Consider the following 240,169-nt stretch of genomic DNA (forward strand, 5'->3'; position numbering starts at 1 on the left):
GGTCCATTTATTGATAGGATTATTTGTTTTTTTTTTTTGTTTTGGTGCTTAACTTGTTGTTCTCTTTATATACCCTAGAGATTAGAGCTCTATCTGATGTGTGAGGGGTAAAAATTTGTTCCCAGGATGTAGGCTCCCTATTCACCTCACATATTATTTCTTTTGCTGAGAAAAAACCTTTTAGTTTGAATCTATACCATTTGTTGATTCTTGGTTTTAATTCTTGTGTTATAGGGGTCTTATTAAGGAAGTTGGGGCCTAGCCCCATATGATGGAGATTAGGGCCTACTTTTTCTTCTATTAGATGCAGAGTCTCTGGTTTAATCCCCAGATCCTTGATCCATTTTGAGTTAACTTTTGTGCATGGTGAGAGAAAGGGATTCAATTTCATTTTGTTGCATATGGATTTCCAGTTTTCCCAGCACCATTTATTGAAGATGCTATCCTTTCTCCAGTGCATGGTTTGGGCACCTTTGTCTAATATAAGGTAGTTGTAATTTTGTGGGTTAGTCTCTGTGCACTCTACTCTGTACCATTGATCTATCAGCCTGTTTTGGTGCCAGTACCATGCTATTTTTGTTACTATTGCTCTGTAGTATAGTTTAAGGTCTGGTATAGCGATGCCACCTGTTTCACTCTTTCTGCTAAGGATTGCTTTAGCTATTCTGGGTCTCTTATTTTTCCAGATGAATTTCATTATTGCTTTTACTATTTCTATGAGGAATGCCATTGGGATTTTTATTGGAATTGCATTAAACCTGTATAGTGCTTTTGGTAGTATGGACATTTTGATAATATTAATTCTGGCTATCCAAGAGCAAGATAGATCTTTCCATCTTCTAAGGTCTTCTTCTATTTCTCTCTTTAGGTTTCTATAGTTTTCATTGTAAAGATCTTTCACCTCTTTTGTTTAATTGATTCCCAAGTATTTTTTGAGGATATTATGAATGGGGTAGTTTTTATCATTTCTTTTTCAGAGGATTTGTCACTGATATACAGAAATGCCTTTGATTTATGGGTGTTGATTTCATATCTGCCACTTTGCTGAATTCATTTACTAGTTCTAGAAGTTTCTTGGTAGAGTTTTTTTGGGGGGTCTTCTAGGCATATAATCATATCATCATCAAATAGTGCTAGTTTAAGTTCTTCTTTTCCTGTAGCTTTAATTTCTTTCGTTTATCTAATTGCTCTGGCCAGTGTTTCAAGAACCATGTTGAATAGTAATTGTGAGAGAGGGCATCTCTTTCTTGTTCCAGACTTTAGAGGTAATGCCTTCAGTTTTTCTCCGTTTACAATGATGCTAGGGGCTGGGGATGTGGCTCAAGCAGTAGCGCGCTTGCCTGGCATGTATGCGGCCCGGGTTTGATCCTCAGCACCACATACAAAGATGTTGTGTCTGCTAAAAAACTAATAAATAAATATTAAATTCTCTCTCTCTCTCTCTCTCTCTCTCTCTCTCTCTCTCTCTCTCTCTCTCTCTCAAAAAGACTGATGCTGGCCTGAGGCTTAGTGTAGATAGCTTTTACAATATTGAGGTAAGTTCCTGTTATCCCTAGTTTTTCTAGTGTTTTGAACATAAAGGGATGCTGTATTTTGTCAAATGCTTTTTCTGCATCTATCGAGATGATCATATGGTTCTTATCTTTAAGTCTATTGATGTAATGAATTAAATTTATTGATTTCTATATGTTGAACCAACCTTACGTCCTGGGATGAATCCCACTTGATCATGGTGCAGGATCTTTTTGATATGTTTTTGTATTTGATTTGCCAGAATTTTATTGAGGATTTTTGTATCTATGTTCATTAGACATATTGTTCCTGTGACATAATATATGGTCTATTTTGAGAAGGATCCATGTGCTGCTGAGAAAAAAGTGTGTCCACTTGATGTTGGTTGATATATTCTATATATGTCAATTATGTCTGAAGTTTTTTTTTTTTCTTGAGGTGTCTTTGTCTGGTTTTGGAATCAGGGTGATATTGGCCTCATAGAATGAATTTGGAAGTACTCCCTCTTTTTCTACTTTCTGGAATAGATTGGAGCGTATTGATATTAGTTCTTCTTTAAAAGTCTTGTAAAACTTGGCTGTATATTTGTCTGGTCCTGGGCTTTTCTTGGTTGGTAATCTTTTGATGGCTTCTTCTATTTCCTCACTTGATATTGGTCTGTTTAAGTTGTGTATCTTCTTGGCTTAATCTGGGCAGATTATATGACTTAAGGAATTTATCGATGCCTTCACTATCTTCTATTTTATTAGAGTATAATGTTTCAAGATAATTTCTAATTATCTTCTGTATTTCTGTAGTGCCTGTTATGATACTGCCTTTTTTATCTTGTATGCTAGTAATTTGGGTCTTCTCTTCATTAGCATGGCTAAAGGTCTGTCAAACTTATTTATTTTTTTCAAAGAACCAACTTTTAGTTTTGTCAATTTTTTCAATTGATTCTTTTGTTTCGATTTCATTGATTTCCACTCTAATTTTAATTATTTCTTGCCTTCTACTGCATTTGCTGCTGATTTGTTCTTTTTCTAGGGCTTTGAGATGTAAGGTGAGGTCATTTATTTGTTGGCTCTTTCTTCTTTTAAGGAATGAAATCCATGCAATGAATTTTCCTCTTAGTACTGCTTTTATAGTGTCCCAGAGATTTCCATATGTTGTGTCTGTGTTTTCATTTACCTGTAAGAATTTTTTAATTTCCTCTTTGATGTCTTCTGTAATCCATTTTTCGCTCAGTATCATATTGTTCATTCTCCATGTGATGTTCAAATTTTTCTTATTTTATCATTGATTTCCAATTTCATTCCATTATAATCAGATAAAATGCATGGTAGTAACTCTACTCCTTTGTATTTGCTAAGAGTTGTCCTGTGACATAATATATGGTCTATTTTGAGAAGGATCCATGTGCTGCTGAGAAAAAAGTGTGTCCACTTGATGTTGGTTGATATATTCTATATATGTCAATTATGTCTAAGTTATTAATTGTATTATTGAGTTCTATAGTTTCTTTATTCAACTTTTGTTTGGAAGATCTATCCAGTGGTGAGAGAGGTGTGTTAAAATCTCCCATGATTATTGTGTTGTGGCCTATTAGACTCTTGAACTTGAGAAGAGTTTGTTTGATGAATGTAGCTTCACCATTGTTTGGGGCATATATATTAATGATATGTCTTGGTGTAGGTTCCCTTGAGCACTATGTAGTGTCCTTCTTTATCCCTTTTGATTAACTTTGAAGTCTACTTTATTTGATATGAGTATGGACACCCTTGCTTGCTTCCAAGGTCCATGTGATGCTATGATTTTTCCCAACCTTTCACCTTCAGTCTGTGTATGTCTTTTCCTATCAGATGAGTCTCCTGTAGGCAGCATGTTGTTGGATCTTTTTAAAAAATCAGTCTACTAGCTGATGTCTTTTGATTAGTGAGTTTAAGCCATTAACATTTAGAGTTACTATTGAGATATGGTTTGTATTTCCAGCCATATTTGTTTATTTTTGTTATTTAACTTGACTTGCTTTTCCTCTTTGATTAGTTTTTCTTTTATTTTACTACCCCCCACTGTTGGTTTTCATTATTATTTTTCGTTTCCTCTTCATGAAATGTTTTGCCAAGGATGTTTTGAATCGCCAGTTTTCTAGCTGCAAATTCTTCTAACTTTTGTTTATTGTGAAGGTTTTTATTTCATCTTCAAACCCAAAGCTTAATTTTGCTGGATACAAGATTCTTAGTTGGAACCCATTATCTTTCAGTGTTTGAAATATGTTGTTCCAGGATCTTCTAGCTTTCAGAGTCTGTGTTAAAAGATCAGCTGTTAACCCAATTGGTTTACCCTAAATGTAATATGCTTCCTTTCTCTTGTGGCTTTTAAAATTCTCTCCTTGTTCTGTATGTTGGGCATTTTCTTTATAATGTGTCTTGGTGTTAATCTCATGATTTTGTACATTTGGCATCCTGTAGGCTTCTAGGATTTGGATTTCTGTTTCATTCTTCATGTATGGAAAGTTTTCTAATATTATTTCATTGAATAGATGTTCATTCCTTTGGTTTGGACCTCTATACCTTCCTCTATCCCAATAACTCTTAAATTTGGTCTCTTTATGCTATCCCATATTTCTTGGATGTTCTGCTCGTGATTTCTTATCAGTCTTGCTTTGCTGTGCAGTATACACTCTTTTGGAGATAATATACTTTGTCTTCATTGTCTGATGTTCTGTCTTCTAAGTGTTCTACACTGCTGGTGATACTCTCATTTGAGTTTTTAATTTGGTTTATTATTTCCTTCATTTCCAGGATTTCTGGGTTTTTTTAATAACCTCTTTCTCCCTGTAGAGTTGATCTTTTGCTTCTTGGATTTGTTTATGTAATTCATTGTCAATGTGATCTTTCATTGTGTGAATTTGCTGTCTAATTTCTTCCTTGAGACTCCAAATCATCTGAACCACGTATATCCTGAAATCTTTATCTGACATTCTTTCTGCTGTGATGTTATCTCTTCTAATGTTGAATTGTCCTGCATTGTTTGTGGTCCTTTCTTGTTTTTTTTCCCATGCTGCTCATGTTTCTTTCTAGCTCTGTGACTGTTGTGTTAATGTTTTTCCCTATATATTTTTATTGCTCTTGTATAGTTCTAAAATCTCTCTTTTGTGGAGAAAGACAATGTTAACAATTCCCAATATCAAAAAATACATCATCTATGAGCAAGTTTTCATTATTAATATATTTATATTTAGACTCTGTCTAGATATGTTGGCTTCAATTGTTATTTAGAATATAGTCATTAGTTTCATAAAAGGCATACCATTTCTGGAGGTGTATAGAGAACTGAGGTTCAGGCATAGGGTGTTATGTTAAGGGGGAATGGAGTGAGGATATGGGGTTAACTTAGCAACATTGGAGGAGAACTCTAATGAAAAGACAGGGGTAATTTATGGAAGAATGTATAAATTCAAACTCCTATCTGTATTTAGAAAATTACCCTAAGTATAAATAGTAAAAGTTAGGAGGTTGAAAGTGGGATAGAGGGAGAAAGAAAAAAAAATAATAAGGAAAGAGAGAAAGAAAATAAAAAGGAGGGGAAGTGTGGGGCATGTGCAATTCCTCTATATTATTCTGGTGATTCAGTTCTTAATGTCCTATTTCATCAAAGTTCTTGGTTTCACATATGTTGAGGTTGTGAGGACCAGAGGGGGAAGGGTAGAGGAGAATGGATGAGAAGAGAGAGAAAAGAGAAAAAAAAAACCTCTCAGAACTCTATTTTCTTTTCCTGCATTAGGTGGCATTGTCTATTCCTAGCTTGAGTCTCTGCATTCAGGGTGGTGAAGGTAGCCAGTGTGAGTGGGCTTGAGCTTCTACCTGGAGCCTCCCTACTCTTAGTCTCTGGAGTTGGAAACCAGGTGCCTGTACAGTTGCTGTTCCGCGTTGATAGCTACACCCCTCAAAAGCTTGTGATAGAAATTTTGAGTTATCACAACTGGGGGTAGGGGAGTTGGAAACAGGGTATCTGATCAGCCACAGAACTGAGCTGGTAGCCACACCCACCTGGCGAGTAAGGTTTTCCAAGATGAATTCCGTCTGTTTCCTGCGTCGGGTGTTTGGTGAGGTAGGGGGTGCTGGGGTGACCTTGTGCTGTGGCCAGAGCACAGTCTGGTGACCCACAAGCAAAGCCTCTGTGTTCTGCACCACCTCTGTCTGTGCCGCCAAGAGCCGTCAAGAGCTGCGCAGGTCCACTTCCTTATCTACATGCTTGATCACATGGAGTTTCCTGAACATTTAGTGGTGGTCTGAGAATAATCCAATCTAGAACTGAAGTACACATATAGAAATCATCTACGAAAGCTCAATTTTGGAAGAGGAAAGAGTACAGGACCTATCTTTAAGGAACAAACCATGGTTTTCTGAAAAATTAGAGGACTGGGAGGAAGAAGCCCCATCCTGGGGTTTGTGATTAGGGTAAGAAATGGAGGATGGGAATGTTTCCAATGTCATGCTTCTCCTCTCTCTTTCCAGGACATGGAGCTTTTGTAGTAAACCCAAACTGAATGCACTTTCTATTATCCCCCTCCCCGGGGGTGCCCTTTAAGTCAGAAGTAAATAGTGAGGACAGAAACACAAAAGTGCTACTGAGTCCTGAAAGTTCTATTTCTCCTACATCTATGGCCCACACTGAAAGAACTCTATCCCCAGGTTCAAGTATGTGCTTGTGACAGGTCCAGATTCCCTCCCTCACAATCAATACCCCAAACTTAACCCAATCCCTCTGTACAATGCCCAGGCAGTATTAATAATCACAACCAAAGGCTTTGATGTTTGGCATGGCAGAAGAGGGAAAGAGCAGGTCTTCTGGAAAGATCTTTAAATAACAAAGCAATAACATAGTATATTCAACACCCTCTCCAGCTCTCGTTACCACTATATGCCATTAATTTATGAAAAGAACAAGACAAACGTCCATACATATTTCCTTTTTCTTTCTGATTTCTTCCCACTTCCCTCAGTCTTCCAAGTAGAAGTTATAACCTGAATGCTTCTGGGACTCTCTTCCATTGCATCCTACTTGGAACACTGTCATCTACCTGCACCCAGTTATTCCCAGTCACTGCTGAGACTATCTAGAATCCACTCCTTCTCCACACACACAACTGGAGAAAAGTCAATAGCGTGGCACACCCATTCCTCCCTGTACCATGCTGGTTCACATAAGATCATCCTATTATTCTGGTTCACCAGATTTCCCAGAAGCCTCCATGGTGAGAGTTCTATACTTGTAAAAATCATTTTTTTATTGCTGAATCTCCAAAACTCACTCACAGCAGGACCCAGAATTGGTATTCTATAGATTGAATCCAGCAAATTACTTCCCCAGCAAGTGAGTGGTTTTAGAACATATCATTTGCATTAATGAATGACACCTGCAATATAGAAAAGCCCACCCTGTAAGGATAAGACCATGATGAACACTTTACATCGGTCTGTTTTTCTCTTAATGACTTAGAAAATGAGAGAAGGAACTCATTGAATCAATAGTCACATACCCTATAAGTATGTGGACTCCAGGGAAAAAGAACTTTTCCCACAGAGTGTACCTCTCAAGTCCATTTAGATTGCCATTTTCAAAATCCTTGATCCAAGGAGGAAAATTGTTACCCAGAAAAACACCCTTCCCTTATAGTTTGTAAATGGATGTGGGGGTGACATTGTCCTAGAGAGACAGCTATCAAAGATTCCCATTCCACCCCATCAAAGAAATTTGTCTTTCATGGATAATATATGTAGTCAAATTTCTATATCTAAATTGAAAATACAGAGTGATCGTTCTAAAAGGAACTTGGAAAGGCATTCTTACACTGTCCAGTGATGAGATCTCTACCAGGACTTCAGAGAGGAAACAGTAACTGTTAGTCTGTTGGTGATTGGTAATTATGAATCAGAACACAGGCTTCTCTAGACTAAAGCCAGATAGGAATTTTCTCAGCAAGAGCATGATTTCAGAATACATGCCTTTTGGATTAATAGATATAATTATAGAAAATAAAACACTGTGAGGATGAGACCATGTTGTACACTTTACACAGGTCTGTGTGCCCTTAATGACTTATGAAACCAGACAAGGAACAGTGGTTGAGTCAGAGGTTATATACCCCAAAAACTATGGCAGAAGACGCCAGTGGAAAAGGCAAAATCTTTTTCCTTTCAAGTCCCTTTAGGTTGTTCATTTCACAAATCTCAATCCAAGGAGGAAAATGGGTGCTGAGGGGAAAGCTCCTACCACACAGTTTATAATGAATAAAGTTCTCATTCAAGTCCACCCAACCAAGCAAATTATGTATTTCAAGGAATGTGCATTGTCAGATTTTGACATCTAAATTTGATCAAAATAGAACTATATTTTAATATAAGACCCAGAAAAATGGTCTTACATTGTCCAATGCTGGGTTCTCCACTAGGAGGAGCTAGAGTAACTGTCAGTATGTTGGTGATTATGAGTTGCACAGGGAACTTGCATGATGTGGACACAAGGCTGGAGTATATGGTTCATGGTTAACAAGCATGGAGTGAGTTGCTGCTGGGCTACCCTCCTAGATGGAATAAGAATGGGAACAAGCAAAAATATCAACAGCACAGAATAATCTTATCTAAAATGGTACTAAAATATACATTGTGCCAGCTTGGTGATACATGCCTGTAATCCCAGTGGCTCAGGAGGCTATGGCAGGAGGATTGCAGGTTTGAAGCCAGCCTCAGCAACTTAGCAAGACTGCAGGCAACCAAGTGAGATCCTGTCTCAAAAAGGTCTGGGGATGTGGCTCAGTGGTTAAGCATGCTTGAATTCCAAAAAACAAAAGTATACTGTGATTCATTGGAAGAGTAAAATCATTTCTTCCCACTTTTTTGTTTTAAAATATTGAAAAATTTTAAATAAAATTGTATAAGACAAATCAAATACTGTCTACTTAATGTTAGGGTCCCACAAATTCTAGCCAGTTTTTTGCACTTGGTATTGCTCAGTTTAATACAAGAAAGATGTTACATTCATAGGAACTGTCCAACATAAGAGACCATCCCCTCCCACATATTTTGAACTAATTCAAATTGCTAACATTTCCAAGGCCATTTCAGTGTACAAGGATCAAATCATGCTTCTAGATTATCTCATCTGTTCCATAGTCTTTTCTATGCCAGTTTTATCCATGAAATATTCTCCATTCTCTTGCATTTATTGCAAATTTCTTGTCATAAAGATAACCACATCCAGAAGATTTGAAATTATTAAAATATTTGTTTCATAATAGTCAACTATTTCTACCTTAAGTTAGTCCTTCTCTCACCATTATGTATGCACCATACTTTGTTTCCTTGTGCATGGGACAGCCAGGAGTATTTATGTCTCTCTCCTTGAAGATGCTGCCCTTGAGATCTGGCTCTATTCACACGTTCACAGAGCTGAAGCTCACAGAGCCTTCTGTACCTACTCCAGTGAACCTAAGACACCTGGCCCAAAGGACCAGAGTGGGAATAAAGTGGGAATAACTTTACAGTTTAAATTTACTTTCTCTTCAGAAAGGAGGAAACATTTTTAAATGGTACTAAGAGATAAACTATTTTTGGTGAAAGTTTCAATTTTTTAAGTCTATTTAGTAAAGTCTTTTCCATTTGATTTCTATGAAGTGACACAAAATATTTTTTAAGTCCTCAGAATTTTTTGTTTGTATCATATATATTCTATTTTATCTGTGAAAATTGAGACAATGCCTAATTTCTTTTATTGTCTCCTCCAAAGATAGCATACAGTGAATAAAATATAATATTGAAAACTTAGGAAGGAACAGGAGTCAGGTAAGCAGACATGCTTGTGTTTGATCACCTATCTGGTAACAAACTATATTAAAACTTTGGTCAGATTAATATGGTCTATCCTCTTCTATGGAAGAAAGATCAACAATGAGTAACAGAAACAAAATGAGGAACAGTTCTTGGTTTTTCATCTGAAATCCACGTACTGTGATGTGAAATGATCAATTATACAAGGTCCTAAACTGTATTCTATGACTCAGTGACAGCCCATCATTGATTCTGCCTATTTTGAATTCCATTAATTTGCCACCATCTGGGCTGGGGATATACCTCAGTTGGTAGAGTGCTTGCCTTGCATGCACAAGGCCCTGGGTTCAATCCCTAGCACTACACACACACACACACACACACACACACACACACACACACACACACATACATACACACACACAATTACCATCACTTTCTTTACTCACACCAAGACCACTGAATTCTCATATGTTGCTACTTTATAATAATCTTTGTATAGGCTTCATTTGAAGCAAATTTTTATTGGAGTCTAGGAATCAATTCTAGGCAAAATTTTTTATAGTATTTATTCACTAATAATGGATCAAAATATATTTACAGAAGATTTGAAAATATTGATATCCTATAATTTAAAATAATCGTTAACCATAGGTTTCCCTCCATTCTTCAGTTTGTATGTCATATATTTGTTTCCATTGGGCTGATGGCTATACAGATCACCCTCACCAGCCAACGGTGACAGTTTGTCGTGGGTGAAAGGTGAAGGTTAAAGGCTAATGCTCTTTACCCAGGTGTACAAGAGAGTTGCAAAGCGATGATGGCAGCCAGGTTATTTAAAAACATATACTTAGTCTTTGTCACTCCCCAAGTCTTTTATGGGTATATTTTGAGCATTTTATTGCTCATGGTGGTTACAATATCAAGTATGTGAAAATATTTTGCTATTTTTCTAAGTTTTAGGCCAGCTTCTAGGAAACAACTACAGAACTTACAAAGGTAAGCTATAGTAGTGTCTTATGTAGTTCCTTGTACCTCTGAGGATCTGTGAACTGACCAAAAACAGGATATATTTATGCTGTTCACACCAACTATGCCAAAGTCTGTTGGGAAAGATCTTCTTATTACTGCCCTGATTTATGAGAGAACCAAGGCAACAATATATTGAGGGACAGTATCTGTGAACTCTTCCGGTGGAGTACTTTAAGACACATACAGAAACACTAAACTCCCTGTACTGTGGTAAATGACTTCATGATTGAGTCATAAGTTTATGTTTTGGTGGTGGAGAGCAACAGCTTTTGTTCCCATGCCTGGGTCGGTGCAATGACTTCTTCACAAATAAATCATTAAAAGCTTGGATAACTCCTTTTGGTACTTTAGTTTCTCAGACCATCTGCAATTATAAAATGAAAACAATATGAGGACTCTGACTTGTGTGCTCATATTTTTTGCTAATGATTACTAAAGGGACATGAGGAAAACTGCTAAAGTCAAAGGCTCCTAAAACAAGGATAGAGTACATCTTTGGAAAACACATGAGCTTTTCCCAGAGGATGTATCTTGGCTACATTTAGGTTATAAATCACAAAATACATAATCCAAGGAGTAGAAATTGCTTCCAAGGAAGAGGACATCTTGTATAGAGTTTTAAATGATGCTGCCCTTTGCAAATGTCCTTTAGCACCAGACATCAGTTTGATAAGAGTCTATTTTCCACCAAAATCTAATATCTATTAAAAAAATTATCACATTCTGATAGCTGAACTCAAAAGACAGAAATTCAAGAAAGCACCATTTCTTTCTCAGGCAAAGAAATGTCACCTTTCCTAGCCTTTAATGGCAACTCGTCTTCCTCCCTTCTGGACAGCACCTTTTCTTGCTCTTTTTGAGCACCAAGAGAGCCCAGAGTCACTGTTAATCATTGGTGGTGTTGCTCATGATTTATCTACTCAGAGAGCTCTGCTCAGCTTAGACACCAGGATAGTGTGTATGGTTGTGCTCTAAAAAGCATACATTGAATTACTGCTATAGCACCCTCTTTAGTGGAAATAGAGATACAATAAGAAGGAAAGACATGACAAACTGAGCCATGACAAAAATTCAAAAGAAACTGAAATATATTCTGATTAGTGAAAAAGGCCAGTGTAAAAAATCTACATGATCTATGATTCCAACTATATGACTATTCGGAAAAGACAAAACTGTAGGTGCAATGAAAATTTTAAGAGTTTTCCGGGGCTTCTGGACAAAGGGAAAGAGATTAGTGAAGCACAGATTTTTAGGGTTGAGTAGCTACTCTGCATGAGACTGTACTGGTGAACTTGGAAATATCCCTCTGTTCTCAGCTCTTTGGATTATGATATTAAGATTTCTATATGGCCTACACATTAGCACCATGTTATGAGGCTAAAAGTAATTAAATGAAGGTAAAACCTTAAGGGAAAAAAAGACTCATACTTCAGAAGTACTTTATAATGTATTTGCTCATTTAATATTCCACAAACCATGAAGAAAAGTAATATGGTTATTTTAATAGAGACATGAACATGAAGGCTGAGAATAGATATTCTGAAATGAGGGGGAAAAAAAGTACTTCCTAGTGTTCATTAAATGCCAGAAGGAATAAGGCAGATGGCAGAGGTTGAGCCCAGAAAATGTATACAGATGGCTTCAGGGTAGTGGAGAATGGTTGTTTACTTTTTATTCTTTACAGGATACTTCAAACTCATGAAGAATGCACAGATCCTCTCCAGTGAGATAGGCAGATCAGGTGCTGTACCTACTGTTTTTCAATTGAGGGTATTGATATTTAGAGACGTTAAATCATTAGCAGAATCATAACACTGTCGAGAGACGAGTCTGGGAGGGGAAATTTGTCTGGTTCCCTGGAGACAGAGGTTCCCTAACAACTGAGACCTCTAAATCATCCTCTGGAACCATGATCCGAGAACTCCCCCTACTCTTGTTTCTTGAATCTTCATACCTCAAGGTTTTGTGGGAGGACAAACTTGATTCTCTGGAGGAGATGCCTGAGGTAAGAACAGGCCCCACATCACAGACCATCTTTTTTCCTCCACCTTTCAGTCCCTGACTCCAAACAGTTGTCTCCTCCAAGGAGATGTTCTCTGAGGGACCCTGGGAAGTACGATTGTGTGACCTTTCTCCACACTGTATTCACTGCTTTTCACTGAGTGTTTCTGATGGTCACGTGACCACACTGAGGCCAGTGTCAGCTTGTCTACCAGCATAACTCACAGTCCAAGTCATTCCAAAACAAATGTCACATAATGGTTCTGCAAATAATAAACATCCCTCCAATAGATCAATCCTGGATAAGCTGTCAATGGGGACTGTCTGGGGGGAAAATTGGTCATGTAGGTTGGTGTTTTGGTTGTCTAATTAACTGTGTCTCTGACCACTGCTGTCTTAGTGACTGCTGATCTCAGCAGGTATCTGTGCAGCCTAGGCCAAGCCCAGCTAAGAAAATGTATGGAATGTACTAGTGTGTGCCTTCCTTGCTCATGTCTTATAACCAAGTGGTAATAATAACCAAGTGGTAATTTGAGCTTTTAGAAGTCACCACCATATATATATATATATACACACACACACACATACACACACACACATACTGTGACTCATGATGAGAATATTGGCAAAGTCTTACTGAAATTTGAGTCAGGTGTTTAGAATAGACCCAACTATAATATACATTCACGAGCTTTTTCAGTGTAATGTCTCCCATCTTCAGAATCTATGATTTGATTAGAAGCTTTTGAGCTTTCTCTCTCTGCCTTTTTTATCCTGTTGACTGCAGACAGATGCATAAATGCTATTTGGAGACTGTAACCCCTGAGGCTATCACATGATGGATGGGGTTGGGTATTTCTGTAGACTTGAGTTATTCCAGGCAGATAAATGGGGAGCTGAAACTTGTATGATGACTAGTAATCTCTTGACAGGGTGATAACTTGAGGTTCTAGTTTAGAGCATCGTCTTTGGACCAAATGTCTGAGTACACATCTTGGTTCTTCCACTTAGTAGCTAGTGGGCTTCATCATTTATTTCTGTGCCTTGGTGTATTCAGCTGTGGAATAGTGTAGTGAACAAATATACCACATGGAACTTATGATGAGGTTTGAACTAGTTCATGTAGGTAAAGTATGTACTTTATGTCACTGGAACTTGTGCTGGGCAGTTGGAATGTTTGTTTAGGGAAAACACGCACCACAGATGTATACACAGTTGCACACAAACCCAAGGAAAGGAAAAACAACTGATTCCAGGGACTACAGACAATGGCAGAGTTTGTTACTTAGAAAAATCACTTTCTGTACTAACTCCCAATATTTACTCTCCCCAGCAGGTAGTTTAGGTCATGGAGGTTCTGCAGAAAAAAGCCAGCCAGTGTTTCCACATTCCTTATCTGAACTGTATCTTCAGACAGTGAGTGATTCCAGAATATGCACCATTTCACCACTTCCTTGAGGCCACCTGCATTAAAGAAGGGACACTATAGGCCCAGATCATGCAGAGTTCTGTTTGTACATATCTTTGGTTCTCCTGGTCTTTCTTGGCAAGCACGATTGGAAAGAGTGATCAAGTCAAAGATCACACACTTGTCTGTAATGTGTTGCTATCACAAAATACCTGCGACTGGGTTCTTTTTAAAGCTGTTTTATTTTACAGGTTTTTTTCTGATTCAAAGTCCAGAATCAGGCAGCCCTGTCTCTTTTGACCACAGTGAGGATTCTTCCTATTGCATTATAACATAATAGAAGAGCCAAAAGGCAATCAACCACATGGAGAAAGGTCCAAGAGTGTGGAAGAGCTTGAGAGAATTAACTCACTCTACAAGACTATCACTGATCCCTTCTGACATGGAAGGGTAACCCCATGTCCTGAATACTTATACTAGGTCTCATATCTTAATGATTTCACTGACTCAACACTGGGAGTATGAAGTTTCCATAACTTGAATCTTTGGAGAACATACTCAAATCATATATAAACATAGAAGTCCCCACAGGCAAGCACAGAAGACATTGATGGAGAAAATACAAGTTTTTTATGTATGAAATATCTGTCAAATCAAATTCTGATTGAAAATTACAAAGAACTTAGTCCTAATAGGAAGTGCTTTGTAATTTTCCTAATAGGAAGTTTCAGAAGAAAAGATCCCTAACAGTGTACAACCTGACACTGCCAATTTTCTATGCCTTCTTCAGTGAGGGATTATTTGGTAAAATTGCATGTCAACCTCTTCCTAAGTCAAATACTCTTTAACACCTATACTGGCTATGATCAGGTTTTTTTCACCACATCTTATATCAACTTTAAAAATAAAGGAACTGCAAAAGTAATATTTATATCTTAGACAAAGAAATGCTATCTTACTTGAATGTACCAAGGCTTTACTTCCCTCTTCCAACACTTACCCTTTAGGAACACTAGAAGGACATAGAATAACTGTTAGCTCATTTGTGGTGCGGGTCACTAATCCAGTGACTTTTGCTTAATATGGACTAGATGCAATGATGGATTGAGCTGCTGCAGGACCATCTTTCTTGATGGAAAGAGGAAGGCAAATAGAGCAGCAGGAGGGAAATAAAAAGGAAATGGTCTTTGGCTATATAATGGCCATGATGAAATCCATGATATAATTGAAGTAATACATGCCTTGAGGTAAGTGACCTCTGATTCTACCTTATAATGTGGAATAATGTATAGGATTTCTATAGGCTCAGATAATTCCAGACATTTATTTACACAGATGACGGAAGTCCCTGTATGGTGACTAATGATCCCACAGGTCAGTAATTTAAAACCTCACCATTGGGGGCCACATGTCTAGGTTCCCATCTTGACTCTTTTATGTAGGAGCATATGAGCTTGGGCACATTCATTCTGTGCCTCTTTTTTATTCCACCCAAATATTAGGGATAGTCAGTAAACAAGGATATATGTCTATGATGAGGGCGGAATAATTGAAATGATTTAATTTATGCAGCATAAATGCTCAGGAAGGTTAATTAACGGTGAAATATTCTGCCTCCGATTTCATAGCTTAATATGACTCCAACATTCATTAAAGCTTTGGGTTCCAAATTCCTAGGCCATTGTCCTTCCTAACATATGCCAGCTTGGCCTGAAAGTAGCCACTATCATTTCACCCAGACTCAGGTTCACAAGAATCAGAGAAAAGTTAAAAATATTGCCTGTTTCTGCCCAAATACAAACCTGTTGACTCCTAAAAGGGCAGAATTTTTGTCCAGAATATTCTAGCTGCCTGACCATAGCAAAGGATAACTTTTCAAATTAGATGAAACTCAGTTTTCATTATTGAGGTCTTTCACCTCTTCTCTTAGATTTATTCCTAAGTATTTTTTAGGTTATTGTGAATGGGATAGTTTTCCTAATTTCTATTTCTTTTGATTCATTATTGGAGTATTGAAGTATAAGAAAGTGATTGATTTATGTATGCTGATCTAGTATCCTGCTGCTTGTTTATCAGCCCTAGAAATCTTCTGGTGGAGTATTTTTTAGTCCTCTAAAAAAACGAAGCACATTATCAACCAGCAGATTTTTCCACCATTTGTATCCCTTCAATTTCCTTCTCTTTCCTAATAGCTCTGGCTAGAGTTTCAAAGACTATGTTGGATAAGAGTGATGAGTGTGGAAATCCTTGTCTTGTTCCTGTTTTTACAAGAAATGCTTTCAGTTTTTCTCTATTCAGTATGATGTTGGCCTTGGCTTTGCCATATGCAGCCCTAGATGCTGAGGTAAGTTCCTTCTATCCCTAGTTTCTCAAGTGTTTTAAAAATGAATGCTTTACTTTGTCAAATTCTTTTCCTGCATCTATTGAGAGATCATGGGATTCTTGTCCTTATCTCACTTTATGTGGTATATTATATTTGTTGATTTGCATATGTAATAATAATAATATAAAATTGTGGATCAAAACTTAAATACTGGCATAAAATACCTTCACAGAGAATGCTATTGAAATACATAATGCATTTTCTTATTTATTTGGTTATACAAGATAGTTGTTTTAGTGAGAATGGGAGAAAATCTTTGCTAGTTACTCTTCTGGCAGAGGATTAATACCTAGAATATATAAAGAACTCAAAACACTTTACACCACAAAAATCAAGTTACCCAATTAACAAACAGGCAAATGAATTAATCAGACACTTCTCAAAATAATTACAAATAGCCAACAAATAAATTTAAAAATTCAACATTATTAGCAATTAGAGAAATGAGATTCAAAATTATCCGGAAATTTCATCTGACACCAGTCAGAATGGCAGTCATCAAAAATAGAAAAAATAATAAATGCTGGAGAGGATGTGGAGAAAAAGGAACATGTTTACGCTATTGGTGGGATTGTAAATTCATATGACCACTATGGAAATCAATATGGAGGTTCCTCAAAAGACTAGGCATGGAACCACCATATGACCCTGCTATACTCCCTTCAGTATTTATCCTAAAGAATTAAAGTCATCCTACTACAGTGACACAAGCATACCCATGTTTATGGCAGAACAATTCACAATAGCCAAACTATAGAACCAGCCTAGATATTCACTGATGGATGAATAGATCATCTCACCATTGTGTACATCCACAAGAAATAAATTTAAAAAATAACTCTGGGTCAATGGCAGAAAGATCAATAAATTGAAGGGAGGAGAGGGAGGGAAAGAGAAGGGGAGGGAGAGATACTAGAATCTGAATTCGAATAAGATATATTCCAGGCTTCTATAATTATATCAAAACGGATTCTATTGTCATGTATCACTAAAAAAGAACCAACAAAAGAATGAAGCAATGTGAGTTTTGGGAGGGGATGGGCCGTATTTTGGGCCCGAGATACCATCCAGTTTCTGGGACTATGCCTCAGCTGACTGTTACCATCCCGTAAGCACCTTGTTCCAGACCAGCCACCTCCATCATAGTGTCACCATTGGGGCTGTGCCGTGCATCTTCTCTCTTGCCAGCTGAATGGAGAAATATAACTAGGTTATGTAACTTGCTGAGGGAAAGTGACAGAGATGACACGGACTCCAGATCACTGAAGGAGAGCTCAGGCCGCCCGTGTTGTTCCTTGCTGCTGGTCCCCTGCCTCTGCAGTGGTGCACCATGCTTGCTGTGTAGTTGCTTTTCCAACATTAAGAAGTCCACTGGGACTTGGCTCATCTATGCTTTTATTCTCCTCCTGAGAACTGCTGTGCTGACAGAAGGGACAGAAACTCAGATGACGAAGATTCCTGGATTCTGTGAAGGGTGATTTAAAATCAAGGTGGCTGATATAAAGGCAGATAAAGATTGGGATGTGCTGGTTTGTTATAAATCTATGTGTCAGATCAACTTTATCTTAGCCATTTTTGAGGGGGAGTTTCTTCTTTTTGCTCATGTTAAAAAATAAAAGCAAGTAAAGCTCCCAGAGCAACAGTACATACTGGGTTTTTTTTTTATTCAAAATCGCTGCCATTGTTGGTATCACGATTGGATCTTTCTACATCCCTGGGGGTACTTCACCTTGGCCTGGTTTGCTGTTGGTAAGGTGAGAGCTGCTTTGCTCATCCTCATCCAGCTGGTACTCTTGGTAGACCTAGATAACCCTTGGAATGAATTATGGGTGAGTCGTATGGAAGAAAGAAACCCAAAGGTCTGATATGCCACTTTACTCTCTGATACAACCTTGTTTTATGTCCTGCCAATCGTCATTGTTGGGTTATTCCACACATACTACACTAAACCAGATGGCTGCACAGAAAACAAATTCTTCATCAATATTAATCTGATTCTCTGTGTTGTTTCCATTATATCCATCCACCCCAAAATTCAGGAACATCAGCCTCGTTCAGGTCTCCTACAGTCCTCTGTCATCATGCTCTACACCTGTACCTCCCTGGTCAGCCACGACAAATGAACTTGGTGGTTCCTGCAACCCTACTAAGAATCATTACACACATAAGTTCACTAACCATGGCTCCTGCAAACTCCACTGCTGTAGTTCCTTTCTCTGCTCTGCCATCAAAGAAGAGGCACTTTCTGGATGTAGAAAATCTTCTAGGGCTTACAGTCTTGGTTTTCTGTCTTTTGTATTCTAGCATTCGCTCTTCCAGCAACAGCCAAGTGAATAAGCTGACCCCGCTCAGGGAGTGACAGCGTGATCCTTGATGATACAGCTGTCAGTGGAGCCAGCGATGAACAAGATGGACAGCCTTGGTGGACTGTGAACAAGGAGAGAGAGGGAGTGCAGTACAGCTACTTGTTTTTCCATTTGATGCTCTGTTTGGCTTCCTTGTACGTCATGATGACACTGAATAGCTGGTATAGCTCTGATGCCAAATTCCAGAGTGTATCCAGCAAGTGGCCTGCTGTGTGGGTCAAGATCAGCTCCAGCTGGGTGTGCCTCCTCCTTTATGTCTGGACTCTTGTGGCTCCACTCATCCTTACTAATAGGGATTTTAGCTGAACTTCTGAGTTCCAAGGACACTATTGAAGTTACTAAAGGTCGCACCTTTGCTGAAAACCCATATCCCTTTTAAGTTTGCTTCAACTAAACTATTAAGTGAATGCTTTGCAAATTTGACTATATCCACATTTATATCAAAATGCAAGACTGAAAATGCTTGGTGCAGAATCTGAACTTTTCATTTTTATGTATATTACGTTTATTTGTAAGGATATAGCACAAAAGAACATTTTTGCATTTTAAAGAGTACTACAGCTGTGCTGTGAAGAGAGTTCTTTATGAAAACCTGTAGGGTTCTACAACTTTAGTTTAAAATATTAGATAGAAGAATATTGGATATGTGAGGCTATCATTAACATATTTCTATTGCATTCTCCTTAAAAATGCATTTACATGATATTTTCCTCCATGAAGTTCTCTAATTGTGTGATACAAGCACATTGTTTAGTGCAAAGTCTTTGGAGGTGTGTAGCATCATAGCTCCTGGGTAAGGAGCATGTATGTGGGTCCTTCTCCAGAAACATGGTTGCTAATGAGGCTGCTGCTTCTAAATTTTGAATTTATCTACTTTTTTAATATTATAGGATTGATGCTGCTTGATACAAGTCTGTGGCTTTGCCAGATATGTTAATTTCAATAAATGCACTGTAGGTTTGATTAAAATGAGGATTCATTTGGGAAAACACTGCAATGTCTATGTAATAATCATGTCATGAGTACGTAAAAGTAAAAAGCATGTAAGTTATATACATGCACTATAAAGGTATTTGACTACGATGGAAAATACCAAAACAAAAAAAAATCAAAAAAAAGAATCAACAAAAATTAAAATCAAATTAAATTTTAAAAATAATTAAAATGGATGGAACTAGAGACCATTGTGTTAAAAGAAATAGGTCAAAAAACCCAGAAGGTAAGTATGTTTTCTTTCATATGAGGAAGTTAAAGAGGAAAAGGGAAAAGAAAAGTGAGAAGAGATTTAATGGAAATCAAAGGGAGATCAGTAGAATAGAGGAAAGTTACCGGGGTAAAAAATAGGGAAGGAGTGGGTAAAGTTCTGGAGATCAATATTGGTTAAATTATATTGTTATATTGTGTGCATGTATGAATATATAATAACAAATCCCACCATTATGTACAACTATAAGGCACCTATAAAAATGTGATACAAAACTCTAAAAAATTAAAGAGTTCCTGTATCTTTGTCAGTGCATTGATTGCAAACATAAAATTCCTGCTTTTCCAGATGGTGAATTATAGGTAATCCCAAACATCAGTGTGTGTGTGTGTGTGTGTGTGTGTGTGTGTGTGTGTGTGTACACAAAGAGACAGAGAGGGCGAGAGAAAGAAAACAGTGGTTAAAATTTCAAAATCACCAGAAGAGAGTTTCACATCTCTGAAACCAAAATATAGAAGAAAGTGAAAATGAATTTGAGAATATTAAGGAGGGAACAACGTAGTCATCCAGTTGGAGGAACATTGTTTGAAAAGCAAGAAGATCAGTCAGACTTGCATTTGCAGAGGACAGTCAGAATGCAGCAGAGAACTTTTCTTACTGTTGCCCCTTGAGTGTCCACAGGAAATGAAAAATAAGTGAGTAAATATTGACAAAAACCTTTGGAAAATGGCTGTCACATGGTAAGCTCTATATGGCAATTCAATTAGTAAATGTGGAAGATTAGGCAGAGGTTTAACTGTTGTTACTTGCAGAGGCAGATCCTGGCAAGGGGTACAAGAGAAAATGAGAGACAGATTTCAATGTACACTCTTTCATACCTTTTAAACTTTCTATAAGTATGCTATTCTTGCTGCTCTTTTCATGGCTTTTTCACTAAAAAATACCCCAACTGTCCAACAGAGTGTTACAAGATGTCAGTTTTACTTGGCTCCGGGTTCATAGGGATAGATGTTCATAGGATAAAGGCTCATTTCTTCTTGGTGATCTCTAGGGCTGTGGAGCAGTCTCATAGACTGGACTGACTCAACCTCAAGTGACTGGGGTCATCTGGAGGCAGTTTCACTTACCAGTCTTCAATGGAAACTGGTTTCCTTAGGGTCTAAATGAGATTTCCAATGAGGTCTGGGTTTACTGGCAGGAGCACAGTCAGGATGTCCAGAGCTCTGAATTTTTGGTGAGTGCTGCCCAGGTGAATGGCTCAAGTGAGGCACAGAGAGGTTCAAGCCTTTGTCAGACATAACCTTGACATTGTACAACGTGAATTCCACAACATCTTTCAGTGACAAGCATATAATAGTGTTGACTTCAGTTACCAGGAAGGGAGGGCATATGCCTGTTTCAAACTCTACATACTCATCCACTTACAATAGGATGACACCCCTGTAAATCTATCACAAGTCAGACATAACATCTTGTTAAGTTATAAATGCATTCCCCCCCCCCAACCTACTGGACATCATGACTTAGCCTAACCTATCTTAAAAGTTCTTAGAACCTATAACCCCAGCTATTCAGGAGATTGAAGCAGGAGGATTGCAATTTCCTCACATTGTCAGCCTAGGCAACTTAGTGAAATCTTGTGTCCCAGTGGTTTGGGAGGCTGAGGCAGGAGAATTGTGAGTTCAAAGCCAGCCTTAGCAAAAGCAAGGCACTAAGCAACTCAGTGAGACCCTGTCTCTAAATAAAATACAAAAATGGGCTGGGTATGTGGCTCAGTGGACAAGTGCCCCTGAGTTCAATCCATAGTACCCTCACTCCAAACAAATAGAATTTTTTAAAAGGCTGGGAGTATACCCTGGTTGCAGAATGCTAACCTAGCATGTAGAAGAGCTGAGTCCAATCCCATACAAAAAATTCTTGGGGATCCCAACATGGCGGAGTAAAGGAGAACTCGTTACTGGCGTGACTCTGAGTGGTCAGATGCTCTCCCTCACAGGAGCCCCCATCCACTGAATTTAAGCTTCATGGAGCCTGTAGTAGTATTTTAAACAGTGGCTGGTTACAAGCACAGTCCAGAACGTGAGAAAATCCAAGTCGCTCCATGCGCTGAACTCGGCCAGCAGCAAGACCGGGAACCCACTATAGATGGACAAACCTGAGCGCTGCACAGCTTAAAGATGCAGAGTTATAGATCCTTTAAGATTAGAGTGCACCAGACTGCGACCGGCGTCTCCGCAGGGCACTGGATCAAGGACCCAAGACTGGACTTAGTGGAGAAACAGCCCAGCCCCCTCCACCTGACCAAACACTCTGGCACAGAAATGGGAGGTCGCCATCTCGGAAAACCTACCTCATCAGCTTTGGGTAGGTGTAATAGGCAGCGAGATTGGTGGCAGAACAGATGCGTGATTCCCAGCCCCCTCTATACCCAGTTGTGACAACTCAAAAACTTTCTTACCAGGTCTCGGTGGGCGTGAATATCAGAGCTGAGTGAAACTGAAAAGGCGCCAGATCTCCAACTCCCCCTCCCCCAGCTGTGATAACCCAAAACCTTTCTCACCAGCTCTCGGTGGGCGGGGCTATCAGAGGGAATCAGACAGAACAGGTGGCCGGTTTCCAGCTCCCTCTCTCCACAGCTGTGATGACTTGGTGACTACCCAACACAGAGGTAGCGCTCAGTTGATCACAAGTGAACCCAGGGCTGTAGAGAAGAGTCCCAGTAATTGGGCAGTAGAAGAGAGGGGGACAGAGACCAGGAACAACCCGAAGAGATCAAGATTGAAGAGGCACCCTGAAGGGAAGGGAGAGCCACCCCACACGGATTGCTTCCTCCACCCTGAGGGCAGAGACTCAACTTGGAATGCCACCTACTGGAAGAGAAGAAAACAGAATTCTAAGAGTGCATTTTTTTCTTTCTTTTTCCTTCTTTCCTTTCTTCTTTTTATCTTTTTCCCTTCTCTTTTCCTCTTTCTTTTTAAATTCATTTTCTCTATCTCTACGCCCATTTTTTGTTCTTTTTACTTTTCTTCCTCCTTCTCTTCCTTTCCCAACCTCCCAAGCATTACTATTTCTTTTCTTTTTTTTTTTTTATCTAAACCTAAGGCAAACATCCAAGCTCACATATTTGTTTATGTCCTCTTTTTTCCAAACCCTAGCACCTGCATTAGCCTTTTATTTGGGAACATTTTTTATTGGTTGTTCACAACATTACAAAGCTCTTGACATATCATATTTCATACATTAGAATCAAGTGGGTTATGAACTCCCATTTTTACCCCAAATACAGATTGCAGAATCACCTCGGTTACACATCCACATTTTTACATACTGCCATATTAGTAACTGTTGTATTCTGCTACCTTTCCTATCCTCTACTATCCCCCCTCCCCTCCCCTCCCATATTCTCTCTCTACCCCATCTACTGTAATTCATTTCCCTCCATGTTTGTTATCCCATTCCCCTCACAACCTCTTATATGTAATTTTGTATAACAATGAGGGTCTCCCTCAATTTCCATGCAATTTCCCTTTTCCCTCCCTTTCCCTCCCACCTCATGTCTCTGTTTAATGTTAATCTTTTCTTCCTGCTCTTCCTCCCTGCTCTGTTCTTAGTTGCTCTCATTAGATCAAAGAAGACATTTGGTATTGTTTTTTAGGGATTGGCTAGCTTCTCTAAGCATAATCTGCTCTAGTGCCACCCATTTCCCTGCAAATTCCGTGATTTTGTCATTTTTTAGTGCTGCGTAATACTCCATGGTGTATAAATGCCACATTTTTTTAATCCATTCATCTATTGAAGGGCATCTGGGTTGGTTCCACAGTCTAGCTATTGTGAATTGTGCTGCTATGAACATTGATGTGGCAGTATCCCTGTAGTGCGCTCTTTTAAGGTCTTCAGGGAATAGTCCGAGAAGGGCAATAGCTGGGTCAAATGGTGGTTCCATTCCCAGCTTTCCCAGGAATCTCCATACTGCTTTCCAAATTGGCAGCACCCGTTTGCAGTCCCACCAGCAATGTACAAGTGTACCCTTTTCCCCACATCCTCGCCAGCACTCGTTGTTTAACTTCATCATGGCTGCCAATCTTACTGGGGTGAGGTGGTATCTTAGAGTAGTTTTGATTTGCATTTCCTTGACTGCTAGAGATGGTAAGCATTTTTTCATGTACTTGTTGATTGATTGTATGTCCTCCTCTGTAAAGTGTTTGTTCATGTCCTTGGCACATTTGTTGATTGGGTTATTTGTTTTCTTATTGTCTAATTTTTTGAGTTCTTTGTATACTCTGGATATTAGGGCTCTATCTGAAGTGTGAGGAGTAAAAATTTGTTCCCAGGATGTAGGCTCCCTATTTACCTCTCTTATTGTTTCTATTGCTGAGAAAAAACTTTTCAGTTTAAGAAAGTCCCATTTGTTGATTCTTGTTATTAACTCTTGTGCTATGGGTGTCCTATTAAGGAATTTGGAGCCCGACCCCACAATATGTAGATCGGAGCCAACTTTTTCTTCTATCAGACGGAGAGTCTCTGATTTGATATCTAGCTCCTTGATCCACTTTGAGTTGACTTTTGTGCAAGGCGAGAGGAGGGGATTCAGTTTCATTTTGTTGCATATGGATTTCCAGTTTTCCCAACACCATTTGTTGAAGATGCTATCCTTCCTCCATTGCATGTTTTTAGCTCCTTGATCAAATATAAGATAGTTGTAATTTTGTGGATTAGTCTCTGTGTCCTCTATTCTGTACCATTGGTCCACCCACCTGTTTTGGTACCAGTACCATGCTGTTTTTATTACTATTGCTCTGTAATATAGTTTGAAATCTGGTACCGCTATACCACCTGATTCACACTTCCTGCTTAGAATTGTTTTTGCTATTCTGGGTCTTTTATTTTTCCATATGAATTTCATGATTGCTTTACCTATTTCTACAAGAAATGCCATTGGGATTTTGATTGGCATTGCATTAAACCTATAGAGAACTTTTGGTAATATCGCCATTTTGATAATGTTAGTTCTGCCTATCCATGAACAAGGTATATTTTTCCATCTTCTAAGATCCTCTTCTATTTCTCTCTTTAGGGTTCTATAGTTTTCATTGTATAGGTCTTTCACCTCTCTTGTTAGGTTGATTCCCAAGTATTTTATTTTTTTTTTGAGGATGTTGTGAATGGAGTGTTTTTCCTCATTTCCATTTCAGAAGTTTTGTCGCTGATATACAGAAATGCCTTTGATTTATGTGTGTTGATTTTATATCCTGCCACTTTGCTGAATTCATTTATTAGTTCTAGTAGTTTTTTTGTAGACCCTTTTGGGTCTTCTAGGTATAGAATCATGTCAACCGCAAATAGTGATAATTAAAGTTCTTCTTTTCCTATTTTTATGCCTTTAATTTCTTTCGTCTGTCTAATTGCTCTGGCCAGTGTTTCGAGAACTATATTGAATAGAAGTGGTGATAGGGAGCATCCCTGTCTTGTTCCAGATTTTAGAGGGAATGCCTTCAATTTTTCTCCATTCTGAATGATGCTAGCCTGAGGCTTAGCATAGATAGCTTTTACAATGTTGAGGTAAGTTCCTGTTATCCCTAGTTTTTCTAATGTTTTGAACATAAAGGGATGCTGTACTTTGTCAAATGCTTTTTCTGCGTCTATCGAGATGATCATATGGTTCTTATCTTTAAGTCTATTGATGTGGTGAATAACATTTATTGATTTCCATATATTGAACCATCCTTGCATCCCAGGGATGAATCCTACTTGATCATGGTGCACAATTTTTTTTGATGTGCCTTTGTATCCGATTCACCAGAATTTTATTGAGGATTTTTGCATCTAGGTTCATCAGAGATATTGGTCTGTAGTTTTCTTTCTTTGAGGTGTCTTTGTCTGGTTTCGGAATCAGGGTGATGTTGGCCTCATCATAGAATGAATTTGGTAGAGCTCCCTCTTTTTCTATTTCCTGAAATAACTTGAAAAGTATTGGTATTAATTCTTCTTTAAAGGTTTTGTAAAACTCCACTGTGTACCCATCCGGTCCTGGGCTTTTTTGGTTGGTAGGCTTTTGATTGCTTCTTCTATTTCATCCGTTGATATTGGTCTGTTTAAATTGTGTGTATCCTCCTGACTCAGTCTGGGCAAATCATATGACCTAAGAAATTTATCAATGTCTTCATTATCTTCTATTTTATTGGAATATAGGTTTTCAAAATAATTTCTAATTGTCTTCTGTATTTCTGTAGCATCTGTTGTGATATTGCCTTTTTCATCTCATATGTTAGTAATTTGAGTTCTCTCTCTTCTTCTCTTCATTAGCATGGCTAAGGGTCTGTCGATCTTATTTATTTTTTCAAAGAACCAACTTTTTGTTTTGTTAATTTTTTCAATAGTTTCTTTTGTTTCAATTTTGTTGATTTCTGCTCTGATTTTAATTATTTCTTGCCTTCTGCTACATTTGCTGCTGTTTTGCTCTTCCTTTTCTAGGGCTTTGAGATGAAGTGTGAGCTCATGTATTTGTTGGTTTTTCCTTTTTTTGAGGAATGACCTCCAGGAGATGAATTTCCCTCTTAAGACTGCTTTCATTGTGTCCCATAGATTCCAATATGTTGTGTCTGTATTTTCATTTATCTCTAAGAATTTTTTGATTTCCTCCTTTATGTCTTCTGTAACCCATTGATCATTCAGTAATGTATTGTTCATTGTCCATGTGATGTAGGATTTTTCCTACCTTCTTTTATCATTGATTTCCAGTTTCATTCCATTATGATCTGATTAAATGCATGGTATTATCTCCACCCTTTATATTTACTGAGGGTTGCCCTATGGCATAATATATGGTCTATTTTTGAGAAGGATCCATGTGCTGCTGAGAAAAAAGTATATCCACTTGATGATGGTTGATATATTCTATATATGTCAGTTAAGTCTAGGTTATTGATTGTGATATTGAGGTCAATAGTTTCTTTATTCAACTTTTGTTTAGAGGATCTGTCCAATGGTGAGAGAGGTGTGTTGAAGTCACCCATGATTATTGTGTTGTGGTGTATTTGATTCTTGAACTTGAGGAGAGTTTGTTTTATGAACATCCCAGCGCCATTATTTGGTGCATAAATATTGATAATTGTTATGTCTTGTTGGTGAATGGTTCCTTTTAACAGTATATAATGTCCTTCCTTATCCCTTTTGATTAACTTAGTCTTAAAGTCGATTTTATTCGATATGAGAATGGCCACCCCTGCTTGCTTACAAGGACCGTGTGCGTGGTATATTTTTTCCCAATCTTTTACCTTGAGCTGTGTATGTCTTTTCCAATCAGATGTGTCTCCTGGAGGCAGCATATTGTTGGATTTGTTTTATTAATCCATGTTACCAGCCTATGTCGCTTTATTGGAGATTTTAAGCTATTAACGTTTAGAGTTACTATTGATATATGGTTTGTACTTCCTGCCATGTTTGATTATTTATCTTTTTTTTTTCTAATTTAGTTTGTTTCTCCATGATTGGCTCTCCCCCCGTCCTCTGTCTTTACCGAGGCACTTCCCACTGAAGGTTTTGGTTATTGTTTTTTATTTCTTCCTCGTGTAGTGTTTTGCTCAAGACGCTTTGCAATGCTGGTTTTCTGGCTACAAATTCTTTTAGCTTTTGTTTATCATGAAAGATTTTTATTTCATTGTCATACCTGAAGCTTAATTTTGCTGGATACAGAATTCTTGGTTGGCATCCATTGTCTTTCAGTGTTTGAAATACGTTGTTCCAGGAACTTCTCGCTTTCAGCATCTGTGATGAAAAATCCGTTGTTAACCTAATTGGCTTACCCCTAAATGTAACCTGCCTCCTTTCTCTTGTAGCTTTTAATATTTTCTCTTTGTTTTGTATATTGTATATCTTCATAACAGTGTGTCTTGGCGTTGGTCTACTGTGATTTTGTGTGCTCAGTGTCCTGTATGCATCTATAATTTGTATATCTGTTTCCTTTTTTATTTCTGGAAAGTTTTATGTAATTATTTCATTCAGGAGGTTACTCATTCCCTTGGTATGAATCTCTGTGCCTTCCTCTATCCCGATGACTCGTAAGTTTGGTTTTTTTATGTTATCCCAAATCTCTTGGATGTTTTTCTCATGATTTTTTACCAGCCTATCTGAGTTGGCTAGACTCTTTTCAAGATGATATATATTGTCTTCATTATCTGACGTTCTGGCTTCTACTTGCTCCACTCTGTTAGTGATACTCTCGATTGAGTTTTTAATTTGGTTTATCATTTCCTTCATTTCTAGAATTATTGTTTGATTTTTTTAATAATCTCAATCTCCTGATAAAGATGCTTAACTTCTTCTTTTATCTGTTTATGTAATTCATTTTCAATGTGATCTTTAAGGTTCCTTTCCATCTGTCTAAGGTGTTCCTTGAGTTCTTTATGTGGCCATTTTTCTGATGACTCTAGGTCCTCCTGAATATTTAGGCTGTCCTTCATTGTTTGTACTCCTTTTCTTCCTTGCTTTTTTATGCTCAAGTTACTTCTTGTTCTGTTTGACTGATGAGTTACTCTTTACTCTTATAAATTTATTTGATGCTTGGGAGGAGAGATATTAGAAGGGGAGGGAATAAGTCACTAAAGAGGATGAGTGTAGGCAGGTAGAATTCAAGGGAGGGGGAATAAGAAAATTGAAAAGAAATGAAGAGACAAAAGAAAAAAGTGAAAAGAAAGAAAGAAAAAACGAAGAAATAAAAATTTAAAACCAAAAAAAATTATAATGATAATAAAAAAATTGGAAATTAAAGTTTAAAAAATAATAGTAATACTAATAAAATAAAAAGAATTTAAAAAAATTGAAACCATTAATAAGAAAGTTAAAGAACAACAACAACATCAACAACAAAAAGTGAAAATAAAATAAAAAATACTAATAATAATCATTAAAAATAATAATAATAATAATAAATGCAGTCATAGAGCTCGATTAACTTCTCTTCCAGTAGGTGGAGCTATGCCCACTGGGCCTGGCTTCTCTTCTTGATATGTGGGAACCAATCACTATGCCTCAGCTCTTCTTCCCAGACTGTGCGCGTCTCCAATCCTGAGTGCCTAGGGCCTTCTCTTGTGGTTCCTCAAGCCAGGCCCCGCTCACCTGTGACACTCACCACAATACTGGCTACACGCCGGGTCTGCTGCTCCTGGGAGCCCTGTTTTCATGGATGCCTGGGCACACCCTTTCTGTTTGCCTCCTTCAGACCCTAAGTTTGTAGGGCTTGGGGCTGAGGACCCCCAGCGAATTTGTTTGCCCTCAGGTAGCAACTCCCCTGGTAGCTGGTGCAAGGGACCTCTGTTGTCAGCACTGGTGGGAGCGATAGCTGGGAGTTCTGCGCCGCTAGTCCCGCGTCACTCCTGATTCCCTCGGTCTGGCTATGGTGCTCAGTTGGCTTTTACCTCTGTGAGTTCAGGTGGGCCGACTAGTTATTTCAGCGAGATCATTAGTGCTGAGTCACAAGAAGCAGGCGAACTGGAGCTAGAATGCAGCCAATCCGGACTCGGTGTGTTCTGAGAAGGCTAGACTGTTCGCCCAGGGTCCACTTCAGCTCAACAGTGTCTAGTGGTCCTGAGCGAACAGTATTTTGACAGTTTACTTCTCCCTATGCCCGCACAGCTGAAGGGGTTAGAGACTTGATCTCTCTGCGTCCGCCGCCATGTTGGATCACTTAGATTTTAAATTGTCACTCATCTTATCAGCTGTTCCATTTTACTCGACAGCTCACTCACGTGGTGAAGAGTCTGTTCTCAGGTGCTCCACGGGAAGTGGCGGCATTGGCGGCGGCAGCGGCCAAGCTGTGGCCTTCGGGACCCCCCTGGAGGGGGTGCGGGCTGGGGTCGGGGAGGCAGCGCCTCGGGGCCCGCGCTGGCTGGGTACTGGGCACGCAAGGGAGCGGACGGGGTGGGGGAAAGAAATTGAGATCTAGATTTAGGGAGTGAGCGTGGGAGGAGAGACGGCGGGGGAGAAGCAAAGCGGAAAGGCGGAGAGGAGAAGGAGAAGGGGCCAAGGGAACCGGGCAGCTCGGGGGCTGCAGCCTTACTGCTTGTGATGAAGTCGTGATGGACTCACTCCACCTTGGCTGGAGTCGTGGCGGATTCACTCCACCTAAGCCCTTTTCTTGACACGGTGCTGAGTCTTTGTGGACAGATCTCCTTTAATGATCTTTACTTCTTCTTTTAAGATGCGGCAACATACGCTGCGGGTGCGGCGGCGCGGAGCACAGAGCGGCTCACTCACTTCCCGCCGCCATCTTTCCCAAATCTATTTGGGAACTTTGCGTTACTATTTCTACTACTTGTAATTTACTAAATGCAAATAGGTGAATGTTTCTATGCTTCTTATTGTCTTCCCAAGTATGTAGCTACCCTAAAATACCTCCTGACTGTTCCCCTACCCCCCCTTCAATAGAGTTCTCCTCCAAAGTAGCTAAGATATATTAACCCTCATACCCTCATATCTTTCCTCCTAAACATAAAGTCCAATGCCAGACCCTCAGTTCTCTTTATGCCACCAGAATCTGATGACTTTTATGAAGCTAATGAATTTATTTTAAATTATAATTGAACCCAACATCTCTAGACATTGTCTCCCAACACAAAAGAGAGATGTCGGAGCTATACAAAAGCAATACAAATCTATGGGAGAAAAATAAAAACACAACAGTCACACAGAGTTGGAAAGAAATGTGAGCAACATGAAAAAAAACAAGAAAAAAAACACAATAAATGCAGGACACCTCAACAATAGAGGAGTTAATAGCTACAGCAAAAAAAATGTCAGATAAAGATTTCAAGATATACTGCTCAGATGATCTGGAGTCTCAAGGAAGACCTTATATAGCAAATGCAAACAATGAAATAACACTTTGACAATGAAATACATAAACAAATCCAAGAAGCAAAAGATCAACTCTACAGGAGATAGAGGTTATACCAAAAAAAAAAAAATACAAGCAGAAATTTTGGAAATGAAGGAAATTGTAAATCAAATTAAAATCTCAAATGAGAGTATCACCAGCAGAGTAGAACAATTAGAAGTCAGAACATCAGACAATGAAAACAAAGTATGTCATCTCAAAAAGTCTAGACAGCTCAGAAAGGCTGATAAGAAATCACAAGCAGATCATCCAAGAAAATTGGAATAACATAAAGAGATCAAATTTAAGAGTTATTGGGATAGAGGAAAGTTTAAAGGTCCAAACCAAAGGAATGAGCAATCTGTTCAATGAAATAATTTTAGAAAACTTTCCAGACATGAAGAATGAAATGGAAATCCAAATCCTAGAAGCTTACAGGAGGCTGAGTGTACAAAACTACAAGATATCCACACCAAGACACATTATAATGAAAATGCCAACATACAGAACAAGGAGAGAATTTTAAAAGCCACAAGAGAAAGGAGGCAGATTACATTTATGGGTAAACCAATTAGGTTAATGGCTGATTTTTCAACACAGACACTGAAAGCTAGAAGATCCTGGAACAAAGTATTTCAAATGCTGAAATTAATGGGTTCCAACCAAGAATCTTATATCCAGCAAAATTAAGCTTCCAGTTTGATGATGAAATAAAAACCTTCCATGATAAACAACATCAAGTGAAAAAATAAAGAAGCATCAAAAGATTACCAACCAAGAAAAGCCCAGGACCAGATGGATAAACAGCAGAGTTTTACAAGACCTTTGAAGAACTAATAGCAATAATCTTATTATTAATGACTTATTATTAATAATAACTATTTCAGTAAACATTTTTTTTCATATAGAAATAGAAAAAGAGGGAGTATTTCCAAATTCATTCTATGAGGCCAATATCACCCTGATTCCAAAGCCAGAAAAAGACACTTCAAAGAAAGAAAACTTCAGACCAATATCTCTAATGAATATAGATGCAAAAATCCTCAATAAAATTCTGGCAAATTGCATACAAAAACAAAAACATGGTGCATATCAAAAAGATCGTGCACCATGATCAAGTGAGATTCATCCCCAGGATGCAAGGATGGTTCAACATACAGAAATCAGTGAGTATAATTCACCACATGAATAGACTTAAGCCTATTGATAAGAATCATCTTGATAGATGCAGAAAAAGCATTTGACAAAATACAGCACCCCTTTATGTTCAAAACACTAGAAAAACTAGGGATAACAAGAACTTAGCTCAACATTGTAAAAGCTATCTATATTAAGCCTCAGGCCAGCATCATTCTAAATGGAGAAAAATTGAAGACATTCCCTCTAAAATCTGGAAAAAGACAGGGATGCCCTCTCTCACCACTTCTATTCAACATAGTTCTGGAAGCACTGGCCAGAGCAATTAGACAGACAAAAGAAATTAAAGGAATAACTATAGGAAAAGGAGAACTTAAACTATCTCTATTTGCTGATGTTATGATTCTGTACCTAGAAGACCAAAAAGGCTCTACAAGAAACTTCTAGAACTATTAAATGAATTCATCAAAGTGGTATGATATAAAATCAACACCCATAAATCAAAGGCATTCCTGTATATCAGTGACAAATTCTCTGAAATGGAAATGGGGAAAACTACCCCATTCACAATATCCTAAAAAAAAAAAAAAAAAAAAAAAACAAAAAAAACTTGGGAACCAACTTAACAAAAGAGGTGAAAGATCTATACAATGAAAACTATAGAAACCTAAGGAGAGAAATAGAAGAAGACCTTAGAAGATGGAAAGATATACCTTGCTCATGGATAGGCAGAATTAATATTATTAAAATGGCCATATTACCAAAAGCACTTTACAAATTCATTGCGATTTTGATCAAAATCCCAATGACATTCCTCACAGAAATAGAAAAAGCAATTATAAAAATTCATCTGGAAAAATAAGAGACCCAGAATAGCTAAAGCAATCCTTAGCAGAAAGAGTGAAACAGGTGGCATCGATATACCAGATCTTAAAACTATACTACAGAGCAATAGTAACAAAAAAAAGCATGGCATTGGCACCAAAACAGGGTGGTAGACCAATGGTACAGAATAGAGGACACAGAGACTATCCCACAAAATTACAACTATATTAGACAAAGGTGCTAAAAGCATGCAATGGAGAAAGAATAGCATCTTCAACAAATAGTGCTGGGAAAACTGAAAATCCATATGCAACAAAATGAAATTGAATCCCCTTCTCTTATCATGCACAAAAGTTAAGTTGAAATGGATCAAGGATCTAGGAATCAAACCAGAGACTCCGCATCTAATAGAAAAAAAAGTTGGCCCTAATTTCCATCACGTGGGGTTAGGCCCCAATTTCCTTAATAAGACCCCTATAACACAAGAATTAAAACCAAGAATCAACAAATGGTATGGATTCAAACTAAAAAGTTTTTTCTCAGAAAGAGAGATAATATGTGAGGTGAATAGGGAGCCTACATCCTGGGAACAAATTTTTACCCCTCACACATCAGATAGAGCTCTAATCTCTAGGGTATATAAAGAGCTCAACAAGTTAAACACAAAAAAACAAAAAACAAATAACTCAATCAACAACTGGGTCAGGGACCTGAACAGACACTTCTCAGAAGAGGATACACAATTAATCAACAAATACACGAAAAAATTCTCACCATCTCTAGCAATCAGAGAAATGCAAATTAAAACTACTCTAAGGTACCGTCTCACTCCAGTAAGAATGGAAGCCATTATGAAGTCAAACAACAACAAGTGCTGGTGAGGATGTGGGGGAAAAGATACACTCATACATTGTTGGTGGGACTGTAAATTGGTGCAGCCAACTTGGAAAGCAGTATAGAGATTCCTTGGAACGCTGGGAATGGAACCACCATTTGACCCAGCTATCCCTCTTCTCTGTCTATACCCAAAGGACCTAAAAACAGCATAATACAGGTACACAGCCACATCAATGTTTATAGCAGCACAATTCAAAATAGCTAGACTATGGAACCAACCTAGATGCCCTTCAATGGATGAACGTATTTTAAAAATGTGGCATTTATACACAATGGAATATTACTCAGCACTAAAAAATAACAAGATCATGACATTTGCAGGGAAAATGGATGGCATTAGAGCAGATTATGCTAAGTGAAGTTAGCCAATTCCTAAAAAAAACAAATACTGAATGTCTTCTCTGTATAAGGGGTCGACTCAAAATGGGGTAGGGAGGAAGAGCATGGGAAGAAGATTACCTCTAGATAGGGAAGAGAGGTTGGAGGGAAAGGGAGGGAGAAGGGGAATTGCATGGAAGATGTAAGGAGACCCTCATCGTTATACAAAATACATGTATGAAGATGTGAGAAAAATAAAAGAATAGTGTCACCTTAGATTGGGTAGAGAGAAGTGATGGGAGGGGAAGGGAGAGGAGGGGGGGAAGGAAGGATAGTGGAATGAAATAGACATTATTATTGCTGTGTGTATATACGTGACTGCATGACAAATATAATTCTGCAACCAGTACACTCAGAAAAATGAGAAATTATATCCCATCTGATTCAAATGTATGATATGTCAAGGTCATTATACTGTCATGTGTAACTAATTAAAACAAATTTAAAACTTTAAAAAAATTCTCCAAACAATTAACATTGTTAATTATGTTGTGGACAAAATCATCTAACACTCAACCTAATTTATATGAAATAGTGAATGTTTGATGAAATTTATGGAAAAATATACTACCATATTGGGATATATAGACTAGTGGAATGAGTATACAACCATACCATCAATAAATTCAAAAATCAAGTGGATGTTTATAAATCAATGATCATCTGTACTCAGTAGCAGAAATGCCTCACCCACTGTGTAACACAGGACATATTATCCTGCAATATAGGTGCAAGTAAGGTAAAAGTGAGTTCCACAGTCTTCTCAGCAACAATGGGTTGATTGACAAGGGAATACACAGGGAAGTTTACATAAAGGCTGATGGAATAATAGAACATAATATTGACATTGAGTCTTGCTCTATTGGGAAGTGATTTCCTTCACATCCACCTCAGTATGAGTGGCTTCAACATATTAAGGGTCCCTGAACTTGCCTCTCAACATGATGAATCTGGATGCTAGGTGCACAGTTAACATTTAACCATCTAGCCTTGAAGTCCTGTGAGAGGTCATGCCTCTTTCAAAAAAAAAAAAAAAGAAAGCAAACATATTTTTTTATAAATTTAAGGAGAGATGTTTTAATTAATGAATACATTGTACAATTTCCAAATCAGGATAGACAGCATATTCATGATCTCAAACACTTATCACTTGTTTTAGTGAGTCATTCAATTCTTTCTTACAGTTATTTTGAAGTCTACAAATATTTATGTTAATTTCAGTCACTACTCTGCCATAGAACTCCAGGAAATATTCTTCCTATTGAACTTTGGACTTGTTGACCAAATTCAGCTCATTTTTCTCTGTCCTCTGACCTCTCCAGCCACTAGCAAGGACTTTTATATTATCTGCTTCTATGAGATCCATTTTTTTTTAGTTTCCACATTGAAATCCTGTGGCATTTGCCTTTCAGATCCTGAATTATTACTGCTCTTGCCTGCCCTTCTCTGCCTCAACATGCCCTGTCCCTACCCAGCCCTACTTGTCATGCCTTACCTTCCCATGACTTGTCTACTAGTGGGGAGGTAAGCCAAACAACCTTGCCTTGCATTGTTATGGATTCCCTGTTGAGGGGAAGCCAGGGAAAACATGCCTTACCTTGACCTGAACTGTACTTCTTGTCTTCCCCTGCCTTTTCATGCCCTGTCCTGTCCTGTTCTGACTGCCCTGCTCTGCCTTAACTGGACTGGCATTCCTTGCCTTGTCATAGCTTGGTTATTGGGGAAAGTCAAGCTAACCATCTTTGTCTTGCCATGAATTGCCTATTGAGGGGAAGGGAAGCCCAGCCATTCTTGCCTTACCTTCATGTCACCTTGTTAATGGGTTGAAGAAAAGCCAATCCATCCTTGCCTTCCTTTTTTTCATGCCATATGATAGCTTGACTGTCACAAAGTAGCCAAGTGTAGCCAAGTCAAGCCAAGATGGCCTATTTTCTTCATGCTTTGTCTTGCTTTATATTTCCATATTTTAGCTGTCTATGAGAAGCCCAAGCGAGCCAAGTCTTTTCTTCCCTTCCCTTGTCTTGACTTGCCTTGCTGCAACTTGGCAGTCAAAGACCTGCATTAGTTTTACCTGCCCTGTATTAACTTGCCCTCTTCCTGACCTAAATTTTTTTGGGGGGGGTGGTGGGTAACAGGGATTGAGCCCAGGGGCACTTAACCACTGAGCTACATACCCAGTCCATTTTAATTTTTTATTTTGATATGAGGTCTCACTGAGTTGCTTAGGGTCTTGCTAGTTACTGAGGCAGGCTTTGAACTTGTGATCCTCCTACCTGAGATTACAGGCGTGTGCCACTCTTGCCTTGCTTGATTTCCCATGCCTTACCACTGCTTAACTACCCAAAAGAAGTTAAGCCAAACCAAGATGTGCCTTTCCTCTTCATGCCTTTTCTTGCCTTACATTGTTATATTTTGGCTTTCAAATGAGAAGCCAAGCAAAACAAGATTTGATTTCCTTTTCCTTTCCTTGATGTGCTTTGCCACAGCTTGGCAATAGAGGACAAGATTTGCCCTGCTCTGCCTTGCCCTGCCCTGTCCTGCCTGGCTCTGTACACATGAGAATAGAGTGTATTTTGATATGTTATACAGACAAGGAGTATAATTTCCCATTTTTGTGGTTGTACATTAATCTATAGGATATACAAAGACTCCACTATTTGGAGACAAACTATATACCCCTAAGGCATGCCCTACATGCCCTACCCTGCCTTACTTTGTCTTAATTCCTAAGCCTTTCCATTATTTGTCTATCAGGGATCATGCAAGCCATTTCATCCCTGCTTTGCCTTATGAAGCCCTGCTTTTTGAAGGAAAGTGAAGCCCGGCCATCTTTGATGTCCCTTGCCATATATTGACCATGGAAGGAAAGGCAAACCCATTCATCTTTGTCTTGCCTTGCAAGACTTTGCTATTGGGTTGACTGTAAACCAAGCCATTTTTCCTTCCTTGGTTTCCCATATCTTGCCATGGTTTGACTATTGAGGAAAAGCCAAGCCAAGCTGTGCCCTTCTTTTTAATGCCTTGTCTTACCAGATGTTGTCGTATTTTGGCTATCAATGAGAAGTCAAGGCAAGCCAAGTCCCTCCTCCTCTTTTCTTGCCTTTACTTACCTTGCCACAGTTTAGTGATCCAGGAGAAGCCCTGCATTGTTCTGCTATGCCCTGTCTGGCCCTGCCCAACACTGCTCTGCTCTACTCTGCCCAATACTACCTTGACTTGATTTGACTTCCTTTGCCTTGCCTGTCTTGGCTTACGTGGGGAAAGTGACCCAAGATATCTTTGTCTTGTTTTGACAAGAATTGACTGTTGAGGGGAAATGAAGCTCAGCTACGCCTCACTGTGCCATTGTTTGACTGTAGAGGGAAAGCAAACCAACCCAACCTTGTCTTCTCTGGCCAAGGATTGACCTACAAAGGGAAGTGAAATCCAGCCTTCCTTGTTTTGTCTTGCCATAGATTACTGTGGAGGAAAGGCAAGCCCTGTCATTCTTGCCTTGCTTTGGCAAGATTTTGTTATTGGGTTGAAGGAAAATCAAGTCATCCGTGCCTGCCTTGGTTCCCCATGCCTTTCCACGGCTTTACTATTGAGAAGCCAAGCCAAGTCAAGCTGTTCCTGTCCTCATCATACCTCGTGTTGCCTTACTTTGCCATGCTTTTGGCCATCAATGAGAAGGCAAGGCAAATCCAAGTCTTGCTTCCCATTTCCTTGCCTTGCCTTGTATTTCCACAGGTTGGCAATTGTTAGCTCTGGCCTAGCCTAGCCTTTCCTGCCCTGTGCCACATTAATTTGTCCTCTCCCTTCTTTGCATTTACATTCACTGCTCTGCCCAACATTTACTTGTCCTGCCTGGCCTTGCCATTGCTCATCTATCAGGTGGAAATCAAGCCAGCCAACCTTGCTTTGCCTTGCCATGGATTGCTTATTGAGGGGAAGCCTGTTCTAACAGGGCTTACTCTGCCCTGCCCTGGCCTTCCTGCCTTGTCCTTCCAGGCCTTCCCTCTTCTTTTCTGCTATTCTCTGCCCTGCCTGAACTTGACTTGCCTTCCTTTGCCTTACTGTGGCTTGGCTATTGGGTGAAGCACAAGACTAATGAGGGAATGTAAAGCCCAGTCTTCTTTGCCTGGGCCTGGCATTATTGTGCTATTGTGTTGAAGACAAGACAAGCCATCCTTGCCTACCTTGTATTCCCATGCCTTTCCAGAGCTTGACTATTGAGAAGTCAAGACAAACCATGCTCTGCCTGTCCTTTTCATGCCTTGTCTTGCCTTATGTTGCCATGTTTTGACTGTCAATGAGAAGCCAAAGCCAACCCTTGTTTTCCCTTTACTTACCTTTCTTTGTCTTGCCATTCCTTGGTTATCAAGGGGAAACCAAGATAAAACTAACTAAGCCTTACCTTTACTTCCCTTGCCTTCCCTTGACTTTCCATAAGTGGGTTATTAATGAGAGGTCATGTGGGCTACAACCAGAAAGGTCATAGAGGCAAAGCTACACAAGCCTTTTGGAGAGAACATCACAGGGCCATGGTCCCCAGATGCTGGATGTAAAGCCACAGGATTTATTTGACCAGCTGGATTTGGCCCTATCCCTCCATTATATGCCCCTATGTCATTTTTTTGTAATGGAAATATTTACTCTGTGCCATTGTATAATGGATATATGTAACTTATTTTTATCTTTACAGGGGTAACACCCAAGGGTTTTCCTTGAGTCGCAGATGAGATTTTGAACTTGGATTTGGGGTAATGCTAGAATTGTTAAGACTATGGGGATTCTTGAAAATGGAATAAATGTATTTTTCACTGTACAATGGGTTATTCTTCATTGATCAGGAGTCAGGAATGGAATGTTATGGCTTATATAAATATATTCCACAGTCAATCATTTTCAGAGGTGAAATGATTAGATTATGAGAGGTGTGACCTAATTAGTGTATTGATCCACTGATGGATTAACTGGGCAGTAACCGTAGTCTGGTAGAGTATGACTAGAAGTAGGTCATTGAGTGTGTAACTTTGGGGTTTACATATTGTCCCTGTTAATAATAGCTCTCTGATTCCTAGTTCTATCAGCTGCTTTCCTCTGCCACACGCTTCTACCATGATGCTCTGTCTCATCCAAGGCCCAGAGCTGTAGATTCTGCCCAGCAGGGACTGAACCTTTGTAACCTTGAGACAAAATAAACTTAGTCTGCGTTATTCTTATCAGTTATTTTTGTCACAGTGATTACAATACTGTCTGAAATGCCTTGCTTTGCTCACCTTTGCCTTACCTTGACCTATCTTGCCATGGCATGGCTATTGATAGGAAGTTAAGCCAAAAATAAGGTAATCCTTACCTTGCCTTATCTTGCCTTGCTATGAATTTGACTTGCTTCTCTTTGCCATGGTTTGGCTATTGAGGGAAAGATTATTCTTGTCTTGTCTTACCTAGCCTAAACTTTTTTACTATGGTTTGGCTATCAAGGGGAAGCCAAGCCAAGCTAGGTCAAGTCTTACCTTGACTTGCCTTTACTTGATTTGCTTTGGCTGTCATGGGGAAACCAAGCCTTAGCTTGGTTATCAAGAAGAATCCAAGCCAGTCCAACTCTTACCTTGTTTTTTCTTGCCTTCTCTTTCCTTTCCATGGCTTGGCTATTGAGGGAAAACAAAGACAAGTCCAGCTTTGCTTTGCCTTGCAATTGCTTTGTTATTGAGGGGAGGTCAAGCCAAGCCAACCTCTCCTTGTCTTGCCTCACCTAACCATGGCTTCACTATCAAGGGAAGCCAATCCATGCAAGGCCAAGTCTTCCCTTGCCTTACCTTACATTGACTAGTAGCTGGGATCCAGGGTTGGAGCTGTCATATTCACACATTGAAGAGAGCTGTTAAATATTGGGATTCCATGCTCCTTCCCATCTGTGGCCACAAATATGGGTTGGGAGGTGAATCCAGAGTTAATGGGAAGTTTCATTTGAGTGAAACAGAACAACCTCCTGGAAGCCAGGGCAGAAGTGTCCATGGCTTAGGCCATGATGACCTGGAGGGATGTGGGGCATAGAAAGGGCTCAGATAGTGTGAGGAATGCTCCCAATGACCAAAGCAGCAAGGGACTGTGCCAGAGGAAGGCTCCAGGAGGAGAAACTGAGAAGGGGGAGAGCTGTTCAGGGTGTTGACACCCAAGTAAGACATGAGCTAGGGAGCCAAGAATTCAGATGTGTTGACTGAGGGGCTAGGATTGAGGACAGAGGTAATGATTGGGAGAATAGTGGAGACGGAAGGCACTAGGCTCTGATGTATGAGTGGGACTCTGAGACAGGAGAATCCACACACATTAAGGTGAGGAACAATATTTGGGAGGTGCTAAGAGTATCAGGGAGGGCAAAGTGGTACCTCTTTGTTGCTTTGGGATACAAAAGACCTGGGTCATTCCTAATTAGAGGGCCCTCCAGATGGGCTTTGACATAAAGAGGGTGGAAAGCCCCACTTCTGTTACAGGAGCAGTCAAGGCAGGAGTTGGTTTTATGAAGCAGTCCTTACCTGGATCCTAGGACTAGAATTTGGGGTCAAGGGACAGGTCATCTCTCTGGCTGTCCTTGATAATGGGAAGGAAGCAGAAGTCAGCAAGGTGACTGTGTCTGAGAATAGTGAATGTGAAGAGGGGCCTAGAAGTGGCACTGAGGGAGGAGAAGAGTATGTGCCATGAGTCATGCTCCCTCCCAAACCCACAGTGCACAAAGGTGGCCACTCGGACAAATCTTAGGGGGACCTTGGGCCCAAATAGTCCTGCCTCCTCCTGCACCTCCTGTGTTGCGCATTCCAGATGGGTGCTGGAGGAACATCAAGAGGAGGAATAGTTCTTATACTAAGCAGCAGGAGACAGCAGGAAGGCTGAATTTCAGTTTCAGATGGCCTGAGACTAATCTTTAAATACATTGTTCATGTACCACTTGTTTCTCCAGGTCTAGATATTGAGCAGTGACATGAAAACCCAGTTTGGGAGGAAGTGGCTACAGCAGAGGGTCCTTGCAAAGGAATTTTGCAATCTTGGAGTCTAGAATTCTTAGGGGTAGGTGTGCAATTCTTGGTTATATGTCTGCCACCCTCTCATACTGGGTGTTCCTCTGGGAAACCTCTGATGCCAGAGAAGTTGTTTTAGTCAGCTATTTCACTGCTGTGACCAAAAGATCTGACAAGAACAATGTACGGAAGGAAGGGTTTTATCTGGGGCTCACATTTTGGAGGTGTCAGTCCACAGATGGTCAGTTTCATTGCTGTTGGCCCAAGGTGGGGCAGAATATCATGACATGAGAGTGTGGAGAAAGAAAGCAGCTCAGGACACAGCACTAGGGAGCAGAGAGTGTGAGCACCACCCACCAGGGATGAAATATATACCCCAAAGACACACCACCATAACCTTCCACACCCAGCAACACCCTACCTGCCTACAGTACCACCCAGTTTATGAATTCAAGGGGATTCATGCATCAATTGATTGGATTAAGGTTTCCAAACCCAATCATTTCATCTCTAAACTTCCTTGCATTGTCTCAAACGTGAGATTTTGGGGGAGACTGCATATCCATACAAGGCACAATCCTTGTTTTCTTTTGTGGACAAGCTGCAGAACAGCCTGCAGTGTGATAAGGCTGGACCTTTCTGTGCAGCAACAGAAACCTCAAGTGGAGTTGCATGAGCTTGTGATGTTTTTTTTTTGTTGTGGCAGGAACTTACAGAGGTAAATCTGGGAACTCTGGTAGACTCTTTCTTAGCAGTTCTGGATATGAAGGTTTCTCTGCAGAGCTTCACTCTTAGGCATGAAGGAAGAACAGCCTCTACTGACCTCCAGGGGCCTAAATGAGAACCATGCATCCCCAGTACCATTGGAGACTATTCTATTATGATCATGCTTGTCCATAACCAGATGTGACCAAAGCAGCAGGGATTGTGCAAAAATACTGCAAACAGGGTGTCAAAAACAGATGTACAAAACCATGCAATTCCCAGCTCCCAGTATGCTGGCCTCCCTGGGCCTTGGGATACTCCATGTAAGGCCACCTGGGGGAAGGAAGGGATGCACATTGGGAAGTTTTTTGCCTTGGTCTGTCCTTCCTGATGCAATATCCAGTGTTCCTTCCTTCTCCTGATTCCCTGTAAAGGGGGACGCAGATGCTCATGTGTTCCAAGTCTGTGCCAGCAAAAAAAAAAAATTTTTTTTTTGAAATCCCAGTATAGGGGCCACACCCCCTTTGTTTCAATACCCTGACTTATGCTGCTGTAGAGACCTAATTTCAGAGCCAAGCAAGAAGTGCCATCCTAACAGTGAGTTGGAAGGGTTGAGGGAGGAGAAGTAAAAGTACAGTCTTTGGTACCTAGGAAGAAGAGTGACTGGATTCTCCATGACATTCTGAGGTGCTGTCCTCACCCTTATCTCATTACCAGGAAAGGGGAAGCTCTGGTATTTTATAGTATAAAACCACTTTAAAGGGTTTCAAACGGAAGGACAGGGATATCTATGGTCTAGCATCTTTTCCTAGGAATAGTAACAGGCTTATTGTGCTCTGAGTCAGAAAATATGTTCAGAGAACTTTTCTCTCCTCAGCTGAACCCTGTTGTCCAGTGACAACAGAACCATCTAGAATCCAGTGCAATTCAGAGCAGAGTTGAAGCAGGGCAGGAAATTAAGTTTGAGCACTAGGGTCTCAGGAAGCATTGCTCTTGGAAGTTGAAGAGCATGGACTGATATACAAATGCATATGTGTGTGTGTGTGTGTGTGTGTGTGTGTGTGTGTGTGTGTGTATGTATGTGTGTGTATCTTTGGGAACTCTTTGCAACTGGGTGCTGGCCCCAGAGGATCTAGGGTAGTGATCAACATTGAGTTTGCCAGAATTTTCCCAGTGTTAGCAATTAAATTAAAATGTCTTAAATTTTACATGCTCACTCTCATATGACATTTTTGGCATTACCAATCCACTGGGTTCTTGTGAATGTGGAGATTGGAAATGCATGAACATCCCGTGCTTTCTGAAATAATTCAACTATATACATTTTTATTAACTTTTTTAAAAACACAAGAACATGGTTTTGTTCAACCATTAAAAGTTCAATCTTTCCATATTTAAAATATCTACCAGTGTTTTTACTCTTGAAACACTATTTCAGGTAATTGGCCCTCAGGACAATTTGCATTCCCTCTAGGGATTCCGAAATAAAGAGCCAAGGCGACATTCTTGCCTCACTCTTTGATTCTTCCAAGGAGTCCACCCTTCAGGCTTAGGACTCCAGGCTTATCTTTTCTTCATTTTCACCTGCTGCCTGGACCTGCCCAGGCTGTACTGCAGGGGAAAGAAGAATAGTGCAGGCTTTGACCTCAGCCTCATCAGAGCAGTGTGAAAGTAATGGAGTTTTGCATGGCGCTCCATCTTTGTCTTCCCCTTTGCTCTGTTCATCCATTCTGGACGACTTTGTTCCCATTGCCTACAAAAGAAACCATAAAGCATATTTCATTCATCCTTCATTCTTGCTTATTTTTTTCTAATGGAAATTATCTCTAATTTTATTTTTATTCTGAGCTTCTATTCTTCATACTCAAATCAGGTACATTTTATTTTTAAATTTTGCTACTGTGTCATAAATCATACTTGAAGAGAATTTTATGAAATAAACAGTTAAAACTCCAACAAATAGTAAAAATAACAAAAAAGACTTTTACTTTACCATATTAACTTATCCAAACAAACCGGTGTAGTGGGCTTTCCTCAGGGGTTGCTTATTTCCTCATCTGTCGTTGCTGAGCTATGTGCCAGGTAAAGGGCAATTTTTGTTGTGATAAAACTGACTGCTCTTTTCTCAATCTAGCTTGAGGAAAGTTGTTGTTACTTAATTTGAAGTTGAAATAGTTTCTGTGCGCAGTGAATGCGAAAACATGCTAATATGTATATTTTCCTATTATGATAGACCTGCAGTGTGAAAACAATTGGTTAAAAACTGGTTACAAACTTAGAAGACTCATGAAGTCCAGGAAGAATGACATTTTCACCTTTACCTGCACAATATCCAGTGTCTTAGGTGAATACTAAAAACAAAATTTACCAGGATGACCATAAAAAGTCCTCAATTCTCTGAAACAGAGATATGGTAGTAGTACAGCAAAGGGGGGGGGGGGAAACAAGCATTTGTACAGCAGACTATGACTGAATTATACCATTAAATCTTTGAAAGCATTTACTTTACAACCCTTTGACAACTTCATATGTCAAACTATGAAAAGTTTTAGCACAATGCTAACAGAGTTATCTATTTGAAAATTATGAAGTGGAAAAATGAGAAAATGCCACCCCATCATTTTTGCTTGTTCCTTTCCATCCCACTGCCCTCAGGGCTCCCTGGTTTGACATAAATGTCTACACAGCCTCTTGGCCTAAATCATATCTACATTCCTAACAAAATTTTTAGTGGCAAAATTTATAGTTATGAGTAGATGACTTAATCCAATACCACTTTTCATTCAAGATATATGGAAACCTCTAGAGATAATGCACTATAGTTAAAAAATAGGGTGGAAAATTTTGACCCTGTCAACACACTAAGACTGTTATGAAAATGTCATCCTGGTTGGAGAGTGTAAAGAGAACAAGAAATAAGAGACATTTCACTGCCATTTGTAATGATGGAAAAAACAACCTTTAAAAAAAACAGACATGAATGACCCCCCAAGTTTATATCTGAAATATATGAAGTTGAATTAAATATCCCCCATTGTCCTTCCCTCAAATCTAGAACACTATTTTTTTCTTTGTTCAAATTAGTTACAAATGACAGTAGAATGCATTTTGACACATCATATGTAAATGGAGCATAACTTCTCAACCTGCTGGTTGTACATGATGTATAATTGCACCAGTCATGTAATCATATATGAATACAGGGTATTAATACCTGATTCACTGTACTATCCCTTCCATTCCTATACCCCCCCTCCTTCCCCTCCCTACACTCCCCTGTCTAAAGTAGGACAGTATTATTTCTTGGGTGTGTGTTGGGGTGGGTAGGGGGTAAGACAGGATCTTACTAGCTGAGTGTGGCACTGAACTTGTGATCTTCCTGCCTCAGCTGCCTGAATCATTGAGATTAGAGGTGTGCATCACCAAACCAGGCTGTTTCCCTAGACCCATGTCACCAAGGCTCCAGTTCATGCCTATATCTGCTTCTTTGTGGGTTCAATTCATAAAGAAACCAAGATTCACTTACCCTCTGACGAGTAGAGGTCTCTCTAGTGCCCGTTCCCGGACATGACTGAGGGTGCTCGGGCTGAGGCGTGGGGCTCTGGAGCAAGATGACTGGGAGACTGGTGATACTGGTCAACGGGCCAGTGATGATGGTCCTCCAAAGAAAAAAAAGTGTCGTCTGTCACACTAGTCAACTTCTATGCCTATCTACACATTATAACATGGAGTTTCCTGAACATTTAATGGTGATCTGAGAATAATCCAGTCTAAAATGGAATTCCTCAATACAAAGACAGAAATCATACTCTAAAGACTGATTTTGGAAGAGAGTAAAGAGTACAGAACGATTTCTTTAAGGAGAAATTCTTGGTCTTCTGAAAAATCAGGGAACTGAGGAGGAAAAACATCATCCCAGAGTTTGTGTTTAGGTGAGAAGCTGAGGCTGGAAATGTGCTCCAGGTCATGCTTCTTGCCCTTCTTCCCAGGACAATGAAGGTTTTTGCAATGACCCCAGACCAAATATTCCTTATGTTATTCACCCGTTGGGAGTGCCCTTCACACAAGAAATAAACAGTAAGGAGAGAACATGAAGGCACTACTGAGTCCTCAAAGTTCAGAAGGAAAAAAATCCTATTCCTTCTACATCTATATCCCACAGTAGTTTTAAGGATGTGCCTGTGAGAGAACTGGGTCCCACAAGATTCCCTCCATCAATATTCAAAACTCAAACAGTCCTCTCAAAACTCACAACCTCTCCACAATCCCCAAGGAGTGCACTAATAATCACAACTCAAAGCTTTGCTGTTTAGAAGTGCCAGAGGCAAGAAAGAGCATGTGTTCTGGAAAGATCTTTAAATATCAGCAAGAAATGAAGTACATTTAAAACTCACAGACACAGCACCTGTTACCATGAAACCATTAATCAAAAGAACAAGACTCACTTTCAAACTTATTTTCTTTTTTCTCCCTTCTTGCCTCAGCCTCCTCAGCAGAAGGTATAACCTGACTATTCCTAAGACACTCTTCCATTTCAACCTACCTGGAATGTGGTTTACCTACCTGCACCATAGTCCTCCCAGTCACTGCTAATGCTTTCAATCTCCCATTCCTCGGCAGAGGCAACTGGAGGAAAGTCGACATAAAGAGTGACTTGCCCGTTCCTCCCTGTATCAGGTGAAGCCACTTTGGCTCACACAGGATTTATCTAGTCTTCCCTGTGGTTCACAGGGTTCCCCAGGAGCCTCCATGGTCACAGCTCCCGATTCATGAAAATCATTTTGTCTCGCTGAACCCCCGCAATCCTCCCTCCCAGCAGAAACCCAGAATCAAGATTCTCTAGACTAAAATCAGTCAGGTATTTTCTCAGCAACAGAGTGATTTCAGAATACATGCCTTTGTTGGTAATAGGAGAAATCTGCAATTAGAGAAAATAAAACACTATAAGGATCAGACAATGCTGTACTTTTTGGGAGACAGTGCAGGGGGGAAACTGGGAATTGAACCCAGGGGGCACTTCACTACTGAGCCACATCCCTAGCCCTTTTTTATATTTTATTTAGAGATGGTCTTACTTAGTTGTTTAGGGACTCACTAAGTTGCTAAGGCTGGTTTTGAACTCTCAATCCTCCTGCCTCAGCCTCCCAGCCCTTGGGATTACAAACATGCACCACCACGCCTGGCACCATGTGGTACTCTTTATATAGATCAGTTTTACTCTTGATGACTTAAAAAAACAGATAAGGAATATAGTGTAGCAAAAGTTCATATACTCCAAAAACGATGGTAGAGGATACCAAGAAAGAGCCCTTCTTGCAGAGCATACCTCTCAAGTCCATTTAGATTTTGTATTCACAGTCCTCAATCCAAGGAGTAAAACTGATGCATAGGGAAAAGCTTCTACTATACATTTTATAAAAAAAGATGCAATTTGTAACTCGGGGGTCAAGTGTCAGTTGGTTGTAGATTCCCATTCAACTCTACCCAACCAATGACATTATGTTTTTTCAGCGATAAGGTACCTGGTAAGATTCTGGTATCTAAATTTGATTGAAAATAGAACTACATTTCTATATGAGACATAAAATGTGGTCTTACGCTTTGCAGTGAAGGCATATCATCCAGGTCGTCTTCAGGGAAATCTAGGATGAAACAGAGTAATTGCTAGTGTGTTTGGTTATTGGTGATTATGGATCACTTGGGGAGCTTTCTTGGTATAGACACAGGGGTGGAGTGTAGGAATGTTCATGGATAACAAGCATCTGAGTGGAAGGAGGTTTGGAAAAAACAGGAACAGGAAACAAATGAGACACAGAGGCTTGGCCTTGTAGCAAAAGGCATCATAAATAGCCCAAATAATCTAAAACAGTACTAAAATGCACAGTGTGAATCATTGTAAGGATCCCTTCATTCCACCCACATTTTGTAGGGATTTTTTATTTGTTTGATTTTGGTACATTAATGTTATATAAAACTGTGGAGTTCATTTTAGCACAATCATAAATTCATATAATATATTGTGCTCACGTAAAATTTCCTCCAATCCTTTCCCTTTCCATCCCCCTCTCCTCCCTCCTCCTGATCCTCATCCTCTCATTTCCAGGTTTATTTCAAATTTATTTCCTAAATTTGTGTATTATAATTATACATAAAAGAAGAATTCATTTTCATGGATGCATACATGCACCTAGCATGATTTAATCTATTTTGTTCTGTTTCCTTTTACCACCCTACTTTCCTTCCCCTCAATTCCCTTCCTCAACTTCACAGTTCTCTTTTTTATTCCTATTTCTCTGCTGTTTCTGCATATGAGAAAAAATTTTTGAAGCTTGACTGAGTCTGGCTTAAATCATTTAGTATGATTTTCTCAAGTTCCTATAATTACCAGAAAATGACATAATTTCATTCTTTTTTATGGCTGAGTAAAATTTTATGGCATATATGTACCACATTATCTTTATCCATTCACCTGTTAATGAGTCCCTATGCTGCTTCCGTTACTTGGCTATTATGGATAGTGTGCTCATAACATTGGTATGCATGTCTCACTCTATTATGCTGACTTTAGGTTTTCTGTGTAAATACCCAGGATTGGGATAACAAAGTCATGTTTCCATCCCTAGTCTTTGTAGAAATCTCCTTACTGCTTTCCAAGTGGGTTGTACTAATTTGCAGTCCCCACCAACAATGCATAAATATACCTTTTCTCCTACATTCGCAACAGAAATTGTTATTTGTTCTTGATAATTGCCATTCATTTTAACTGAAATGAGATGAAATCTCATTGTAATTTTGATTTTCATTTCCTTGATTATTAATGGTAGTAAACCTTTTTCATATATTTGTTGTCTGTTTGTATTTCTTGTATTGAGAAATGTTTATTTAAAACTTCTGCATATTTGTTGATTAGTTTGGTTTTTTATATTAAGGGTTTTTTTAGTTGTTTATATGTTCTGGAAATTAATCCCATAGAATATGAGTAACTTCCATGAGGCTTGAGTTCATATACATTAAGGGTGTGCAATGTTTGTGTTCATGAGGAGTTTTAATTTTTAGGAAGTTGAAAGGAGCAATTAACTGTACTCTCTTAGTGGGAAATAATACATGGAATCAAAGATATTCACAATCACACGTCACAGAACCACAGTAGGCACCCCAATCATCAAAGACACAACCTCACATAAATCTAAGGTGAACACCATTCTCCAAGAGGTAGAGAAACCTGGCTTTAGGTTTTTTCTCAAGTTTTTCTTGGAATATCCTCTTTTCCTCCAGAAACCCAGAATTAGGGTGACTCTTCAAAGAGAAGCTTTGAAGACACATGTCTGCAAAGCAAGATTGTTTTCCTCGCCAAGAAATTTCAGAATACTTACTGTCATCAAGTTGTTTCGAGAACTCCTGCAATTACAGAAATGAAAGCATTGTGAGCACTATGTCATGCTGTGAGCATATAGTTTTTATTCTCTTAATATTGAAAGCACTTGAGAAAAACTGGAAAAAGTCAAGGGTTCCCCAAAACAGCAATAAGGGTAAACCTTTGGAAGGCACACGAGTTTTTCCCCACAGATTGTACCTCAAATCTGTTTGTCCTCAATTATAAAATTCTTAATCCAAAAAGGAGAAATTTCTTGAAAGGAAAAGCACACCTAGCACAAAATTTATAAACTGATGCTGTGATTTGCAAATGTGCTTTTGCAACCAATATCTGTCAAGAAGGGTCTATTTTTCCACCACTTCAGAAAACAGAATCTAATAAGGATAATGTTCATTTTCCTGTTTTAACAGCTGTATTTAACTGAAAAACAGGAAATTCAGAAAGCAATATTTATATTAAAATCCATTAAGTTCATCTTACCTCAGTAAGGTATGATTCCTTGTCTTCCTCCCTTGAAGATAACTCTTGCTCTATCTCCTCCTGAATATCTAGAAGGACAGAGTGTCACTATCAGTCACTGGTGGTGTTGCTGATGACTTACTCAAGACACCTCTGCTAAGACTTAGAGGGAAAAGGAGAATTGCAACGTTGGGCTGCAAAAAGCACAGATTGAATTATTGCAGGAGCATCCTGATCAGAGGAAGTAGACAATGAGGAGAAGGAAAGGCATGAGAAATTGAACTCATGAGTTTCTGCTGAGGGGAAATCAAGAAAAAAGAGTTAATCTTCAATGGTAGTAGAATACCATCATTCATAGTGCTTGTCTTGAATCTCAGATAATTACTGTTTTAAAATACATGAAACAATTGAAGCTATGATTACTGCTGAAGGCCACGTAATAAAACTCTTGAGGATAAATTCTCATGGATTACAATCCAATAGTGTTCAAAAGAGTATGAAGAAAAAAGAAGGTGGACTACAGGAATTCAGTGTTTCTTGTAGCTCAGTGACCCGGGATTCAAGCAGCAGGAATGCTGCTTCTCTGGGAGACAAGAGACAGAAGGACTTCACTAAAACTCAATATTGGGCAGCCAGAGTGTCTTAGACTGAAATTTTGGGTACATTAAACAAGAAAAAGGGACAAAATTAGAGTTAAGCTGCTTTCAGGAACATCAGAATTACATCATTAGGTTGGAAAAAGTTGAGAAGTACTATGGTCAGTTTTAGAGTAGAAAATTCTATGATTGGAGAGGCAGGCTACTAATAGCCCAATTCTGTCATTCTTTCACTCTTTTATATTTCTATGTTTTCTGCTCCCCCCTCATAGACATCACAACCTGTGTTGCTTTTGCATTTCTCCAGTTCACCTTTTGAAATTTCCAACCCTTTCCTCCTATCTCTTCTTTCCTCCTATCTCTTCTTTCCTCCTAATTAACTCTATATAGACTAATTGGTTTGTATAACACCAGACCCCACCACTAATGCTATAGTAATAATTAATACAGTTGAGAGTCATAGGTAACACCTCTTGCTTGATTTTATGCCAGACCTAACACATGAATACTTACTGGTTTTACTTACAGCAACTGCAGGTCCTACCATTTCTGCTTATTATGCCAATTAATATTGTATATGCCATAATAGAAACCAAGTACTTAGTTTAATGCTATATATTGTTTGTATAGGTTGTTGTTATTATTTGGCTATTCCAAATTTGTGAAGTACTGGAAACCTACAAGAATACTACAAATCAATAGGGTATAAACTCTGCTGCTTCAGATCCATTCAGATAGATGGGAGACAAACAATATGAAAAAGCAAGGGAACAAACTTTCTCAAAGAACCCATAAAATGCCTAAACAACAAGCTCAATTGACACCACATTAGAGGAAACATCAGAGAAGGCATTTAGAAAATTCATAGTTAAACTGATTTATGAGGTAAAAGATGATGTAAGGAGTGAAAGCAGAGAGAAAATACAAAAAGCAAAAGATCATTTCAATGAGGATAAAGATTCTGAAAAGAACAAATTTGAAGTACTCAAAATGAAGTAATCAATAATCCAAATTAAGAATTCATTGGAAAGCATTACCAGTATATTATACCACTTGGAAGACAGATCTTCAGGCCCCGAAGACAAAGTATATAATCTTGAAAATAAAGCTCAGCATAGAAAAAAAGATGATAAGAGATCATGAACAGAATATTCAAGAAATCTGAGATAACATTAAAAGGCCAAATTGAAGATTCATTGGTATAGATGAAGGCTCTGAAATACAAATTAAAGGAATGCATAAACCTTTCAGTGAAATAATTCAGAAAATTTTCTAAATATTAAGAATAAAATGGAAACTCAAATATGGAAGATGAACAGGTCACCAAATACACAAAATTACAACAGATCCACTATAAGACATATTATTGCCTAACATACAGAACAAGGATAAAATTTTAAAACCTACTAGTGAAAAATGACTGGTCTCATTTAGAGGTAAACCAATCTGGCTCTCAACTGATTTCTCAACCCAGATTTCAAAGCTAGGAGGCCTCAGAATAATACATACAAAGCTCTGAAAGAAAGTGGATGCCATCCAAGAATACTGTACTCAGCAAAATTAAGATTCAGAAGTGAAGTTGAAATAACAACCTTTTGTGACAAATTAAAGTTAAAGCAATTCACAACTAGAAAGCCTGCACTACAAAACATACTCAGTAAAACCTTTCATGAAGAAGAAATGAAAAATAAAATAAAAAACCAGCAGAGAGAATTACAATAGAAAAACTGTCAATCGAAGGAGAATCAAATTCAATTTAAACACTAGAAATAAATCAAAATTACATGAAATAAAAGTCATCTCTCAATAATAACATTGAAGTAAACGGTCTAAACACTTCAATCAAAAGACAGGTTGGTAGACTGCATTAAAAAACAAGATCCAACAATATGCTGTGTCCAAAAGACTCACCTCATAGGAATATATATATATACATAGACCAAAGGTGAAAGGACAGGAAAAAAACACACCATTTACATGGATCTTGTGAACAAGCAGTAGTTTCTATTCTCATGTCAGATAAAGTGGACTTCAAGTCAAAAATTAATCAGAAGAGACAAAGATTGTCATTTCATACTGCTTAAAAGAATCATACAACAAGAAGAAACAATGATCGTAAATATTTATGCCCCAAACAAGGGCACATCTATGTACATCAAACAAATCCTTCTCAATTTCAAGAATCAAAGAGACCACAACACATAATACTGGGTGATTTTTAACAAGACTCTATCACCACTGGACAGATCCTCCAAACAATAACTAAATAAAGAAGCTATAGAACTAAAAATACAATTAATAATTTAGACTTAACAGATTATAATTATAGACTATTTCATCCATCAATGACTGAATATACGTTCTTTTCGGCAGCACATGGATCCTTCTCCAAAATAGACCCTATCTTAGTCCACCAAAATAAACATGAAGACCATTGGAATAGAATAGAAGACACAGAGACAAACCACATAAAGATAGTTATCTCATACTTGACAAAGGTGGAAAAAATATACATTAAAAAAAGATAGCCTCTTCAAAAAATGGTCCTGGCAAAACTGGAAATCCATATACAATAGAATGAAATTTAACCCCTATCTCTCATCCTATACAAATCTGACCTCAAAATGGATCAAAGACCCAGAAGAAAAATTAGAAATTAGACCAGAAACTCTGCAAATACTAGAAGAAAATGTAGGCCCAACACTCCAACACATCTGCTTGGGAACCAACTTCCTCAATAAGACTCTTAAAACACAAGAAATAAAATCAAAAAGTAATAAATGGGATGGCATCAAATTTAAAAACTTCTTATATTAAAGGAAATAATCAAGAGTGTGAAGAGAGAACCTATAGAATGGGAGAGATCTTGACACCTGCTCTTCAGACGAGCATTAATATCCAGGATATACAATGAACTCAAAATCTTAACAAAAATACAAATAATTCAATCAGTAAATGGGCAAAGGAACTGAACAGACACTTCACAGAAGAGGAAATATAGTCAACAATTGTATGATAAAAATGTTCAATATCACTATCAATTAGAGAAATGCAAATTAAAACTAAATTGAGATTCCATCTCACTCTAGTCAGAATGGCAATCATCAAGAATACAAGTAACAACAAATGTTGGCTAGTATGTGAGGAAAAGGTATACTCATACATTGTTGGTGGGACTGCAAATTGGTGCAACCACTCTGAAAGCAGTATAGAGATTCAGCAAAAAACTAAGGATGGAACCACCATTTGACCTAGTTGTCCCACTCCTTTGTATATATCCAAAGAATTTTAAAAAATCATCATACTACAGTGACGCAGCCACATCAATATTTATAGCAACACAATGCACAATACCTAAGCTATGGAGTCAACAACCAAGGGGCCCTTCAACAAATGAATGGACCAAAAAAAATGGCATATATATATATACACAATGGAATATTAGTCATAATAAATGGGATGGCATCAAATTAAAGAATGACTTTATGGCATGTGCCAGTGTATGGATGGATCTGGAGAATATCATGTTAAGTAAAATAAGCCACTTCCAAAAAAAAAAAAACCAAAGGTCGAATGTTTTCTCTGATATGTGGGAGCTAACTCACAATAAAGGAAGCAGGGGAAACCTGAAATTTAGTGGATCAGACAAAGGAGGATGAAGGAAGGGGAGTGCGATGGGGAGAGGAAAGACAGTGGAATGAATCTGTACATAATTTTCCTATGTATACAAATGAACATACCACAGTGAATGTACCATTGTGTACATCCACAAGAAATTAACTTAAAAAACTATGAGTAAATGGTAGAAAGATCAAAAAAACTATGGGTAAATTGTAGAAAGATCGATTGGGTGAAGAGAGTCAGTGATGAGGGGAGGGAAGGGGTAGAAGAGGTACTGTAGACTGAATAAAAACAAGATATAGTCCATGCTTTTTTATGTCAAAATGGATTCTACTATCATGTATAATAAAAAGAACCAATTTAAAAAAGAAGATAAATGAGTGAAAACAATTAGCATACAAATAATCTAGTAACTTTTGTTGATGAGCAAATGTATCAAAAATTAATGAAAGATGCTATTAATGGGGACAATGATGTGGCACTTGTATGAGAAGAGGTATGCTTGGGAACTTTATGTATTAATTTAGTCAATATTTTTATAAAACTCAAATCTCTTCTATATTAAAGAAGTATAATAATTTCAAATAAATAATCTGGTATAATATTTTCATGGGGAAAATCTCATTTGCTAAATTTCAAGGATATGGTGCCATCTAGATACTAGCTAAACATACTGTCTGTATTTCTATGATAACCCTGCTTGATATCTAAATGCATTTTTAAATGTTGTAATTGGGACACTGCTGATTGACTCCATAAATTAAAATTTTCACGTATTAAGAAAATACTGTTGAACCTCTTCAGAGTTTTCTCTTACATAAGGGACAACGAATAATCTACAGCTATTATTCCTGATTCAACCTAATTGTTGAATTTCCACCATACCTTCAGCTGAGTCAAATTCTTGTTCCATATCCTGGGGAGAAATAGCCATGTCTGCCTCAGGCTGGATGCAATTCTTCCTCAAGCGCTTCACTGCAGAACGTACTGAGAAATGCATTCATAATACGGAAAGAGATATATGAGCATCAGAGCACAAAATTACTAACAACCCATTCTGCATTTAAACTTTTGGTTCCTTAATTTACTGGCTTTCAAGCAGAGCCACCTGAGTCAGACAGGAGCTTCCAGAAGACCATGGAGTTCAATGTGCACTTAACACACATACCATATGGATTGTGAGGGCAATGTCTTTATGTATTTACAACAATATAAGACCTCAGAAAAGTAGAGTGACTGAGAGTTTGAGGGCTGGTGCCTGATAACCTATGCCCACATGGACCTTGCAGAAGATCATGAAATCCCTGTTCTCAGTTCTTTGCTCTATGGATGAAATTTTCCATATGGCCTGCATATATGCATTATAAGACTAAAAATAACTGAGTGAAGGTAAAACCTCAAGAAAAAGGACCCATACTTCAGAAGTACTTTATAATGTTCATTGAATGCCAGAAGGAATAAGGTGGATGGCAGAGGTTGAGTCCAGAGAAGGTGTATGGGTGGATATTTACTCTTCATTCTTTATGTACACATGAAGGTTAAGTGATATCATCTCCAGAGGGATGGGAAGATCAGGTGCTATATATCCAATTTTTAATTTGAAGGTATTAATATTTATAGATGTTAAGTTATTTGCAGAATTATAACACTGCTGAAAGATGAATCTGGGACAACAAATACATCTGGTTCCCTGGAAACAGAAATTCCCAAACAACTGAGACCTCTAAATCAAGCCCTGTGTTCTAAGAACTCTCCTCACTCTCTGGAATCTTCACACTTCAAGGTTTTGTGAGAGGACAAAATTGATTCTGAGATGCTTGAGGTAAGAGCAGATTCCAAATCACAAGCAACTTCTTTTCCTCTTTCACTCTCTGAGAGTTTCCTCCTAAGAAAGTCCTCCAAGGTACTGTAGGCATTGCAACTGTGTGACCTTCACCACTGTCTTCACGCTGTCAGCTGCCTCTCAGTCCCTAAGTCCTTCTAATGACCTGGTGTCTTCACTGAGACCAGTCTCTGCTGATCTTTTGACACGATTCAATCCACACTATTCCAAATCCATTGTCATGTGATGGTTCTACAAAGCATAAATCTCCCTTCGACTGACAAATCCTTGGGGAGATGTCATGTGAACTATCTGGAAATACAGCCATTTTCACTGGAGTTTTGAATGGTTAATAACTGTGTCTGTAACCACCACTTTCTTAGTGATCACTGATCTCATATCAAGTAATTTGTGCAGCCTGGACTAAGTCTGGCTAAGGAAAGGCAGTGTCCACAGTAGTACTGAAAGTGTACCTTTCTCTGCTCATCCCTTCCTTGAGAGTACAGTTTCTATTCCATGAACATCTCTCTTCCAGCCACAAACACTGCAGAGGTAGTTAACACAGATCTATCACCTTTTAAGAAAACCCCTCCATAGCTAAAAACCTGACCATTATGGACATTTTAGAAATACTGACACCTGGCTATACTTTTCTTTAATATATGTATAAATTCATCTAGTGTACTGGCTCCCTATGCTTGCACTTACCAACCAATATGGAGATACTCTACTGATGATAGGGAAGCACTCTCTGAGCACAGAATCTCTAATGCACTTTTCAAAAGCTGGTGTAACAAGAATGATGAAACCTGGCTAATAAACAAGTGATAATTTGAGTTCTTATTAGACGCTTTTCCTAGGTAGCTCTTTGGGCTCATGATGGTAACGCTGTCCAGTACACTAAAACATTTCACCAGTTCTTACTAGAACTTGAGTAATGCTTTTAGGAGCGACCCAACTATGGCATATATCCAACACATTGCCCTACATCATGACTACCATCTTCAGATTCTATGATCTGACCAGAAAAGTGTGAGCTTTTTCTCTCTTTTCACACTGGTGCTTATGCTAATGTCTGCAGACAGATACATAGATGCTATCTTGGGATTGTGACCATTGAGGCAATCACGTGATGGATTATTTACAATCCTCTAGCATAAATGAGTAGTGATCCTTGACAGAGGGATGATTTGAGGTTCTAGTCTAAAGCACCATCTTTGAAATACTGTCACCCGGCCATAGTGACAGTATGTCTGAGTATACATCTTGCCTCTTCCACTTAGTAGCTAGTGAGCTTAATCATTTATCTCTGTTCCTTGGTGTATTCATCTGTAGAGGGGTACAGTGAACAAATCAAATCTTCCACACAGAACTGTAATGAGGTTTGAACTAGTTCACGGGGTAAAGTATGTACTCTTGATCTTTTAGTTGAGAAATTTGCCACTGGTGATTGTGTTGGGCAATTGGGGTGTTTGTCAAGGGGAAATACAGAGACAAATCTTGATGCACACAAACCCATGCCATCTAAAGGGAACAAAACTGATTCCAGGGACTCCAGACACATGGCTAGGGTGTTTGTTCATGGAAAGTTGCTTCCTTTTATGAAACTTCAAATTCTCATTCCTACCAGGTGGTTCAGATCACGGAAGTGTGCTCCTGACAAAAGCCAGTCAGTATTTGTGCATTTCTGATCTGACTTATGTCTTCGGACAGAGAGTGATTGCAGAATACATACCATTTCTCCACTTTTTTGAGGCTGCCTGCATAAGAGAAAAGAAAATGCTCTGAGGCCCACATCATGATGAATTCTGTTTGCATAAATCTTTGGTTCTACTAGGGAATCTAAATAAAGAAAGTACACTAAAAAGAGTGTACAGAAAAAGAGTGATAAAGTCAAAGGTCCTGAATTAGTCTGTTATGTACTGTTAGTCTGTTCTATCACTTTTGTAGTTTAAAAAGAAGTTTTATTTATTTCTCAGTCTTGTTGATGTCAAGTCCAGTATCGGGCAGCCCAATTTAGTTGACTCCATTGCAACATGGCAGATGACCCAAAAGGGAATCAGCCACTTAAAAAGGGGCCTGAGAGTGTTAGGTGGCTTTGCTTTAAAAAAAAAAACTTTATTGTGATAACTAATTCATCTTTCAGGATTATCATTCTGGAAAGCTAGTCTGAATTGTTCTACCACCTCAACACCTGTATATGAAGTTTGCATCACCTGAATCTTCAGGGAACCCACTCAAACCACATCTAAGCCTCAGAAGTCCTCACAATCAAGAGCAGAGGACACATGAAAAACAACAAACTTTTCATGGATGATATATCTATCAAGTCAACTTCTGAGTGAAAATTACAAAACTCTTAAACAAAAAGAAAGACTCGTTTCAGAAAGAAATTTCCCCTAGCATATAGTGTGCAATCTGACACTGCCAATTTTGTATGCCTTCCTGAATCATGGATTAGTTCTTAAGACTGCTTCTCCTCCTCTGCCCCCCTTCCTCCTAAGTAAACCATTTTAACAAGTGTTACAAAGGACAATCTGATTTTGATTTTAAATAATTAAAGAAACCACAAAAGTAATATTTCTGTCTCTGGTAAAGAAAGACTATCTTACTCGAATATATGCAGTCGCTTTCCTCTTGGGATGCTCATCCACTGGGAAGTCTAAAAGAACAGAGAGTAACTGTTAGGTCATTTGTGGTGCTGATCATTAACTACTTAGGGAATTTTGATTAATATGTACAAAGGACTAGACTCAATGGATATAATTGATTTCCTTGGTGGAAAAATGAAGACAAAGAGAGAGTAGCAGGAAGCGAATGAGAAATAGAGTCTGACTTTCCAGATAATGGCAACCTAAAACAATATGAAACAAATCATCCTCAAATGGATAAACATTAAAATTAATCTGATGATTAAACGACAGATTCCTACCACTGCTTCTGACTATATGGAAGCCCGATACAATTGTCACGACTTTCTTGACATCTAGCAAGTCTACATTAACCCCAGAGGTTCACATAGGCTGATCTGCATTTATCCTTCATTACAGCATTCTCCCCTTGATAATCGGACATATCTTATTAGAGAAATGGATTTTACATCATGTCCAAGATATAGCCATATTCGTTTATTTATCCTTTAAAGGAATACATTCTTAAAGAGTGGAAAATATTACCGAGTGACATTATTACATTTTTAAAATAACCACCAGAAATCATGCTTTTTACCTTCCAGACTTCCCTGTCTATGCCATGTGCTTGAGTACATTGTGTGAGGAGGATATTTTATTTCCACACCAGCCATCCAATAGCGCCATAAGGCTTAATGGGGATGAGCCCCATGGAACACTAAGGCTCTCAAACCCAGCTCTGCAAGAGAGTGGCAAAAAGGGTAATACTCCAGGACAACCTGTTACTGTCCCCAGGTTTGGAGCCAGAGCTTCAGCACTTCTAAGGTTCACCCTTAATAATGGCACCAAATATCCCTAAAAGATCTCCCTACTTTTTATCAGCTTTACAAGTGGTGCTGAGGAGTGACCCAGAACTAATGGAGTTATGTCAAATAATAGGTTATGTCAAATAGTGTGTCCTAACTCAGACTCTGTTGACTGAAAGTACTGGGGCTTTCTATGTGCTTTCCACATAATGACCATGATGAAACGCGTAATATTACTGCATTAATACCTGCCATGTTGTATGTGACCTTGACATTACTGTATAATGTGGGATAATGTGTGGGATTTCTATAGGTCTGGATATTTCTAGACATGCATACACATGAATGTCTAGAAAGGACTTAAGTCCCTTGAATAGTAACTAATGATCTCACAGCTGAGTAGTGAGCACAGGTGAGTATTTTAAAGCATCCAAATTGGGAGCCACACCAAATCCTTTTAATTCCAAAACAGGAGATCTAAGCCACTCTAACATATTGCCTTGCTATTAAGTATTGGATGTAAAAAAACAACTGCTCTCTTACACTTCATAAAGATCTGTTTCATCCATTTTGACAATATTAGTAGCCATAATTAAAATGGGCTGGACTTTTGTGGGTCGAAGCATTAAGCTGGTGGAAAGCATAGCAGGGCAGTCAGGCCTTTATATAACATAATACAGAGATACCATTGGCCTTACCATTCACTGCGTCAGCCGCAGGAACATCATCTTGTTGCCCTTGGGCATCTTCAGCATTAAGCACTTCGCCTGGAACGTAGTGTTTAACAGATGCTTAATAGTGGAATGGTATAGACACGTTATTAGCATTATACTAACAAGAATGGACTCAAAATCAAACATAAGTGTGTTCAAATCCAAGTTCCACTTATTCAACGTATGCGTTTGGTACAAAATCTCCCTGAATCAATGTTTTTGTCAGAAACACAGTTCCCCCATAATTCATATCTTGTATTGTTAGAATGTTTAAAATTAAATTAGATATTTAAAGCATTAAGGATGGTGTCTTAGAATGCAATAAATATTGTCTCCTGTTTCTTCAATTTCTTTTCTGCATAACCTGTTGCTTGAAAGATTAAAAATAATAAAAAAATGTTCCCATTAAATAGGAAAAAAAAGAACTGGGAGCCACACAACTGGGTTCTCAGTTTGGTTCTTTGGCTTAGGAGAACATGGACTTGGGTATATTCACTTCTGTGTCTCCTCTTCTGCCCCGGAGAATGGAGATAGTTAATAAAGCAGGACATACATCTGAGATAAGGGTTGGATAATTTAATGGATGTAGTGTATTCAGTCTAAATTCTCAGAAGGTTAATTGTTGTGGAAATGTTCACAGCTTAATATGACTCAGACACTCATTAAAACGCTAAATTCCAAATTTGTAGGCCATTGTTCTTTCTGTAATATGTGCCTGCTTAGCCTGAAAGCAGACATTAAGATTTCACCCAGACTTAGGTTTTCAATAATCAAAGAAAATTTTTTTAACATGCTGCCCTTTTCTCCCTAAGTGAACCCTCTGTGTTTGTTCCACAGAAAGGCAGCATTGTTCTCCATTACATTCTAGAATATTCCTGACCATTCTGTTCTTATCGGACACTAGACTAGGTGGAGCAGCAGCATTCATTAAAATGTTTATTATCTTTCTCAGTCCAATGGCACAAGCCTATAAATCCCAGAAACTCAAGAGGCTGAGGCAGGAGCATCAGAAATGAGGCTGGCCTCATCAAATTAATGAGATTCTGTCTAAAAATTTAAAAAATAAAATAAAAAGGGATGAAGGTGTATCTCAGTCATAGAGTACCTCTGTGTTAAATTCCCAGTACCAAAAAAAACCCTATCACCCTAACCCTGTGAAAAATAAAAATACCATTGTATGTTATTTATTCCTATAAATATAAATGCCACTAAATTTAGATAGGGGTCAAGTCACAGGAGACTTATCATAATGTATAACAAGAGCATTAACATTCAACATATCTTTTGAAAGCTATAGCTGTATATGTAGATATAAACAATTAAGTCTATATAATTCATATTGGTCATCACATGTATCTACCTTGTGTACTTCTGAGAGCAAATTACTATGTTTTACCCATTTACATTATTGTTTTACTTTTGTGTACTGAAATGCTGACTGCTCACCTGTGGGAAAGTTGCTGTATGCTGAGCTTTATAAAGTAAAAGGGCTGAGAAATTACCTATAATTAATATCTCTGGTATACTGGATAACCCACAAAACATAAAATTGAATATGTGTTTAGTTCACTGACACAAATCGGTGCTCATTCTCAGGATGTATTACCTAAATGGAAAGGACATATCTCCTATAAACTAAATAAAATAAACCTTTTGGGAAAAAAGAAGACAGGGACTGCATGTTAAAAACAAAGACCTACCTCACAGTGTGGGATCCCTCAAAACAACCCACCATTCAAATTCATTCTAAATTTCTGAAATTTATAACTGTATATATATATATATATCCAATTACACTGAGACCTGCATTACAAAAATTTTTTGTCATATTGACCTCAGAGAATGCCTGTATACCTAATTAGGGGGAACTTAATGAGTGCATATAATTGAGGAAATGTTTAAAAGCAAAGTGCTTTACATAAGAATCTAAACTATAAATTCAGGAATAAAATATAACAATGAAGAACTAATAAATATAGCATAACAGAAAGGAAACACATTTATATTAAATATTTTGAGAATAATTAAATAGTCCATTTGAAGGGAGATCATTCAATGGCTAATACTAACATACCTTTTCCGCAACAATTCAAGTTCCCCATAGCTAAGCACTATGGAAATGAAAGAAAGTAGTTTTCCACCTGTTATAAGTCAGCACAGATAGAATTTAGAACTGAGGAAAACAAACACATAATCACATAACCATGGAGACCTAGAGTCATAGAGTTTTCAGTGAATGCACAATCTAGACTATGGGGTCCAATAGCTGCTATACATACAAGCATGCTTATATTGTTGTAGGGGACAGATGAGGCAAGGCACCAAAAATAGAAGAAAACAGTTTTATTTGGCTGCAGCCAAGTTCTGAGGGCACAGCTTTCACTGTAATCAATTAATCTCCTGAGTCCCAAGTTCAGGTAGTTTCAGAACTTTGAAGTTCACAGTCAGCAGAAGTTCAAATAAAAGCAGCTTTTTCTTTGACTGCTTTGGGCAAGTTAACTCTTCAAGGACCATCCTTGAGAAGGGGAAAGCTTCTCTTCCCCTTTCTTTCTTCCCTCTGCCAGCTATTACCATGAAGCCCAATTGGTAACTTCTCTTATCTTTGAAATGGAGACATCTTTGTGAAGCTACAGCTTAAGGCCAGAGGACTTGTTAAAGAATTTGTCTTTTCATTATCACATTTTGCATTTTTAAACACACTTTTACAAACTACTATACTGGATAAATGTTTTTGAAAAACTAGTAAAGTGGGGTTTAGCACCTGGAGTGCTGATTTCTCCCAGGCCACCAGCCAGGTAAAATAGAGCAACAGGAAAATAGGAAGTTTACCTACATTGAACTCTTTTGTAGAGACTCTTTTGCTGATAGTCCTAAAATCAATTATGGTGAAGATTTCTGGAGCAGCTTAGTTAAGATTTTCTGTGGAGGAGGGGGTGCCACTACAATACAACTACAAGAAAGGTCATGTAACAATAAGCATGTTAATATACAACAATTTTTTTGTCAACTTCCCCTCAATGAATTGGAGGGAGAGAAAATTAGAATAAATGTGATATTTCATATAATACATACAATGTTTTGTTCAAAATGGTCACACGAGAAAACCAGATGGTAAACAGTGCTCCAGGCAATAGCCCCAAAATAAAGCATAAAAGGCACTTGCAGAAAATTCACAGGCTTTGTATGAAAAATTTCCCAAGCCCAGTTTGGATGCCACATACCCAATTCTTTAGAAACCAGGAAATTTCTACAGAGAAAATTCCCAGGGCTACATAGTCTGTAGCTGATTGTGCCTTTTAAGAATGCCATCTTGAATGAGGTCAGTTGAATAAAGACTTATTGTTGACAATAAGTTGACAATCTTACATAAAGGAAAATGTTTAGGTAATCTATGACATTCATGGCCAGATTTTCATATCTCAAGCAGACTGAAAAAGAACAAAACTTAAAAATGACCTCTCTATCTCAGGCAAAGAAAGGCAACCTTACCTTGGCAGGATACTGGGCCAATGTAGACTAACTCTCAGTACCTTTGTGGTAGGGACTCTCTCAGAACACAGGAAAGATACTGTTGGCACCATTAATATCAATGTGCACATTCAACAACTCTGTTGTTACACTATTGCAACTCTATACTACATAAATAGAAGGTCCAAACAGAAGGTGTATTACTTTATATGGGAGACAAAGAGCTAGCGGAAAAAGAGTCATTAAGTTGGATACAATTAGAACAATCAGTTGAAGTCATTTAAGGGTTTTTCCTAAAGAAAAATATTAGTGTACTGATATAAATTAAAAAATAAATTGGGCCATGAGGGGGGAATGTGAGAACTTTCTGTACTATCTATTTAATTTGTATGTTAACCTAAAAATCCTTCCAAAAAATTGCATTATTTTTTTAATCTGATGCTACTGTTTCAGGAAGAGATATATTTCAACTAACATTCAATAATCAGCTGAATGACCAAGAATTAGCTTTAGATATTGTTTACCATTACAAGTAAACCAAACTTTAAGCTTTAAATAGATCTTCCCTTCTGTAGTTTTACCACCAATGATTGACTTAATAAATTTAAATTTGCACACATGAAATAAGATTATGACATAGCACTTTTAGTATTTTTTCTTAAACATGGGGCACTGAATAACCTGGAATCATTATTTATGGATGAGTTATTAATGGACTTTCCACAGTACCTTCATTTTACTCTTCTGCAGGGTGCACCCTGTTATACACAGATGTGGATTTTTCTGACCCACTGCATGAGATGGGCAGTAGACTGTGCTTAATATCTGGCCCTCTGAAGCAGCAAAGCTTTTCTCAAAATAAAATTTTAAATAAGGTCTGAGGAGGTAGCTCAGTAGTAGGGTGCTTGCTTAGCATGCATGAGAGCTGAGTTCAATCCCCAGTACCCCCCCCCAAAAAAAAGTACTCAGACCACTTACATTAAGCCTACTGTTGGGCAGAATCATCTAACACTAAACCTATTTTCTGTGAAGTATTGGATATTTCATGTAATTTATGGAATAATGAACCAAAAAGTGGAAAACAGAATGACTGTGATGATTGGTATGCTATCATACCATCATAAATTCAAAAATCAGTCAGATCATTGTAAATCAGGAATTGTCTGTACTTGGTAGCAGAATTGAATTGCCTCACTCAATGTGTGGTACACAACATATTGCCTTGTGGCACAGGTCCCAAAATAAGGTACAGTCTCCTCAGCCACAATGAGTTGACTGACAAGTGAACACACAGGAAAGTTTACAAAAAGGTCATAGGATAACAGAAAGTAATATTGACATTAAGTCTTACTCTATTGAGTACACATCAGGATGTGTGGCTTCTATACCTTACGGCTCCCTGTCCCTTCCTTTCAACACAATGAATACACTTCTGAGTGCTAATGTATTTGTGTGTAAGGTGCAGAGTGAACACTTTGTTTGCTAGACTTGAAGCCCTGTGAGAACAGAGGTCATGCCTCCCCTAGGAAAAGGATAGCTGACACATAACGTTTTTACAAATTTAGGGGGTACAATGAGATGTTTTAAATTCACATATACATTGTACAGTTATCAAATCAGGTTACACAGCATAATTTATCACCTGAAACATGTATCAGCACTTTGTAGGAAATCATCAAATCCTCTCTTAGAGCTGTTTTTTTTGGGGGGGGTGGCGGGTAATACTTTCTCATTTTTCTGAGTGTCAACGTTGCAGAATCATATTGGTCATGTAGTCACATATATACATAAAGTAATAATGTCTGTTTCATTTACTATCTTTCCTATCCCCACATCCCCTTCCCTCCCCTCCCATTACTTCCCTCTGCCTAATCAAAGGCCACCCACCTTATTGTGAATTAGCATCTGCATATTAGAGAAAACATTTGGACTTTGGTTTTGTGAGATTGGCTTATTTTGCTTAGCATGATATTCTCCAACTCCAACCATTTACTGGAAGAAGCCATAATTTAATATTTTAAAGCTGAGTAATATTCCATTGAGTATATATACCACATTTTCTTTATCCATTCATCTATTGAGGGACACCTAGAATGGTTCCATAGTCTAGCTATTGTAAATTAAGCTACTATAAACATTGATGTGACTGCATCACTATAGTATGCTGATTTTAAGTCCAAGGAGTGGGATAGCTGGGTCAAATGGTGGTTCCATTCTCAATTTTCTGAGGAATCTCCATACTGCTTTCCATAGTGATTATACCAATTTGTAGTCCTACCAGCAATGTATGAGTATACCTTTTTCACCACATCCTCACCAATATTTATTGTTGCTTGTATTCTTGATGATTGCCATTTCTGACAGGAGTGAGATGAAATCTTAGAGTAGTTTTGATTTGCATTTCTCTAATTGCTAGAGATGTTGAACACTTTTTCATGTATTTGTTGATCAATTGAATTTCTTCTTCTGTGAAGTGTTTGTATGTTCAGTTCCTTAGCCCATTTGTTGACTGGGTTATTTGTGGGGGCGTCTTTTTTTTTTTGGTGTTAAGTTTTTTGAGTTCTTTATATATCCTAGAGATTAATGCTTTATTGGAGGTGCATGTGGTAAAGATTTTCTCTCTTGGAGCTGTTTTGAAGTCTACAAAAGGTCTCTGTTAATTACATGCATCATACTGGGTGACAGGACACCAGGATTTACTCTTCCTATCTAACTTTAACATAGTACCTGTTGGCCAACCTCTCACCATTCTTTCCCCTACCCTCTTCCCTGACCAGCCTCTAGGGAAGAACCTTAATCTCCTCTACTTCTGAGATCAATTTTTCAGTTTCCACATGTGATTGAAATCATATGGCATTTGCTTTTCTGTTCCTGATTTATTTTACTTAATGTTCTCTAGATTCAACTAGGTTTTTGCAGATGACAGAATTTCAACGTTTTAAAGGCTGAATACTATGTCACTGAGTGTATGTACATTTTTTTAATCAATTCGTCCACTGTTGGACATTAGGATAATTCCATGTTTTTGGCTATGGTGAATCGCCTTGCCTTGCCCTGCCTTCCCTACTGTGAACTGCCTTCCATGATGGCCTGGCTGCACTGGACTGGCCTTGACATCACTTACCTGGTTGTGGTGCATTGCCTTTGGCCTGGTTTGGCCTGGCCTGGCCTGACCTTGTTTTGTCATCCCTTGACTTTTCTTTTCCTATGTAACCATTTTATCTTACAGTTTTTGTAGTATTATTCTTAGTGGGGAAAAAAATGTGATTTGGTTTTCATATGTATTTTTTCTTTTTAGTTATGCATGACAGTAGGATATACTTTTACATACCACACATACAAGGATTATAACTTCCCATTTTCAACTACATGATGTGGAGTTAACAGTGGTCGTGTGTCCATCCTTCACTGGCTCTTATGAACTGACTGGTCTATCCTGGTCTGACCTGGCCTTGCCTCGCCTCGCCCTCCCTTGGCTGGCTACTATGAATAACCTTTGTGCTAGCCTGTCCTGGCCTGTCCTTGACATCCCTTGTCTGGCTGATTTAACTTCCTCTGGCCTGGCCTATCATGGCCTGGCCTGGCCTTGCCTTGTACTACCTTGGCTGACTATTATCAATTGCCTTTTGCCTTGCTTGATCTGGCCTTGCATTGCCAGTCATTGAATGGGTACTGTGAATTGTCTTTGCCTGGCCTGGCACAGCCTGGCCTGGCATGGTCTGGGTTTTTCATTGTGAATTGTCTTTGTTCTGGCCTGGCCTAGCTATTGTGAATTGCTTGTGGTCTGGTCTTGCCCTGATATGCCATCTCTCTTCTGGCTATTGTGCATTGCCTTTGACCTGACCTATGTCCTGACCTGAGCTGACCTGGCCTGGCCTGGACTTTTTAGGCCATCCCTTGACTGGCTACTTTGAACTGCCTCTGACCTAGCTTGGCCTAACTTTGCCATCCCTTAATTTGGTGTTGTGAACTGCTTTTGTCCTGGCTGGCCAAGCCTGGAGTGGATTGGCCACTTCTCAGCTGGTTATGTGAACTGCCTCTGTCTGGCCTGGTCTGGCCTTGTCTTGCCCTGCCATCCCCTGGCTGGCTACTGTGAATTGACTTTGGCCTGGCCTGGCCTTTCTTTGCCATCCCTTGGCTTTCCACTGTGAATCACCTTTAGCTAGCCTGGGCTTACCTTGCCTTACCCTCCTTTGGCTGACTACTGTGAACTGCTTTGGGCCTAGAATGGCCTCATCACCTCTTCTTGTGGTCTGGCCTTGCTGCCTGTCCTGGGCTGGCTATTATGAATTGTCTTTGGCCTGGCCTGGCCTTACTGCCTTGCCTAGAATGGTTATTTTGAATTACTCTTGAATTGGCTTGGCCTTGACTTACCGTCCCTTGGCTGGTTATTTTGAATTGCTTTGCCTTGGCCTAGCTATCCATTATCTGGATAATTGAATTTCCTTAGCCTGGACTAGCCTGGCCTGGCCTTACCTTTCCTGGTTATTGTCAGTGGCCTTTGTAATGGTCTGACTCGGCTACAGAGAATTTCCTAGCCTTGCCTTTTTCAATTCCATGCCTTGAGTACTGTGAATGCCCTCAGGAGCTTTGCCAGACTTTTTCCTCCTTGTCATATCCTGCCTTGTTTGGCCTTTCCTTACAGTTGCTGTGGCTTAGGCTTGCCTTTCTGAAGCCCTGGCATATCTCTGAAGATACAAGGAAAAGTAATGCCAGATTCGTGGGACCCCCAATAGACCTCCAGAAGCCAAATCCAATGCAATCACACAAGAGGCTTTATTGCAAGCTTGAGCCTGGACTCACAACCATTTCCAATGCAGCGGTCTGAGGAGTGAGTCCTAGCCCTTAGTTCAGTGAGGATTTATAGGTTTTTGGGGGATGCTCTAAGCATCACAGCAAATCATTGTACACCACAGGAAAATCAAACAACAACTCTTAATGTTGATTAGCACATTCAATGGCGGGAACAAGTCGGGTAGGGGTGATTGGTTAGTGCAAGTGGTAGATAGTTTGAACTGATTGGTTTAGGCTATGAGGGGTTGCAAGAATGTATATGCTAAACTGCAGGGTTTCCTAATCAAGTTATCAATCACCGAAACTACTGGGAGGGTCACCTAGCATTTCAGGTATTTTCCCTGTCTCACGCTGATTGGTGGTTGCTAGGGGGTTGCTATGGGTCACAATCAGGCATTAGGCCCCATTCTTTGGTCTTTCCAGGAACTAGCATAACTGAGTCAGGGACACCTGGCACTGCAGATCTCTCCTGTTATTTGCAGACAAACAACTCAGCAGAGTGGCTATGTGCCTAGGAGCCTCTGTGGGGTTTTCCAAGGACAAAGGTCATGCCCCCTCCCTTTGGACAGGCCTTGAGGTAGAAGCTGGTATTTCAAAAATGGAGTCACATCAGTTTCTCAGACAGGATCCAAGTATGATATATCCCAATACATATTTTCCTATAAGGTTCAATAGTTGGCTCCAGAATCAGCCACAGGCCCCTTTCTCAAATCAATGCTGTTACAGGATAGATATTGGCTGAGGACTTGTCTCTACTAAAAAAAAAAAAAAAAAAAAAAAAAAACGGGGTAGAGAGAAGATGGGAGGGGAGGGGAGGGGGGATAGTAGGGGATAGGAAAGGTATCAGAATACAACATTGGGCATTATGTAAACATACTAATTGGGCATTATGTAAAATTGTGGATGTGTAACCAACGTGATTCTGCAATCTGCATTTGGGGTAAAATTGGGAGTTCATAACCCACTTCAATCTAATGTATGAAATATGATATGTCAAGAGCTTTGTAATGTTGTGAAAACCAATAAAAATAAAAAAATAAAAAATAAAAGTTCTGTGCAAAAAAAATTTTAAAAAAATAAAATAAAATAAAAACGATCTAAAACAACAACAACAACAAAAAAAAAAAACCTGCAGATAGTTGGATGAGGAATGGGAGATGATCAATGCTGTTTTTGTACCATGAAGAGAGGATAAATTCAGATATCTCCCAGCAAGACTGGGCCCTGCTACTCAATCTTATCCTACAGCATGCAAAAGTCCTGGTTCCTCATCGATGAATTGCCACAATATCCAAAAACAGGGATATCTCTGGACCAGCCCAATGTTTTGGGTACTGTAATAGGTTCAGACTGTCCTGACTCAGAATATCCAAGTATTGAATCCCAGTAATATAATCAGATTTCACTCTTCCACTGTAATTTAAAACTTGAAGCTTCAGGGGAAGGTGAGCACAGAGAATCTTATAAGACCTTCTGAGGGTCATGGAAGGGACTCAGAGGCTTGCATTGGAGTAAATGCTCTGCATCTCCCTGAGTTGGATCAGACAGATCCCTGAACAGCTCTGGGCCTGATGAGTCAGGAACCTCAGCCAAAGTCTCTGTAAGGTCAGACAGGCTCACTCTACATGGAGAGTTTTCCTTTCCATATGAAAGAGCAGGATTAAGCATTGCTCTTGCCTCTAAAATGTAGTTTTGCCTTAACCTAAAACACTGATTTCTGCTTATGTTTATATCATTGTACAGAAATTTAAAATAATTTGTTGAAGGAAGATGGTGGATTAGAGGAAAGAAGCATCTCCCAGCACTCTCAGCATTGGACTCACAAAGTGAGAAGACAGCTTCTCAGCAAGGTGGGTAACTAAGGGGACTCACTGAAACTTAATACTGAACTGTTAACAAATTAAAATTATAAAGATGCACAAATCCAGAAACTTGAATGAAAGAAATCAGAATTTAGAGAAGCACCCTCTTGGGCCCCAATGAAGGAGATGGGTAATGTAGACAAAGGAGATGGCATGGCTGGTGGATTAAAATTTTTTTAAAAATTGACTTGGGGAAAGCTGTGTGTTAGATGGGTAGACTGATTTTAATGGCAACAGAGTCAGTAGGGAAAGCAGCTTAGGGTAAGCAAATCCACAATTACTTCCCTTGTACTGGGAAACACTTCAGGCATGAAATCACACCTGGTCTTATACACCTGAAAGGAGAATATAAGCTAAGCACAGTCTTACATGGACACTTAAAAGGAAAAACAACAATGTTGTTGTTATTGTTGTTGTTGTTAATGTAATTTAAAATGAACACATGTGTCAGCCCTACCAAAAGTAAGTAAAGCTGGATATTCTAAAGGAAGGGTTCTTGGGTGAGCATGCCTAATAATAATGATCACAAAGGAGTCTAGAGTTGCAAGTTTGTCCTGAGTTAATTTGAGCCTGATCTCCTACCCCTACAAATGTTCCCAACCTCCTACACTGATAAACTCAGTCTGTTTTTCAACTGATATGATTATGAAGTACTGTCTTCATGGATTTCAGAGGCTGGCTGAAATACTAATTACTTTTGTGCTAATTGTTCACACACAAAAAAAATAATGCTTCATCTTATTTATTGCTTTCTTAATATGATCCCTGCCTTATGTGTGCCTTGTCCAGTCACCTGCCATCTGCCACTGTGAACCTTTGGACTGCCCTGATGCTGAATACCCTTAACTGTCCATGCCCCACCTGATAGAGAACAAGGACTTGTGGTTATTTCCCCAAGAAGAAAATAGACCATATTAAAACATAATAGGGGCAACAGTATTCTAGAACCAGATCAAGCAGATTAAAACTCTAGAATACAAAGCAGTGCAGTATTCTGCAGCCATTTTGTTTCAACAAGTAGTTGCCCTTTAAACCAACTGCAAGAGTCCAGGCAGGGAAGAAGTGCCACAGGCAGCCTCCACAAAATGCTGGGCAAGGAGAGAGCACTCCATAGAAGCTGAGGCAGGACTTGATTACATAGGGAAAAAACCTCCATGACATTACATCCCACAAAGACCCAAACACAGCAATACTGGGGAATATCAATACACCCTTATCACCAATAGGTAGATCATCGAAACATAAAGTCTTAATAAATATATCTCCAACCTAAACAACACTATAAATCAAAGAGACTTAACAGACATCTATGGAATATTTACCTCAAAACAGCTGAATCTACCCTATTCTCAGCTATGCATGAAACTTTTTCCAAAATAGATCATATTCTAGGCCACAAAGCAAATCTTAGCAAATACTAAAAAAGTTCATATAATCCCATGCATACTATCAGATCATAATAGAATGAAGCTAGAAATCAATAGCAAGAAAAATAATAGAAACCACAAAAACATATGGAGTTTGAACAATACTCTCAAATGAAGAATGGATCAAAGAAGAAATGAGAAAATAAATCTAGGAATTCTTAGAAACAAACAATAACACAATACATCAAAATCTCTAATTTTCTAAAGAAAATTTATAGCACTGAGGGCCTACATTAAAAAATTAGAGAGATCCCAAATAAATGAGCTTATGCTTCACTCAAGGCCTTTAGGAAAAGAACAAACTAACCCCCAAATCAGTAGAAAACAAGAAATAATTAAAATCAGAGCCAGAAAGATGAGAGGGAAGGGGAGGGGGGATAGTAGGGGATAGGAAAGGTAGCAGAATACAAATACAGAATAAAAATTAATATGGTATTATGTAAAAATGTGGATGTGTAACCGATGTGATTCTGCAACTTGTATTTGGGGTTAAAAAATGGGAGTTCATAACCCACTTGAATCAAATGTATGGAAGATGATGTCATGAGCTTTGTAATGTTTTGAACAACCAATAAAAATAAATAAATAAATAAAAATAAAAATAGAAAGCAAGTCAAATAGCAAATTTACAACAGCTTTCAAGCAGTACTGATTTCACAGTGTTATGTGTTTGATTTCTTTCTCAATATCTCTTCAAATTGCCTTTGAATTTAATTCTTACCCACATTCTTCATAATAAAAATATGCTACTGAAATAGAAAAAACAATCAGAGCCAAATTCAGTGAAATTGAGAATTGGAAACAATACACAAGATCAATGTAACGAAGAGTTGATTCTTTGAAAAGATAAATAAGATTAACAAACCTTAGCCAAACTAAACAAAAGAAAGAGAAGACCCAAATCTTGTTAGCTAAGAGATGAAAAAGGAGGTATCACCATAAAACCATCTGAAATCCAGAGGATTCCCAGAATTCATTTTGAAAATTTATACTTCTATAAACTGGAAAATCTGGAAGACATTGACAAGTTTATAAATACATATAACCTACCTAAATTGAGTAAGGAAGATAGAAAAACAATATCAAATAATGCAATTGAAAGAGCAATTAAAATCCTTCCAGGAGAAAACCTCCAGGACCTGATGGAGTCTTAGCTGAATTCTTCTACCAGACCTTTAAGAAGAACTAACACCAGTGTTTCTGAAATTGTTCCATGAAATTGAAAGGGAGGGAACTCCCAAATATTTTTTTAATTTTTATTTAATTGTAGAGGACCTTAATTTATATATGGCACTGAAAATCCAACTCAGTACCTTACACATGCTAGGCAAGCTCTCTACCACTGAGCTACAATCCCAGCCACCAAATATTTTTTATAGCCCTGATACTAAAACCAGATAAAGATGTTCCAGGAAAAAAAACTGCAGACTAATATCCCTGATGAATGTAGGTACAAAAATCCTTAATAAAATATTAGCAAACCACATTTAAAAACACCTCAAAAAGATAATGTTCCATGACCAAGTGGGTTTCATTCCTGGGATACAGGGTTGGTTCAACATATGCAAATCAATACATGTAATTCAACACTTAAACAGAATTAAGGGAAAAAATCACATAATCATCTCAACAGATGCAGAAAAAGGCCTTTGATAAAATCCAACACCCATTCATGTTAAAAATGCTGCGGAAGCTAGGGATCAAAGGAACTTACCTCAACATCATAAAGGCCATTTATGACATATCTAAAGGCAACATCATAATAAATGGAGAAAAACTAAAAGCATTTCCTCTAAAATCAGGAACAAGACAAGGCTATCCACTCTCACCACTCCTATTCAATATCATACTCAAAACATTAAACAGAGTATAGGCGTGTAGGTGGGAGTGGAGCCCCAGGCAGGAGAATGGAGGAGAGGCAAAGAGGATCGGGTTCAAGTAGGAGAGTGAAGGCAGGAGATGGCAATGAAGTGGGGTGAAGGTAGGAGGGGCAGGGATGGGGACAGTATGGTGAAGGGGAGATAGTGGAGGTAAGTGGAAGATGGGGTGGGTGCAGATAGAAGAGTGAGGGTGAAGCAAAGAGAGAAGCAAGGAGGTGAAGGCAGGGTGTAAGGATAGGAGGGTGAAGGTGAGGGGATATGGTGGGGGAGGAGGGTCAAAATAGAGGGAGGAAGGGTGTTGGGTGAGACAGGGGAACCTGGGATGGGAAGAGTGAGGTCCTGACCTGAACCCATCCCAGGGTGGATGCTTATGGGGGCAACCCCTTCCCTCCATGGTATTCAGGGTGCAGGAGTGCCTCTATCTCCCAGATCCACCCACTTGTTTCTCTAGAAAGATACCACTGCCCTTTGTAAGTCCCATGCAACCTTTTCTCTACACCCGTTTATGTAACCCTGACCTGAGTAACCCCCACCTGGATTCAGTTCACTTATCCTCGCTAGAGCATGCTTTCCTCAGTATTCCCAGCGGGTTTGGATTTCCAGGGCTTTTTTAGAGGTTCTCATGGTCTTCCTTTAGCTCTACCCTCTCCCTTAGTGCTGCTTCCCTACAGAGCCCTTCAGAGGACTTAAGGTTCTGACATTTCCCAAATTCAGGGCTTTTGACCCCAACAGGAAATACCTGTTGTTAAATCAGGATGGGGAGCCAGTCGTGAAGGGTTGTGGATTTCCAGACTGCACCTGTGCCCCTTGACCACTATGGGGAATTGTGTGGAGCCAGACGGAGGCCTGGAATCTCTGGGATGGCTTGCAATGCCTGTCAGCTTTTGACTCTTACTTCCTCCCAGTCACTTTTATGGGTAGGGGAGACAGAGTTAGGCTTCTGGAGAGATGTGGAGGATCTTTGTTAGATGAAGAAGTGGGGGAGGGGTTGTCACCAAAGTGGAAGCCACATTCAAGCTCATTCCAATGGGAGACAGTGATCTCTTTGGGTCTTTTGAATTCAACTTCTTCACTCATGCCTGGGGAATACTCAGCCTACACAAACTGTATTTTTTTTAAAGGTGGTGGGGGAATGGAGTCTGGGACTGTGACCCTGTTTTCTAAGTGATCTTAAATCTCTGTGCCCAGGCCATGGTGACCCTAGTGTGCAAGAGAAATAGGCAGTATGCTAGGGCTGCTGTATTTCCTGTATCTGTCCTGCTATTGACCAAACATCTCAAAGCTTGTGAACTAGGGGAACCTGAGGTTCCCAGCTACACAGTTGAAGGAATGAATGAGTGGAGGAATAGTGTAATAGGTACATTCAAATGAAGTCTTGGTATTGTTCCCCATTGGTCTTGGGTTTGCTGCACAGAATGGGGCTAATAAAAATCTTCCATTTTCACATGCAAATGGAGCCTCTCACACTCTTCTCCCTTTGACATTGTCCTTGAGGGACTGTGGATACAATGAAACAAGGAGAAAAACACACACACACACACACACACACACACACACACACACGATGACCATTATTTTAAAGTGACAAATTGTGGGCCTGGGATGTATCTCAATGTCAGAGCACTTGCCTAGCATACAGGAGGCCCTGCGTTCAATCACACACACACACACACACACACACACACACACACACACATACACACACATACACACAAAGTATTGTAAAGTGGAAAGGTGTCACTCAATCTCTGAGAAAACAAACAGGCTGGATGGAAAGTTACAAAAGCCGATGAACTGGCAGGGTTGCCTAGCTATTACTTTCTGAGGCCTAAGCAGCAAGTAGCTGTAGGAGCTAGAAGGGACCTAATTCAAGGCATGGACACAGACTGCACACAGGCTGAGGTAGCAAAGTGCCTGTCCAGTTTGAGAACAGGAAGAAAATGAGTGGTGGGGCGGGGGAGAATAGGGCTGCAGTGAAGGCCAGAGGGATCCTGTAGCACTGGAACTAGGGGAAGAGGCAACTCAAACATTCCGACCTTAATGGTACTAGATGAGAAAATGGAGATGTCGGTGCATATGTCATGACTCTTATGTTCAGTCTGTTGTGGATCTTCTGAACAAAACCAGGATTAGCCTTCTGGAGTCTTGTATACTTGGCTCTTGTGTCTTCAACTTTATCCCACAATATGAATCTACACTCATCAAATGGCACTTATTACTTCTCATTTCCTCCTCTTGGAACAGCAGCTGTTTCATAGGAAACAACCTGGAGAGGCCTCTCCTCTCCCATGTGGAATCAGATACTGATTGATGGTGTCTCCTTTTAACTCCACTCAGGACTGAGTCTGGTATCTTTGCAGAGATAAGACTGCACAGAATTTAATAGGTCATCATCAGGATCTTCCTAGGATCTGTAATTGTCACCTTATATGGCTAAAAATACTTTGCAGATGTGATTAAGGACCTTGAAATGGAGACATTGTCCTGGGTTATTCAGTGGGCCCTAAATGGAATCATGGTTGCCTCAATAAAAAGGAAACAAAGGGCTGGGGATGTAGCTCAGTTGTTGAAGTGTTTGCCTTGCATGCCCAAGGCCCTGGGTTCACTCTCCAGCACCACACACACAAAAAAAAACCATTAAAAGGAAAGCTAAAAGAAGCCTTGAGGACAGAGTTTGGATAATGTAGCTACAACCCAAAGAATGCCAGCAACATCCCATATAGCTGTTGAAGACATGGAAGTGGATTCTGTCCTGGAACCTCCAAAAGTAACCAACACTGTAGATACCAAAATTTCAACCCTTAAACCTCATTTTGGATTTCAGGCTCCCAGAACTATAATAAAATAAATTGCTGTTATTCTAAGCCCCTTATTTTGTGGTAATTTTTTACAGCAACAGTAGAAATTTAATATACCTGATATCAGACATTTTGGACATCCTGTCTATGTATTATACCCTTTTCATTTGTGCTGCACTTGCCTCCTTAGTGCTATTGCCCTCTCATCTTGGTAAACCTTGCATGTGTAGGAAATTGTTTTTTTAATATTCTCCAGTATATTCACTTTGGTTTTATAAGTGACACGTTATGTCTGTGAGAATTATCATGTTTGTCTCCTAATTTGCAACAAACCAGCAACTTATATCTATTGATTGGTTGAATGGGCAGGTTCTTCTAGAACAAATTAAGTGGTGATTCCTGCTTCATGGGGTGTCTGGAGGCAGGTATCACCTGCTAATTGCAGAGGAGAAACCTTTTGTTTGCTTCTTGGAGGGAGCACCTGGAATCTTCTTATAGGAAGCAGCCAGTGCCTTCTAGCTTTTTAAGGGAAATTATTCTCTCATTATACCCCAGGTGATGAGGCCTAGTCCCCAGTCCAGTGCATATCATCCATCTGGTGGGTGTCTGACATGATTGTTTACACACAGATTTTTTAATTTTTGTTGTTGTTCTCACAAAAATATTTATTCAAGCATTTGTTTAAGCTTAGAGTTTCTTTCTTTAATTGGAGATATTTCTTTGCTCCCATTCCTTAATAATTTTAAGTATAAGACACAAGATTTGCAATGAGAGATTTTGTGTTTTACTGACATATAATAATGGAGTACAGTGTGATTTTTCAATACATGTTACAATATGTAATAATCAGGTGAGGGTAATTGGTGGATCAACTTTTATCCTTCTTTTTGACTCACAGGTATTTTATTGTTGTTTTTATCCTCTGATGATATGCAGAATTTGAAAGGTGCCCAGAAGGAAAGGCACATAATTGAAATCCATTCCTCCCAATTCCTGAGGGCTTTCCCCAGTGGACCAGAGGCTCACATGCTCAAAGTTTTCAAATGTATCATATATTATGTTGGAAATGCTTTTTATGTTTCATCTTCCCTAGGGCTTTTCATTCCCAGCACTTTGGCTGAGGGAAGTGAATTTCCCACTTGTTGAAGAGTCAATGATATGGATGCTATGCTCTTGGGCCCAGATCCTCCTTTAGGATTGAAGGGTGGATGTGGTTCCCACATTGGCTGAGATGGAGCCACAGTGCAACAGGAGGGGTGGAGCTGTAGCAGGATGAGCCCTTCAGACCTCCCTGCCTGAGGTGTGGGTGTCCTAAGGATCTGCCTCCGCTTTCCAGCTGTGTCCTGGGAAGAAACTGAGCTTGTCATGGTTCTTGAGGTCATCATGAACTCTTTGGGAGCCCTTTAATGACACCTTTGCTCCACAGTTCTCTGTGGAGGCCAGGATTATTTTCAGTGCCGCTCTGCCTTCTGAGACTCTTGCTTCCCAAACCCCATTTTTGTCCCTGCTCTCTACACAGGGGTCAATCTCTAGCTCCATCCCTACTCTCTCTTTCCGCTTTATCCTTTGCTCAGGCCCATACACATCCACATCTAACTTGGTGACTTCCCAGGGAGAGCCAGAAGTGTCATACCACATTACCTTTTCCCCTAATCCTGTACCTTCTCTTCCCTTGCACTGGGGTTGATGCCAAAAGCACTCCATGATAAACCTCTATGTGCTCATCTTGGCCTTAGTCCCTGTTCACAGGAGACCTGGCTTGTGACAGTTGTTACCAGTGAATCAGGTGGGAGAGAGAAGACTAGCCAGATAGGAAATGGGTCCCTAGGCAACTTCAGGGCAGCAGAGCACTACCAGAAGCTGTAGATTTTTTTCCCCCCAGTACTAAAAATTGAAACCAGAGGTGCTTTACCACTGAGTCACATCCCATGTATTGTGCCCCTTTTATTCTTTTATTTTGAGACAGGTTCTTAATAAATTGCTTAGGGCCTTGCTAAATTGCTGAAGCTAGCCTCAAACTCTCATCCTCCTGGCTCAGCCTCCCAAGCCACTGGGATTACATATGTGTGCCACCATGCCCAGCTCCACAGCAGCGTTTTGCTGAAAAACTTGCAAAAAAGGTTATTTTTAAATCAGGACATACTGACCTGAAGTTCACAGCCTCTCCAAAGAAAGAAAAATGCCTGATCTATGTTTTGATTGGACTAAATTCTTTATGAATGCCTCCTGGATACTTAGTTCCTTACTCAAGATTGGGCTGGGGGCTGACTTCCTTAAACATATAAATCCATATAAACCCCTAGACAATAGCCAATCACTGGCAACCCTCTTGGTTCCCCTTCTAGGTGAGATTTGCTTTGCTTTGCTTTGCTTTAATAAATTCTTAAACTTTGCTTTTACCCATTGCTGTCTGTCAATTTCATTCTTTGATTGCAAGACAAAGAACCTACCCAACTCCCAACTCTGTGCTTCATGGTACAGCAGGAGAATGTTCCTGTTTGCCCTGGACCAAGAGGTTTCTCCAGGATATGGATCTTTCAGTGCTAAAACTAGGACAGTCCTGGGACCAGGAGTATCTCAGAAAAGAGACACTGAGGTAGAATTCTAAAGCAATGAAGACCCCAATATGGTTGTGGGTGGCAGCGAGTTGGGAAGACAAATTTTGCCAAAATGGAGTAATGTGATTATGTAAACTTTTACTGGTGTTTAATATGGATGCTTTCCTGTAGGAGTGAATGCAAAAAAAAATAAAAAAACATGAGTCAGGCATTTGAGAAAAATGAAGAAAATGATATTTTAAGGAACATGGAACCTATTCCACTAGTGCCCGTGTTCAAGCAGTTTGGTAGCACTGTGGCCAAGCATGATTGATGATTTGCAAAAGGTAAAACACTGCTTATACAGAGGTGTTTTTCTATGATACATTTTTTTTAATGGAAAAATCTTTAAAATCAATTGGTAGCAAGTATCTGTTATTTAATATAAAAACATCAATATTAAATATTGCACTCATTTTCAAAATTAATATTTAGACTATACAAGATAAAATAAACTGCATCTAATTTAAACTATGGAAAGAACAAGCAGGAAGTTGCTCCTGTACATTGACCTTAATGCTTCATTCGTGCTTCCCATTACTCAGGAAGCTCCAGATCCTCCCAGCCGCCAGGTGTCCATACAGGACTCTGCAAAACAGAAACAGGTACAAGGTCACTGGGGAGACACAGAGAAAAAGTAGGGTCTCACTGCGGGGGAGTAGTATAGGAATAGAACGCTCCTCAGGCCCTGAAAAGTGACCCTGGGATCTGACCTTCCCAGGGGTTCAGGTCAGGGAGCACTGAGACCTGTTTGCTGTCCTCTGCTGAGGGTATTGACTGTGGGCCCAATGTCTACAACTGTCCTCCAGGAGCAAAATCTCCTGTGCATACACCTGTGTATACAGCCTTCAGGGGCTGCTCCCATGGACAGTGAACTTGAGGCAGAGGAAAGAGTGGTTTCTATGACCCTGGAATGGAAAGACCTAGACCCACACACCTGGCCACCTGAGGAGCAGGAGATCTGATAACTCGGGGGGAGGCGAGACTGTGTCCCTACATCCATGAAATCCCAGGATACATCACGTGACCCACATGGAATTCTTTATTAATTCCTGGAATTCTTTATTATTTTCCCCTAACACTGTAAAACTTCTTATTTACACCCTTATCAAACTTGTTTTTTTTAATATCCTTTGCTGTGGTTTAATATATATCTCATTATTTCAAAATGTTCCAGTGGGAAAATGGTTACTGAGGACAATACTTTTTTAAAGAGTGATAAAATTTATTATATTTTTTATTAAATTATAAAATCAGAAAATACATAAAATCAAGGTAAACAACTTATGATCTGGCTCTTTTAACTCACTCATATGAGCAATGCATTGCATTGCTTCAGGTGCTTGCTTTGTTCAAATTTGACAAATGTACAAAAATTTATACCATTCATCTCTAAATACAAAACCCTTCAAACCTCAGAGAAATAGTACCATGAGGTGAACCCAGGCCCCCACAAGTCTCCACAGAAGATGAGGTCCCCAGAGGCATGATGAAATCCCACCTGTTCTTGGGTCCTGTGGTGTTCCCAGATAGCACGACTTGCTAAGTGCCTATAGCACTCAAAGCTGAACCAAGAGGGCTGTCCTTCCTGCAAGAGCAGGAGCCACTCTCCACCCCACATTCTTCTAGGAGGCTTGAACCACACAAGGTCAGGACAGCTTTCCAATGTCTCCCCATACCTAATGACTCACTGGCCATACTTCCTGTTGGCTTTAGTGGGCTGGGCAGGCACAGCTGGTTACCAGAGAATGAGAGGTTGTACAACATTGATGGCATTTCACAAATGACACAATGAGTAGCACCCTCAGAATTCATGCACATGTTGGATCTACCAGTTCTTACAGCCTCTCCTAGTTAAAGCAGCTATGGGAGGTTTGGCCTGACAGGAGTAGGAGAAGCTATGGAATGGGTATCCATTTCCTGGGACATGAGGACAATAAATGTAGTCACAAACACAATGCTGTGTAACAAAACCCATGAACACAAAGTTTCTTACTACTATGTCATTAAATGGTAAAATAAATATATTTTTTCTTTCTTTTTCCTTTTTGTTTTTTCATTGTTTGTGATTTCATGCTCCCTTCCCCTGGCTTCAAAGCAACAGGTGTAAACCAATTGTTCCCAAATACTGGCTCTGATTGGGTCGGACCTGTAGTATTGTTGCATACCTGGAGAGTCTTCCTTTTCACTATGGAGTCACTGATATTCTCTACAAGTAAATCTTTAGAAACACAAATATAAACAATGAGTTATTTGAACTTGGTGCTCCCTATACCAGTTGAAGATATGCAGGCTCACATAAATCTCATAGCTCTTTCCTCTGGGTGGTAAGTTGCGCTCTGGGCTCTACAGACTTGGAGGCCTTCATCAAGACATTGCAATCAGTTGCAAACCTTCAAGGGAAATAGAGGAGCTGAATAAATTATCTTTCAACTTCTCACTTCCACTAACCCATTATGATTCTAACTTCCAAACATACAAACCTGAATTTTCAACTTTGCTTCAGATGCATTGAGATTTATGAGTTCAATGGACAGACCCCAGGCAAGGCTCAGAAAGCAACTGCCTACAAGAGGTTGGAATATTCTCTTGAGGTTCCAAATGTTTGATTTCATTTATTTAAATTAAATTAAATATAGGTAGCAACCATGGAGGACTTACACATTGAATGGCAATAACCTAAAGTCCAAAGATGGGGAAGACATAACCTCCCTTCCCTTGGCTTTCCCTTTCAGAGTAGTTTGCTAACCTGATCCAATTATTCACTAACAAATGCACTCCAAGAACATGCACAAGAGCCAGCATTTTATGAGTTCCTGGATATGCTAAAACAATGAGGCTAAAGTCCAGGCCCATGTGGATTCCCAATAGTGCCCAGGAAAACCTATCAGGAAGTGATGAGCCCAGTGAGAGCTGAGAGGCAGGGGAAACAATGTTGTCTTCAGGAGCCTACCTTTATCCTCCTGAGCCTGGGTCAGAGCCTGAACATCCACCTGTCTTGGGGTGGGGCACAAAAGGACAGAAGAATTAAAGAGGGGACTTTTCCACACCTGAGGAAGATCCAAGCCCGGGGTATTTTAATCAGATACTCCTGGAACTAAGACAAGCTGACCAGGACTAAGCTCAGGAATGAGGAGGAATAAAAAGTATATGGGTCCTGCCCATGTAGTGACTGCCCAGGGCCAAGACCCCTCTACCCATGAATGAAGGACATAGACATAATTTAAGGCTGTCAATTCTAGGATATGTCAGAGACACTTTCAAATTGATGTCCTCTGAACCATTCAAGGGAGCAGGCAAGGACCACCTGGAGAGTGAGATGAGCCCATATCGCTGACCTGAGCTCACCTTGTAGTAGAGCCCATGTATTCAACCCCACACTGCCATTAGAATGTGCTACAACTGCACTGACCAAACACAGTTTAAATACGTTTTTAGGCCAGACAATCCTTAGCCAGCACTCTCTCCATGAGAACTGATTGTCTGAAAACTTTGAGAAGCAATAAAAGGTGGACTTCTGTCCCAGCATATGGAATTTCAGTCTTAGGACCAACCCTGAAGTCCATCACTATAAACTTAATTCCTGCCAGTTTAGACCAGAGATGTGGGCACCTGACTCCTTTTCTCTAACTCTCACTATTTTCTGTGGGTATAACTGTCATCATTATAATCATTACTATCACACAGGGAGATAGAAAAGACATGCACATGAAGAAGGCTTCTCTCTCCTGGCTTTTAAGAGACAATTGTGCAATGCTTATGTCACCTATAAGAGTCACATCTTGCTCATAATTGTATGACTTGCTCAGATAATGATGTTAACCTGATTCTGTAGATCTGCAACCTTGGCATTCACCTTCATCCCAGGAGATGGATTCCTTTATGTCTTCCTCCAGCCAGGTAACTGTTGTCCTTCATAAGGTCTATACTATGCTCTGCCCTTCTTCTCTCTCTCATGGAATCCACTGGACAGCTCTCCATAAATTCATGGAGCCCAAGGGGTGGTAACACTGGTTTTTATCTCTAATCACACACAGCAGAATTATTAGTGAGCTATCACCTAGAAATTCAAGATTTCTAGGATAATTTTGTCTCAAGTCCATGGTTTCTGAGGGTAACTAAGTGAAATTTGTAAATAAAATAGAAATTTGTAAATATTAGAGTCTTATATATTTACAAATTTCTAATATTTACAAATTTCACTTGTTACCCTCAGACTCTAATTATTTTATTTACAAATTTCACTTAGTTACCCTCAGAAACCATGGACTTGAGACAAAATTAACCTCATCTTGTTTTTAAGGGGAAACAATTTTGAGACAAAATTACCGTCATCTTATTTTTATGGGGAAAATATTCACACCTATAGGGTGATCAAATTTTATTAAAATTCAATATTTTCCACAAAAAAAAATGTTGCCAAAGTAAACTCAAATCATTGCTTGGCTTATTTTATATTCACTTAGACTTAGAACTATGTTGACCTTGTTTCATTGTAAAGATCTCAGAAACAACCAAGGAGATATGATGGAGATTCTTTTCCTTGGCTGCATTTATCTCTCTCCACCTTGCAGTGAATGACTTCCCCTTAGTCCTGAAAGGTTAATAAAATAGGTACTTGTCACTCTGTTTTTCTATATGCTTAACAAAACACTGTTGAAATCTTGTTCCCAGGATGTGTTGTCCCCAACTGTGAACTCTTTGCTAATCTTGTTCCCAGAATGTGCTGTCCCCAACTGCCAAACTGCAGGATGCACTCCCTCACTCGGTTGCAGGCAAACTGCCCACTCACCCTGACCCATCAATGAACTTCCCTCCCTGCCCTCTCCAAGAAAAGTATATAAGCTCTGCTCAAGTGGTTCTCAGGGCTCTATCTCTCTTTGCTATAGAGAGAGCCCTAGCATGCTGGTCTTCAAATAAACCCACCCTTCTGCTGTTGCATAAGACAGTCTCTTGTGGTCTCTTACTCTGACGTTTCGCTGGACCCTTACTTTTGGTGCGTTGGCTGGGAAGTGCACATCGCCGGACTGGGAGACCTCAACAAGACTCCTTTAGGGGGGTAAGTAAGGCGCCTTATCTTCTTCTTCTTCTCCTCCTCCTTCTTCTCCTCCTTGTTTTTCCTTTGCAATCGCACAGCTTCTGGTTTTTGGCTCAGAGAAGAGCGAAAGCTCCCAGAGCTTCTGGTTTTTCGGTTTGGGTTGGCATAGTGTGGTTGCTAGCGGAGAGCGTAAGCTCCCCCTGACAGTGGTGGACAGACGTGTCCCTGAAGCCACAGACCACATCTCTCAAGGGACGCTTTGAGAGACTCTGGGGGGAACGGAGGTGCCCCCATCTGGGAGGGACGGAGGTGCCCTCATCTGTATTCTGCTGCCAACCCATCTGGTCTTGCTGGCAATTCTTTCTCTCAGGTTGAATTCACTGTCTGTTTTTAATCTTTGCCTCTGAACTTGTGGTACACGTTTACTGTTTACTGTGTGTCTGTGTTTGTGTCACATTTGTATTGTCCCTGTCTTTGTTCAAGTAACTTTCATTATGGGACAGAGTCATTCCACAAATCTGTCCCTGACCCTTGATCACTGGACTGAAGTCCACTTAAGGGCTCAGAATCTTTCTTTTTCAGTAAAACGCTGGACCTGGCAGACTCTCTGTGCCTCAGAATGGCCCACCTTTGGAATTGGATGGCCTCCAGAAGGATCTTTCTACTCCCCACTAATTTGAAAAGTCAGAGATATTGTCTTTGTCTTTCAGCCGGGACCACATAGCCATCCAGATCAACAGCTGTATATCTTAACTTGGCAGGACCTCTGTGAATCTCCTTCTCCATGGGTGAAGCCTTTTCTTATCCCCGCTCCTACTCCTCCTCCCACGATTCTATCTCTCAAACCCTCTGCTCCTTCTCCACCCTTTGTTCTCCCTGAGTCTCAAGATTTGACTCTGCTGGACTCTCCTCCCTTTCCTTATCCCCTGCCTTCATTCCCCAACACCCAACACACTGTAAGTGATTCCCCTGCTGCTGACTCAGCTTCTCCACCACTGGAGGAGGCTAAGCCGGCCCAGTGCCCTCCAGATGACTCCCCCACGGCACACACAGCCCCTCCTCCCTTGGAGGAAGCTGGCCCGGCTAAAGGAACTCGCCGGCAGTGAATGATTAAAAACCCTGAAGCCCCCATGATACTTCCCCTCCATCCTTATGGGCCAATGATAGAGGATGGTCATGGTGGAGAAATGCAAGCCTACCAGTATTGGCCTTTCTCCTCTTCAGATCTATATAACTGGAAAAACAACAATCCCCCTTTTTCCGAGGACCCCACCCGGCTCACAGGTCTGATTGAGTCATTGATGTTTTCACAACAACCTACTTGGGATGACTGCCAACAACTCCTAGGCACTATCTTCATGACAGAGGAAGAAGAGAGAATCCTCCTGGAAGCAAGAAAAAAATATCCTTGGACCAGATGGGTGACCGACACAACTTCCCAACATAATCGAAGCCGACTTCCCCTTGAACTGACCCAACTGGGACCCCAACACCTTTGAAGGTAGGGAGCATCTGTCCACTTATTGCCGGGCTCTAATAGCGGGTCTCCGAGCAGCCACTAGACGGCCAACTAATTTGGCCAAGGTAAGAGAGATTATTCAAGGGCCTGATAAATTTCCATCTATGTTTCTAGAGAGAATTATGGAGACATATAGGAGATATACTCCATTCCATCCTCAGGTAGGAGATCAAAAGGCATCTGTCATGATGGCCTTTTTTGGGCAAGCTGCCCTGGATATAAAAAAAAAAGTTACAATGCTTAGATGGATTACAAGATATGACTTTGAGAGATTTAGTCAGAGAAGCTGAGAAGGTATACTATAAGAGAGAAACTAAGGAAGAGAAGGAAGCAAAGGGAGGATGAAAGAAGCAAAAGACAGACTGAGGCATTGACTAAGGTCCTGGTCATAACAACAAATAGGCCAGAAGTTAAGAGACAGGGAGACAGAAAGGGATACCTGGGTCCACGCCAGAAGCCACATCTGGCCTCAGATCAATGTGCCTACTGTAGAGAAAAAAGACACTGGGCCAAAGAGTGCCCTAGAAAGAAATAGCCATGCTAGCCAGCCATTCTAAATCTGGAGGATGACTAGGAAAGTCGGAGCTCGGATCCCCTCCCCGAGATCAGGGTAACTTTTGAAGTGGAGGGAACCCCAGTAAACTTTGAAATGGATACAGGGGCAGTATACTCAGCCCTTAAGGCCCCATTGGGCCCTCTATCAACTAAAAGGTCTCAAGTTCAAGGGGCTAATGGCAGTAAATATTGGGCTTGGACAACTGAAAGGACCATGGACCTGGGAAAAGGAAAAATCCATCACTCCTTCCTCCTTCCTAGTGATCCCAGAATGCCCAGCCCCACTGATGAACAGAAATCTGTTCATCAAACTCTTAAAACTCTTAAATAACTTTTAACCCTGAAATCCCCCAAATGGAATTTCTAAATCCTTCAGTAAAAACTCCTATAGTCATGGCTTTAACTATGTCAGTAGAAGATGAACATCAACTCTTCACACCCCCCCAAGACTGATCAAACAGGCAAGCTATCCCAGAAATGGATAACAGATTACCCAGATGCCTGGGCAGAAACTGCTGAATTAGGCCTAACTGTAAAACAACCTCCAATAATGGTGGGGTTAAAAACCTCCCTCCCCAATTAATATTAAAAAAATATCCTCTGAACAAAGAAGCTAAAGATGAGATAAGGCCCCATATTCAGAAATATCTGGCCTTGGGGGTCCTAAGGCCCTGTCAATCGGCCTGGAACACTCCCCTGCTACCAGTAAAAAAGCCAGAAACTGGGGACTATCGCCCCATTCAAGACCTAAGAGAGACCAACAACAGAGTGTAGGACATTCACCCCAAAGTACCTAACCCGTACAATCTGCTTAGCACCCTGCACCCTGAGCAAAAATGGTATACTGTCCTAGACTTAAAAGATGCTTTCTTTTGCTTGCCTCTGCATAAAGATAGTTGCTGTTTGCTTTTGAGTGGGTAGACCCAGAAACCGGAACATCTGGTCAACTAACTTGGACCAGACTCCCACAGGGGTTCAAAAACTCCCCCACTCTCTTTGATGAAGCTCTCCACAGAGATCTCAACAACTTCAGAACTACGCACCCTGAAGTCACCCTGCTTCAATATGTGGATAACCTCTACTGGCAGCCGATACCAAGTAAAACTGTGAGTCTGGGACCCAAGCACTATTATCTGAGCTTGCTCTACTCGGGTATAGAGCTTCTGCCAAAAAGGCCCAAATTTGCCAGCAAGAAATAATCTTCCTGGACTATTCCCTTAGGGGCAGTAAACGATGGCTCACAGAGCCCAGAAAACAAACTGTTGTGCAGATATCACCCCCATCTAACAAGAGGGCAAATGAAGAGGCTAAATTGGCAGCCCTAAATGGAGTAACCCTGTTAACACTCCACACTGGGGGAACATAAGAACACTGACACTGAACTCATTGACTTTACTGAGCCCAGCCTGCAATTTCAGAAAGCCCTACACTACATTAAAAATGTACATCAACTCACTCACCTTGGTTCAAAAAATTGCAAGCATTCCTAAAGGATCAAGAACAGAGTTTTCCACTAACCGGCTCAAAGCAAAAGGAAATAGCTGAACGGGTAACAAAAGCCTGTCGGGTCTATCGATTGGTTAATGCTTACCCTTCCAAGCTCCCTGTAGGAAGGCGCCTTTGAGGGACCAGACCAGGACAATTTTGAGAAGTGGACTTTACTGAAATTAAGCCAGCAAAGTATGGACTTAAATATCTCCTAATCTTTGTAGATACATTTTCAGGATGGATTGAAGCCTTCCCCACAAAGAAAAGAAACGGCAAAAATGGTGGTCAAGAAGATCCTGGAAGATATTTTTCCAAGATATGGCCTGCTTAAGGTAATAGGGTCTGATAATGGACTGCCGTTCTTGGCCCAGGTAAGTCAGGGGTTAGCCAGGACCCTGGGGATTAATTGGAGGTTACATTGCACTTATAGACCCCAGAGCTCAGGATAGGTAGAAAGAATGAATGGAACCATTAAAGAGACCTTGACAAAATTAAGCTTGGAGACCGGCATAAAAGATTGGACTATGCTCCTGCCTTATGCACTGTTTCATACAAGAAATACTCCCTCTGTTTCTTTGTGTAACCTCACCCCCTATGAAATTCTCTATGGTGCCCCTCCTCCAGTAAGGGACCTGACCCCAACTCTAAGACCTAACGATTCCTTTCATACCCCCTTGCTTGACAGACTTAAAGCTCTTGAAAGAACCCAGCGATACCTGTGGAAACAGCTGGCCACTGCCTACCAACCTGGGGAAGAAGGGACTCCACACCGATATCAAGTGGGAGACTTCATCTATGTAAGATGACATCAGGTGTCATCCCTGGAACCCCGCTGGAAATGACCATACCAGGTGCTACTTATAACACCTACAGCGGTAAAGGTAGACGGAATCACTTCCTGGATCCATGCCTCTCATCTCAAGCCTGCGCCCTGTCCAGACTCTGGCTGAGAATTGGAAAAGACTGGTAACCCTCTCAAATTGTGTATTCACCATGTGGATAGGGCTATAGATTCTCCCCTTGACCACCAGTAGTCCTAACCCTCATCAGCCCGTTCAGCAGCAATGGCTGATCATAAATCCTACTGGACAGGAAGTATCGTCTATCTCGCATACAGCGCCCTTAGGGACCTGGTGGCCATCTCTCCACCCAAACATTTGTCAGTTGGCTATAGGTCTTTTCTATTGGGTATCCCTGATGAGGAAGATCCCACTAAAATTCCATTAAATCCCTTCCGTAACATAGATAATAGAAACAAACATTATGGATGTAGGGACACGAGAGCCAGATGCAGGCTGGCTAACCTAGATTACTATGTTTGCTTGGCAGACTATCAAAGCCACAAACAGTCACGGCTGTGTGGGGGAAAAACCGACTTCTTCTGTAAGTCATAAGGATGTAAACATACAGGGGCTACCTGATGGAACCCAAACCTCCGCCAGTTCTCAGAACATTGCCCCCTTGCTGAAGTAACAGGTACTGAGGTATCTCTCCACCCATTCACTCCTCTCTTTTCCTCTCAGTGCCCACGCTGGGTCCCACCAAGTCCTCTTACCAACTAACCCAAAGCTCAAACCAGCTGAGGAGAGCCCTCAGACCCCTATCCAAGATGTAATGAAAATGGCCTTTAAAGTTGCTTTGTCATCACTGAAAACAGGTTACTAAAAATTTAAAGTCCCTCACAGGCTTTTTGGGATACTCACTCCAGTCTTCCCCTCTGCTCTATCTGTTCTACTACTCAAGTTTTTGTTGCTAGGAAAATCCCAAACCTCTTTCCCATTATTCTTTTACATCTCTCCTTCCTCATTCTCAGATCCACGGAGCTGCTCTCAGCACCGCCTTCCCCGTCCTCCCCCTCTGTACCAGGCTCACAGAAAAGTCTTAACTGACCTTCTCCAGAAGTCCTCACCATGGCTGACTTTAGGACTTTCAGCAAAAGAGTCCCTATAAAAGAGTTCAGTATAGATAAACTTCCTCTTTTCATGTTGCCCTGTTTTACTTGGCCACTGGCTGGAAAAATCAGCACTCCTAAGCTAGACACCCCCTTACTAGTTTTTCACAAAATATGTGAACAGGGCCTCTGGCCTTGAGTTGAGGCTTCACAGAGATGGCTACATTTCTAAGATAAAAAAGTTATCAACTGGGCTCCATGGTAACAGCTGGCAAGGAAAAAAAAATTCTCCCCCTCCCAGGTGTCCTTGAAAAGCTAACTTGCCTAGAACAGAGAAAAAAAATAACAGAAACAAAAACTGCTTTTTGTGAACTTCTGCAGACTGGAAACTTCTGAGCCCCTTCCCTTACATGCTGAGTACAAAATTCTAAAACTACCTAAACTTGGGGTTCAAGGGATTAATTGATTACAACAGAAGCAATGCCCTCTGAATCCGGTTGCAACCAAATAGAACTGTTTCCCTGTCTTCAGTGCTATCTTAGGTGCCTTGCCTTATCCGTCCCTACAACAGTATAATTCTATATACTTAAACATTATTTATGTTTTCATAAAATGGTCAACAGATGTGATTAATTATGTAATGGTGCAGATGTTTCCCAGAGTGCTCTATCATGACGCAGGTTCATTTAAAGATCAAACAGGGGGGCATACAACCTGGTTCCGCCGGGAACCTGTATCCCTCACTTTAGCCATCTTATTAGGAATGGGAATTGCTTCAGGGGTGGGCACAGGGACCACTGCCCTGGTCCGTAGGACACAACAAATGACCCAATTAGAAACAGCAATGGACCAAAACTTAAAAATATTAGAAACCTCCATCACAGCTTTGCAGGAATCTTTAACCTCTCTCTCTGAAGTTGTTTTACAGAACAGGCGAGGGTTGGACCTCCTCTTTATGAGAGAAGAGGGCCTTTGTGCTGCATTGAGGGAAGAATGTTGTTTTTATGCCGACCATACTGGAGTTGTAAAAGAATCTATGAGTAAACTAAAAAGACGCCTTGAAGAGCGTCAGAGAGAGAGAGAGGCCCAGAAAGGGTGGTATAAATCTTGGTTCACACAGTCCCCCTGGTTAACTATGCTTTTATCAGCCCTGGCCAGTCCTCTAATAATTCTTATATTGTTGCTAACTCTAGGACCCTGTTTGCTCAATCGTGTAGTTTCCTTTCTCCAATCCCAAATTGGACAAGTCAAACTTATGGTAATCAGACAACAATATACCCCATTAGCAGACACAGAATGTGACACCCCGCAATGATCACTTTTATGATTAAAAATAGCCAGAAGAAAAAGTGGGGAATGAAAGGTTAATAAAATAGGTACTTGTCACTCTGTTTTTCTATATGCTTAACAAAACACTGTTGAAATCTTGTTCCCAGGATGTGTTGTCCCCAACTGTGAACTCTTTGCTAATCTTGTTCCCAGAATGTGCTGTCCCCAACTGCCAAACTGCGGTTGCAGGCAAACTGCCCACTCACCCTGACCCATCAATGAACTTCCCTCCCTGCCCTCTCCAAGAAAAGTATATAAGCTCTGCTCAAGCGGTTCTCAGGGCTCTATCTCTCTTTGCTATAGAGAGAGCCCTAGCATGCTGGTCTCCAAATAAACCCACCCTTCTGCTGTTGCATAAGACAGTCTCTTGTGGTCTCTACTCCGACATTTCGCCAGACCCTTACAGTCCTTCTAGAAAGGAAGCTCAACCTGATGTTCAGTACCTCAAGCAAACCTCTTTTTCACCATACATTTTATAGTATTTCTGTTCAGTGCAACAAAACCATGACCAGAGTAAATGAGGGGAGACAGATTTTTCACATACAAAAGGCATGTGCTACTCTTAGTAACATTATCAATTATTAGACCTCCATGGAGAAATTTGGAGTGAATTTCCCCAACTCTGCCTTCAGGCTCTTTCTGTTAGATTTCTACTAGAACTGTGGCTGTACCAGGGTTTCATTACAAAGGAAATACCCTTCCCAGCACTCCATGTTCAAACTGGGTTGGATAAATTAATTCTAAGGTCTTTTTGAGAAAAGGGTTATGTATTAAAAAATTGTCAAGAATAAAGAATTATGACTAATCAAATGCCAATAACAAGTATAGAGGACTGCTGACAGGTGATTCATTATAAAATGAAGTTGCTACTAGCTCATTAACAGGGATTATGAAACACATCTTTGTCCCCTTTATATCCTGGGAACATTGTCCTGGTTTTTGATGTGATATTTTCCATGTTAATTGAGGTATACTTGACATGCAGTAAATTGCACACATATAGAATGTATAATTTGATTAATTTATATCTATTTATAATCATGCTGCAATAAAGATAGCATTTTTATTGAGAACATTCACACTGGCGACTAAGGGAATAAATATTTAGTAAAATACACAAAAACCCACACACAGACACAATCAGAATAATATCACACAAATGCATACACAGACACACTGCTTCCCTGAACACATATCCTCATACCACCTAAAGGGAACAAGTTGCTTTCAGAGGAAATGAAGAATGGCCATCAGTTCAACTGGAAAATCAGTTCCTACCACCATACCCCAGTCCTTATCCATGGCAGACAGTTGGAATCAGGGCGGCTCTCCACATGAAAGTCAGCAAGACAGTTCCACCTTCCTCATCATCTAGACAATTTATCAGCAAGTGAGTGATTCCACAGTGCATACCATTTTCAGTTCCTCTTGCATCCACCTGCAATTACAGAGAAAGGATCACTAATGTGGACAGTCCATCCTGATTCTCTTCTTCATTTTGTGACATTAGGAAAACAGATGGAAAGCAGGTCAAGTCAGAGGAACCCAAAGGCAAGGACAGATCAAACCTACTTTCGCCAAGACATCACATCTTCCCGGGTGACGTATATCTAAAGTCTCTTGTGGTTGGAAATTACAAAATTATTTTCCAGGGAGTTGCTGAGGAAAATGCTTTCAACTATACACTTTAAAATGATCATGTGATTTTTAAAAATTGTCTTGAATTTGGTATCAATAGACTCTTCACCAAGGAAACTGTATATATCATCTAAACTATGCATCTTCAGATTTTCAGTAGAAAGAAACCAAGAAGACAACGTTTCCATTTCAAAGGAAGATAATGAGACCTTACCAGGACATTCAGTGGGTTCTCCTTGTCGTTGCTGTCACTTGCAAGTGATTCCAACAAGTCCTCAGAGGAAACTAAGAGGATAAAGAGTAATTGTCAGTATCTGGTTGTTTCTGCTCATGAATTATTGAGGGGCATTACTTGATATGGATGCATGGCAAGCATGAAAGGCAAAGGAATGGAGCAGGAAAGAGATGAGAAACAGAGCCTTTGGCTTTCAAGCCAAAATAAAACTAATTGATGTGAAATAGTCTAAATAGGAAATAAACACTAAAGTCCATGCTGTGTTTCAATAATTGAGTCCCAGGCCTCTTCTTGCCCATTCAGATGCAGAGCTAAATGGTCATAATCTTCTTGATATCTTCCAAGATCACATTTTACCCCTGGATGCACAAATGCTGCTACTATGCATATTGTCTCTTTAAAAGGTTTTTTACTTTATTAATAGCAATCTTGTTTGGCAGACTGGATTCAGTTATAGACAAAATATTCTACTACATTTACTTTCTAATTTTTATAAAAAATAAATTGTCACTAAAGATTTTAAAACATTAAAATCTTACCATTTAAAAATAACCACTACTGATCCCTCCCTAAATCTTTTTCCTTCCTTTCTTTCCAATATTTGAGATCAAACCCAAGGCCTTTTGCATGCTAGGCAAGCACTCTAGCACTAAGCTACACCCCTAGCGCTCTTGAAAGTGGTTATCACTAGGTTGCCCAGACTGGCCTCAAAATTGTGGTCAATCCTGCTTCAATCTCCAGAGCAGATAGGATTAGAGGTGTATACACCATACATGGCCCTTTCTGCCTTTTCTACACAAGATGCATATCCACTGTGTCACTAGCTGCTCACACTCACACTAGTCCTGGGATAATGGGTCAGTTCATGATGGAGTTCAGCAGTGGTGAGTGCTGACACCCTAACCCAGCTGGAAGAGAGATTTGCAACAATGGTGATAAACCAAGGCTAACATCTAAGTTGTAGTTTGAGTTCTTATTTCTCACTGTCCCTTGATTTTGTGTGCTAATGCAGTTGAGCATTTCTAAAGCTAATGGTAGTCACATTATTAAATAACTACAGAATAACTTCTTGATTCTTGTTCACAGACAGCAAGGAACCCCAGCACTAGCAGCTGTGAACCTTGACTATCCTACTAGGTGTCTCACACCTGTCAAAATATGTGAACTTACCAAAACCCTGTGGGCTATGTGTCCTTTGCATTATTGTCAGTACCAAAGTCTGATGTTAAATGTACCTAATGCACTCTAGTTTACTTGACTACAGGGATCACATAATGATTGACAATGTTTGGGACCTCTGTAAATATAATCCTTCCAGAGCCATACAGATGTGCTGAACTCCCTAGCCTGGTGACTTAAGTTATTCCATAGCTGAATTATTAATACAATTTTGTAGCCCAGAGTATCACCACTGGGACCAGTGCCTGGGTTCACATGTGCCTGTTCTATTTACAGGGTCAAGAATCTGATCACTCATCCCTAAATCATGTCCATCTAAGAATTGGTGACATTAAACTAACTTTCAGATTCTGCTATGGAGATGGCTGAATAAATTGATTTATATTAAGTGTGCAGGGATGTGGGATTTTTATTAGAAAATTGCCATTTGTGTTGTGCTGTGAATGTGGGAGCATATCTTCTGGGGAAATGCACACTAGTGAACACATTCTCACCCACTATACACAGACTCACTGGTTAATACCTCCTATTGGTCATGCCAAAAACCACAAAAATGATAGAGCTCCACCTGAGGACTGTAATAGATGGTCATCAGTCTTCACTGGACTATCAGTTTCTTTCACCAAACCCCCAGTCCTCTTTTCCAGTAGGAATCTGGAATCAGGATGGCTTTGTAGACAGAAACAGGCAAGAAAGTTGAAACTTTTTCAGCACTTCAATTTTCCCTCAGCAAGTAAGTGAATTGAGAATACATACAGTTTTCATTTGCTCCTGAGTCCACCTACAATTAAAGAAAAAAAGACACTTTGAGCATCACATCATGCCACATCCTGCTTGCACAGGACTTTGTTTACCATGATGACATGGGAAAACTAGATGGGAAACAGAGATCCAGGAAATGGTCAAAAAAGTAAAGCCTAGAGGGCATATGCACCAAGGCCATCGTCTTTATATGGAAGATTTCTCAAGTCCATTTTGGTTGATACATATAAAATTCCTTAATAACCAGAAAATGTATTATAAAGAGAAATTCTCACTATCCTCCAATTTTTAACTGATGCTTTCATACATGAATACAATCTGGAGTCAGGTATCCATTGGCAAGAGACTTGTAGTTGACATTCCTTGGCAAAGGTAATTGTGTAGTTATCTATAAAGTACTTAGTCAGATGTTCATGTCTGAAGCTGATTAAAAAAGAAAGCAAAGGGGGCGGGGGAGCATGTAAGATGTCAAACAAAGAAAGACATCATTTCGTTGCTGATAGATAGAACTTTACCCTCTGCCTTGATACTTGTGAGCTCTTACATCAGCTCCACTGGGGAATCTAGGAGAATTCAGATAATTTTCAGTACACAGGAGTTGCTAAAGAATGATTTGGGGATCTTTTTTGGCATAGACAGATAAGTGATTGAAAATACAGACTGAGTTTCTGCTGGAATGTACTCCTCATTGGATATAGGAACAAAAAGTAAATAGGAGAAAGATAAGTAGAGTAGAGAGGAAGGGAGAGGGGAAATACTGGGGACTGAATTAGAGCAAATTAATTTCCAATCCTAATGTATAACTAAAAAGAATCAAACCAAATTTTTTAAAAGGAGTAGAAAGGGGAAATAACAAAACCTTGGCTTTCTAGCTAAGTCTAACCAAATACACCTGAAACAGTCCATTTACAAATGGATTCATAATAAAATGCACTATATGATTGAATATCAGTGGCTTTTCACTCTTTCATCCCCATCTTGAAGCCCAGACATCTCCCCTGATTTCCACTTTAAATTTTACCAAATTATTTGACCTTAACAAATCCACCACCTGCTGCTAATGCATTTATCATGTATTCTGTATCACTTCTAGACTTTGTGGTGAAATATATGTAATATTAATGATTTTAATCATTGGCAAGTGTTTATTTTGGCAATATTAAAAGCTGAAAACTGGACTTGGGTTGAAGCTCATTGGTAGAGCACTTGCCTTGCATATATATAAGGCATATGGGTTAGATCCTCAGCACCACATAAAAATAAATAAATAAAAGTATTATAGGGCTAGGGCTGGGGTTCATTGGTAGAGCACTGGCCTAGCATGTGTAAGGCACTGGGTTTGATTATCAGCACCACATATAAATAAATGAATAAAATAAAGGTCCATCAATATCCCAAAAAATTAGAAATGTATTGTATCCATCTGCAACTAAAAAAAACATATATTTTTTAAAAGGCTAAAAACCTTCCACAAAATCAGCAACAGGTCAAAGATGTCTACTTTTACTATGGCTATTTATCACTGGACTTGAAATTCTAGTTACAGCAATTAGATGAGAAAAATATTAAAGGTATCAGGTTTGAAACTTTTGTAATAATATTGAGGATCATTCCATTGAAGAAATTAGATATCTCTTCTCCCAGAGGACATGATCCCACACATTAAAAATCTCAAAGACTGCACAAGAAAGTTCCCCATTGATGAACAAATCCTGCAAAGTTGCAAGTCAGAAGATCAAAAGAAACATTTTGTCTGCATGCACCAGTAATTACCAACACAAAAAAGAGATTTTAAAAAGTAATTCCATTTATAAACACATCTAAAAAATACACATAGCAATAAATTTAAACAGAGAAGTTTGGTACACTTAAAACCAGAAATTGTTACTGAAAGAAACTAAAGACTAACTAAATAAATGTTAAAGCATGTGTGCTCGTGAATTTAAAAGACTTAATATTGAACTTAAAACAGTCCTCAGGACAAGAAAATGATTAGGGAAAATAGACGCATTACCTAATGATAGAGGGATTGATTCTCAAAGAAGTCAAGAGAGTTTTTTTTTGTATGCACCTAACAACAAATCATCAAAATTCTTGAGACCAAAATGGATGGAATCACAATGAAAAGTTAATACAGTATTATAGTGGAAGAGTTAAACACCCCTTTATCAGTACCTAAAGGATCCAGCAGGAATAGCATAAACAAGGTCATCATTGTACTGAACAACTCTGTTATGGGTCAAATTATGTCCCTGAGAATAAAAAAAAAGTCTCACAACATGACCTTTTTTGGAATTACAGTCATTACAGATGAAATCAGTTAAGATGAGGTCATTATCCATTTGGCTGATGCTTTTATAAGGAAAGGAAACAAATCCATGAAAAGGGAATGCCAGGCACTGGTGGAGGCAGAGTAAAGTGTTGAAGTTGCAAACCTGGAAAGCCAGCAAAGTGGCCAAAGGTAGAGGGGAGGAAAAAAAAAAAAACAAGGAAAAATCTGCCCTATAGATTTGATACATGTCTACACTCTGATTATGGAGAACTGTGAAACAGTATATTTCTTTAAAAAAACTGATTTTATATATAAAATCAGTTATTTTAAGCCAAAGAGTTTGGTACCTTGTCATAGAAAAGGGGCTGGGGCTGTAGCTCAGTGGCAGAGCACTTGCCTAGCAGGTGTGAAACACTGGGTTGGATTCTCAGAACCACATAAAAATAAATAAATAAAATAAAAGCATTATGTCCATCTACAATTGAAAAGTATTTTTTTAAAAAAACTTCGAAAAGCACTATCAATCAACCAGACCTAATTGGTACTTGTACAATTGCCACTTCAACAATTAGACAATATAAGTTCTTCTCAAGGTCACAGGAAACATTTCTCAAGATGGACAACAGGGCCATCAAACATACCTTGACATAAGAAAACAAAAAGAATGGGAGGTTTGAATGGCTCTCAGTGGGGCCTGGCCCTGCAGCCAACGGATGCTCTAGGCTGTCCAGTGGGTGGTTTGCCAGCACCAGTGCTGGTGTGAGGTGCCAGAATTTAAGAGATTATGACATCTGAAGCACACAATGTTAAAAAATGAAACTTTTTGTAATAATATTGAGGATCATTCCATTGAAGAAAGATCTTCCTAGAAAAAAGATCTCTAATTTCACTAATAAAAACATGAAGCATGTTAAGAAATCTCTAAAACAGTTGGCTGCTTTTATAAATACAACAGTTGAATGCAACATCCTTCCCCAAATCCTTGTTATAGTAAAAGAACAGCTCTCTAGATAAATGGGAACTGCTACATGGCAAATAAAGAAAATGAACTGGCTTGTGCAGGCTACCTGCCTGCAAAATTATGCCATGATGATCATACATATTTGGTTAACTCCAGTGATTCTGGTTCTTCACAGACAGGAAAACTCATCATCTAAATACAGTGTTTTGGGTTTTTTTCCTGAGGTTTCTCTGGATCATGAAACAATGGCCCAAGCTTTGTTTAGCAGGAGTTTGAGATTGAATGTAGCTTTAACTTTCTGGACATAGAGAAGTATAAGTGAACTTGTAGCTTATTTAGTAAGAACAAAAGATCTTAGAGTTGTGGTAGACTGCCTGCCTGTACTCACTAATAATTCACATGAATAAAAATAATATCTCACTTGGCTGCTGAGTAGACTTGTTGCCTCTTGTAAAGTCATTACTTAACAGCAAATTTAAAGAATATGTGATAGTGGTTTACACTGGCCTTAAGCTGTAATAAAAAGGTGGTGGTCATCCAAAACAAATTAAAAGTGATGAAAATATTCAGATTTTAAAATTTTAAAATAACAAGTAAGTGGTTTGTGGGAACAAGAAAACCATCTTACTTTAGTTCCAGGATATACTGGTAATATAGCTAAGGATGTAGATGCTTATTTATTACAGTTGCATTGAGAGATATTATTTACTAAAGAGCATTTGATTATTCAAACCATCCTGGATTATAATTTCCAAAAATAGGCCTCTTCTGAGAACTGAGGAAGAACTGAAGCATTTTTTCTTTTAAAAATTCACTCAACAACCATAATTATGTGGGTTAGTCTCTGTATCCTCTATTCTGTACCATTGGTCTACAAGTCTGTTTGGGTGCTAATACCATGCAGTTACTATTTGTTACTATTGCTCTGTACTGTAGTTTAAGTTCTGGTATAGTAAGCCACCTGCTTTACTCTTCTTGCTAAGGGTTGCTTTAGCTATTCTGGGTCTCTTATTTTTCCAGATGAATTTAATGACTGATTTTTCTATTTCTATGAGCAATATTATTGGAATTGTATTAAATTTGTATAGTGCTTTTGATAGTTTGGTCATTTTGACAATATTAATTCTGCCTATCCAAGAACAAGGGAGATCTTTCCATCTTGTAAGATCTTCTTTAATGTTTTTTCTCTAGCATTCTGTAGTTTCATGGTAGAGGTCTTTCACCTTCTTCATTAAGTTGATTTCCAAGTTTTTTTTAAATGCTCTTGTAAAAGGGGTAGTTGTCCTTGTTTCCTTTTCAGAGGATTTGTCACTGATATACAGAAATGCCTTTAATTTATGGGTGTTGATTCTGTATATCAGTGATTTGTCACTGATATACAGAAATGCCTTTAATTTATGGGTGTTGAATCAATTATATTGTTGAATTCATTTACTAGTTCTAGAAGTTTTCTGGTGAAACTTTTTGGGACTTCTAAGTATAGAATAATATCATCGGCAAATAGTGCTAATTTGAGTTCTTCTTTACCTATCTGTAGCCCTTTAATTTTTTTTTTTTTTGGTCTCTCATTGCTCTGGCCAGTGTTTCAAGAACTATGTTAAAAAGCAGTGTTGAAAGAGGGTATCCCTGTCTTGTTCCAGTTTTTAGAGGGAATATTTTCAATGTTTCTCCATTTAGAATGATGTTGGCCTGGGGCTTAGCATAGATAGCTTTTACCATGTTGAAATATGTTCCTGTTATCCCTGTTTTTCTAGCGTTTTGAACATGAAAGGATGCTGTATTTGACAAAGGTAACAAAAACATACATTGTAGAAAAGATAGCCTCTTCAACAAATGGTGCTGGGAAATTGGAAATTCATATGCAACAAAATGAAATTAAACCCCTATCTCTCACCATGCACAAAACTCAAAGTGAATCAAGAATCTAGAGACACTGTGTCTATTAAAAGAAAAAGTAGGTCCAAATCTCCATCAAGTGAGTTTAGGCCCCAACTTCCTCAATAAGACTCCTATAGTGCAAGAATTAATATCAAGAATCAATAAATGGGATGGATTCAAATTAAAAAAGCTTCTTCTCAGCAAAAGAAACAATCAGTGAGGTGAATAGAGAGCCTACTAATTGGGAACAAATTCTTACCACATGCACATCAAATAGAGCACTAATCTCTAGAATATATAAAGAACTCTATTTAAAAAACCCAAAAATAAATAACCCAGTCAATAAATGGGCCAAGGAACTGAACAGACACTTCTCAAAAGAGGATATACAATCAATCAGCAAATATATAAAAAATGTTCAACATCTCTAGCAATTAAAGAAATGCAAATCAAAACTACTCTAAGATTTCATCTCACTCCAGTCAGAATGACAGCTATTAAGAATAAAAACAGCAATAATTGTTGGTGAGCATGTGGGTAAAGAGGCACACTCACAAATTGCTGGTGGGACTGCAAGTTGGTGCAGCCAATATGGAAAGCAGTATGGAGATTCCTTGGAAAACTTGGAATGGAACCACCATTTGACCCAGCAATCCCTCTCCTCAGTTATACCCAAAAAACTTAAAAATAAAATACTACAGGGACGCAGCCACATCAACGTTTATAGCAACACAATTCATAATAGCTAAACTGTGGAACCAACATAGATGCTTTTCAGTAAATGAATGAATAAAGAAAATGTGGTATATATACACAATGGAATATTATTCAGCATTAAAAGAGAATAAAATCATGGCATTTTCAGGTAAATAGATGAATCTGGAAAATATAATGCAAAGTGAAATTAGCCAATCTCAAAAAACCAAATGCCAAATGATTTCTCTGATTTAAGGATGATGATCTATAATATACTGTGGGGGGCGAATTAAATAAACTCTAGATAAGGCAAAGGGGGGAAAGGGGAGGGAGGGTAAGGGAGGGGTCATAGGGGTAACAAATATGGTGGAATGTGATAGTCATCATTAAGACACGAAGAAGACACAAAGGATGTGACTACTTTTGTATAACCAGAGATATGAAAAATTGTGCTCTATATGTGAAATATGAATTGTAATGCATTCTGTTGTCATATATAACAAATCAAATTTTTTTAAAAATTCACATAATAAGACCTCTAATGAAAATCTAACAATATATTTCACATCACAGTGGAAAAATATCCAAAAGGAGCAGCTTCAACTTCAATGATGTGAGAGTGCACTACAAAGATTGTTCGCCTTTGCTACATTTGGGATTTATGTGGTTTTCTGGTAAAATTGTTTAAGAACTACTGGGTCTTAATGTAGTCCTGCTTAAGAATATAATTTATACTATGTGAAAAAATAAGACATGACTTATTACTAGGAACCACAAAGACCAATCATTAATTTTTATTGTGTTTTATAAAAAAAAAACTTGAATGTGTACTGCTGTTTTCTTTTGTTGAATAGACTTTCAAAGTTTAAAACATAATAGTAAATAACCAATATTAAAAACTTTTGTCCACACTAAGATATAGTGTATGCAAGTGCCTTAATTATTAATAAGCAATGTATTATGACACCAATATCTGTTTTTTTTTAAATGAAAACCTCCCAGGCACTATGGATGCTATAATCCCAGCCACTCAGGAGGCTGAGGTAGGAAGTCCAAGGCCAGCCTCAGCAACTTAGGGCCACTTTCTCTCAAAATAAATAATAAAAAGGGCTAGAGATATAGCTCAATGGTAGCCCTGGGTTCAATACCCAGTACCAAAAAAAATTTAACTAAAAAATTAAAATAAACCATGTTTCTGGCATGATAAAATCATGAAAGTAAATCAGGGACTTACACTTATGTAGAATATTGTTGGTGAAACATTTTCCATGCTATTTTTAAAACTTGAGAATGTTGTTAGAATCTCTGATTTTTTTTTTAGCCAGAATGTTCATGTCATGTATGCATGCTATCTCTATAAAGAAAAAGGCGAATATGGGTTTGAATGAATGATTAACTGGAAGTGTCCATGGAGTTGACTAATTTATATTCACTTTTTATTATGTATATATTTCTAATATTTTTCACTATTGTATCATGTAAGCTTCATTCATTTGAGTAGATTCACTAAATATTTCTAAAAATGAAACAGAATGGGAAAATATAAAATATGTTTCTGGAACAAAATTAGAATTCAACAACAGAAAGAGAACTAGAGAACTCCCCCAAATATTTGGAGATTATACAACATAATGTACAAAACTCGTGGGTCAAAGAAAAGCCTACATGGAAATTTTTAAATATTTTGAACAAAATGAAATTAAAACATACATTTGTAAAACTCGGTTGAATGCAGTTAAAACAGTGCTCAGAGGGAAATCTATACCACCGTATGCAATATTATAGAAAATCAATAGACCTAAAATGAATAAGTTAAGTTCCCATCTTACAAAAACAGAGGGGAAATCACTGTAATATAAAACAGAAGAAAAGAAAAAATAGCAATTATTTGGGGAAATAATAAGGGAAAAAGAATATCTATACCTAAAATCAGCATACCTAAAATCTAGGTCTTTAAAATGATCCCAAAACTCTATAAAACTCTAGCCAGTATACCCACATAAAAAGGGAAAATACACAATAAACCAATAGTATAAATTAAAGAAGAGATATCACTAGTGAATCCATAAACAATAGAAGAAGGAAATGAAGCAACATTTTTAACAACTCTCTGCCCACAAATTTGATAGTTTTGATGAAATGAGCCAATTCTTCAATGGCAAAAACTATCAAAAACTCACTCAAGGAAAAAGACAATTTGAATCATCGAATATCTGTTAAGGAACTTGAATCATCAACTAATAACATTTCATAAAAGAAAGCACCAGACCCAGATGGATTCTCTTCTGAAGCCTGACAAGTTCCTACAAAAAAATATATAATCTTATCATTCAAGTTAGTAATCATAATCTTAGGTATTTGCCCATTAAATTAAAAATCTTTGTCCATCAAAATAGAAGAGAGACTATTAGAGAAATGGAAGGGTCTCACAGAAAGGAGAAGGAGAGGGTAAGGGTGGTAACTGGGGATCAAGGGATGAATAGATCGAAGTATGTTATATTCATATACAAACATCCTCAGTGAAATCCATTATTCTGTGCATTCATATAAAATTTAGAAATATATGCACACAAAAACATACACAGGGCCTGCTGTTGATATTTACATCTGTCATCCAAGCAACTCAGGAGGCTGAAGCAAAAGAATTGCAAATGCAAAGCCAGCCTCAGCAATTTATCAAGATTGTAAGGAACTTAATGAGACCTTGTCTAAAAATAAAAATAAAAAGGGTTGGGGCCACAAGAATGTTTATGGCAGCTTTAATCATAGTTGCACAAACTGCAAGCAAATGAGATTCCCTGTATCAGGTGAATGCACCAACGAATTCTACTACATCTCTCCAGTGAAATTTTATTCAGTAATAAAATCTTTCAGTTACAAAGTTATAGAGATTTTAAAATCTTAATTGTTTACTGAAAAAATGAAATAAGTCATTCTGAAAAAAGCTGAATACTCTATGACTCAAACTATAAGAAATTCTGGGGAAAAAAACTATAGAGACAAAAAAAATGCTGGGCAAAGAAGAGAGGGATTTATAAGTGAAGTTAAGAGAATGTTCATGACAGGAAAATTAATTACATGTAATTATCATGTATGACATTATGCATTTATCAAAATCCATAGAACTGTGTAACACTAAGTGAATCATAATGAAACTCTAGACTCTAGTTAAGAATAATTTACTAACATTTGTTCAGTCCTTGCAATAAATAAAAAAATAAATAACACTATGGTAAGTTGTTTAAAAAAGGAAACCAAATCTAACTATTATGCATAATTATAATGCACAACTAAAAGCATTTTTAAAAAGGAAACTGGGGTAGGGTTGAGAACTTTATATACTGTCTGTTCAGTTTGTATGTCAACCTAAAACTGTTTCAAATAAATCCTATTTTTAAAAAAAAATCTGTTGACATTATTTCAGGAAGAGATCTATAGCAGCTAATTTTTAAAATTTGGCTACGTGTTTAAATATTGCATTGAGATGTTGTTTATCTTTACAAATGAACCAAATTTTAAGATATAAATAGAACTTTACTAGGTACTTGTAGAACCCCTGATTGGCTTAATGAATTAAAATTTTCATACAGAAAATGCAAGAATATTGCATAGTACTTTTAAAGTTTTCTCTTAAATATGGGACACTGAATAAACCTATATTCATTATTCTTGAATGCAGTAAATGATTGAATTTGCACAGTACCTTCATTTGACTCTTCTGTAGGTTGCACCCTATTGTCCAGACAAAGGCAGATACTTGTGACCCACTGTATGGGGTTGGCAGTAGATTATCTTGATCTCTGAGGAGCAATTCTTCTAGTGGGGAGGCAAGAACCTGGGAAATGTATTGTAAGAGTCTGATGTTGACATCTCACTGGCAGAAAACCATTGATAATTAGTAATGTTTTCATAGTTCCAACTTTTTTGAATGGACACATAAAACATATACATTTCTCTGAGTCTACTGTGACATTTTTATACATGTATGCAATGTACAATGATAGTCATTAAGTTACTTTGTGGTGAGACCAGTCTTGTCCTTTACAAAAACAAGGGTGGACCTAAAGGACATTATGTTAAGTAAAATAATCTCAAACATATGTAGAATCTAAAAATGTTGATCTCAGAAGTTGAAAAGAGTAGCTACCAGAGACTGGGAATATGATGGTGAATGTGTTTCATGTCACAATTAGATATTAGGAATAATTTCTGATGTTTTATTGTATAATGTCTATAGTTCACAATAATTCAATGTTATATTTCAAAATAAAAGAGAGAATTTTGAATGTTCTCAGTTCAAATTTTTGATCTCCCTTTTCACTGTGCATACATTAAAGCCATCTGAGTGAGAGCTGGAGTTCAGGAATATCCTTCAGGATGGTGCACACTAAAAACCTCACTGAATGATTATAAAGACAATGCCTTTACTGTGATGAGATCATAAAGAAAGGTGGAGAAGATTTACTCAGTGCACAGGGGCTTGGCCTCATAGCTTAGAATAAAATTCTACTTAGAAGCTATATCTGTGAAAGGCGTCTACACCCCACTGTACCTCAATCTTCTGTTTGGGGATGTAGATGTTAATATGTCCTATGTTATGTTGTAAAGATAACAATTATTGAAGAAGTGACATAAACTCTCCTTCCTTTGCATGGGTCTGATGCTTTGCAGCTCACGGAAAATATCTGTTACTTCCCAAGATCCCCACATCAGCACCACAGAATGGGCAGAACAGGGGCTGACATCCACATCTTACAATTCAAGAAATTAAAATTTAAAGCCAATACAGATGCCTAATGGATCTGAGATAAAAAATGTAGTTAGTTCCCTGGGGACAGAGATTCCTGAACACCTGAGTCCTCTAGATGATGCCCTGGAGCCCTAAACCAAGAGCTCTTTCCACTCTTTCTAAAATTCTCCTATGCCAAGATTTCCTCAAGAATACTGATGCCCTGAAAGAAGTACCTGAGCCCCACCCCACCAAAAAAATAGTTCAAGTTACAACCCTTACCTTTTCATTCCTGACCTAAACTTAATTTATTTTGCACCTACTGTTTAATTTCTGGCCTAAATGAAATAAAACCCATTTGAAGGACAACAAAAAGCCCAACCTTCTGACCATCCTCCTTAACATCTTCTTACTGTCAGCTGCCTCTTCTCGAGCCCTCCTGATAAGCAGTTAACCACTCCAAGTGACCAGTGGGCTCCCTGGCTCTCAAACTGGCTCAGAACTTAGGACATTCCAAATCAACTGCCACTTTGTGGCTGTGCCAAAAATCAATGTTCCTTCAACTGTCCGACAGTGGGTGAGTGATTAATGCTAATTAAATGTTTCCTGCTGGGCTGGTGCTTTGATGGTTCAATGAAGGAAGTTGGCATATCCCTACATCTGCTACCTGCTGATCTGCTCACTGACAGAACAGCTGCACCAAGGCCTGGCTGAGAACAGGTAGTAGCTGCATCCACTCTGATCATGAGTCTTCCTGATAGTAATGTTTCTCACCCAAACCCAGACTCACAACCTCTCATCTCTCCCCAGCTCCTTCAGGGGAAGGGACAGTCTTATTTACCTTTTGGAACCTCACCCCAAGACCCTCCATGAGAGAGCCACTAGGCTCTGATTCCTCCCATCACCATATGTCCACCCCTTTGGTCAAATGGCACTGTCCCTGGTCAATACATTCTCCCAGCATCCCCAAAATAGCAAAAATTCTGCACTCATCAAACCCAGGACATCTCACTCAGAGATCTCAGTTTCTTTCCTTTTTCTTATTGGTACATTATAGTTATACATAGTAATGGAGTTCATCTTGATACAAACATACAAGTATGGAATATAATTTGCTCCAATATAGTCACCAGTATGTCCTCTTTGTCTCCCCTCCTCCCTCCTTCTGTTCCATTTTCTCTACTCTAATGGTCTCTCTTCTATTTACTTATAATTTTTTAAATTAATGCTAAATAGATAGATAAAAGATGAAACTCACTATTATGTAGTCATATATGTACTTATGTACCTAGCATAATTTGGCCAATTTTATTTCACTGTTCCTCTCCTTTCCTCCTTCCCCCATTAATCCACTTCCTTTGCTCCACAGGTCTCTTCTATTTTCCCACCCTTGTATGCCTTATTTGATCTAGCCACCCCATATGAGAGAAAACATTTGACTCTTGACTCTGTATCTGGCTTTTTTACTTCACATGATGTTCTCCATGCCATAATTTTATTCTTCATTGCAGGCTGGTTCCATAACTTGGCATTATGAATGAGCAATGTTTGTACATTGATGTGGCTGTAACACTACAGTGTGCTGATTTTAGTTTTTTAGATAAATACTGAGGAATGAGAGAGTAGGGTCCTAGGGCTGTGGTGTGGGTTGTGGCTCAGCAGTAGAGTGTTCGCCTAGCACATGCAAGGCCCTGGGTTCAATCCTTAGCACCACATATAAATAAATAAATAAATAAAAGGTATTGTGTCCAACTACAACTAAAAATAAACATTAAAAAAATTTTTAAAGAGAGAGATAGCAGGGTCCTATGGTGATTCCATTCCTAATTTTTAGAGGAGCCTCAATACTGCTTTCAACAGTGGTTCTACTAATTTTCAGTGCCACCAACAATGTACCTTTTCCTCCACATCCTCAGCACTTATTATTATTGTATTCTTGATGATTGCCTTTTTGACTAGAGTGAGAAAAAATTCCAGGATATTAGGAGAGAGCTAGACAGTGATCATGTCACTTGTTCATTCCCACTCATAAGGAGCCTAAACATCCTTAACTTGCTCACTTGATGATGTTGATCTGCAACCTTGGAATCTACCTCCCATCCCATGGCTTTGCCTTCCTGTCTTTCTCCTGCTCCCTAACTCTTTTTCCATCCCAAGGGCCATCCCAGGGCTTTGCCCTACTGTCCTTCATGGAGCCTACTTGACAGCTCTCCATGAATTCCTGGAGCCCCTTTTGAGTTTTATCTCCAAATTCCCATAGCTGAGTCTCCTTCAGAACTCTTGGGAAACTGTGACCTGGAGATTTAAGCTTTTTTGGACAATCTTGTCTCAAGCACAGAGTTTCTGGGTTAAACAAGTGGCATGCTGTTCAGTGGGGGAAATATTCTCACCCACAGTGTGATCAAAGTTTATTAAAATAAAATGTATTGACACAGAAAACATGTTGTAGAGGTGAACTCCCATAAAAAATTGGGTCATTTTATGTTTTTTGTTGTTGTTGTTGTTGTTGTTGTTGTTTTAAAAATAACTGCCTTGACTTGTTTCCACATAAAGACCTACAAAAGCAACCAAGAACTATTTCAACTTGTATGTTCAACAGGCATATTATGGAGATTCTCCTGTCCCAAGGCTGCATTGGTTTCTTTCTTACTTAAATGGATGTCTTGTCCCTGAGCCTCTTAAAAAGGAAGCCACATGCTCACCCTGATGCTCAGTCCCTCCAGCAAAACTCTTGTTTCTCTGTACAGTTTACAGTGTTTCTGGCCAGTATATAGAAACCATGACCAGGATAAGTGATAGGAGACAGATTTCATATGCACATGGCACTGCCCAGTCTTGGCAGCATTATCTGAAGGTAAATATGAGATCTACATGGAGAAAATTGCAGTGAACTTTCTTCCTCATTCTCTTCCAACCTCATTTTCCTGCCATTCCTGGGTGTGGCACATGAACAGCTATACTAGGGACTCACTGCAAAAGGAACACTAAACACTACCCAGAACACCATACTAAGATGGATTCTGGGAATGAATTGTAAGGCCTTTCACAGAAAAGTGAGTGAGAAAAGTGTCAAGACTGAATGACCAATCAAATGCCATGTGGATGAGGCTGATAGTAAGATTTATGATAATATGTTACTAATCCAACAACAGAGAATAGGAACCAGCTTTGTCCATTTAGGGCCTTGTGAACAGTCTTGGGTGTTGATGGGATATTTGCCCATGTTCATTCAAGTACATGTAACAATCAATATACATATAAAGTTTACAATTTGATTCATTTTCTTCTGTATATATTCACGTTCCAACAGTATCAGCATTTTTGGTTGAGAACATTGACACTGGCAGCTAAGGGAACAAATATCTTACAGAAAGAAAGACACAAAACTTCAGTCGCAGGCAACATCAGAATCAGACCACATGGATCCACACATAGACACACCCCACTCCCATGCACATACCCTCACTCCAACTAAAGGGAACACAGGCTTTTCCAGGACTACAGAGAATGACTATGGTTCTTTACCTGAACAATTAATTTCTACCACAACTTCCCCAATCCCCATCCACAGAAGGAAGTTGGAATCTGGGTAGCTCTGCACACTAAAGCCAAAAAGACAGTTTCATCTATCTCATCATCTAAATGATTTATCGCCAAGTAAGTGACTTCACAGTACATGCCTTTCTTCGTCTATCTTGTGTCTACCTGCAATTACAGTGAAAGAATCACAATGAGGATCATGCCATGCTGCTCCCTATGTGCACAGGCCTTCTGTTCCCTTGTTGATATTAGAAAAGAGTGGTTAAGTGGAGGAAACAAAAGAGTAAATCTCCTGCGTCTTTACATGGAATGTATGTGTCAAGTCTACTGTGGTTGGCAATTTAAAAAAAAACAAAACAAAAAAACTTCTCCAAGGAGGAAAAATGCTGTTGATGAAAGGGCTTGCTGCTATTCAGCTTGTACAGATGTTGTCATTTTTCAGTGGTGTCTTGATTGAGGTGTCAGTTGGTAGCAGATTTTCCAATGGAATTTCTCCTAGCAAGGAAACTGAATATATCATAAACTATACATGTTCCTATTTTCATATTTTAATTTAATTGCAATAGAAAGAAATTGAGAAAGTAACACTTCTATTTCAGATGAACATTTGTCTTCATCTGAAACAGAAGTGTTGCTTTCTCAGTTTCTTTCTTTGTTTCTTTCTCAGTTTCTTTCAGTGGGTTCTCCCACTGGACATTTAGTGTGTCCTCCTCATCTTTGCTGTCACTTGCAAGTGACTCCACTAAGTCCTTAGTGGAAACAAGAGGACACAGAGCGATTGTCTTTATATTGATAGTGCTGCTCATGAACAATTCAGAAGCATTTGCTTGACATGGAATTTATTTGTGAGTTGATCATTTTTATAAAGCTAACTTAAAAGAAGATTTGACATTACTGAAATCCTACCATTTAAAAATAACCACTATTGGGGCTGGGAATGTGGCTCAAGTGGTAGTGCGCTCGCCTGGCATGCACGGGGCGCTGGGTTCAATCCTCAGCACCACATAAAAATAAAATAAAGATGTTGTGCCATGGAATATTACTCAGCACTAAAAAATAATGAAATCATGGCATTTGCAGGGAAATGGATGGCATTAGAGCAGATTATGCTAAGTGAAGTTAGCCAATCCCTAAAAAACAAATGTCGAATGTCTTCTTTGATATAAGGAGGGCAACTCAAAACAGAGCAGGGAGGAAGAGCATGAGAAAAAGATTATCATTAAGCAGGGATGAGAGGTGGGAGGGAATGGGAGAAGGGGAATTACATGGAAGATGGAAGGAGACCCTTATTGTTATACAAAAATACATATAAGAGGATGTGAGGGGGAAGGGGAAAAAAGAGAGAGAAATGAGTTACAGTAGATGGGGTAGAGAGGGATGATGGGAGGGGAAGGGAGGGGGTATAGAAAGGGGATAAAAAGGGCAGCAGAATACAACAGACACTAGTATGGCAGTATGTATAAACGTGCTGTATAATCAATGTGATCCTGCAATCTGTACACGTAGGAAAAATAAGAATTCATACCCCATTTGAATCAAATGTATGATATATGTTATGTCAAGATCATTGTAATGTTTTGAGCAACCAATAAAAAAAGATGTTGTGTTCACTGAAAACTAAAAAATAAATAATAAAAAAATTCTCTCTCTCTCTAAAAAATAATAATAATAACCACTACTAACAATGTGATATTTTCCTTTCCTGTCTTCTTTTTCTACACAACATGTGCATATCTGTTGTGTCAGTGGCTTCCAGTGCTCACACTAGCCCCCTGACTGTGGGACAACTCATGGCAGAGTTCAGCATTTGGTGAATGTTGGTGCTTTAATCCAGCTAGAAAAAAAAATTTTTCTACAAGGTGGGTGTGCACCAAGCTAACAGCCACACTGTATTTTGAATTACTATTTGTCATAGTTCCTTGTCTGCTGTTAAATGTACCCATCTCCACCAGTGTTATGTGAACACTGAGGCCACCTTATGATGATGGAGAGTGTTGGGGATATCTGAATACTATAACCCCCCCAAGGGTACACACATGTGCTAGAACTCCCTGGCATGGTGACTAGTTAGTTATCCTTCAGCTGAGTGATAAATACAGTTCTGAGGCCCAGAATCTCAGCACAGGCTCCAGTGCCTGGCTTCTCATTTGCCTTTTCCTCTTACAGGATCTCTTGACCCTGCAGGGGTCACTGCATCATCTCCATCTAAGAAATGATGATATTAAAGAAACCGTCATATTATGTTGTGGTGAGCATTAAGTGAGTTGATTTCTATGATGTGTACAGAGGTGTGGATTTTTTAAATTGCCACTTGTATTGTGCTGTACGTGTAGGAACATATTTTCTGGGGAAACACAGAAACACATTCACAATCACTACACATGTACTCACATATAGGTACATCCAAAACCTCCTGCACACAAATCCATACATGCAAAATGATTTAAAAACTCCCAGTCCTCTTTTCTGCAGAAATCTGGAATCAGGGTGCCTTCCCTGAGAAAACAAGCAAGAAACTCCAACCTTTCTCAGCACTTAGATATTTCCTTAGGGAGTAAGTTGGGAATATATATGGTTTTTATTTGCTCCTAGTATTAGAGAGAGGACACTATAAGAATCACATCATACCATTTCCTGTTTATACAGGACTTTTTGTCACTGTGGTGACATGAGAAAGCTGAATATGAAACAGTGGTCCAGGAAATGGTCACAAAATAAAGCCCAGAGAGCTCTTGCACAAAAAGTACAAAGTGGCATGGAAGATTTCTCAACTCCTTGTACAAAAGTTCCTTTTCATTCAGAAAAGGTATTATTTAGGGAAATTCTTAACTACCATACAGTTTATAACTGATGCTATCACACATGAATGCCATCTTGAGTTGGGTATCATTTGAGAGTATGCTTTCGGTTGACATTCTTCAGCATATAAAATTGTGTATCTCATCTATAATGATCAGATATTCATGGCTGAAGTTAATTTAAAAAGAAACAAAAAAAGTCTATGTCAGAAAAGGCAACCTTAAGAAAAAGAAAAGGCAGCCTTATCTTCCACTAAATTGTGACTCCTCCTGTACTTTGTCCCATGTTAGATCTTCCATCAGACTTCCATGAGATATAGAGGTACATAGAAGAACTGTTTGAGTACATTCACATTTCTAAAGAATTACTCAGGAAACTTTCCTGGTACAGAGAGACAGTTGGTTAACAATAGACTGAGTTTCTGCTGAATTGTGTACCTTAATGAAGGAAGGTTCAAAAAGCAGTGGAACAGGAATGAACAGAGCCTCAGTTTACCCAGCTAACTGCAACTTAATCTAAAATAGTCCATTTACAAATAGGTTCTAGTTGAATATCAGTGTCTTATAACTCTTCCTGTCCATTTTGAGGCTGAGGTAACCCTCCACTTTCTCTTTAAATTTTACAAAGTTTTGGCTTCTATGGATCTATATTTTCTACTTCATTTATTATGTATTCTTTTTGGCTTTTACAATTTTTTTCTGGTGAAGCATATATAATATTATATAAGTCTATATTTAACAGCATAAAAGCTAAAAACCGGGCTGGGGTTGTAGCTCAGAGGTTGAGCATTCACCTCATATGAGTGAGGCACTGGGTTCAATCCTCAGCACCATATAAAAAAATAAATAAATAAAACAAAGGTTTTTTTAAAAAGCTAAAAACCTTCCACATAATCAGCAGTAAGACAAAGACATACACTTTTATTATTGCTACTTATCACTGGACTTGAAATTCTAGCTGAATCAATCAGAAAAGAACCATAGTAAAAGCATTCAAGCCTAAATGAACAAAATCAGATTATCTCTATTCATGATGATGTATTAAGAACTGTGTAATGTTTTGAACGACAAACAATAAAAAAAATAGGATCCCATATATCAAAAATTCCATAAAAAGTCTCAGAACTAATAATCAAATCCTGCAAGGATGTAAGGCATAAGATCAATGCAAAAGTTGTTTTTTCCTGGGTATTTCAACACCAATACAGAAAAATGAATTTAAGACAAATTTGTTATTCACAAAATAACATCTAAAATAATAGTATATGGTGGGATAAATTTAATTAGGGAAGGAAAGATGGATACACTTCTAGAAATTATCATTGAATAAGAAAAGACCACACTAATAAAATTTTAATATCTGTATGTTCATGAATCAAAAGAATATCAATACGATGGCAATATCACAAAAACTGTTCCACAGTGTCATGCAATGCATATCAAAATTCTGACACTCTTTTTGTAGAGAAAGAATTCTAGAAATTAGCATGAAATTGAAAGGAACATAAATGGACAAATTTATCTTGAAAAATAGCATATTTGGAGGACTCAAATTTTCCAATTTCAGCATTTACTATTGTTAGGGTTGGGCGAAACATCGGAGGAAGAGACCACAAGAGACTTTCTTATGCAACAGCAGAAGGGTGGGTTTATTTGGAGACCAGCATGCTGGGGCCCAGAGCTCTCTATAGCAAAGAGAGATAGAGCCCTGAGAACAGCTTAAGCAGAGCTTATATACTTTCCCTGGAGAGGGCAGGGAGAGAAGTTACATTTTGTAGTTTGGAAGTTGGGGACAACTCATTCTGGGAACAAGATTAGCAAACAGTTCACAGTTGGGGACAGCACATTATGGGAACAAGATTAGCAAACAGTTATTAAGATTTCAACAGTGTTTTGTTAAGCATATAGAAAAACGGAGTGATAAGTACCTATTTTATTAACCTTTCATTCTCCACTTCTTCTTCTGGCTACTTTTAATCATAAAAGTGATCATTGGGGGGTGTCACATTTTATGTCTGTTAGTGGGGTATATTGTTGTCTGATTACCATAAGTTTGATTTATCCGATTTGGGATTGGAGAAAGGAAAGTACATGGTTGACCAAACAGGGTCCTAGAGTTAGCAACAATATAAGAATTATTAAAGGACCTGCCAGGGCTGATAAAAGTGTAGTTAACCAGGGGGACTGTGTGAACCAAGATTTATATCACCCTTTTTGGGTCTCTCTTTCTCATTGACGCTCTTTAAGGCGTTTTTTTAATTTACTCATAGATTTTTTTATAACTCCAGTATGGTTGGCATAAAAACAACATTTTTTCCTTAATGCAGCATAAAGGCCCTCTTCTCTCATGAAGAGGAGGTTCAACCCTCGCCTGTTCTGTAAAACAACTTCAGAGAGAGAGGTTAAAGATTCCTGCAAAGCTGTGATGGAGGTTTCTAATATCTTTAAGTTTTGGTCCATTGCTGTTTATAATTGGGTCATTTGTTGTGTCCCATGGACCAGGACAGTGGTTCTTGTGCCCACCCCCTGCAGCAATTCCCATTCCTAATAAGATGGCTAGAGTGAGGGATACAGGTTCCCGGCGGAACCGGGTTGTATGTCCCCTTATTTGATCTTTAAATGAACCTGCGTCATGATAGAGCACTCTAGGAAACATCTGCACCATTACATAATTAATCACATCTGTTGACCATTTTATGAAAACATAAATAATGTTTAAGTATATAGAATTATACTGTTGTAGGGACGGACAAGGCAAGGCACCTAAGATAGCACTGAAGATAGGGAAACAGTTCTATTTGGTTGCAACTGGATTCAGAGGGCATTGCTTCTGTTGTAATCAATTAATCCCTTGAATCCCAAGTTTAGGTAGTTTTAGAATTTTGTACTCAACATGTAAGGGAAGGGGCTCAGAAGTTTCCAGTCTGCAGAAGTTCACAAAAAGCAGTTTTTGTTTCTGTTTTTTCTCTGTTCTGGGCAAGTTAACTTTTCAAGGACACCTGGGAAGAGGAGAACTTTTTCTTTTTTCCTTGCCAGCTGTTACCATGGAGCCCAGTTGATAACTTTTTTATCTTAGAAATGTAGCCATCTCTGTGAAGCCTCAGCTCAAGGCCAGAGGCCCTGTTCACATATTTTGTGAAAAACTAGTAAGGGGGTGTCTAGCTTAGGAGTGCTGATTTTTCCAGCCAGTGGCCAAGTAAAACAGGGCAACATGAAAAGAGGAAGTTTATCTATACTGAACTCTTTTATAGGGACTCTTTTGCTGAAAGTCCTAAAGTCAGCCATGGTGAGGACTTCTGGAGAAGGTCAGTTAAGACTTTTCTGTGAGCCTGGTACAGAGGGGGAGGACAGGGAAGGCGGTGCTGAGAGCAGCTCCGTGGATCTGAGAATGAGGAAGGAGAGATGTAAAAGAATAATGGGAAAGGGGTTTGGGATTTTCCTAGCAACAAAAACTTGAGTAGTAGAACAGATAGAGCAGAGGGGAAGACTGGAGTGAGTATCCCAAAAAGCCTGTGAGGGACTTTAAATTTTTAGTAACCTGTTTTCAGTGATGACAAAGCAACTTTAAAGGCCATTTTCATTACATCTTGGATAGGGGTCTGAGTGCTCTCCTCAGCTGGTTTGAGCTTTGGGTTAGCTGGTAAGAGGACTTGGTGGGTCCCGGTGTGGGCACTGAGAGGAGAAGAGAGGAGTGAATGGGTGGAGAGATACCTCAGTACCTGTTACTTCAGCAAGGGGCAATGGTCTGAGAACCGGCAGAGTTTGGGTTCCATCAGGTAGCCCCTGTATGTTCACATCCTTATGACTTACAGAAGAAGTCGGTTTTTCCCCCACACAGCCATGACTGTTTGTGGCTTTGATAGTCCGCCAGGCAAACATAGTAATCTAGGTTAGCCAACCTACATCTGGCTCGAGTGTCCCTACATCCAAAATGTTTGTTTCTATTATCTATGGTATGGAAGGGATTTAATGGAATTTTAGTGGGATTCTCTTCATCAGGGATACCCAATAGGAAAGACCTATAGCCAACTGACAAATGTCTGGGTGGAGAGATGGCCATCAGGTCCCTAAGGGGGCTGTATGTGAGATAGATCATACTTTCTGTCCAGTAGGATTTATGATCAACCATCGCTGCTGAATGGGCTGAAGAGGGTTAGGACTACTGGTGGCCAGGGGGAGAATCCATAGCCCTATCCACACAGCGAATAGGCAATTTGAGAGGGTTACCAGTTTTTTTTTAATTTCCAGCCAGAGTCTGGACAAGGCGCAGGCTTGAGATGAGAGGCATGGATCCAGGAAGTGATTCCGTCTATCTTTACCACTGTAGGTATTATAAGTAGCACCTGGTATGGTCCTTTCCAGCGGGGTTCCAGGGATGACACCTGATGTCGTCTTACATAGATGAAGTTTCCCACTTGATATCAGTGTGGAGTTCCTTCGTCCCCAGGTTGGTAGGCAGTGGCCAGCTGTTTCCACAGGTATTGCTGAGTTTTTTTTAAGAGCTTTAAGTCTGTCAAGCAAGGGGGTGTGAAAGGAATCGTTAGGTCTTAGAGTTGGGGTCAGGTCCCTTACTGGAGGAGGGGCACCATAGAGAATTTCATAGGGGGTAAGGTTACACAAAGAAATAGAGGGAATATTTCTTGTATGAAACAGTGCATAAGGCAGGAGCATAGTCCAATCTTTTATGCCAGTCTCCAAGTTTAATTTTGTCAAGGTCTCTTTAATGGTTCTATTCATTTTTTTTACCTGTCCTGAGCTCTGGGGTCTATAAGTGCAATGTAACCTCCAATTAATCCCCAGGGTCCTGGCTAACCCCTGACTTACCTGGGCCACGAACGGCAGTCCATTATCAGACCCTATTACCTTAGGCAGGTTGTATCTTGGAAAAATATCTTCCAGGATCTTTTTGACCACCATTTGTGCCATTTCTTTTTTTGTGGGGAAGGCTTCAATCCATCCTGAAAATGTATCTACAAAGATTAGGAGATATTTAAGTCCATACCTTGCTGGCTTAATTTCAGTAAAGTCCACTTCCCAAAATTGTTCTGGTCTGGTTCCTCGAAGGCACCTTCCTACAGGAAGCCTGGAGGGGTAAGCATTAACCAATTGATAGACCCGACAGGCTTTTGTTACCTGTTCAGCTATTTCCTTTCACTGTGAGCCGGTTAGTGGAAAACTCTGTTCTTGATCCTTCAGGAATGCCTGCAATTTCTTTGAACCAAGGTGAGTGAGTCGATGTACATTTTTAATGTAGTGTAGGGCTTTCTGAAATTGCAGGCTGGGCTCAGTAATGTCGAGGAGTTCAGTGTCAGTGTCCTTATGTTCCCCCAGTGTGGAAAGTGTTAACATGGTTTCTCCATTTAGGGCTGCCAATTTAGCCTCTTCATTTGCCCTCTTGTTAGATGGGGGTGGTATCTGCACAACGGTTTGTTTTCTGGGCTCTGTGAGCCATCGTTTACTGCCCCTAAGGGAATAGTCCAGGAAGATTACTTCTTGCTGGCAAATTTGGGCCTTTTTGGCAGAAGCTCTATACCCAAGTTGAGCAAGCTCGGATAATAGAATTTGGATCCCAGACTCACAGTTTTACTTTGTATCGGCTGCCAGTAGCAGGTCATCCACATATTGAAGCAGGGTGACTTCGGGGTGCATAGTTCTGAAGTTGTTGAGATCTCTGTGGAGGGCTTCATCAAAGAGAGTGGGGGAGTTTTTGAACCCCTGTGGGAGTCTGGTCCAAGTTAGTTGATCAGTTGTTCCAGTTTCTAGGTTTACCCATTTGAAAGCAAACAGCAACTGACTATCTTTATGCAGAGGCAAGCAAAAGAAAGCATCTTTTAAGTCCAGGACAGTATACCATTTTCGTTCAGGGTTCAGGGTGCTAAGCAGATTGTACGGATTAGGTACTGTGGGGTGAATGTCCTGCATTTTGTTGTTGGTCTCTCTTAGGTTTTGAATGGGGCGATAGTAGCAGGGGAGTGTTCCAGGCCGATTGACAGGGCTTCTTTGTTCAGAGGATATTGTTTAATATTAATTGGGGAGGCAGAGGTTTTTAACTCCACTGTTATTGGAGGTTGTTTTACAGTTAGGCCTAACTTAGCAGTTTCTGCCCAGGCATCTGGGTAATCTGTTATCCATTTCTGGGATAGCTTGCCTGTTTGATCAGTCTTGGGGGGTGTGAAGAGTTGATGTTCATCTTTTACTGACATAGTTAAAATAATGACTATAGGAGTTTTTACTGAAGGATTTAGAAATTCCATTTGGGGGCCTTCAGGGTTAAAAGTTATTCTGGCCTGGAGTTTGGTGAGCAGATCTCTGCCCATCAATGGGGCTAGGCATTCTGGGATCACTAGGAAGGAGGAAGGAGTTATGGACTTTTCCTTTCTCCAGGTCCATGGTCCTCTTAGTTGTCCAAGCCCAATATTTACTGCCATTAGCCCCTTGAACTTGAGACCTTTTAGTTGATAGAGGGCCCAATGGGGCCTTAAGGGCTGAGTATATTGCCCCTGTATCCACTTCAAAGTTTTCTGAGGTTCCCTCCACTTCAAAAGTTACCTTGAGCTCAGGGAGGGGATCCGAGCCCTGACTTTCCTAGTCATCCTCCAGAGTTACTTGCTGGCGTGGCTGTTTCTTTTTAGGGCACTCTTTGGCCTAGTGTCCTTTTTCTCTACAGTAGGCACATTGATCTGAGGCCAGTGGTGGCTTCTGGCCTGGGCCCAGGTATCCCTTTCTGTTTCTCTGTCTCTTAACTTCTGGCCTATTTGTTGTTGTGACCAGGACCTTAGTCAATGCCTCCCTCAGTCTGTCTTTTGCTTCTTTTATCCTCCCTTTCTTTCTCCCTCCTTTGTTCCTTCTCTTCCTCAGTTTCTCTCTTATAGTATACCTTCTCAGCTTTTCTGACTAAATCTCTCAAAGTCATATCTTGTAATCCATCTAAGCATTGTAACTTTTTTTTTAATATCCAGAGCAGCTTGCCCAATAAAGGCCATCATGACAGATGTCTTTTGAGGATCAAAAGGAGTATATCTCCTATATGCCTCCATAATTTTCTCCAGAAACATACAGGGAGATTCATTAGGCCCTTGAATAATCTCTCTTACCTTGGCCAAAATAGTTGGCTGTCTAGCAGCTGCTCAGAGACCCGCTATTAGAGCCCGGTGATAAGTGGACAGATGCTCCCTACCTTCAAAGGTGTTGGGGTCCCAGTTGGGTCGGTTCAAGGGGAAGTTGTGTCGGTTGCCCATCTGGTCCAAGGATATTTTTTTAGCTTCCAGGAGGATTCTCTTTTGTTCCTCTGTCATGAAGAGAGTCCCTAGGAGTGGTTGGCAGTCATCCCAAGTAGGCTGGTGTGAAAATGCCGGCGAGTTCTTTGAGTTTTTTAGCTGGGCCAGTTTCCTCCAGGGGAGGAGGGGCTGTGTGTGCCTCGGGGAATTCATCTGGAGGGTGCTGGGCCGGCTTAGCCTCCTCTAGTGGTGGAGAAGCTGAGTCAGCAGCAGGGGAATCACTTAGAGGGTGTTGGGGGTTGAGGAACGAAGGCAGGGGATAAGGAAAGGGAGGAGAGTCCAGCAGAGTCAAATCTTGAGACTCAGGGAGAACAAAGGGTGGAGAAGAAGCAGAGGGTTTGAGAGATAGAATCATGGGAGGAGGAGTAAGAGCGGGGGCAGGGACAAGGAAAGACTTCACCCATGGAGGAGGAGATTTGCAGAGGTCCTGCCAAGTTAAGATATACGGCTGTTGATCTGGATGGCTATGTGGTCCTGGCTGAAAGACAAAGACAATATCTCTGACTTTTCAAATTAGTGGGAAGTAGAAAGATCCTTCTGGGGGCCATCCGACTCCAAAGGTGGGCCATTCTGAGGCACAGAGAGTCTGCTAGGTCTGGTGTTTTACTGAAAAAGAAAGAGTTTTAAGCCCTTAAGCGGATTTCAGTCCAGTGATCAAGGGTCAGGGACAGAGGCATGGAATGGCTCTGTCCCATAATGAAAGTTACTTGAACAAAGACAGGGACAATACAAACGTGACACAAACATGGACACACAGTAAACAGTAAACGTGTAACACAAGTTCAGAGGCAAAGATTAAAAACAGACAGTGAATTCAACCTGAGAGAAAGAATAGTTGCCGGCAAAACCAGATGGGTCGGCAGCAGAATATACCAGATGAGGGCACCTCCGCCCCTCCCAGATGGGGAAACTTCCGTCCCCCCCAGAGTCTTTCAAAGCATCCCTTGAAAGACGTGGTCTGTGGCTTCTGGACACATCTGTCAACCACCGCCAGGGGGAGCTCACGCTCTCCGCTAGCAACCACACTATGCCAACCCAAACCAAAACACCAGAAGGCTCTGAGAGCTCATGCTCTTCGCTGAGCCAAAAACCAGAAGGCTCTGAGAGCTCACGCTCTTTGCTGAGCCAAAAATCAGACTCTGAGCGATCGCAAAGGAAAAACAAGAAGGAGTAAAAGGAGGAGGAGAAGAAGAAGAAAAGGCGCCTTACTTACCCCCCTAAAGGAGTCTTGTTGAGGTCTCCCTGTCCTGCGATGCGCAGTTCCCGGCCAAGGCACAAAATGTTAGGGTCCGGCGAAACATCGGAGGAAGAGACCACAAGAGACTTTCTTATGCAACAGCAGAAGGGTGGGTTTATTTGGAGACCAGCATGCTGGGGCCCAGAGCTCTCTATAGCAAAGAGAGATAGAGCCCTGAGAACAGCTTAAGCAGAGCTTATATACTTTCCTTGGAGAGGGCAGGGAGAGAAGTTACATTTTGTAGTTTGGAAGTTGGGGACAGCTCATTCTGGGAAGAAGATTAGCAAACAGTTCACAGTTGGGGACAGCACATTATGGGAACAAGATTAGCAAACAGTTATTAAGACTTCAACAGTGTTTTGTTAAGCATATAGAAAAACGGAGTGACAAGTACCTATTTTATTAACCTTTCACTATCAGAGCTGTGTTAATCCAGTGTGGTACTTGCATAAAATAGAAACAGAGAGAAATGGGATAGATATGTGATTTGAGAGCTAAATTAACTCATCTCTGGACAACAAGATTTTTAACAAGTCTACAAAAAGTTCTACTGTCTGTACAATAGTCCCTTCTACAAATGCTACTAAAACAACTTAATTATCACATGTAAAAGAGTGAAGTTAGACCTCTACAACATACTATATATAAAAATTAACTCCAAATAGATTAAAAGCTTAAGTATAGGAGCTAAAATAGAAGATGCTGATTAAAAAAAAAAGAATAGGGCTAAGTCTTTGTGACCTTGGATTTTTTGATAAGGCATCAAAAGTAAGAGCAAAAAAAAAGAATAACAGGTAAATTAGCTTTCATTAAAATTAAAAGACATTTTCAGCATGAATAACATATTCAAGAAAGGGAAAAAATCTATAAAATGATAGCAAATATTTTCAAATCATGCATTATGGGGAATTAATATATAAAGAACCACTACAACTCAAGAAAATTAAAGCAACTAAATGGAATATGGAAAAGGACTTGAGTAGATGTTTCTCACAGTTTAATTCAGCTTAACTGGGGCTGAGGATGTGGCTCAAGAGGTAGCACGCTCGCCTGGCATGCGTGCGGCCCGGGTTCGATCCTCAGCACCACATACCAACAAAGATGTTGTGTCCACCGAGAACTAAAAAATAAATATTAAAAATTCTCTCTCTCTCTCTCTCTCTCTCCTCTCTCACTCTCTCTTTAAAAAAAAATTCAGCTTAACTGAAGCAGAAGTCACTGGAGCAAGTACCTCCTGCAAACATTTCCATGGTGATTTTAATGAATTTCTGGAGACTGAATGTAAAGCAGCATCAAAATTGTTTAAATTAGTATATTGATGTTTAAATTTTCTGTCTTCCTAATTCAATATGGGTCGGTCATATTCATGATTTTCTATTTTGCTGGAGTATGGATTTTCAAAATAGTTTCTGTCATTTGTGGTTTAGTGGTATCCATGGTGATGTTTACTTTTTCATCATGAATGTTAGAAATCTGATTTTGGTTTTTTTTTTTTTTTTGGAAGCTTGGCTTTTTGTTTCTTTGTGCTTTTTTGTTTTTTGTTTGTTTGTTTGTTTCAGTTTCCTTGGTTTCAGCTCTGATTTTAAGTATTTTATGTCTTCTATTACTTGTGGTGTTGATTTGTTCTTCCATGTTTTCCATTGAATTTTTAATTTGGTTGATTGATTCCTTCCCTTCAAGGATTTCTGCTTATTTTTTTTCAGAGTCTCTACATCTTTACTGAAGTAATCTTTCACTTCCTGTATTTTCTTTGTGATCTCACTCCTTACATCATCTTTTTGCCTCACAGATCAGTTTAACTATGATAATTCTAAATTCCTTCTCTGATATTTCTTCCACTCTGCTATAGATGGATTCTGCTATTGAATTATTTTGGTTTATCTAGGGTGATTTTTTTCCTTTGCTTTTTCATGTTGTTTGTGTGTCTACCCATCTAACAGTCTTGTTTCAAGGGAACAGAGTTTCTACCCTGTGGACCTATAGTATCCCTGAAGTTTTACACTACCTCACCATTTAGAAGGAGACAAATAATAAAAAGAACCAATGAAAACAACTTGCAGCATTAAACCAAATGGTTCCTGCTTTGGTCTCTGTAACATTAATCATCACAATAAACATAAATTAAATGATCAGTTATTGGCCATGGTAAGAACAGCAAATTTACATAAGGTTTACAATTTTAAATGATGAATAGGGATAGAAAAGAAGTGATGTAGGATCTGATAATTGTGAGAAAGGAGGAGATAAAATAGAAGTAAAAAGCAAAGGTAGAGGGACTGGAGTTGTGGCTCAGCAGTACAGCACTCACCTAGCACGTGCCAAGACCCTGGGTTTGATCCCCAACACCACATAAAAGTAAAGGTATTGTGTCCAACTACAACTAAAAAATAAATATTAAAAAAGTAAAGGTAGCATAAAAGATCATAGAGAAGAAGAAAAGAGAAACAGATGAGAGAGAAAAATGCATAAAATAAAAATTTCATAAAAATAAAGGAGTACAAGAACAAAACTGATATATATTACTCAAATATCTTAGTCCTCAAAATACTGATCCATGAAAAATAACTGCCTTCAAAAAATACTAGGAATGAGAAAAAAAGAAACAGATATGAATATGTATAAGTGTCCATGAACCATTCAGGTCACAATTAAACATAGAGAAAAAGAAAAGGGGGGGAATGGGATCAAGGAAACATTAAGAAATTGTTTCTGGAGTTCAAAATATTCTCGGCTTCCCTTCTCAGCTATGTTAGGTGGGGTTGCTGGAGTGTGGAGGGAAATCCTGTAGGTGGGGCTCCTGGGGGAAAGGTTTAGGCTTAGGTAGGATCCAGGTTCTTCCTTGAGTGGTGATTGGTCTGAAATTTTTAAATCAGCACACCTCCCAGGCCAAACAGATGCTGGACAATGCTGGGAGACTGTCTCCTAGGAAACCCCTGGTTTTCCCTTATGCAGTGGAGAAGCCAATCCTTGTTTCCCTCAGTCACTTGTGAACCTGATGTTTTCTGGAATCTCAGATTGTCCCTGAACTCAATCAATTCCTCCCCAGCTGTGAGGATGGCCTTAGGCCTGAGCCTAAGCAACTCCATTTTTAAAACTCCAGTTTAAATCCTGCAGTCTCAATAGGCACACCTAATGGAGCCCTCCAGTATGGCCCTCAGACATAAACAAGTCACTTTCCCTCACCCTGATAAACAGAGTGAAGCCTCTGGCAGGCTGTCCTCGCCGGGATAAGAGGGAAAGGTGAGAAGATCAGTGTGGAAACCACCAGACCAGATGTTTCTGACCCCAGGGTAAATGATGTCATGGAGAAATCCAGTGGTAGCTGATAAGGATTGAAAGGGGGGTCAAAAGCCCCAAAATTTAGTATAAATAATAGAGCTAATGAATAGGGATTCAGCCAGCCAAAACAAGGATGCGCTGGAGCCCGAGGGCCTGAACTGACATCCCATCACTTCTCATCATTTTCCTGATCCTTTATGTGATTCTCAGTCCCCTCAAACTCTACCACCTTATCAGCCCCTGGTGAGAGCCACAACTTCTCCATACAACCCTCTCTCCAACCTTTTGTCCACTCCACGCCAAGAGAAGCCTGCCTTGGTTCCGGACCTGATCACCGCTTTCTGAGTGAGTGTGAATTTGCTTTTGAACTTAGCATGCAGAGGGAATGTCTGTCATTAGCCTTTCATGATTAAGTAAGTTTGCAGTGCTTAGAATTAATCTAGAATTGTTTGCTGTGAATTTATTATGTCTATTGCAGTGCCTAGCATTAAGGATTGTTGTTTTCTTGATTAGGAACCTATAGAGTGAAATTGTATTGAGCAACTTGAGTGAATAAAGCATTGAAAGGGGCAGAAGTGTGTGGACATTCTTTATTTCTCGCCCTCTACTGCATGCATCACAAAAAAAAATTTGCCCCTTGAGACACCAGCCCTTTTGAATTCCTGGTCAGGGGCATCTCTCCCAAACCATCTTTCACGCAGCCAGAGTAGAGGGTATGGGAAACCAAATAGGTTTCCCCCATGAGTATTCCCCTGTAAAAAACCCTCACCATGTTTGATCTTCTCCTGGTCATGTGGGCACACTCTATTTCAAGATAGGCACAGTTGCCAGGATTTGGTTCCCCCATCTGTTAGCCCCCTGCACTGCAATTGCAAAATGGTTTCTTCCTCTGTTCTCCCCAGCAGCCAGGATAAAGAGATATTGTGGGGCTAGGGTTGTGGCTCAGTGGCAGAGCACTTGCCTAGATGTGTGAGGCACTGTGTTCAATCCTCAGTATCACATAAAAATAAACAAATAAAATAAAGGCATTCTGTCTACATACAACAACAAAAAAATTTTTAAAAGAGAGACATTGTGCAGGACACCCTTTAGGTTAGTTGGGCAGTCTATTGTGCATACACCTTTCAGATTAGTCTTTGATCTCTGATCTCTCCATTCCCAGGAATGCCTCAGACCTCCTTAAAATGTAGATTCCTTTAATTAATGTATCCCTCCATTATTTTTGCACAGGGAGGAATTTGGTGGCACTGGGGATTTCTTCTTTATTATGTTATATCCATTCTCCTGTATCCCCAATCTGCTTTGAATGTCCAGAATTAATCCCCAGTAAAGTCTCTCCTTCTCACCTTGCAGAGAAGCTGCAGGTCTGATTTCTTGGTTTCATACCATGGAGCAACCAGGAAAGTGACTTTCTCTAATTTGCCATTTTGAATCCTACAGTGGGGTTGTGTTCTGATAAACCCATCAGAATTTGAACATATAAGTGCTAATGCATCCAAATTCATAGCTTACTGAGCATTATAGCTTCAACACAGTACAGTATAGAGTATTGGGTGTTTACTCTCATGATTGCTGTGCTGACAGAGAGCTCCACTTCCCAGTATCACAAGAGAGTTTCAAGTCACATCTTGCTAGCAAAATTCCAAACTTAAGTACGGTTTCTGCTGAATATGTACTGCTTTTGCACCATAATAAAGTAAAAAACTCCTAAAGAAAACCATTGTAAGTTGAACACCATCAATAGATACATGTGTGTGTGTGTGTGTGTGTGTGTGTGTGTGTGTGTGTGTGTGTGTGTGTGTGAATACATCCAATTTTATCTTCAGGAGTTCTTTTATTATCTGGTATGGGCCCCAGAGGACTCAGAACAATGATCAACATTTACCAGCTTGCCAGAACTTTGCAGTGTTAGCAATAAAATAGCCATGATTTAAATCTTCATGTTCACTTCTATATAACATTTCTGGCACTAACATGACGTCATACATTGCATTTTGTGTAAGTTGAGACTCAAAATTCATAAACATTTCCCTGTGCTTTCTCAAATAATTATACATATTTTTATTAATTTTTTAAAAACATGAGAAAATGGTTACATTCAACTAAGATAATTTAAAATGTTTGAAGTTTTCATATTTCAAAATACCTGCCAGTGTTTTATGTATCAATATCATCAGGGATCAGCACTGAGGGCAATTTCCATTCTCTTTAGAGAATTCCTCAGCAAAAAGCCAAGGCTACATTCTTGTTTCATTATTTGAACCACCCAGGATTCCACTTTCAAGGGTATCTTTCTTTCATTGCCACCTGATTTCTGGGCTGGTAGAGGGGCAAAAATGAGGGTTCAAACAGGCTTTGACCTCAGCCTAATCAGAGCAGTGTGAGAATGACAGTGTCTTTTCACTGGCTCCATCTTTGTGTTTCCCATTTCTTTATTCTTATATTCTGCAAAACTTTTTTTCCATCATCTACAAGAAAACTCACAAAGGTGCTTCTTTCACTCTATTTTTTTAAAGAAAATTATATCTATTTCACATTTATTTATTTTTTCTTTTTAAAAGTTTTTTAGTTGTTGACAGACCTTTATTTTTTAAGTTTTTATTTGTTTTAATTAGTTATATATGACAGTAGAATGCTTTATGCAATTTAATATTTTTGATCTTTAATGCCCATAAGAATAACCTTGGAATTTATTTAAAAACAGATTGTTGAGTTCTACTCCCAGAGAGTTTGATTCAGTAGGTGGGATGGGACATGAGAATTTACATGCTCCCCAATGATGCTTAAGTAGCTAGGTGGAAGACTACACTTTGAGTAGAGCAGCGTCTCTAGTGATGATTGTGGTGGGGATAAAATCAGGTTTCCCAGGACATCAGAGTTTCTGTTACAGCCAGGGATTAGAGCTTTATTTTATTCATTTATTTATATGTGGTGCTGAGAATCGAACCCAGTGCCTCACACATGTCAGGCAAGCTCTCTACCACTAAGCCACAACCCCAGCTTTCCTTTTACTTTTATTCTGAGTCCCTGTTCTTTATCATTACGAAAAGGAAAATAATTTAGGTACATTTCACTTTAATTTTTTAATTTTGTTATTGTGTCTTGATGCATCATGAAATAAGTATTTACAAGCCAATGAATAGGTATAATGGCAAACATGGCCATATATTCCTATATCTCTTAATCCCAAGCAGGCAAGAATCTGGAAAAAGATAAGGTCTTTTCTTGGCCGGTCACCACAGTTTTCTGAGTTGTATGCCAGATAATAGGAATCCTGCAGGAATCTTGTCAGAAGGGATCATGTTCCCCATATTCTCTGCTCCTTTAACACAGCAAGGTCTCTGCAAGTAGGTCTGAGAACAGTTCCCTTGATGGGAAGAAGGTAGATGAAAATTCTGGATGATAGGGATTTGGGCATAAAGGGAAAATAGGAAACTTCCAGACAAGAGTAGCAGAAATGAGGAAGTACAGTCAAGAATCTGGATCTCACCTAGGCATTATATTCTCAGGATTATAAGATATTCCTGCTGACAATGCCTTGGCAAGTCAGCTTCCCCTGACGGAAGGCTCTGAATGGGGGTGATCCTTAGAGGGAGGTGATCACAGCACTCAGCATTTGTGAGGCACATAGGGTTCTCCTTCTGATACTTCAGTGCCAGCTCTGCCTGGACTCCCCCTTACACAGATCTGTGCTTTACCTTCTGTAGAGAATAAAGAAGGGTAGAGCCATGGACAGGGAAGTATGGAGACCAATTTGCTTCTCAATCATCTCCACTTGTTCTGTTTTCCATTTTCCACACACCCATCTCCAACCCACAGACACTGAGAATTGCAGACACCTCAGGATGGCTCTGACTGCACACTGAAAATTTGGCTTTCTCAGATCTAAGTACATTACCACCTGTCAATCTGATCCCAGCTTCAAATCTGTGTGGCTCTCCATTCTTCTGTTCCTGGAATCCTTGTTTGTGAATGTTTTTTAAATGCTTAAAATTTACTTAAACTGAATTATCCAGTTTGAGTGGGGATTCAGGAATGAGCAATATGTAGGTATGTATTCACACCCATTCAGTCAACATAATAAATGAATGCCCCTAGGTGCATCTTTCCTGAAGTTTTTTGGGCCATGAATAAATAAGTCACTTCTGATTCCATCACCAGAATTCAGCTCCCCTGTGGAAGAATGAGATGGTGTCTTGAGACTGGGGTTTGTGTTGTGGACAGTGGGGCAGAATGAGAAAGAAAAAGAAATTTTCTGATAGAATCTTCAGGGAACAAATTTCTGTAGCTAACATTTTATTAATCATTGAATAATTGCTGAAGCACAATAGGATGCTAGAGGTTTTCATCAAGCTTTGCATTTGATGAGCCTTTATGTGGTTCTCTCCATATGCCTTTGCTGACATTCCTTGAGCTTTTTGAATCTACAGATTTATTTGTCCTTAACAAACTAAAGATTTTGCTGTTATTTCTATCGACGTGTCTTCTCCTTGAGGGCACTCACTGTGTATATAATAGGTCATATGATTATCCTACAGGGTAGTGATAATTTTCCTCTGTTTTGAAGAGGATTCTTTTTTTTTCATCATTTGTCTTTCCCTTCCTTATTTAACCTTGATTCGTTTATATTGCAAGATCACTCATCTGCCACTCATGTCCAATCTTCAGTCCATGCCTCCTTGGAGAGTTTTCATTTATCATTCTACTCAGTTCTCCTTTAAGCTTTCATTTCCTTACTATAATTTCGAGCTTTCAATACACTTCAATAGGGTTTGTCCTTATTTCTGGGATAATTTTTATAATCACTGCCCTGAAAGCTTTGTCAGAGAGATCCAACACCTCTGTCATCTTCTGACTGTCTTTCACAGTCAGATTTTCTGGATCCTCTGTATTTCCATATTTTTGGATTCTGTCCTGGACTTATGCAATATTATTTTATAAAATTCTGCATCTTATTTAAAATTCTGTTTGCATAGTTCTGTCTTAACAGACAATCTACCAAATCAAATTCAGGATGCAAATTCAACCCTGCCATGAGTGGATGATGGTTTCTATGCCCATTTAATTAACAAAAGCTTCTCAGTTCTAGCGACATCTGTCCTACGTACCATGCAGTTTCCCATCTGAGAACTGGTCAGTGATCTATCCTTTAACCCTTTTTTTAGTTTTCCTATTTTTTTAGTATCAGAATAATATGTGTGCAGTACGGAGGTAAATGCAGAAAGTTAAAGGTAATCTGGGGGACATTGCTTTCCCAACCACATCCCTCTATACAATCTCCTTGGTTCTTTCTTCCTCTGGTGTTCTACTTTTTTCCCCTCTGGTCAAAAAAAATGGGCACATTTCTTGCTATGCACACCTGTTCCTATGCACATGTAAGTACCAGGGGAGTACCAGAAAGACACAGAGGGGAAAGGGAATTTTTGTGCCATCCTTTTGACAATATGCTCCTACATCCAAAAAATAAGGTCCTTCCTACCTCCACTGTGACTGTTGTCAGTGCTAGAGAGTGTTCTAGAGTCTGGTGTGTTTAAAATGGATTGTAGAAAACAACAAAAGGAAAGGGAAACACATTTTCTCAATCCTACTTTGAGCGTCAGGAGTCACCTTTCTCATGATGCAACCCTGAGCAAGGAGATTTTCCTGTCTCCTGTGGAGCCCTTCTCAGTCCCAAGGCTGTGTGGAGTCCCCAACAGGGGAGACCAAAGAAGAAACAGAAAATTCACCTCTGAATCAGAGACACTTAAAACCCCTGTCTTCCTACCTGTGCTCCCCTCCCCCTCTTTCTCTTCCTCCTTCTCCTTCTTCTTCCTAAAGTTCTGGGGATTGAACCCAGGACTTCATGCATCCTAGGCAAGTGCTCCCCAGCCTTCCTACCTTCCCTTCTATGATTTACATTTCAAATTACACACAGCTGTTTCATGCATTCTGGGCAGATTTTCTTTTTTATCTGAATTGATATGGAAAGAGAATAATGTGTGTTTACATCTTACTTGAAACCAAATCACAAATGCACTATTCTCAATATGAAAATTGAATCCGTATGAATCAAAGAAACTGAAAAATTGAGGCTGAAAATCATTTTATGTTTTCATGAGAAGCTTCAGGGCAATATATATATATTATTTTTTTCTCTCTGATTCTGTATCGCTTATGTTCCAGGGTTTAAACCATCAAGTATCATAGACTGTGGATGAATGGTATGCAATGGAAAAGATCAGAGAAAGCAAAGCAAAAAAAAAAAACTCCTGGACCAAAAACTAATATAACAGATAAACTAGAATGAATTTTCAGACAATTATGGACTTCAGATAAAGATGCTTCATTTTTAATGCTCTTTTTCCTTCTCAAACTCATCTTCTATAGGTCCCCTGCATCAGTAGTACCATTGATAATCCTCATTTCAGAATTTTAATTCAGAGAGGCATCCATAAGTTCAGATGATTATCTGGCAGACATACAACTGGAACAACATGAAAATGGAGCTGTAAATTTCACAAGATACTTCTTGATACTATTTGAAGGTCCTATAAAAATTCCTTCCTATAGAGCTGAGCATGGTGATATACACCTTTAGTCCCAGCTGCTCAGGAGGCTGAGGCAAGAGGATCACTTGAGCCCAGGAGTTCAAAGTCAACCTGGGAAACATAACTAGACCCCATTTCCAAAAAAGGGTGTGTAGGGGGGAGAACTACACAAAGTTATAATCTATGTCCCAGCTCAATATTCTCCAGCCTGTGTTAGCTAAGTGAACTGAAGAAGAAAAGAGGATTTTTGTTTTATTTCCATCTACTTTTGAGCCTCTGATCAAGTCATCTCATGCTGTGTGCGTTCATCTTGTCACCTATAAAATGAGGACACCCTAAAAAAAATAGCTACAGAGGTTGTACAACTTCAAAAGTAATTGTCTTAATTTGTTTTAGAATACCAATGATATCTAAAGTATCACTGCAACAGATCTGGATGTTGTTCTGGAACAACCCATCCCCAGTGTACAAGAACCAAGCTGAAGGTGCCATGACACTAAAAGAAAGAGAGGCAGCCAGTTTTATATTTGCATAGAATACAATCTATTGGGAGCTTACTGAAAGAAATGTGATTCTATGCAACAGCAAGACTAAATGGATCCCTGCATTTGGTTGAGAAGGAAGAGTGTATATATTGGACAGGATAAAAATGGCTTCATCCTCACCAAAATGTACCTGTTTTAGAATAAGCTAACACCCAAGTCAGGCATGTTCCTGGCTCAAGAGTCCTGTTGTAAAGTTCCATATGTCATTCTAATAGTTTTGTCTATTTGTACTATGTTGGAAAATCATGTAGGAAAACTAGACTAGAGTTTACTCTGGGACCTTCAGAGGTGGCTATAACTTTAGATGGCTACAGTCACATCACGATGAATCCATAGATATTATTTTGAGTTGTCTACTGTGACTCTGTCAAAACACAGAAAAGGAAATGGACTCTGGGAAAATTAGGACATTCCCAAGGAGACTCAATCTTTTTGTGGTAGATGAGGGACAAGACCCTCATCTCCTAGATCTCACTCCATTGTTTTATCATAGGTTTTGAATACAGAGTAATAAACAGATTGATACTACTACTCTCTGCCTGCACTACCTGACAAGTAGACCAGGAAGTGGATCCCATGACATTCAGTTCCCAGAGGAAACACAGTTGAGAGCTCTAGAGAAGACTAAGAAAGGGGTGTGTGTGTGTGTGTGTGTGTGAGAGAGAGAGAGAGAGAGAGAGAGAGAGAGAGAGAGAGAGAAGAAGAAGAAGAAGAAGAAGAAGAAGAAGAAGAAGAGGAGGAGGAGGAGGAGGAGGAGGAGGAGGAGGAGGAGGAGGAGGAGGAGGAGGAGAGGGAGGAGAGGAGGAGGAGGAGGAGGAGGAGGAGGAGGAGGAGGAGGAGGAGGAGGAGAAGAAGAAGAAGAAGAAGAAGAAGAAGAAGAGGAGGAGGAGGAGGAGGAGGAGGAGGAGGAGGAGGAGGAGAGGAGGAGGAGGAGAGAGGAGGAGGAGGAGGAGGAGGAGGTAGAAGAGAAGAAGAAGAAGAAGAAGGGGAAAGAAGAAGGAAACAAGTAGGATAATAAGGAAAGGGGACTCCAAGCAATGGGATTTAGAAAATCCCAATCTACCTCATCCCAGAGAGGTGATCCCATAGACTTGGTGTCTTCCATAAGCAGCTTCTCTGTGGCCATGATGTCCCCAACTCACACAGCCCTGATGGATATGTCCTGACTCTGAGACAACCTGAAGCATATAAAACAGTGCTCTCGGACCCACCCCGAGACTGCCCTGTGATGTCAGAGAAGTTGGTCAAAGAAGTCCTGAATACAGATCATCTGCCTAGCTCTCCAAGCTCCAAGGGTCAAGGGAAGGATATGCAGGGTGAAAAAGTCTTCATCTAGTACATCAGGGATCTGTTCTCTACCCACAGCTGCTAGTCATAAGCCCTGCAGAAGAAATTGTCCATGCCAAAGATGGTATGGCTTCCATTACTTCTGCTAATGCCACATCTGTGGGGTCTAGGTGAGCTGTCCCAAACTTCTAACCTTCCTGAGGAAGAATTAGGAACTCTGCTAATAACATTCAGTGTCAAAAGAAGAGCAAAATCTTGGAAGTTAAAATGGAGGCCTTGGAGGGTAAAACAGACCACAGCAGACTACATGACAACTAATCCTGCCTCTCATTTTCCCCACCTGCTGCAGGCATCACAGACTCCCTGCCCCTACCCACTTACACTTCACAATTCCCAGCAATTTCTACCACAACTGACTTGAAAGACTAGGCTGCTGGGCTCCCAGTCATGTCTGACCCTCTACTTTCCACCACACCAAATGATGATAGGAGAATAATACACATACTCCCTAACTCTCTTTGTCTCTTCTTGCTGATTCTCTTCCTCCCTTTAGATTCAGACCCAAATTTGGGGATTCCACCTAATGAGAACAAAGCCCCTAATCATTTAGTCAGAGCTTCAGTACCTTCCATTTCTCATCTCCCATAACTCCTAACCCAGAACCTTTCTTCTTCAAGATGGCCTCCTAACATCAACCTTTTCCCCCCCAAATCCTCACTAACATTTATTATTATTTGTATTCTTTTTAAAAATATTTTGTTAGTTGTAGATGGACACAATACCTTTATTTTATTTATTTATTTTTATGTGGTGCTGAAGATCGAACTCAGTGCCTCACACATGGTAGGCAAATGCTCTATCATTAAGCCACAACCCCAGCCCAATTATTATTTGCATTCTTGATGATTGTCATTCTGACTGGAGTGAGATGAAATCTCAGAGTAGTTTTGATTTGCATTTCCCTAACTGCTAGAGATATTGAATTTTTTCAAGTGGTATTTGCTGACCACTTGTATTTCTTCTTTTGAGAAGGGTCTAATTCCTTTTCTCATTTATTGATTGGATTATTTGGGTTTTGGTGTTAAGGTTTTTTTCAGTTCTTTGTGTATTCTGGGCATTAATACCCTAACTGAGAAGGAGGTGGCCAAAAATCTCCCATTCTGTAGTCTCTCCCTTCATCCTCTCATTTTCTTTGCTGTGCAGAGGTTTTTAATTTGATGCCATCCCACTTAATGATTTTTTATTTCTTGTGCTTTAGGAGTCTTATTAAGTAAGTCAGTTCCTATGCCGAGTTGTTAGAGAGTTGGGCCTACATTTTCTTCTTGAAGTTGCAGGGTTTCTGGTCTACTTCCTAGATCTTTGATCCACTTTGAGTTTTGTGCAGGACGAGAGATAGGGGTTCAATTTCATTCTGTTACATATGGATTTCTAGTTTTTCCCAGGACCATTTTATTAAAGAGGGTGTATTTTTTTCCAGTATATGTTTTTGGCACCTTTGTATGAGATAACTATTTATGTGGGTTTGTCTCTGTGTCCTCTTTTCTATTCCATTGGTGATCATGCCTGTTTTGGTGCCATTACTATTCTGGTTTTGTTATTCTAGCTCTGATATTTTGATGCCTCCTGCTTCACTTTTCTGACTAAGGATTGCCTTGGCTATTCTAAGTCTCTTGTTAGTTTTCCAAATTAATTTCAAAACTGCTTTTTCTAGTTCTATGAAGAATATAATTGGAATTTTTAAAGGAATTGCATTAAATCTGTATAGTGCTTTTGGTAGTATGGCCATTTTGATTATGTTGATTCTGCCTATTCAGAAACATGGGAGATCTTTCCATCTTCCAAGGTCTTCTTTAATTTTCCTCTATAGTGTTCCATAATTTCCATTTTAGAGATCCTTCACCTCTTTTGTTAGATTGATTCCCAAGTATTTTTAAGGCTACTATGAATGGGATAGTTTTCCTAATTTCTTTTTCAGCAGATAGGAATATCAGAATATAGGAATATAGGAATATGGTTGATTTATGACTGCTAAACTTATGTTCTGCTACTTTGTGAAATTCAATCTGAGTTCTAGAAGTCTTCTGGTGGAGGTTTTAGGTTACCTTTGTACCTTTCTTGAAAATCAATTGTCCCTTTATATGTGATTCTAAAGAACCTCTGTTCTGTTTTACTGACCTATTGTAACTGACTCTTTTTTTAATTTATTTATTTTAATTGGGTATATATAACAGCAGAATGTGTTTTGGTTCATTGTATGCAATTGAAGCACAACTTTTCATTTCTCTGGTTGTACACAACATAGCATCGTACCATATGTGCAGTCATACATGTACCTAGGGTAAAGATGTCCATCTCATTCCACCATCTTTCCCTGCCACCATGAACCCTCCCTACCCCTCCCTCACTTTTGCCCCATCAAAGTCCCTCCATTTTTTAAAGAATACTTATTTTTTAGTTTTAGGTGGACATAATATCTTCATTTTATTTTTATGCAGTGCTGAGGACCGAACCCAGTGCCTCACGCATGCTACACGAGCACTCTACCACTTGAGCCACAACCTCAGCCCAAGTTCCTCCATTTTTAACTCTTGATTATAATAAATTCTCTTCCTGACTGCTTTTCACTGGCTCCCCCTGCTTGATGCCCTCACCATTTTAATCCACATACCTAGACATACTGAAAATGAATTTTATGAGTTCATTGGAACTTGAATTCAAACTAGGATTACTTCAAAGAACCACTTTTAAAATATTGAGATGTAAAAACTGTATTTTACAGATAAATAAACTCAAAAAATTCATGGTCATCTGTCCTAGAAAGCTGTTTGGTATGTGTGGGAGCATGTAGAGGCCAGGAGAAGAAAGGTAATCCTAAAACATCATTATTGGGTAATGAAAAAAAAAAAGAGAGAATACAGATAGGAAAACGTGAGTACTAAATGTTAAAATAATTTATTTCTATAAGTGTTTTAAAAATGAATTTGCATTGTGAGATAACTGAACAAATCCTTGTAAGATAAAATACAAAAATTTAAAGAATAGCTCAGCTTTCCATGGCCAGTGGCTACCATGCAAACCCAAGTTTGTGCTCAGATGGTTTGTGGCAGTTGCCATCCCTTGTCTCTCACTCAGTCCTCCACAAGGCAGGCAGCAACTGCATGCCACTCTGTATAGGTATTCACAAGCACCCAGGTTGGAGGACACCAAGAAAGGTGGCATGGACTGGGGTCTTGGAAGCCACCTCCAGAAGATGCAGGATGACAGAAGGGCCCGTCCACCTGTCTGCTCCCACTCAGTGAGCATCCCATTGGACCAGACATACATTTTTTGTGGCAAAGGGATATTACAACATATCACATCAGTGAAATGGAATCATATGATATGTGACCCTTTGTCTTTGGCTTTTTTTTTCTTTTTTGGTACTGGGGATTAAACCCAGGGGCATTTAAACATTGAGCCACATCCCCAGCACTTTTTATTTTTTGAGATAGGGCTTCACTAAGTTGCTGAGGCTGACTTTGAACTTGCAATCCTCCTGCCTCAGCCTCCCCAGCTGCTGGGATTGCAGGCATGTGACACCACACCCAGACAAAATATACATCTTTCACTATGGATTTCCCACTATGTATTTTTCTGGGCCTCTGATGATTGTCACTCAGAAGACCACAATCTTGGCTTTCCATTGTGTCAAAGAGATGAAGACCTCTCTGCTAAGCAATATCAAGTTCCTATAAAAGCAAACTCTCTTTTCACAGGGCTGGGGATGTGGCTCAAGTGGTAGCACGCTCGCCTGGCATGCGTGTGGCCCGGGTTTGATCCTCAGCACCACATACAAACAAAGATGTTGTGTCCGCCGAAAACTAAATAAATAAATATTAAAAAAAAGAAAGAAACTCTCTTTTCTGGAATATTTAAACTGCCTTCTTAATCTCATGAGTGTCATAGCTGATCCTTGTAACAATTTGCAGGATTGCATAGCCTTCATTGAAAGGAGACATTTGCACATGAAGTTTCTGGAAGTGAACTAGAAGCACAAATGTTCCCACAGCTTACCAGAGCCTTTTCCCACTGGAGCTATGCATTATATTGGCATCTCTCATTTTGTTTTTGACACTCATGAAGTCCTTTCCAGTTGTTAATTGCCTTGCTGATGACTGGTTTGTCCATAAAGCACACTTTCTGACTCAATTCTGCTACTTATATGTCATTGTGCACACCTCAAAGCCCAAGTACTTTTTTGCATGAATACTGGCTGATGCAGTGAACAACTCTGGCTCTGGCTTCAGTGGAGTAGATAAGAATCAAAAGTTCTAATGGGATCTACTTTCTATACCTGAACATCTGGAGAACTGAGACAGCCATGAGTTTCAAAATGTACTTAAAGAATTGAAATATTCAAACAATGTCTTGGCTAAAGTACATATGTTATGAGTGGGTTCCTTGGTACCCTACGATGCTCACCTTTATTCTACCTGTGGCATGGTGTCTATCCTTTATTCTACTTTACATTTTTTTTCTACCTTATTTTTATCTGTGCATTATACTTGTACATAGTGGTGGAATTTGTTGTTGCATATTCATGAACACAATATAACAATATAATTTGGCCAGTATTGCTCCCCAGCATTTCCCACTTCACACCCCACTTCCCACCCCTTGGTCCCTTTCCTCTACTGAACACCCTTTGATTTTCATGAGATCCACCCCCACCTTTCTTTTCCTTTTTCCTCTCTAGCTTCCACATGTGAGAGAAAACATTCATTCCTTGACCTTCTGAGTTTGACTTATTTCACTTAACCTCATGGTCTCTAGTTCTATTCATTTTCCTGCAAATTATAAGTCTTGCTTTATAAAAATACTCCCTGAAGTAAAAAAAAAATCATGTAAACACTGCCTCTAAGTCTTATAATTTCACTTGTCTTTATGGCTGAATAAAACTCTATTTGTGTGTGTGTGTGTGTGTGTGTGTGTGTGTGTGTGTGTGTATCTCACACTTTCTTTATCCATGTGTTCATTGTCAGCTGGGCTGGTTCATAGTTTGTGTATTGTGAATTGTGCTGCTATAAAGATAGGTATTGCATGTATCACTGTGGATACTACTTTACCCTCTTAATTGGCATCTTTATCATATTAGCAGCTAGGGGGTAAGAAACAACTACAAATATTGCATCTTTTCTTCAAACATTCTCAAGGTTGTTTATAACTGTTATGATTTAGATATTAGGTGTCCCCCAAAAGTTCATGAGTGAGACAATGCAACGACATTCATAGGTGAAGTGATTGGGTTATGAGAGCCATAACCAATCAGTGACTTAATCCCCTGATGGAGATTAACTGAGTGGTAACTGATGGCATGCTGGGATGACTGGAAGAGAAATCATTGGGGGCATGCTTGGGGGGTATATATTTTGTATCTGGTAAGTGGAATTAGAGTCAGTCTCCCTCTCTCCCTCTCTCTCCCTCCCTCCCTCCTTCTCTCTCTCTCTCTCTCTCTCTCTCTCTCTCTCTCTCTCTCTCTCTCTCTCTCTCTCTCTCTCTCCTTCTCCCTCTCTCTCCTTCCTGATCATCATGTTAGCTTCCCTCTACCACACTCTTCCGCCATGATGTTTTGCCTCTCCCCAAAGCTCAAGGAATGTAGCTGACTGAGACTATAGATTGAAACAGTGAGCCCAAAATAAACTTTTCCTTCTCTTAAATTGTTCTTGTCAGGTCTTTTAGTTACAGCAGCAAGAAAGCTGATTAAAACCATGACTTAATTACTGGGGCTACCTCTCAGCTGGCTGTCTCTTACACAGTGGCACCCTTAGTTATGTTGGCAGTTAAAACCAACCATCACTTTATACAAGTCAATGTACTTTTTCTTGTATCAATGTACTTTTTCTTGCACATCATAAATCTTCTGATAATATTTTTCTGTCAATCAAACCACAAGGTCATATTTAAAGGCAGTTGTAGACTGAATTCTGTTAATAAGAAGAAAACAGATTGATACCTTCAAGAAAGCTGAACAATTAAAATTTCGAACTATTGGAAATATGAGACAAAAAGGCTTGAAGTTTTTCCCAGTGAGTTGGAGGCAGTGTTTACATGATTTTTTTTTTTTACTTCAGAGAGTATTTTTATAAAGCAAGATTTTTTGTACAGATAAACTGGCCATGTCAAATTAATTTCTTTTAATACTTTACAGGATCTTTTAGTGGTGTAGAGGTATGGAGAATGTGCCAGAGCTTTAGAGATGGTCCAATTAGGCTGCTAGGTCTTTGTTTTATTTTTCCCCTCAGTTTTTTATTGGTTCATTATAGTTGTACATATTGATGGGATTTTTACATATTCATACATACACACAATATAACAATATAATTTTGTCCAATATCATTCCCTAGCATTTACCCCTACTCTCCCTACCTCCCACCCCTTGGTCCCTTTCCTCTACTGATCTTCCTTTGATTTTTAGGAGATTCACCCCCATCTTTGTTTTCTTTTTTCTTCTCTTACTTCTGGGACTTTGCTTTTTTGATATGATTTCCATCCACTGAAATCTGGATGCTGGGAATTCAGGCATAATTGGCTCCCAAAGTCAGAAAGTGGTTGCTGAGAAGATCTGTCATAGATGTCTTAATCTAAACATAACCAGACCTGGTTGTTCCTTGGGAAGCTCCAAATCCTCTGATGTGTGACATTATTTGTTTGTGGATACAATAACTACACTCAGAAGACCGTGGAGGAGAGAAATCTTGGAGGGAGATTTTCAGGGTACTGAAAACTCTGCAAGCTAGGAGGACTCAGCCTGAGTACTTGAATGGACTGATATGTCCTCAAATAGGCTGCACCCCCCCCCAAGGAATGTAACTCTCCCCTTTTGTTTTTTCTTAACTGAGCCAAGATTAGAAATCAAAACGGCTCCTGTGTGTGTACACCAGGACCCTGGGAGGGGTACCTTTAACATTTCACATACACTTGCTTTCATCTGCTTGCCCAGGGATGGCCTGAGAAGACACCCAATATTCATACCATTACAGGCAGGAGAATGCCTTCTAAAGAAATAATCTTTTTGAAATAAAATTTGAAGTCATATAGAAGTTTCATAAGAAGAATTAGATGCTTCTCTCTTTTCTCCCCTCATTTTATGACGGTGTTAATGATCATGGTCATGATGTATGCATAAACTGATTTTCATTTTTTTATTTCATATTTGATTAAATTCTGTTTTTTTTTAGCTAAACCATCATATTGGAAAGCAGAAATTGAAATACAGTTTTCTTTTCTCTCTTTATAATAAATATACGGTGGTTCCTTTTGGGGACTTCTGTTGGGTAATATTCCATGTGGAAGAAGGAAACATGGTATTAAGTCATGTGAAAAATGCTAATGCTAATGATAAAATGCATGCTGTGAGGGTGTGCCTTCAATCAAATGACTTAGGAAGAGAAAATTTGTCCAAATCAGATGGTAGTTTCTCACTGAATAAACATAATTTAAGAATATTTCGAAATGTTTATATTTGCCAAATGCATTGAGATACTAGGTATAATACAGAGTATTTCCTAGAACCAACTTGTCTATTTATTTTTCATCCCAGTAGGGTGATTTGTTGTATGATAGTCATTGTCTTATACATGTGGGTATAAATAAGATTAAACTTCTCTTAGAAGTGAGTGAACAAGAAATACACATTGTCAACTTATTGAAATTTTTTTTATGTTCTGACTTTTTCTTTGCATTGACATTTTGAGAGATTTTGTTTTAATTATGATTAAAAAAAACAAAACCTTGGTAACTTCAGTGAAATACCATGAAAACAATATAAGAACAGTAACAGTGAGGTGCTAATAATAATCAGAACTGGCATATTTCAGGTCAATATTCTTCTTTGCCTATAACAATCACAAATCCTAGATTAATTTGACTTTCTGACCTTCACCACTACCTTCGGGCTAAACTGGGTTCCTGGTGATGGGGGTGGCGGAAAGCTGCTTGTGGACAACCTTTGCAGCCCAGCCTAATCCTCATGCTCCCCCTCCCCAACACACACACACACACACACACACACATACACTGTGCTCCCAGAGAAAGCAGAATCTGATTTCAGGACAGCTGGATTCGACACCATTAGTCTTTGTTCTCCTGAACAACTGACCCTTTGGGGGTCACCTGCTATGAAATGGGGAGGCTTCTTCTGACCTTAAGAAACCCATTTTTTTAAATCAAATGATAGAAAACCCTTGAAAGGGTCTAATTACTTAAAATCAGATTCAGAGGGGTCAGCCACTGACCCAGGTCTTGGAATTTCCCATACTTCTTTCATGACAGTCCCCAAAAAGGACTCAGCAAAAAGTTCTATTTGCTGGGAACAGTCACCTCCAAGTCTGAATAAGCAGGAGGCTTCAGTTTCATCAAATCCACCACCACAGGCCTAAAGCAACAAAGCCAACCAACCATGGACTAAAGTCTCCAAAGTTGTGAGCCAAAATAATCCTCTCTGTATAAGTTGATTTTCTCTAGTATTTGCTAAACTGACAGAAATTTAACACAGCAGGAATGTGGAATCAGAGTTCTGCTCCTGCATCCTAATCCCCACTCTCCCTGCTGAAGAGCTCTAGCACTTTCCAGTTCAGGCTTTCGTACTGTTGGTCTCTTCTGCCCTCTAGTGGATTCTCTCCTTCAGCTTGTACTCCAAGCAGCCAGGTAGAGAGTTTGAAGTTAAAGAACTGAAATTTCTCAAAATCCTAACCTCCAGTTCCAGACTTGCTCCACACCATGTCCAAATGGACTGGTCTTCCTAGGTCCCTTACTTGTCCTGGTCAAGTCCCAGGATACAGTCTTTACACCAAGTTGCTAGGTGTCTTAGGCAAGAAATCCTTGCTCACCGTCTCCATTAACTCATCAGAAGGAGCTAGAAAATCTTTGCTGGGTAGGTAATTCTGATACATCTACAGAGGGAGAAAGGACTCTAACCTGATTTCCTGGGAGAGAGCTAAGGTAGGGGTTGCCCCCACCATTTTGCCCCCGCCAGTATCTTCAAAGGAGCCAGGGTCTTTGGGCTTCTTGGAAACCCCTCAGAGGGGGCTTAGGATCTACAAAGACAGTCCTTGATTATAAGGATGCTGAAAGACTTAGAACCTTGGTTAAGTTCCCAGGCAAATTCTTTGTCATTCTTTGCTTCAGATCATCCAGGGTCTTCCAGGGGGAAGATATAGACAATAAGGACCAGTGGCTAGTGTTTAGGGACAGCAGGGCTCCATGAGCATGTTTTGTATTTTGTGGGGGTAAGGGCAGTGGGGATTTAACTCAGGACTTGGCCCATGCTGAGCACTATTCTACCACCAAGCTATACTCCCAGCCCTGTTCTGTGATGATCCAAGAGAAGGGGTGTTCTGCAAAGCAAACTGAGAGGGGATCAAGGGCTTGTCTTGGTCTCCCTCAAGTACATACACTCACTGACTTGTTTATAAACATTTACTGGGGTCAAACCTGGGGACACAAAGAGGGTAGATCAGATCCAAGGGGGTCTGTCCAGTGATGGAGACAAACCCATGGCTATTTTAGGAGCAATGAAGGGAAAGAAAGAATGCTCCCTCTGTGGGTGGATATCCACGTGGATCTCACAGATGAATGGGCACTGGCTGGTGCTGGGGGCACCTAGCAGAGGCAGTAGCAGGCAGTGGAGAGGGAAGAGTGTGTCTCAAGGATAACAAGAAGCACACAGGGTGGGGCCAGAAAACCACAAAGTTTCCAAGCATTGGTCCTGCAGTCCAGAGGCATACTTTAGAGAAATCTAAGCAGGAGCCTGTCAAGAATCAGGGTTTGTTTTGAAAAAACGTTTTTCAAAAGGTGTGAGGCCAGATTTGAAGATGGGGACCCCAGCACTAGGGATGGCAGGAGGCATAGTTCCACATGGTGACCAAGAGCCAAAATTCCTATTAAATTGATGAGTGACAATACCAGAGAGGAATGGACACTTGTGGACTGTCTGTAGGCGTTTAAATGTACAATCAACTTAGAAGAGGCAGCAAGTCATTAAAAGAAAGTGTTTATCTAAAGTATATAATTCCATAATTCCACTTCTAGGAATTTTTCCTGGTGGAGCAGGAAATAATCAAAGCCATAACCAAAGGTTTACAAACAAAATGCTTAGTTCAACATTAATAATGATAGGAAAAAAAACTAGAAATAGTCCAAATAGCCATGAGAAAGAGTGGGACAAAGCAATGTGACACATCCATCATAAAGCCTCTTTCACAAATCTTCAAAATATGTTTGTGAAAAACAGAATCTGGCATGAAAGTTAACACTCAATGAAGTTTTTTTATTATTATTATTATTATTATTATTATTATTATTATTAAAAATAAAGATATCAGTATCATAAAAATGTTTCTGAAGCATTTCTAATGTAAGAAAATTCATATTTTCAAAAGAAAGATACTAATAAATAGAATGCTTCCAATGAAGTTCTGAATGCATATGTGCTTATGATGGGTTAATCTTGATCATCAAATTGATTGGATTGAGAGATGTCCAAGAAATTAACAAACTGCACTGCTGGGTGTGTCTTTGAGGGTGTTTCCAGAGATAGTTTGTACATGGGACAGCAAACTGAGGGGGTCCCGGCTCTACCCAATAGGTTGGAGACCCAGAGGAAAAGTGGAAGGAGCAGGTACAAGCTGAATTCTTGCACCAGAGCGTCTTTTGCTGCTGCCATCACCCACGGACATCAGACAACAGCTTCTTCAGCCCTTCAATGTGCACTTGCACCAGTGGCTCTCCATGGAGCTTCCAGGCCTTCAGCCTTGGGCTGCATCATTATTGCCTCTTGTTCTGAGACTTCTAGCTTCTTAAACTGAGCAGCTACTGTTTTCTCTGGCTCTCCAGTATGTAGACGGCCATTGGGACTAGCCTCTGATGGTATAAACCAATCTAATAAATCTCCTTTTTATATTTGTGTGTGTATGTGTATTCTGTTTCTCTAGAGAATCCTGACTGATTCACTCCCCTTCCTCTTCCTAGTACAGGACCCCCCTAATCCCTGGTCCCTCCTGGACAGTCATCCATGGCTGGGACTTCCTGAGATATTTTTTCTCCCCACCCTTTCTGGGCCAGTCTAACCTACTCCATGTCCTTTCTTCCTCAGCCTGGAAACCCTGCTGTGGGCCATCCCACAGGAATCCCCTCTTCCTCTCTGTCCAGCTCAGCTCCTGTCCACCCCCAATCCCTCCCCATCACTCCTGATAGTCTATGGAATTAAGAACATTTAGTGCTGTTGACTTCACAAGCTCTTAAATTCAGAGCCCATTTCAATTTCTTATCCAGTGGTAGGTTCAGAACTAAAAGAGAAATCAGAGGAAGCTGGGAAGAAACTGTCACACAAAAAGCCCACAAGAACTTTAGGACACTTGCCAAAGATAAGCTCCTAACTTCCAGGGAACCAGTGTGAGGAAGGAAATAGGTGCTTCATAATTTCTATGAGGCTAAACAAAGTCTTTGCTGGAGGGAATTTGTTTTGACACTGAGATAGAGTGTCTTGTACAATTAGAAGTGAGGACATTTTACCTGAGGCTTTAGCACTCAGGGGACCTGGGCTCTCTCTCACACACACAGGTGACCAACCAGTGGTCTCAGGACATGGTGATTCTCTAAACTCTGTGGCACAGAAGGTCACCTGTTAGCTTCCTTTGGTGGAGAAAGCAATATTTATTGGAAACACTTCATTCAATGGTGAATGTCAGCAGGAAAACTAGGTCCTTTACTGATATTTTCTCTGTGAGGCTGACTAGCAGGATCTAGAGTTCCAAACACTCTCTGACAATAAAGGAGACAACTAAACCCAGCCCCATCCCAGCCCCTCCTGCAGTCCCTGGGCTCCAGACCCTTCACTGTACCATGGGAGTTAGAGGCAGTGGGTCTCAAGACCAAGGGTCAGGTCTGTGTCACCATGAGGGGGGCTGTGAGGGTACAAGGTGTCTCCCCATCAGCTCCTATCAGAGTCTCCTGTGGCTACTGAAACATATCACCTCAAATATAGTGGCTTAACCTCATATGCATTTATTCTCTCATAGGTCTGGAGGTCGGAATGTATTTGGGGTGGTGTCAGCAGGGCTGGGCTCCTTCCAGAGGCTCTGGAAAAGAATCCATTTCCTGGCCTTTTCCAATTCTTAGAGGACACTGCATTCCTGGGCCACCTTAGTGACCCCAGATTTCTATCTCCTGGCTCTTTCCTCCAACTTCAAAGCTAGTAATGCAACATCTACAAATCTCTCTTTCTGCCCTTTAAGTCTGTCTCTCCCTTTTTCTCTCCCTCCTCTCTTCTCCCTCTCCCTCTCCCTGTTTCTCTCCTTTGCTTTCATCCCCACATCTTCTCTCACTCTGACCTCCCATCTCCCTCTTTGTCTTAAAAAGACCCTGCCTTTATAAGACAAAGAGGGAGATGGGAGCTATCTCTCAGGCTCCTTGTGCTCACACAACATAACACATTCCCAGTTTGTGGGGTTAGGAAGCACAGTCTTTGGAGTCCCTCATTCAGCTTACCTTAGCTCCATTCTCAGTTCTCTGGGTATTTGGAGAGCCTTCTTCCCTATTCCTCTCCCTCCATGTGCCCTGTACAGTCTCTGGTTTGGGCTACCATTGGGGTCTTCCAGCCCAGGCTCAACCCTGCCATCCTCCCCAGTCTCCCATGGCCTTTTCTGCTTTGGGAGTCATGCAGAAGGGGCTGCTTTCAGGCACAGCTCTGAGGCTTTTCCTTCCCATGGCCTCAAACAAGTTCTCTCCAGACCCTACTTCATTGCCAAACCACCCTTGAAGGAAGAACCTATGAGAATCCTCGTCACATGGTAGAGAAATGATGGCCCAGAGACCCTGACTGACCTGATCAAAGCTACAGAAGAGATTCAAGTCCCAATCTCATTGCTAACTCAGGTTCTGGCTACCCTCAGTCCATACCAGATGGACCCCTGCTCTATCCAGCTTTCTCCATGGAGAGCTCAGGGCCCACAGGACCTAGGACACCTACCCCAGGAACTATAACCTAGGGACAGGGACTTCAGACAAGGTTCCTTGTACTTTTTACCCTACTTCTAGATTTAAAAAAAATCAAGGTTGAAACACGTGGGGAAGGGACCATGAAAGGGTCCAGACCTTGTGTGGAGTCTCCAGGAAGAGGGACCCCCTTCTTCCTGGAGACGCCACACAAGACCTGGTCCAGGGCTGTTGTTCTCCCCTACCTCTGGAGGGTCAGTTTTTGGCAAGTGCCTCTTTCAGCCCAATATCTGCTCTCTATACCCAGTTGCTCCCTCTAGTTCCAGGAATTCTCAGCAATATCTTAATGAAGGACAGGGAGAGCTTTCCCAAGGGAAGAACCATGGATCTTGGGGTCAGGAGTCCAGGAAAAGGGGAACCCATGGTCTTCTCAGGACCCAGAACTAAGGATCAGTAGGGACTCCAGGAATGACTGTTGAAGGTGACTGTGAAACTCCCTGGGAAAAGGCCAGGACAGCACACATGTCCTGCAGAATATCAGGCCTGTCCCCATTTTCACCTCCTGATCCCTGTAGTATACTTCCACTCTTGTCCCAGGAACAATGGCCTAGGGACAGAGACTTCGGACAAGGTTCCTTGTACTTTTTCCCCTTCTACTAGATTAAAAACCTAAAGTTATTAGGGCCCAGAAATCAGCTGGCATGGGCTGGGTCATAGCTCAGTGGCAGAGTGCTTGCCTAGCACATTTAAGGGACTGGGTTTGATCCACTGCACCACATTAAATAAATAAATAAATAAATACTGTCCATCTACAACTACAAAAAAAATTTTTTAAAGAAATCAGCTGGCACAGTGGACATTCAGTGACCATTGACTTGAGATGAGAATCCGCAGGAAAGCCCTATCACTAAGTCTGAGTACTTATATGGCCTTAGGAATAGGAATCATTCACCATAAGGTATGGTCTGTGTGGAAACATGCCTGGTAGAAATCCTGGGAGTCATCCTGATCATCAGCTACTCTGTCCCCAGTATAGACACAGGGCTTCTGATGACTCTAGCTCTGTGGTACAAGGCATCCTATGGGTGAAGGTGGGGAGGTCAGCATGAGCACAAGAAAGTACACTTCTTGCTTCCTTCATGACTAAGGCCAGCACACACAGGCCCCACACAGGCCCCACTGAAGCATCCCTGTCCCTCCACCTTGAAGAACCCAGACTCCTGTTTCCTGGACTGCCATCCTGGTCATCAACCAGAAAATCCTTGGGTTCTGTGCCAAATGGCTAAGCCCTGGTATGTTCCCAGGACTCTGCCAGATCAGGGGACAAAGGGAGAGAGGAGGTCTAGGGCCTTACCCTGGGAAGGAGGGAGAATCAAACACAGGAAGTAACCACTGGCAGAGAGAGGGAACTAGGAGAGGATGCTGGGATGCAGGCCCAGGGTGGGGCCTCACAGGGTGCATAAGAATTCTGGGAGCAGATGAGTAGAATAGGCCACAAGCAAGGGGAAAGGCTTTGAATAAACAGAAGTACAGGGGCAGGGCCCAGGGAGACAAGTAGAAGCCCTGCAGACCCTATCTCTTATCAGATCTGCCATTTCAAAAAGCAGATCCAATATTGAGATATTATTGAGCTGACTTCCCCCTTCCTATTACATTTTTAAACACAAGGACACTAATTATTGGGCTTTAGTACTCACAGATTTTGTGAGGCTGATATCAAGGATCATCATCCCATTCTACAGGTAGGAAAACTGAGGCTGAAAGAAGTTAAATCCCAAAGAGTGAGGCAGAATGAACTACTGGTGTCCTGACATTCCAGCCCAGGGTCTCCCATTTGAAGAAATGAGGCCAGGGGCTGGGATATAGCTCAGTTGGTAGAATGCTTGCCTCACATGCACAAGGCCCTGGATTGGATCCCCAGCATGAAAGAAAAAAGAAAGAGAGAAAAAGAGAAAGAGAAAGAAAGGAAGGAAGGAAGGAAGGAAGGAAGGAAGGAAGGAAGGAAGGAAGGAAGGGAGGGAGGGAGGGAGGGAAAAGAGAAAGAAAAGAAAAAAGAAAGAAAGAAAGGAAAGGAAGGAAGGAAGGAAGGAAGGAAGGAAGGAAGGAAGGAAGGAAGGAAGGAAGGAAAGAAAGAAAGAAAGAAAGAAAGAAAGAAAGAAAGAAAGAAAGAAAGAAAGAAAGAAAGAAAGAAAGAAAGAAAGAAAGAAAGAAAGGAAAGAAAGAAAGAAAGAAATGAAGCCAGAAGAGGAAGGGATCTGCTGATGCTCACACAAGGGTACTCTTATATGGAGCACTGCCCTCTGTTAGGACTAGACATGCTTACATAAAGGACTCTCCCTCCAACATTCCAAAGCCTAACCCCAGTCAGAGGTGCAGAAGGAGCCCCAGAGCAGATATCAGGCAGAGTCAGGGTTGCAGAGTCAGGGCTACAGACCCAGTGGCCATCCCTCTACTGAGTGGCCAGGGGGAGGAAAGGATGGCAGCAAAGGGCCTGTAGGAACCCAGGATGTTGTTCCCAGAGGAGACTGTACAGGGGAAAGAGGGGAAAGGGCTACATTCAGCTCAGTCCTCATCAGCTCTTGACTTTGGGTAATTCACTCCCCCTCTGTGGGCCTCAGATTTCTCCTCTAAAAGGGATGATAACAACAATCTCTCCTGCAGAATGGGTTTGGATATTAATTGAGACAATGACTACAGTTTGTCTGGCCCATGGCACCAACTCTCAACCATAGCTGTCATCTCCTGGCCTCTTATCCAAACCTACCTCAGACATGCTGTGTGACCCTGAGCAAATAACTTCCCTTCTCTGAATCCCAGCCTTACTATGTGCTGGAGCCTATATATTGGGGGCTGAGGAAAAGATTGAGAGACTATATTGGTGATCACTGTTCACATTCAGGACACAGGAAGAGGATTTGATCCCTTGTGCCCCAGCTAATACTTTAGTTTATGCTGGAGGTCACAGTCTGGTCTTCTTGGAGTGGCTGCCTTTGATACAGAAGGTTGGTGGGATCTCCAGCCCCAGGACCTCCAGCAGCAGGGATTACTGCCCTCTTACTCTGCCTGGACCTCAAAGCCTGTACTGTCAGACCCTCAGAAGTCCCAACTATCCAGACTAGCTGCCCCAGGAGCCAGAGGCCTAGGAGCACCATAGAATCACTTCTTCCATATGTTGAAGATTTGGTCTTTTTTTTTTTTTTTTAAGAGAAAGTGAGAGAGGAGAGAGAGAGAGAGAATTTTTAATATTTATTTTTTAGTTCTCGGCGGACACAACATCTTTGTTGGTATGTGGTGCTGAGGATCGAACCTGGGGCCGCACGCATGCCAGGCGAGCGCGCTACCGCTTGAGCCACATTCCCAGCCCAAGATTTGGTCTTTGATGTGGCTATATTGTGATGAAATCTTTACAAGTAGGAAAAAGGTGGGGGTGGGGCCTGCCCTTGGGAGGGATTAAGGTAATTCTCATAGAATGCCAGTTAGTTTCCATGTGAATGGTTATGAAACAGCAAGCTTTGACCCCTCTCCACTCTGGCTTCTTGTCTCATGTGATCTCCTCATCTTGCATGCATTCCTGCCATGACACCATCCACTATAATGAGATGTAGTCAAAGGAGGCTTTCATCAGAGGCTGAACCACCTGGGCTTGAACTTTCAGCCTCCAAAACTGGGGGATAAATAAACCTCTAAATAACCCAGTCTCGGGTATTTTGTTATAACAACAAAAAAGGAAAAAAAAAAAAGACTAATTCAGCTAAATAAACTTGTGCTAAGAAAAGAAGTGCTGGACTCAGAATAGGCGAACCCAGATGGCCTGATAGAGGTGTGCAATCAGACAGAGGTGTGCAGCCAGGCATCTACTTGGAACAGTGCATCCCTTAACCAAATCCTCTGTTATTCTGGTGTCTGTGCCCAGGGCTTGAATCTCTGAGGCTTTTGTGCTGCATTTAGGCATCTTTGACACAAATTCAAAACCACAAATATAAATCAATCACACCGGAGGAAAAAAAAGACACCTGCCCAGACACACTGGATAACTATCTCTAGGTATGGCCCCAGATGTGCCTGGGGTGTTGGGGAAGAGTACAGAATTCCAGAGAGGACACGGAACACAGAGGGAGAATTCTAGAAATTCCTCTTAATCATAACCATGAAGTCCAGATGATCACAATGGTATGTGTTCTCCTCTTTTCCTTCAAGAGGATCCAGAATTTTCTTTACTCTTTATAATTTTGTTAAGATTTCATGATCTATTTATCAAATTCTAACAAAAATGAATCAGAGTCTGAATTTTTGAATTGGTTTCCTGTTGAATTTACAGACTAAATAAGGAAGAACTTACATCTTGACTGCTGAGCCCATCAATCTTTAAACCCTATGTACAATTATTAGGTTGTTTTTACTTTCAACAAAGATGTATAAGTTTCTCCACTTAAATCTTGAACATCTTTCTAGATTACTCCCAAAAGTGATTTATGTTTTACTGTAAATTGTATCATTTCTAAACACACACACACACAAAATGTGCCAAGTTTTCTTATTGATTCTATTAGTCTGTGAATTCTTTGGTAATTGCTATATATAAAAAACGTATCATCTGTGAATATGACATGTCCTCCCAACTCTTGTATCTTTCTTTTCCTTGCCTTATATCCTTCATCCAGGCTAGCACCCCACAACCATATACGACAATTAAGGGGCATACTCAAACTGTAATGAGTCATAAAGGGATGTGTTTAAACAATTTACAATTAGACAAGATGGCTGATGTAAATTTCCTTAAAGGTATCCTCATCAGGTTAATAAAGTTTTTTCTGTTCCTTGTTTACTGTTTGTATAAATAATTAATTAAATTTTATTGAATGCTTATTCTGCATATTTTTGTATGCTTATGATTTTTTCTTTTCTCTCTAATGGTGCACATAATGTACTGTTTCTGATATAAAGCTGACCTTGCATTCTTCAAATAAATGAATTAGATTTGTCCATCATGTCACGTAATATTGCTGAATTCGGTATGATAGTGTATTGTTCAGAATACATGCATTTATATATCTGAGTGAGATTCAGCTATAATATTATTTTTCTGACTGTTCTCATTGGTTTTGTGACCAAGGTTATATTTGCTTCATAAAATGAATTTTGAGGGGTCCTCTCTTTCTTTGTTCCCTGGAAGAATTTGTTAAAATTGAACAGTTTTTCCTTTTATGGCTAATCAAACTTGCTAGTGAAACTATGTGAGGTGAGAATTTCTTTTGTTGAACAAATTTTAACTAATGAGTCAATGCCTTTAGTGGCTTTAAAAAAATTGCGATTTTCTATTTTTATCGAGTCAAATGTGTGTTCAAATAGATTGTTTCAAAATTTGCTTATTTCATCTTTAATTACTGGCATAATGTTGTTTATAATAGCTTCTACATTTCAGGCTCTGCATGTGTCAAATGTCCCATTTCATTCCTGATATAGGTGACTTATGTCTTTTTTCCTTTTTCTTGCAACTTTGCTTTTTTGTTGTCATCTAATTATTTATTTTCTATTCCACTAATTTTTGCTCTCGTCTTTCTTACATCCCTCATTCTACTTTCTTTTGTTTATTTTGCTATTCTCTCTCTGACTTCTAAGGTATATTCTTAGCTCCTTAATTTCATCATTTTGGTCCTGAATAGATGCACACTTTAAGGCTATCAGTTTCCCTTTACGTACTAACTTAGCTGCATCCTGCCTGTTTTTACCTAGTAGTCTCATTATTACTCAGTTCATTTATATATCATCTTCAGTTCAAATATTACCTCATTTTCATTTTTTAGTTTTCTGACTGTTGGACAATTTAGCAATGTATGAATCTGCAAACATGTAAAGGCGTTCTAGTTATATACTAGTTTAATTTTATGTGTTTAGGGAAGATACTTTGAAATTTGACATAGAGACTTACTTTATAACCCAATACATATTTGTCAAAGTTCCATGTCTATTCTTATCTCTGAAGATAATATACACATTGTAACTGTTGAATATAATGTTATATCTCAGTCCATTGAGTTGAGCCAACAATGGTCTTCCAATCTTCAATCTTCTATTTTCCTTTTGATTTTTATTTCTCTTCCTCTTAGAATTGTGAATATCTCTATATTTCCTTGCAAATTAATTAGTTATTTATATATAAATAACTAATTAAACCTAGGAGCACTTAACCATTGAGCCACATTCCCAGCCCTTCTTATATTTTGAGACAGGGTTTCACTAAGTTGCTCAGGGCCTTGCTAAGTTGCTAAGGCTGGCTTTGAACTTGAGATCCTCCTGTCTCAGTCTCCAGAACAGCTGGGATTACTGGCATGTCCACCATGTCCAGCTTACTTTTTATTGTTTAGATTACATTATTAGGTATATACAAATTTAAAAGTTTCCTTCCTGATGAAATAACAGTTTTATTAAAATAAAGTAACTGTATATTTCATATGGTATTTTTTTACCTTAAAGTTTCTTTTGTCTGATATCAATGTAACTACACCAGTTTTCTTTTGGATAGGAATTTCATGGTATCTTTTTCCATCTGTTACTTTTGGTTCTTCTCTGGCCTAGCCCACAATTCCTGAAAATGGGAGTTTTTTCCCAAATGACTTTCTTCATGGTGCATTCCCTTATAAAACGTATACCAAGCACTTATATTACACAAGTCATGTCTGTTCTCCTTATGTTTCCAATTTAATTACATCTGTATTGTAGGATTTCTTGGCCTTTTTCTACTTCATTTATGGGTAGGAAAGAATTATCAGGTGCCCTTCCTTGTTGTGCTTTCATAGCTTGTGTACTGATGTCTGCTATGGTCCATGTCAGTAAGCAATACTACAGGGTGCAGAAAACCCCATTTAAATGTCCTCAAACAGGAGGCTTTTAAATAACTGAAAATCCAGACTCAGGGCTGCCTGCATTCAGAGCCCCTGGCCCTGTGTCTCTAGAATTCTCCCTGCCCTGCCCTGACCTTACCCCACCTGGGCTGGTTTCTTTCATGGAGGCAAAATGGCTCCAGCAGAGCAGGGCCTAGCCCCTGCACATGGCACCACCCAAAGAAAGAGGTGGTCATCTGGACTGGGGTTATGGCTCAATGGTACAGAGCTTGCCTAGCATGTGTGAGGCACTGGGTTCAATTCTTAGCACCATGTATAAATTAAGAAATAAAGGTCATTGACAACTAAAAAAATATTTAAGAAAAGAAAGAGGTGGTCTTGAGACTAGATTCCAGGGCACAGAAAGGGCTTCTCAGTGGACCACCTCTGGTCACATGCCCACCCCCACCACTGCGATCAGGTACCAAGGATTAACAACCTTTCCCCTGGGCACAACAGGAGAGGGACAACATCATAGAGGCAACTGGCCATCCCCCCAAGGCCAGGGATAGTGGAGATTCCTGAGCAAGCACAGCCCAATAACCAACCAAAACTTCTAACAAGAGTTGACAGAACTCTGAAAATATACAGCTGGAATAGTGCCCAAGGCTTCTCAGTATAAGTAAACCCAGAGGTAGAATGTGATGAAGATGTTCTCATTGACCAAACTTTAGTCATGATCCTCTGACTAGCCAGCCACCTTCTCAGTTAGGCTTGACTTTTGGCTTCAGTTTTTGTCCTTGCAGAGCCTGAACTGCCCAGTTTTAGCAAGAATCCTGCTAAATTAGGTTAGCCAGAGTCTCACACCCTGAATAGCTGATCACCTCTGCTATATAAACTATCTTATCTTCCCCTACCTCCCCGGCCCATGTCTGAACACCTGACTTACCTTCAGTAAGAATCCTATTAAACTGGTTTAGCAAGAATCCCTCTTTACCTTGATGTTTTCTCTTAGTTGTTTTTCATCTACCAGCTCTGACCCTGCTCCTTAACTACAAATTCCCATTGGGCCATCATGTATCTGAAATTGAGCCCAATTTTATACTAAGGCCTCTTTTTTCCTTATTATAATAGTTCCTGAATAAAATCAGCTTTTACTGATGTCAAGCTCTGCAACAAGTGGGGAATGTGCAGAGGAGATGGTTTCAGCCCATAGCAGAAAAGTCAGTTCAGCAGTGCTTTGTTCTTACAGGTCACTCTTGGGCCTACTTACTTCCTAAGAACAGGGAGAACTACCACAAATGGAGCCCTACTGTGTTTCAAGCAGATCCAACATTTAAGGAGTCCTCACTCTCAGGCTCTAACCCTATTCTTGTGCAGCCCTGAGAATGGGTGCTTCCTATGTATAGGCTAGCCCCAGGGACCCTTGGCCTCACTCTAATCCTAGTATCTCTGCCTCTCACTATTGCCAATTGTGATAGCTGTCACTTCCTTTCTGCCACTCTGGTGTCTTACAAATGTCTGTTTAGGGCTATGCTGACTCAAAATCACATATTCAAGGTGATTCTGAGAAACTTAGCTCAGTTAGGCAGGTTGTAACAGTATAAAACCACAACACCCCTTTGTCAATGTAGCATTTCCACACACCTCCTTTAACTATATCAACTTCCAAATAAAGATAACAAAATCATGATGTGCCCAGGGAAAAGGCTGTTAATCCCTGGTACCTGTTCTCAGTGGTCGGGGTGGGCATGTGACCAGAGGTGGTCCACTAATATGATAGCTGCCTTGTATAATCAAAAACATATTAATCCTGTTTCTTATAGAGGACTCAAGTCTATACATCCTTCACTTATTGTTAGGTGACATCTATTCCTCTAGCTATTGTACACTTTACGTGCATGCATGTGCACACATGCACACACACAACACCATTGATATTCTGTAGTTTAGCTACAAAAAATCAAAGGTTACCCACTATAAACACATTTTGTGTTGGATCATAGGGAATTTGGGGGTGGGAAGAAAGTGTTACAATAGGTTTTATGTCTCTAATCTGAAAGCCTGAAATCTGATACACTGCAAAATCTGACATTTTTTGAACAGCAACATGGTTATGGTTTCGATAATAAGCTCATGTGTGAGACAATGCAAGAATGTCCAAAGGTAAAAAGATTAGATTATGAGAGCTGTAACCTAATCGGTGGATTAATCTACTGATACAGATTAATTAGGTGTTAACTATAAGCAGGTGGGGAATAACTAGAGGAAGTAGTTCACTGGGGGCCTGCCTTTGGGGTTTACATTTTGTCCCTGGTGAGCAGAGCTTTCTCCACTTCCTGGCTTCTAGTAGCTTTCTGCTCCATGCCACACACACCTTCAGGTAGTACTCCCAGGACTGAGACACAGAGGGCACTGTATCCCAAGCTCTGTTCTCCAAATTTGTCCTGATGGATTGATGTATCTTTTTCTCTCCCTCCCTTTTACTCCCCTTTCTCCACATACTATGGTGAAATGAGCTCCTGCCAGCCTTCTTACTTTTTGAGAACATGAAATGACAAGGTCTTCCACTGTCACCTTGAAGTGGGAAGAGAAATCTCCTCCCCTCTCCCTGCATCCATGAAACAAGGAAGCAACCAAGAGCAAAATGAACCTTGACCATCATGAAGGTCTGCAAGAGGCCTGGGAGTTCTTAGCTGAGTTATAGTTTGCAGAAGACACGGGCTCACAGAGAATCATGGCTGGGGTGCTTGTGAAAAAGTTGTTTTTAGGAAAACATGAATATGGCATGCATTAAGATTACAACATGAAAGTATAACAGTGAAACACAAGATGGTTGCAACCTATTTTCTTATTCTCCACTAGCCAAAGTGCTGGCCCTAACCCTAAACTTGGTCTGCTTTCCTGGTTAAATAAGTGCACCTCAGACCCCGAATACAGCAGAGCTGATGAGAATGGTGGGTGTTGAGGGGGAGCAGGCTTTCTCAGAATAGCTATCTTAGAATAGGAACCCCCCACCACCACCTTCAGCCCATGTTCCTTTGGTGGCTGGGAGAGGAAGTGGCTGGACCATGTGGAGTTAGATCAGTAAGGGCCTTCAGACCAGCCTGGATAGTTAGGTTTCCACGAAATTCAATATGGTATCTGAGGAAGAGAGTGACATCATCAGAATTGCAGGGTAAAGACAGGCTGCCAAAAGAAGAAAGGAAGGACAGAAGGGAAGGGAGGTCAAGGAGGACCTGTGTACTGGGCCAGCAGAGGAATGGCAGCAGCCTACACTAAGGTGTAAGCAATCAGATGAGAAAGAGAAGCTGTCAAGCAAAATACAGAAGCAGAAGTTGGGGGAAATTTGTGAACAAGAAGGCAGATGAGGAGGTGGTATCTGATTCCTGACTTGAGATCAACAAACTGGAAACAGGAAACAGAGGATGAAGAAACATTCTTGGTTCACAGAGCAAATGCTAGTGGAGAGCCTACACCACAGCCCAGTGGGGTATGGTGCACTGTGAGACCTGTAGGCCCTTCCCAACCTAGTAGAAAGAAAGATGGACAGAGAGGGAGACCATGCTGAGTGCTTCTGGAGTGGGCACTGATGGGAGAGGGCTTCAAGTCTTGGGGTAAAACTCATTTATAAGCCTTGGATACATACCACCCGCCTCCAAGGGAAGACCTGTGTCCCCTGGTCATCCCCTACTGTGAGCCCAGGACAGCTCCTCACTTTTGAGGGTAGTCAAAAGTGGTCCCATGGTCCTGAGAGGTGAGTCCCAAACCCAGGAGATATCTCTCCCTTTTCTGGGAAATGAGAGAATGTGAGGATTAAGTAGAGAACACACTGACCCTAGCTTGGTTAGGTGTGACACCCTCTCATTTCTGGAGTTGCAAGAACTAGAAGATTTAAGAGAGGTAGAGAGGAGAGAAGTAAGAGGTGCTTCCAGCCATCTCTAGGGGGGGAAGACAAACTAGCCAAGCCAGGATCAGTAACAAGGGAAAGGAGGGATTTAATTTTGGTTTGCTTTTGTTTTTGGTACTGGGGATTGAACTCAGGGACACTCAACCACTGAGCCACAACCCCAGCCCTGTTTTGTATTCTATTTAGAGACAGGGTCTCACTGAGTTGCTTAGCACCTCACTTTTGCTGAGGCTGGCTTTGAACTTGAAATCCTCCTTCCTCGGCCTCTTGAGACACTAGTGTTTCATGCATGTATCACAGTGTCCAGCAGCTGGGATGGATTTAAAGACAAGGGGGGAAAAAAAGAAGGAAAAGAAAATGAAGGCCAACAAGAAGAACTTCTGGACTTCTGGTGATCTACTAAAACTCTTTCAAATGCTTGCAGAGAACCACCAGAGGGCACTCGAAACACCTCCTTCCCTCACCACCCTCATTTGAACCACCAGGAGGGTGGCATAGTGGAAAGCCATCTGACTTCAGGAAACACAGATAGCCACAAAAGCAGAAAGTGAGTGAGGCAAACAGATGTTCTCCAGCACATGCCCCAATCAATATTTTGACAACTAGACCAAGTGTTTGGTCTCTGTGATGTGGTAGTGGTGGTCCACACATAGCATCATGGGGCAAAATCCTCTATCATTTTATACTCCAATTCCACACTCACCAAGCAACTTTATAACATGTTTTTCTGAGATATCAGATACTGACACTATCAGAAGGTAGTTTTCCTACGAGAAAAAGGTTTATCTTTCCTCACTCCCAGAAAATCAATACATCCACCTTATGTGATGATGGTGAATGTCCACTCATCCCCAAGAACTGAGCAACCATGGCCTGTGATGGCTAAACACATTTGTCACCTCTGACATGTTCTGGATTACAACACACCAGGGCTCCAATATTATATTAAGAAGTGTTCTTCCCCATGGTTGCTGGGTAGATCTGACACTAAATCACCACATACTTTGGGCAAGTCATCAGCTTTAATTTCCCAACCTGCAACTGGAGTAAACAGAAGTGACCATTCTCATAAGCCTTTGCAGCTGTGACAGCACTTCCCTCCTCCCACTGAAGAAGGTGCTGGCAGTGTGGGTGGGTGGAGTGGCATGAGAAGGCCTGGGCAGAAACAAAAAAGGGATAGGAAAGGGAGATGAGACTAAGGTCCCCCTTTCTCTTCAAATGACCATTACAGATTCACTTAGGGAGGTGGGATGGATTTGGATGTGTACTTCTTTGCTACATCTGCAAGATTTTCCAAAAAGGAAGGCACAATGTAACGTTAAAACAACTTTGGAAGTGAGAATAAAAACTTAAAAATATATATTATAAGACTGGAGTGTTGCTTAATGGTAGAGTACATGTTTGTTATATATAAGGCCCTCAATTCAAGTCCCAGCACTACACATCAAAAAAGTTTTCAAAATACCAGTAGCTTAATAATCAGCTGTACCTCATAATTTAATACACAGGTTTGCTTTCTGTACACCTCTGAACCCCAAAAGGTTGTAGAGTGGCATCATTCTTCTATATTTACAACCAAGGACACTAAAGCTGTTGGCTATGACTTGAAAAGTTAGCTCCAGGCAGAGTGTGACACTGAACCCAAATGCAAGAAGTCAGAGAGAGGCAGCAGCAGGCAGACCTCTAGTCTACCCAGAAATAACACTCTACATGTGGTTAATAACTCATAGAGATGGGCTGGAAATGAGCATGGCCTATTTGGATTAATTGAGCTAATATATTTTAAAATATAAAGCTGAAAATTAATTATGACTTGCATAAAATGTTAATAACAGAATTTCTTAAGTAATAAGAAAATAATTTTATAAATACCAGAAAACAAAGTTCAACAATTTGCTGTTTATAAGTTACAGACACAGAGCAAAATATACACACAAGTTAAAAAAGTAAAACACTAAACTCAATCATGCAAATGCAAATTCAAGAAAAGCAAGAGGCTTCAATCACAATTTTGGAAAAGTTGAAGCTAGAAGCATTAAAAGAGGTAAACAGGGCTGGGGATGTGGCTCAAGCGGTAGCGCGCTCGCCTGGCATGTGTGCAGCCCGGGTTCGATCCTCAGCACCACATACCAACAAAGATGTTGTGTCCGCCGAGAACTAAAAAATATTAAAAATTCTCTCTCTCTCTCCCCCCCCACTCTCTCTAAAAAAAAAAAAAAAAAAAGAGGTAAACAGGGTACTAAAAGGCACAGTTTTTAATATGTAATTATTAAAAATGCCTATTTCTCAAAAGAAGATTTGAGAAAACTACACCAACATACATAAAAAGAGAAACAAATATAAAAAGTGAAATAGAAGCCAGACATGATAATGTGCACCTATAGTCCCAGCTACTCAGGACACTGAGGCAGGAAGACCACTTGAGCCCAGGAGTTTAAGGTCAACCTGGGCAATACAGTGAGACCCTGTCTCAAAATAATAATAATAATAATAATAATAATAATAATAATAACAACAACAACAACAATAACACAATTTAAAACTAAAACATAAAAGTGAAATATAAATCACACAAAAAAACAAAAGGAAAAAGCATACAAAATCAGACTATGAAGGGCATATGTGAGGCACTGGATTTGATCCTCAGCACCCCAAAAAAATAAATAAAATAAAAGTAATGTGTCCATCTACAACTAAAAAAAAAAATCAGACTAGGACTAGACAGGTAAACAAGTGTTCATAACTGTTTGGGGGTCACAGAGTCCTTTCAAAAGATGATGGATGCTATATGCCCCTTCCCAAAACAATCCATTAATCCACAAACCCACACAACTTGTTCAATTCTTAGGGGCTCCTAAATCCCCTTCATGCTTAGTCCCAGGTAGTCTCTTAGACCCCAGATTAAAATCTCTAAAATAAATGAAATTTATACAGAGTATGGATTTGAATTAAATAATCCAAAAATTGAGTTGACAAATAGAACTGATGAAATAAAAACAGTTTTTGAGAGAACACAAATGCTTTATAAAAGTTGATAATATACCCTGGCCCAAAGCAGTTCTATGGACATTTAGAAATGTTGATAATACAGTACAAGAAATAAGCAGCAAAGACCTAAGCATTAAACAACTGGGAATATTTTTTAGAAAACATCTGGGCCAAAAGGAAATTTCCAATGCTATAATAACAACCCCCCCCCAAAAAAAACAAAACAAAACATCAAAACGTACATAGAGAGCAAACAAAGCTATGACTATAATGAGAAAACCATAGACCAAAGTGCCTACATTTATTAATGATAATAAAAATATGATTAATCAGCCAGTCACAGTGGCTGTAATCCCAGCAGCTTGGGAGGCTGAGACAGGAGAATCGAGAGTTCAAAGCCAGCCTCAGCAACTATGAGGTGCTAAGCAACTCAATGAGACCTTGTCTCTAAATAAAATACAAACTAGGGCTGGGGATGTGGCTCAGTGGTTAAGCACCCCTGAGTTCAATCCCTGGTACCAAAAAAAAAAAAAAAAAATATATATATATATATATATATATATATATATATATATATATATATATGAATGATTAATCATATCTAAATGATTAACCTTAGAATTGGAAAGTATTAAGCTGAGAGGGGGAAAGAGAGAAAACATGTTTTAACAAAACAAATTAGCAAACAAAATCAAAAACTGGAGTTTTATAACACTCAACAACATCTATATAAATCACTGTAGGAAGAAGAGAAAAAATGTAAAGCAAAAACAGACAACTCGATTAAAAAACAGTTAAACTATTACCAGGGACCATATCTTATTATAACTTTACATTGTTTGGGAATCTAAATAAAAAGAGAGTTCTAAAAAATACACAATAGAACAGTGAAAAAATTCGAAAAACAAAACAAGGCTTTGCTTATACATACATCCGAAAAATAGAAAAGTGCCTGGTCTAACCATGTTTACAGAAGAATCTGTTAACCCTTGGGGGATGAGTTAATTCCTATGTTATATAAAAAGAAGGAAAGGAAAGGGGGAGGGAGGGAGGAAGAGGAGATAGAAAGTGCATACTCCAAAAGTGAGAACTGCATAAAGTGAATTATGAACCCAGGTATGAAAAGAGAGGGCAAAAAACAGCCTGAATTCTGTGTGGCTTTTTCAGAGGAGGTAAATCAGTTTGGCTGAAATAAGGATCTATGTGCAGAAAAGCTCCTGAAAGATAGCTTTAAGGAGAATGGTGACATGTGCAAAGTGGTGCTTAGAAATCAATTTGGCTAGAACACACAGGAAAAGCAGAGAGAGACCCTGATGGACGCTTCCTGGACAAGGACAGGATGACCAAGGCTGAGGTGGAATGGGGATGGGTAGTAAAAAAGAGGTAGATCTTTCAGGGGACTCTGCCTAATGCCACCCGCTGCCCCAACTGTTTCTTAGCATTCTCTCTTCACTTCTGATAAATGACAAGACCTTGAGTGAAAGCTACCTGTAAATAGCACCTGGGACCACTTGTCAGCCCTGAACCTCCAGAGTCCAGCTGGTTATGCACAGGATTCTTGGGGACACTGGGCAGTCAGAACTCTTAGCGGGATTTCTCCAGTCTATCACACCCATGGTTCCAAACCTCTGGCCTACCAAGCCCCACTTATTAAAGAACAAATACAGCTTTCCATATTTATTAATCAAAACTATATATAAATGCCACACTGAGCTTCTGAAAAACTGAGATAACCAGCATCACCATGATAAATTCATCTGATTCCAGTGGTAAGTAAACTTTTGGAAAACTTCAAAACAGCTCAGATTGCCTCTCTCCACTACCTCTGAGAAGCTGGGAGCCTAGAAAGAGGGATAGCCAGCACTAATATACCCCATGATGCTGGGGATGTAGCTCAGTGGTAGAGCACTCACCTAGTATGTTCAAGGCCAAGGTTCAATCCCCAGCACCACGAAAATCAAGGGGGTATTCCCTGGCCAGGGACAAGGGCTTATTTATTGGCCAATCATCACTGCCTGAGCTCATACTCAGGGGACTGGGGGTAGGAAACTGAGACAGAATGGCAAACAGGTTTGCTTGGCCAGAGCAAGCAGGCTGACATTAAATGCTGTTGGGGCTGCATGAAAGCTCAACACAGGGCTCCCATTCTGGCCACACACTGTAACTTCTAATTACCTGGGGAGTTTTGAAAAAAAAAACATTGTCAGGGACCCAACTCTGGGGATGCCGATTAAATTGTTCTAGGTGGGACATGGGTAAGGGCACTTTTTAAATAGCCCCTAGGTGAATTCCAGTTAGGACAGAGAATACAGGAGCATGGATGACACTGCTGCAGCAGAAGGCTCAAGACGGTGTTTAAGAGAAAGCATCAGTATGTGGGACACTTCTCTGGTCTGCAGGGAATGTGCTTCTGGGTAGGTAGGGGTCACTAAGGTTCTCCATTCTCAACTGCCAAAACACTTTCAAGTATAGCCTGGTTCCTACTCTTAGAGGTAAGTGTCCAGGTTTCATCACCCCAATCCCTTGGAAGGGGAAACAGACCCTGGGGCAAGTTATGGGACTTGCTCAATGTCATACAAATAGGATGGAGTAGTCCTGGGACTTGAACCAGCCTCTTCCTCTCATCACCTGCTTCCAACATCCCCAGCTAAGTCACAGCCAGATGTTGAATATACTTGCCCACAAGAGGACCAAATTTCCACCCTCTTATGACAGAGCCACCTGACAGAATCTACCCTAATGCTAAGTTATAAGGGCTAAGTTATAAGGGCTAAGTTATAGGGGCTCACTGCTGTCACTCCCAATCCCTCTAACCCTCCTTTGTCCTATTAACCTATTTTGGTTCTCCCTAATGCCCAACCCTGGCAGACAATTTTATTTTGCCTCTGCTCTATCTACTGAATTCATTTTCTTCAGCTGACTTGGACTGTAAGCATGGTTTCTAACTTCTGAAAGTGTCAGACTGAGGCAGACTGATTTAAAGTTCATTTGACATTTTCCTGGGCTTAACTAAATTTTCTGCCTCTTGAAATTCTTCTTCTTTTATACTTGGAAAAAAAAATGAAGAGAGGGCAAAACAAAATTTCATAAGCTTGAGAGTCAAAATGAGAATGAGAAAACTGAAAATCTGTTCTCTTTGGGGGCTCACTTCCCTATTGTTCCATCCTCCCTTCACCCAGGAAGCCTGTTGAGAGCATGGTGTGCCTGGTCAGGTGTCATGTAGAACCTTCCTGCTGGGGGGAATGGTCAGGAGGGCCTTGTGGGAGAATTTCCATCCAGCATTGTTATCAGGGAGGTAGGTGGAGTCTAAGAGTCAAAAAAAAAATGTATGTATGGGCTCCATCTGGCAAAGGCTTTCAACATCTGGAAAAAGGCTCCATCTGGCAAAGGCTTCCAAGCTCCCCCTTCTACAGCTTCTCCCCAGCATGGATTTTCTGATGCCGGATCAGGTGTGAGCTCCCCCTAAAGGATTTGCCACACATGTTACACACATAGGGCTTTTCTCTGGTGTGGGTTTTATAATGTTCAATGAGAGCTGACCTGTGCCGAAAGGCCTTTCCACATTCGCAGGAGTAGGGTTTCTTGCCAGTGTGTATTCTCTGGTGCTGAATCAGTGCAGAGCTGTGGCAGAAGGCCTTGCCACACTGACAGCACTCGTAGGGTTTCTCCCCCGTGTGGATCCGCTGATGCTCAATAAGCGATGAGCTCTGGCTGAAGGCCTTCCCACACTTATGACACTTGTAAGGTTTCTCACCAGTGTGGGTCTTCCGATGTTCAATGAGGTTGGAGCTCTGGCTGAAGGCCTTCCCACACTCTTCGCATTTGTAAGGTTTCTTCCCTGTGTGAATCCGCTGATGCCGGATAAGGTGGGACCTATGACAAAAGGCTTTCCCACAAAGATCACATTCGTGGGGCTTCTTCAGAGTGTGGATTTTCCGATGCTGGCTCAAGCCTGAACTCTGATTGAAGGATTTCCCACATTCCTTACACTGATAAGGTCTCTCTCCTGTATGAATTCTCTCATGTTTTCGGAGACTGGAGCTTCTGCTGAAATCCTTCCCACATTCCCTGCACTCATAGGGCCTCTTTCCTGTGTGGATTTTCTGGTGTTGTGTGAGGGCTGAGCTCTGGCGAAAGGCCTTCCCGCACTCCTGGCACTCATAGGGCTTCTCCCCAGTATGGATGAACTGATGTCGGAGAAGGTGGGAGCTCTGGCTGAAGGCCTTCCCACACTCACAGCACTCATAGGGCTTCTCTCCAGTGTGGATGACCAGGTGTCGGAGAAGGTGGGAGCTTTGGCTGAAGGCCTTCCCACACTCATGACATGCATAGGGTTTGGCTGGCTGTGGGATACTGTGAGATACCTTAGTCCCCAAGGACCCCCTGCCTGCTTCCTTACAATCAGGTGGACTGGACTCTTCTCTACCATGGATTATCTGACATACACTGAGGTCAGATTTCTGGAGAAAGCTTTCACCAAATATCTCCTCATCCTGGGGTCTGGTTTCAGAGGGGATAGTCTGATGCTGAACAGGGCTTGAGCACAGACTGAAATTCCCCTCGTAATCATCCTGTTCCACATCTTGCTCCCCAAGAGGGACCTCCTTGTAGATAACAGCCATTTGTTCCAAACCTCTTTCCTGAAGAAAAGGGTGCCCCAGGTCCTCCCCTGGGAAAAGTTCTTGCCTGTCCTCAAACACAAAGGTCTCACCAAACTTCGTTGCTGAGGGAACCTCCATTGTGAATCTGGTATCACCCCCAATGACTGTGTATCTTTAAAAATGCTCTTCTTTGGGTCACCTTTACTGTTCTCACAATCTGAAAATAACACAAGGGATGTTGTCAAGTCAGCAAATCAAACAACTGTCAGGTACCTCCTTCCTGTGCTAGACTCTATGGTTGAAAAAATCTTGCCCTTAAGATGACAAGTTTCACTTACCAGAAACAACTGTAAGCAAAACAAATAGACACAATCAAATGCCACATCATGTGTCTAGACTCTAAGGGCTGAAACAAAGGTAGGTTAAAAGAGGAAGTGGAGCCATTGTGGAAAAGAAGGCAAGTCTCCAGCTACATGACAATGCTGTGGGTGGATTTTCTTAGGAGAGACAAAACTTCTCTCCTACCCTAGGTTAATGACATAGCCACCAATCAGGTGCCAATCAGAACCCTAGGAGTTAGTCTAGACCCTCTCCATTATTGCCCCACCTGGCCCATCCTGTCGTCTTCCTCAGGTAGCATGCAAAGGGTCTCTCCCCTCTGCCCTCACTTGCCACTATGCAGATCAAGCCTGACTGCAACTCCACAGGATTTTTTCAATACTCACCTCTTAACCAGCTACCTACCTACAGCTTCTATCCTTCCCCCTGGTCCATGGTCTATACTAGCACCAGAGTGAAGTACCCAAAGCACAAGCCTGACAGAGTCCTTTTCATTCTTGGATCTTCTAACATTCCAGCTCCTTCATTAGGGCCTTCACACCTGGTCCCTCAGTCTTCTCTCCTGTCTCTTTCTCACATACCAACTTTCCAGTTCAACATTCATTTGTACTGCTTTTGTATTTTCCCAAAAGGTCCTTCCTCTGTTCTTAGATTGCCACTTGCTTGTCCTTCCATACTCTGTCCAAATAACCACTCTTTTCTGCACCCTTAGGTTCTTGACTATCTGAGACATGCCCCCTTCATGACCTGAGGTGATGGGTATACCCACCATAATGCATATTTATAATACTCTCTTCCCCATTGGCCTTCCAGCTCCCTAAGGGCAAATACTGTGTTCTCTCACCATGCAATCCCCAATCCCCAGTATAACAATACAATCCCATGTACACAATAGTTGAATAAATGATCAAAAGGAAGAAAAGTTATCTGATTTTGTGCTACAACTGCCACACATTTCTCTTTTTTGCCAAAAAAATATTTTATTCAAATAATTGTTTAGGAGAAAAAAGAGAAAATCAAAACAGGAAAAAAAATAATTGCCTAGATGATAAAAACCAATAAAAGAGACAGAAGCAGAATTGCTCCAGTGGAAGAAGGGTATTGTAGCAGGGACAAAGAAGGGAGTTAGACTATTCAGCTCTCAAACCCACTGCAGTGTCCCCTAAGAGTGCTCCTCAGCACCCCATTCAGAAACTGATCTGCTAGATGAATGGGAAGTCCTCAAGTGATGGGATTATGACAGCAACACAACTCACAGTTTCCCACTATGTGCTGGAAAACACTAGGACTTTCACAAGCATATCTCATTTATTCCTCACAACTCTATAAAATGTATTATTCTTCCTCTGAAGCTTAGAGAGTAATTGACTCAAAAAAATACTAAATTAATCAGATGGTCACCATGGAATTCATGCTATTTGGACTTTTTTTTTTTTTGGTACAGGAGATTGAACCCAGTTGAACTTAACCACTGGACCACATCCCCAGTCCCTTTTATGTTTTATTTAGAGACAAGTTCTCACTAAGTTGCTGCAGTTGGCTTTGAACTCATGATCCTCCTGCCTCAGGCTCTCGAGCTGCCGTGCCCAGGTAGAAATTTTGTATGCTTGTTTGTTTCAGCCACCCGGCATGGTGTTACACACCTGTAATCCCTCCCAGCAGCTCAAGAGGCTGAGGCAGGAGGATCATGAGTTCAAAACCAGCCTCAGCAACCTAGCAATGAATGAAACATAAAAAGGGCTGGGGATGTGCCTCAGTGGTTAAGCGCACCTGGATTCAATCCCCAGAATTTAAAAAAAAAAAAAAAAAGTTTCAGCCAGGAGTAGGGGTAAAACATAGCAAAGCACAGAACTAAAGTATTCTCAAAAATCCTTTGATCCCTTTAACTCCTCTTACCCTTCCTCTCCTCTTCAACAGCCCACAGTGTCCAATCCTTCTCACTCAGCCTAGGCTTACTGATCACCTCAAATTCAATAACCCCTCATTTACACCAGGTTCTCTTTTTTGAGTTCCACCCCTTTGCTATCTGGCTCAGACCCTCTCTCTCTACAGTAGATCTAACTATGAGCTTCCCTTCCACTCTCTAGCCAGGATCATTTTCCTCTTTTCCTCACCTCTTTGTATTGCAGCAATAAGCTTGCTAACTCCCAACCTTCCCTAACAATTAAGATGTTAAGTGTTGCCCAGGAAAATCATACCACCATGCAAGAAACCACAACAGATACCAAGTTTTCAGTTTCAGCTGGAACCTCAGCACTCAACACTAGCATCCAATGACCTTATTTGCCAAATATCTCTGTTCTTAGTCCTCATCTTCCCACCCCATCTGGCATTGCTAATCAATACCTCCTCAAACCGAACATTTCAGAAGGTATAAACTGTCAAGCCTGGGGATACCGACACACGGACACATTTTGTTTGGCACATAAAGAGTTGGACTTTTCTTTAATGGTCAATATTTAAAACTCAGTAAGTCCCTACTTCCTCTTGAAAACCTGGAAAATGTGGCAATCTGGGCCCACCCTTTCACTAACCCACGTTGCCTGCCTAAGTACCTGAAAACTTTTAAGTTGTCCCCATCGTCCCCCATCCCTCCTTTATTCCCTTGGCTTCTCCAAGTTTTTGCTCCACAATTTTCATACCCTCTGATCCCTCCTGCCTGATTATCTGTGGATTGCAACTCTTCCTCCACCCACCTGTTAACTCCTGGCATTGCCAAGGTTGCCTCCTTAGAGGTTGTTCGTTACTAAGAAGTCCCTACCCGCCAAGTCTCCACTCGGAGTAAAAAAAATTAGTAACCCTTTATCTATCCCCAAGAATGTGTTACATGTTTTTGGACCGAAAATCCAAAGGTCTGGAAACTCCATGTTTCCCAACTCTCTCGGTGCCTTTCCCAGCTCCTCTTGCATTCGTCACCCCAGCCTCCAGGTAGCCCCTAGGTCCTGGGCACCTGGCAAACCCTTAGTGCGGTCAGGGTCTCCTGACTGGAGGCCCGGGAGCGGCCGCAGACCCACAGGCGCTCCCCAGCGCCCCTACAGGTTTCCTACCGATTAGGGACACCCAGACGCGGGGACACCCGAGGGACAGGTGGTCAGGAAGACTTGGGTCACACTAGCGGACGCGATGCAACTTACCTGGGCCGGGGCGGGGCGAGGCGGCTCACCTGGGCCGGGGCGGGGCCGCGGGAGGGGCGGGGCTACACCTGAGCTGCTCCAACCCCCGGCAAACGCTGCCTCACTCCGCCGCAGATGCTGACTCGGAGCCAGAGATCGCCCGAGTGCCTGGAGCCCCGCCCCCTGCCCCCGAGCACTTCCGGGACCGCTCTAGTCAGCGTGGAGGTCCCAACGTCTCGGTGGTCCTGCTGTACGCTTCAGCTACCACGATCCAGAAGCACCGGAACAGCCAGGAGAGTCGCTTCTGGGCGGTGCGGTGATTCCGGCGGTCCCATTTGGGAGTCTGGCCGTGGGAAAAACAGCTGTGCCAGCTTTGGTCGGAGTACTGGGAGGAAACAGGCCGGGAAAGGTGGCAGATCTAGAGCCACAGGCGCCTGTTCGACTTACCCTGGGGCTGTATGCAACAGAGGCCTTCAGGATAAGGAGAGGAAGGTCTCAGAATTGTTGACCTTCCTCTCAGAATTGTTGATCCAGGGGTCCGGTTTGCATTCACCACCCAGATTAGATCTGGGCCTGCCCCTTCCCCACAGAGACAGGAACTTTGTACATCTTTGTGCTGACCTCCAGACACGAGGTTAATCTTGGGGCACCAGGAAGGAAGAATAATGTATTTGGGCTTTTTTATTTTGTTTTTATTTTGTGCTGGAGATTACACTCACGGCCTTGTGTAAGGTAGGCAAGCACTTACCACTTAATTACATCTCCAGACTGAGGGACGTCTGTTTTCCCATATTGGGGACTGAACCCAGAGCTTCACATATGATAAGCAAGCACTGAGCTACAACCCCAGCCCTTTTTATTTTATTTTTAAAATATTTTTTAAATTATACATGGACACAATATCTTTATTTTGTTTACTTATTTTTATGGGATGCTGAGGATCAAACCCAGTGCCTCACGTGTGCGAGGCAGGCGCTGTGCCACTGAGCCACAACTCCTGCGCCCTTTTTATTTTATTTTGAGACCGGATTTCAGTAAGTTGCTCAGGCTATGCTCAAACTCCCAAGCCTCCCAGATACCTGGGATTACAGGTATGAGCCACCATGCCCAGCAAGGCTGTGTTTTTGAATGTGCACATGCCCCTTCCCAGACATTCAACTCGGCTTCTGATGGCTGCATTACCTGTCAGCTCACCCTCTCTGTCCAGTTGCTCCATCCCTTGATGTATCTGCTCAGACTGTGGGGAAGCCTCCCTCAAGAGAACACACTGTTCCCAAGAGGGGGGATATTGCTCTTGCCTTCTGCCTGCCTTCCTCCTTCAATACTTCAGCTCTAGCCCTCATATGCCTCAGAGTCTCTTCCATGTCCCACACCACCTACACACACCTGGCTATCTCAAGGATAAGTGAAGCCTTCGGCAAAAACCAGGTAGGGAGACAGAGTCTGCCCCTCCCCAAACCAGTTGGTCCATGGGGACCAGCCACCAGATTTGTGAGCGTTGGACCACAATCAGCCAGCCATGCAGAGCCGGGGGTGGCAAGGGCTGGTTCCTTTTTCACTCTCTCTAGCACCCCAGGTCCCCGGAAAGCCAGGCCACCAGTTTGAGCCTCTGGGGGCCAGGGGCAGGGCTGGCCACTCCCCAAGGGTCTCAGGTGTTTCCTTTTCAGCAGCCATCCCCAGAAACCAGCCCCCACCCTTCACACACACACACATAGTCCTAGACCAATCACAATCACTTTTTCAGCCAGAATTTCATGGCTGTTATTGACATGTTGAATGTTATTAGCCCATTTTACAGAGGAAGGCTCGGAGAAAGAGAGGTTCCAAAGGTCAGAGGCAGAAGTGGTAGGCAGTCAGGAGAAATTCATTCCATATCCCACCCCTAAGGACCAAAGCCGTAGCCAACGGAGCAGTAGTAATCTGCATCATCCTCAGGCTGCACAGGGCTGATGGTTAGAATACAGGCATTGTGAGCTACGTCCTTGGCAGCTGAGAATCGGTCAGGAATGCCAGCAGGCCGGTGGTGGTCCTCCTCTGAGCGGTAGTAGAGAAGGTAACGGGGGGCACTGCCTGCCCGCTGCTGGTACCAGGATACACCGTAGTCCCCAATGGTGGTATGTGGGGGGATGAGCGTGCAGGAGAGCTGAGCCACTTGGCCTGGGAAGACCAGCAGTGCATCCGGTTGGGCCAGAACTGGCTGGGACACTAAGAAATACAGATTCATTCAGGCCCAGCCTGGGCCCCTTCCCTCCTGCCCCTGCCTATGAAGGCTCAGTCAGACCTCAAAGAGATGCCCATTCCCAAAGGGTTCATAACCTAGTGTGGTAGGACTAGCACTGAATCAGGTGCAGCAAACCTTGTTCCATGTGACTTATGGTGTTGTTTTAGGCCTCCATTTCTCTCTGTGAGTAAGGGCTTTGGAACCAGTGATCCTGATGTCATTGTTACTTCCATGTCCCAAAAAAATCCATGTTCATTTGAAAGCCTAGCATTCAAAGTATTGGACTAGTGCCCTCTGGGTATTTCTGATGTCCAGCTCCCTTTCTCTCAAGATTCTTCCCTGTCTGTTTCACAAACTCTGGTTATAGGCTTACACCCCAGGAAACTCTAGGCTGCACCACCTGTCAGCTCAGTCTCAGTCCACTGGCTTCTCAGGACATTTTCAGTGTTAGGTTGCCTCTGAGGCCTTGTAGGATAGTAGCTTTCTATTATCCCTTTCCTCTATAAAACTAAGGTGATTATCTCCATTCTCCTAAGACCCTAAAGGATAAGAGTCCTAAGGGACCCCTGGCAATCTGATCATTTACAAATGGAGAAACCAAGGCCCACACAAGGAAAAAGATTTACCCCAGGTCAGTGGCAAAGCTGCCTGGATCCAGCTTTCCTCTTCACCTGAATGCCTCTCCCAGGACCCTCCCTATAGTCCCTATAGATTTGCTTCCTTGCAGGGGCCTTCTAGGGCTAGTGCCTCCCCCACCCCATTCTCAAATAAGCCAGGCCAAGGGAAGACTCACCTGCTAGGAAGACTCCCATCAGAAGGAGGACCAGGCACCTGGGGCAGACCATGGCCAGAGACAGGAGGGCTGGCAGTCTTTCTACTAAGCTTAGGTGCTTAGGGGCACAGGGCCAAGCAGGTTGCTGGACCACAACAAGGCATGCAAATCAGTCCATTGACTGAGAAGGGAGGGGTATAGCTGGGGCCAATGGCCAGGCCCTATCTTCCCAATGTCAGGATCCTGACACTAGGACATTGGGAGCTCAGAAGCTTGGAAATCCTCAAGTGAGTGATAGCAGGAGATTGGAATCTGCTTTTCTGTAGCACTGGTGATACAAAGCAGAACCTCAAGCATGCTAGTCAAGTGCTCTACCACTGAGCCACATTCCCAGCCTTAGAATCTGTTTCTTCATTGAGATACAACTGATATACAGGAAAGTGTGGGAGATCATCCTTGCATGTGATTGAGTTTCCTCCCCGGCTGGGTGTGAGGCGCTCAGTCACTTTTTTTTGTTTTTTGTTTTTTTTTTGAGAGAGAGAGAGAGAGAGAGAGAGAGAGAATTTTTAATATTTATTTCTTTAGTTCTCGGCGGACACAACATCTTTGTTGGTATATGGTGCTGAGGATCGAACCCGGGTCGCATGCATGCCAGGCGAGCGCGCTACCGCTTGAGCCACATCCCCAGCCCGCTCAGTCACTTTTTAATGTGGTAAAGAGCTTTCATCACCCTTCTTGAGTTTGAGAGCTTGTCAGTGTGGAGGCATGTCTCACCACTGCCCCAAAGATCCAATCACCGCACCTAACCTTGCAACACTGCCCCCCTTGACCTTCACTGGATGGGATTTTCCCCAGAATTCTTTGTTCCCCAATAAAAGCCCTCTCCCTAGCGTGCTTGCTCTCTCTCCCTAGCCTCTTCAGTAAAACTTCGCTGCTCCCCTGGGAAGTTTGAGGCTGAGGGTTCGAGGAGGAGCCATCCAGGAGCTGGTTTAAAGGTAAAGTGGAGTCTGTGTCTTTAATTTAAACTCCCTGAGGATTTTCCCGCATGACCGAACCACTTACACCATCTGTGCTGGCTGCAGACTAAAGGAAAGTGCACAAATATTAACCATATAGTTTGATGATTTTATATTTAATACACACAGATTTATATATGGTGTATATACGTGTAATATAACATACACACACACACACACACACACACACAATACAAACATCCCTGAAACCCTACATCTGGATCAAGATTTAGAACATTTTCATGGCCCCAGAAGGCCCCTCAGCACCTTTCCAATCAGTAACAGCCTCCACCCCTGCTATAGTTTAGATCTAAAATGTCTGTTAAAGGCCCATGTGTTAAAGCCTTGGTCCCTGGCTTGGCTCTATTGGTAGACCCCAGTGGAAGACCGTCAGATCAATGAGGGTGTGACCTTAAAGGGGATAAATGGGACCCAAGCTCCTTCCTCTTCCTCTCTTTCATTCCCTGGACTGCCTTGAGGTGAGTAGCTTTGCTCTACCTCATACTCCCCACCATGATGTGCTGCCTCAGCACAAGCTGAAAAGCAACAGAGTCATGGACTGAAACCTCCAAAACTATGAGCCAAAATAAACCTTTCCTATTTAGGTTGGTTATCTCCGGTATTTGTAATAATGACAGAAAGCTGACTAACATAATCCCCCAAGGGAACCATCATTCTGACTTCAATCACTTTAGATTAATCTTGCCTTCTTTAGAACTTCTACTATAAATGGAATTATAGTGGGATATGTGTGTGTGAACCTACTTCTCTTGCCCAACATTATGAGAGTCCTGTGTGTACAGCAATATGTAATTCAAAGTTCTCATAGCTGTGTTTAATCTATTGTGTGAAGGTACCACAACTAGTTTATCCATTTTATCCATTCTCTTATTATTAGATATCTGGAAGCTTTCCAGTCTTTGGTCAGGACCAATAAAACTGCTGTGAACATGTTTGTCAATGTCTTTTGGTGCACTTGTGTTGTCATTTTTAATGTAGAGCTACCCAGAGTGAAATTGCCAAGTGGTAGAGGATGTGCACATTTAGCTTTATTAGACACTGCCAAGGTTTCCAACATGGTTGTAGCCATCTGCACTCCCACCAGCAGGATAAGAGTTCTAGTGACTTCACATCCTCACTAGCCTTGACATTGTCAGTCCCTTTCCTTGGCCAGATGGAGGAAAGCTGAAATGGTTTTCACTACGGGTTAGAATCTCAGCTTCTGATCTCAACTGCATGATTCTAGCCAAGTTATTTTTCCTTCCTGTACCTCAGTTTCACCATCTGAAATGCATATAAGCACATTGGAAGCTGGAAAGCAATGAAGATGCAAAGATAGGATATATGCTTTCAGTGTTGAGCACACTGCATTTATTAAGTGCTACATTTTGGATCTGCAATGTCACCAAAAGGCCCAGATAATAAAGGCTTGGTCCTCAGGTAGGTACTATCAGAAGATAGTAAAACTTTTAAGAGGGGGCCTAGTGGGAGGTCTCAAGTCACTGGGGACATACCCTGGGAGGATAGTAGGAATCCATTCCCTTACTAACTCTCACTTTGCTTCCCAGTCAACATAAGATGAGCAGTTTCCTCCATCACACTCTCCCACCATGATCTGATGCCTCACCACAGGCCCAGAATAATGGGGACAACTGATCATGAATTGAAACTAGCACTCTGACTTACAGGGGTCTGATGGAGGTTAATGGGGAGGGGTGAGAAAAGAAGCAGAAAGAGGGGATGCAGTAGGCAAGAAGGAAAGAGAATGACAAAGAGAAACAAAGAAAAAAGTCAAAGGAAGGATGAACACAGATGTAGATGCAGTGCAATAGGTTAAGTGTGAGACCATAAAAAAAGAAAGAGAGGAAACAGAAAGGAAAGGAGGAGAGACAGACAAATAGATATAAGGGACAGGGAATATGGCAAAAGCTAGTGAGAAGATTAGGGTGAATGTAACTCAGTGCTAAAGCACTTGCTTAGCATGTGTGAGGCACTGGGTTTGAGCCCCAGCACTGCAAATAAATAGAGCTGATAAGAGGGACTAACTAGTAGTGAGAACTAAAGAGGCAATTATGACCTGTTATTGATCCAGGAGACCCAGAAACAACAAGACAGAAGGCAGGAAAATGCAAAACAGTGAGGACAGGCTGAAAACAGTTGGAAGTTTCTTGTAAATTTAAACATACATTCACTAGATGACCCAGCAATCCCTCTTATGGTATTTACTAGAGAAATGAAAACTTTTGTGCACACAGAACCTATAAGCAAATATCTAACTGACTTTATGCAAATCTCACCAAATGGAAAAAAACTCAAAATGACAGGACGTGAATCCGGACAATGGAGCACTCCTCAGCAATAAGGATATACACAACAACCTTGATGGATCTCAAGTGCATCATGCTGAATGAAAGAAGCCAGACACAACAGGCTGCATGCTGTATGGTTCCATTTATAGAACATACTGGAAAAGGAAAGGACATAAAACAGAGCAGGAACTATTTTGACTGAAATAACAACTAGAGATTCCCTAAAGATTAAGTTTATTGCTGAGCAATGGTGAACAACGGTAATCCAGGGACTCAGGAGGCTGAGGCAGGAGGATCATAAGCTCAAAGCCAGCCTCAGCAACTCAGCAAGACCCTATCTCGAAAAATAAATGAGCTAGGGATGTGACTCAACTGTTAAGCACCCCTGGGTTCAATCCCCAATACAAAAGAGAAAAGAAAAGATTACTTTATCTGGGAATGTAACATTGCAATAGAAATAAATGATCCATAGTTAACTACCAGCATATACAAGGAGATTGAGGCAAGAAGTTTTTGAAGGTGAAATGGATTACATAAAATATTTTTAAATAATAATCCTTGGCTAGAAGTGTAAATAACAAGGGTGGCATCAGTACAAGATTAAATACACAGTTGTTGGGCATATTTCTGTGCAGAATTATTTCTGTGTAAGGTTGTGGTAGCCTTTGTACAAGATTGTGATTCCAGCAGAGACTTTCGTGAACAGTTCTTATTATCAAACATGCATAGGTAAGATTCCCTCCTCTGTAAACCTCCCAACTTTATTAATTTCGGAGACGGGTGTTCAAGGCTCCACAAAAGTGACTCCATTTTGATTCTGACAACTTTCACAACTACAAAGAGGCACAAAGGAATTTGGGGTGGCGATGGAAATGTTCTATATCCTGACTGTGATGGATGGTTATATGAGAATTCTTAAAACTCAAAAACATTAAAAACAGCAAATTTTACTGTTTGCAAATTTTATCTTAATAAACATGACTAACAAGAAAGAAGGGCAGAAGAACGTGAAAGTTGAGAGAGGAAGGAGAAAGAAAACACAGGAAGATGGCCTTGAACTAATTGGTAGCCTGCAGAGATTGGTGACGACGGACACACACACACACACACACACACACACACACACACACACACACACACACACCTCTTCCAGCTTGGGCCTCTCCCTGATAACCGAATGTGGTCTCCGACTCCCTCATCTGAGCACCCCTGAACCCCTGGTCTCCAGCCCCCACTGTGGGTGGGACCAGAACCCGGCCTCAAGGAATGCCCGCCCCTTCAGGTCCGTTACCGGGATACTGGGGCTAAGGCATTTCCTGCCTAGATGTCTTGGCGACTCCCGCTGCCTCGGAGACCTGCTTGGGAGCTAGGGGACGCTACTCTGGCCCAGCGAGCGGCAGAAGAAAGAGGACAGAGGTCTTGGACTAGTTGAACAGGTGGCTGGCTGAGCAGGGATCTGGGCTAGGGACCACTCTCCCATCCACCCGCATTTGTACACACCTCCCCAACCTCACCCCGGAGTAGATCTGTCTCAGGCATTTCCCGAGAGAGGAGGTCCAGAGTTGGTGGCTCAAAGCCCCAACAGATCCGTCTCTTCCCCACTGTAGCCATGTTTGTCACGGTGATGTTTGGAGGTAAGTGGGGTTCCCCAGCCCTGGAAGGCCGGTGGGGATGAGTCACACGCAGAGGCATGCCTCCCTCTGCCGTGGGAAAGCAGCGGCAGGAAGAAAATGTGCAGATGGGGAAGGGATACAGGGCTCCGAGAAGCCGAAATAAGGAGGAGGCAAAGTGAGCACCTGGAGTGAGGCCCTTGGGGAAAATCCTGGTGGGTCCTGCCTTCATAATTCCCTCCCGGGAAGGGCTGCCAAGCCACCAGGCAGCACGTTTTTGAACCTATCGCTTTGCCATTCCGTTTGTGGCCCTCAAGCTTCAGCTCGCAACACTCATCTGAAGCTGTTTTCACTCCTCCTCTGGAGGGAAGCTGGTCGGCGGGATGTAGGAGGCGGGGTTAGAGCGAGGGGGCAGTTCCAGTGCGAAGAGGCCGTCGGGGGCGGGGCCCGTGCCAGACACCAAGCTAGTTCCTAGATCAGGGCTGGGGTATGGCTCGTGCGGGAACCTTAAGTTGTGCGCCCCAGTTATCCACATCTGTCAAGATGGATGGATGTCTGCAAAGAAGTTTATGCAAAATTGCCTGGACTACTGTGCCTGGGGTAAGTCCTAGTTCCATAGCCCTAGTCGCAGCTCTAGGGAGGGGAGAAATGGGAGAAAGTGGCAGAGGGCCCTGATTGCGGAGAAAGTAGGGGATCATACCTGCTCACCTTTACCCCTACCCCACAGCCGGCTGCGGGGAGCTGGTGAACCCCTGGTGCAGCCTAACGGCCCTCACTGCCCACTTAAAGCAGAGGGGGCAGGTCCCCCCAGATGGTAAGGAGATGGGGAGGGATCAGGGGAGGAGAAGCAGAGGGACCCCATGCAAGGGTGCCAGCCCTGCCCAGCCTCTCTCCATGCCTTCCCAGAAACCATTGCCCTCTTAGCTGAGGATGGACAACTTGTGAGCCTAGGTGAGGACCTAGAGGAGAAGACTTCCCCAGCCTCCTCCAAGGGCAGTCCTCTTCTACAGGAACGAGGGACATATGTCCTTGTGAAAATCATCAGTAAGTGGACCCAAGACTCTCCCCTGCAGTTGTATTGGAATATAAGGTGGGACAGCAGGCCATAGACCACACTAGGCCCTGCTTAGCCCTCACTTTGACCAGGACCTAGCCCCAGCTTGTCCCTATCCATTACCCTGTCCTGACCCCCAGCTTTGGCCAACAAACAGAGCTAGAGTAAGAGGTGGGATAGGGACCATCAGGCCAGTCAGGGGTCTTTTGTTCTCTCTCCATACTCCACAGGGGGGGAGGATGGGGCACCTACCCGCTATGAGTCCCTACTAGAGAACCTGGATGATCAGTGTCCGGAGCTGGCAGGTAAGTGTCAAGGTAGAACCCTGGGAGGAAAGGCATTTCTTCTCCCCCAGTCCCACCATCAGGGTTTCCTGGGTCTTTCAGAGGAGCTGCGCTGGCTATCAGGCGTCCCCACCATGGGTAATGGCCGGAGGAGACGCATGAGCACTCGGCGTAGCCATCGAGAACTAGAGCCCCCTTCAAGAGCTGGAAGGGTGAGCTCCCTGCCATCCAGGACTCGCTAGCTGGGGCCAGGAGCCAGGTATGGAAGAGGTATGGGCACCCAGAAGTGGAACCCCTTACCAGAAGGCAGACACATATGTGCTAAGAAAAGCAGACCCTCAGTGCCAACCAAGCATACCTATGCTCTCAAGATGGTTGTTACACATTGTACTGCAGATGGATCACCCCACTGGAGTGCAAGCACCCTAAGGGCAGGAATGTTCTCAGTGCTTAGGGGATGTAGAACAGGGCATGTAGAATATGGAAGGTGCTCAATGCAAAGTTGCTTAATGAACCCAAGGAAGGCAGAAGCAGGGTGTGTTAGAGCAATCTGCACTGAGTTTGAAGGGCCTGCTCCTTTGTTCCAGCAGGTCCCATGACCTGGCATACCACAGCCAAGTGGACAAGCTGGACTCGGAGTCAAGGGGGCTGGCTATGACCTGACTCATGTGATAAGATGCAAATAGACAACAGCCCAGCAAGATTCCTCTGCCCAATCCAGAATTACTGAGACTTTGCATCATTAAAAGGAGCAAGGTCACAGAAAGGTTGTGAGGCCTGAGGGGGAAAGCCCCTATGATGTGGGTGCAGAGAAAGGCGCCCAGAGACAAAAGCACAAAAGGTGGTGGCAGAAGAGGCCCTTGACAGGTAGAAACAAAAGGCTTCTTCTGGGATTCCAGCCCCCAAAGTCAGATGCTCTTGAGATCACCTGCTAATGCCTCATCATCTCCCTTTGGGCTGCCCAAAGTAGTCCACCCTTGACTGCCCTAAGTACAGATTATTACAGGACTCTTCCCACCCTACCCAGGATGTCTGTTGCAGGTGATACACAGCACACTACAGTGAGATATCCATCCACCTCCCCTAATCCCAGTTCATTATCTAGGGTGCTTCCAGCAGACAGGCCAGCAAGAGGACACACAATAGGCTGTGATTTAAAATAAACTCTTTAATTGCACATTTGTGTCTTGAGTTATCTATGGGGTAGGAAACCTCCTTCTTACTCCCAATCCCAGTTACAATCTGTCATTGTGGTCCAGCTGTCCGTAAGGGGATAGGGTGGATGCAGGGTTAGGACCCAGGAGCCATCTCAGAGCTGGCCAATGAGTCTGCACCAACATGTTCAGGGGAGAGAGCTCAAACCTGTGGAGGGAAGGAGCAGCATAGGCTGTTGTCGCTTGCAGGTGCAAGAAGAGGGTCTGCCCCTTTCAATCCCCACCTGGGATAGGGTCCAATTTCTCACCATGGTTGTATTTGCACTGCTTCAGGGCCTCACTGAAGCCCTCACACAGGGACAGGTCACTCTGAGTGGTTGAGCAGTCCAGAAATTGTTTGATCTCATAGGAGCAGGGTCCCATCTGTAGTGGGGCAGCACGGGTAGGGGCCTGCAGGGGGGAGTGTGACAGGCAGAAAGGTCAGCTCAAGGTTGATACCTAGAGATAGGTTCCAAAGCTGGGGGCTGCCTGCCTCTTCCCATATCCTGTCTTGCTGCCTCAAAGATCCCAGGTCTGACCTGCCCCTGTCTAACCTCAGCTGAGATGCTACATCCATGAAACAGCAAGCCAGCCACCCTCTTCAATGTCATTAAACTGATGCACACAGGGTTTCCTTGCTGCCTCACATTGGGCATGCTGGGGAGGAGCAAGGGAGGGAGGAGGAAAAGATTCTACAATCTTTTATGTACTCTGAAAATAGCCCCACCTCCTGGCTCAGCCATACTGATCCTTATGACCCTTGACCTAACTGCTAAGCGGCATTTGGATTTGGTTCAGGACTGGTAAGGCCTCAGTGGGGGACAGGTCATCAGAGACCAGGAGCCATGACCACAGGCTGACCTTCATATTGGGCCTAGCAGCTACAATACTGAATTGGTAAGGAGAACAAGGGCTTGGTAAATTCAACATCCCTTGTCACTCTACTAGGGTTAGGTGAATTTGGGTAAATCTCTGAGTCCCACTGAACCTGGGTTTCCCATTTTTAAAGGGCTGGTTGGTATCAGTCCCTAAGAGTACAGGGACCTTGCCCTCAAAGAGGGACAGAGCCTGCCAATGAAGTGACAGTGAGCTCAACAGCAGAGTGAGGAATAGGACCCTCCTTAGTCAAGTCCTAGGCCTGAGGCAACTCTGTATACCTCCACTGGACACTCTTCCCTATGTGGCCTTGAGAGAATCCTGCCTCAGTTTCTCTTGGGTCCTGCTGCTTACCTGCTGGGCAGCAGGCTGGGCAGCAGGCTGGGCAGGCTCTGAGCTTCCTCCACTGAAGGCTCCAGTCAGGGCACTGCCCATGACATGTCCCACGGCGGAGCCCACGGCTACCCCAGCAGCCATGGATGCCATCTGTGTCATGAGACCTGGCTGGCCCGAGGGGGCAGGAATCGGGGCTGCTGCTGAGGGCGGTGGGTGTGCAGGTGGATGGGCAGAAGGTGCCGCTGGGCGACTGCAGGGATAGGAGGAAGCAGGGTTAATCCTTGCTGGACCCTAGGCCAGGGTTCTCAGGACCCTGTAGCTCCTGCAAACGACCGCCTTTACTCCCGGAAAACCAGGAGGGCGACCCCCGAATTAGATACTTGACTGCTGCCCCCAGACCCTCCCCCCACCAAGATGGCGCAGTAACAATAAAGGTCACTACGGACGCCCTTGATAGAGTGCCCGCACTTTCCCAGCCTCCTCCCCATGGGGTCCCTGTCCTTTTCACACCTGGCTGGCCGGGCGGCCGCGCTTCGGCTCCCGCGTGGCATGGTGCCTGTGGGGGTACTTGGATGAGCTGAGTCAGAGACCGCTTCGTCCCCCGGACGAATGCAGCAAAGCCAGTCACAAGGGGCTAAAGGAGGAGTCTAGGGCGGAGTCTTAGGGACACGCCCCCAGCTGAAAGAGGCGCTTTTCTCAAGCCCGGCCCTCTTTCGTGGCACCAAAGATCTCTCTCACCTGGAAAGGAGAGGCTGCTCCCTCCCTGCTCCTGATCCCAGTTATGAAAGCTGTAGGAACACAAGCCAAAGTCGCAAACCACCGAAGGCTTAAGCAGGGCGACAGGGCCAGGGAGGGATGGCTCACGCCTGTAATCCCAGCGACTCGCGAGGCTGAGGATCTCAAGTTCCTGGCCAGTCTCAGCAATTTATCGGGCCCGGCCGTAAGCAACTTAGCGAGACCCTATTTCAAAATTTAATAAATTAAAAATGTCTGGAGTTGTATGTAGCTCAGTGGTAAAGCGCCCCTGGATTCAATCCCCGGTACCAAAATCCAAAAAAAATTTTGCGGAGAGCAGGGAATGAAGTTGGGGTTGTGAAATGGGACGCGAACTCTTCTAGTTCAAGCTGAATTCCCTGTCTCTGCTCTCCGTACAAGGTTGGCTGACCGTCACGTGGCCTCGGGGTTAGGAGTGGAGTTGAGCCGAGGACTGCAGAAATCTGTCCCCAGAACTCCCACTAGGGGGCGTACCGACACTTTTTGACTCTTCCAGCGCCCGGAACCTCGAGCAGTGTTGTCCTCGCACTCACCCACCCCGCGCGTCCGGGTGCTAGGAGGCTCTGCTACGCGACTGTTAATCCCGGCTGGTCCCCTGGGATCTTGACCCCACCGATTCAGTGCCAGACACTGATAGCATTCACACGACATTCAAGTAATGTGTCCGTCCTAAAGGCTGTGACCAGAGTGCAAAGACATGTCTACCTGGCTAAGGATCAAACCAAGTACACGAATTATGAATGTTTAATTTTGAAAATTATATATTTTCATATGTATCAGAAAATGTATTGATTCAATTCATGAACTCAATTCAACAGATGTTGGAATTCTGAGATCTAAAGATTTTAGCACCTTAGTTTCAGGCCAAGGTGAAGCCAGAGGCGTGGATTTAGAAGGCTTTCCAACCCATCAGGAACTGGAGGTTTTTATGGTCTTTCCTCGGTGACTTTGCTGTGGTCATATTATGACCCTTAGTTGGAGGTAGGGAGAACCCTGAATTCTTTCCCCTCCCTTTACATTGTCTGGTGTGCCAGCAGAGGCCATCTGAAATCAGGAAATCACCAAGAACAAAAGCATCCAGGAGATGGGTGAAGAGCAGAGATCCCTCTATGAATAAGAGGGACCAGGGGCAAAGACAAACAGCTAGCTGAGTTGGATCTAGCCCTACCTGGTCCCACTCAGCTAAATGCAGGCGGAGCTGTTCCCAGCCACACATACTGTATGTGAAAGTCATGCAGGTTCCTATGTTCTTACATTTACTTCTTTCAACCATCCTCTGCAGCAGAGCCCTCCCCTGCCAGGTCTTCAGTTTTCTTCTCTCTGAAGTAAAAGTTACCATCTACCTCCAGGGTGGGCTTCCCAGTAAGATGAGCATGGAACTCAAGGCCATTTCAATGTAGTTACACAAATGAATGTTTAATTTTGAAAATTATGTATTTTCATGTGTATCAGAAAATGTATTGATTCAATTCATGAATTCTTGAATTGCTGACACTGAAACAAGCATTGAAATGTCTACCTCTAAAAAGTAAGTCACTTTCTAAGTAAAATGAGCCAGACTCCAAAAATCAAGGGTCTAATGTTTTTTCTCATATGCAAAAGGTGGAGTACATGGGGTGGGGAGAGGATGTTGAACATCATAAAGATATAAGGAAGATCAATGGAATAGAACAAGAAAATAGAGAAGGAGGAGGGATGGGAAAAGGCAGGAAATGCAGAATGAATTTTACAAAATTATGTACATGTATAAATATACCACAGTGAATTCCACCTTTATATTTATCTATAAAGCACCAATCAAAAATAAACAAATGAGATGGGTGTGGCGGTGCATACCTGTAATCCCAGTGTCTCTGGAGACTGAGGCTGAAGGGTCTTGAATTTGAAGTCAGCCTCAGCAAAAGCAAGGCACTAAGCAACTCAGTGAGACGTTGTCTCTAAATAGAGTATGAAATAGGGCTGGGGACATGGCTCAGTGGTCCAATGCCCCTGAGTTCAATCCTCGGTACCTCAAAAAAATTAAAAAAAAAAAAAAAAAAAAAAGAATGAGTGAAAGGAAGACCAGTAGAGGGGAAGGGAGGAGGGGCAAGGAGGCACCAGGAACTGAAATGAGTAAACCAAATTTCATGCTTATATGATTTTTGTCAAAATTAACCCAATTATTATTATGTATAACTATATGCACTAATAAAAAATTAAATTAAAAAGTGAATCACTTTAAAGGAAAAGACTGGCAGTCTAGGTAGTTAACTCTCACTTCTGTCTTGCTCCTACTCCCCCTCTAGGGGTCTCTGTGGAGTCTTTCTAGAGAAGCTGTGAAGTGCACCCCACCCCCATTTCTTGGTCCAAGCTTATATTCCATCACCTTGCAGCAGCTCAGGATCCTGCCTGACAGGATGGGAGGAAGCCACTGACTGCATCTGGACTCTGCAGGGTTGCCCATGATGGGGAAGACTACCTGTTGCAGTGGGGAGGCCCTTCTTCATTACAGGGCAGGAGTGGGCACCCTCTTGCAACTGAGGATGAGACCTGAGGATCCCTTCCAGCATGTGGACGTTACCCCATCCTTTGATTCTTACCTTTTCTCCTTCATGTCTGAAATGGCTGGCTCTGAGGTTTACAGGGACCTGTTGAGCCCTAACTAGCAGACAGCCCAGGACCCCAGTCACCTACTCATATATCCTCCTATAGCCTTCTTACAGCTTACTCTCCCCAGCTGACCAGCTAGAGGGTCTCCTGACCCTCCACTCGCCTTCTGGCATAGAAAAGTCTGGCCCTTCCCTCACAGAGCCTCAGTTTCCTCATCTATAAATTATCTCTGATCTGTTCCAAGGTGAGGGACTGGCCAGTCTCTGCCATATGCCTGTTTCTCCTGGGACACTTTTTAATAGCCCTGTCTTCACAGTAGCTATTGTGCCATCTTCTAGAAGGAAGGGGGTGGAGATGTCTCTAAGGGATAGGAGAATTTGCCCATGGGCAAGAACACCTGTCACAGACAGGTTAGAGGTTAGGCCACCATTGAGACTCCGCCTAATGATGAGTCTTTAAAGGTGGGGGTAAGGGTTGGGAGGAGTGAATCTCAACCCTCTCAGACTCTTTATTGGGTCTGAGGCTCTGGACGCCCTGTCCCACACAGCAAGGTCCCACACAGCCCAGAGCAGCACTGGCTGGCCAGGGTTACCCAGCACCAGACTTCCGAGGGCTGGAGCTGGGGCCGCTCCAGAACAGGACTCTAGTCTCCAGGCTCCGATCCCTGCCGGTCTAGCCCCTCCGGATCTACCTCCCCCACCCAGGCTGCTGCGACAGGGAAAGTTTAGAACAAAAGGCAGCGGGGGGCGGGGCCGGGGCTGGGGCGGACTCGAGGGCGGGACAGAGGCTATAAGGGGCGGTGGCCCGGCGCGGCCCAGCAGGCCCAGCAGCCCCGGGGCGGATGGCACGGGCCACCGGGTACCGAGGCGCGGACCCACGCGCGCTCCTGTTCCCGCTACTGCTGCTGCTGCTGCTTTTGCCGCCGCCACTGCTGGCCCGGGCCAAGCCGCTGGTGAGTGCCCGTCACCGGCCTGCTGCTCATCCCCAAGGGAAGACCAGGCACGCGATGGGCTCACCGGCCGTGCTGGATTCATGGGGACGCCCCGGGTGGGCTGACGCAGCCGGTACCTGAAACACCTTCTGGGTCTCCGTGGGTATAATAATGAGCTTCCCGTCCCTAGAGGTATGCAAGTGGAACCTGCGCCGGGATCGCTCAGGCTGGTGGGGCGGGAATTGGCGCTGGACTCACGCCCCCTCCCAGCTTGGCGACCTGCTCCCAGCCGCGAATGCTGGGGGGTGTGTTGGAAGAGCAGCAAAGGGAGTGGTTACAGGGCCCCCTATTCATTCCAGGGACAAAGCCAGCAGGTCTCAGGCAGTTGTCAGCTTCCAGGTGTGTGGCCACTGAAAGCCGGCCTGCAGGTGTGCAGTGGAAGGAAGATACTGAAAGAGTTGGGGAGGGGAGAAACTTCTCTGGGGAAAATGGAGTGTGAGCCTGGAGAAGATGCCTCCCTCTGGTCACCTGCATGAGGCAGGTTTGGGAGAATTAGAAGTGACAGCGTGTGTGATCTTTCAATGGGGGTCAGAAAGAAAGGGGTACCATGAGTGATTGAGATCCTCAGAGAGTAATGGATGGGGAGAAAAAGGAAAAGTATGAAATATGTGTTTGGGAGAGAAGAAAATCCAGGTAAGAGAGCAAAGCTGTGTAAAGAAAGTGGTGGTGTGTGTGTGGGGTGGGTGGGGGACAGGCAGGGCTTAGAGCCAGAGTCTGGACCACTTCAGACCCACAGGGCCCTAGGTATCTGGTCTACTGGCTGGGCAGCTGAGGCATCCAGATAGCTTGGCCAGAGATAAGAGCAGGAGGATGTGACAGGCAGGCATCCTGGGATTTAAGGCTTTGTCCAGCCACACTGGCTTTGCCTGGGCCAGTCTTGCCTGGTTCTGGCTATGAGAGTGGAAGGGCATGGAAAGATGGGGTACAATGGGTAGAGGGTAGATCTGTCTGGAGATCTTGCATCTTCCCCAGCCCTCCTCCATCCCCTGGGTAGCAACTGAACCTATGGGTTCAAGAATTGGAGAGATTTGAACCATGTGATCCTGAGTCCTCTTCCCCTTCAAAACCTCACCCGCTCCATCTGTAATGGGGAAGGGGGTAGGAGGGGTAATAGTGCCTACTACTGAGGATTAAATGAGGTAATGTCAGGCACACTGAAGCCACTCTGTCACCTGTAACTGTCACTGTGATGTTTGTGCAGGGGGTAGCATTGGAGTTGGGGGCCAGGTGGAGTCTGAGCTGGATTGTTGTCTATTGCTACTGACATACTTGGAGCATTTGGGGTCACCTCCAATGTGTTTTTCCCTACGCTGCCTTCAGCAGGGCCAGGAGATTTCTGTAAATATTTATCTATCCCTGTTCCCAGCTTTCAGGGCTGATTAAAGCCCTGCCTGCAACTTAGTGGGACAAAGCTGCCTACCTTCCTAAAACCAGGAGAGAGGTGGGAAGATGGCCCATTAGGCAGAAGCAAAAAGAAGACGATCCTGCCTGTCAAGTGGCTGTGTGCCGTAGGCAGGTTGCTTGGCCTCTGGGACCCTCAGATGGGTCTGATGTTTCAGAGAATGGCCTGATAGCTTTCCTGTCTTCCTCATAGTGTAACACAGTGCTCTCTTCTCGAAATCACCTCTTACTAATAGCAGAAAACATAGCTGTGCTTAATTAAACTAATTAGAAAGCAAACTGGGGTCAAGAGAAGAACACAACTAACCTGGCCTTAACCAGTGGCTTCCTAGTCTGGGGTCCTCCCTTATCTCCCCTCCACTATTTTGTGGATTAGAAGTTGACCAGGCACTGTCCTTGAGTCTCTAAGCTCCACCAGAAGACTGGGTCAGCCAAGAAATTCCTTGAGTGTGTCTGAGGCTGTGGGTTGGTGGCTGTCAGAACAGAGAAGGGTGGGGCAGAGTGAGCCAAGCACCTAGCACAGGGAAGCCCAAAGGAGCTAAGAATGAGGGAATGCACTAGAAGCAGAAATTTCTCAGGTATGTGGGTTTGGGAGATAAGCCAAGAGCTGGGGGTAGGAGTTGGAAGTACTGGAAGGGAGAAGACATGAATCCTGGTCTAAGACCAGCTCTTGCCTGACTTGCTTTGTGACTCTGAAAAAAAAGACCTTGACCTCTCTGGGCTCTGTTTCATCTTCCAAGAAAAGAGGTAAAGGCTGGTCCCCAAACTCCTCAAGGCTGTAGATAAGGCTGCAGGTGGTCTGTGTCCACTTTATGCTGGATGACAATAGTCCTGGAGGATAGAGAATTTGGGGAGAACAAATTCCCAAGTATGGGAGGGAAGGGCCTCAGAGGCAGAGAATGGGGCCAGATGCTGCAGTGGATATTACAGAAGGATGTCACTTAGCTCTTTGGTGCCATCCCCCATTTGAGGGATGGGGAAGATAGTGACTTGTTTAGGGTTGTCTGACCATGGTCTTGGTTCCTCATGAAAGAAGGAGTGGAAGGGACAGGGTATATGGGGTATATACATCAATTATTGTCCCTCTCTTCATGGCTAGCTATACCAGGCTTCACTGGGCAGCAGAGGAGAGAGATTTCTAGCATAAACTGAGCTGACAGGCTGAACTCTCGGGTTGTTAGAGGTTCTCAGGGAGGGCCCCCACACCCTGCTAGGGTTGACAGAAAGAATCTGTTTCTCCCCTAGATAGGCCAAATAGGAGCAGGTCCTTGCAGCTAGTCACACAGACCTGGGGTCCACATTTTCAGGGTGAGACCTTGGATTGGTATCATGCCCATCTTAGAGTGGAAGATTCAATGAATAGAAGATTCAATGAGTCCATATGCAGAGTGCCTGGGAAATAACAAGTACTTAATAATTTTCCATTTTTCTGTTACTAGGTGAGGTCAGCCAGGGTTCCTCCTCCAGGGGACAGATGATTCAACCCTCAAGAACAAAGCAGACAGCAAGGGAGGGAAGCCGATTGAGAGCACAGAGGGTCCACTCCCTGCCAGCTATTATCTGAGCAAGCTGCTCCATCTCTTTGTTTGAGAAATGGGGATGATGACAGTGGAGTTGATAAGAGTTCCATCAGGGACTAAGAGCAGGTCAGTGTAGCTATAGGCAGGGTACTGGTCCACCACAGTAATAAGTACTTATTAAAAGTAAGTCCAGAATCAGGCGAGACCTACCACTTTGGCTGTGTTGTACAAGGTAAATAAGTTCAAAACTTAATTACTTATTATTAATTGCTCACATCTAAAGTAGCTCCAAGTACCCCGGATGGTTCAGAAGGGCCTTTTTTTGATGGAGTGTCCTTGGGAGTTGAATCCTCAGCTCTGGAATGGGGAGCTTGAAAGGCTAGTACCCTGATCAGAGCTCAGGGTGCCTGGAGTGTGGGAGAGCTGCCAGAGGCTGAGGCTGAAGGCGGAGACTGAGTGGTCAGGCTCCCACCCCAAATATGGCTGTGGGGAGGCTGCAGCTGCTTCAGTCAGACAGGCCCAGACCAGACAGGTGCTGAACGTCTCAGTAAACAACACAGCTTCATCTTCTCCTCCAGCCCAGGAAGTAGACCTGTTTTTTGTGCAGTGTTTGGAGCAAGGCCCTGACATTTGGCCTGGGACACCAAGGTCTTCATTTAGCCACCATGCCCTTGCTTGGTGACCTTACAGGGTCTCCCAGCCTCTCTGAGTTTCTGCTTTTTCTAAATGCATGAGAACTGTGACTTCTGCAATGGGGACTCTCAGAGGGTGAGAGGATGCAGCTCAGGTCAAAATTGCCATCTGTGGTCCTGGGGGTTTGACACAGATGGGGCTGAATATCTGGTATCCGGCTGCTTCCACCCTCCCTGCATGAAACGGGTAGGCAGATCACATATCTAGCTCCCACTGTGTGTCTCAACCTGGCAGAGTGTGAGCAAAACCAACTCTGCTAGGAATCAGATGTCAGGGGGGCTGGGAGTATAGCTCAGTGATAAAGCATATGAATGTGAGACCCTGAATTCAATCTCCATCACGCCCAGAAAAAAAAAAAAAAAGGAAATCAGTCCTCAGTTACCAGGTGCCCTTACCAGGTATCCAGGCCTCTGGTATATATATCCACCATCTTATTTCACCTTTAGATCAACCCTGGAGAGGGGATTATCACCCCATTTGTCAGGTAAACAAATAAAGGCCACAGTGCAAGGATGCTGGGAGAGAGAGGAGGGGACATCCTGGGCATCCTGTTATTTGCATAACAGGACAAGGTGTGTGTCTTTGCTCAATTAACACCAGAAGAAAGGGAGATAGCAATCAGTTTGCTGGGTGAGGGAAGAGCATTCGGGGAAACAGAAGGAGTTTGCCTAATATTTCCTAGAAGCTTTTTGGTTCTATTCCAGGTGTAAATGGAGATTGCAGTTAGGGGCTCACAGGCTCATGGTCCCCCAAATTTAGTGTGCCCCTATCCAGACTTCACTGACCTGAGCAGGGATTGGTGACAGGCAGCCCAGGGCTCTCCAGGAAGGGAGGATGAGAAAGCTTGATGCCTTGGAACAAGATGTCAGGAAACCATACAATCAGCCAGGGCCAAAGGACCCTGCTCTATGCCAACACCCCTCCTAGCCCTCACTCTTCACACTGTGCACAGATGCTGTACACTACTGTGCTGATGAGCCTCACCTTTAGCTATGGGCCATGAGGACGTATGGTCTGACCTGGCTCTTGCATCCTCTTTCTTGCCCAGGATACCTACCGCCACCACCACCACCACCACCACCACCCTGTGAGAAGAGGGCCGCAGATTCAGCATGCAGCTCTACCTAGTAGCCTGGCACCTGCCCTGGCCACCCAGGAGGCCTTCCCACCTGCCAATAGCCCCAGACCTCCTCGCTGTGGTGTGCCTGACCCACCAGATGGGCTGAATGCCCGCAATCGACAGAAGCGCTTTGTGTTGTCTGGAGGACGCTGGGAGAAGACAGACCTCACCTACAGGTAGAGGCCAGAGGCCACCAGAGCAGGACTTTGTGTCCATGTGAGAACCTATCATCCTGCTTCACAAGACACACACCAGGACTAGATCTACATAGTTAACAGATTTGTTTACCCACTGATCCCAGTCATCCTTGGACCAAAACTCTTTGACACCCCAGTTCAGACACACACACAGTCTGATACCCTCCCATTGAACAGGGGTGAGTCATCTGTCATCCCCGCCTAAGAATCTCAACACATGCCTGGGATGGGTGTTCAGTCTCCCAGGCAGGCTTTACTGGGGACTGTAAAGGCCAGGCCTGAGACTCCATGGTGTATGAGACAGAGTCACAGCCTGGTCCTCCCTGGGAGGTGGTTATTCAAATCTACCCTCATAATTTAGGCCTCATACAGGTGGAAAACATGGTGAGCAGGGACAATAATAGAAGGCTCCTCAATGGGTGATATGGAAGGCCTCTGGGCAGGTGATAGTGGGCTGAGATTTAGCCTGAGAGAGAATGATCTAGTGACATACAGCATTGGAGCTGAGATTGTGGAGGCCTTGGGTACTCCCTGGGTGGGGAACTGGGAACCAAGACAGGGCTCAAAAGCCCAGGGTCTCCCCCATAGTGAATAGCATTGGTAGGTCTTGGGATTCTCATTTTTTGTATTATTTCTACCAAATATAGAAACCTGTATATATCTAAGTACTCACAAACACATACAAAGATGTACCCACATGGCCAGGGAGACCAGTTAGTTGCACCTAAGGCTCAGAGCATACCTGGGCTTTCAACCTAGAGTACACCCACCCCCTGAGCATCCAGGGGCAACTCTTGGCTCCTCAGGCATCAGGAGCTTCTCTGCCCCAGGCCCAGGCCCAGGCCCCTCCACCTCCCCCCAGGATCCTCCGGTTCCCATGGCAGCTGGTACGGGAGCAGGTACGGCAGACTGTGGCGGAGGCCCTACAGGTATGGAGTGAGGTGACGCCACTTACCTTCACTGAGGTTCATGAGGGCCATGCTGACATCATGATTGACTTCACCAGGTAAGTGCGCAGCATAGGACCCCTGAGGGGAAAAACCCTACTTCCAGCAGCCACTGACTCTATCCCCACCCACCCACAGGTACTGGCATGGGGACAACTTGCCATTCGATGGGCCTGGAGGTATCCTGGCCCATGCCTTCTTCCCCAAAACTCACCGAGAAGGGGATGTCCACTTCGACTATGATGAGACCTGGACTATTGGGGACAACCAGGGTATGGGCTGGAGACCCGTTTTCCAGATGGAGCAAATGGAGACCAGAGAGAATGGGCACCTACCATGGACCCAAGCTCAGGTCCAGAGCTTTGGTAACTGGTGATTGAAGGTGGGGGATTTCTAATTTACCTCCCTTTTCCAGGCACTGACCTGCTACAAGTGGCAGCTCATGAATTTGGCCATGTACTGGGGCTGCAACACACAACAGCAGCTAAAGCCCTTATGTCCCCTTTCTACACCTTCCGCTACCCACTAAGCCTCAGCCCAGATGACCGTAGGGGCATCCAGCACCTATATGGCCAGCCCCGGCGGGCCCCCACCTCCCAGGCCTCAGCTCTAGGTCCCCGGCCCGGGATAGACACCAATGAGATTGCACCAGTGGAGGTGAGACTCATGAGAGTGGAAAGTCGGGAGTGTGACCCCGCTAGCCTCTGAAGCTCCAGTATGACCTCTTTTCTGATCCCTCTATTTCGCCCCAGCCGGAAGTTCCACCTGATGCCTGTGAGGCCTCCTTTGATGCAGTCTCCACCATCCGGGGAGAGCTTTTTTTCTTTAAGGCAGGCTTTGTGTGGAGGCTGCGCAGTGGCCGACTGCAGCCTGGGTACCCTGCATTGGCTTCTCGCCACTGGCAGGGACTACCAAGCCCTGTGGATGCTGCCTTTGAGGATGCTCAGGGCCACATTTGGTTCTTCCAAGGTGAGTATGGATTGGGAGTCAGCTCAAGTGACCTCCTATCATCAGGAATGTCATGGCCAAGGGTAGCAACAGACAGTTCCCCAGAGACATAATTGGTAGGGAGATGATGTCCAGAAGACTCAGGGCCAAGAGATAAGCATGGATCATTCATCAAGCACAGCTGGGAGGCTCCCAAAGAAGGTAGCAATTGAGATCAGAATAGCATTGAAAGTTATTGCACATGCACGTTGGTGCACTCGACTCTCAAAGTGACCCTATGAGGTGGAATTCTAGGGATGGGGCCTCTGGAACGCTTATATGATGAAGTGACTCACTTGAGAGCACAGCTTGAAAAAGGCAGAGGAAGAATTTGATCCAGTTCTGGTGACTCTGAAGCCCATGCTTTCAGCTTTCAACTAGCAGAGATGAGAGCCTGGAGCATTCCAGGTGGCAGGATTTCATAAACAAAAGCACAGAATGGGAAACTCCATGTGGGTTCCTAGACAGCCAGGACCTGCCGTTGCAGGGCTGGGTCCCAGGGAGTGGTCAACAGGCATTTGTGACAGGCAACTAAATGCTGGGGGATACAGCAGGAACCCAGGTATCCCTCTGCTGAGTAGAATAACCTTCCCCATGTGCTCTTTTAAAGACTCTTCACTGCCCTACTTATCTCAGCTGGGTTCCAATATCCCTCTGAGGCTGGGAATGCTGAGCAGACATAATTGGCTCACATATTTTATGGAAAAGGAAACTGAGTCTGGGAGAGTCTGTGGTGGTGACCTAGAAGGTACACAGTGGTTGGGCGTGGTCACAGTAGCTTGATAGCTCCTTGCAGCCTTCCCTCTCTGCAGGTGCTCAGTACTGGGTATATGACGGTGAGAAGCCTGTCCTGGGTCCTGCACCCCTCTCAGAGCTGGGCCTGGTGGGGTCCCCAATCCATGCTGCCTTGGTCTGGGGTCCTGAGAAGAACAAGATCTACTTCTTCCGAGGTGGGGACTACTGGCGTTTCCATCCCAACATTCGGCGTGTGGACAGTCCTGTGCCACGTCGGGCCACTGATTGGCGAGGGGTGCCTTCTGAGATTGACGCTGCCTTCCAGGATGCTGATGGTGTGTTGTGGGTAGGATAGCTGGTGGGAGGTGGGTGCAGCAGTTGCATCCCCCATCTGGTGGCAGTTAAACCTCGTCACACCCACTTCAAGAGGCCCAGCTCTTTATAATAGGTCCCCTGTCTCCCCACATCTTACCCCCTCCTGGTGGCCAGCCATTGATAGACCCTGTGTTGCAAATGAAGAGACTGAGTACCAGAGCCGTGCAAGGACTTGCCCAGATTCTTTGGTCACAGTTGGTAAACAAGGGTAGAGGATTTAGCCCAATGGTAGAGCACTTACCTGTGGTAAGCAAGTCCTAGGTTTGATCCCCAACACTGCAAAATGAATGAATGAATGATCACTGTACACTGAGGACTAAGAATGCTCTAAGCATAACACCAAGCTCCTTCCGTGTCTCTTGCAATGCTCAGATGAGCCCTCTCATGTAACATCTCTTATGAACCCACTTTTCAGAGAGGTTCATGCAATGAGGTCCCTAACCAGGGCCACTCAGATAGACAGTGTAGAGCCAGCACTCCAATCCTACCACTGGGAAACTTTCAGTAGAGGACTAGAGCCAGTTTGGAACTCAAAAATCTAGTACTATCTCACTTGACTGCCCTCTCTTTGCTTCTTTGTTCCCCCACTTTGGGACCCAGTGGGAGAGCTGTTGGGTTGGCCTCAGGCTCTGGGACTCCAGCATGTTTCTGTGTAGTCTGGTTGGCAGGTGTGGAAGTAAGATGACCAGGTAAGTGAGAGGAGAAGGACAGGTAGGAATTGGGTTCTAAGACTCCTTGCACCTATCAGGCTGGACTAGACTCTTGTATAGCTGGAAGCATTCCCTGGAGAGAAATGAATGTTCTGAAACTGAAAGACTGGCTCTGGAACCTTCAGGTTTCAAGGAACTTAACAGTATCCAAGGCCTGTCTTCCCCAAGCCCGTACTTGGGCACAGCCTGATAGGCAGGCACAGGGCCCTCTATCCACTTTCCCAGGCCTGATCTTCTTTTCTCTTCAGGCTATGCCTACTTCCTGCGTGGTCGACTCTACTGGAAGTTTGATCCTGTGAAGGTGAAGGCTTTGGATGGCTTCCCCCGTCTGGTGGGCCCTGACTTCTTCAGCTGTGCTGAGACTGTCAACACTTTCCGTTGAAGCCCTCAGGGGCTCTGATTCCTGCCAGACCAACACCACTTATATCAGGATATAGACCCACAGCCATCTTTGTGTCTCAGGGCACCAGAATGGGACAGAGCTATGTTTACTCAGGGGGGTGGGATGGGGGTGCAACCACCATGACAACTGCAGAGAAGCACCATGCGGGTCATGGTCACCTGCCAGCAACTGTCTCAGACTGGGCAAGGAGGCATTACGTAAAAGTGAGGGAGATCTTGGGGCTGGCCTTGGTCAAACCTGGCTGCCCAGTGTTTTCATCTCTGCCCCTCAGGGTAGGACCTTGGCAGAGATGGGGGGAACTACAGCATCCTCACCCTATGCCTTCCTGTCAGGCTATGCTCAAGCATGGGAGATGCCTGCAGGATTCTGGTACTGGAACTGGGGGATGCTAGGAGCTCTGTGGCTTTCTACCCTGGTCAACCAACTGGGCCTTGGGGCAAGACCCTTTCCTGAGAAGTCAGCTCTGGGTAGATGCTTGGATCTGGATGCATTCTCGTTGATGAGTCAAGAGATCTGTTCTCCAGGATGCAGGCTAAAAGGTCCAGTCAGCTGGGAAGGGGGCTGCTTCCTTCTGGAGACCAGGAGCCTTAGAGGCCCCAACATACCTCAATTCTATCCCTGGCCAGGTGGTTCTGAAGCCCTCATCCAAATACTGGTATCCTCCAAAGCCATGTAAATGTGTGTACAGTGTACAAAGGTTTTTTGTTTGTTTCTTTTTCTTTCTTTTTTTTTTTTTTTTTTTACTAAGGACTGTCATTAAACAGGATTGTTTTCTAATTACCAGCCTGCTCTCTTTGTGACAGTGTTTCTTTGGGTTGGCCTTGTCTTAGGAGTCAGAATTGAAATCCCTTCCCCCAAGCCTCCTATCCTTGGGGCTGGGCACAATGCTCAGGGCTCCTTCTGCTCCATTCCTCCATCATTTTTGGAAGAACACCTGCAGTGGCTTCTTAACTAGTTCCCTGCTTCCCCAATGACCCCTGCAGTTCAGACTCCAAAGTGGCAGTCCTTTTATCTAATGCCACAATCCACTCCTATTCTAAAATACTTTGGTTCCCACTGCTGTGAAAACACAGAACAAAACGTAGTTATTATGGCCCTTCCCAGTTTTCCTGCATCTCCTTTCACTGTTTTCCAGTCCCACTTGTCTTCCTCATAGTAGTATCTATTACAGCTGCAATTTTATTAGACTGAACTGTATAAAATCATCACTAGTGGGCTGTTTTTGACTTCATGCCATTACTGCTGTATGGTTGCTGTGCACTCTCTTAATGTTGCCCCCACTCCCTTTAGGCTACAGGACAGAGCCCCAGGGCAGGGCTAGACTTGTTGTAAGAACAAAGCACAGAGCAAAGGAGGGAATGGAGGTGTACCCACCCCTCTCCAACGTTCATCTAATGCACCAGCCAAACCAAATAACACCTGGGTCTTTGAATATTGCCAAACTCCAAAGCCTTTGCCCAACCCAGCCCCCACCCATCGTTGCCATTCTGCCCATGCCCGAAGCCAAAGGAACAACTGTGGATATGAACTGGGATATCTATTCCTATAATCCTTCTTATCTGCTTAGCTGCACTGTGTTTCTGGATGCGGAAACCGAGGTTCCGGCCTGGGATCACAAAACATGAGGGCCTCTCAGGTTTCCAGATGTAGCTCTATCTTCCTCCGGGTCTTCAGGCCTCACTTCCTTTCTTCACCCCTGGGCTGAATGCCAGTCCTGGCTGTGAGACTGGGAAAGCCACCGCCTGACTCAGGCCCTCAGTGGCTATTTCCGTCCGTGAGAAGCCTTCATCCGCACAAGACTTGGGAAACATCCTAGAATGGAAAAGAAACTGGTCGTGGTTCCTTTAAGGGTTTTGCGGGAACGCGCCTGATCTTTTGTTTGGGCGGCGGCGCGCGCGTCAGCGTCAACGCCCGCGCTTGCGCACTAAGGGAGGCCTGGTCGTCTTCTGTGGCGGCAGCTTAGGAGCCCGGTGGTGGCGCGAGCGCCTGCCCGGCCCTCCCTTCCCCTCCTGGCCCCGGTTCCCCTCGGTTCGGCGCGCCCCGGCCCCACCCCAGCCTATCTGATCCTTCACATCTCGGCTCCGGCCGCTCGCCTCCGCCGCCGCAATGATGATGATGGCACTGAGCAAGACCTTCGGGCAGAAGCCCGTCAAGTTCCAGCTGGAGGACGACGGCGAATTCTACATGATCGGCTCTGAGGTAGCCCGCGGCGCGTTCTTGCCCTCCCCGGCCCCGGTCCCGCGGGAGCCCCGGGGCGGGTCTGTGCGCCGGGAGCGCGCGTCTCCATTCATCGCGGCGGCGGCGGCGGGCGGGCGGGCGCGTGCTTGGGGCTGCGGGGCGTGGTCTGGTGGGCGTGGCCGGGCCGGCCCCTACTTGATCTGGGTTTACTTACCCATTTCAGTGGTCTCGGACGCTATCTGCTGCCAGGGCTTAAGATACCACGGGACTTGCACTAAATTGGTACAGCTCCAGCCCGACGCAAAGGAATGGGATCTTATGTTAGCCCTTGTGGCTCCTGGGGGCGGAGTGGCTGCACTACTGCCTTTGAACCTTCTGAGATGTTGGAAATCTCAGGGGCACTCCCTCCCGTTGCTCCAGGCGAGGTCCTGAAATCTCGGGTGGTGAACCTGAGACTTAAGGCCCATCCCCTTTGTCTTCATTTCCTCTGAGGTGGGTGGTGGAGGTGTTTTGGCCTTTGTTTATCTGAAGAAACTGGTTGGGAGAAGGATGTTTGCTTTGGGGTGGATAAGACCCCAGTGCTTGGAATTGGATCTTTAAGCAATTGAAGCAATTGATACGTTGGTTATCTGTGACCTGATCCTGAATTATTACAAGGGAAAAATCTTAAGGATTCTTTAATCCTTAACTAGAAGTGGCAGGGCTTTGTTGAATCAGCTGGACGACTGACTTTAGGAAAACCCTACAAATGGCCCATCAGTGGGGGTTTGTACTGAGTATATACATATTTTTTGCATCTAGTGCTGTTCTTTTAGTTCTCACAGCAGTCTTCAGCTATTTGATTTTCCTTTAAAAAAATTAAAATGGGGGCCTTCCCATGTTGCTCTGGCTGGCCTAGAGCTCAATATCCTTCTGCCTCAGCCATCACAGTAGCTAGGATTAGATATGCAGTACGATGCCCACCTCTTTATATTCTTTTTTGTTTTTAAATTGTAGATAAAAAAATTCATATGAGCAAATATCAAGCAGTAGAGTCTCTTGTGTAAGGAGGTAAGTGCCAACTCTGGAGAGCTAAAGTCATTACAGAATGCCGAGGATTACCTCTCCTTGCAGTGGTTTTCAGTATCATACACCAACATTTCATTCATGTTGTTAACTTTTTATTTTTTTGACAATTGAACAGTGTGATGAATGAAGCCTCATACTGGTCACACCAAGGTTTTTAGGACACCCCCATGATTCCTGTTGTTGCTGTATCAAGTTATTGTTGTCTCTTCAGAACTTTAGTATTTCCACTTTTCACCAGTTTTTTAATAAAACAAAAAGAGCAGGATGCAATAAACTTTACATGTTGTCACTTTAAATGCTGTTGTTCCAGGAAGAATGTTCTGAGGACATGGAGTCATGTCTGTCCATCTCCCACGGCTTAGAATGGTCCTCAGCAGGGAGTAGGTATCTGTATAAATGCAGGGTGTAAAAGGCAGTTGAGGAGTTTCAGTGTGTGATATTGGGCAGGTTGTTTTAAAGAAACCTATACCTGATCTAATGAATGAAAAAGGAATCTGTTTGGCCTGGACTCTGAGAGGATGGTACCTTTTTTGGGTATCAGGGATTGAACCCAGGGACGCTTAACCACTGAGCTATATCTTCAGTCCTTTTTATATTTTTATGTTGAGACAGGGTCTTGCTAAATTGCTTAGGGCCTGAGCCACCTCACTTGGCAGAGGGTAGTACTTTTGAAAGGAAAGTTCTCATTTTTTTTGATGGAGCAATTGAGAAGCAGCACGTGGCAAGGTGGGAAGAAAACCACTAGAGGCTTAGGTTCAGCCCTTCCTTCTATCTTTGGTGATCCAACCTAGGGCTTTGTGCATGCTAAGCACATGCTCTACCACCAAGCTCTGTCCTCAGCTGATATCTTCGTTCTCACATGTATAATGAAATGTTTAGACTAGATGGTCTCTAAGAATCAACCCCAAATGCATTTTAGGTTTTAGAAGGCTGACTTCAGGCTTCTCATTTAGCCCCTTCCCACCTGGTCTTTTCTGTTAAGTGAGAATAATCATCCTGAGACCCAAATGGAGAGGCGGTTTACTCTCTTGGACCCACTTAACAGTCACCAGGTCTTTGGAGTTGAGGGAAGGGTTTAGGTAATAGCACTATTTTCCAGTAGATCCTGCAATATTAGTCCGTCACCTTGGAAAACAGGCATTATATTCAGAGTGGTAGGCTGGCCAGAGCAATACAGATAGTGCCTCTGTGTGACATTGTGGAGCTGTCATCAAAGAGTATCTGCAGTCACTATGAGTATGTGTCACTGTTTTCCCACCTTCTGTAGGCAGCTAGATATACCAAGCCAGAAGCATAGAGCTAAGAGAACTCTAAGAAATCTCAAGTCCAGCATCTTCGTTTTACATTTAAGGATCCTGAATCCAGAGACGGCAAAGCCTGGTTCAGGGCAAAGCCAGGAAGGCAAACCTCAGTATCTTAAGTTTTGAAGGGACCTTGGAAGGTGTGTAGGGTCTGAGAATCCTGCAGAACTTTCAAGGCAATCATGGTAGCCAGTATTGTCAACATATTTTCAAAAATCGAATGGAAACTATACTTTTACCCTTGGATGGTAACAATACGCATGCCAGATAGCAACAAGATGTCTGTGTTCTCTGTCTGGCACTGAGGGACTCACTGTGTCTTTGTCTTTCTCTTATGATGTTTAGGAGCCTTGGTAGTTGATCTTCCCTTTATGAAACATGGAGATATGCACTTTTACTAAATAAATATATACTATTCTGGGTAGATAGAATGGGAGAAATATAGAAGTACACCTTTGTAGGGCAAGTTCAGAGTTGCTAAGCATATAATTCTAGGATGCAGTTGAAACTAGCACCTGGTACCCCATCTGTGGCTGTCTTCTACAATGTGACTCTGAAGCAACTGTTTCTGAAAAGTTGAGACTATGGGGTATCTTTATACAAACTTTAGGACTAGCTTTCTTTTCATGAAAAAAGTTACTTTCTATATAGTACAAACTGAAGCTATTGTTTGGGGAAGTAATGATTTATGTGGCAGCCTGGTGATTGTCAATAAGTGATTTTTAACTCTTTGGAAAATTCTTTTGGTACCCTCAGTTTGGGCTTTGTTACTAAACAAAGCAACCCAGGCCATGGGGAAATTACCATGCAGCTGTCTAAAATTAAAAGACTTTTCAGTGTTTATTACATCATAAAAATATCAAAGTCTGCTTCTTAAGATAAAAGAAGGTCAAAGAAGCTTTGCATTTATGGAAAGTGCCAGAGATCCTTATTCTAAAATCAAATCACCATGAGTTTCTTGCTAAACTCTGGGGTCTTCTTACTAAGCTCTGGGGGCCTCCCTTGTAGACATCTGGTCAGACCCTTCGGAACTTGATTCTGTTGTCAGAATGCACAGATGCAGGCCAGATGTGCACTGCTGTTGAACCCTTGATGTCAGCAGAATGTGTTTTATTGCTGCTGAAAGCCTGGCGCCTGGGGTCCACCTGAAGGCCTGTTTGTTGGACACTCAATCCAACAGATCATATACATACCAGGACCCTCCCCTTCTACATGGAGATGTGACCCTCATAATGAGCCTTCTTGCTTTACCTCATAGGTGGGAAACTACCTCCGTATGTTCCGAGGTTCTCTATACAAGAGATACCCCTCACTCTGGAGGCGACTAGCCACTGTGGAAGAGAGGAAGAAAATAGTTGCATCGTCACATGGTAAAAAAACAAAACCTAACACTAAGGGTGCGTCTTCACGAGGGTTTGTAAACCTGTTTCAAAACCACTCGCTTATGTCATGAAGATAAAACGTTTTCACTCCAGTGTCTTCACTGCAGCCTTGACCTTAGCCAAGCAGGAGCATCCCAGGGGCAGGGCTGCCCTGTAAGCACACATGCAGCTCAGGTGAGAGTGCAGCTCAGAGAGCTATTGGTTATCCATTGTCAGGTATTTTCAGCTGGGCCAGTGGGGGTTGAGGACCAGGGCTGGGACAGTAGCAGGTGCTGTGAAGACATGTTGGTCTCAAAACGTTTTAGGAATGCTGCGATGCTCTGTCATCTGCCGTGGGCGTATTGCCATAGTCATCCTCCATGCAGCCCTAGTGGCGGGTGGTGGCCCCAGCCCCCACTCCCCTCTGAGGCTTTCACTGCTTGCCTCCCAGAGCACATCCATCCCATAGCACTTCATTCCCCCAACAGCCAGTGTGCTAAGCTCATGTGCATGTCCCTGCTCATTGTGGCCTGCCATGTGCCTATTGCTTACTAGGTGAGCTGCCTGACACTAGTGAAAGTAGCATGCTTCAGGCCATGGCAGCTCTGTGTAGGGCAAATATGCTCTTTAGCCATTCTGAGGGCTCCATTGGAAGTCATATCCACAGGGACACTGGATGCAGTGTGCCATGTGACAAAACTGCTTCCTGTTTGGCAATGGTGCCTTGTAGAGAGCTGCCCTGAGTCTGAGTATGTGCATGTGTGTGTGTGTCCACATGTGAGAGGCGCGCACATGTGTGTGTGTGTGTGTGTGTGTGTGTGTGTGTTGCTTTGCAGTCTGTCTTGTGTGTGTGTGTGTGTGTGTGTGTGTGTGTGTGTGTGTGTGTGTTGCTTTGCAGTCTGTCTTGTTTGGTTGCATCTGTAAGTACTGCTGTGGTTTTGCCCGCTGTGGGCAAACTCAGGGTTCTTTTAACGCAGGAGCCGGAGCTGCTTTATATTTGCTGTTATAACATTTCCACTCATTTGCTTAAAATGGTTTTTCCTCTGTGTTCCTTCTGCCCCAAGTGGAGCATCAGTCACTACTGCAGTGACTTCCTAGCTTTGCTTTTCCCTCCGCAAGTCCCTGGTGAAATCTTGGTGATGCTTCTGCCTTGTGCTTTGGACATACCTTCTCTATAACCAATTGATTCCAGGAGAAACCAGACTGGGCCCGCATACAGGTAGCAGCTCTTGACCAAGGTTCCCTGGAAGAGCTAGAGGTCAAGTTGCCTAGAATCTCTCCTGTTTTCCAGATAGCATGACAACACTTGCTTGGGCACAGAAATTTTGGTGTGAAGCAGCTCTTCCCAACTCTGTGGGCTCTTGTTTTAAAAGAAAAGTGTTCTTCATCTTTCACTCCATCTCCTCACCTTGCTTTGTTTTGTGAATTGTGGTGGTGTTAGACCTCTTCCCACTGGGGTGTTATTCTGGAGCCTTCCTGAGTCCCTGAGCTATATTGTAGCCCTTAGTGCTGCAGCTGCCCCAAGTGCTTCCTTTGCCCCTGAGCTAGTGCTCTGGAGAAAATTAGTCTAAATCAATCCCAGTGGAGGCTTTACTCAGTATGACTTCTAAAAAAAGCCCTCCATCCAGATTACCCGTTTGGAAGAGGCCAGTGTTCAGCAGTAGTAAGTTTGACACTTTGCTTTTCCCACCTCCTGCATGTGAGGACCTTGATGTGCTGTCTCCAATTGGCTGGCTGCTGTTTACTGCCACTGCCAGCAGGATGACCACAACGGTGTCTTTCCACTTACAGATCATGGATATACCACTCTGGCCACCAGCGTGACTCTGTTAAAAGCCTCAGAGGTGGAAGAGATCCTAGATGGCAATGATGAAAAGTACAAGGCTGTGTCAATCAGCACAGAGCCCCCCACGTACCTCAGGTAATGTACTCCTGACCCAGGTGTACTCCAGGGATACCTGCAGGGATTCTTCTCATACTCAAGAACAGGTTGGGGTGGAGTTGAACTGAAATGTCTTTCACCACTTTATCCACTGAGCATACAATTATCTAAGTTTTTTCTTTGTCTCTGGATTTCCTAAGAAGCATAGGCTAACTCTTGAATTCTGTAGAGTGGTCAGGAGTGCCTTGAACATGGGATTCATTTGTCAGAAAAACAGTGGCTCAGATAAACTCACAAAGAAACAATATATTTGAATGTTTAAAAACTTAGAATCTTTTCAGAGACAATTAAAAAGGCCGTGTAATTAGAAATTTTGTATGTTGTATTTAGTCTATACATCCAGATTTATTTAAAAAATTTTTTTTTGGTGGTGATGCTGGGATTGAAACCAAGGCCTTTGAGCATATGTTCTACCATGAACTCCCAGCCTCCAATAGATAAATACAGGATGGTTCAGACCTGGAAATACAAGAGGTACATAAACACTGGAAGACTGTTTGTCCTCATGTTTAATATTATTTTTTTGAGTGCTGAGAATTGAATCCAGGCCTTTGTTCAGGCTAGGCACATGCTCTCAGTTATACCTTCATACATTCACTGTAATTTAAAAAATTCAAATAAAAAAAAAACAAAACAAAGAATTGGGGCAGGTTTGATAGAGCTGGCCACACTTTCATTCTGGAGATAGCTCTAAAGATAAGTATAATCTTTTTATAAAGTGTTAAAACATCAAACTTTTTTTTTTTTTTTTTTTTTTTTTGCTGGTTCATTAGTTTCTCCCTGGGAGTTGTCCTAGGGAAATAATTTAAAAGAATAAAATGAATACATAAACCCATTATATGTACAGAGATGTTTTTTGAAGAGTAATGAATAATAATGGAGACTATGGAGCCTTTCAGTGTCCAGCCTTAGGAAGGCCAGGTATTAGAAACTGCAGCCACTTGAATGGACTAGAACGTGACCTTTCCGAGTCATGATTAAATAGACTCTTCAGCCATCTTAGAAGTGGCTCACTTGAGTGAGACATGCAGAATACAAGATTGTATCTACTTATTTTATGTTTTCTTCTCTCAAGAAAAAATGTGCTTATATAAACAAAAGCAAAGAACACTAGGGGGAAAAGGATTATTGTTCAGAATTGTATGGTTGTGGAAAATCATTTCTTTGTAGATTTTCTCTCAACTCTGCTATTGAATTGTTTTTGATTCTCCCCAAGAAAAGTGGCATGCATCCAGTCTGGCTAGTTTTGTAGACGTGTGCTCGGCAGATTCTTATTCCCTCAAGGGATGTGGTAGGAACATAAAGATGGCTAGACTTTACCAGAAAGTCATAGAAGGAAATTATGTACATATGGACAGCACTTTTAAGTTTGCACAAGTCAGCTGGAAACCTTTTATGGAGTGTAAACAGAGTCTTGATGATCATGTCATCTGAGGACCAGCTGAGTGAGTAGAATCCTCTTAGCCTGGAGGTCAAGATAAACAGGGGTAAGAGATGTCAGAGGTTCAAGGCAAGCAGCTTTGACTGGTTCCACACTATTCGGTCAGCCTGACAAGGGGCCCCACCCCATCACTGGACAGTTTGGCAGAGGCGGAATGCCCCCTCCTGGGGCCTCTGGAAAGATCTTGCATGAGGAGAAAGGTAGGAGTTCATGACTTAGATTCTTGCATTCTGTGTATGACTAAGTCTGTTTTTTATATTTGTTATGTCTGTGATGTGTAACATCATTTGCATTGTCTAGTTAAGCTGACTGGGTACTGTAAATTTCTCCCTGCTGCCACCCACACTCAAGGGGTGATCCCAAACCTCAGCATTGGGAGTATAAGTGGCCACAGCTTTAGGGAAAAAACCCAACAGTTAAAGGACCCAGGGCCGAGGCAGGCCTGGCTACTGTCTTTGCCCTTCACCACCCACGGGAAGGAAAAAGGCTTATGTATTACTTTCCCCAGATTGCTCCTTGAGAATGTTGTCAAGTGGTTGTCACCACTTTTTCTGAACAGAAAGTTATTGCAGGAGTCATTTGTGCAGATATAAAGGTGTTAGTAGGGATATAAAGGTGAATGACAAACTCATTGCTCTCTTGTTGCTCACCTTTTTGCCAGGGAAGATGAATACACAAAGAACCTGAGTGCTCTTATCTGTCCAGAACTTCAGTGTAAAACAGTTTTGGGAATTTTCTCAGTCATAAAAGTACCTGGAATTCAGAGAAAAGAATGAGTCCTTCATGGGACATGGGTTATTTAAATTACATTGGATGTCACTTTGTAAAAGGTGTTCACCAATCCATCTTTTCACCTCCACTGCTCTGGAAGCTCAGAAGCCAGAAGACTTGCCAAGTTCATCTCAGGATGCCTGGCATGTCTTAAGTCATGGTCTGTTGGGCATGGTGGCACAAGTCTGAGGTGCCACTTACTTGGAAGACTGAGGCAGGAGGCCAAGGTGGAAGGATCTTTTGAGCCTGGGAGGGCCAGCTGTGCTATATGAGTGAGGCTGTCTTTAAAAAAAAAAAAAAAAAATCACAGTCTAATGATATCTCTCCCTTTTTACCCTGAGGACTTTTAGCCATGTGCTGGGTAAGTCAGTGTCTCACAAAACTCTTGAGACCTTGTGATGGGGTATCTCTGTCCAGCCTCTACCACTCCTTTGAAAGCTCATAGAGCTGTTATCCCTACTGCTACTGCACTTTTCCTTAAACACCCTTTCCTCCCCACAATGAACCCCTCCATGACTCAGTGTTTAAAGCTCCGCTGCAGCATCCACTTCTCTGGAAAATGTTCATTCCCATAATTAAGGACATGCTTCTGTGGCAGCCAAGCCTAGCATGTAGCCATAGCTATGGGTTAGCACCAACTCATGCTCTGGACCATGTCTAATACTCTTTTGCACCCTTCCCCACTGTACAATGTTAGTGAGAGCCTGAGGAACAGAGCCCTGTAGAGTCAGGGTGTACAGACATCCTTCATAGGCGGGAGCCTAGCAGCAGTGTAGCAGGTGTCCACGAGTAGAGGACTGGTGAACAGAATTAGTCTCCTAGTCTTACAGGGCTGGGGTGCTTTTTCCTTTGTCTCTCCAGGGAACAGAAGGCCAAGAGGAACAGCCAGTGGGTGCCCACCCTGCCCAACAGCTCCCATCATCTGGATGCTGTGCCATGTTCCACCACAATCAACAGGAACCGCATGGGCCGGGACAAGAAGAGAACTTTCCCCCTTTGGTGAGGAAATGCTGCCATGTAGATTCCATGTCTGTTCCTCAGCGACTTTCAGTCCCCTTTCCAGAGAATACTATGCTGTGACATTGTGTTTTTCCCATCATGCTACATTGCTGCCTCCTCCTCCTTGAGAGATTATTTTTCCCTGACTCCCAGGACTTGTCCCTGGCTTTCCTCAGTCTCCCTGGCTCTGCCTGTTTTGATTCTTTCACTTTTTTCCTCCTCATTTCTCCAGTATCTCAGGCATCTTCCCAGGAGTTCAGTCCTTTCCTCTGCCCTCCGTTTTTTACGAGCTGGCCACTGCCAGTCTGTTGTCCACGTGACTCTCACTATATCAGTTCCCTGTGACTGCTAGAACTAACCACCATTAACTGGGTGATTTAAAGCAGCACAGGTTCTATTCTTTTGCAGTTCTGTAAGCCAAGAATCTAAAATCATTTCACTAGGCCAAAATCAAGGTTTGGGCAGAGCTGTGTTCCCTTTGGAGATTCTAGCGGCAAATCTGTTCCTCGTCTCTTCTGGCTCTGGTGGTGATCATTTCTTGGCTTATGGCCACATCACTTCAGTCCTTGCCTCCTTGGTCACATGGCCTCTCCCTTTGTGTGTGTGAAAGGTCCCTCTGTTTCTTCTTAGAAGGACACTGATATAATATAGGACCCAGTTGGATAATCTCTCAGGGTCCTTCACTTAGTCACATTTGCAGTCTCCTTTTTTGGGCCCACATGAGGTAATGGTCACAGGTTTTAGAGATTAGAACATAGATATCTTGGGGAACATTTTGCAGGCTTCTATCCCCATTTTTGGAGTCTGAGGCCCAGACTTCCCTGACCACCACCCTTATGTCCTTAGCCAGGCACTTGGTAACTGCAAACTTCTCTATGTGAGATTTGGTGTTCATCTTTCCCCTTGCTCAGGACAAAAGCCTTGCATTCTTTCTCATCTCCTTCCTTTTTCTCACACCACAAGTCTAGTCTTTTTGCAGTTTATTGCACAAACCCCTGAGTTTCTGGAATTGGGCCACCCTTGGCCAGCTTCCTCTCAGGTCTCATGGGAATTTGCAGCAGCCTCTCCTTTTCTCCTCATTTTGCATTTTGAACTCTGCAGTCAGCATGGGCCTCTGCTTGGACAAATTTTATTGCAGCTCAAAGAATCCTCCAGACTCCCAATTACACTCAGAGCAGAGGCATGAGTTCACCACCACCAGCCAGGCCAGCAGAGGCCTGGTCTGGTAGTGGTGCTACTGTGCTGTGCTCTGCATCACTCACCCTGCCTCAGAACCATCGACCTCCTTGTTGCTCTCAAATGGCCCAGGACTGTGCCTTGCACTTCATTCTGCTGGAGCTCACTTTTAGTAGCATCTGCAAGGCTCATCCTTACCCCACTCATCCTCCCTTTTCCCCCATTCCCTTCTTTTTTCTTTCTTTCCTACCTTCCTTCACTTCTCCCTCCCTTCCTCTCCCTTCCCATTTCATACTTGAGTGTCATCTCCCCCTTGCAAGTGGGCACTCCTCTCTCCAGCATTCCTACCCGTTTCCTGTCTGTGTTCCCCCAGAGCACTCATCCCTTGCAATTGGGAGTGTTTTCCTCATTGGTCTGTCATCTGTTTCCCTAGCTCTCTGAAGGCAGTTTACAGTCTGATAGGAAGAAGACAACTGAGGCTTCTGATCTATCCTGTCACCAACATGCCTGCACTGTCTTTTCCCTCTTTATCTTCCTAAAATACATCAGTTTCTTGCTCAGAATCTTCCTGGAACTCCCTCAGGGCAAGAGCCAGATTTCGCATCCTGAGATGGAGAACTGTCATCACTTTGACACCCATCAGCTTTGTGGTGTTCTCCAGTACTACTTTCCCATGTGATCTCTCTCTATTTCAGCAGTCTGTTTGCTGCTCCCTTTGCAGTTCATCCATTTTCCTGTCTCTTGGCCTTTCCTTGGGTATTTCCTCTTCTGGAAATGCCCTTCTTCTTTCCCATAGTTTTCTTTTAATGTTCTATTTGGGGCTTAAATATTCCATTAGAGTACATTTAGACCTTGTTCCACTTTCAGAGTCAGCAGCTTCCTGTCCCTTCCCTGTGCATCCATGAAGTGTGCATCTCTACCCTGTTGCAGCATTATCTGCAGACAAGCGGATACTTGTCATTTATGGCCCCTCCAGTCCCTATTCGATTCTGGCCTTGGGACCTCTGCTGGACTCACTCATCTGTGCTGCCTCAGTGTTAAGTGAAGGTCCTTATAAGAAGTGGTCTTACCCCTCTAACCTATTTACAATGAGCCAACAGTACAGAGGAAAGCAAAAACTCACATGCTTGGGGCCACAGGCACAGGGATGCATAGTTTCCTGGCTGACTGCTGTTGCCATTTCACTTTCAGCTTTGATGATCACGACCCAGCAGTAATCCATGAGAATGCATCCCAGCCTGAGGTACTGGTGCCCATCCGGCTGGACATGGAGATCGATGGGCAGAAGTTGCGGGATGCTTTTACTTGGAACATGAATGGTATGTGGGTGGTTGATTTGGGCAGGACCTTATGTGCAAATAACTCCTTTTCCCACCATTTGCTGTCTGGTGGATTTTGGACCTGACATTCAGAGCATTGGGGCATAGTTCTTAAGGGTGTGGACTCTGAGTTCATCCTGGTTCTGCCACAGTACCCTATTCTTGTGGGCTAGTCATGTGTCTTAGGCTGTTTTCTGTTGCTATAACAAACTACCTGAGAGTGGGTAATTTATAAAGAAAAAGAGATTTACTTTGGCTCATGGTTCTGGAGGCTGGTGTGTCTGAGATCAGGCAATTATAACCTGTCAGCTCCTAGTGAGTGCCTCATGCTGTTTCAACTCATGGCAGTACAAGGGGAGGTGTGTGAAAGAGACAAAGCAAGGGGTGGACTTGCTTTAAAACAATCCACTCTTGTAGTAATTAAACCAATCCCACAATGGTCAGAACTCACTGGAAAAAGCCATTCATCCGTTGGTAAGATCTCTAACTCTGTGACCCAAGCACCCTCCACTAGGCCCCACCTACCAACCCTACCGCATTGAGGACTAAGCCTCAAAGTGAGTTTTGGTGAGCATAAACCATATTCAAATTGTAGCAGTATATGAGCTTCAAGCTCCTTCACCAGGTGAGCTTGAGTAGTTAAAGGGCCCTGGCAGGGCAGACTGCCAGTCCCCAAATGACAAAGATGCTGCTCAAACAGGGTTTAGACACCTGGCCCTTCCCATACCTTCCCTTCATCCCTGTTTACCACCCTCTTTCACAAAGCACATGTGTGTTCTCATGCCTCTCTCCTCACCTCTTCAGACATCTTTAAGTTGTGGGCAGATGCTAGCTTTTCTTGAGGTTCTGCTATTTCAACAAAACTCTTGGTATAATATAGACAGGTTAAGAGGAAATATGCCCTAGAGTGGTTAGGGTGCTTCTCCCATTTGAGAAGGAGGATTCTGTATGTGTTTACTTTCTTCTTTATATTTTTTCTAAATTTGTCAAGACTTTTTTGTTGTTTCCTTGTGATGCTGGGGACTAAACCTGGGACCTCATGCATGCTAGGAAAATGTTCTACCACTGAGCTAAATCCCAACCCTTCTGTTAGATGTTTTAAAATAATCATATTACATATATTCAGACAAGAAGCGGTAACATTTTTTAAGTGGATAAAAGTTTAAAATTACCAGGATCTCATTATTAATATTTTTAGTTTTGCCTTTTCTTTTTTGGTCATTTCTGCATACATGTATTAATATAGTTGTAATTACAGCATAAGTATTGGAATTTTCAGGGTTTTTTTTTTCCCATTTATAAAGACCTTCCTTGTTTCTTTCATCTTCTTAATTGGTGCAGAATTTTCTGTTGAGTTGAAGTGTCTTATTTTCCTGGAACTCCCCTGTTATAGATGTTTCCATGGCAGATAGCATATTCATTTATGACATTTCTCTCCCAGAGGGGATTTCCTAAGGAGAATGAGAGAGGTTGTTGCTATGTGGCTGTCATGAGCTTTCTGGAAGGATCAGGCTGCTTCCTTCTGTCATTCCCAGACATTTGGCATTCCAGATCTGAGTTCAAGGGCCTTTACTCAGTTCTGGGAATAAGTCTTACAGGCCAAGTTTCAATCTTCTAAAGCCCATAGATTATCTAGCGAGAGGGAGGACATTGGCAAGGGGTTCCAGGAGATTGTATTATAGATGGTGCAGGTACATATCACTGATGAGTCCCCTGCATAGGGCTAAGGCAGACGATGAGTACTAGGCCACTGCTGGTGCTACACAACATCTGTTCCCTGCTTATCTCAGCTGGCCTTTGTCATAGTTTATATTAGCTTCCCATTACTATAATAAAACTGAGGTAATCAACTTATAAAGAGATAAGATTTATTTTGGCTCACAGTTTTAGAGGTTTCAGTGCATAATTGGTTGACCCTGTTGCTTTGGGCCCATGGTTGCACAACATTACATGATAGAGCAAAAGCCATTCACCTTGTGACAGGGAAGCAAAAGATAAAGGACAATCCACTTTGAGGTCATACCCCTAGCAATCTAAAAACCTCCCATTGCCCCCTACCCTGTTTTTTGCATTTTTTTAAATTGATAAGTTATAATTAAACAATGGTGGGATTTGCTATGCCATATTCATACATGCACATGGCCACCTCTTTTAAGTTTCCACCATCTCCTGATAATGCCATTTAGGAACTATGCCTTTATTGGGTCTTTAAAAGACATTCCACATCAAAACTATAGCATAGTTATTTGTTAATTAATTTCTTTCCCTCTGTATTTCAGCCTCTTGAGGGCAGGGACCTTATTTTTAGTTTTTTAAAATTTTTTGTAGTAGGTAGACACAAATTTCTGTTTATTTATCTATTTGACTATTTATTTATTTATTTGTCTGTTTATTTATTTATTTTGTGGTGTTGAGAATTGAACCCAGTGCCTCACACATTTGATAAGCAAGCACTCTACCACTGAGCTACAGCCCCAGCCCAGGGACCTTGTTTTTATTGTTGCTTTTCTTATGGCACTTACTGTAAAACCTAGCCCAATGTAGGAACTTAGTTGTCCAAATTGAATATATATTGTCCTGCTACTTTTCTTTCAAAACACATAGAAAGATCCTTTGTTTGTTTATACCCTCACTCTGTTCCAGAAGGGATGTAAGATAGGTTGCATAAGGACACTAGATACAAAAGATTAGTTTAAATGAAAAAGTTTTTAAGAAAAAGGAGAAAATTAAAGTAAGTAATATAAGAGGAAGCCAGGGCTCTGGTTCATATTCAGATTGGAGTCAGCATACATTGCTGAGATGTTGGTATTGCTCTCAGGTCTTTAGAAATAGATGGAAACATACATGAATGATCAGTTTCACAATTCTCAGTATGGTCAAGAGTAGAAGCAGCCTTTGTTTCAGAAGAAACAGTATCACAAATAGTACTTAAATCCAGGAGAAACTTTCCCCATGACCCTTGGAAAAGATACAGTATTACATAATGAAAAGAAGCATCAATCTGTGTCCCCACAAGTTTCACTGGGCTGTTCTTCATAGGAGTCCTCATGTAAAATACAATAAACACTGAAGGTAAAACTATGTGGAGAATCAAAATAGTGTCCTGCAGACTCTTCCTCTGCGTTGGGTGCTATGTAGTATATATTAGAGCCATAGCCAGGGCTAGGGTTATGGCTCGATGGTAGAGCACTTGCCTAGCATGTTTGAGGTACTGGGTTTGATTCTGAGCATTGCATATAAATAAACAAAGTCCAGTGACAACTAAGAAGGAAAAAAAAAAAAAAGAGCCATAGCTGGGTACAGTGGCACACACCTGTAATCAGCTTGGGAACCTGAGGCATGAGGATTGCGAGTTCAAAGCCATTCTCAGCAATTTAGTGAGGCAGTAAGCAACTTAGTGAGATCCTGTCTCTAAATAAAATACAAAAAAGGGCTGGGGGTGTGGCTCAGTGGCTAAGTGCCCCCGGGTTCAATCCCTAGTGCCAAAAAAATAAAATCACTGGTGGTTAAGATGCTAAAATTGCTGTTGAATTGCTGTGTTTTTAGTTATATTTATTTACTTTGAAAATATAAAGCAAAAACAAAACTGAAAGGAAAAAATCCACAATTATATTGGAGATTTCAATAGCCCTCTCTCAGCAACTGATAGAACAAATGGAAAGAAAATCAAGATTATATAAGAACCTGAAAACACCATCATGACAGAATTTGATGACCATGGATAGTACACTCCAATACAGCTGAATATGCATTCTTTTTAAGTGCCAATGAAAATATATGTCATATAAACCATATCACGTGTAATAAACCCTAACAAATTTAATAAGAGATTTGAAACCATATAGAATGTGTTCTCCAAATTTACAAATTATACAACATACTTCTAAATAATTCATGCTTCATTAATTCATGGATTAGAAATAAAAATACAACATACCAAATTTGTGGAATTCAACTAAAATAGGGCTCTGAGGATAATCTTAAGCACAAGTGCATATAATAGAAGACAGGAAAAACTTCAAATCAGAATTCTAAGTTCCCATCTTAAGAACTGAGAAAAGCAGCTGGGGAGATAGCTAATTGATACAGTGTTTGCCTCACATGCCCAAAGCCCTGGGTTCAATTCCCAGCATCACCAAAAAAAAAAAAAAAAAAAAGAACTGAGAAAAGCAAATAAAACAAAAGCAAGGGGAAAAAAGGGATGTAATAGGGCAGAAATCATTGAAATGTAGAAAAAATAGAGAAAATTCATGAAGTAGCTGATATCTTGAAAGATTAAAATTGGTAAACTTCTAGCAAGACTTAAGAGAAATATGAATTACCAATATCAGGAATGAAATACATTAGTACAGACCTTGCAGATATCAAAAGAAAGGGAATACTACAGTTGTACACACATAAACTCAAAGCTTGCACAAAAATGATCAAATCCGTGCAAAACACAAACTACCCCAGTTCACCCAATATCATAGATAATTTGAACTGCCCTATAACCACTAAGGAAAAAGAATTTGTAATTTAAAAGATTCTAAAAGGCCAGGTACGGTGACACACACCTGTAATCCCAGCAGCTCTGGAGGCTGAGGAGGATTGCAAGTTCAAAGCCAGTCTCAGCTATGAAGCAAGGTACTAAGCAATTCAGTGAGACCCTGTCTCTAAATAAAATATAAAATAGGGCTGGGGATGTGGCTCAGTGGTGAGTGCCCCTGAGTTCAATCCCAGGTATTCCCCATACACACACACACACACACAAACCTCCTAAAAGGCCTGGGTTTATAGCACATTAGTGTACTTATCTAGCATGTTCAAGTCTCTGAGTTTGATTCCCAGCACTACCAAAAAAAAAAAAAAATCCCAGTAAAGAGGTTTACTCCAGGTATGCAAAGATGGATTCAGTGTATTAACAGACTAAAGAAAAATCATGTGATCATATCAATTGATGCAGAAAAACATTTGATAGTTTCAACGTCTGATCATGATAAAAGCTGTCAGAAAATTAAGAATAGTAGGAACCTTCCTCTATTTGATGAAGAGCATCTACTGAAACAAAAACAAAAAGCTGGCTGGCTGCCCTGGTGCACTCCAGTAATCCCAGTGGCTCTGGAGGCTGAGGCAGGAGGATTGTGAGTTCAAAGCCAGCCTCAGAAACATCAAGGCACTAAGCAACTCAGCAAGACCCTGTCTCTAAATAAAATTCGAAATAGGGCTGCAGATGTGGCTCAGTGGTCACATGCCCCTGAATTCAATCCCCAGTACCAAAACAAAACAAAAAACAACAACAAAAAAACCCACTGAATTCTTTGTCTAAAATCAAGGACAAGGCCAGGATATCTGCTGTCACTACTCTTACTTAGCATAATGCTGGAAGTTCTTGCTAGTACAAGAAGGCAAGAAAAGGAAAGAAAAGCCATACAGATCAGAAAGGAAAATATAAAACTGACCCTATTTACAAGATGATATGATTGTATATGTTGAAAATCGCAAAGGGTCTGTAAAAAAACACTTAGAACTAATAGCTGAGGTCATCAAGATCAGAGGATATATAAGATAAATATAAAAATTAATTGTATTTAAAAAACATGTTGACACTGAAATTTAAAAATATATTACTGCCATGGTTTGGATGTGATTTGTTGCCCCACAGTTCATGTGTGGGAAGTGTGACCCTCAATGTTGCAGTATTGGGGTGCTGGAGCTTTAATAGGTGGGGTTAATGGAAGGTGATTAGGTCATGGGGGTGCTGCTCTTGGAAGGGACTAATGCTGGTCTCATAGAATGAATTAATTCCCTTGAGTCTGGGTTTTTATAAAAGAGCAAGATTAGCTCCTTCCTGGTCTCTGGCCATGTGATCCCTTCTACAAACACTCCCACCATTGGCCGTCCATCATAAGGCTCTCAGCAGAGTTGAGCAGAAGCAGGTGCCATGCTCTTGTACCTCTGACACAGAGCTAAATAAACCTCTTTTTTTTTTTATAATATCTTCACAGCTTCTGTATATATATATTTTGTTTAGTTGTCAATGAACTTTATTTTTTTTTATATATGTGGTGCTGGGAATTGAACCCAGTGCCTCACACGTGCTAGGCAAGTGCTCTGAGCCACAACCCCAGCCCCCTCTGTTGTTTTTTTATAGCAACAAAACATGGTCTACTATAATTACCATTTATAATTACTCAATAGCAAAAAGAATATTTTAGGAGTAAATATATATCTTGCATGCCAGAAATCTTTATAAAACACTGATGAAAGCAAATTTTAAAAATCTAAGCAGAGAGACATACGGTGTTCATTGATAAAAGACTCAAGATGTCAATTCTTGGTAAATTGATATAGAAGTTTAATGCAATTCCTCTGAAAATCCTAGCAAGAATTTTGTTTTGACAAGATTATCCTAAAATTTCTATTGAAAGTCAAAGGAACTAAAAAGCTAAATCGGTTTTGCAAGAGGAGAATAAAGTTTATGCTAAAGCCTACACATGAATGTTCATAGTACCTTCATTCATAATAGCCAGAAAGTGAAAACAGACCTGATGTCCTTCAGTGGTTGAATAAATAAAATGTGATCCCTCCATACCATGTAATGCTACGTGACAATAAAAAGGAAATGACAACCTGGATATATCTCCAGAGAATTTTGTTGAGTGAAAAAAATGTAATCCCCAGCCAGGTATGGTGGCACTCAAAAACCTGTAATTCCAGCAAATAGGGAAGCTGAGGCAGTTGAAAGCCAGCCTAGATAACTTAGCAACACCTTGTTTGAAAAAAATAACATTGGGGATATAGCTCAATGGTAAGGTGCCCCTGGGTTTAATTCACAGTACCACACAAAAAAAGGTGATCCCCAAAGGTTATATACAATATGATTCCATTTATATAACATTCTTTTTTTTTTTTAAAGAGAGAGTGAGAGAGGAGAGAGAGAGAGAGAGAGAGAGAGAATTTTTAATATTTATTTTTTTAGTTCTCGGTGGACACAACATTTTTGTTGGTATATGGTGCTGAGGATCGAACCCGGGCTGCACGCATACCAGGCGAGCACGCTACCACTTGAGCCACATCCCCAGCCCCAATATAACATTCTTGAAATAACAAAAATTATAGAAATGGAGATTAGTGGTTGCGAGGGATTGAGGAGAGGGTGGGGAGGTGGTTACAAAAGGGCAACATGAGGGATCCCGATGGTGATGGAAATGTTCTAGATCTTGACTATACCAGGTTCCTGGTTGTGAGATTATACTCTGGTTTTATAAGTTGTTATCCCTGGGAGAAAGCCCCAGGGACATGGAGGAAGAAATGTTTGCTGGATGAGGGCCAAAAAGGAAGGGTACTTATGTGCTTTGTCTTCCACTCCCAGTGTCCTGGGGGTCCCCCTCAGTTCTCTAATCATCCACATCTGGATTCAGGGAGGTTTAGCAGAGATGGAGAGTCCCCAGGAGGCTAAGTTTGAACGGTGAGATGAAGCCCTATAGTCTGTTGTGATGCCTTCCTGCTCCATTGATTTCAGAGAAACTCATGACCCCTGAGATGTTTTCAGAAATCCTATGTGATGATTTGGATTTGAACCCACTCACGTTTGTACCAGCCATTGCCTCTGCCATCAGACAGCAGATCGAGTCCTACCCGACAGACAGCATCTTGGAGGATCAATCTGACCAGCGTGTCATCATCAAGGTAGGTGACTCCTCACCCTGGGCTGAAGGGAAGTGTATTGTAGGGTGCTGAGTGTACATTAAGGTCTTGGCAAAAGCCTATCTTTGGGTTCTTTGCTGTGGGACAGGGCTTCTGCACATGATTCTGTTTCTCCAGGCAGGGGCAGGCTGACCTCTCAGATTAAAGTATCACATTCTAGGCAGATTCAGGTGATGTTGCTCTAATACTACCAGGCACTGAGCAAAGTCTGGTTCAAAGGAGGTGAAGGCTGCCTGTGGGCAGAGCAGGAAGCTCTTGGTAAAGTGGGCAATCATCTGGTGGATTGGGCCAAGTCCAGCGATAATTTAAGACTCAGTAGTACTCCACTGCACATATATAACACATTTTGCTTATTCATTCATCCATCAGTGGGCACTTGGGTTGCTTCCATATTCTGGCTATTGTGAATAATGCTGCTATGAACAAATGTGCATATGTGTCTATGTTCCTGCTTTCAATTCTTTGGGTTACATACCCACAAGTAGAATTGCTGGATCTTATGGTAATCTATTTTTAATATTTTAAAGATATTTTGAAGGACCGCCAAACTTTTTCATTGCAGTTTTACCAATTTACATTCCAACCAACAGTGTACAAGAGTTCTATCAAATCCTTTACCTGTTTCAAACTGGGTTTTTGCTGAGCTTAATAAGTTCTCTATTTTGAATATCAAGGATATCAATCCCTTACCAGATACGTAATTTGTAAATATTTTATCCCATTCTGTGGGTTGCCTTTCTACTCTGTGATAGTGTCCTTTGATGTATAAAAGTTTATTTATTTATTTTTTTGCATTGCTTGGGATTGAACCCAGAGCTCCAGACATGCTAGGCAAGTGTTCTAATACTGAGATACATTCCCAGCCCCAAAGTTGAATTTTGATGACATCAATTTGACTAATTTTCATTTGTTGCTTGTACTTTTGGTCTCATCATATCTCAGAATCTCAGCCAGATCCAATGTCACAAATGTTTCCTTCTCTGTTTTCAGCTAGTGGTATTAATTCTTAACATTTAGATCTTTCATCTGGGTTTGTTTTGTTTTTCTCAGTACTTGGGATTGTACCTACGGATCTGCATATGCTAGGCATGTGCTTTACAATTGAACGACTTCTTTGTAACTTTTCATCCATTTTGTGTTCATTTTCATATATAATACTAGGTAAGAGTCCGATTTCATTCTTCTGCATGTAGATATCTAGTTTTCCCGCAACATTTATTAAAAAAGACTGTCCTTTCTCCACTGAATGTTCTTGGCACACTTGCCAAATTTGATCATATATGTGAGGGCTTATTTCTGGACTGTCCATTCTCTTCCATTGGTCTATATATATATCTGTCTTTGTTTCAGTACCACATTGTTTTGATTATTGTAGCTTTGTAGTAAATTTTGAAATTAGGATGGGACTTCTTCCAGTATCATTCTTCTTTTTCAATATTGTTTTGGTTGTTTCAATGTCCCTTAGATTCCAATTTCAAGATAGATTTTTTTTTCTATTTTTGTGGGGAAAAAATTGGAATTTTGATAAGGTTTGCACTGAATCTATAAACAGTACTATTAAATCTTACCAATATCAATTCTTCTGACCATGAACATGGGACTTCTTCCCATTGCTTTATGCCTTCTTTCATTTCTTTCAGCCATGTCTTACGTGTACAAGTCTTTCATCTGTTTCTTTAAGCTAATTCGATGTATCTTCTTATTCTTGATGCTAATTTTAATTGAATTGTTTTCTTACTTTCCTTTTCAGAGTGTTGTAAGTGTATAGAAAGGCAACTGTTTTTGTATGTTGTATCTTGCTACTTTGCTGCATTCATTCATTAGTGTGTGTTTGTGTGTGTGTGTGTGTGTGTGTATGTGTGTGTGAAGTCTTTAAGGTTTTCCATAAATAAAGTATCATGTCTTAATAGAGATAAACTGGGCTACAATATGTTTTGCTTCACTTGTGTCTTTAAGCACAGCCTTCTGGCTCTAGAGGACAGGGTTCTGTTATGTACCTGTGCCTTGTCTTACAACTATGGTAAGGATGAGCCCATGAAGGTTAGCCCTGCTCAACCATCTGATTCCAGATGGGAGCAGCCACATGCAGGTTGCTGGTGAGTCTGACATTACATATCTAGCCAGTTTCCCTGGTATTTTTCTCATTCTGAATACCAGGTTTAGTTTTTGTTGTTGTTATTGTTACCTTGAAGCAACCATACAGAAAATTGTCCAGCAGCTACAGGTCCTTCAGGGGCCAATACCTGATCCCCCTAAGCAGAAGCTTTCCCAGCAATCCTCTGATTTAGTTATAATTCTCAAGTGTGAGACGGCATTTGCTGGTAGGCTGTTGGGAGACCATCCCCAGGTCAGGTTTCTTCCCGTCTTGCCTTCTGAATGAGTGGCAAGAGGACCCACCAGTACTGGGATCAGACTGGATACCACAGGGAGTATACAGCTGGCTCAGAGAAGCTTGTGTTTCTTGGAATAGTGCTTTGTTTTTCAGGCCAGAAGCCTTGTTGGCAACTTGACCCCTGAGGTTGTGACCCATCTTGCAGGTGAGGAACTGAAGGTCACACTTTGGATTTCTCATTACATCTGGGTTTTTCTTTGAGGACAGACTTCTTTGATGGAGGATAGGAAGAGTAGCACTTGAAAATGTCTTTTTTCCTGCGAAAGTAGTGACTTAGTTCTAAGCAGCCTTTTACATATGATCTTGGCAATGCCAGGACCAATGCCCAGGCCTGGCTACCTTTACCAGGGAACCTGGCCTGCTTTGGATCCATTCAGTTCCAGGGTAAGATATACACAGGTCGAAGCCTGGTCCTGTCACATGCCTGCTTGGAGGATCCTAAATCAGCTTAGTCTCTTTGAACCCACGTGGAGTCCAGCTGTTTCTCACCACCCATTAGTATCATCAATGTCTCCTCTACTTAGAATTTTCCAGAAGCTCCACAGCTCCCTCTGTGTAAGCTGAGCCCTTCTGACAACCCTTTATCCCTTCTTAGCCTGGGCCCTGGCCCCTTACCATTCTCATCTTCTCTCCTATTTCATCCCTGTTTTTGTTTTTTTGTTGTTTTTGTTTTTGTTTCCAAGTTTCTGGGCCTTGTTTCCTCAGACCTTTGCATTACCCTATCCCCTGCCTGGGACCCCTGCTCCCAGGGAACCACGTTGCCTGCTCTCTGGGTTCATTCACTTGTTTTTTTTTGTTTGTTTGTTTGTTTTTTTTTAAATGTTTTATTTTATTTTTATTTTAATATTTATTGTTTTAGTTTTCGGTGGACATAACATCTTTGTTTGTATGTGGTGCTGAGGATTGAACCCGGGCCGCACACATGCCAGGCGAGCGCGCTACCGCTTGAGCCATATCCCCAGCCCCCATTCACTTGTTTTATCCCTGAGAGCCCTTTCTAACCTGACTAGTACAGCTGGCTCAGTTTTCTAACCTCTCTCTTGTTTCCCTCCCTGGTCTAGCATTTAGTGCTGACATACCATGTATTTACTCGGTCAACCCACTTAGTGTCTGTCTCTCCCTGATCCCAGGATAGCTTTTTCTGTAATTTTGGATAAACAAGTGAATTAGTGACTAAATAGCAGGAACAGGCAACATAGTCCATCAGCCTGGGGTGGTGCAGCTTCTTGGATGTAAACAATGTACCTGTGATCCAGTCAGGTCCCACTTCAGTGTTTCTGTGAGCTGCCTGCTGCTGGATGTTCTTTCCTGTCCGAGCGCTTGTATGGTTTGCCCAGAATTGGATTCCAGTTGGGAACATGCAGCTCCAGTTCTATTCCAGAAACCTGGGTGGATTGCCAGGCATGGTGCAGCATGGAGACAGGAAAGGCCTCAGGGGCTTTGACTGCAGCCTACACTACCCAGCTATGTGCCTTGTGTGGGTTACTGCAGCTCTGCACCACAGCTTCCTCCCTCTCCTTGCCAGTTCTGTCACAAGGACTGGTTGTTTCTCAAAGTGCCCTCAAGCTTGTACTGAGGATTCCAGGAGTTCATGGGATGGCAGAGAAATAGAAAACAAGCAGATGACTGAGATGGTCTCAGAGTCCTAAGTGCTGTGAAGAAACAGGAGAGGAAGGTGTGGAAAAGGACTGGTGGGGAGGAGAGGTCTTAGGAATTGGGTCTTTAGCTGAGGCCAGAGTGCTAAAAAGTGTCTGGTCTTGCCCAGATACAGAGAACATTCTAGTTAGTACAGAGTGGTGCAAAGGGCTCAAAGGTTCAGGGCTTCATGAACATGGTCAGGGTTTGGAGTTCCCTTGTTTCTCTGAAGAAAGGTAGAAGTCTCTGGGTGGACTGGGTCATAAGGGCTATTTACTGGCCATGCCTCTTGCTCATCTGCCCACTCAAGTCTTGGTCTTAAAAACTAAAGGACAGCAGGGAGAATGGGCAGGTGCACTGTGGCCTGCTCACCCAGTGGAGCATTGGGCAGTGATGAGGGAGGGTTCTAGCCCCCTACTGGAATCTTACAGGCAAAATGCTGAGGGAACAAAGCCAGACCCCAGAGGGTCCATCCTGTGTTGTTCAGTAATGTCCAGTTTTAGAATAGGCAGAACTAATCCAAGGGAGGGGGCGGACATTGGTAAATGCTTCTGAAGCACAGGGCTGTTTTTTCTGGATCTGAGTGTTGGCTTCCTGGGCATCCACTTGTGAAAACTTCCAACTGCACACCTAGGCCTGGATATCTTTGGCTATGTGTCACATGCTGTGAGGGGTCTGTAGGGGGAACATGGGAAGAATTGGCTGTTGCCTCTGTTGCACTTCCAGGCTACCTCTTGCCTTACCACATTGGCACAGGTGTAAATGCATCTGTGACATGTTTGGCAAAATTATTTCCAAGAGGAGTAAGCTCTATAAAGCAACAGAATTTGGGCATAAATGATGATTTAAGACAGGCTCAGGGACAGTTTTCTGATCAGTAGCATTTGAGTTGAGTCCTTTCTGGTCAACAAAGTCACATAAAGATCAATTGCCATAGGGTAAAGAGCAGATAAAGGAATGATGAGGATCCAGGGAGATGAATAAAAGTGAAGGGGCTGGGGATATAGCTCAGTTGCAGAGTGCTTGCCTAGCATGCATGAGGCCCTAGGTTCACTTCCTACCACCATGCACAAATAAAGAAAGATGAAAAATAAACCTTTAAAAAAAAAAAGTGAGGTGGCCAGAGCCCCTTGGAACATTTGTGGGGTCAGCCCATTTTGCAGATGGTGAAATGGAAGGACAAAGGCCAGCCCAGTTCTTAGCTTTTGAATTGTTGGCAGGGTTTACTCTAAGCCTCATGGCTCCAGAGCAAGCTGTTCCCATTTCCTCACAGCCTCCTAGGCTGAGGACGGTCCTGCCTGCTCTCACTTTGCACTTTGGTTCTTGCCACAGCTGAATATCCATGTGGGAAACATCTCCTTGGTGGACCAATTTGAGTGGGACATGTCAGAGAAGGAGAACTCACCAGAGAAGTTTGCCCTGAAGTTGTGCTCAGAGCTGGGCTTGGGCGGGGAGTTTGTCACCACCATCGCATACAGCATCCGGGGACAACTGAGCTGGCATCAGAAGACCTATGCCTTCAGGTAGGATGGTGTATGCCTCTCTCCCTCTCTCGCATCTCTAACCACTTTGGGGAAATACTTCTCTGTGGGAGCTGTATTGCTTTCACAGCTTTCTTGAGCTTCTCAGTGACCTTTCCCTGCCTCATATCTCAGCAGAGCTCACCAGTCACAGGCAGGGTTAGAGTTAAAGAGATGGCATGTTGGAGACACTTAATAGGGTCCCTAGCAAAGATTAGAGTTCTGTCAGCGGGAACCTGACGTCCTTACTTCCATTTTCCCCACATCCTCCTAGGACCACACCTGAAATCTTTTGCCCCTCAATCCTCCATCCTCATAGCAGCTGCTCCTCAACTGTCGTGGTATTCTGTCCCCTCTGCATTCTATCCCAACCTGTTCCTTCTATCAGGGTTGCCCCCACCCATGTTCTGTTTTTTTTTTTTTTTTTTTTTTAGTTGTAGATGGACATTATACCTTTATTTTATTTATTTTTATGTGTGCCGAGGATCGAACCCAGTGCCTCACACATGCTAAGCAAGCGCTGTACCACTGAGCCACAACTACAGCCCCCCATGCTCTTCATCTTTGTAAAACAAGGCCCCTCCCCTCTCACAAGCATTAGGGAGTCCTCTGGCAGCTTCTTTCTGGATATCTCTGCCTGGTGAGTATACTGCAGGACTAGGTGCCATACTGAGTGCCACTGACGAGGAAAAAACAGATCAACCTGATCTCTGCCTGCAGTATCAGGCTGGCTGAGTAACTGAAAGTGTGAACACAACCTTCAACCCCTCACCAACACCAGATAAATAAACCAACCCTTCCAGACTGAGCGCAATGGCATACTCCTGTAATCCCAGTAGCTCAAGAGGCTGAGGAAGGAGGATCGCAAGTTCAAAGCCAGCCTCAGCAAAGGCAAGGCACTAAGCAACTCAGTGAGACCCTGACTCTAAATAAAATACAAATAGGGCTGGAGATGTGGCTTCAGTGGTTGAGTGCCTGAGTTCAATCCCCAGTACGTCCCCCACAAAAAATAAAAACCCCTTTCAGGCTAGTGGACTCTGCTTGTGGCCTCCGAAAGTCTGAGGGCTCCTGCCTCAAGCCTGCAGGAACAGAAGCCCCATCTTTCTTTGTTTATATATATATATATATATATATATATATATATATATATATATATATATATATATATATATATATATTTTTTTTTTTTTTTTTTAAGTAGTAGATGAACACGATACTTTTATTTATTTTATGTGGTGCTGAGGATCGAACCCAGTGCCTCACATGTGGCTCACCACTGAGCCACAACCCCACCCCCCACCCCCCATCATTTCTGATCTGTCCTCTAAGTGCCTTTTTTGATTGGAATGGTGTCTGGAGTGGGGCTGCCACCAAGTATTACTTCATCAAAACAGGTGTGAGGGTTGATTACACCCTTCACATTGTCATCATTCTTTTGCACTGATCACTCAGGGAAGACAGACTCAAATGCTACAGGAGGATCAAGGACAAAGATTTTTTTTTTGCAAAGATTTAACAATTCATGGAGCTTTTAAGTAGGTTTGCATCTTAGCTCGATTTCTTGAATATCCCAAGAGGCGTCTTTTTTAAGGCTTCCCGTAAATCTGAGCAAGAAAGAAGGTATGAGGCATACCTTTAACCTTGGAAACAGCTGAGCCCTTCAGGCTGAGTGCTTGCTGTGCTGAGATGCACATCATTGTCACCTGTGGTGACCCTCCTTCAGCTCTGCCAAGTGGTTTTGTTTCCTACATTGGGGATCAACCCTGGTGTCTAGCCCACTTCTCTCTATTCCTGCAGGAGGGCTGCCTGAGGGTGCAGTCATGGTGTCTCCTGTGGAGCCAAGGCCATTGGATCCAATAGGCCCAAGAGTAGTCTAGGTAGAGTTAACTTTGAAATCCTGTGACATTGCACAGGTCCTGGGAGTGACAGCAACACCAAGCACCCCCTCCTACAAGCACCAGTCAAGCTGGAATTCTCCTTCCCAACTGACAGGTACAGGTGACAGACAGGTTTGCTGCTCCCAACAGCCAGATACTGAGATGTTGACCTTCACTCAGTCATATGGCAGCCACCAATGCCCAAGTCAAGGTTCAGGAGATGAAGTTTTGGGGCCTCTTGATGGGTCCTCCTGGCATCCTTTCCCTTGGTGGCCAGTGTGCAGGAACATCCCTTCTGTTCAGACCACATGACCTGAGTCATTAGCCTTAGTTCCTTGCCAAACTTCTACTTGTGTCCAGTTCCGAGAGGCTCCAGAGGAACCACTGTTGAGGAACTCCTATTGAGGCAGTTCAGGATTCTGTCTGATCCTTTAAGGAGCATTGACCCTGTCCAGCTGCAGTCTCTAATGCAGGTTTCAAACCCTTGGGACCAAAGACAGACTGCTAAAAACTTGGCTAAACACACATTCCCTCCATAGTGGCCTGCCAGGGGGCCTAGTAAGTGTTCCAAGCATCTCTTTTGGCACCAGGTAGGATATTTGTGCCATCCTATGTGTCATGTCTCAACTGGGCAATGAGGATGCTCCCCACATTGGAAGAGACCTGGCAAGGACTGGATGGGGACCTTTTGTTAAAGGGTTCCTAGACTTTACAGTCCAAGAGCAGAACTTCAGTTCACTGTGGCAAGGCTAGAAGCCAGAACTTGTGTCTCCTGACCCCAGCTCATATTCTACCCACTGTCCCATCCCACCTCGTGGGAATTTAACTGTTCTCCCAGGGAGACTTTTGTCAACCCTGCTGTGCCCTGCAGGGCCTGCTTCAGGTTATGCTGAAGCTCTAAGCTCTGCCCACCAGCCCTGAGGTTTTTTTTTTTTATAACAGCTTTATTAAGATACAATTTACAGGCTACAGATTCACTCATTTAAAGTATACAAGGCACTGGTTTTCAGTATATTCACAGAATTGCAAAGTCATCACCACAGTTAATTTTAGGACACCCCAAAAGAAAGCTCCATACCCTTTAACAGTCACTCCCTGCATTTTCCAAGTCTCTTAGACCTGGGCAACCACTACTCTACTTTCTATGAGTGGATTTGCCAATTCTAGACACATACTGTAAATGGAGTCATTCACTATTTGGTCTTTTATGACTAGCTTCTTAGCATACTGCTTTCAAGGATCATCAGTGTTGTAACATGTATCAGAACTTCATTCTTTATGGCTGAATAGTGTTTCATTTTATGGCTGTACTACCTTTCATTTATCCACTCATCAGTTGATTGGCTTATGGTGTTTGTTTCTACTTTTTGCTGCTGTGAAAAATGCTAAGAACATTCATGTATAAGTTTTTGTTTGATCACTTGTTTTCAATTTTCTTGGGTATATATGTCTATGAGTAGAAATGCTGAATCAGATGGTATTATCCTCACTGTTATTTTATCATTTTGAAGAATTGCCAGATTGTTTTCCAAAGTAGCTCCTCCATTTTACATTCCCACCAGCAATGTGAGGGTTCCAGTTCCTCGAAATCCTTGCTAGCACTTACTTATCTGTCTTTTCTTTCTTTAGTTTTTGTATCATAGCCATTCTAGTGGATGTGAAGTAATTGGAGTTGCATTTCCCTAATAACTAATAAAAGTGAGCATCTTGTCATGTATTAGTGGCCACTTGTATATCTTCTTTGAAATCATAGCTTATTCAAGTCTTCACCTGTTTTTAAATTGGATCGGGGTTTTTGTTTATTTTTTGGTACTGGGGACTGAACTCGGGGCCACTCAACCACTGAGCCATATCCACAGCCTTATTTTATTTAGAGACAGGGTCTCACTAAGTTGCTTAGCCTCATGCTTTTGCTGAAGCTGGCTTTGAACTTGCAATCCTACTGCCTCAGCCTCCCAAGCTGCTGGGATTATAGGTGTGCACCACCACGCCCAGCTACTGGATTGGGTTTTTATTATTATAAGAGTTCTTTATATAGTCTAGGTACAAGTCCCTTAACAGACATGATTAGTATGGTTTTTCCTATTCTGAGGTATGTCTTTTCACTTTCCTGACGGTGTTCTTGGTAATTTCCATGTCATATCTAAGAAACCATTCCTAATCCAGTCTGTTGTCCCAGCACCATGATGCTGCCCTTTCCCCACCCATCCAGGAAGCTTGGTTGCAATTGTAAGAGTCACATCAAATTTGGTCTCCTCCTTCCCAGCTGATGGAAAAGCTATGGACACTTCATTTTCCCTTCAGGTCTCATTTATACAGTGAGGATAATAATGCTTCTCAACTTATCTGGTTGTTTTTTGTTGTTGTTGTTTTGTGGTTTCCCCTAGGTCTGAACCCAGAGTCTCTTACATGCTAGGAAAGTACTCTACCACCTAGCTACATCCCCAGCCCATTGTAGTTTAGTTTTAGTTTTTTTTTTTTTTTGAGAAAGGGTTTCACTAAATTGCCCAGGTTGGTGGCTTGGTGGCTTTAAATTCACAATCTGCCTGCCTCAAACTCCCAAGTAGCTGGGATTACAGGCATGTGCCACCATGCCCAGCTTCAGAGCCTGTTTTGTTATATGAAGTCACAAAAGTGAGATCACATTGAAAATAAACCTGAAGCTACTCAAGGAACATCAGTCCCACTATGACCTCAGGCAAGGCCCTCCTGTCTGGGTGTCTTTGTCCCCACCTAGACACTTTAGAATGAAAGGAACATCCAGAGTCCATGGCAGCCTCAAAGCCCATGAATCAGAATTTTTCTCAGGAGGAATGGGAGTCTCCCAGGGGCCCAAACTTCTTAGAACTCAGGGAAGCATCTCTCTGCCTGCATGTCCCCCCAAACCTGAGACAGTCTAGTGCCGCCTCCAAGCTCATCCTTACATGGTTGACTGGAACAATTCTTATTTTAGAATAAATCCACTGGAGTGGAATCTTCCCAGAGTAAAGGGAGGTAAACAAAGAAGCCTCTGGGTCTGCTCATCAGCTCTTGTTTAAATTCTGAGGAAAACATGTTTTGTTTCCCTCAGCGTGGGCTTGGTGCCTTTCATGTCTGCCCTCCTAAGGAAATCAGCCAGGAGCCCTGGAGGTGAGGGATGATGTTTGGGGTCTGTGGCTAGACCATTCCTGGATTGCCAAACCAAGCTGTTGAGGAGGAGTTAGCCCTAGGGGACCACAAGGGTGAGGGCTGCCAGGTCCTAGGCCTCTGAGTCACCAGCATGTGCTCAGGCTTCCTGGCCTCTAGGTCTTATGGGCCCCATGGGCTAAGCTTCAGCAAGAGGTCAGGCCCATTTCTTCTGGGGCTAGGGCAGCTCTGGTCTGTGGTACTAGCCTCCAACAACACCCGGGACCCAGGCAGGAGAGCCCAGGGTCGTTGGGACACCTTCCCCTCCCCCCTCTCCAAGCTAGGGAGAATGGCTCCCAGCCTGGCCTTCCCAGGCCATAATGGGTCCTTGATTGCCAGTGCAGGGTGTGTGTTGGCTGGTGTGTTGGTGAGGGGCCGTGGCTCTGCAGTCAGCCCTAAGGGAATGCTTCTCTGCAGCTGATCAATCATATCACCTTCAGGGAGGCCATTTGAGAAGGTGCCTGGCCCCTAGGAAGTTCCCTTGATGGAAGGATGTTGGCTACTTTAATAATAATAATCCTTGGGGCTAGAGATTCAGCTCAGTAGTATAGCACTTGCCTAGCATGTGGGAAGCCCTGGGATAGATCTTTAGCACCACCAAAAAAAAAAAAAAATGTTGATAATCCTTCAACAACCCTTTACAGCACTAGATAGTGTTCCTATATTCTGCATGAAAACCCAAGCAGCCCTGCCAGGGATCTGTTCTATTTTAGCCATTAGTGTCTGCCAGGTACTTCCTAGGACCCTGCCTGCCTTTTTCTCCTCCTAAAGCTGATGGGCACTGCACAGTGGCAGGCTGCGGGTGGGTAGGATTATGGTAGAGTAGGGTAGGGAGACCACTCAGCTAGAGAGAGCAAAAAACTCTAGAAGGCCAGAGTAGCAATGGGAAGGCCAGGAAGGGAAGGAGAAGATTATGGTTAGGGCTTTCTTCTGAGTCTTTCTGCCAGGCCAGGGGTTCAGCGCAACATGTGAGTAACTTCTTAGCTTCCTGTTGCAAATCTGAAAACCAAAGCCCAGTGAGACAGCAGCTCAGCCATACCTTTCCCTCTCCAAGTGTTCCCATGTGCCTAACCCTGTGCCCTCTTAACCTTTGCCCATGATGACTCCACCCCTACTTATGTGCCCACTTGGCCAGAGGAGGGCACAGGGAGCCCCTCAGGGTGGAGCTGGGCTCTCTGAGGGATTATAGGGTTGGGCATGGTCCGAGGATATGGTTTCTGGTTCCAGTTCTGGCAGCCAACTGTCTGGCTGTAAGCAAATAAGCTAGTTTCTCTGGGGCTTAATGTGGACCCCATGAAGTGTGCTAAGCTGCAAGTGGGTAGAACACTCGAGTAGACCAGCCCAGCCCAGCAGCCCTCAGTTAATGATGCAGAGGCTCCCTCCTTCCACCCTCCATGCTGTTTCCTTGATCAGTGGGTTCTGATGGGTTACTGCACTGGACAGAGTAGGACAAACAGGCCTCAGACTTCCAGCTATAGTCCAGTAACAGTAGCCTGGCCTAGTCTACACTTTTCTGTCAGTGGAAATTACTTCCACAGCCCCCTTCCCAGTCTCTCAGACAGTGATGGTGAGGAAGCAAAGGAACTGTTGAGAGTTGACTTTGAAGAGAGGCTGCTGGGTCGTGGGGCTATTATTGCTGGGGGAGGCCCTGGTGTCTCCAGCAGCTCCTTGAGGTTCAGGTGACAGGCATATCCCCCAGCTTCCCCTATCAACAGTGCTGTTGTGAGGAGTGAGGACACAGAAATGGGTCTTGGCCCCTGTGTGGGCCTAGTAGCAGAGGCAAGTGAGAAGTAAGAAAAGACCTACTCTTTTATGCTGTGCGCTGGCCACCTCTTGGAGGGCTGGGGTATGGGAGAACAATGGTTTCTGGGGACTTCCCTATTCTGTGAATTGACCATTGTTCCTTTCACTGCCTCCCCTCCCCAGTGAGAATCCCTTACCCACGGTGGAAATTGCTATCCGGAACACGGGTGATGCTGACCAGTGGTGCCCGCTGCTGGAGACCCTGACTGATGCTGAAATGGAAAAAAAGATTCGAGACCAGGACAGGAACACAAGGTATCCTGCCCCTGTGCCCCAGTTCTGTTCACAGGAACCATTATCTAGGCAGGGACAAGCCACCTCTTTTCCCCTGTGATTTGTGGGCTCTGGAAGCAACCTATGTTGCTAGAGGAAGATTCCTGGGTGTTGAGACCTCTTCTGTCCCCCAGGATGGGTTCCCCAGCAGAGAATAAAAGCAAATTTTCCAGTCAGATCTGACCACAGCCAGAGCAGATTTCAGGGTTCCTGGAGAGGCGGGCATAGCCGACAGGCAAAGCCAAGAGAAGGCTGGGAGCTGGAATTAGCCCCAGTTGACCATCCCCTCCCCTCCTCTAGGCGGATGAGACGTCTTGCCAATACTGCCCCAGCCTGGTGACCAGCCCATCGGTGCTTGGCTCCCACGGAGCATCTCAGAAGATTGGACTGCCTCTCTCCTTCCTCTTCTGGCAAGGAGACAACCCGGTGCCATCCCAAGGGACAGGGGGTGGGGTGGGCTGCAGAGGTGGGAGGCCTCCAGGTGCCCTCCCCCAGCACACATTCCATTTGCTGAGCCCCAGTCCTGTCCTCCCAACACCCTCCCCCAGTGTCTGGGGTCAGGAAGAAGCTTCGTTTTGGGTTGTTTTGTTTTTGTATAGGAGCCCCAAGCAGGGCTAGCAACACTTTTTAAATAAAAGGCAATAGGTCATGTTCAGTTTCTTCAGTGTCTTGGCATAAAAAAAATAGGAGAGCCAGGAGTAGGACCAAGCAGACTTAGAGGAAGAGGGTGGTGTGTGGCCTAGGCTGACATGCCAAGCTTCACCCTTCCCTGCCTCCAATTCCCAGGTAATGACAGATGGAGGTTAACAGAACTCCACTTTCAAGATACCCCAGCACCCTCTAAGACCATTGAGGCAGAGCCCAATCTGCTTTTCTTTGAGCCTTCCAGCTTCTTATTGGACACTTATGCTCAGTATGTCCTTATAGAGGAAGAGAAAGGAGAAGTGTGATTGTGAGGCTCGGGGGAGGGGCTCAGCTATCTTCCAGTGATACCTGCTCCTGCTGTCTTCACTTGGCCTTAGAAAAAAAGTGCAGGCTCTCCTGTTTTATGTGTACAACTCCAGGGCACACATTAAACTGAGGTCTGTCTACACCTGTAGCCTGAGCCAGGCCTATTGTGAGGAATGTGAGTAACATGCCTAGCCTAGTGCTAGCTTTTAGGGTTGATATGTTGTGTACAGAGGAGACCCAACTCACAGCCCCCCCTCCCCACTGTGCTTCTGATGAGATTATTGTATCATACCTTGTTTGTAACCATGGAATTATACCCATTCTAAAGAATGACTTAGGCACCATGAGGATGGCATATGTGGGTCTCTTTGCTGAGCTAAGCACTGCTTGGCAAACTGGGCACATAGCTTCAGTCTTACTAAAAACAGTGACCCCAGACCCCAACCACCTGGGCAGTTGCCACCCTTGGCTTCTGGCAGGTCCTCTCCTTGCCAGGGCAGGGCTGGGGGCAGGTCAGAGACTGTTGTCTTCCCTGGGCACATGATAGGGCCCCCAAGCAACCTGGCTTTCAGCCTCAGCCTGTGCAGGCCAGAGGTAGAGCTCTTGAGTAGGGATTGGGGCTTTGAGCATGACTGTTCCTGGGGAGGAGAGCAGCTTGTGACCTGAGTAAAGCTCTCCTCTCACCTCCTCTGGCAGAGCCTATCCAAGAGTAGAATTCACCAGAAACAGCAAGGGCATACAGGCTTTACTGGGAGACCATAAACAAAGGGCAAGATTCCAGGCCCATTTGGCCTGGAAATGAACAAGCTCTATTCCAAGGGGTTTGCTGGTTCCATGAGGCTGGTGGCAGCCCTGTGTCACTATAACTGGTGAGGTAGAAACAACCCCAGCTGCCTTACCCTGCTGGACAGAAAGGCCCACTTTCCTGGGAAGAACTAGTGCACCAAGTCCTACCTGCTTCTGGACCCTTTGAGTACCTCCAGCTTAATGCAAGAGTTGCTACTTTATCAACTTTCCTACAAAATTGAGGTCAGACTCATGAGGAATAGTTTCATTACAATGTAATGACTAACTGCCTGTGGCTGGAGAAGCCCCTATGGTACTGAGCATCCACGAATAAGATGGACAAGCGTACAGCAACAAGGAAACCTGGCCAGCATCTGATGTACACAGAGGATATGGGGTCAGAGAAGGCTCACCTAGATTCTCAGCATAAATGGTAGGGACAGATTTCCCCAGAGGTCTGTGTCTGAGCCAGTCATAGGATTCTGCAAATGGAAAAGTTTTCTAGGCTCTGGGGTCACAGAAGAGGCAGAAGACACAGTCCTGGCACTCTGCACCTGACCTCATAGAGCCTTCAGTTCACCTGCTAGAAAATGAGGTCCACTTGTTGAGGTTTTTTGGTGAGGACGAGAAAGGCCAGGTGGACATGAGCCTACAGACACCACAGACTAGGCTGTGTCCTGCCCCAGCCACTAAGGTCTAGCTAACCCCCTTGATTAGCAGGGAACAGAGGCCCAGGGAGATAGGACTTGCCCTAAGACTTCATCAAGGCACTGATAGGGCTGGGACAGTAACCCTGAGTCTGTCATCTGTGAGCTCAAAGTTCTGCTGGGCATCCATGGGCAAATTGTTTGCCTTCTCTGGGTCCCCTGTCCTACCACCTTCAGTTGGGCAAAGAGGGCAGGCATGGAAAGAGATGAGAGGATGTGGCTGGCTGAGACAGGGTGCACCAGTGCTGTGCTTCCAGAGGCTACAGGTGCTTCCAGAGGCTGTTTATTCAGGTGAGCCCTTTCATCCTGGCCCCAGACTCCAGGATGGGTTCTACTGCAAGCAGTGGTTAGGGGTAGGTTGGAGGCCTCCCAGAAGAGTCAGACTGGCCCAGGGTGGGCTTACTGCTGTGGGTGTGGCTGATGGGGTCTTGGTTGCTCCTCAGGAAGGGGCAGATAATTGGGGTCCTCTTCAGGGGCATCCAGTAACAGCTTCCTGTGGGGAGGGATCCACAGAGAGCTGAGGCCAGCACAGGTCCCCAAGGGCGTGGAAGTTGCCTGAAGGGAAGGGAGGGAATGGGAAAAGATGCTGCAGTCATCTCCAGCACTCACAAGAAGCTGGGTGTCAGCAGCAGCCTCTTGCCTCCAGGCTGGTTGGGGAAGACATCCTCCAGGAAGTAATAGATGTGGCCCACAGCAATCCCTGTTGAGAAAGCCACAGAATGTCAAGAGGCCACTCTACACAGCCCAGAGTGACCCCAGGCTTCAGAGCATGGGCACCCCCCAATGTCCTGTACAAACTGCCAGCCCAGGGACAGGCTTAAGGAGTCTAGAAGTGGGCAGGACCCCGGGAAGAAAAGGAGGGCCTGTGAACACTAAGGGAGCATGAACCATGGAGCAAGAACTCTTCCTTACCTACCCATCCCTCCCCCAGCAGGACCCACTCAAGCATCAGCAGGTCAACCCTGAAGATGCTGCATGAGGGGTTGTAAGAACTGAGGAGCTGGGAGGGCTGTGGGCTGAGAGGACCAGTAGAAGTAGGAGAGGATGCCCTGAGGCAGAGCAGCATGTCCAGAAAGGACCAGCCAACCTGGGGCAGTGGAAAGGACAGGCAGGCTCACCCAGCAGGTCCACAAGGATTGAGTTGCCCAGCAGCAGTGAAAAGCCCATGAGCGCCCAGGGCAGGAATGGTGCCTGGAAGGTGAGGAGGCCGAAGAAGTTGACTCTCACCCCAGGGCTGCGACGGCTCCACACATACACCAGCATGGCCATGAGGGCCTGGCCCAGGAAGAAAAGACTACCCAGAAGTCCCAGCAGCTGGACCAGAGTCAAGGTGACTTGGTACAAGTCTCAGCTACATCCAGGGTCTCTCTGACTTCCTTAGCCCCCAGAGTCCTTCCACTGGATCCCCTTCCCTCGTTGCTCTTGTTCATTCCCCATCAAGATAATATCCCCTTCATCCCAGGCTCCAACCACTGCCCATTTCTCCTGGATACCTGCATTCAGGGCTCAGAGCTACCAACACCCCACCCGGCCTTCCAATTAAGATGGCAGTGAAATAACATCCTAAACTGAAGTAAATGACTGTGCCCTCTCCTTGGCCCCAGGCGGTCACGTCAAGCACCAGAGTCAACACAGGCCAGACCTCAAGGAGTTGTGGCTTGAGGTTCCTGAGCCCGTGGGAAGGATATTATCATCAGGACGCCACCGAAGAGAAACATGAAGACGAAGTCAGCTGTACGGCCGCGAAAGGAGCCCTCCTCCAGCATACGGCAGTAACGGAACCTGCAGCGTTTGTATAGGAAGTGCCACCCCCAACCTGGCCTCAGTTTCCCCTCTCCCAGCCCGGGGTCCCCGCCCCCATACCCTGCCCAGATCCTTGCGACATAGGATACACGAAGAGCATGTTGAAGAAGAAGCTGAATCCTAGGGGCCCGAAGAAGAGGAAGTTGGTGACAAGCCTCCAGACCTACGAGGTGTGGCGGGGGGGATTAAGGATAGTCAGGCATGGGGCAGGTGGGGCCTGGCCGGCAGGTGCAAGGGACGCCGCGGCCTCACCTGGAACTTCCGGAACACGAGATGCGGGTTGAAGTAGAGCTGGAAGGGGCTGAGAAGCTCCAGCTGCTGTGGAACCAGGGGCACATCAGGGGATGTCCCCGGGATCCACGCCGTTAACCCTGGCTACCTTCCCTAAAACCCCCTCGTTCCCCTCCAGGGTTGGTAACTATAGCGACGCCCAGTCTGCTCACCACGGCGGCTGTGGTGAGTACGCAGGCTGCGGTGTAGGCCCTTGTCACCGCCGGCACCTGCAGAAACTCGGCCGCCAGCCCCTGCCAAGCCATTGAACCTTCTCGGGCACGCTTAGCCAGTCCTGAAGCGCGCTCTTTAACCCACCCCTAAAGCCCGCCTCCAAGCCCCGCCTAACTCCTGCTTTTGGCCAATCCTGGTGGTAGCCGCGGAGTAACCGGGCTGGAGGGAGGGGCTCTGGCTTGGTAAGCCAATAGAAAGAGGAAGAGAGAAGTTGGAAGTGGAAAAGAAAAAGTGGGCGGGTCGGAACGACTAGCCAATGAATAAGCCACACGGTTGAGCACGTGTCGGTTGTTGTGGCTGCAGTGGCGGCGCGGGAGAAAGTGTGGCCAATGAAGAACTGGCCTCTTCAAGATATTCTAAAGGAGAAACCAATAGCAAAGGACCACGAGGCCACCATGGGGGCGGGGCTCGGATTACCGCCTCAAGGGAGAAAAAGACCACAGCCAGGTGCTGCGAGGCCCGAAAGGGGCGGAGCCACGGGGGTGGGTGAGACCAGAAGTCCGGAGGTGTTAGTCCGGGTCTCCCCTCCTACCCCGCCTCCCCCATAGTGATCTTGGCGTGTTCTACCCTGTGAGAATCTGGGGCAGGGCCACCTTCTCCGCAGCAAAGGAGGCGCTTAGTAGCGTGTCCAAATTCCCTTAGACGTTCAGGGTTCCCTAACCTCTGTTTGTCCCTGCTGGGAATCTTCCTGGCCGCTCTCTGGGGAAGGGGCTGAGTTTGGGGGACTTGTGGCCTTAGGCGGGAAACAAGGATAGTGGGGCAGGCCAGAGCAAGTGGATAAGATGGAGAGGGACTTGATATTTTGATAGAAGAAAGAAACTTCATACAGTCAGTCATTTGACTGTCATGTTCAGAGTATTAGTTGCCCTTTTAAATGCTGGGGATACAGCAGCTAATGAGCTATAGATAATGGCTGATAGAAAATAAGACAAATGTGGAGTGTGACCAGATGGTGGCCTGCCAGCTACATGGGGGTGATCAGGGAAGCCTCTGTGAGGAGGTGATTGTCACTTTTTTAAAGTGCCCATTAGGCTGGGCATGGTGGCGCAGGCCTTTAAGCCCAGCTATTTGGGAGCCTAAGACAGAAATATACAAAGTCAGCCTCATCAACTTAGCCAGACCTATCTCAAAAAAAATAAAAAGGGCTGGGGATGTGGCTCAGTGGTTAAGCGCCCTTGGATTAAATCAAGCATATAAAAAATAATAATAATAATAATAGCCCATTAGGATGGTTATATAAACAAAACAAGAAGACAGAAAATGACAAGTGCTGTCCAAGATACAGAGAAATTGGAAATTTTGTGTGCTATTGCTGAGAATATAAAATGGTGTGGCTACTACAGAAAAACAGTATGGCTATTACTCAAAAGTTAAGAATAGAATTACCATATGAACCAGCAATTCTGCTGCTGGGTACATACCCAGGAGAATTGAAAGCAGTAACTTGAATCGGTAATTTATTTTCACACCCATGTTCTAGCTTATTCACAACAGCCCAAAGGTGGAAACAACCCAAGTGTCCATTAACATGGGAATGGATAAAGTGTGGTATATACGAAAATGGAGTATTATTCAGCCCTAAAGGAATGAAATTCTGCATCTTGAAGACATTATGCTAAGTGAAATTATACAGGTACAAAAGGACAAATACTGTAGTATTTCACTTAAATGAGAGGGGAAGTGGGAAGCTGTTGTTCAATGGGTAAAGAATTTCAGTTTGAGAAAACTGAAAAGTTCTAGAGATGAATGATGGTGATTGTTACACATGAATGTGAAAATACCTACATAATACTATTTAACTATATACCTTAAAATGGTCAGAACAAATTTTATGCTTTATGTATTTTATAACTTATAAAAATTTAGGGCAGTGGATTGTCAGAGGAATCAGTAAGCAGAGGGACACTTCAGGTGACAGTGGTGGCTTGGGCAGGATAGAACCCCGGGGTCCAGGAGCAGTGGAGGTGGTTTTTCCCACAGACCAAACATGGCTGTGAAAGAGGGTTTCCTAGGGACATTGTTAGAGAACAGAAAGATAAAGATGATGGGAACATGAGGTTAAGAGAATAATTCTATAAAATGGGCCCATTTTTGGTGACTCTCCACATGCTATCTTTTCCAAGAAGCAATTCACCTGTACCCCTGCGTGGGCCTACATGAACATGATATGTTACTATCATATTAACTATCTGCTAACTACAGGAGAAATGCAGACCCAAGATAATGTGGATGGAAGAACTCAGGAGGTTTTTTATGACCAGGTCCTGAAAATCTGGGAGATAAGGGTAGTTCTTCCTAACCATAAAATATGTAAGAATGTATGGTTAAGAATCCAATTAGAGGGCTGGAGTTGTGGCTCAGCGGTAGAGTGCTTGTCTAGCATGTGTGAGGCACTGGGTTTGATTCTCAGCACCACATATATATAAAATGACATAAAGGTACATTAACAACAACAACAAAAAAAAATTTCCAAAAATCCAGGGCTGAGGTCAGTAGTAGAGCGCTCACCTAGCATGTGTGAGACCCTAGGTTTGATCCTCAGCATCTCATATAAATAAATAAAGGTATTGTTTCCACCTACAATTTAAAAAATATTTTTAAAAAATCCAATTAGAACTGATCAGCATGGGCCAAATTGACCTAGAGCTGCTATGACAGTGGGGACTTGAGAGTCTGATGTCATCCTGCTGACTGCCAAAAGTCAAGAGATAGACCTGGGCAGAACTCTCTGGAAACTTCTCTGGGATCCCCTATAAAGCTGGAGTGCAGGAGAGGCACATTGTTCCTCTCCTCTGAAGAGGACCTGCTCTCTCCCTTGAGAGTGTCCCCTTTCCCTTTTCCTTATCCCTTCAATAAACTCATTCCTATTACTCTGAGCTACATGTCTAAAATCTTTCTGACTTGATTGCAAGAAAGGGGTTTGAAGAGGCAGTCTTCACACTGCCTTAGTATCTTGAAAGGCCCCAGCTCCATAACATCCATGACTGTGAGAGGAGAAGTCAAGGCCCATACTTGGGGCCTAAGCCAGAGTAGGTAGATGGTGATGGCCATTGCAGAGAGGAAGAGCACTTGAGTAGAAGGTAGGAGAGATGGAGAGTTCTGTTCTGGCCTCATTGATTTGGAGAAATCTTTGTGACATCCACTGGCAAAACTATTGAGCATGGCATTGGGGGAAAGTAGGGTCAACAGTGCACATGTGGGTGTCAGTCACAAGTAGACCAATGGCATCTGTAGCCTGAGCCTGTATGAGATGCCCAAGGGGTAAGGGTAGATGGAGAAGAGAAGCCAGGCCTGGCAACCTGACTTTTAGTGCTCTGAGAGAGAAGGCAAACCTAACCAATAGGACCAAAAGGTTGGGGGAAGGGAAAGGTTTAGGAGCTGAGCCCAGGAAGTGCTTCAGAAAGGACCATGCAGTGAGAAGCTCAGGGAGATGTGTGCCTTGGGGCTGTGGGATGTAGCCATGCCAAAGTCTCTGGTGATCAGGATAATGGTAAGCAGGAAGAAAAGGAAAGTACGCATAAAGTCAGCACGGGGAATTCCGCCACGGATGTTCATGTTTGTACATAAGACCAGGGATCCTCTAGTCCAGGTCCTGAGGTCCCTGGAGACTAAAGCCAGCTGAGAGAACTGGTTGAGCAGGATACTCAGAGCACAAGGGTCCCACAAGGATACCGAGGGGGGTTCCCTGGGGACCAGTGCCTGATGAGAGTGGGTCAAGGTGCCACTGGAGGGAAGTGGAGAGCTGGCAGGCTGAAGGGGATGTGCATTTGTGTAGGGTATTTGTTAAGTACCACTAATACAGCAGAGAATGGACCAAAGTGCTAAGAGATTGGGGTTTGGGGCAGGCTGAGAGAAACCCCTCAGATGGCCTTGGTTTTCCAGTAAAGCAGACCAAGGTCATATTTGAAGTGGGCCAGGGAGAGCAGATCCCTTGGTGGCAGCAGTGTGCAACAGGGCAGGGATCCAGGGCCTCTGACGCCAGGACAGGCACCACCAGACTGGTAATGAACCCAAGGAGGGAGGGAGGTCAGGTTTCAAGCCAGATTGGGGAAGGAGGGAAGGTATTCTTCCTTAAGGCATTTAGCATGCTGGCCACCCTCCACTTGGGGTCAAGATGGGGCTAGCAGGAGGGGCTTTCATTGTCAGCAGGGACGTCTGTCTCCCCTGTGATTGGGGGCTGATAAGGCAGGCGCCTGGATTGGGGGCTGCGAAGCACATTCCTGGGAGGCTGGGAGTCCAGGGTTGGTGGGGGCAGCGCGCCTGACAAAGGAGAAGACAGGCAAAACATTAAAGGGAATAGCAGCTGCGTTCTGCTGCAGATGCACCTTCTCAGAGACGTGGGGAATCCTCAGATAGGGAAACTGAAGCTCGGTGGAAGGCAAAGCAAGTCCTGGGGCAGACCTCCATTTTCAGTCCTGTCCCATCTCAGGACAAAGGCCATTCTGCAGACAGAAGGTCCACTTGTCCTTGGACCTTCAGGTACCTCTTAGTTATTTATGAAGAGAAGCTCTTGGCACCCCAAGTTCCAGGGGCCAGGAGACACAACAAGTCCTAGATGCTCTAATATCTGGGTGGCAGACCTGACAGCTGGGCCATCTGCTATTTCCTGTGCAAAGACTGCAGATGTGAGAAAGAACTGTGGTCCCTTGGCAAAATGGCCATGAGCTCTGCTCTCCGTGCCACCTTACTGACTCGGCAACCCTCCCTGTGGCAAAACAAGAAGAAATCCCCAAATTCACAGGTCTGGTGAACCCCAAAGGAGCCCTAAATCTCCTGTCAAGGCTCTCCTGGTGCTCACAGGCAAGACCTGCCTTCCTCCTCAGAGCCTCACACATAAGGGCAGAAACCCAGAGCCACTCCTGCACACACACACCCTTTTCCCCATGTTGTACTTGATGCTCCCACAAGACTCTTCAGTTCCTTCCCTCCTCTCCAGTAAACCTCAGCGCTACTACCACTGCTTATTCAGGTCTTGGCTTTTCTCCTCTGAGACTTCCCAAGTTCTCTGAACCATTCATTCATGCATTCCTTCATTCATTTTCTTCCCTAGCAGCCTAGATGTTCTGTTGAAAGAAGAGAGGAAGAGCAGATGGTGGAATTGCCTCCTACTTCAGGAATCCCTACCCAATCACCCGCAAAGGGACCAGAGCTCACCTCTCTTACAATACCACTTTATTTTTAAATGTGTTTTAGTTCAAAGGCTGTCGATGCAAGTGGTATCAAACCAAAAGAATTAGTAACAAGGTAAATGCTCTGTCCATGCTGAAGTTCCTGACCAACACACGGTAGGCTTTGTGGGCCCTGAAGACTCATCTGTCTCTCAGAGACCAAACCCCTTCTAATATATGGACCACTGTGGTGGGTGGGCCTCCCCTGCAGCTCCAGCCAGCCCCTCCCAGAAGCAGCTGTTTCCTGGTAAACCCTTCCTGTCTGGGCCATTGAGTATTTTTAGCACCAAATCCGGAAACCATGTACTGGGCAGCTGTTTATAGCCAGAGTGTAAGAACAAACCATCCAGGTAAGCTGTTTCAGACCTAGACCACAGAGGGTGCTACCTAGGCCTGGCCCGTCTAGTCCTAGTAGCAGAATCCAGATTTTCTAGGAATAAGCTGGCCTCCAGGTTGTATGGCAAGGGAGAAGGCAGAGTCAGGCAGAGGATGAGTCACAGTAGCCAGGCCAAGAGAAGGGGAATGGCCTGTGAAAAGCCTCTGAAGTACCTGGTGGGGACAGGGAGACAAGCAAAGGCAGGGACGAGAAAGGGACAGGGGTGCATATAATGTAAAGCAAGAGAGGGAGCCAAGCAGAGTTTTGTCAGCTGTGGTCTGTCTCAAGGACAGTGGAGGGAGAGTCATGGGAGGGTTTTGAGTGTGGTGGTGAGTCATAAGCAGCTGGCAGCTAAGGGACAAGAGTAGAAGCTGTCACCGTACACAGTGGTGCACACCTGCAATACCCGCAACTCTGAAGGCTGTGGCAAGAGGAACCCAAGTTCTAGACCAGCCTCAGCAACTTAGCAAGACTTGTCTCAAAATAAAATTAAAAGGGCTGGGGATGTAGGTCAATGATAAAACACCCCTGGGTTCAATCCCCAGGACAAAAAAAAAATTATATGCAGTCATCTGAGAGCATGAGAGGAGGAGGGTGGCAGAGAAGGAGGAAGCAGATCCACTGGCAGCAGCAGCATGCAGCAGGGCTGGGGTTGAATGATGCCAGGACAGATGGCTGCTGGGCATGAAAGAGCCCACAGAGGGAGGTCAGACCCATGACGGGAAGCCAATGGGTCAAAGTGGGATTCAGTGTCTCTCTGTGTCCAGAAGAGCTCCTGAGGGACAGAGATACCACTATGGACATTCCTGACCATAGGCACATGGGAGCCCCGGGCTTGGAGGAGACAAAAGAGAAAAGGCCTGAGAGAGTGGACCGGCAGGGGCCCTGCAGAATCCATCCTTGGATTCTGACCTTCATGAGCTTGGCAGTGCGAGTGAGGGCAAGATGAGGCTCACTACTGGCTTGCACAACCCTGGGGACAGTGAATCTTCCCCTGGGGAGACATAGATGAAGACCATCTGTTGAATTTGGATAGGCTATTTGGGGTGCTGTGGGGACATGACTACCTTGAGAAAGCCTGGTCCCACTGCAGAGGCATAGTAGTTGTACATACAAATGGCAACTCTAGACCTGATTGTCTGCTGTAGTGCAGGAGGTGAGGTCTTGGTAACCATGGATATATGTGAAGTCCAGGGCCAGGTCTTCAGCTTCATCAGCTTCAGGGATAACAGTGGGACATGACTGCTAACTGCTTCCGCCCCACCCCCACCCCTATGTCACAGTGATACTGAAGCCCAGTGTCTCCATGAAACAGGCAGATTGGAAGGGTCCATGTATATGTATAGAGTGTCTTTCAGCTTGCCAGGTTGAAGGGTCCATATTTCTACATGGGAGCTCCTTCCTGGGAAAGACGCTGCTGGCCTCCCCCTCTGAGGCCAGTCTCAACCCTGAAGGAGTAAATGTCCGTGAGCAAGAATATACCAAGGCACAGCTTGTAATCCTGGCAGCTTGGGAGGCTGAGACAGGAGGATCGTGAGTTCCAAGTCAGGCTCAGCAGCAGCGAGGCACTAAGAACTCAGTGAGACCCTGTCTCTAAATAAAATGCAAAATAGGGCTGGGGATGTGGCTCAGTGGTCAAGTGTCCCTGAGTTCAATCCCCGGCAACCCCTTCCACCAATATATATATATATATATATATATATATATATCTCAAAGACAGATTGTATAGGGCCCCTATCAGTCCTTTATTTGGGGCCTACTTCCTGCTGTCTTCTCCCAGCTGGAGTTGCCAGGTGCCTGTGATCAAGAATGTGTACAGTGGCCATTTTTGTACCTCAGGAGCTCTTCTGGCCAGGGAGAGAAATTGAATCCCACTCCAAGCAGGGAGAGAAGACCACACCAGTGAGCTACCCATGGACAAATAGCCATGGCAGGGCCACAGACACGGACAGTGATAGAACAGGAAGAGGGCAAGCTAGGGAAAATGGCCTGGGCAAAGTGAAGAGGCAGGAATGGACCCTGTGGCTGCTCAAAGGCAAGGCAAAGACACCCTGAAATGCAGGAGACTGTAGTTGCTCAGTGATTCTGAGCCAGACTCTGCAGCATGGTTTGCCAAATTCACTTAAATCTCGCCACTCCCTGATGAAGCAGTTTACTCTTACAGAAGAGAAAGCAGAATCAGAGTAGTTAAGTAACCTGTCTGAGGACACACACATAAAGAGGTACCAAGATAGCAGGGTGCCGGTCCTGTCTTTGTCACCCTGAGGGGCAATAGAGGGGCCCACAGAAGGAAATGAAGTACCCCCCACTCCATCACTGGGGCACAGAGGAGTGAGGGCCATCATCCCCGTATGCCAGTGGAGTGCATTACCAGCCAGCAGTGTGCAGCCTCAGACCAGTGCTGCGAAACCTCTTTGTAACTTCAGAGCTCCTTAGGCTCTCTGCTCCTGAGCTGCTTCCCTGTGTCCATGCCTGTTTCATTGTCTCTAACCCCCTATGGCTGGATGAGATGGCTCCTGTCCAACCCCTAGCTGTGTGCTGTGGGGCTGACCTGAGCCTGTCCCCCACGTCCCCCACTCCCCAGCCTTCACAGTCCTCAGCAATTGCCAGTAATTCCCACTTCCTCCAGTGACTGGTGCTGGAATGTAATAGCCACCTCCGGAACCACCTCCCAGAGCATGTGTGTGCTATTTTTGGGCTCAGAGCTTCAGGCTGTGTTTTGGGAGAAGCAGATTATCTGCTTGGCAGAGTCAGCCAAAAGGTTACAAGTTCCCAGAAACAAAACCTGGAGAGGCAGTGAAAAGACTTCAGGCCCTGTGAGCGTCTGTGCTGCTTGTCTGCACACCCAGGAGCTGTACTCTTGGGTTCTACACAGCGGGGGTTTGGCTGCATGATCCCAGGTGTGTATGTATGTGCAGCCTGTGGGATTGTTCTGCAGTTGTCCTTGAAATCATCAAGCAATGCTGGCTTGAAAGAAATCTGGAGGGACAAGGGCCACTCTGGGAGCCCTTGCCCATGACTCAGAGCCATGGGCAGGTGGAAAGGAAAAGCCCAAGGTTCTCCCCACCTCCCACCTGGCTTAGACTCACTGACACTCCCACTGAGCAGCCAGGTCCTGCATGTGTTCAACACACACACATACACACACACACACACACACCACACACACACACACACACACACACACCAGGGATTGTCCAACCACTATGAAAATAAGCTCCTACCAGTGTGCTGGGACAAGAACCCAGGTGTCCTTGTCTTCTCACAGTGACACCATCAGCCAGCATTCCTGCCTCCACATTGTTCTCAAAACATTCTCTCAGTTCTTCTTCTTCAGAAGGTATTGGGAGGTCTCTTCGAGAAAAAAAAAAAAAATGAATGCAGGGCATGTGATATCTGTTCTGTGGTCTCAGTATTGGGAAGGCTGAAATAGGAGGATCAATTGAGCTTGAGAGTTCAGGGCCTGTCTGGGCAACATAGCAAGAGCTCCATCTCCTCAAAAAGTTCAAAGAAAGAAGGAGAGAAAGGAAAGGAGGGAGGAATGGAAAAGTATAGTTGCAAGATTAGGTACCAAAATGAATATTTATTTAAAATGAGAATGCAAACAAAACACATGACAAATTCATAAAAGCTGACAAACCACCTGCAAACAAAGTGCAGGGGGAAAAAAAATCCCCTCTCTGATAAGAAGATGGCTTGATGGCCCACCCTGCCCAGGTCAGGTGGGGCTTGAAAAAAGAACCAGCATGTACTAACCGGGCCCTTACATGTCGATTACCATGTAATGGAGAAACCGAGACCTGGGTATAGGGAGGGCTCACATGAAGTGGTGAGGGCTAGGAAGAGACAGATTGGCTGTTTTGCTTCTATATCCTAAACCTGCAACAAGTAGCCCAGTCATGAGGGGACTGGCTATCTTGGCATCCACCTCTTCTCCCTTCTCTGTAGAGAGAAGATGACCCTGCCCCAGGAATGCAGGCGTCAGAGCTTCTGAAGCTGGCCTAGCCATCATCCCTGTTCCCCACACCCCCGCCCTTCCCCTCCAGATGTGGATGCAGCTGTATTTTTAGAATAACCCACCACAGGACATTCTTTCCTTCTAATTAAGATGGCTTTCAAATCTCTGGGCAATCAGCCTCATTGTTCAGTCCTCAAATATCAAAGGGTGGCCAGGAGGCACTGCCTCAGCTGGTTATAGGGTGGGGTTTGTTTTCTTTTGCTTTTATAACCATTATATTGAAAATGAGATCCAGAGCCTGAGTGAACCAATGCCAACTCTGAGGAGGATGGTGAAGCATTATTTCGGGAAGAGTTTGTAGGAGTTGCCCCAGGCCTCGCCTTGTGTATTTCATTCCCTATCTCAGTTAGGGATGCTTAGCTAGACTGCAGTCCCCTCCTTAAATCACCCAAGGTTAGGTTAGGGTCTGTCTAGGTCAAGTGTCTGATATGGCTTCAGATATCCACCCTCAGGATTCTTGGTCCAGGCACTTTTAGGAGCTGTAGATACACTGTGCAGTTGGCTGGCCAACTATTAGAATGCCCCCATTTTACAGGTGAATAAATGGAGGCTGGGAGAGAGGATGTGCTTGTTAGAGCTGCAGGAGCCCCACTGGTGTTGGTCATAGCCAGGCCTGTGGCCAGCCTATTATGCTACAAGGTAGTTCATTGCCTCTCTTGGCCCCCTGGTGCCCAAGGTCAGCAGGACTTCCAAACTTCAACCTAGAAGGTGGAGTGCCCTCTTAGGAGGCTTCTGGTATGGAACAGACAGCTAGTCCAAGTGGGGGACATAGGGAAGGCTGCAAGAAGGAGGATATCTTCACTCCCTTGAACACCTGGAATAGCAGGCTGCAATACATTCTCTATTCCAGAGCACAGAGTCCAGTGACAGATGAGAAAATAGAGGCTCAGAGAGGCCAAGAAGACAGAAGTGCTCTGCCTGCTTGGTGATGATGTGCTAGGTATCACTACCACTCAAACACAGTGACGGGTCAGCATAAGCTCTGGGGAAAAGGCCAAGGGTCTTGGGGTCCAGCCTGAGCCCTGACTCCAAGTAGAAAGCATCTGTCCAGATC

General features: G+C 42.4%; 8 protein-coding genes, 1 long non-coding RNA gene and 3 pseudogenes across 69 annotated transcripts; 7 read left to right on the plus strand and 5 right to left on the minus strand.

Moving 5' to 3' along the window:
- Positions 1–12,264: 12,264 nt before the first annotated feature.
- LOC101969231 (serine incorporator 3-like) lies at positions 12,265–18,819 on the plus strand (annotated as a pseudogene).
- A 24,017-nt stretch (positions 18,820–42,836) lies between these two features.
- Positions 42,837–71,165, minus strand: LOC106145166 (uncharacterized). 3 transcript variants are annotated; one of them, XR_013434626.1, is made up of 12 exons: positions 61,624–71,149; positions 59,535–59,603; positions 58,013–58,062; positions 57,136–57,160; positions 54,464–54,565; positions 49,383–49,450; positions 48,901–48,925; positions 47,126–47,169; positions 46,424–46,445; positions 46,091–46,153; positions 45,054–45,186; positions 42,837–43,280 (listed from the first exon to the last, which is right to left on the minus strand). XR_013434626.1 is itself a non-coding variant. In XM_040289284.2 (11 exons), exons 1-10 carry the CDS (start codon positions 61,649–61,651, stop codon positions 45,076–45,078), a joined length of 585 nt encoding a protein of 194 aa, XP_040145218.1. In that variant the 5' UTR covers positions 61,652–71,165; the 3' UTR covers positions 42,837–43,280; positions 45,054–45,075. The 3 variants fall into 3 exon arrangements, 2 of the variants coding, with proteins under 2 accessions (XP_040145218.1, XP_077894989.1); XM_040289284.2 differs by lacking the exon at positions 46,424–46,445 and having other exon boundaries at positions 61,624–71,165; XM_078038863.1 differs by having other exon boundaries at positions 42,837–45,186; positions 61,624–71,154.
- A 2,867-nt stretch (positions 71,166–74,032) lies between these two features.
- Positions 74,033–166,418, minus strand: Znf70 (zinc finger protein 70). 38 transcript variants are annotated; one of them, XR_013434595.1, is made up of 9 exons: positions 165,801–166,251; positions 115,111–119,548; positions 93,816–94,028; positions 92,048–92,118; positions 88,866–91,633; positions 84,735–84,798; positions 80,674–80,768; positions 80,544–80,596; positions 78,548–78,963 (listed from the first exon to the last, which is right to left on the minus strand). XR_013434595.1 is itself a non-coding variant. In XM_005334476.5 (2 exons), exon 2 carries the CDS (start codon positions 162,463–162,465, stop codon positions 161,134–161,136), a length of 1,332 nt encoding a protein of 443 aa, XP_005334533.1. In that variant the 5' UTR covers positions 162,466–162,544; positions 165,801–166,015; the 3' UTR covers positions 147,228–161,133. The 38 variants fall into 38 exon arrangements, 1 of the variants encoding a protein (XP_005334533.1); XR_013434598.1 differs by lacking the exon at positions 80,544–80,596 and adding an exon at positions 81,329–81,372; XR_013434593.1 differs by having other exon boundaries at positions 84,735–91,633; positions 165,801–166,296.
- On the plus strand, positions 93,981–100,119 carry LOC144375154 (KATNB1-like protein 1 pseudogene; annotated as a pseudogene).
- LOC144375155 (uncharacterized) lies at positions 115,130–141,973 on the plus strand. 2 transcript variants are annotated; one of them, XR_013434628.1, is made up of 2 exons: positions 115,130–115,206; positions 141,660–141,973. It is a non-coding gene; the product is annotated as an uncharacterized LOC144375155 (long non-coding RNA). The 2 variants fall into 2 exon arrangements; XR_013434627.1 differs by lacking the exon at positions 141,660–141,973 and adding an exon at positions 120,596–123,245.
- On the plus strand, positions 134,920–141,973 carry LOC101968943 (membrane-bound glycerophospholipid O-acyltransferase 1 pseudogene; annotated as a pseudogene).
- Positions 166,419–166,504: 86 nt separating the features above from the next.
- On the minus strand, positions 166,505–173,509 carry Vpreb3 (V-set pre-B cell surrogate light chain 3). Its single transcript, XM_005334562.5, has 2 exons — positions 168,794–173,509; positions 166,505–167,984 (listed from the first exon to the last, which is right to left on the minus strand). Exons 1-2 carry the CDS (start codon positions 168,843–168,845, stop codon positions 167,662–167,664), a joined length of 375 nt encoding a protein of 124 aa, XP_005334619.1. The 5' UTR covers positions 168,846–173,509; the 3' UTR covers positions 166,505–167,661.
- On the plus strand, positions 173,233–179,792 carry C2H22orf15 (chromosome 2 C22orf15 homolog). 15 transcript variants are annotated; one of them, XM_078038853.1, is made up of 6 exons: positions 173,233–173,731; positions 174,176–174,307; positions 174,435–174,521; positions 174,593–174,751; positions 174,992–175,304; positions 178,606–179,792. In XM_078038853.1, exons 1-5 carry the CDS (start codon positions 173,707–173,709, stop codon positions 175,285–175,287), a joined length of 699 nt encoding a protein of 232 aa, XP_077894979.1. In that variant the 5' UTR covers positions 173,233–173,706; the 3' UTR covers positions 175,288–175,304; positions 178,606–179,792. The 15 variants fall into 15 exon arrangements, with proteins under 15 accessions (XP_077894979.1, XP_077894982.1, XP_077894986.1 ...); XM_078038856.1 differs by lacking the exon at positions 178,606–179,792 and having other exon boundaries at positions 173,233–173,533; positions 173,705–173,731; positions 174,233–174,307; positions 174,992–176,222; XM_040289288.2 differs by lacking the exon at positions 178,606–179,792 and adding an exon at positions 175,633–176,222 and having other exon boundaries at positions 173,234–173,731; positions 174,992–175,315.
- On the minus strand, positions 176,194–178,121 carry Chchd10 (coiled-coil-helix-coiled-coil-helix domain containing 10). Its single transcript, XM_005334474.5, has 4 exons — positions 177,961–178,121; positions 177,469–177,700; positions 176,508–176,649; positions 176,194–176,407 (listed from the first exon to the last, which is right to left on the minus strand). Exons 1-4 carry the CDS (start codon positions 177,999–178,001, stop codon positions 176,388–176,390), a joined length of 435 nt encoding a protein of 144 aa, XP_005334531.1. The 5' UTR covers positions 178,002–178,121; the 3' UTR covers positions 176,194–176,387.
- A 1,802-nt stretch (positions 179,793–181,594) lies between the features above and the next one.
- On the plus strand, positions 181,595–191,675 carry Mmp11 (matrix metallopeptidase 11). Of its 4 annotated transcripts, none has more exons than XM_005334473.5 (8): positions 181,596–181,765; positions 186,467–186,714; positions 187,598–187,741; positions 187,821–187,954; positions 188,098–188,339; positions 188,435–188,651; positions 189,482–189,739; positions 190,738–191,675. In XM_005334473.5, the coding sequence occupies exons 1-8, from the start codon at positions 181,655–181,657 to the stop codon at positions 190,869–190,871; spliced, it is 1,488 nt and encodes a 495-aa protein (XP_005334530.1). In that variant the 5' UTR covers positions 181,596–181,654; the 3' UTR covers positions 190,872–191,675. The 4 variants fall into 4 exon arrangements, with proteins under 4 accessions (XP_040145239.1, XP_005334530.1, XP_040145238.1 ...); XM_040289304.2 differs by having other exon boundaries at positions 189,620–189,739; XM_040289303.2 differs by lacking the exon at positions 181,596–181,765 and adding an exon at positions 181,786–181,936.
- Positions 191,676–192,796: 1,121 nt separating this feature from the next.
- Positions 192,797–225,451, plus strand: Smarcb1 (SWI/SNF related BAF chromatin remodeling complex subunit B1). Of its 2 annotated transcripts, none has more exons than XM_005334471.5 (9): positions 192,797–193,091; positions 196,698–196,836; positions 198,592–198,721; positions 201,816–201,953; positions 204,321–204,448; positions 211,953–212,119; positions 217,497–217,687; positions 224,653–224,784; positions 225,103–225,451. In XM_005334471.5, the coding sequence occupies exons 1-9, from the start codon at positions 192,999–193,001 to the stop codon at positions 225,140–225,142; spliced, it is 1,158 nt and encodes a 385-aa protein (XP_005334528.1). In that variant the 5' UTR covers positions 192,797–192,998; the 3' UTR covers positions 225,143–225,451. The 2 variants fall into 2 exon arrangements, with proteins under 2 accessions (XP_005334528.1, XP_005334529.1); XM_005334472.5 differs by having other exon boundaries at positions 196,698–196,809.
- A 2,062-nt stretch (positions 225,452–227,513) lies between these two features.
- Derl3 (derlin 3) lies at positions 227,514–229,656 on the minus strand. Of its 3 annotated transcripts, none has more exons than XM_040289306.2 (7): positions 229,493–229,652; positions 229,302–229,364; positions 229,139–229,212; positions 228,935–229,028; positions 228,365–228,560; positions 227,856–227,946; positions 227,514–227,739 (listed from the first exon to the last, which is right to left on the minus strand). In XM_040289306.2, exons 1-7 carry the CDS (start codon positions 229,583–229,585, stop codon positions 227,646–227,648), a joined length of 705 nt encoding a protein of 234 aa, XP_040145240.1. In that variant the 5' UTR covers positions 229,586–229,652; the 3' UTR covers positions 227,514–227,645. The 3 variants fall into 3 exon arrangements, with proteins under 3 accessions (XP_040145240.1, XP_013217937.1, XP_077894975.1); XM_013362483.4 differs by having other exon boundaries at positions 229,302–229,367; positions 229,493–229,651; XM_078038849.1 differs by lacking the exon at positions 227,856–227,946 and having other exon boundaries at positions 227,514–227,801; positions 228,474–228,560; positions 229,302–229,367; positions 229,493–229,656.
- Positions 229,657–240,169: the final 10,513 nt, after the last annotated feature.

Source organism: Ictidomys tridecemlineatus, chromosome 2 (genome assembly GCF_052094955.1).
Source record: "Ictidomys tridecemlineatus isolate mIctTri1 chromosome 2, mIctTri1.hap1, whole genome shotgun sequence".
In the NCBI taxonomy this organism is placed as follows: Eukaryota; Metazoa; Chordata; class Mammalia; order Rodentia; family Sciuridae; genus Ictidomys; species Ictidomys tridecemlineatus.

Bases quoted from the DNA above. Each gene is read 5' to 3' on its own strand.
- LOC106145166 (XM_040289284.2), bottom strand. From the start codon at position 61,651: ATGGGGAACTTGAATTGTTGCGGAAAAG. The intron at 49,451-54,463 runs GTATGGTGGAAA...CTGTCCTTCTAG, and splicing joins AGAATTTGACTCAGCTGAAG to ATATTCAGGAGGAGATAGAG. The intron at 45,187-46,090 runs GTAGGTAAACCA...TTTTCTTTGGAG, and splicing joins CTGGGAGGACTATGGTGCAG to GACCATCATCACTGGCCCGT.
- Znf70 (XM_005334476.5), bottom strand. From the start codon at position 162,465: ATGGAGGTTCCCTCAGCAACGAAGTTTGGTGAGACCTTTGTGTTTGAG.
- Vpreb3 (XM_005334562.5), bottom strand. From the start codon at position 168,845: ATGGTCTGCCCCAGGTGCCTGGTCCTCCTTCTGATGGGAGTCTTCCTA. The intron at 167,985-168,793 runs GTGAGTCTTCCC...TGTATTTCTTAG, and splicing joins GATGGGAGTCTTCCTAGCAG to TGTCCCAGCCAGTTCTGGCC.
- C2H22orf15 (XM_078038853.1), top strand. From the start codon at position 173,707: ATGTTTGTCACGGTGATGTTTGGAG. The intron at 174,308-174,434 runs GTAAGTCCTAGT...CCTACCCCACAG, and splicing joins CCTGGACTACTGTGCCTGGG to CCGGCTGCGGGGAGCTGGTG. The intron at 174,752-174,991 runs GTAAGTGGACCC...CATACTCCACAG, and splicing joins TGTCCTTGTGAAAATCATCA to GGGGGGAGGATGGGGCACCT.
- Chchd10 (XM_005334474.5), bottom strand. From the start codon at position 178,001: ATGCCACGCGGGAGCCGAAGCGCGGCCGCCCGGCCAGCCAG. The intron at 177,701-177,960 runs GTGTGAAAAGGA...CTATCCCTGCAG, and splicing joins GCGGCCGCCCGGCCAGCCAG to TCGCCCAGCGGCACCTTCTG. The intron at 176,408-176,507 runs GTGAGAAATTGG...TTCCCTCCACAG, and splicing joins GCAGTGCAAATACAACCATG to GTTTGAGCTCTCTCCCCTGA.
- Mmp11 (XM_005334473.5), top strand. From the start codon at position 181,655: ATGGCACGGGCCACCGGGTACCGAGGCGCGGACCCACGCGCGCTCCTG. The intron at 186,715-187,597 runs GTAGAGGCCAGA...ACCTCCCCCCAG, and splicing joins AAGACAGACCTCACCTACAG to GATCCTCCGGTTCCCATGGC. The intron at 188,340-188,434 runs GTGAGACTCATG...ATTTCGCCCCAG, and splicing joins ATGAGATTGCACCAGTGGAG to CCGGAAGTTCCACCTGATGC.
- Smarcb1 (XM_005334471.5), top strand. From the start codon at position 192,999: ATGATGATGATGGCACTGAGCAAGACCTTCGGGCAGAAGCCCGTCAAG. The intron at 196,837-198,591 runs GTGCGTCTTCAC...TTCCACTTACAG, and splicing joins AACAAAACCTAACACTAAGG to ATCATGGATATACCACTCTG. The intron at 198,722-201,815 runs GTAATGTACTCC...TTGTCTCTCCAG, and splicing joins GAGCCCCCCACGTACCTCAG to GGAACAGAAGGCCAAGAGGA.
- Derl3 (XM_013362483.4), bottom strand. From the start codon at position 229,585: ATGGCTTGGCAGGGGCTGGCGGCCGAGTTTCTGCAGGTGCCGGCGGTG. The intron at 229,029-229,138 runs GTATCCTATGTC...CAAACGCTGCAG, and splicing joins TTCTTCAACATGCTCTTCGT to GTTCCGTTACTGCCGTATGC. The intron at 227,740-227,855 runs GTGAGTGCTGGA...CCCTCCCCACAG, and splicing joins CTGCTGACACCCAGCTTCTT to GAAGCTGTTACTGGATGCCC.